This window comes from Solea solea, chromosome 10 (genome assembly GCF_958295425.1).
Source record: "Solea solea chromosome 10, fSolSol10.1, whole genome shotgun sequence".
Classification (NCBI taxonomy): Eukaryota; Metazoa; Chordata; class Actinopteri; order Pleuronectiformes; family Soleidae; genus Solea; species Solea solea.
The window spans coordinates 5,258,918-5,496,876 of NC_081143.1; the positions used below are offsets into that span (position 1 = coordinate 5,258,918).

The 237,959-nt window shown below is 39.1% G+C and overlaps 22 protein-coding genes across 28 annotated transcripts; 9 read left to right on the top strand and 13 right to left on the bottom strand.

Moving 5' to 3' along the window:
* Positions 1-950: 950 nt before the first annotated feature.
* fabp2 (fatty acid binding protein 2, intestinal) lies at positions 951-2,304 on the top strand. Its single transcript, XM_058640938.1, has 4 exons — positions 951-1,098; positions 1,336-1,508; positions 1,785-1,892; positions 2,124-2,304. The coding sequence occupies exons 1-4, from the start codon at positions 1,032-1,034 to the stop codon at positions 2,172-2,174; spliced, it is 399 nt and encodes a 132-aa protein (XP_058496921.1). The 5' UTR covers positions 951-1,031; the 3' UTR covers positions 2,175-2,304.
* An 84-nt stretch (positions 2,305-2,388) lies between these two features.
* On the bottom strand, positions 2,389-24,166 carry usp53b (ubiquitin specific peptidase 53b). 4 transcript variants are annotated; one of them, XM_058640935.1, is made up of 17 exons: positions 23,579-24,166; positions 22,029-22,225; positions 21,664-21,818; positions 20,670-20,762; positions 20,439-20,573; positions 19,076-19,189; positions 18,782-18,864; positions 17,582-17,687; positions 15,213-15,359; positions 14,796-14,945; positions 14,548-14,716; positions 11,037-11,159; positions 10,229-10,955; positions 9,241-9,305; positions 7,361-7,439; positions 6,431-7,260; positions 2,389-5,530 (listed from the first exon to the last, which is right to left on the bottom strand). In XM_058640935.1, the coding sequence occupies exons 2-17, from the start codon at positions 22,120-22,122 to the stop codon at positions 5,454-5,456; spliced, it is 3,147 nt and encodes a 1,048-aa protein (XP_058496918.1). In that variant the 5' UTR covers positions 22,123-22,225; positions 23,579-24,166; the 3' UTR covers positions 2,389-5,453. The 4 variants fall into 4 exon arrangements, with proteins under 4 accessions (XP_058496918.1, XP_058496919.1, XP_058496920.1 ...); XM_058640936.1 differs by having other exon boundaries at positions 10,229-10,922; positions 21,664-21,824; XM_058640937.1 differs by having other exon boundaries at positions 6,431-7,227; positions 21,664-21,824.
* A 1,900-nt stretch (positions 24,167-26,066) lies between these two features.
* On the bottom strand, positions 26,067-31,165 carry myoz2b (myozenin 2b). Its single transcript, XM_058639631.1, has 6 exons — positions 31,036-31,165; positions 29,913-30,030; positions 28,742-28,908; positions 28,320-28,413; positions 27,093-27,255; positions 26,067-27,015 (listed from the first exon to the last, which is right to left on the bottom strand). Exons 2-6 carry the CDS (start codon positions 29,992-29,994, stop codon positions 26,790-26,792), a joined length of 732 nt encoding a protein of 243 aa, XP_058495614.1. The 5' UTR covers positions 29,995-30,030; positions 31,036-31,165; the 3' UTR covers positions 26,067-26,789.
* Positions 31,166-33,007: 1,842 nt separating this feature from the next.
* synpo2b (synaptopodin 2b) lies at positions 33,008-41,115 on the bottom strand. The gene is made up of 3 exons (XM_058639576.1): positions 40,975-41,115; positions 38,248-40,213; positions 33,008-34,707 (listed from the first exon to the last, which is right to left on the bottom strand). The coding sequence occupies exons 2-3, from the start codon at positions 39,877-39,879 to the stop codon at positions 34,240-34,242; spliced, it is 2,100 nt and encodes a 699-aa protein (XP_058495559.1). The 5' UTR covers positions 39,880-40,213; positions 40,975-41,115; the 3' UTR covers positions 33,008-34,239.
* Positions 41,116-43,109: 1,994 nt separating this feature from the next.
* Positions 43,110-59,677, top strand: LOC131466722 (uncharacterized). Its single transcript, XM_058640158.1, has 27 exons — positions 43,110-44,001; positions 44,226-44,329; positions 44,582-44,736; positions 45,443-45,611; positions 45,692-45,815; positions 45,915-46,024; positions 46,664-46,878; positions 46,988-47,096; positions 47,183-47,389; positions 48,511-48,934; positions 49,057-49,160; positions 49,740-49,894; positions 50,024-50,192; positions 51,182-51,305; positions 51,390-51,499; positions 51,801-52,015; positions 52,170-52,278; positions 53,300-53,506; positions 55,082-55,517; positions 55,620-55,723; positions 55,809-55,963; positions 56,080-56,248; positions 57,456-57,579; positions 57,656-57,765; positions 58,222-58,436; positions 58,550-58,658; positions 58,799-59,677. Exons 1-27 carry the CDS (start codon positions 43,621-43,623, stop codon positions 59,052-59,054), a joined length of 4,869 nt encoding a protein of 1,622 aa, XP_058496141.1. The 5' UTR covers positions 43,110-43,620; the 3' UTR covers positions 59,055-59,677.
* A 20-nt stretch (positions 59,678-59,697) lies between these two features.
* Positions 59,698-67,074, bottom strand: LOC131466388 (ATP-dependent RNA helicase DHX15). The gene is made up of 14 exons (XM_058639575.1): positions 66,909-67,074; positions 65,195-65,537; positions 64,914-65,107; positions 64,648-64,807; positions 64,111-64,329; positions 63,840-64,007; positions 63,622-63,708; positions 63,327-63,476; positions 63,125-63,233; positions 62,831-63,022; positions 61,800-61,922; positions 60,994-61,184; positions 60,238-60,407; positions 59,698-60,140 (listed from the first exon to the last, which is right to left on the bottom strand). Exons 1-14 carry the CDS (start codon positions 66,971-66,973, stop codon positions 60,023-60,025), a joined length of 2,289 nt encoding a protein of 762 aa, XP_058495558.1. The 5' UTR covers positions 66,974-67,074; the 3' UTR covers positions 59,698-60,022.
* Positions 67,075-69,216: 2,142 nt separating this feature from the next.
* LOC131467148 (extracellular superoxide dismutase [Cu-Zn]-like) lies at positions 69,217-71,499 on the top strand. Its single transcript, XM_058640887.1, has 2 exons — positions 69,217-69,293; positions 69,991-71,499. Exons 1-2 carry the CDS (start codon positions 69,271-69,273, stop codon positions 70,610-70,612), a joined length of 645 nt encoding a protein of 214 aa, XP_058496870.1. The 5' UTR covers positions 69,217-69,270; the 3' UTR covers positions 70,613-71,499.
* Positions 71,083-80,197, bottom strand: LOC131467146 (coiled-coil domain-containing protein 149-like). 2 transcript variants are annotated; one of them, XM_058640884.1, is made up of 13 exons: positions 79,987-80,197; positions 78,355-78,516; positions 77,910-77,948; positions 77,582-77,689; positions 77,287-77,403; positions 75,405-75,577; positions 75,145-75,217; positions 74,963-75,047; positions 74,235-74,382; positions 74,064-74,140; positions 73,919-73,951; positions 73,678-73,743; positions 71,083-73,102 (listed from the first exon to the last, which is right to left on the bottom strand). In XM_058640884.1, exons 1-13 carry the CDS (start codon positions 80,035-80,037, stop codon positions 72,576-72,578), a joined length of 1,659 nt encoding a protein of 552 aa, XP_058496867.1. In that variant the 5' UTR covers positions 80,038-80,197; the 3' UTR covers positions 71,083-72,575. The 2 variants fall into 2 exon arrangements, with proteins under 2 accessions (XP_058496867.1, XP_058496868.1); XM_058640885.1 differs by lacking the exon at positions 73,919-73,951.
* A 592-nt stretch (positions 80,198-80,789) lies between these two features.
* LOC131467147 (leucine-rich repeat LGI family member 2-like) lies at positions 80,790-85,808 on the bottom strand. The gene is made up of 8 exons (XM_058640886.1): positions 85,481-85,808; positions 85,256-85,327; positions 84,971-85,042; positions 84,703-84,774; positions 84,515-84,586; positions 83,830-83,999; positions 83,367-83,531; positions 80,790-82,631 (listed from the first exon to the last, which is right to left on the bottom strand). The coding sequence occupies exons 1-8, from the start codon at positions 85,657-85,659 to the stop codon at positions 81,796-81,798; spliced, it is 1,638 nt and encodes a 545-aa protein (XP_058496869.1). The 5' UTR covers positions 85,660-85,808; the 3' UTR covers positions 80,790-81,795.
* A 6,268-nt stretch (positions 85,809-92,076) lies between these two features.
* LOC131466514 (uncharacterized protein C4orf54 homolog) lies at positions 92,077-104,584 on the top strand. Its single transcript, XM_058639792.1, has 2 exons — positions 92,077-96,255; positions 100,793-104,584. The coding sequence occupies exon 1, from the start codon at positions 92,175-92,177 to the stop codon at positions 96,231-96,233; it is 4,059 nt and encodes a 1,352-aa protein (XP_058495775.1). The 5' UTR covers positions 92,077-92,174; the 3' UTR covers positions 96,234-96,255; positions 100,793-104,584.
* Positions 104,585-106,306: 1,722 nt separating this feature from the next.
* Positions 106,307-119,674, bottom strand: mttp (microsomal triglyceride transfer protein). The gene is made up of 18 exons (XM_058639793.1): positions 119,369-119,674; positions 117,808-117,992; positions 117,509-117,652; positions 115,646-115,753; positions 115,140-115,256; positions 114,903-115,042; positions 114,151-114,301; positions 113,306-113,463; positions 112,992-113,160; positions 111,702-111,809; positions 111,216-111,428; positions 110,924-111,135; positions 110,707-110,804; positions 110,438-110,559; positions 110,124-110,351; positions 109,667-109,791; positions 107,320-107,490; positions 106,307-107,227 (listed from the first exon to the last, which is right to left on the bottom strand). The coding sequence occupies exons 1-18, from the start codon at positions 119,427-119,429 to the stop codon at positions 107,080-107,082; spliced, it is 2,658 nt and encodes an 885-aa protein (XP_058495776.1). The 5' UTR covers positions 119,430-119,674; the 3' UTR covers positions 106,307-107,079.
* A 3,154-nt stretch (positions 119,675-122,828) lies between these two features.
* Positions 122,829-134,162, bottom strand: LOC131467546 (tetraspanin-5). Its single transcript, XM_058641519.1, has 10 exons — positions 133,688-134,162; positions 131,219-131,269; positions 130,195-130,341; positions 129,948-130,118; positions 129,559-129,684; positions 127,489-127,536; positions 126,752-126,868; positions 126,585-126,646; positions 124,774-124,826; positions 122,829-124,170 (listed from the first exon to the last, which is right to left on the bottom strand). The coding sequence occupies exons 1-9, from the start codon at positions 133,769-133,771 to the stop codon at positions 124,814-124,816; spliced, it is 819 nt and encodes a 272-aa protein (XP_058497502.1). The 5' UTR covers positions 133,772-134,162; the 3' UTR covers positions 122,829-124,170; positions 124,774-124,813.
* Positions 134,163-136,455: 2,293 nt separating this feature from the next.
* acer2 (alkaline ceramidase 2) lies at positions 136,456-148,704 on the bottom strand. The gene is made up of 6 exons (XM_058641167.1): positions 148,335-148,704; positions 147,900-148,014; positions 143,075-143,216; positions 142,284-142,421; positions 137,832-137,969; positions 136,456-137,277 (listed from the first exon to the last, which is right to left on the bottom strand). The coding sequence occupies exons 1-6, from the start codon at positions 148,446-148,448 to the stop codon at positions 137,091-137,093; spliced, it is 834 nt and encodes a 277-aa protein (XP_058497150.1). The 5' UTR covers positions 148,449-148,704; the 3' UTR covers positions 136,456-137,090.
* A 700-nt stretch (positions 148,705-149,404) lies between these two features.
* On the top strand, positions 149,405-154,052 carry rps6 (ribosomal protein S6). The gene is made up of 6 exons (XM_058639537.1): positions 149,405-149,501; positions 150,421-150,552; positions 151,847-152,057; positions 152,970-153,116; positions 153,457-153,614; positions 153,921-154,052. Exons 1-6 carry the CDS (start codon positions 149,496-149,498, stop codon positions 154,014-154,016), a joined length of 750 nt encoding a protein of 249 aa, XP_058495520.1. The 5' UTR covers positions 149,405-149,495; the 3' UTR covers positions 154,017-154,052.
* A 2,547-nt stretch (positions 154,053-156,599) lies between these two features.
* On the bottom strand, positions 156,600-159,643 carry LOC131467497 (perilipin-2-like). 2 transcript variants are annotated; one of them, XM_058641454.1, is made up of 6 exons: positions 159,391-159,641; positions 158,539-158,743; positions 157,857-157,939; positions 157,505-157,742; positions 157,246-157,400; positions 156,600-156,949 (listed from the first exon to the last, which is right to left on the bottom strand). In XM_058641454.1, the coding sequence occupies exons 1-6, from the start codon at positions 159,403-159,405 to the stop codon at positions 156,656-156,658; spliced, it is 990 nt and encodes a 329-aa protein (XP_058497437.1). In that variant the 5' UTR covers positions 159,406-159,641; the 3' UTR covers positions 156,600-156,655. The 2 variants fall into 2 exon arrangements, with proteins under 2 accessions (XP_058497437.1, XP_058497438.1); XM_058641455.1 differs by having other exon boundaries at positions 156,680-156,949; positions 157,239-157,400; positions 159,391-159,643.
* Positions 159,644-161,727: 2,084 nt separating this feature from the next.
* On the bottom strand, positions 161,728-165,579 carry LOC131467496 (torsin-1A-like). The gene is made up of 5 exons (XM_058641452.1): positions 165,358-165,579; positions 163,794-164,059; positions 163,526-163,701; positions 162,314-162,441; positions 161,728-162,202 (listed from the first exon to the last, which is right to left on the bottom strand). The coding sequence occupies exons 1-5, from the start codon at positions 165,545-165,547 to the stop codon at positions 161,958-161,960; spliced, it is 1,005 nt and encodes a 334-aa protein (XP_058497435.1). The 5' UTR covers positions 165,548-165,579; the 3' UTR covers positions 161,728-161,957.
* A 2,628-nt stretch (positions 165,580-168,207) lies between these two features.
* On the bottom strand, positions 168,208-170,076 carry clrn2 (clarin 2). Its single transcript, XM_058641456.1, has 3 exons — positions 169,824-170,076; positions 168,697-168,876; positions 168,208-168,596 (listed from the first exon to the last, which is right to left on the bottom strand). Exons 1-3 carry the CDS (start codon positions 170,074-170,076, stop codon positions 168,328-168,330), a joined length of 702 nt encoding a protein of 233 aa, XP_058497439.1. The 3' UTR covers positions 168,208-168,327.
* A 3,029-nt stretch (positions 170,077-173,105) lies between these two features.
* Positions 173,106-183,216, top strand: tapt1b (transmembrane anterior posterior transformation 1b). Its single transcript, XM_058641533.1, has 14 exons — positions 173,106-173,348; positions 174,704-174,834; positions 174,931-175,049; positions 175,684-175,846; positions 175,941-176,076; positions 176,754-176,851; positions 176,951-177,020; positions 177,187-177,267; positions 177,474-177,583; positions 178,988-179,047; positions 179,823-179,891; positions 180,007-180,083; positions 180,180-180,352; positions 181,129-183,216. Exons 1-14 carry the CDS (start codon positions 173,171-173,173, stop codon positions 181,380-181,382), a joined length of 1,719 nt encoding a protein of 572 aa, XP_058497516.1. The 5' UTR covers positions 173,106-173,170; the 3' UTR covers positions 181,383-183,216.
* Positions 183,217-185,102: 1,886 nt separating this feature from the next.
* On the top strand, positions 185,103-207,000 carry prom1b (prominin 1 b). The gene is made up of 28 exons (XM_058641149.1): positions 185,103-185,728; positions 193,483-193,544; positions 193,896-193,922; positions 194,012-194,217; positions 195,407-195,527; positions 195,623-195,686; positions 195,800-195,889; positions 196,532-196,555; positions 196,838-197,055; positions 197,172-197,246; positions 197,791-197,854; positions 198,019-198,027; positions 198,121-198,280; positions 198,437-198,589; positions 199,087-199,210; positions 199,360-199,463; positions 199,584-199,668; positions 199,747-199,893; positions 199,974-200,045; positions 200,583-200,675; positions 201,060-201,077; positions 201,231-201,284; positions 201,370-201,450; positions 201,913-201,981; positions 202,940-203,029; positions 203,710-203,825; positions 205,122-205,156; positions 205,284-207,000. Exons 1-27 carry the CDS (start codon positions 185,470-185,472, stop codon positions 205,141-205,143), a joined length of 2,607 nt encoding a protein of 868 aa, XP_058497132.1. The 5' UTR covers positions 185,103-185,469; the 3' UTR covers positions 205,144-205,156; positions 205,284-207,000.
* A 1,416-nt stretch (positions 207,001-208,416) lies between these two features.
* fgfbp2b (fibroblast growth factor binding protein 2b) lies at positions 208,417-209,793 on the top strand. The gene is made up of 2 exons (XM_058641148.1): positions 208,417-209,286; positions 209,445-209,793. The coding sequence occupies exon 1, from the start codon at positions 208,530-208,532 to the stop codon at positions 209,265-209,267; it is 738 nt and encodes a 245-aa protein (XP_058497131.1). The 5' UTR covers positions 208,417-208,529; the 3' UTR covers positions 209,268-209,286; positions 209,445-209,793.
* A 4,080-nt stretch (positions 209,794-213,873) lies between these two features.
* LOC131466964 (fibroblast growth factor-binding protein 1-like) lies at positions 213,874-216,847 on the top strand. Its single transcript, XM_058640604.1, has 2 exons — positions 213,874-213,945; positions 214,288-216,847. Exon 2 carries the CDS (start codon positions 214,319-214,321, stop codon positions 215,051-215,053), a length of 735 nt encoding a protein of 244 aa, XP_058496587.1. The 5' UTR covers positions 213,874-213,945; positions 214,288-214,318; the 3' UTR covers positions 215,054-216,847.
* Positions 216,848-224,482: 7,635 nt separating this feature from the next.
* Positions 224,483-234,217, bottom strand: anxa5b (annexin A5b). Of its 2 annotated transcripts, XM_058641551.1 has the most exons (13): positions 234,061-234,217; positions 233,813-233,857; positions 230,834-230,918; positions 230,371-230,465; positions 228,337-228,450; positions 228,148-228,238; positions 227,540-227,619; positions 227,381-227,431; positions 226,584-226,677; positions 226,183-226,278; positions 226,003-226,061; positions 224,893-225,015; positions 224,483-224,805 (listed from the first exon to the last, which is right to left on the bottom strand). In XM_058641551.1, exons 2-13 carry the CDS (start codon positions 233,813-233,815, stop codon positions 224,743-224,745), a joined length of 954 nt encoding a protein of 317 aa, XP_058497534.1. In that variant the 5' UTR covers positions 233,816-233,857; positions 234,061-234,217; the 3' UTR covers positions 224,483-224,742. The 2 variants fall into 2 exon arrangements, with proteins under 2 accessions (XP_058497534.1, XP_058497533.1); XM_058641550.1 differs by lacking the exons at positions 233,813-233,857; positions 234,061-234,217 and having other exon boundaries at positions 230,834-230,927.
* Between the last annotated feature and the right edge of the window lie 3,742 nt (positions 234,218-237,959).

The window sequence follows — 237,959 nt, forward strand, 5'->3', positions numbered from 1 at the left end:
ATATACAGTCAAAAACTATACACATTTAACTATATATGTGTATATACAGTCAATAAAAATCAAACTAAAAATGTTATTGTTATTTATTTGGCAAATAACCCATTTTATTCCCAGATTTGAGCTGGCTCACTGGGCTTCTTCTCTGAGAAATCAAACATAACATCTAACCACAAAACACATTTTTCTGTTCAGGAATGTAAGTAAATAACTATAATTAGACAGCTTAATCAAGAAATATTAATGTGCTTTGCTATATTTTTCAGGTTTTTTGTAAAACAGTCACTGGATAACAATAATAGTTATATTTTAGTGTTAAAAATATAGTTTCAGTTCAAGAGCTTTTGAACACTGGTGTATTAACCATTACAGAAACATAAAGAATGATTTTGATAATTACCAATGCTGTTAATCATTTATATGTATATATATTAACAGCATATACATATATCTCTCTCAACGCTCAACTCTAATTCTCCACATGCAATACAACAATAACACAAACCTCAGTGCAATAATGTACATAATGTGCTGTATATTCTACTACACATGGAAAGTCAGGTGGAATCTTTTTTTACTTTAGTATTATATTTTGTTCCACTGTACCTTTCCCTTGATATCTTATATTTTTTTATCCCTCAATGTGTCACTATTTGCCCCCTGAAATGCGCCACGGGGACAAATAAAGTTTTCTGAATCTGAATCTGAATATATCCCAAGTTGAAATAAGATATTTTTCTTCCCTACAAAGGTTGTTACTAGAAACCTTTAATGTGGGCGAGCATGCACCACGACCTTTGGTAAACACAAATACAGGTAGAACAGGATGTTAAGTGAGCACAAGTTCAGCTCTTTCTATTCCGAAACGTTGCATTGCCAAATCAGGTGCAGCTGTGGTTAAATATGAGCTTTAAACAACCATATCAGCCGTCAGATAGATGCCCAGATAAGAGGGGGTGTGTGGTTTAAAAGAAGCTGCAATCTCTGAGTGAGACACTCCTCAGCGCAGAGTCCCACTCACCCTCACCACCACCATGACCTTCAACGGCACCTGGAAAATTGAGCGCAATGAAAACTATGAGAAATTCATGGAAGTAATGGGTGAGTGATGTTTACTGTGTCAGAATACTATTTACATGTGTGCACTGATTTATTCAAATGGAAGGAGTATTTTTTTTTTTATATGTCTGTTCATAATTTAAGTTATAAATACATTTCTGAACACTAAAGCATGGTGGAGTGTTGGTGTTTTTTGTTTTTTATCCTCTACAAACAAAGACATTAAGTTCCTCTGACTGGCCAAAGCCCAGTGAACACGTTTGATTTGTATGTTGACAGGTGTGAACGTGCTGAAGAGGAAGCTGGCACTTCACGACCACCTCCAAATCATCCTCGAACAGACCGGAGACAAGTTTCACGTCAAGGAGAGCAGCGCTTTCCGCACCGTGGAATTAGACTTTACCCTGGGGGTCACTTTTGACTACAGCCTCGCTGATGGGACTGAGCTGTCGGTAAGGAAGAGCAGTCTCACCTTTACCCATCATTCATCTGCTGGTTAATCAGAAACTAATCTTTACAAGTTTAAATGTGTCTACATATCATCAGACCATGATTGTTTTTGTATGATTTTTTTTTCCTCGCCTTTAAATGTGTTGCACATTTCACTCAATTTATGACTTTGAACCTTTGAGCCGCAAGGGTTTGTTTGTTAGCTCATGCATCGTTCTATCCCTCAGGTGATCACCCAGTGTTAAAGTCATAACAAGGTTTCATATTTCACCCTCCAGGGCTCGTGGACCATAGAGGGTGACATGATGAAGGGGGTTTTCACGAGAAAGGACAATGGAAAACCACTCACAACAACCAGGATCATCCAGGGAGGTGAACTCATACAGGTAAGATGAATGTAATCATGTCAAATGTACAAACACAGTGATCATAGGTTAAAGCTTTCTGGTATTGTGATATGCTAAACTCTCCATTCACAATCTGAAGTCAGTAATCTTGCACTGATTTGACTCATGTTAAAGCCACAAAGTGAGGTAATCCCTCTTTTTTAACTTAACCAAACATGGAGCCGTGAAGAAAGATAAATAACTGAATGTGACGTCATCTTTCTCACACAGATGTACAGCTACGAAGGTGTGGAAGCAAGGAGGATATTCAAGAAGGCATAGACCAGACTACACACAGTTACAGCAGTATTGTGTTGTTTTACACACATGACCTTAGCACACTGTTTAAATTGCCTGTATAATACCATTGTACCGGATTTTGATACTCGCCGTAATAAAGCCATATACTGCATCTGCCTGCTTGTCTTTGTTCTGTTTGTCAAAATGATTGGTGATGGAGGACACGGAAGTGAAAATGACTCCTTTTATAGCGTGGTACAGGAATTACAACTTTATTCAACAATAAATAAAAATAAATATTTATCTACAAAAATATAATGTGTAGACAGATTTTTACATGATTCTTTGAAGTGGTCTACAATTCTGTAAAGTCATTCACTGACAACTCAAGTTCAGCAGTGAATTCTAACCACATACAGAGACATGAGAGCAGGACGGAGGCCTTCACATCAGCCCGTAACAAAGAAAATCATCACATAAATGTGGGAAAAATGGAAGTCCGACCCCTTTTATCTTTAGCACAACATAAAGTCATGGATTGATGCAATGCCAACTGTGATGTTGAGTGACATACAGTAGTTGTCCTTTTGTAAAATGGGCCTCTATAGTGGATTTGCAGTATATAAAGCCTTTAACTGAGGGATAGAGATCATGGGTTTAAGAAGATTTCCTATAATCAACTTGATTTTTCACACATTTGGTGCATACAGTAACTCACTGTTATTCATTAAAGCGCCTTCAAACCTAGAAGCACCAGACAGTTGGATGAACTTGACACTTGACACGACGGTTTCAGTCGTGCTTATCACTTCCAAAGAACTGAAAGAACTTGTGGGCAAATTCAATTTGGCACAAATCCACAGCTCTTACACTCCAGCTGCACAAACAGTGCACATATAGGAGTGTCACCATTAGCATTGCATATTCAAACATTTCATTCATCTCCTTCTTTTCCTCATGTTTTTTTCACTCACACAAACACACAGGAAAAAAAAAAAGTGTCCCTCTGAAAATGTCAAGGCACTCTTGATACAACTGAAGACACAAAGTTCCAATTTTGAATTAAAACTTGTGTGAAAACAAGAGAATTTGGTTTGGAAATAAATAAAAGAAAAATACAGGAGATAAAAGGAAACCATTAGTCACACAACGTACCACAAAACGCTTCGCAGGCGAGAATAAATTGACAATTTTCATTTCATTGTTCTCTTAATATTAGTTATTGTATCCTAAAATAAAACTATTAGTATACAGCTCAATCAGCTTGTGTCACTGTGTACATAGATTATTTCTTTAATCTTATACCTTCAGTGAGAGTGTATCCCTTGTTTTGCTTCGACTGAATCATGTCAATAGTATAAAAAAGAATGTGAAAAATGTGTGTGAGTCGACATTCACTTGAATCTCTGAACACGATCCTCTGACATCAAATGCAAACAAAAACGTCGTGAGTCAACATGTGCTGTGACGACAGTAGAGAAGTACCCTATTAAATCTATTGTAGAAAGAAAACATTGCAAAGTAAAGTGAAATACAACACCTGCATGTATGAATAAAGGGCAGGGAATATTTGGCAATCTAGTGAGCACTAAAGAAAAGTCATGGTCTCGTGAACGTCTGTTGTACAGAATATGAAGTGATAAAAACACCCAAATCTGCTTTAAAGAGAACCTTAATAGTTAGAATGCATAGTATGTCTTGGACAGTCAGGTCACTATTTGCTTGTTCCTTTCTATTTACACGGGATGCAAAGACGATCATTCAAGCATTAAAACGTTTCCAAATCAAGTGAAGTTACAAAATGACACTTCATGAACTTGTTGGATCACCATTAAGTAAAATCCAATAGAATTATGTTTGCTGGGCTCGGCCCAGTATTTTCATGCTCATGCTTATGCTGCACACACAGCTATTAAGACTTATGTAAAGGCCACATGCAGGTTTCAGAACATTAACCCTATTAACAAGAATATTTGTGTGTGTGTTGTGTTGTATGGTCAATAATAATCATATTCATATCAGACAGGCATGTTAATGATATTGGCATGTTTATGACAAATCCCTGCAAATACATATGTGTGTTAATTTTTCAGGAAGTTAAACAGGAAGACTTGACATCATTGTGAGTTGCAAAAAAATAAAAAAAGATTAAAAGGAAATAAATAAAGACGAATAACCTGAGCGCGGTCCCAGCTACAGAACGTCATGACGAGATCTCAAAGACATATTTATGAATCATGGCAAGAAATTTCGCCAAAAAAATCAACAAATCACCGGAAGCAATGAATCGACAACAATCCTTTTCTACAGCCACAGAGGCTGATGCTACAGGTCAACTCTCAGTCACTCATTAACACACACACACACACACACACACGTTGTAAAAGAACAGATGAAAGGTGAGAGCTTAAACTAATCACAAAGTAAATACACTTCAATGTTGCCACATCAGTTCCCTGGTGACCCCGTGCCCTAAATGAAGTCAGTCACGTTACTTCACCCTCCTTTGTGTGATTTCATGATCTACATCAAACCTGCTGCAGATTCAAACCATTACAACATAGGTTTTTATTTTGTTTTGTTTTGTAGAACGACATCATACTCTGCTTAAGGGTTATTTAAAGTACCTTTCATGTCATCGTGCTGTGATTTTCTTGTTATCACGCCTCACACCACAGAACAATTGAATTGTAGCTCAGTGTACACACCGGATGAGGCTCCCACACACTTTGTTTTAGATTACCATCCAGATAATGTTTCTGAAAATGCACCTGAATCATTACTTGGAAGGTAGTTTTTAACAAAAATATGTGGGCGCCTCAGCTGATGTGCAGACATTTCTTGTCTTCTGATTTCAATTCCCGTCCAGCATCTACGACTTTGCATGTGCATGCTTTTGTAAACTATCCAAGCTCTCCCGAGTCTCTCACACCTGACTTTATATACATATATATATATATATATGTAAATATGTATACACTGTATCAGTTTATCTTCAGTACTTCTGCAGAACTGCTCCACAAATAAAGAAATAAATGGAAATAAAGAAATAAACATTTTTTTCTTTTCTACTTAAAGTGACCAAACCCTTTGTGCAAAAAAGAAACAGTCCAGACGTCTGCAAGACAACGGAAGACGTTTCAACATGTAAAAAACAATATGACACACACACACACGTTCAGCATTAAATTGCATAAATTAATTCTACTCAGTCTGGAGATGTCAGGGTTCAGAACATCTTTTCCCATTCTCTAAACTCTTTGGCATCCAGGTAGCACTGACCACTGTCATCCTTTGTAAACAAAACTTACCAAGTGCCACTCATAAAAAACCACGGTCGTCCAGTCCTTTGGTGGTCACTGGGTTCCATTTTGCAGTGGGTTTATTGCTATTATGGCCTGTAAAAGAAAACAGAACACAAAAAACATGACTTTTACAATAGTCCTGATGCACATGTATAATATCATTTTGTATAATATCATTTTCTATGGTGATGTTTTGTATCGTATTGTACCATATCATGTTATATAAGGAGATAGTTGTGTACATGTTGACACAGGGAAACTTTGCGTGGGCCGACATAGATATTATATTATATTGTATGATACAAATCATGTCAAAATAAAATAAATGCCAACTAAAAAGCAACCACTTAAACATGTCACTATTCACAATAGTTATATTTTTTAAGGATTGTTCACTACATGACTTAACAAATGCCAATATAGACTGTTATTTATTTTATTGCTTTTTATTTGACCTTACTTATCTTGCTGTCCTTCACTGACCTCTGCTTTTCTGTTGATCTGTGCTGTTTACATGTAACATATTGATTGCTGTTTGTATGATTGTCGATGGAATAATGTTCAGTCTTGTATAAAATACCTAAAAGGGATACTTGAATAAAAGTACAAGTATGTTACCAGAATATGACATTTGGTAGGAGTTGAAGTCACTTTTTATTATATTACTTAAGTAAAAGTCTTTAAGTATATGACATTTACTGTACTTAAGTATCACAATTCATTTTCTGATATAAAATGTACTTCAGTTTTAGAAAAGTGAGGAGTTAGGATTGAGCCATGGTAGGTCAGTGGTAGGGCAAATTGTCTTTCAACTGGAAGGTTGTTGGTTCAATGTCTGTCTCTGCTAGTCTATATGTGTCCTTGATCAAGACACTTAAGCCCATGTTGCAGCGTGTGAATGGGTGAAACTGTAGTGTAAAGCAGCTCATCAAGACTAGAAAAGCTCTATATAAATACAGACTATAATACCAATCCCTGTAAAGGGAGACTTACTTGTTTCAGGTCTGTTCTTTGGCACATCTTGTGAGTGTGTTTCAGTGGCAAGTGTGTGACTGGTGTCTCTGCGCTCAGTCACAGCCACTGTCCGCGGCACCGTGGCAGAGAGGACAAGAGGCCTCTGGTTGTGGTATTTGAGACGGTATGTTTCTGTCATACAGTTGTCCACGTTGAAGTATGTTGTCAGAGAAACCTCTTGAGCTGGCACTGCCTGTTCCACCCTGCATCCTGTGACCCTTTCCTCACTTTCACATGACGATGGAGTGCTCCTCTCTGGGTCAGAGCCCGACTTAGAGCTTGTGTCTGAGAAGGTCCAGAGACCTGACACTTCAGGCTTCCTGTGCGGACTGATGTAGGACGTGGATGAAAGACGAGGACTCGACTGAAAGGCTTCTTGAAGCATTCTCGGGCGAAACGCAGCGTGGCTTGTTTCACCCTGGTGCGGGGGGATCCGCTGGGCCGGTCGGAGGTGAGGGGACCCCGTCGCACTGAGCTGGCGCTGATTGTTGAGTTGTTGAAGAGGCTCCGTGGTCATATTACAGGGAGGCTGGTATGGCAGCGTTATGTGAGGACACTGTGGATCGGAGGCGACGGCCTCGCTGTTGCTGGAGCAGTAAGTACTTTCTCTGTCCTCAGGCTCAGAGAGAGCGAGATCATCAGAGCTGTTCCATTCCGAGCTGCTGGTTTTCATAATGTGCCTCAGGTTTGTAGTCTCTCTGCAGTTTGTGGGCTCCAGCTGATCACTCTGCCTGTTCTCTGGACCAGCAGAGTCACGCTCTGAAGACGCCGCTTTCCTGGAGGTGCTAGAAGTGTTCTTTGATTTATGCCTATAACAAACATGAAAGCGACGATTCAAATACTGGAATATGTGATGTGTGAATAATATGTGAGCCATTGTTACATAATGTAGATTATAAAGGACACTACCTTAAACTTGGACTGCACTTAAGTTGTGAATGAGAAACTTGGTCGTGGTTCTTTCCCTGAGGTCTGGATTGATGTTTACCTAAAAGTACAACATTGAAATAGAAATCACTCAAAACATAGTGAAAGAAAACAGTGTACATATGAGAACATGAATTATAACATGACAGTGTGTACAGTGGTCTATTTTCATATATCACTAATTCTTACACACTAGACCTTTAACAGTGGGTTCGCCGAGGACCTTTCATGGTAATATATGCAATTTTACCTTTGAATTAAATGAAGCAATGTATGTATAAATGCACATAATCTGATAGGATGAGAAAACTAGATAAGAAATAATCTACATTACATGTCAAATAGTTGGGATTAATCAAAAACTACTTTTACAGAGTCTTAAACATTAAGTCGATCCGCAGATTTTAGACTTAAATCCCAAAAATCTATATATTTTATAAATGAGAGAATATGAGTTCAAATACAGTGTTAACTGGACACTAATCGTCTTTCTCTCTGACACAAACACGGTTTCCATGACATCATAGGACATTACATTGACTTACATTTATTACTCTAACCCTAAATCCTACTGGCCTAACCCTAAACATAACCTTCACCTGACCCTAACCTCATCCTAACCATACAACATGTCTTCATCTTAAAATGTAAACATTTACTTTATGGGGACTTGCTTTTTGTCCCTTTAAGAAAGACTGTAATGTGTCTGTGTCCACAGATTTAGGTCCCACAGCAGTTCTAGTCTGAGCCACAGGGTGGCAGCAGCAAGTTGTTGCTCTCAATGGATTTTGTCAGCTGGATGAACCAGTCAGTGAGCTCAGGCCCAACACCCGCACAGCAAGAGACACTGTGGTGCTGAATTCCTTGGCTTTAAAAATAGATGTGTTATTTTTCTCTCTGCTGTTGCCCTGGAGAGTTCCATGCGAGGATGAAAGCTTATGCTGTTGGTTGGAAACACTGACTGTCTCTGCGCACAGCCTTGACTGAGTATCGAGTGTGGCAGACTTTAAGTGTCAAATGAAACACAAAGATATTTTGTGACAATGCCAGCAGTCGAGTCCAGCTGTGTGCTCTGTGACGGAGCTTCTGTGGGATTAACGGCACTGACGGGGTGAAGTGGTTAAAGGGTTTTTGGGTTTTTTTGTCATAACACGTAAAAAATACTGCAGTCTGAGCTCAGAAATGAACGCAAACTTGAATTCCTCTCACACTGTGAGTAGTTTTGGAAAACTACAGAAAACAAAACACTTCATCTCTTCAGTCAGGAACCTACTTGCAAATATAGTGCATACTCTGGGAGTGACTTGTTTATTGTGTTGTTTTTATACTTTCTACAGTATTTTATTGTTTTATTGTTTGTTCTTAGGTCTGTTAGGCCTTGTGTTTTTTTACTTTACTTGTTTTATTTATCACTGATGTACAGCACTTTGTTTCAGACGTTGTTTTTAAAGTGCTTTATAAATAAAGTTGGATTGGACTGGATTAGATTGGATAAAAAAACCTTTCTTAAACTTATGTAGGACACAAGGGCAAAGCTTAAATATTCAACCTTATGTATGTAAACCAGTGCATGTGTATTTTGTAATAACAATATGTAAGTGGCAGTAGAGCAGGTTAGATCTAAGATCTATGAAAGTGATCAAAATTCTGTTTTAATTCAATTGTACTTTTTGTTGTGGTTGTTCTTTAAATTTACCCAACATGAATCTGGATGCCATGGATTAATTGTTCATCGTAACATATAAAAATACAACAATCCAAAATTTAAATTAACAAATAAATACATAAATAAACATTACTTATAGCACATTAAATGTATTTATTTATGTATTTATTGTTGCTATTATAGTACTGGAACTCACCATTGTGTGAAGGTGATGATGACGTTACACTCGACTTTGCATCGCCTCCCTTTTGATGTGGCTGGCTGGAAATAAAAGATTGCAGTTATTGTGAGCATGTGTTCATGCTGGTTCATTGTAAAACTGGTCAGCAGATAAATATGATACAGGAAACAAACAAATAAACAAAGACCTTGTGACTGAAATATCACACAACCAGCTTTTCAATTAAAATAATTTTATAATGTAATGAAACAACTGGAAATATATAGTTAAAGATCTGAAACTTAATATAATCATTTTATATAAAATATAAAATATGACCAAAAAATAAAATTATATACTTTGGCTAGAAACATCTGGTATCTCTTCTTTTTTCTTTATTAAATAAACTGTGGTTGTTGTTTTTTTGATACATTTTCTGGTAATGTTTTTATTTAAAGAAAAATATAATTTTAAAAGTCATAAAAAGTTAATTATGCCTCAGTAGATAAGGTTGTACTTAGGTTTTGAGTCCTACATAAATGTACAATTTAAGTAGAAAGCTATATTTAATAATCCTATTGAATTATGTTTTCTTAAACAGTGTAGTTTAAGAACATGTTCACGACTGTACAAGCTGTTTGAAAGATAATTCCACTTTGTGTGTGTTCAGTTTTCTTGTTTCCAGGCAAATTAAAAATATTTCTGAGTGAGTGGTGATGAGATTATTGTTTCAGAATAACAACCTGATGAAACTCTGCAAGAACATATACAAGAAAACTTGCTGGAGGATTAGAAAAGACAGTGGTCTTTATCAGTGTAATTCCTTCACTTACATTAGAACAGGTTAGTCATGACTAATTACTTATACAGAGTATTTACTGTAAGATCCATGTTCCCAATGCTGAAAATTAAAATCAGTCTCATGTAATCTCAAATAATCCAGTACTACTTTTTGTTTTAATGTGAAACCTTGACTTGTCGTTGTAGCGAGTTACCCATAAGCAGTCACACGGTTGTTTCTTACCTTTGCAGCTGAGCCTCTGCTGTTGATCTCTGCTCTTTAGCAGCAAAGCCATCAACCCCAGGTGAGTCTGGGTTTGTGGAGCCACTGCTGAGTCTGTCGCTGCTCTCGTAGCCAGACTCCGTCCTCTGAATGGTCCAGGTGTCACTACGCAGCAGCGTCTTGGGGCCACCTTTAAGCCTGCTGCCCCTCTGTGGGTTGGCCCTGCTCTCTGACTCCACAGAGCTGTGACTCTCAGTCTCGTGCCTCTGCTCGTCCTCGTAAATGGTCATCAGACACTTCTGCTTTCGGTCTTCTCTGGTCCGTACAAATTCCCTCTCCCGGACTCGGCTCTGCTCAGCAGGGTCCCTTTCCTGGGCTGAAGTCTTGCTGCACCGTGGGCTGTCCTGCTGCTGCTGACGCCGTTGCTCCAGTTCATTTAGAACCATGTCCACATTTAACACCTCACGAATGGGTCTCCAAGTGGACTTTGATTTACTCCGGTTTCCTCCGCTGCCACCTTTTTCAAACTGCTCCTGACAGCTATCCTGATCACAGCGACTCGGGGAGGTGGTGTGTTTCTGGCTATGTCCACCACCCTGTGGACTGAAGGACGGTCCACGTGGCTCCTGAGACCCTCTGCTTGAATGGTTGATGGACTTCTCAGTGCGTTGATGGTTTTTTAACTTGTGGTCCACAGACGGCCTCAGTCCATTCTCTGGAGGAGATGAAGACCTTGCATGTGCCACCTCTGAACAAAGTGGACACACCATATTTGTAGAGACACTACAAACATGTCAGCTTTTGCCTGACTAAAATCTCGGTGCTGTACCTTTGTGTTGCGACGGCTCCGTTCTCCGATGCCCTCTGTCCTTTCTTGATGTTTCAGTCGTCCTCTGGAAATTCTCCATGGAAGGTTCCTCGAATTTGTTTGGACTCACAAGTGGATGTTTCACTTTGGAGAAGAAAAGTGATATGAATTCAATGTCAGATGAGAAATTGGCACTTTATTAGTAAAAGTAAATGTATTTGTTTGCTTCTTGAAAAAAAGTTAAATAAAAGTTATTTGGCTCTGAAATCCCTTTACTTGTATGAAACATCATGGATATACAGTCATATGTTTTCTGACTGAGACTAATGGTACACAGCTTGTTGAATAGTGTCTTACACCAGCCAAACATGTCACTCAAACACTCTTTTAATCCAAATCATTTCTTTTCAGGGTTTCATTTTGGTCGCCTTTTATGACGTCATCTGCTTTACCATCTCTGCTATAATCAATCTAGCTCTGTTGTTTTTGTTTTGTCATTTTCTACCGTTTTATCGTCCAGATGAGTCTCCACTGGACAGGTTATCAGTCCACCGTGGGGCCAACACACAGAAACTAACAACCCTTCACTCTCACACTCTCACAACAACGCTAACCACTACCCTGCATTCTGGGTTTTTAAAATAAATACAATAGGTGTGTAATAGCCTGGAAATTAGTTCTGGGTTCAAATCAAATCAGTTTTGTTTGTAAAGTGGCAAATCACAATATATTATTATTTTTTTACAAAGTAATACTTAAACCCAATCATTGAGAAACTTATATTAGATTTCCAACTCACTGTTCCTGTTCCTTTAACAAACTGAAGTGCAGCTATAATAAACGTTTTATCAGTGTCACACCTCCACGGCACACGCAGCAACAGACAAAACTGGATATGTATTTTAAGCAAAGCACAGATGCAGGAGCAATAAATACATACTGCTCTCACATTTGCCAACACTGTGGTGCATTTTTTTTTGCTTTTGTTGTGAGAAACAGAACGACGAACATCTGCCTCCAGAGCAACACATTTACCCGACAGCTCAACTCCTCCTCCATGAAAAGTTTCCAGACTGTTACATTAAATTTACCATAACATATTCACGCCTTTAGTTTGTGAGTGATTAGAATGTGAAAAATGTTCATGGATCCCTTTATGATGAAAACCTTTCTTTGTTATTATTATTATTATAGCCTTTTTTGCAGCAGCATTGTTGCCTTTTTGTGTATTTTGTGTTTTTATAACAGTTTCTACACTAAAAGGCTGAAGCTCCTGTGAAAAAAAATGCAGTATAAAAATACTTGTACGTGGCTGTGGGATGTTTCAGTGAGTAAGCTGTAGTATCACTGATTATGAAGCCTGATGTATTTCCACTGACAAAGATACTGCAGCACACTGGTGTGCACCTTACACAGCTGCTGTATAATTATAACTCTTACACACTGTGTATGACGTAATGTTGTAGACACAGTATACAGAGACTATGTACAACAGATTTGCACTGATGTGCTGCACAATATGAACTGCTTCAGAACAAATTGAATATTGAATTAATAGTGCTCAGGTAACATATTCAGAGTCAAAGTCATGTTGCATTTTATAGCACATTTTTAGCAGTGATGTAAAATAGCAATAATTATGCAGAAGTCACAAAATAGAGCGTTTTTCTTTTGTTTTGTGTTCATAGAAAACACATTTTTCACAAATTCAGTCCGATTTGCTCCGGTGTGTTTATATAGTTGGTGAAAATGGAAAAAAAAAAATCATCAGATTGCCTGTAGGTTGTGCTGGGGAAAAAAGGATATAAGATCTCATAGCCTCTGTATATACTGTACGTATTAACATAGTGATGGAAAAAAGCAGACGAAATGCTCTGTGTTCTAAGGGTTAATGTAGTGATTTGTTCTGAACCACATTTGACCAAACAATACTTATTTTCATAAAAACAAGAATCCTGTCTCACGCCAGTGAAAGTGTCTGGCCACCACAGAACAATCCTTCTAAACAGGCAACAGACGCCGCTGCCAAAAAACAAAACAAAAAAAACAAGTAGATAAATTAAGGGAGGCAAACGTCTGACATGCCAAGGGGAGGAGTGAAACTGTGGAGCCGGAGCATGAGTGTGCTCGGGGATTAGAGAGGCAGGCGTGGGTGGTAATCTGCGTGCAACCGAGGCATCATCCTCATGTCAAGTTCAAGCCTTCACACAGTGCAGGACAATTTTTCTGCCCCACTTTTCGTCTCAATCAAACCATAACTGTGATTACTTTTTTAATCATTATTGTCAGTGGTGCGTGACATGGTATTACTTCAGTATTAATGGACAAATTGATGAGTATTATAGTCCCTATCATGTTTCCAGTAATAATATGTTTCTGCTCCATTTATTATCAAGCACATTACAAAACAATAACTTCCATTATTGCTTAATGTTAGGAACTAATATTTGTTATTAGAAAAAAAAAACACTATAACAACAAAGGCACATGGTGGCGATTGTTATACTTTTGTTTTTCTATGTGTATGTTTGTATTTGAATGCACACATCTGCACATTTACACGTGTGCATTCAAATCCAATGAAAAGTGACTTATATGTAGTGTAATAGTACATTCACAACAGCTACTGATTAGAGGGAAAACTATGTACTGTAGGTTAAAGACATGTGACCTACATTCAGCTATAACGTGTTATCTATGAACATTCTAAATAAAAGGGACATTTCTTCACAGACGTTGTCTTCATAAGTCTGGGAATCGAACAGCTGACCTTCTGGTTAGAAGACAGCCCACTGCACCACCGTATCAAGCCACAAGTCACGTTAATCCAAAAAAAAAAAAATAATAATAAAGATATTTTTTAACCTGACTACTTATGGCGGATTGTGCCAGTATTTAGCTCACGTTCTAAATGCTGTCTTTCACCTTTCAAAAAACAGGCAGTTGTGCGGGATTGAGTTTAATGAGGTTTGTGTTTAATAAGCACTAATGACTGTTCAGGCATCATGAAATGCAAAAATAATGAATTAACTACTGGAGGCAGAGCAATTAAAGTGGATGATTGCACTTTAACCATTCCCACAAATCTCCATTTACCTCATTTATAGTCTCATGTAACTTTTGTTCAAGATGTCCCAGTAACAATATTAATCCCATCATTTATTTCAAAGGTTTTCAGATTTAGTACAAGACAATTAATTTATCTGTTGCACTTTTCAGTATATCCAGCATTATCCTATACATGCCTGTCTACTTACTCAAATAATTGTTCAAACTCGTAAATACCAGCCCTCAAAACATCTTTTTATTTATTTTTTTTTAAAATCAAGGAAGTGAAAAAATAAATCCTGGATTCCATTCTTAATCCCCCATCTGCACCAAAATGTAATAGCTTCGTCACAGACCAAGATCCCCTTCTTGCATCTAATAATCCTCATAAACATCCTTGATTGAGGTCAAAAAGATGTAAAATTCTAAAGTCAACGACGTCAACGGTCCACGAGACGTGGTGATAACTGGAGGATTATCTTACCTGACGCGTCACCATTTACTTGGCTTTTGTACCGTGGACACATTGAGGTTTGCCTTGGTGCATCTTCATTGGACACTGGACTTCCCTCGGGATTAGTGTAAAACAAAAGAAGTGGCTGGAAATGTCCTCTGATACATTTAGAGGCGACATCTTTCCATTTGGACCCGATCTGGAAGAAAAAAAGAGTGTGGTGCAAGAGCATGTGACAGGTACAGTGATGTAGAACAGGGATAAAGCAGATTACTAACCTCCTTTACAGTAGCATCATCGAAAAACATCCATTTTGAAGATTTGGTATGATAGGCAAAAGCTGAGTAATGTTTACTGGAAAAGCAGATCATCCCCACCAGATGTAGCTCACTACGTTTGGCATTTTCATCAGTGACACGATTGAAAAGCTGAAAGAGAACAAAGTGAAGTTTAATATCAGCCGGTTTCTCTCCGGCAGATGAGAAAACAAATGATGTCTATGATGGTTTTCATTCTCATAAGAAAACACATGTCTATAGATAAAATACCTTGTTGTTTTTTTACATTGAATCTTTCAACACTACACTTGGCAAATTGCTCCCCGTAGAACAACGTGTCTTTTAAAAGGATGGACATGTTTGTCATCAGGTGCTTATATACTGTACATCCCATGAGTCAGCCCGTTCAGCTCTTACCCCACACAGGTTCAGACGTGGACCGAGTGACCGGATGACATCGTCTGTTAGATCAGACTGTTCCGCGTCCCACACAAAGCCTATGGTCACGATCTCCGGACAGTTCATGAGCACACGGCGGATCTTGATACTCTGACCACAATTACTCTGTAAAACAAGAAAAAAAACTGCACATCAGCGGATTTAAAAGACTTAAATCATTATTTCATAAATGAATGACAGTATATTAACTTTTGGAGATTTATTTGATCATTTCTATGTGTTCCAGATGCAAACAAGGTCAATCGCTGGATTTCGGCTCCATGTAGTTTAGCACAAAGTCTGGGTAGAAGTAAGAGTGGATGATTTGTAGAGCTACAAAAACAAACAATTCAATTCGTGAAGCAGTATGTTGATAGAGTTCATTTCAAAATTAACATTTTTTTGAACCACACCCAAAAGAATCTTAGGCGTTATCTTTTATGGAGTTATAAAGTGCTTTGAGCAAAATGTCTCCTTGGATACTGGAAGTGAGTCAACAAGACACAAACCAGACGTTTTGGAAATAGAATAAAACTGTGTGTAGCAATAAAACATAACATAATGTCACTGTGTTGTTTCATTTTCTGTTTTGTCTTGGCTGCGGTTGGCTGAGGTTGACTTTTCCCCGTTTCCAGCTTCTGTGCTGTTGTTAGGCTGAGCGGCCTCATGGGTGAGAAGACTAAACAAAAGAATATTAATGTTTTATTCTCTAATCTGAATATTGAATATAAGAGCAAATGTTTTGCTCTCTCTGTGTCGTCATCAGGACCATTGCAAAGATGGAAAAGAGCCACTTATTAACAGCACGTCAGCATTATTCAGACAGAAGTGCAGTTGCAGACATTTCTGGGGGGAATAATGGGTTTATTGGAACAGAGACTCTGGTGCACAGTGGAGAGGAAGACAGCGGCAGCAAATACAGATGAGACAAAAACAGTGGCTAAGCCCTTACTGCTATTTATATCCTAACACTAGTCTGGCACCATCTCCTTCCGGCTGCTTCAAGTGCAGTGTCACAGCAGCACAAAGCACAGAGTGTGCTCGGAATCAAGAATCATCTTTGGGTCCATTTTACAGTTTATTGGCTTATTGATCAGCTGAAAGGATATATTATTAGTTTAACAGCTATCTGTGTTAAATCAGAATTCAATGGTTAAACAGAGATTATGAGAGATTTGTTAATCTCTTTACTGGCAAAGGTTGATTATACTACCCCTAAACATACCCGTATACATGTATAATAGCTTTAAGATAAAAATAATTTGGTTTTCATAGCCTTAAAGCAGGCCTTTCATTCGCCACCATCTCAAACCATCATGATTCTACCTGAACAGACTTGTGTTTTACATTTTGAAGGCGGGAGATTGCTGTGCAAACAGAAACCAACAAAGAAGGAAAAAAGTAAATGGCAGAGAAAATTAGAAAGTGGAGAGAGTTTTAAAAGAGTTCCCTGACGCAATTGGGAAAAGGTCAGGTGAAGACCGTTTGTCGCACTATCCTTTCTCACCATTAGCTGTAGAGACCTACAGAAACCACCATTTTTATTTCAAAGTGATTATTCACCAGAGTATGAGAGCCACGCATGAAGAATTTTGACATAACGACACTTTAAACTGGACATGTCGAGATTACACTTGACATTTCAGAGAATAAAGTTGGAATATTGTCTCGACATGTCCATCAGCTCCACAGAAGCTGCCACTGACTCCGGTCAGTCAGTCTCAGACTGCGGTCTGTGACGTCACTAAAGAGAAACTTTAACTTTATCCTCAAAATTTCAAGTTTAATCTCAACAAGTCGAGTTTAAAGTCAACAAAAATGTCCGTGCTTTTGCCCATTTCTCCAGAATAACTTTCAATATCTGGCAGTTATTTACAATTTACTGCATGTAAGTGTATTTACAATTTAAAATTAAGAAAAACAAATGGTTTTATTTAAAAAAAAAAAACACTGTACAAGAACACCAGATTTTGTGTGTTGAATTTGAAATTTGAACAGTGTGAAACACATTTAAAATAACATTTGGGCCAAAAAATGGAAACTATGTACAGGTGTTTTACCACCTCTCTCCTTTACAGTAACAACCACACGTTGGTTTTGACGTGCAGCTTCTCAGCTTTCAGAAACAGTTGGCATTTTTCCAAAAACCGTAATTACAAATTGTGTCCTCTGCGTTATGCTCGGTATTTGTATCTTCATGCGTGGCCCTAATACTCCGCCATACATTTAAACCTGCTTATGGGTAGTAGATTCAATTTCAGCCAAACAAAAACAACTCCTAAACACTGGACCTTTAATTAAACACTCCCATTACAATGAACAATAATGAACAATAATGAATCACATACTGGGCAGCTTCGAAGGTCTCCTGTGTTGTTTGCTGCCTGCAGCAATTCTCCAAACATGTCTGACCTGAGCCGCTCATTCTTACCAATCACTCGATCGACCTGTTGACTGCAAAAACAAACAGAGACAATGGTCACAGACCACAGGGAAACCACAGATGCAACTAAGTGGCTGGTATACGAGGAGTATTAAGTTGAAAGCTGTTGTCATCACATGGGATCTGTCACACTGCATGATCCACAAAAAGTGTGCAATTAAAAGGTTGCTCAAATAAATCAATTGCCTATAACTGAACTCCAAACTCTCCAGTTTTTGTTAGTATTTCTAATTAAATGATGATTTGTTGTTGTTTTGTTTTTAAAGACAATTTTCCAGTAAAGTTTAACCTTAGCTAATCTAACGTAAAAGAAGATAGGATTTTTTAAAAATATCGAATTGTGATTATTTTTGACTAAAATTGCGATAGAGATATGAGAAGGAATGGTCATTTTTACCATTAAAAATTAAATTTGAATAACGTATTTAAAATGATTACTGTGTGATATTTGTGCTGATCTGTGAGAAAATAAAAGGTTTTCTTTGATCTGTAGAATAAAGTAAAGATCAGGATAATATTTAATCCAAAATGGTAATTTGTCAGACAGTTTGGTCATTTTCGCGTTGGCCATATTGCGATTTTGATATTATTTCAATTAATTGTTTAACCCAAATGCAAAACCAGAAACTCTGTCATGAATCTTTTAAAACAGGATCTGTTTTAACCTGACTATAAAAACATTTGTCACAGCTAAAGTCACAGTTTTAGATTTCATGTGCTATTGTGCAACATTTTAATTCTCTAATGGTAGGTTTTTATTGCCCTTTTAATTTCCTATTGATCAGTTTTATATATTTGTAAATACATATGTATAACCTGGTCAGCACGTTGGTCAACTGCAGTTGTTTTAAATGTATTTAGACTTTGACTTAATTCTGCACAAATGTTTAATGATAGCATGCAGAAAAAAAGCTGTCACTTAAATCTGAACTCAGGAGGAGGAAGTGTGACTGCACACTCAAAGATGTGCTAATTTAATGGAGCGTGAACGTTTCACCACAGTACAAACATCAGTTTTTTTGTGTACAATGCGACTCCACGAGACTCATCAAGCTTCTAAAAGCCAAGTTTAGGATTATGAAATGGACATGAACGTGGTTCTCACCATAAAGAAGTAGTTGAGACGTAGTGTACTAATTCTGTGAATGGGTGTGGATCTGAAGACGCACCACAACAGCGACACACAAACTGCAACAAAAAAAAGACATTTTACATTTACATATGTCAGTAAATGTCATTAACATTTACATTCTGTTACAGCATCATTTGATTTTTAATTACACAACCAAAACTATATATCCTATGAATGTCTTCATGAACTTCTCATTAATAACTTTTTTTTTTTTTTTTCTAAATCAACCTTCACTGTTCCAGTAAATAAAATACCAAAGAGTGTCACCTGCTCATAAAGCATCATTGCAAACTTCTGATGGGTGATGCATGACTTGGATGAACAAGCATCAGTTGCAGTGTCTGACACTATGTGGAGATGAATTCGCTCCAGGATATTTTCCTAATAGGTGAGAAGTAAAAACAAAAACAGTTCCAGGAGAATTATAAACATGCAAAGCAAAGACACATGAGACACGGAACAACTGTGCACTTAAAAACAGTTATTGAACTTGTGTATCTAAAATTGGAGAATGATGTTAGATGATAAAAATAACTACTAATTTTCTTAATAATCTGCACTGCTCTAGGACAAAGGTCTCAAACCCGTGGCCCACCCAATCAATTTCTCGTGACCTGACACTTAATATCAAGTTATAATTAAATATTTCTGTATGTTTTTTAATGAATAAATTCATTTTTCATCACAAATATGTCTATATTGTGAACTGTGTATCACACAAACACACACACACACACACACACTACCCCCAAGCCTGTGCAACATTACTGTGCAATGCCGCCTGTGCTATTTTTTTCTTTTGCATAGGTAACAGTATGCTGTGTGCATTTATATTTTTATATTCTACCATTTCTATTTTGCTGAATGAATGCACATAACAATGTATGAATGCTAGTCTGCTGAAACGGACAATAAAGCAATCATTAATTTAATGTTCTTAAACTTTCCATATCAAAAAAAATGCTTTTATTTTGAAATTCTGTGATATACTGTATCATCATAAACATTATTATTTCAATATCTTTTTTTTCAATTCACTGTGTGTGTCTGACTCTCCGCCTGCAGTAAATAGATGGATCTCAGTCGTGTGGCAGAGTTGTGCATTAACTTCTCGTAAAGTATTTAGGTTAAAGACAGAAAGTCAGTAGATTGGTCGCTAGTCTTTTTTTTTTTTTTTTTTTTTTTTCTAAAACGGCACGAAATGTAAACAAACAGACATTATTTCCCTTTTCTTTCCTCGGGCTCAGTTCATTCTGTCTCAGTTTCAGTTATTATATCTATAATGTGTAAAACGTCATCTTCTCTGTTTTTGGTTTAACGTTACAGCACAACTTACAGTGGTGGCATATGTACTACAGCATCTTGAGTCGTTCCAAAATAGATTGTTTACACTTCGTGCCCCCCCCCCCCCCATGTCATTTGAGTTTGAGACCCCTGCCTCTACAGACAGACATTCAAACACACAAAACAAACATCCTATCAGGGCTTGGATCTGCTAAAAAAAATAAAGTACAAGGCAAAAATGTACCTTGACACTGAGTGGATAAGGCTTAAAGAGGAGGAAGCACCATAACATTATTGAATGCACAGTTACTGTGGAAAGATATGATTATTTTCAGTGTCAACGTACGAAGCACTCGGCAGCATCATCCATCAGGCCGAGCTGAAAGCGCTGCTCATCCTTAAAGGTTTCAGCCAGAGCGTTGCGCAGGCTGTCAGAGGGGAGCACGCGCTCCCTGCTCTGCTGAAACTGGCTGAATATACTCTGAAGAAAATAAAAAAGATGAGTTACTTTATGTGTGGAAACCACCGCTGATTACACTGGTTTTAACTTTAAAGGCGAAAAACTGAAACTACAAACCTTTAAAGCGCAGAAAATGCAAGCATCGCCCAGACAGAAGTGACCTGAGAGCTGCCTCAAACTTCTCCTGAAGATGTCCAGCTGCCAGAGAACCTGCCAAACAGTAAATGCCTTTGTGAATAAAATAAATAAATAAAAACTGAAAATGAACACAAGACTGTTCAAGCTAACCTCATCATGCAAGGACTTTTCAAGTCATTGGGTATTAAGAACTGGGTTAAAATTGGAACTACTTCCTCATTGATGAGTTGTATCAAGCATCTCAACAAAAAGTACTGTGATCTGTTACGTTCGTTCTAATTTCACTTTAGAACTGTTGGGAATTAGGAAATGCTGGTGCAGGGTTTGTTGTTTTGGTTTTCTGTTACAGAGATAAGTGCAAGAGCTCTCCACCACAACTGAGCATTTAAACATCCTCGGCACCAAATTATGGAAGTATAATGTATCATAAGAGTATCAACATGTATTGATATGGATTAAATCCTAATGACACCCTGGTAAATGACAGTAAAAAATATTGACAATTAAATCTAACCAACATGCTACAGACCTTATATTCCAGAGTTAATCATGAATAAAACATTAAAGTGAATATTCTTCTTTTTTTATGTTTATTTAAGGGTTTGCCAATAGAACAGGATGTTTTATAGTTGCCGCTGGCAATAGCAAACAGAGAATATCACTCAGTCTAATTCACACTGATACATTTATTGCAACATTATGTAGCTGGGCAAATATATGATAATATATAGTATATAATGATTTGAATTGCCTAATTGGGGTAAACACAGAGTGTTTTAACATAGCACCGCCTGAACGTTTCACTGTTTGCTTGTGTGAGCTTGCTGAGCTGGTTTGTTCTCCTGTGGAGGTACTGTATTCAGATGTTTGGCACTGTGCTAAAAACTAAGATAGTCTGTCATTGTTGGTTAAGAAAAACATTTCAAAAAGAGAAAATGGTGTACTTAGTAAAAAGAGAAAATTGCTTCCTCACCTGGACAGCACTATTTAGGAAGCAGCTATTCTGCCCAGGCTCATTCAGCAGACCTTTGGTGAGTGCGAGAGACAACATGCTCCCAGGCTGGTAGGACTTCTTCAGGCCTCCTCCTGGTTTTTTAAACATCTTCACCCATGCCATGGAGTTAGAGCCTGCAACTGGTGGCAAAAATGCATTATTTCTGTTTCTGTTTGTGCTGTTTAAAGACATTCTCATCCCTTATGTAACCCCTTATGTCAATTAAATGTGGTTCAAATTTGATAAATATTGCATGTGCTATGGGAATAAAATAAAGCACCGTGGATAAAGATACAGTTACATCACCAATGCCTGATCTGACAGAGAAATGGTGTCGTCTGTACCTTCTCCAGAGTTGGAGGGAGACTTGCTGCAGCTGGACATGCTGAGAGGTGGGAGCTGGTGTGTTGGTCTGGCCATGGGCTCCATCCATTTCATCCCCACACACCTCCAGAGTGGTTAGTTGAAAGCATTGTCAGGATCAGCCACAGGGCAGCTTCAGCCATGTGCAGCTGGACATTGAATGGCAACTGAGCAGAGTCTGTGGATGGAGGAATGTTAGAGGTAACCCACAGCTGCACTCACACACATCTACACACAGCACAGCCAGAGCACAAAGAGCAGAATAATGGCTTGAATTTCCTGCATCGGGACAAAAAAAGCACAAGCACCATTTAAACGCAATGTTTAAACACTCCTGATAAAGCCAAGTATAAGATAACTTAATTAGAAATGTGTGAACTTTATTCTCAAACCATAAAATATAAAAGCTGTGTCTGCTACACAGAAACAGAGCCAGTCTGATGCAAGAATGTGACAATTTGACAATAAATGAAATATTTTTCATCTGCTCAGAGTAAAAAGACAATATGATAATTATAATAGCATTGCAAGAGGCAATAAAACAACAAATACATGTGTCATATTATTTGGATTAAAAGCTTAAATGAAAACAGAATTTGCACTCATAGAGATTATAATTCAGTGACATTATAATAAATAGTTTGAGGGCTTCTAATCTACATAAACAATTCCGTTCCAACATTACAGAGTCATTTATTTTTTCCAGGCTTGTCTTCCCTATATCTGTATTTGTCATGTTTTACTTTTTGTCCTTTGTATTGTTCTTTTTAATGTTAGAGACTAATGACATTGCTGTCAAATAAAAGTGTAATATAAAATGTAAGCTAAAATATTGAAACCACATAAACAGGACACCCAACACAAAAGTGAATAAAGAATCAAAACCACATTTGGCTTGACCTGATGTTTGTTTACTAATAAAAATGTGTTTTTAATTATAAATGAAAGATGATTTCATATTTCAAACTTTTATATATGTATATTTTTATATATACATATGTATTTTATATATACATATTTTATATTTTTATACATTTTATATATTTTTATATATGTATGTACGTATATATATGTATATAGATATACATATATATATATATAGTGTGTGTTAGCAGCCTGTTAGTGGCTTATTTGTAAATGTGCCTTTAACTCAGATATGCGCATTCGATGCAAGTGCCATGTGTTTCTGCAGCAAACCTCAGACACCATGTGATTCCTATAGACCTATACGCTGAGACAACAACAGCCATCGTTACTGTCGACCGGGTTCGTGGAGAGGACATCAATCTCTTATTGAACCGGGGGTTTTATAACTAGAACTCTGTGTTTTCCTGCCTGTAAACGCACACGCGCGCCGTGGAGCGCGTTCCCACAGCAGCAGCAGCAGACACGCTGTCACTGCTGCTGCTGCCACTGCTGCTGCTCCACCGCTCAGCTGTTTGTACACGGGAACAGCTACTGTAGCAAAAATATGCCGCAACTTGCACCCAGGCTTTAGGAAAACAAGTGCTCTGTCCGTCTGCGCACTTACCTTCAAGGGAAGAGGACAGAGTGAAGTGAAGGCGCAGGGCGGTCCAGCCGTCAGCGCACAAATCCCGCCGCACTTCTCCCCGAAAGCTGCAAATTAAACTGACTAGAAATGACTGCAGTTACGTCCAGACGCGTGTAGCGCACTATCTGCCATAGTGCAGCATTCCCAATCCCGTTGACACGCACACGGGCGCAGCACAGAGTCTGTGGATGATGCCACGCAGCAGATCCCGGTCAGGACGATGCTGTTTCAGTGGAAATCCCTGTGTTTCTCTCTTTCTTCTTCCTATTGCTGCTGCTGCTGCTGCTGGCGACGATGATGATGATGATGGTGAAGATGGTGATGGCCTGTGTCTGTGCCAGAATGTCCGACGCGGATTAGTGATGTTTTGAGACTTGTGAGGTCAAACTCCGCCCCTAGTGTAGCCTCGGGTGAACTGCAGCTGCTGTACTGCAGTCTTCAGTCCCTGCATGTGGCCGAAGGTCAGACTTCCAACTTGTCATGGTGATGGGAGAAGACATCACATGACTGCACGGATTTCATAATAGCAGCAGCAGCAGTAGCAGCAGCACTGACTGTGTTTTTGTAAATGTCAAACGTCATGACAGAACACATCTCATGCCTTTGTTCAGAGTCAAAGGATATATTCATATTTTTTTTTTACCTTTGCCTCTATGATCCACACTGGAAAAGGAGGCTACCAGTCTCTCTGTTTTATTTTATTTTTTTAAATCCTTACATTAAAGTATCAGTGTTTTCTGATTAAATGACAAAAACACTTCATCGTCTCTGAAGCTGGTGCTGCAGTGAACAGGATCACAACAACCCGGCCAGATGGATACGGACCTGCAGGAGGAAGCCTGAGCCTGAAGCTGAGCGTGTTGTTAAGAGAAGACAGGATGAATAAAAAGTCCCTCTCACTAAATCTGCCCTTATCTGACAAAAGGGAAATGGTGACATGTTTGTGTTACATCAATACATCTCTCATAAAAGATGAAAAAGCAATAATGAATAGTTCAGTGGTATCTTTGTGAAGGACAAAAAACATATAAACCTAAGGAAGTGAGGACATTTTGTCTGGTCCACACAACATTTGAGGGTTAATACCTGGTTTTAGGGTTAGAATTGGGTTTAGGTTACATAAAGGGTAAGGGCATTATGTCTAAGAGTGTCCACACACAGAATGCAAAACCAGCATGATATCTTTGTGAGGACCAAAAAACTTATAAACATAAGGAAGTCAGGACATTTTGTCTGGTCCACACAACATTTGAGGGTTAATACCTGGTTTTAGGGTTAGAATTGGGTTTAGGTTACATCAAGGGTAAGGGCATTATGTCTAAGAGTGTCCACACACAGAATGCAAAACCAGCATGATATCTTTGTGAGGACCAAAAAACTTATAAACATAAGGAAGTCAGGACATTTTGTGGAATGTGAGAACATTTTGACTGATCCTCACTGTCTGTCACACCTTAATAGGGCTTTTTGAGGCACTGAGTTGTGATGGTTAAGCTACATAACTGGTTTTCTCACTATGAATGTGGCACAAATGTGTGTGTGTGTGTGTGTGTGTGTGTGGGCCATGCTTTGAAAAAGAGTGAAAAACACCCTCTGCATGTTGTTACACTGAGAGGTTCTCACTGATTTTCAGGCCAAAGCTGAAATATGGGAAAAAAATATGGGAAAAAAACAATGTCAGGGAACATAATAGATTACCAAAATTTGGAATTATTGATCATTTTTATTCCAATCTCCCATATAATGATGCTCCTTTTCCAAAGGGAATCATTTTTTTTATCAAATACTAACCCAAACCAAACTCAAATAAAAATGGCTATGTAGTCATCACCATGAACATTTATTGTGCAGACAAAACACCTCATCTCTTACTTGCCTGCCTCAGTGTAATTGTGCATATCAGACTGCATGACACCGTCAGCGGTGCTGTGTTACAGATATTCTATGATCAGGCTGTTGAGTGCTGACAGTTCAAATCAGGTAGTATTAGGTATCTAATAAACTTTAAGCTGCTGCCAGTAATGTCTGTTTTTGGATAACTTCCTGTCCATTGCTGTCGTTAGCATTACCTTCCTTCCCGTCTCTAGAGAGCGTTCAGTGACAGTATTATTGTTGTACTGCAGTGTGTCAAGAAGCTCATACTACTGCAACTGTTTTAAATTCATAATTAAAAAAATACCTCTTGTGTCACTATTGAAACAGATGAAAACACAAAATATCACAACAATCTGACTTGAAGCATTGCTCATAAACTCCGATGAAGACTATTCTGTATCAGTGGTATGTAAATACTTTGGAGTACTGAGGTTTTGGAGAAATGATAGACATGAGATATGTTTCCCACTGGCCTTGAATTCAATCCTTCCAGAACTTTCCCTCGGGAGCAGTGTGTGTGCATGTGCATGTGCATGTGAGCATGTGTGTGTGAACCAAAGCTATAATAAAAATACAAATAACTACATATAACTATTACTGCATGTTCCAGTTTTAATTGTGTGCCAACAATAAATACTTTGCATTCTTTATTTACATTGTTCTCATTTTAAATTCTATAAAAATTACACTTTTGTTGTCAGTAGCTATGGAAACATAGTATCTTGAATTTTGTATAGCACATTCATTTTGCTATTTACATGATGTTATTTAGAAGCAGTTTGTAGAGTTGGGCAAACAACTGAAAAACAAAAGCATGAAGCATTTTGTGTCCATTGCATGCTTTTCAGTCATGGACTGTGTATTAAAATGGACGTAGTCTGCCGGTGGAAAAAACAAACAAACTCCCGTCTTGAAGTTTAGAGATTCACAAGTTGACTGTAGCCATGATGATGTCACCTGCAACAGGCTCCTATTGGACAATATCAGCTGTCAATCAAACACCTCCCTACTTTTTCTCTAAATGGGAGGATATATTGAATTCATGATTTATTACTTGCCTTGCCTTTCCTTGCCTACTCAAACAGACTTCTTTTTGCAACCTGTGCAGTCGCCCCCTGTTGGATAACTGTTCCATCTTACTTCCTGGGCCTCACCCCCTTAAACCAGAAGACTATGTCCATTTTTATGTACAGTCTATAATTTCAATCTAATATACTGGTAAGGAATTGCACTTGGGCCACTATTTCACTCTTTTAAATCTGATCTGTTGTCTTTGGCCAACATCCTGTTGTGTAACAGGGCTTCAGGTCTTCATCTACAGGTCGTCAGACTCTGGGACTTGGACGGGCTCCAGGATGATGGTGGGTAGGATCAGATGGGTGCCCTCTGATATCCATCCCTGGGCCGTCCTGTTGAAGGTGGGTCGTTTTATCCCTGGCTCCTGCAGCTCTGGGTATCTGGGTGGGTTCAGGTCGACCTCTGGCAGTTTGAATGTGATTCCTCTGGGAGCTTTGTCAAAGCCACCATACGGAGTGGCGACCCTGCAATTTAAAACAAGGTGTGAATTTGACTTTGTTCTTCTAACTTCTTCACTGACTCTTGCTCAAAGGTTTCTCACCGGTTAAAAGACTTGTAATCGGGAAGCTCTGGTCTTGAGTCAATTGTCGGCATTCTTAGTTTGAGGGTGTCAGCGAGGTCAGGGTCACTGAGGATCGCCTTCTCCCACGGAGAGTGATAGGACTTGTGCATAGTTGAGCTGCTTAACTTCTCCACAGTCATATCTGCGAAGGAGGGAAATTAAAAGCTGAATTGTTTTTTTTTGCTGTTTTCTTTATATAAAATCATAACTCTCATGTAAAATGTACACCATCATATCTCTATTTTGTTACCTGAGTGACTCATTGTTTTGTTGGTAGAAGGTGGATGGTATGGGTCAGTGATGAAATTCCTTTTTTTCTGCTTGCATTGTTATATGATATTGTGGATTTACTGTATTGTGTTGTGTTATTCCGTCAAGGCTAAATGTGGACCACAGGAAGAGTAGCTGTTCTCAAGTGTAATGGGGAACAGTCTAATGGAGATCCTGGTAAAATAAAATAAAAACTAAACTAAACTCTGTCAGTGTTCTATGACTGTAGAGTGCACTATTTCAGGAAAAACTAAAAACATAGAATCTAATAATGTATTAAATACAATACTTGAATTTTAGGATGTAGAAGGAGGATTTTGTGTTCAAGTATTCATGAGCATTGTTCACCCACGCTCGTGCCGTGAGCCAGAATGATCTGACACTTTGTGATGCAGTTAGGAGCCGTTTTCTTTTTCTTTTCTTTTTTTGTAAGCAGACTAAGGATTTAAAGTGAATGGGATTATGAACGGACACTGTCCTTTGAAAACACTTAACACAGGCAGACTGAGCTGTCCATCATTACAATCTGAGCTCTTAAAATAGCACATAGTTCAAGCATGCACTCATATAATGTGTCAATATAAGAGGACGCCCTGCTTAAGCATTTTAAAATGAGAGCTCATTTAACTATTCAAATGAAACAAAACAAAATAAAGCTTTTAGAGGCATTCAAGTTAATAGTTAATCTTGGTTACAAAACATGGTATCGTGCTTATTTACCTAGCCTATTTACAAGACCAGCTGTTTCAACCGTGTGACAACAGATGCCATTATTAGGACAGTCTTACATAATCAGTTGGTCTTATTTGCTGCATGATGACATCATTTCAGCCGCACGTAGAACACTTACCAATGATTTACTATATTATATACTGTTGTTAATGTCGTGTTTCATATTAGATTCTTAAACATAAACAGTTTCAGCATCACTATTACCTGAAACAGAGTTTTCTGCATTAGCAGTGTTCCCACTGGTGGGCACCTCCACTTTAATTTCCACAGTATGTGTGTTCTCAGCTAATATGTCATTCTGCAAAACAGAATAAAGACAGCACATAAATTCAGGCTTGGATGACAAACTGGACTTGTCATCTCATCAATGGCTTCTGACTATCACACATTCAGATGTGTGTGTACACACACACACACACACACATCAACATGCACTGATAAACTGGGAGCAGCCCCTTAGCAAAGTGCAGCCTCTCAGCAGATCTGGCTGGAGGATGGAGAAGGCACAAGGCACATGTCTCTGTTATCATCCATGTGTTGTAACACTTTTTTGAAGAACACAGAGTATAGCACACGGACACACACTAACTCCAGAGAACTAAAAATCCAGTCATTCAAACACTTACGCTTAGCTGTGCATTCGCCTCATTTCGGATACTTTCAAATGTGTATTTGTCGGACCTCCTCTGGCGCATTTTAAAAAGTCGTGACCCTCTGTTGGAAAGCAACGATAACTCCTCCAGCATGATGTCTTTGGGAGTGCTGAGCTTCTTCCCAAGATCCATAAAGTCTCCTGTAAGAATGTGAAGATCACAATCATCAGTATCACTGTTCTGGACTTCTTGTGCAGTATTGAGCCAACAATTTCAAAACTGTAAACATTTACTTGTGCTAACATGTAAATGAATAAGAAAAGCATATTTTGTTCATATTTTCCATTTGTTTTAATGTTTTTAGTTTAGTTAAGCTTTCATATTTACAGTTTATAATAAAGGATAATAATAAAATGTATAGTGGAAAAGATGAAACCTCCTAAATTGGCAAAGCAAGATGTGTTTACAAGTCCTGGTTCACTGATGATAATATAGATTTTATTGTAGGTTATTCCAAAGTGACAGAACAACCTGGTATAAGTTGAGTAAAAGCAGGAAAAAAGTTTTATGATATGGTAGCTGATGCAGTGGCATTTATTTTGTAGTAGAAAGGTATAAAAGTATGATCAAACTGTCACAAGCTTATTTGGGAAGGGTTTGTTTTTACCCCTGGGTCCCTGAGTTGATTCATCTGGCCCTGGTTTTAGAGTTGGAAAGATCAGGATAGTCAAAATAAATATACACACAAAAATATCCCCTCATATAAGTTTGTCATCTGATAAGGTTCCAGTGAGTATCCATATAAGGCATCAAACGGTGTCACAGAATATTTATTTTTTTCCATTTTGTAACTCCTGTCATGGACAGTGAGTTACCATTGTAGTGGAGAATTAGCATTTGATACACGTGTGGTGCTCCCTCATCCACAAGCAGTGACGGTATGTACCCCAGCTGTCACAAACCCTCACATTATCCAAACAGCTACACAGTTGGCCTTCAAAACCTTCCTCCCCCACCCACCCACCCATAAATAGACATTTGAAAAGGACAACGACAAAGGATTTTCACCATACAGTAAATCATCCTATTAGCTTATTTATGGCAAGTGCTGGAGAGCAGCCCTGACATTTTGAACCCAGGTCAGAATGGATATTCTCCTCCAGGAGTGTGTTTTGGCCGCAGAACCTCGGCTCTAACATCATACCCTTGGAACCATGGACCTCTTGGCAAAGAGCTGCTGCACACCTCTTCCTCTCTCCAGCCGGCATTGTACAGAACTGTGACATTGTGGCTTTGGCAAAGGTCTGCAGGACTCGGGAAGACTGCAAACACATACAGGACACATACAGGGTGTACAGTAGTTGTTCTCAAATCATAAAGAAGGAGTTTGACTCCAAACACTGTGATCCCATTGAGCATCAGTGGCTAGTGTGTGCATGTGTAAAGTCATCTTTCACCAGCTGTCACTTTCCTGTACTGTTGTCAACATCACAGAGAGAATATTGAAATGTTGACAAGGACAGAATATGACACTCCGGATACAGAGTGACCTTATTTTTGATTAGACATATTTATTGCTCTAATCTTTTATATTACATAACACACTAGTGCTGTGTATGATATTTGTAGTCGATAAAATCCTTCATCTGTCCACATGTGCTGAAAGTTGCTGTTGATCCGCAAGGTAACCAGATTAATAGATTGGTCATGTCACTGTCATGTTAAAATAATCTATGTGGTTGTTTCATTCAACAGATTACAGTGCATTGCATAATCCCAACCCCCCCCCCATTGTATTTGCAGAGGTTGCACACACGTAATTCTTAAATCTGGCTTTGCCACCAAATGTTTTGAGTATGTGAGCTGCTGCAAAGGTCAAGGTGAATATTGTGTCCTATGTAACGGGACACAAACAATGTCCTGTGATAAATGTATTATTTTTCCTATAATATATGTTTGGTGTCTAGTGCAGTTGAGTATGTTTTCCTTTATTCCTCTATTCTAAAGTGTGAAACATGTTTGTATGTTAATGAATTTACTGGTGTACAGGTGTGTTATGTATATAATCATATTATAGTATTACATTTGTATACAATATTGATATAATTCCATGCAAAGCAATATAATTCTAAATAGAGGAAATGTATCTGCTAATCTTGAAAATGTCACATTTAGATAATAAGACAGTGATGCCTATAATTTACAGAAAATAAAAGTTTTGCTGTATATGTTTATTTTTTCCCCCCCATATTCTAACAGCATAAACCCAACATAATTTAAATACACCACATATTTGCAAAATGCACCCAGACGAAGCTTCTCCATACCTGTGATGTTGTCCCTCAGTGTGTAACCTGTGTCCTGGAAGGGGAGACACAGAGACTCAGGGGTCAACCTACAGTCTGCAGTGTGATCTTCCCTGATCTTCACAGTCGCTCACACTAAAGCCAAACTGTGAGTGTGTCTCTGTGTCTGTTGTGAATGGAATGCAGCTTACATCAATAGGCTAAATTTAACCTGCCAAACACTCAAAACCACTCTCAAACACCCTGGGACAGGGATAGCTACCACAGACAGGAGAGGATGGACAACACTCACATACCCACTGATGTTCTTTGGGGTAAAGGCTTCCCTCCAGACACATGATTCTTCCCTGGTTTTAAAGTTTCAAAGTCGACACTCTTCTGTGGGTTTACATAACCGCCGTGGCATCGCACTCTCAAGTTGGAGTGGTGGCACAGCTGCTACTTGTGTGCTCCTCTCTTCAAACTGAGAAGTGGTGCTGTCGTTGTGTGTCACTACTGATGTTGGATAATGAAATACAGATAATTGGAGATGTGAAAGGAGAGTGTGGTTTCATCCCTGACATAGAGAGCAGCACATGTTTTTCAAGGGACTTTGGGCAAATGGGGGCATGGGGCCCGAACATGGAAGCAGACCCAGCTCTGGGCCCCGAGCAATTGCATGGTGGGCAGCCAAAGAACATTTTTTAATCAAGGTCATTGTCCTAGTAGCTAAACCCAGTGTCCCTCTACAGACTTACATTTGTCTGAAATTAAAGATGTTGTTGAAATGTCAGATAAGTTCTTGATGCAATCGTGATTTTTCTCATATTGGGCTCTGTTTTTAAAGCTGTAGTGAGTCACCTTTAAAAGTAAACCAATGTCCGTTACATTCAAACCATTGTCAAATGAGTTCAAACAATGCTGATTAAGTATATGGCTAAACGATAATCAGGCTGCCTGAATTTATATTGATTTTATGGCTGTAGTATTGTCAAAAAAAGGTTAAATGAGATCCAAGATAACTTTCACTTTCAATATCTGGCTGTTATTCAACCATTTAGGAATACGGTACTGAGAAGCTGACGTCACAAACGTGTGGTGCGCTGGTGTCGTTTCGCAAGTGTCCTGAGGTTCTACCGTAATGACAAGTATATAAGCACAAAGCTCTATTTCTCTGCTTTCTGGTATCGATCCATCTTCTACTGCTTAATCCTCCATATGTGGGTCCCACAACATGCTGTGCCAATACCAGACATAGGGTGAAAGGCGAGGTACTCCCTGGACAGATCACCAGTCCATCGTTTTTGAATCTTATAATGGTAGGAGTTACAGTAATGAGAAGTGTGCATGCCAAATCCTGCTGCTGCCGACATGATTGGTAACAGAAGAGTTAACGGTTGATGTCACTGCCCACCACGTGAAAGTTTTCTTCCCAGTCCTCCTAATTCTGACTCATGGGAAAAAATGCATATTTTAGAAATCTTTCAAAAACTTAAAACTAAAAATGGTATAGTTATTTGTTTGGCACCTTTTTATACAAACATTTGAGCTGACTCACTGAGCTTCTCTGAGAAGTCAGAACTTAATCAAGCATTAAAACCTTTTTTTCTGCATTTTGAAATATCATCTTGGTTAAAGAGCTTTTACACACTGGTGTATTTACCATCACAGAAACATAAATTATACTTGATCAATTACCAATGCTGTTAATTTAGGGCAGCTGTGGCTTTGGGTGGTGTCTAGTACATTTGTTAAGCACTGATGCACAATGTTGCAGGACACTATGTCTCTTCTTCACATCTTCGCATCTCTGTCACTCACTGCAGAGGCTCAATTTATGTTTTTACTTCATAGGAAAGGGGGGGGGGGCAGAGTTTTGGCAACAAATATAACACACTGGAGTTTTAAATAACATGAAAACAATATGCAGTTGAATTAACAAATGATAGAATATGATCATAGAATAGATGGATAAAATACTCTCACAGCACAAACAAATGCTGCAAAGATCCAAAGCATTTTCATGACTTTTAATTTTTCAGTTAAAGTGCAAGAAACCCCAACATGCTGTTGTTGTCCAACACAAATGTCACACTTCAAAATCACACAGTGCAATGATCTTGATTATGATTCTTCATGATTCTATGCATGCAACAATTCTTCTTCTCAGCCTATAATCATAAAAGCTTTATCCACATTGAAAGCTCACAGTTTTCATTATGTCTACTTCTTTACTGTATGAATCAAAGCCACTGTAAAACTAAGATGACAAAATAGCATAAAAACATCAACAACAACATCACTAATAAGGATCCATGACATCATTTTCAAAATATCTACCAGTAAAAGTCATCACCATGTCATTTAAAATGTTTAAAACAAAAAACAAATGAGTGAAAAAGCCAGACATGACAATTGTTCCTCACTACATATTCAGAACCAACAAAATTGTCAATGGTGTCAATATCATGTCAATTATCATGATATTGCGATATTCTGAGTACTAATATTGTGACGTACTCACACAACAGCTCTAGTGAGAGTGAGCACCATCTAACCATAAAGATCTTTTATGATAATCCACAAAAAGTTGAATGTTTATTTGTAACATCAGTTAAAAAGTCATAAGCTAAAGAAAATTGATATAATATTGCCACGCCCCCTAAACACCACTGTACTTGAAAAACAACTACTACACATTCACATCACATCACATCACCTCACAAAACTCATGCCTTAAAATGAACCGTTGACACGATAAATGGTCTACCTCTGTCCTAAATCAGTCTTAACGATTACTGTGACACACTTGCTTAATTTCCCATCAATGCTTGGCAGTATTTTTGTTCAGCAACACAAACATCTTAAGTAAGTTAAAGATAGTTTAAGGAATACATCACCGATGTGCATTTAGCTTTGGATTACTCGAATAGGGGTAGTATTTGTGAAAAATTGTGCTTCCCAACCTCAGTTTCACCTGAGTCGAGAAATATATTCATTCTTTTCTTTGTTACTTGCCCACCATACTACTCCTATTCTAGAAATACAAAGCTAAATGCAAATAGGTGAAGTATTCCTTTAAGTCTCACCAAATATAAAATTCTATGTTTTATAAACCAAATCCTCTCATGTTATCACCTTTCTGAGCTCAATTTAATTTCGATCTTCACACTTCAAACGTTTTATTTCTACATACATGTATTTCTATTCTATAAGTCTCTTTCTTGTGGTATTATCATTGAGGTATTACATGTAGAAGGGAGAGTACTTCAGAGGCTGGGCAGGTTTGAATGGAGGCCCACAGAAGGCGGGTTTCTCCGGTGGAAATGTCCGGCTCAAAGATGGTGCCTGAAAAGCAGGAGCTGCATAATAATGACTCTTACTGACAGCTGCAGGATCAAGAGAAACCCTGCGCTTCCATTCATCTGGTGGCTCTGGCAGAGATCTGAGTTTCCCTGCAGCTCTGACACTGAACACAACAGATGACGGGAGGCCCTGAAATACAAATGCCTCATCCACTGACCCAAAAGGGCTCCTGGACGCTGCCTCCCATGGTGATGGTGGCTTGCAGATGTTTTCTGGAAAGGATGTTCGCCTCTGTGCAAGTAAATATGATGCCTGGGTTCCAGATGTGGTCACTGGGGACAGAAGTCCAGGTGAAGATGCCAAATTCAGCCGCCTGGGAAGACTGAAGGAGCGGCCTCGACTAAATCCCTGAAAGAGCAAGAACATTTTTGGGGTCTGGTGTGCGGACATTGCTGCCACCCTCTGGCTCCATGGAAGCCAGGGCAATAACTAATGCAATGTCCTGTTATCTTCATGCTGACTTAAATTTGAAGGAAAAGTTATAGAAACAGTTAAATGTAAATTAAATTATGATGATGTTGGTGAAATAACTTTCAAATAGGCTGTAAAACTCATCACTTGTTCTGTATTTGATAATTGCTGTTAGTTGTGCTGATCATGGTCCTTTGACTTCAATTTTAATCAGATTGTTTTTAAATAATTTTGCAGATAGACCGCTCTATATTTGTCCATGTGCACCCAGCACGTTTTTAAAAGACATAATTACTTTTCTAGGGGCCAATTGAAGGTTTTTCTATGAAACCCATACAAATGTTAGGGTTACACAGCATGTATAGACGGATGTGTTTGTACTGTATATACTGAATGAACGTACCAGCTGTTAATCCAATAGTGACACTGTGTCAACATAAACAACATTTTAAAGATTGTTAATCTTTTCTCAGTCAACCTTTTTTCGTTTTTCTATCTGAGATAGAAATACACATTTATTGTACGTTAGAACAAGTATTTTCATATTTCCATATTTTCCACATTTAAGTATTATTCATTATAACAAGTTATCTGAGCTAATGTACTGTAGATATGTTTGACGGACTCTAGTTCATTATTTTAATGATACATTTAATGATATTTTAATGATAATTTTGTGAGTTATTAGTAATTAAAAAGTTATCTGATCACAATGGTACCATGCTTTTACATACATATTTCCGTGTTACTGTGTACGTGTGTGTGGGAAGTATAATATACTCAAACTTAAACTGAAGAATCTGGCTAGACAATACTGGTGATGATAAAAACTGATTTGTTATGAATAAATCATAGTATAACAAAATATAAATCCAGTTTCAGTGTTGCACCATCATAGTTCATCTTTCAAACAAAAGCTAAAGGGACACTGAAGTCGTCAAAACAATTGAACAAGTGAAAAAGCCAATAATGGGACTGCAAATTGCAGAAAGTGCTGTGAATTGGAGAAAAGTACTGCCAGTGGAAGTGGAAGAAGGTGCAGGAGGAAATATGGGTGACTGAGAATAAGCAGTGACACAGTAGCTTTGGAACAAAGAAAAGGAAGGTGTGACACAGCAGAAGGAAAGAGAAATTTAATAGCACGATTGTGCAAGAGTACAAGAAGTACAATCAACAGTGATACGTCACAAAGACAAACAAGACAGTTGCCCAGTATTTTTCTCTTGATTTGCTTTAGATACCCTGCTCGTGTTTTTCATCGAGGATGAGAATATAGAATGTCTGATGACAGAAAAATAACTGTCCATAAATGAAGATTGTGGAAAATATAAAAATAACAACCTTTAATGTCATCAGAGTTAATGATCACAACTAATGTTAATGCTTTTAGCTGTTGTGATACCATTAAAGTTTGGAATGAGACTGAAGAAAATGCACCCAGAAAAGAACAGTTTCTCCCCAAACATACTAAAAAAATAAAGATATAATAGTAAGTGATACTATTCTTATCCAAGATGGCAGATTTATGTAAAGAAATTTTGGAGTTAAATATTAATTTGATGAATAAATGTATTTTATTGCTCCTGCATAAACAATGCAAGTGATTGAATTCCTTAGAAAATAAAGATAAAACAAAAACAAGTCACACGAGAGACCATAGTCACACAAGGCTCTCCAAACACACATTATTGCACATGAAATAGCACTTCCTGAGAATCCCTCAACATTACTTAGTCTCACATTTCCCCTCTTTAAGTACACACGAAACCACCTCTTGTAGGGGATGATGTAATGTGCGAAGTTTTCTATATTTGTATTTATTTTGTTTATTTTAGTTTGTATTCACCACCACTTTTGAAGTTTGTAGTGCAGTGGCTTTAAAACCTTTTACACCAAGTACCACCTGAGAACATATTGAACTCTCAAAGTGACACCGTTTTTACTAACGTTAAAATACAGAGGTGTAAACAGGCCCAGCAAAGTCAGCTACGGACTCTTGACGGGAAACAGATTATTCGCAAAAAGATCTCATCATCCTCCTCTTCCTCACACATACTTCACACACTGGTATAGAAAATTAAAATTAAGAAAGAGAGTGATAAGGTGACTCTAATAATATATATTTTTTTTTTGTCATTTGTTTCATTTTCTACACACTGGTCAAAATTCCTCAGCTCAACTCCGATCACATACCCTGGAATATAAAGTTGAACAATATTTCAGATTTTTCTCCGAGTACCACCAGAGGAAGCTTGCGTACTACTAGTGGTACACGTACCACAGTTTGAGAACCATGGCTGTAGTGCATAACATTTCAATATAAACTACTGTTTGTTACATTCCACTCGTCAGGTGTCTTCATACAATGCTGATGTAACCTATCAGCTCCACATGACTCTCTCTGTGTATCTCAGCAGAGCAATTTTTTGTTTTTTTGTTTTTTTGTCTGTGCCCACATTTATGCGCTGCACACAGAGTGACACGATTTACGACTTATGACTGAGCAGGCGAGGTGGAAAAAAGCACACAGTGAGAGTAAAAGCAAGACAGCTTCAAAGAGCAAAACACCAAAGACGTGCCAATGAAAAGTTTCAGAAGTGGAATCTACAGGTAAAAATAAACCTGGACGTTCAGTAGGACTTCACAATCATATTTTTATCCCGATCACAGTTTTGGCATTTCACGAACGTGCTCAAGCGAACAAGCACTCCCTGAGCAGCTACCTGACTATGTGCCAATCGCAATTGCTGCTGTTTACTTCACCATGCAGCTCCAATTAAATTTCCTGGAAGCAATCCAAAAAAGTAACACTACTTTAAAAGACAGATATATAATACATAGATTAATCCTACTCACACTCATAGACTGCAGGGTCTTACAGAGCCGAAAGACCTGGTAATTACTCAGAAATCTAAAGTGGGCGGTAGCAGTTCCGCACTGGAACTTTAAGTACATTTTTTGTACATTCAACAGACTTCACATGCTTCCCTCACATTTCCAGCTAAATATATCCCTGCAGCTCCATATTGTAAATCATTTTGGATGAGACAGTGCAAGACTATATACTCTTCAACCAGATTAATAAGACATACGATACAAGCCATTTGCTGAAGTGACTGCGCTCTTAGTGTTGACACCAATGCATGACCATATACAGTGTTAGTACTAATGAAGAACAGCCACAGTCTTCCACTGTTTACCTATCGCTGCTGGCTTCTTAGCAGAAAACTTTGGACGAGGAGCCATTTGACGTACACCTCGAGCAATAAGAGAAGCAGGAGAATAAGCGGAAGCTATGCTGCTGCCAGAGGGTGACTGCTGGGACGATGTGCTTGCAGGTTTGGCACTTGGTGCTTGGGTGTTACTAATGTGATGGACTGCAGGGGTGACAGTGTGCTTTTCATCCAAGTGCTTGCCAGTTGTGAGAGGCCCAGCTGATCTTGTTTTCTGGTGGGCAGAAGAGTTTGAGGAACTTACCAATCCAGGAGACGTATGAGGAGCTTCTGCCTTGGCCTGAACACTAATCTCAGATGATTTGTAAGGAGAATGAGAATAGGCTGCTCTTTGTTTAAGGCTTTTAGTGACCTCAAACTTTGACAGAGGAGTTGGTTTGGAGTTGGGGCTTATGGCATTTTCTTCAAACTTGAACAGTGACGGGTCCAACTGATAAGGTTGATGTTTCATAATATCTAAGGGATTTAGATGCTTTGTGGGCACTTTAGGTTTTTCTTTGGTTTTAGGCTTCGTTTTGGAGCTTGTGGGAGGGATTTGCCTGGCTGCTGAGGAGGTGTAGTGGGGAGAAAGAAGGGGATTGTACAGTAAAGGGGGAGGGGCACGGATATTGGAGGAATACCCCCAGGAATTGGGGAGAGAGAAGGATGGGGAGTGGGGTCTTGTTTTGTGAGCTTCCACTGTTTCAGCATCAACAACAAACTTCTCCATGCGGGATTGTCTTTTAGCAAACAACTGGGCACCTTTTCCCACCATAGCTGATTCACCAACGGACTGATAAATGCCTCTCTCTGACACTTGACCTTTTGGAGAAGCCTGTAGTGTTTTTGATCCATGGATGTATGCTTGTGGAGGGCAAGAAGCAACAGAATTTGGAACACTGTCTGGCTGATTCCTTGACAGGGAAGGTGGGTGATGTGGTCGGTAAGTTGAACTTGGGGTACTCACAGGGGATCGAGGCAGCTGTTGATTCCGACTATAAGTGGTTGACTGATGGTGAAGCTTAGAAGAGGAGTTGACCAAAGCCAAGGCATTGGTGGGTGTTGTTTGAAGAGTTTGACCTGGTGTCCAACGGTTGACCATCTGTTTAGACTGGACCCCATCTTGCTGCAGTGAGTAATGCTGACTGTGAGGCCCCCTGGAACTGTGAGATGGTTGAGAAACCGGACTTCTAGGTGGAATATGTGGCTCAACAGGGGGACTCCTCCTCACCCAAGGAGGACAGGATGGATTGATTACAGGCTTTGGGGCAACTGGAGGGGGGTTCTTGAGTTTAGTTGATCTTGTTTGCATGAAGTTACAAGCTTCAGCTCCAAGACTAAAACAATCTTCCTCTGGCTCAATATAAGACCTCCTTTCTCCTTTATTCTGAAGATAGGGATCTGATTCTTGAGCCCGCGCTGACACTTTTTTTCTACTCCTTTTGGACCCTGGTAGGATGCCAGTCATGATTGCTGGCACAGATATCCGCTCATCTCTTGAGGCTATGATGTCTCCAGTTGGGGACCAAACATGTGGATTTGTGTTTGTAGGCACAGGTACTTTGAATTTTGGTTCATTCCTCTTCATCACTGGAGTAACACTACCAGGGTTGACATTAGCAGTGCCATCTTGAAATCCTAGGAAGGGCTTTGCAGTTCTGTTTGGCACCAAGGGTCTTGGCACATTGACTTGATAGTTAGCCTGATCAGTATGTATGTACATTTGCTTTGTGTCATACATTTTCTGTGCTTCTGTAAATCTGGGTCCTGTTAGTGCTCGCACAGGTAATCCTTTACTCTTCATTTCTTCATGATCTGATACAATTTCATCCATCCGTTTACGTCGTTGGACAAACATCAGCACTCCCTTCCCTTTTGTTCCTGGTAGTACTTCCATTTCTCAAATCCTTCCCCAATTCAGATGTAAATTTTGCTGCTGGTGATGAAGAGAATGCTTCTCCTCTTACTCAGAATGACTCGATGCCACAAAGTTATAACCAGCTGATCTCACGTCTTCGGTTTCCTCCTCTACTTGGTCTTCGCTGTCAAGCTCATCACCAGTCCCATAACTCACATGCGTGTACTTTTGACCCTTTGGCGGTGCTTTGTACACAGCAAGGCTCCTTTGTTTTGAGGACCAGGTGCATCACTTAGACGCTGGGCAATTTGCTTACATTTAGACTTGGTCTCCTTTGTGAGTCTTTCTGATTGTCTCTCTCTGTGACCGAGCCCTTGTGTAAACGAGAGGGGCAAGGAAGAAGAAAACATAAATCTTACAAAAAATCTACAAACACAAGCATTACTTCAATTATATTTGCTAGTCAGTAATATTATTATTATCATTATTATTTTAAGTGATTCAAAGCAAACACCCTAACATCAAGTTTCAGTTTTAAAGCTTCCCCTACCGCAAGTTCACTAATAAAAGCATCATATTTACTTACAGTGTGTGTGCGTGTGCATGTGTGTGGTGAGGGGGTATGAGGCAAGAGAGGTGAGGAGATCACTTTCCATTGCAGTCCAATCTTACGATTGGAAAAGGGATCGGGTGACAGGCAGAGGGTGACACATGCTAGTGTCTGTCAAATTTGTCTCTCGCACTCTCATCATATGGTCATATTTTATTCTTATCCTGCTCTGACGGTGACAGAATTCTCCCTGTAAGTCCACCTCTATTAGAACTCAGCATGAAAATAACCACCAGCCATTGTGCTTTGCACATGTTATCAGCAGATAAAATTAAATATTTTTGCTTGACACAACACCTCTCAAGAGTGCAGGCAGGTAATATTATCTACAGTCTTTTTTTTTTTTTGTAAATTTGTTCTTTGTGCTGCATATAAAATACATATCTAAAACTGAATCATAAATTATCTACATTTACTTTAATTTAACTTTAAAAATCACTACAGGCTACACAGTTGGCACTTCTCGCTCTGTTGAACTGCACTAAAATGAACAGAAGGAGGGTAGAAGATAGATAAATACTTACATGTGTACCTTGGCTTGAGTCGGTCCGGTCTGCACAGATCTGTGACAGACTCCAAGTTCTCTGCCTGCTCAGCACCCTAGTCTGAAGTTTCAAAGAAGACAGAAGCAGGAGGTGCTTTCACTACTCCCTCCCTTCTTCTGAAGATTCAACCCACCTCTTCACAGTCCCTGGCTCTTGCCTATTACTGGCTCCCAGAGGCTCTACTGTTGTCAGGGTCAAGGCCAGGGTCATGTCAGCCAAGAGAGGAGGAAGACGATGGGAAATGCATTCCTGACATGTGGCCAGCATTAGGCCCTGAGTCAGCACATTGTTGGTGTGGGGACAGAGGTACTGGTAAGGTTTGACTGTGTGGAGACTCTGTAATGGACTTGGTCTTGATTCACTGAGGTAGAGGTCATTCTCTTCATGGTATGAAACGTTCACTTCCACTTAGTTCAAGCAGGGGGAGACTGTTGCTCACCTGCAAATTCCCAGTGTTGTTTCTGAAGACGTTGTTTCTGAAGACGTTCTTAGTCTGACCCAGGTTCAGACTAAGACTCTGCCAAGGACTCACATTTCTGGGAACCATCTGAACATGATCATGGGACCAAGTTATCATTGTTGTCTGGGTTTTCAACCTCTGGTCCCATTTCTAATACTGTTTCACAGTGTCCAAACAGTGCTAAAACTAAGATCATTAAGAATAAAACAAGTCATCTTCAAACCAGGAAACCATTCACTGTCATAAATTCTTCCAAAAAAAACCTAAAAGGCTAACCATATTGATTTACCCAAAGTGCCAGAGCAAACACTTAAAAACACATTATGTAGTATTGTAGATGTATTCAACATTTTACCAATCATGAGTGCATTCATTGATTAGATTGGGAGATTTCAGCATTAGTGCACATTCTAACCTTTGTCACTACTTGAATCTTCCTATCCACAATAGGAAATGTAGCTTTGCTTTGGAGGTTTTCATCAAGGCCGTCAACGCTCTAAATGGAATGGTATGTAATATCAGGGTAAAGCAGCATTCGCATCCAGGACTATAAACAAAACAATCGGGTGGCTGTTTTTTCCGAACTCATGTTTATACAGTGAGGTCTCGTTCCCTCCACTGTTCTACATCTATCATTGCAGTTAATACCAGCAATGCATTTCCATTTAAGAACTGAATCCGAGATCATTTATTTGATACGTGGTGCAAACACACCTCATTTCTATCCCCCACTTAAAGCCAGTGTTTATTTTGGTACTTAAAACAACATCATTGTTTAATTATTTATTTTCTTGAGCTATTCTGGGATTTGATTTTTATCAAATGCAAGAACAAGGCAAGGAATAAATTCATCAGTCTTCAACTGTTTGGAAAATGACCCTTTTCACTCAAACACAGTACTTTCCAACTTCATCCAGAAGGTGGTGCCAAACTACAATGGCCCCATAAAACATATTTGTCCATAAAACACACATAGAGGTGAAAACTGTGTATGTAGTTAGCAGTCTAATGCAATATATAAATTACATTTTTAGACAATAATGTATGGAATTGAGAGAATGATCTATTCAATGTAGATCATATTTTAAGTTTTCAAAGCCACTGAGGTTTATTATGTATAACATCTAACTTAAGCCTTTAATTTTTATATTGTTACAATATAAACATTTGCTAATGAAAAAGGCCAAAAATATTACAATGGCCAATGACTCAGGGTAAAGACAGTAATTAGAAACAATTGTGAACTAAAATAATGACTTATTATATCAAAAATTATAGGCTATAGCTGATTACAAAGCCACATAATCAACTTTAAGCTTAACTTACAAGACTGTGAATTTGCAGTTTAATGTCATTAAACAGCATTAGACAGCAGTGAATTTACAGCAATTTACTATAAAATTATACACTGACCCAGAGGTGGAAAATAATGAATTACATGTACTTGCATTACTGTAATTGAGTAAGTTTTTTGTGTACTTGTACTTTTTAAAGTGATTTTTAAAGTTTTACTTGAGTAAAGTAAGTACTGTACTTCACTACGTTTTAAATACAAAAACATGTATCGTATTAAAACAAATGTTATATTAATATATACTTTCACTTGAGTATAATATTTAATACTCTTTCCACCTCTGCACTGAGCTAATGTGAATATATCACAGACAACAAAATGCAGGTGTGAGAGCCATTTTTGTTGTTGTTCTTTTTGGAACCTCCCACCACTTCTCCCACCACGTCTCCATTAGGCAAAGGTCAAAGGTCAAATACCTCAGGTTAATGGGAGTTAATTGGTTGGTGCTCAAACAGAAGGAGAAGCAAACATTTGATGCCTAATGTAACGGCTCACACGCAGACAGGCTAATGAAGAACCTTAGTTAAAGGTCCATATCTCATTCATAGACTGGAACAGGATGGCACTGTTTAACTGTCAATATAAAACATTCTTAATCTGAAACATTTCAAAAACTTCATTAGGCTTATCGTGCACAATATTACAGACACAATCTTTTTAAATATTAAGTCTTAATCATAATGACATCTACAGAACATTTAATGATTGACATGGTGCTGGTAAATGTGTCTCGTTTAGTCAAGATCCATAAAAGTCAGTCTATTTCACAGCTCTGCTCCAGCCTTTTGCTCACTCTGTCAGCAGCGCAAAAATGAAATTCGACAACATACTTTCAGAGATTAATGGGTTTGGAAAATTCCAAATCACGCTGGTCTTGATTCAGTTTCTCTCCCGAGTTACTTTGCCATGTCACTTTCTCTTGAATAACTTCATGGCAGCGGTTCCAGATCACCACTGCAACGTAAGTGCACTGGACGAGGAAGGCTTCTTCAAGAGTCTGACCCCAGAGCAGAAACTGGCTGTTAGCATTCCATCGGAGGGGCATGGGACTCTGAGCTCCTGTCACATGTACTCACAGCCCCAATATCAAAATCTATCAGGATCTAACAGTGGTGAGGATGCATTCACTGTTCCGTGTCAGAATGGATGGGTGTATGACAACAGCACCTTTAAATCGACTTTGGCGACAGAGGTAAGACGAGTCATTTCGTAAATGAATAATATGATTTTTTTTATTAATTATTATTGTTTGTTAAATCATTTCTTAAAGAATAGTTCATATTTTATCAAGATAACACATCCTTTGTGATTAAAGTTTTAAATATAGGTAGATAATACATGCAAAGTGACATTTAATGATGTATCACATACCAGTGAAAAAACCCACAATAAAATAAAAATGTGCATGTTTTTCAGTGGGATCTCGTGTGCAGCAGAAAAGGGATGAACAAGGCAACGGCCACCATTTTCTTCATTGGAGTCATGGTCGGAGCCCCTTTATTTGGTTTTCTCAGTGACAGGTAAAATTTTCAAGTTAAAAGCAAGTGCAGAATATTACGCACATGTACAAAACGTCCATGAGCAGAATAGTACTTTATTTTCAGCTCTATGTACAGAAAGCTCTGTGTTCATACTTTGATTTACTGCATTAAAGCGGATCATGAGATGAATGAGCTAACTAATATCCCTCTTCTTGTGACTGTACATGCTGACCATTTCATAACAAGCAGTGACAAACGGCATCGCTCTCATTTTATTCTTTCCATGACCAGATTTGGGCGACGTCCACTCCTGCTGGTGTCGTACATAATGTCCATGACGTTTGCAGTGCTCAGTGCTTTCTCCACGTCGTATGTGATGTTTGTCATCATGAGATTTTTTACAGGGATGTCACTTGCAGGAATAAGTATCATCTGCATCGTTCTCAGTGAGTATTATCAAAAAAGAGAACATGTTTGTGCAGGCATGGGCAAAAAATACATGTTTTAAAATAAAATGCCAAATACCCAATGTATCAAAATAAACTACAAAATACAGTAGCCACACGTATCAAAATAAACTACTGTATTTTTGTATTTTCATTTATTTACTTCAGTAACAGATGGACTCAATTAAACACACACAAAAATCAGGTAGTCACATTTAAATGTAACATCCTATTGACATGATGACATCATGATGAAATGACCCTGTCAAGGATTGAGAAAAAACACAAAGTCAAAGTCTAGAAGAGATCAATTATTATAACTTCAGTCACTAAAAGGAGAACAAAAAAATAAATACATTTAAAAAGTGTGGTTCTGAAACTCGTGACTTAGTCACTGAGTTGCTGTGTGAGACTTTAACAAGTCCATGCAAATTAAAGTATAGGCACCAAACACTGTGACGTCCAATCTGCAGCAGCAGCAGCTCACGTATTAAATTCTTGTGATGTCATCATGTTGTTCCAAAGAAATTGAATTGTATGTATTTCACAGTATTTTAACAAAATATGAAGTCATCTCAATAAAATACAAATTGTATGAATGTATTTGACATGCGTATTTGAAGTAATTGTATCAGAAATACTTGCCCTCCCTGTGTGTAGGAAGGATGAAAATGCTTTATCCTTTCCTGTGCTGCTGTTTGTGCAGATGTGGAATGGTTCAGCATGGAACACAGAACATTCTCTGGTATAATTATAAGTTTGGATTGGACAATTGGGAATTGGATTCTGGTTGGAATGGCTTACTTGATAAAGGATTGGAGGATGCTCCTGTTGGCTGCGACCTCACCCCTGGTATTGGCCACAATTGCTTGGAGGTATTGAAATATTAGTTTTTACACTTTTCGCACTAATTAAAAGATTGTGATGGGACACTGAACTCACCCTGTCACTCCAGGTGGCTGCCAGAGTCTGCAAGGTGGCTACTGGCAAAGGGGAGGGCAGAGGACGCTCATTATTACATCATCAAATGTGCTGAAATGAACAATAGAACCAAATGTTTGGCCACCATCACACCAACGGTACAGTCTGCTTTCCTTTTCTAACTTCATCACATTTTTTGGTTGTTTTAAACAAAATGAATTGTGTGATCTTTTTTTTTATCACGCTCTCAATCGCAGGCATTACTGGAATCTGTGGAAAATGAAACGGCAGATAGGAAGTACAACTTTGTTGATCTTTTCAGAACTCCAAACATCAGGAAACTTGCCATATGCTCCGGGATAGTGTGGTAAGTGTAGAGCCAGGGCAGCAGCTAGGAGATTAATATGTTAACTTGAAATAATACACCCTCTTTCATCCACACAACTTCCTCAAAAACATACAATTTGTTGTCTCCAAGCCGAGCCAAGCCAAACTAACCACCATTTGACTTCTGTAACATGTACAACTTCTATTCAAACCTTTGTCAAATGAGTTTACATAATGCTGATTAAGCTCCACATGACTCCCTGTGTCTCTCATCGCTTATATCTTGGTTATCATACCTGTGCTGCAAACAGGAAGTGATTTTACACTGCGCTAGTAAAGCAGGGCAGCTGCAAACAGGTTGGAGTGTGACTGAAATTAGAAATGATAATGTTACATTGTTCTGTTCACAAAAATCAAACATAATAACTTTAAGAGTTCTGTTTTTTTTTCCTGTTTTCTTTTGTATGTTGTCTGCGTTTGTTTTCCAGCACTGATAATATTTCTTTGAAATACAATAAAATAATAATATGTAACATGATATTTGATATAAAATGTATGTATGTATTATGGAATATGCAATGTTCCACCATGCTGCTAGAAAGCTAGGATTTCTATATATTGTAATATCAAAATTGTAAACAATTAAATTAGCCATGTTTATGTCCCCATCATTTTTTAGGTATGGAGTTGCATTTACATATTATGGGATAAGCCTAAATATCACCGGGTTTGGATTGAACCCATATCTCACACAATTCCTGTTTGCATCCATTGAAATGCCGATGAAGGTTGGTGTGTATTTCTTCCTGAAGAAGATTGGTCGAAAGCCTGGTCAGATGTGGACCCTGCTACTGACCGGCCTCTGTCTGTTCATCAACATATTCATTGCAAAAGGTAATTTCTGTTGGGCAGAAAATGATTGTTTTTTGCAATCATTTTATTTTTTTTGCATGTACCTGAATATGCTTTTGGATTAAACACTTCTTTAAATATTTTCCCACAGAAAAATGGGTGTCTCGTACTGTTGTCGCCGTGCTGGGAAAAGCCATGTCCGAGGCCTCATTCACAATCGTGTACCTCTATACAACTGAACTCTATCCTACAGTTGTGCGGTCAGTCAGCAACAGACCATAGATGATGATCTTCTGTTCTGCATAGTTTTAGGTGTGAATTAACTTCGGGGGTTTTGACTTTCCAGACAGAACGGCTTAGGCTACACGTCGTTTGTGGCACGGCTGGGTGTCTCCTTATCCCCACTCATCATGCTGTTGGAGGACGTGTGGTATCTCCTCCCTCAAGTCATATATTGTGCAGTGGCAGTTGGGTCCGGTTTAGTAGTTTCATTCCTGCCTGAAACATTAAGCATCCGACTGCCAGAGTTCATCGAAGACATTGAGAAACCCAGGTAAGGAGGAAATGATTGAATGTTACATAAATCAATATTAAAGCTATAGTAAGCAATTACCCACATCAGCACGCTTCACTGCTAAAGAATAATCCAGTTAACCGAGGAAGTGGGGCACCATAGTTTCAATGTACGATTCTTTCGTCTGAAATCTTTTCAGACACCAGTAAATCATTAGCTGGAGTCAGAAATAGAAATGCTTTGTGTATTTTTTGAGAGCTGTAACCGACTTGTGATTAAGAAAGACACACATTTTTGTTTTATCTGTGTTGCAGGTTAGAATCAACAAGGAGAAAGGAGATTCAATAAAAGTCACACTTGTTAAAAATGGTCTGTTTTTTCACAACTAAAAAGATGAAGGGGATTTTAACTCAATAAACACTTGAACCAGCAGAATGTGTGGTCATGTCTTTAACCCTTAGTGCTCACACGGTGCGCAGGTGCACCCATGGTAATTTGGCGTGGGAATAATACACAACTCCTTATATGGACATCCTGGTGGCCTCTGTGTATACTGTACATTTTAACACAGTAATGGAAAAAAAGCAGCTGAAATGCTCTGTGTTGTAAGGGTTAATTCTACATCATCTAAATTGAGTCATTCCAATGTGGATTTATCATAATATTTAGGATACCATGTGAAGTATTTCTCCCTCCACACTGCTGAGCTGTTCAGGCAGACAACCAGACACAAATCTGTCGTGGTCCGCTATCACAGATATTATTATTACAATGATTTTTGTGGTTATCTTCCATGTCTTGGAAGCAGCAGAAAAAACCTCCCACTGGTTTTAATTTAAGAGGCATAATGAGTGTCTAAGTGAGCTAACTGGACACAAGTCAGGGTCTGGGTCACCTGGTGGAGGGGGAAACACACAACGACCCCGGGTCCATCACTGACCAGGTTGCACATAACCAAGCATATTGTACTTGTCATGGACAATAACAGGCAGTCATTAGCAAATGATTTATTATCTTTTTTTAAATATGTTACTTGTACGGCTGTGTGAGAACACTGCGATCACTGACCATTAACTAGCAGCATTTTAAACAAAAAGCAAAAAGCTCCTGACTCACTTTCAAACGCACATCATGCGTGTTTTGTGAAATATTCTATAATTTTCTGAACTCTGTTTCAAAGAATTAAAAAAAGAAAGAAAAAAGATGAAGTTTGAAAATGTGCTGGCAGAGGTAAATGGCTTTGGGAAATTCCAGTTGGGGTTGATCCTAATAATGGTCATTCCTCGTATGACTTTGCCCTTCCACTTCCTGCTGAATAATTTCATTGCGGCTATTCCTGCTCACCACTGCGACATCAGCTCTCTGGATGATGGAGGCATTTTTAGGAATTTATCACAGGCAGAGAGGCTCGTTGTGAGTATTCCACTGCAGGACGATGGGACTCCAAGCTCCTGTGAGATGTTCACAAAGCCTCAGTATTTTCTGCTGCTCAACGCCTCCAACATCACTGAGCTTCCCACCGTGTCCTGCCAGAACGGATGGGTGTACGATAACACCACCTTCAAATCTACTCTGGCCACAGAGGTGAGGTTTTTTTATTTTATTTTTAAAGCTACAAAACATTTAACAAAGTCCAAATGAGCAACTTTATTATTTTTTCGTCATCTTACTTTGAAAAAATATATATTATCTCTTTTCCTCCATAGTGGGATCTGGTTTGTGATATGAGACTTTTGAACAGAGCCACTGCCACAATCTATTTCATGGGAGTCATGTTTGGAGCAGCACTGTTTGGATATCTTAGTGACAGGTTTTTCAAGTCTTCAGTTCAGTTTACATACTGTTTTGCAACAGCACTATTGTTTATTTAATAGTTTTATTTTTGCTTTAGCCTCCATGCAGCTGTATGGAATAAAAGAATTTAGTCCAAATGTTGTCCTTTGAGGTATATCTGCTATTAGCAAGACAGTCAGAAATAGTAGTCCAATAATAGTAGTGCAATCAGTTCAGCTGTGCCTATAATCTGATGAGGCCTTGTGATTATTATAGCAACAGCTGTCTAAAAGCTCTTATCAGAGACAGAGGAGCTTATTTTATCCAGCCAAGTGCAGACAGACAACAGAAAGAACCAAAGCCAGTGATTTTAACGTTAATACTCAACTATCAGCTGGCAAAAACAAGTTCTGATCTGATTAGTATTTTTAAGCTTCATTCTGAAAATAAAATGAACTACAGCCCACATATTATCTACAGAATTACTTTTCTTTATTTTAAGAAGGAATATACATGTGTCTTCTCCAATGAACCTTTTCATATAAAATACATGCTATTCAGGTTATTTAACAGCATATTCATTAAATAATTCATTCATTATCTTCTTGTCTCACAGGTTTGGCAGGAAAAGGGCACTCCTGTTGTCCTATGTGACGACAACAGTCTTTGGATTTGCGAGCGCTTTCTCCACTAACCTTTCCGTTTTTTCTGCGATGAGATTTTTTACTGGAGTGGGACTTTCTGGAATAAGCATAATCTCATTTGTCCTATGTGAGGTTTTACACTGGTGTAAAAAACATTTGTTTCATTACTGCTGTATATGTGTGTTAATGAAACGGACAGTGGGAGAGTTAGTAAGTGTAAAGCTGGGTGTAATTCAAGTGTATTTTTTCATAACAGGTATTGAATGGGTGGACATCAAGCATCGAACTGCAGTGGCCATTTTAATGAGCTTGGACTGGAGTGTTTCTAATGCCCTGCTATCAGTCTTGGCCTATTTTGTGAATGACTGGCGGTACCTGACTGCCGCAGCAACCTCCCCACTGTTACTGGCAATGATCTATTGGTGGTAAGAAAAAAATATTGGCACATAACTGTATCATATCAGAGAAGGCATACTGATTAACACATTACTAGCACAGCCATCGGGAGCAACTTGGGGTTAAAGGTCGTGTGGGAGATCATTTTCTGGAGCATTTTTTACTGTATTGCTTAAAATCCTCTTCACAACCTGACTGTAACCAATGAATTAATGCACTGTTAATGCAATTGATGCAACCAATGAATGATGCATCAATCGAACTGCCATCTGCCCCTCCCTCCCCTCTGTGTGTACACCTCTTTGTGCATTAATCGCGCATGCTCAGAAGACAACGCCAGAGCTTATGCTAGCTTGTTAAATACAACGAGACAGTTACAGCCACATTATGGCAGAAAAGCTGCCAACAACAGTTGTTGGTTTTTGGGAAAGCTACCACCAAGAAAAAGGCTGATGCAGAGCGATTTAAGACCAGAGTGAACTTTGGTGCTATGTTTGAATGGTGGGGACAACTGAAAGCCCAGAAATGGCTGCAAAGTGATGACATGGACCAGTAGGGTAACTTTACGTCTTTGTGAACTATTAGTATTTGTTGTTATTCTTCATCACATTGTCAATTGAATTATCCACCGAAAGGTACCGAAAGTTACCGATGCTGCGCAGTGCTCGTGAATCTGTGTTTGCTGTGCATTCTTGTGCTCCGGAGGCGGAGCTTCAGAGGGAAGTCTGAGGAAAGGGGCTTGGAATGTTGAATTAAAAATGTAGTCTGCTCTAACTGAGGATCAGTTCTCCAACTCTACCGTTAAGTGTCTTGCGCTCATTGGCATGTAGACCCCAGGTGCTGGGGATCAAACCTACAACATTTCAATGACCCATTCTACCACTAACCCACAGCTATCCCTCAATCACATGTCAACATATGAAGCATGATCTACCAATAAAAGCGCACTCAAAATAATCCTGGGGTTTACAGCATAAGAAATGACATTTGGAATGAATTAAAACATGTTTGGTTATAGGTGGCTCCCTGACTCTGCCAGGTGGCTTATAAGCAATGGGAAGGTAAACAGTGCCCATTTTTACCTGAGCATGTGTGCAAAGGTCAACCGCAGAGAGCAGTTCATGGCTGACCTAAAGCCTGAGGTACACGTCAGTTCCAGTTAGACATTGATACACATAGCTCTTCATCTCACTCTCTCATAATCAGCTTTCTCTTTTGCTCTCCAGAGTCTGTCCAAAGTCATATTTGTAGAAAATGAAAACAGAAAATATTCCTATTTGGACCTTGTGAGGACTCCCAGAATGAGAAGAGTGGCTCTACTTTCTGGCATTGTGTGGTATACCAAATCAACCTTCTATATAATATTTATACATATACATATACATATATATAAATATTATTTACTCTCCTGTCTGTACATATATACTGTTATTCAAGAGTAAAAAGTCTTTTTTTGTACCTCTAATAAGTGTTGATGCAAATGAATGCATATCCATGCTTTCCTGAAATAATAATAAACATACATCGTAACACAGTTTCTTTATAAATGATCTATAATAAAAAATGACAGAGGGGAAGTAAATAAAATGAAGCTACTATAATCCATGTTTCATTTCCTTACTTTTCTTTTCATGCAGGTTTGGTGTCGCCAGTACATATTATGGAATCAGCCTGAATATCAATGGCTTTGGTATGAACATTTATCTCACACAGTTCATCTACGGTGTGATAGAAATCCCGGCAAAGGCATTTCTCTACTTCACCGTGGACATAATAGGTCGGAGGATAAATCAGGTGGCAACACTTGTTCTCACAGGACTGTGCATATTCTGCAACATGTTTATCCCTGAAGGTGAGCGATGAATTGAGAAGTGTGGCTTTCCTGAAGCACTAATGCTACCGTCGCTACTGCAATGATAACAGATGACAGAAATCATTAAACAGCAGATCTATAAATATAACAGAGGGTGGAGTTGAAATGTCCCAATTCTGCATTTTCTTTTCAGCCATGGGGCTGTATCGAACAGCTGCAGGAGCTTTGGGCAAAATGTTTGCAGAGGGAGCTTTTACCACTGTATATCTGTACACAGTAGAGCTGTTCCCCACAGTAATCAGGTCAGTACAGAGCTGATCATCAGCACATTTAAATCCACTTTCCAGAGGTTCCAGTGTTTGGTTGTATCGATACTATAAGCTTCCACAGGTGGTATTATAAAGGTGGATATGTTGGACAGGATGTGTATTCAGGCGCAGGTGATTGGAGACCACACAGTTTTTACATCAGAGGTGTCAAACTCAAGTGACCTGGGCCAAGTGTGGTCAAGAGGGGGCCAGTCTAGAGAAGAAAAAAAAGTGGTTGGGCAATATGAGCTAAAAAATTAAAAGACTATATTTCATCATGATCATATTTTGCAGAATTTTAGTAAAAGTGCTTCTTTTGATGTGGAAGGATGTGCATTTCACAATAGAAACATACAGTATATACTGTATATGACGCAAAATCAATCTATTCATATCAAAAACAGGGAAGTAAATGTAAAATGAAGTAAATAATAATGTGGACATCTGTATTTAAAACGCCAAACGGGCTTATATATACACATATGTGCTTTTATTGTTGAATGAAATACATTTTCTAATGCAATAATTACGACTGAATGTCTTATTATTACTATTATAAAAGAATATTGCATGCAGAGATATTTAGTGTTATATTCTGTCTCATGCTGTGTTTAAGAGGAGGTCGTGGGCCACATTTCCACATGAATCGGGGGGCAGCATGTGGCCTGTGGGCCATCAGTTTGAAACCTCTGTTTTACAGCTTCCACAATCAGTTTACTTTTAGTTTGCAGTTTGAGTTTGTTTAGTTGTAAAAAAGGCCTGCCTGAGCCCGGAGGTGAACATGCTGTGGACACTATCTGTTTGATGTGCATCAGAAACAATCTACACCAGCACTGACTAAAAGAAGGTCAAGATACTGTCGCCACTACATGCAAGTTTTTTCTGCAACGTTTGGAAAACTCACTGATTAATATCCAGAGTGTTGTTTTCCAGTGTTTCAGCATGTGCTGTGTAACGGATCCCTGAAAGTTGCTTTTCTCCCTCTAGTCAGATGTTTTCTTTTTCTGCAACACAGACAAAATGGATTGGGTAGCTGCTCCTTCATGGCACGTTTAGGTGTGTCTATATCCCCTCTGATCATGCTCCTCGAGGAAGTGTGGCTCCCTCTGCCGAGTGTTGTTTTCGTCCTGTTGGCTTTGGTTGCAAGTTTTTCTGCTTCTTTTCTTCCTGAGACAAAAAACACCCGCCTACCAGAGACGATTGAGGAAGTGGAACAGATGAGGTACTGGATTCCGTTTAATAACTCTCACTGTGCATCCAGATATTCACGGATAAGTGTTAATCAAATAAAATGATTATCTGTGCGTGTGTTTCAGAAGGCGCTCATTCTCTGCATCTGATGAGAAGTGTCCACCTTAAATGTATTTTCTGTTTCGTCATTTCAACCAAGAGGCCTGCATTAATACTTTGAAGTGTCACCTTGAATTATTGCCATGACTGATAATAAACAAATTCATCATTATTTTGCTTCTCTTTACTCTTTACTGTGACCATATTTACCAGATTTGCCAAAATACGCATTTAAAAAGCTGCCAATCATACCGAGCTTTACACCGTGTTCATGCACACATAACTCACACACACATAACTGTCCCAACATCTGTTTTATTTGTATAAACATTGCAGATGCTTGGTTAAAGTTCTTGTCACATGATAAGAGAAGATGGCAAGGCAAAAGAATGGTCCATAAGGACATGATATACGATAAATATCCACCAACAGAGTGAAAGACGGAGGGTGAGAGAGAGAGTTGGCTAACCCTAGCTGAAGTTCCTCGTTTTGCTTCCCTGTCCAGGAGAAAATGATCCACACGGGCATGTCTGTCACCACCTTCCTCTCCGCTTTCAGTTGTCTATATTTAAACTTATCTGACGCAGAAAATCTATTTGGTGAATATACTGGCTGCACCGTTGTGTAAACCCAGTACTTGAATTGGTCATCAGAGATGTTTCCCTAATCTCTGATGACCTATGATGTCAATTTTATGTCATAATAAGATACATTTCTTACATGAAAAGACATGACAAGGATAAAATGCTCGAAATAATACATTCTGACATTGACGTAGCAGTTGTGTGTTTGTCAGGGTTGATCAAACAGTGTATTAATCATGATAAGTCCAGCTTTAAGCATTTATTTACTCAGAACCAGTAATAAAACCTTAGTATCATGTTATAACACCTCATCAAGCTAACTATAGATTAGAATGTTTAAAGCACGTAAAATGATCTAACATAAACTCAGACTGACAAGAGGAAATACCTAAAAAAAGAAGCATGTATTTCCTTGATTTGAGAAATTTCATCCTAATCAGATTTCAGTTTTTTTGCATTTCAGGTTGTTAAATTCAAAACAAAGAGATTGAAATGGTTGTTTGAGCTGAGGATAATAATTGCATCGCTGAATGTCTGAAAATGTAAACATATATTCTGCAAATCTCCACTTCGACCTAATCAGAGAGGTTTTCTGTTGGGTTCAGATCTGGTGACTGTGGAGGTCACTGAAGTTTCATTCATCACATCACACGCTTGCTTTACCATGCTGTAACACATGTTTAATTCACATGCACTACATTATGCAGTGTGCTTTACATTGTCACTCATTTGTGGTGACATTGTATGTTGAAAGTAATAAAGTAAATGGTGACTCATTTCCTTTAATTATTACCATGAATACTTCACCGTGGCACAAAAAAAAACAAAAAACGTGTTATCTAGTGGTTAAGTGAGGTCAAATATTCACCATTGGCAATGGTCAAATATCAAAGGTTACCTTGTGTGGTCATTTAAGTGTTCAGACATGGCCGTGCTTTACTTTTTCTAATTTCAAAGGAACCACAGCAAAAGGCCACAATGAGGTTTGAGAACATCCTTGCCGACATCAATGGATTTGGAAGATTTCAGGTCATGATCATCGCGATCAGCTTCATCGGACGCTTCACACTGCCGTGCCACTTCATGCTCAACAACTTCATATCAGCGGTTCCTGCTCACCATTGTGACATCAGCTCTCTGGATGATGGAGGTATTTTTGGGAATTTATCAGAGGCAGAGAAGCTTGTTGTTGGTATTCCATTGCAGGACGACGGGACTCCAAGCTCCTGCCAGATGTTTGCAAAAGCCCAGTATCATCTGCTGTTCAACTCCTCCAACACGACTGGGCTCCCCACTGTGTCCTGTCAGAATGGATGGGTGTACGATAACACCACCTTCAAATCTACTCTGACTTCACAGGTGACTTAAACCATGTCCTCCATTATTCTATGATTATGAATAAGCTCCCTGTGTTTAGGTTACAGACTGAACTCTTCCTCTTTCTTCATGTCCTTGCACAAGTGGGACCTGGTATGTGACAGCAAAGGCAAAAACAAGGTAACTGCGACCATCTTCTTCATTGGAGTGATGTTTGGAGCTGTGACCTTTGGAAGTTTGAGTGACAGGTATCACAGCTTGGCTATTAGGCAAACTCAACTAGCCGACCCACGACATATGCAGATATTATAAATACACTCTAAACTTTTGTAGGTTTGGCCGGAGGAAGACGCTGCTGGTGTCCTACGTGTCCGCAATGTTGTTTGCTTTTACAAGTGCATTTTCTACAACCTATGGGATGTTTGCGGTGCTGAGGTTCTTCACCGGGTTCTGCATCACTGGCATCATCATTGTCTCAGCAGTGCTTAGTAAATCAATTCTGCTTTGTATCACCTTATGAAGTATTGTAATAATAATAATAATAATAATAACAATAATGTTCCATGTGATCTTTGCTAAAGTGTGCTGTGTTGGTTCCTTGCAGGTGTGGAGTGGGTGGACGTCGAGCACAGAAAGCTGGTGGCAGTGGTGGACAGCTTATCATGGACATTTGGGATGATATGTTTTACAGCCATTGCGTACTTTGTGAACGACTGGCGATGGCTAATTGTTTGTGTCACATCACCTCTGATCGTGGCCCTAATCACCTGGAGGTACGGCTCCTAAACTGAGATTATTCAGCTTTCATTTGAAAGGAACGTCAAGTGTCATGTAACCATGTTTGAATTTAAAGGTAGAGGCTAAATGTAGGAGCATGACATTTAGTTTCAAAATGAACAAACTCCTGTAACTCAACTGTACCTATGTTTGATTGGGTCCAGCACTGGAGACATCTACATGTTAATATGTTATGGGTGTGGCATATAAGATCAGTAGCTGTACGTTTAACCAAAAAAAGTCTGGATGTTTTAATATTATTCACATTATATCAGTGTCCATGGTCATGATCTCCTACAGCATGTCACTCAGAAATATTTAGGCCTAATATTTATTACAATTTATGAATTTCAATTGCATATAACATTTCCATCCACTTACACAGATTTAACATAAATAGATGAATAAACTTAATAATGTGATGTCAAACATTGTCAAACATAAATTGTCAAACATAAACTTTACAATTAAGAATGAGATTTATGTAATAGTACTAATAAACCCAACCCAATGTGTTTATTGGTACAAAAAAAATCCAATTTGTTTCAGATACTTAAATATTTTATTCCATATTAATAAGAATATGTTTGCTTAATAACCATGTGTATGCAATTAAACCTATTTAATTCAAAATGACATACACTGTTTTTTAAGTTCTGAAATAAAAATTGGATTAATTTGTATTAAATGCATACATCTGATTATTGTGCATTTAAAACACATTGGGTTTATTAGTACTATTACATCAATCTCATTCTTAATTGTTTAATTTATGTTTTAACATTACGTCTATTAATCTATTTATGTAAAATCTGTGTAATCCAAAATGGATGGAAATTGAAATACATAAATCCTAAATATTGGGCCTTAATATTTCTGTGAGTGAACACAGACAAGATGACACAATTGCCTTTTCTGGGTAAAAGCACATGTTCCCGTTTATTGTCCAACTCTCTTGTAAGGTTTTTGTGCATATACATAGTTGTTACTGATGCTGGAAGAGTGACCTTGCCCTGTGATTGGTCAAACTCCTCCATCACAGACAAACATGTCCCAAACCTCAGGCTTTTGCCTGATAAAGATTTGAAATTTGCCTCAATTCACATTTTAGATGAGTGTGTTGACGACTGTTTCTACAATTATTTTCTTTATGGCTTGTGTTTTTAATGAACACACAATGACAGTCACTGCCGTCAACATTAGGTGGATGCCAGAGTCGGCTCGGTGGCTCATTGCAAATGGAAAGCTGGAGCAAGCTCAGATGTATTTGACAAAATGTGCCGAAATTAACAAGCGAGAGAAGTTCCTTACTACACTTAAAACAGAGGTCAGCATTTTGCATACACATTACCACAGTATGTTATGTAATTTACTTGTTTATCACAACAATTTCTTTCTTTCAGACATTATCAACAATTGTTGTGACAGAAAAAAGAGACCGATCTTATTCCTACATCGATCTAATACGAACATCCAAGATGAGGAGAATGGCCTTGAAGACTGGTATATTGTGGTATGTACTGTACTGAACTGCATGTTAATGCAAACGTCTGATTAGACAGTCACATGCATTCATGTCAAGACCACCTTGTGAAGTTCAGAATTGTGACTTTGAACATAACATGGTTGTTGGTGCCACACAGGCAGGCCTAAGTATTTCAGAAACTGCTTATCTACTGGGACTGTCATGCAGAAAGAATGGTCCAAACATGAGAAAAATATCTGGATGAAAATGCCTCACTGATGTCAGAGGTCAGAGGAGAATGACACGACTGGTTCAAAATAATAGAAAGGCAACAGTAACCGAAATAACCACTTGTTACAATCTCTGAATGCACAGCATTTCAAACTCAGACCACTTAATTAGGAGTCACTGTACCTAATAAAGTGGCAGGTGATGGGTTACAGGATTCATTTCACAGTTGTCAGTGTATGACAACCGACTGTTTATTGTTTCCACTCCACCCAGGTTTTGTGTGGCAACCACCTTTTATGGCATCAGCTTCAACCTCACAGGCTTTGGCCTCAATATCTACCTCGCTCAGTTTGCCTATGCTTCAATTGAGCTCCCAGCCAAACTAGCAGTGTACTACTTACTGGATAAGGTGGGAAGGCGAAGCACCGAGGTGGGAGCTCTGCTGCTGGCGGGAGTCTGTCTCGCTATCAACACTGTGGTACCTACAGGTAGCTGAGAGAGTACATTTGTGTCACTGCACACCAGAATTGATAATGAATCATTTTCATATAAGACTGTAATAATACATTTTGAAAATGCATTCTTTTCTTTTTTTTTTTAGATATGTCTGTCGTCAGATCTGTGATAGCAGTCATTGGAAAAGGGTTTTCATCAGCATCCTTTACAACTGTGGTTCTCTACAGCACTGAGCTCTATCCCACCGTAGTGAGGTAACTTTGCTTTTTCCATCCTTACAATTACAACAAACCGATCACAGTTTTAGACTGGCAATGTACTGTGTGCTTTATCAGCTTTGGAACAGCATTGATTTGTTTTTTAAATAATGATTGGAATTACATTTGGCTTTCAGACAGAATGGCATGGGCTATAACTCCTTCATGGCTCGGTTTGGCGTAGCTGTGGCTCCACTGATCCTCTTACTGGACGACATCTGGAAGGAGCTGCCACAGGTTGTCCTGTGCTCTATAGCTCTCCTTGGTGGGATGGTGGCAAGAACGCTGTCAGAGACACGCAACAGGTGCCTGCCAGAAACCATAGAGGACATCGAACAGAAGTATAGTCAACAGACCCTGACGGGAGAGAAGATCCAGTCAGCTCATGAGTGAAAAGTGGTTTGTTATGTTAAAATAAAACTGAATATAGAAAAAACATGTGTATTAAACTTTTGTAGGAAAATGATGATTGCTGATAAATACTGAATGACTATAGGCCCAATAACATTGGGGTAAAATTACTTTACACCAAAGTCAGTCAATTATAATCAGGGATCTTTGTTTAACTATAAATAGATTTGCATGTGTGATAGTTTTAAACCTGATAAACAGTGTTTTAACAATGTTTTGTTTTGAATCAAGTTATTTACTTACAATATCGTAGTACAAATGTGGAAAACTAGAATTACCTCTCAGTGACTGTATACCTCCAGTAAATAAATGATACCCAGATTATACAAATTTTAGGACTCGGGACATGTGTTTTTCCACTGCGGGGGTGATTATTCTCTCACCTTCACTAACCATTTGACCTTCAACCACATTACTTTACCTGGAAACCTTTGTGAGAGTTCATGTCCTCAAGAAAATAATTGTTTTTTGTGAGGTGAAATTGGTAGACGGACAACCTGAGAACATAAAGAATCCCATTTCTGCCTGTTGACAGGCACAAAGGTGTAGCAACAAAACACCACTAACTATACAACTTTAGCAATCCATGTGTTTAATTATATGTATAACGATATGTACACAGATGTTAAGTCAAAGCTCCTTTATTAAAGAAACAAAGCAAGCACAATCTGTTTTTAATGACTCGGCAATCCCTTGAAGGAAAGTCAACCACATCTAAATGACATGATTTTGATATTCCTTCTGAAATCTTTGTAGTCAGGTCTAATACTTGCTGCTGATATTTAATCTGACATTACACTTAGATACAGAACAAACATTGATGGGGAAAAACAAAAGAAAAGGAAAAAAAAAAATCAAAATATAAAAATCAAAATGCCAAATTTTAGCATACAATGGTACAGAAAGATCTAAAACTATAGTATGCAACTGATTTCCAGGACACGCATTGTTCAGTACTGAGAATATTCCTTAGTATCCAATTTGGCAACGATTCGCTCCAGCTGTCTTTTAGCTTCACATTGTGGGAAGTTACCCATTTCATAGTACTGGGGAGCGATCTTCACCAGCCTGTCAACAAAGAAAGAAGACCACATTTAACCTTAGTGACAACACCAGACTGCATCAAGTTTATCAAACTATTCTCCGAAAATCTCAGCAAACGTACCACTCTGGCTTGATGTCTGTGCAAGTGCGGATGTAGTTCTTGGTGGTGAGGACAAACTCGTTGTAGAGCACCCATTCAGGCTTGTGGTCCAGCACAGTAGACGGGTGCAGCTGGACCACTTGGTTGTCTTTCACCGTGAGGTAATGACCTGTGCGCTCCAGATGAGCCACCTGCAGAACAAGAGAAGATTATTTAAAAACAAAACAACAACATACAGACAGATACCTCAACAAGTTAACAAACTTAAAACTATGTCCCCTGTTAAGCACTGATAATACATTAACAGTTGTGTGGTGCATAAGTATATGAATGTACTTGCATGTAACTGTAAGACTCATCAGCAATAACCTTTCTTGTTTTCTGTTTTGTTCATGCGTATTTCAATGTTTGCTGAGAGTTTCGGGAGGAAATTTTGTTATGCTTGCATAATGACAATAAAGAATCTTGAATCTTGAATCTGAAGGCTGGTCTATGACCAGATTGAATGATAGTATACTAAAACTACTTTAGTTTTCAGTTCTGACTAATGAAACATGTTACTAATGTAGTTAACTAACATTTTTAAAAATGTATTTTAAGTCAAACTTCATTCTTCAATACAAAATGTTCTTCTATTGATCTTTTTAACTGAAACTACCATTTTAGTAATAACTCATTACAAACTGCAGCAAAGAAAATGTGTAATACATAAAACATAATTGCGGCTTCACAGTGTTGCTAGTCGTGCCCCGTCAGCTTGCGCCTGCATGTGTTCACCTGCATGAAGAAGCCGGTGCAGAGCGCCCGGCGGATGTTGATGTAGTAATCTCTGCTGGTGAACTCTGTGCTCCGACGGGGCAGGCTGAATCGGTCCATGATCCTCGACAGCTGTTGCCGCACGTTGTCAGCAGACATCAGTGAACGGTAGTTGACAAAGTTGTCATAGCACCACTGGTTAGATTCATGGTCTAGAGAAAAAAAAAGGACCATATTTAAGAAATATTTTTATTCAGACATGTTTAATTAGGTGTCGGCTCTTCACAGTTTCTAGTGGGAATGAAAAATATTTTTATTTTTTCATTTCACACAAACTAGCAAATGAATGTTGGTTTTTCTGTTTGTGAGGCCATAAAAGACAATAAAATGCAGCTTTAAGGCCTCTGCACACAAATACTTTGCAAATCTGTGACAGAATTTGAGCAATATTGATTTGGTGATGTGTTGTTGATAATCTAACGTGACAATGATTCCAATAAGCAAATGTGCACAGCCGATTGACAGACTGGGGCAGTGAAATGTCAAAGTTTAATGTTGAACCAATCCACCTGTCCTTGTTTCTGTTGTCTGTCTTTTTATGAAGTAAAATGCCTGATGCCACCATCTCATCATCACTAGATGTTGGCTCCACCTGCTTCCCATGATGCAGTTTGTTTCCCAGTCCTCATAATAGAGAGGTTATGTCAAATTCAGGTCACCGTTGATGTGCAAAGATATTTAATGTTAATCAATGCAAAGATTTCAGTCAGCATTTTAAAAAGAGATACAAAAGATTAATACAGTGCAGACTAGTGACTGGTGCTCACTTTGTTTGAAGGCATGGTAGACGTTGAGCAGCGTCAAGTGGTCTCCGTCAATGTGAGCAAACCTCATCTTGGACTCGTCAGCTGCCTTCTTAGCCTCCGTGGGGCGGACAAAACACTGTGGGACTAAACAAGGTTGGTATGGGCCCCAACAAAGCCGCCCATAGAGATGAGTCAAACATTCACAGAAAAAGGGGAGCAAAGCCTATGATGCTAGGGCACTGGACACTGCGTTGGGACAGGGCAGGACCACAAGCTCTATCAAATGGGACTGGAGCCTTTTCTCATGGTCATTCCCAACTGTATTGGCTATTAGCTCGTAGAGAGGGGTGTCATTTAACCACATCTGTAAAACAAGAGTTTTCACACAACTACAAAGCATTAGGGACATCAACAATAATAACTTCTCTGGTTTTGAAACACAAAAGTCTTAAGTCTTTAAAGCGCAAATAACATGTTCAGGCCTCACATGTTAACTATATAAACTGAGATTATAATCATAATGTGCTATTTCAGTGAAAACTAAATTCATGAAATGTGACGAATTAGGTGGTGCCTGCCCTATCCACTTACTTCGACACCTCTATCTGTATTCAGTAAATATACTGTGGGTGTTACGACCATAATCTTAAATGTTAAACTTTAAAAAATGAATGAAATTCACTACTTTTCATTATCTATATTTTGTTATAAAACTACTATTTCTTTTATTTCTGCGTTTCTAACATCATATCAGTACATTCAAAACATACTGACCGAAGTGCCGATCAAAATTTGATGGAATTTAAACAACCTCATCTTACGCTATACTTTTAGATTTCGATATATATATCACGATATAAATCAAATCAACATTTCAGTCAAGCTAAAGCCTAGGTCTGTGGTTATTAGTGTTCTAACAAACAGCGCACACAAACTAAATTCAAGGTGGGACACTTCATTTCAACACCAACAGTGAATGGTAGTGTTTCGAAGTCACAAGAGACAGAGCCTACAGAAGGCAAGGGGGATGTCAGCCCAGTCCTGGGCATTACCTGACAACATGGCAGTAATGGAAAGGATCTCATTAGAGCAGTTAAACTCGCAGCTGGCAATGACCATCTTAGCCAGCTGGGGGTCCAGGGGAAACTCCGCCATCATGGAGCCTAGCTCCGTCAGGTCACCATCATCATTGAGAGCAGCGAGGTAATTCAGCAGTTCCAGGGCCCTCATTAATGTTTCAGGAGCTGTGGTTCAGAGGAGGAGGACAAACATTAAAGTCAGGTGGTCATTACTAACCATTGGAGACTTTTGGATGTTTTCAAATTCTTTCAAATGCTCTGCCTCACCTGGGGGATCCATGAAATCAAAATGCACCAGGTCGTCAATACCAAGCTTTTTCAGCTGCAGCACAACAGATCCCAGGTTGGATCGAAGAATCTCTGGATATGTGTTATCCTGCAGAGAATTAAACATTGTTCAGTGTGACTGATAACACAAGTGTGAGAAGTTTTTATCCTCACACCTTGTCATGTAACCATGGTCTCTTGCCTGCATCTCTGTTTTGTAGGCCTTCTCTGTGTAGAGGCGGAAACATTTTCCTGGACGTGTTCTGCCAGCTCGTCCCGCCCTCTGCTGGGCAGAAGCTTTACTGATGGCGGTGACAAGCAAAGACTCAACTCGGATACGAGGATTGTAGACCTGGAGGCACAGTAAACAAATGCTCATGTAAAATAGTCAAACAGAGATGTGCAGCTTTTTCCATCTTCACTAAAATAAACAAGGACAGCAGACGACAAAACTTCAGCACAAAAAACTAAGATAGCATGAGACAATATCTGCCCACCTTCTGTTTAGCAAATCCAGGATCAATGACGAACACCACACCATCAATTGTTAGAGAGGTTTCAGCAATGTTTGTTGACACGACGACCTAAGAAAAAAAACATGAGTATTATTATTATTATAATAATAATAATATTAACAACAGGCCTTGATTCGTTGGGTTTAAAATATTGTTTAACATTCAGCTGAAATGTACATTTTCTGCCATTTACAATATACCTTTCTTCCTATTGCACCATTGGGCTTCCTCGGGGGAGGCGGCTCGAAGATCCTTTGCTGCTGCTGTGGTGGCAGCGTGGAATACAGTGGAATGATTTTAATGTCTCCAACGTCAGGTCCAAGGTCATCAACCTCACGCTTGATTCGCTTGCAGGCCTCGTCAATTTCCTGAAAAGAGGTTAAGCTTTTATTTTGCTGTTCAAGATACTGAAAGACACACCAATGACAACACTGTTCACTGTGCTGGTACTATCAGATCTACAGTTCTTACCTCTTGACCGGTGAGGAAGAGGAGGCAGTCACCCTCCTCTTCCTCACACATATGAATCTGAATGACAGTACGGATTGCTGCCTCAAGGTAATCTCGCTCTGGTTCAGGGGTGTAGAAGATCTCCACAGGGTGCGTACGCCCAGGAATAGTCAGCAGGGGACAGTTGTCGAAGTAAACCTGGAACTTTCCAGCATCTAGCGTGGCACTCATGACAATCACCTGTCCATGAAGGAAACATTAACTGTTCATTTTCTTGTTTAAATACTTGTTTAAATGATCATTATTCATGATTATTTAAATGTAATATTAATGAGATAATGTGACAATCATAGGTGTATTCCTTCCTGTCTGTGAAATAAATTACGGATTTCCAACATTATCATGAAAACAAAGTGATTAACTGCAACGAGACAAATTGCACTGAATTTCTTCTTTTATCAATCTTAAATTGAAGCATGTGACAGTAATGAGGTATAACACTCATAAAGACAAGGGGCTAACAAATTATTAATTCTTATTTTATTTAAACATGAGTACCTTCAGATCCGCTCTTTGACGCACCACCTCCTTGAGAACTCCCATCAGGATATCTGTGGCCAAAGTTCGCTCGTGGGCCTCATCCAAAATGATCACACCATATCGCTCCAGCAGTGGGTCATTCATAGCCTCTCTTAATAACATACCATCTGTCATGTACCTAAAGAACAAAGAGACATGAATTGTCATTTATGACATTCTGGATTAAAACAAGAACACTGATTGTAAAAAGTCGTTAGTGACATCAACAGCTCTTCATCACTTACTTCAATATAGTCTTGGCAGAGCTACAGTCCTCAAATCGGATAGAGTAACCGACTTCCTGTCCGAGCATCACGTCCATTTCGTCTGCCACTCTTTGAGCCACACTCATGGCTGCCACTCTTCTGGGCTGAGTACAGGCCACTGCTCGTTTAGGACCAGGCAAACCTCTCACCATGTCCACGCACCACTGAGGGATCTGGAGATTAAAGCACAGGTTTAAAGGCTTTTAGCATGCACTATATAGTTTTTTAGTGTTAAGTAATAAACACACAAGATTTCAGACCTGTGTCGTTTTTCCAGAGCCAGTTTCTCCGACAAGGACAAAGCTCTGGTGACGTGTAATGATGTCGCTGAAGCTCTCCTTGTACTCCCACACAGGAAGCTGTAACCTCTTTTTCAGGATCTCATAAAAACGTGGTGTGTGCGGTAAATTGGTAAACGGATTAATCTGCTGGTGCACCGCCATCTGTTTGAGGGGTTGTATGCCCACTGCAGCTGCCATGCTGTTAGAGGGCACGCTAGAAGGCTTCAGGTCTCTGTCCCGGTCTCTGTCCCTGTCACGATCCCTATCTCGATCCCTGTCCCTGGAGCGGTCCTCGCGGTCTCTGTCACGATCTCGGTCTCTTCTGTAAACAAAGGAGTAGTAAATTGTTAGGAACATTCCCCTGGAAGAAGAATTAAAATGAAGCTTTTGGTGTCGTCAAATGAGTGTCAAGTATCAGCAGAAACTAAGCTGCATTTGAGTCATGTGGGTTAAAAAGCACAGATAAAAAAGATTTCCATATGGATATGTTGTATATACTGATGTAAAGAGTTTACATACTTATAGCTTCATCAGATCTTGTAGAAAATCTGTTCCTGGATGTGTTGACTTTTGTTTACATGCCAGACATCAACACAACATGATTTTACAACTGATACTAGATTGTGAAAGTTGCGAGTAATATAATAACCAGTTAGTTAAGATAATAATTTTTATCACTGATTATATAAACTGATAAAAACATGGGAGTATCAGCCATTATTATGACCATAATCCTATTTATTTATATATTTAGCTATATTTGAATTAAATAAGACATCACCTTCAAACAGATATTAAGACGTTGACCAAACAAATGTTTAACTGAAGGATAAATACACATTTATGCCCAGGCTGTCCTACAATAATAGCCAGGTGTCTTTAACAGCATTTTAATGATTAACATGCTGTAATTATTCGTCCTAATCCTAGTCTCATTCGTAGTGAAAAATTATCTGACGTTGTCATTGTTTCTCCACTAAATCTCAACAGGAAAACAGGGGGGAACTTTAATACAATAAGGACAGCCCAACTACAATCAGATTCATATTCTGAAGCTAGTTGTGTCCTCCGTCTCTTACTTTCAAAGTGTTTTCAAGTAACTTCTTATGACAAGAATGTTAATGGTTACTGTGAAAGAAATGTTTTCTCAGTTGTAAATAGAGTCAGGCATAAAAGATATTGGTGGCAAATGAATCATCAATATAAATCACTGGTTTTGCTAACTGTTGTTAGCTAACATGCTAGAACACTATTTGTAATCTGATAAATGAATTTATGACAGTATCAAAACGCATGCGTTCTGATCTCAAACGTAGTTTACTCATCATCTGCTTATTTTGGTCGGTTTAACTCAATTTATAAAGGCTAGGTGAGACTGTTAGCATCACGCTACATGAAGGTTAGCCGCAGACACACACATAAACACGTGCCTCTGTGTTTAAACGAACGTCGATGCTACGTCTGTTTGCGTAAGTCGTGCCCAGCGGCTACTTATATTTACTTAAACGGGATAGCATGTACCAGAGAGCGACTGATGTGCCGTTAGGAAGCAGTGTCTCGGAAACTGAACATTCTGGAGCAGCAAACTTTCAGTTTTTTACATTCACGATTAGCCAAAGTATTAGCATCAGCTAACAGTCTGCTAGCACCGGGGCGGTAAAAGCTGATCTGTGAACTGAGGAGCTCGACCTACCCATCAGACCTCTTCTTACTGGTGGAGTGATCGTCGCCTAAATCCAAGCGATGTCTTTTGGACATCTTCGCAGATGAGGATTATCGTCAATCTATCAAAACGTATACAATTCCGCCGGGCGATATGGAACTACCCGATCTGTACCGGAAACTCGGTTGACTAACGTGCGGATACTTCCTGTTACCGCTCATGTTTTACGACAGTTGTGGGATGACTACTGAAACGAAAGATAACATAAAAACATTGAAGTTACAATATACGTGATATATATATATATATATATATATATATATATATATATACATACATGTATATATATGTATATATATATATATATATATATACATATATGTGTGTGTGTGTGTGTGTATACATAAGTTATCAGATATTGTTCATCATACCTGATGTGTAGTTTTATTAAAAGCTGCCATAATAAAAAAGGTATTATTACCTTTTTGCGATGGACTGGCGACCTGTCCAGGGTGTACCCTGCCTTTCACCCTTTATGTCAGCACCCATGCAACCATCACATTGAGGATAAATGTGTATATATACTTACTTTACAGGAAGTATATATAGCCTAAGTCTTATTTTGAAGGCCAAGGTGAAAGGAAGCAGGTGATGAGTAAGATAAATTGACGTGATTCTTCGTCTAATAACTTTCGACACATGATGCAGTCCACAGTTTAAATGAATATTTATATTTAAACCGTTCATCACATGGTTGGTGTAGCAGTTAGCACTGTTGTAGACCCGGGTTTACGTAAGAAGGGCTTTTCTGCCTTGTCACATTCCAAAAACATTCAAACATTTATTGGACACTAAATTAACCATGAGAGTGAATGTTTGTTTGTCTCTGTGTGGCCCTGCGATGGACTGGCGACCTGTCCAGGGTGTACCCTGCCTTTCACCCTTTATGTCAGCACCCATGCAACCATCACATTGAGGATAAAGTGGAAGACGATAAATGAATGATCCTTCTAGTTCCTTGTTAATATTGTGAAGGGGTCTTAATGTCATTTTCAACCACTTTAACCTCCACATGAGGGCCGCAGGAAAAATTGGAGCCCAGTCCCAGTTGACATAGAGTGAAAGGCAGGGTATATCGACAGTCCATTGCAGGGCCTACATACCTATGGTCAATTTAGTGTCCAATTAACCTATATAGTTGTATGTACACCTCTGCAACACTGCATGGACAAGTGCCTTTGGAGTGGCAGACTGTGGTGGTTACCACCTTCAAGAAACAGGGCCAGAGGGTGTGCTCCATTTACAGGGGATCACACTCCTTAGCCTCCCTGGGAAGGTCTATGGCAGGCTACTGCAGAGGAGAGTCCAGCTGTAATTCGAATCTCGGATTCTGGAGGAACACTGGACCAGCTGTATACCCTTGTGAGAGTGTTTGAGGGAGCATGGGAGTTTGCCCATCTGGAGAAGGCTTATGACTGTGTCCCTCGAGGTATCATTTCTTGGGTGCTCTAAGAGTATGGCGGGGAAGGCTCCCCACTACAGGCTGAGGCCATCCAATCTCTGTACTGTCGCATTGCCAGCAGTAAGTCAAACTCCACCAAGGCTGCATTTTGTCATTGGTTCTGCTCAAACATTCGGTGACCTTAGGATTCTGGCCAGGATGAGAATCAGCACCTCTAAATCGGAGGCCATGGTTGTCAGCCAGGAAAGGGTAGAGTGCCCAGGTGCTTTAGGTCAAGGTGTAGTCCCTGCCCCAAGTAGAGGGGTTTAAGTATCTTGGAATCTTGTTCACAAGGTAGGGGAGATGGACAGACTGATTGGGTCAGCATCAGCAGTACTGCGGTCGCTGTGCTGGTCTGTTGTGGTGAAGAGAGAGCTAAACCACAAGGCAAACCGATCAATCTACTGTATGTTTCCAACCCTCATCTATGGTCATGAGCTGTGGGTAATGACCGAAAGAACGAGATAGTGGATAAACCAGTGGAAATGTGTTTTCTAAGCAGGGTGGTTGGGCTTAGCCTTAGAGATAAAGTTTGGTTGGCTGGTTCATCCAAGGAGCCTCCACATCTTGTTTTTGCTGCACATAACCACTCGCTTACACCACTAAAATGAAAGATAAACAGATCCTAAAAAGAACTGTTGTAAGCTAATATAAAAATGTGTATTTGTCTTAAAAGAATAACTACTAAAGTGAAAGATATTATATAAAGATATTTATAAGAATAACTAGTACTAACATGGGCTGACATGGGTCCATGTCCTATGTGGAGATCAGCTGCTCCACCCTAAGCAGGCCACGCCTCCTCACACTCTTACATAAGACCTTTACGAAACATATTGAGTACAAAAACCCAGATCAAGCAAACACATTCAGATCCTCTGCTAGTTTTCAATGCAGACCATGCGTTTACACAGGTAAGTTGAGTTTGCACACTTATGTGAACTTTGGTCTCTATTTTGTGTGTCTATAACAGTGTGTGTGTGTGTGTGTGTGTGTGTGTGTTGGAGGGGTGGGGGGTTGTTTTTCTGTTTTGTGCATCAGTTTTAAATGTCTATGTCAAAATGAACAGGAAAGGTATGTTACATGCACTGTAGGACACATTATTCTTTGTGACAACAGGATGCAGGACTGACAAGTAACAGCTATTTACCCACTGATGACATTTTACTGGAGGACATGTTCTTCTTTTTGCTGAAATTCTTAGGCAAATATTTATTTTAATGGACATTTAATAAAGTGACTATTATTGTTAAAAAGGATTTTTTTATATGGAAATACATTTTCTACTTTATTATATGTATTTTCGTTGCATGATATGAAGACTTTATAAAACCCAACAATATAAATATTTACAGTTACACTATATGGATAGTCAGCTGTTCCTAAAACATATTGATGCTTTAATAGTGTTCTAACACATTCTAACTAATTCTAATGAAAAGGTTTCTGATATTTATGTAGGCCTACATTTTTCTGATAATATGTTACAATTAAATAAAACAGGACATTTTAAATGTTTTCATCATGTTTTTGTAAGTGAACCCAAAAACATGTTTGTTTCTTTGTTTGTTTTGATCTTATAAACTGTACTGGTATTCTACATTTTTTCAGGTCAATGTGCTTACTGGAAGCTGCCACTCTGATTCTGCTGGCAGGATGTTATCAGCATATCTCAGCTGACAGTGTTATGTTTGCTCCACAAGAGGTCTCCCTGCACAATAATACTCTGTATGCAGCCTGCAGAATGAGACCCAGCTCCTTACTCGCCGAGGGTTTGCCCAGTGTGTATGGCCATGTGCTTTTTAAGCAGGATTACCCTCATGGAAAGCTCAACATTCTTTTCTGGTTTAAAGGCCTCCCCACAGAGGGGGACCCAGAGCCCAGAGCAGTGCACATCCATCAGTATGGGGATCTGAGCCTGGGGTGTGACTCCACTGGTGGCCACTACAATCCCCATACTGTTGAGCATCCAAACCACCCAGGAGACTTTGGGAACTTTAGGCCCGAGCAAGGAAAAATCAGGACATTAATAGAGTCGGAAGCAACACTGTTTGAAGGGATGTCTGTGATTGGAAGAGCCGTGGTGCTCCATGAGAAGATAGATGACCTAGGACTGGGTGGAGATGCTGGCAGCCTGCTGAATGGAAACGCAGGCCGGAGGCTTAGCTGTTGTGTCATTGGGATTTCCTCCCCCCGTCTCTGGGATATGTATTACAAGCAGTACACTAGCTGAGGATAAAGTAGTCAAAGTAACCAAAAATGCCGCCAAATTACGTACAGATATTGTCTTTGCATTCATTCACGATGTCAAATCTTGATTAATATTTTTATTGCTATAAGATGTAGGGCTGAACAAGTTGGAAGAAAATTTCAGAATTCAAATTAGGTATTTGCAATAATCAAGTGTCCATATTTACTGTGTTATTAGTAGAAGATTTGCATGAATATGGCTCATTCTCTGTGAGCGTTTCTCCTGCAATTACATTCTATATCTGATTGTTTTCGCCTTTAATCACAAAGACATACATTATATTCAAAGGTTCTGTGCACACAGGTGGAAAACAACACTGAAACATGGGACAGTTGAACTTGAGTCCATGTTCGAGATTTGAGTAACCTAAACCATTTGACACCAACATTTGTATATATGACATCCTGATCAGACACAGTCTATCTCATTATATGTCATACTTGAGACACAAATTACAGTTGTAAATGATTTATTTTACAGAAATAAATCCACATTATTCACACTAAACATTTGTAGAATATATACATATGGCTCTATGTAACTTAGATGTATTTTTCCGTTACCTGGGTGTAAAAGACAAATGTCCTGTTAATATTTTCTTAACTAAAATCTATTTGTGCAGGGTTGACCTAAAGCAAATATTTGTCGTCGAGAGAAACCGGCAAAGCAGCAAATGTGGTCTACTTTTATCATTATAATATTATGTCATGCATCACTTTATATAAGATGTTATTGTGCTTCAGTGATAAAAATATATACTATATGTTATAATCTACCAACAACAAATGAATTATTCAACTGGAAATGTGTTTTATTGTGTTGATTATATGTTGAAAGAAACCAAATAAAATTGCTGGTTGTTAACAACAGTTTGATGTGTGTTTGTTAAGGTGGTTCATTTCCAAACAACTCTCATTTCAGTAGCAGCAGTTTCTTTTCCCTCTTTAGTTTTAAAGACAAGATCCAAGTGGAAAACAATCATGAATCAGCATCCAACTGGGAAATTAAGCAGTCATTTTGCAAACACTGACAGTTTAGCCTCTTAAGAAAATGATATTTTATGATGAAATGCTGGAAAATTCTCACTCTGTTACAAGCATTGCTTCATCAGACACACCATAGTCCTTGTTTGCCATTTGTCATGGACACAACTCTCTTCACTTCTGATATACTCAGCTCCCACCTCTGTGGCAACATCAGTAAACAAGAAAAACTATTCTTTTTGTTTTGCTTTGGCTTTCAGAGATCTGACCTCAGTCCAGTAACCTTTGGGTTAAACTGAGACACAAACCTAGTCCAAAGTCACTAATCCTCAGGCTGAATGGCTCTTGGGAGAAATCCCAGAAGAGTCACAGCAGCACATTAATGTCCCAGAAGATTAGAATGACATGTTCCACAATCACACCTGATCTTCAAATACTGTACTGTCAGCTTTGTAGTACAAACATGGGCATAACACAATATTGGTGTACATATGTCCATTAACACTTAAAATGCCACAATGGTAATGGTAGAAAATAAATCCTGTATCCACCCCTTAGTCAGATATGATCTCAAATGTCACCTCCTTGGTGGAGGTCAGAATAATAATCCATTACAGTGGGATTTGTTTCAGGTGTGAGTCATTATAAGGTTACCTTGACATACGTGTAATACAACAAAATACTTTGTTATAGTGTCACTGTTACTGTTTTTTCATGTGATGGACACATTTTCTTTACACATTTCTTGGATTTACAGTGTTAAACAGAGTAATCTATCATCAGAGTTCATGCAGTGGACACTAAAACACAACAACAGTGTCTTAATCTTAGCACCTACAAATTAATTGTCACTTCCCAGATTATTTTGTGTTGTTATACTATAAATGCATCTCTTGTAATTATTACGTCTTGTTTAATTTTCTCCTGATGCTCCGCCACATGAGGATGGCTCCTGGAAAGCATCAGATTTCCTCACTAACGCAAACATTCATCTGCTGGTTTGCTTGGACGTCGTCTTGCTGATCTTGAGCTTCAGTAGAAACAGCAGTGGACGAATCAGCACGTGTGATTTCCTCTGTAATAATAAAATCTGTCTCCACAGTTTCACCCTCTCCCTGGCATTGTTGTGACTCGTCCCCTCTTCCTTCTGTAGGGAGCGAGTTGTCTAATGTGAAGTGGTGAACGTCTGGCTGAAGCTGCATGTTCACCTCTGTCACAGTGGGAGGGGAATCACTTAGATTGTCCTCTTCTTTTGTCAAAGCAGTTAGATCTTCTGCGATGTTTGTGATGTGTAGCTTCTCTGCTTGAGAGCTTGTTGGCCCGTCGTCAACCGACTCGTGTGCAGGATTCTGTGGGGAATTCTCCAAATTGGATGACGCTGGTGCCATTTGCTGAGATTCTGATGGAACTAGTTTTTCAACCTTTTGATTTTGAGGAGAACCTGAGGAGCTCTGCTGCTCGGCATGTACGTTTTCAGCTCCTTTGTCAGCTGTAAGACATTCAGGGAATGTTAGTGTTATGTGGAGATGGCTAAAGACAGATGGGCCCTTTCAGACCTCGTCTTATCTGTCGTCTAAGTGTTCAGCTATCAGGGATTGAAAGCTGTGAGCGTCACTGCTGTCAATCCCTGAGGTTTCAACACGCGAGTCCAGATTAATTTGGTTGAATGGAAGTCTCTGGGAAAATTAGGCTACTTCTCATTTCATTTATAGCATAAATAAACATTCTCGTAAGGAGTTAATGATCTCAATCGTGCGTTTCAGGTCTCCTTCAATAGCACATGATGTCAGTTTTGTAAATTAGGCTCCCATTTCGAGGAAAGCAGAACTCAAAGTACAGTGCGTATGAGTGCATGAGAGTGTGATGCTTCTACACTTACAGCACATTTGGAAAACATCAACATGCCACAGATCACAAACTCTGGAGGATTTAAAACAGGAGTTCACTTGGTTCACCAGCTATACTGAGGATTCTTCTACTTGTGATTCGATCACAGGAGAGATATAGATAATACCAGGTCTGAACAGGGCCATAGAGCTACAGTATAGTATACAGTATATTCACCTTCCTGTCCAGGAGAATCCGGTGACTCAGTCTGCGGCAGGTTCAGGACGATGGTGTCCTTCCCTCCTGTATGACAAAAGTTTACAGGTAAACTTAAACATTTGTCGCCTGTATACAACAAATTCAAACTGCTGGACAGGACTGGACATAGATGAGTCAAATGAATTCAAGCAGATGAGACATGAGGGAAGATGATGAGGTTCACAGGTGGAAAGGTAGATATTATAGAGGAACATACTACCATTAAGTCCCAGAGACACATTATAAGTCAGGCCTTCAGGTAGCCAGAAGCAGAAGGATAGAGAAAACCATAAGACAGAGAAGTTATTGAACAGGATATGCCTGATTATTTAGGTGTTTCAAAATGTTGAGTTACGTATATCCACCTGGCAGACTCCATAATCCAGACATCTCTAGTGTTTTTAGTTTCTTCTCCAGCTCTGCTACTCGATTTCCAAGAATCCTGATAAAGCAAACAGTATCCAAGTTATTTATCTATAATTAAGGCCCTAAAAAAGAATGTATACCATCAGATTATCAGGGATAAATGTGAGTACTTGTTGATTTGCCGCTGGTGCTGAATCACCATGTTCTTCTCATGGATTGTTTCCAGCAGAGCAGTGGCCAGAGACTTCAGGTCTGAGATGGACTGAGGAGTCACTGGCAAACTGCAGCCATTTTCTTCAGAGAGCAGCAACTCCTTCACTGCACACACACACACACACACACACACACACACACAGTCTGGATTTCAGAGGACATTACATTGACATGTATTCATTTCCTGGAGACTCTAACCTTCACCATAACTACTACTGGCCTAACCTTAACCTAACTACAGAACATGTTTTCACTTTAAAATTAAATAAATTACGTTATGGAGACTTGCTTTTGGACAAGTCCACATAATGTGATTGTATGAAGTCTCCACAACATGAGTAATACCTGGAACACACACACACACACACAATCAGTGACAGCTGAGGTAGCCTACTTCAGTGCAATGCCTCATTCAGATCTGTAATTTATATACGTCCTCAGTGATCCAGTCACATACGAACAGATTTATGTAAAACTGGGTGCTGATTGGTGTAAAAAAAAAATGTGACTGATTGAATGTGTTTTTTGTGATCAGATTTCAAGATGCAAACAGGACACGCTGGGAATGTTCAGACCTGCTGTACGCAGGTGATTAGATCACTCAGGTCAGATGTTATTGCCAGGTCTGAAATGTTGTGGTTTTTTTTGCACAGCATGCACACAGAGGTGTGATGTTCCATCTGACCTTGTTTAGCAGAGAGAACCCCAGTGAGAGCACTACTGTTGGCTTTGCCGCAGATTGTAGAGGTCTTCCTGCACTCCAGGGCACTCTGAAATCATCGACAAGGGTCACTGAGCATGAGTTTTTTCTGTTTCTGACAATTAAAATAACTTTCTTTGGCATGGTTCTGTTAAAAATGTAGCCACCTTGTACTTCACCAGATTTGTTTTGAGCAGGTTGACCTCCTGCTGCAGCTGGGTGAGGCGTTCATGCAAATACCTGGAAGGAATATTTAGATCAAAAAGTCAATACTCGGAAATCGTAAATACTCATTTGCTCTGACATCAGTGTATTCACACAGTGATGATTCAGCAACATCCAAATATACACCACTTCTGTCATAACTAATAAAATAGCATGTAAATATTAAAATACTGCATGAATATAAAGTAAAACGGGAACAAACCTGTTCTCCATGCAGAGTGCGTCTATGTCCAGAAACTGAATCTCATCATTTCCCACAATGTGGTTCATTTCCACATTAAGCCGATGAGCCTTCTGCTGAAACACATCTCGCTCTGCCCGAACATCCTGAAGCTCATCTGTGAGCGACTTCACACTGTGCTCCAGCACTTCATTCTATAGCAACACAAAACAAACTATGTAACTAACAACATCAGCCAGAATTGTATCTGTTTTTAATTATTACTTTATTTATTCATATCTGATTTCACACAAACTGTGTGTATCCTGTTCTTGTATCCCATTGATGCCTCTAAGAATTGTCATCTGACACACAGTCCCTCAATTGCCATAATGGATGTTGAACAGTTAAAGGGATCGAGACTTTACATCATTAACGACTAATTTATAGCAATAATAAGAGGTCTACAAAACGGTTGTGAAACCCAATATGATGTATGGCTTGGAGCCAGTAATACAGGAAGTGGAACTGGAGGCGTCAGAGCTGAAGATGCTGAGATCTTCACAGGGAGTGACCAGGATGGACAGGATTAGAAATGAGCATATTTGAGGAAGAGTGCAGGTGGAAGCGTTTGGAGATAAAGTAAGAGAGGCAAGGTTGTGGTGGTCTGGTCACGTGCAGAGGAGGGAGCGTGATTATATCGGACAAAGGTGGTTGAAGATGGAGCTGCTGGGCAGGAGGAAAAGGGGAACACCACAGAGAAGGTTCATGGATGTTGTGAAGAAGGACATGAGGACATTTGGTGTAACAGGAGAGGAGACAAGAGGGAGAAGCCGAAAGAAGTAGAAAATGATGAAAATGTCTTTACGCGATAAGCCTGCAGCAAAAAGTGTCCATATTTACTGTGTTATTAGTAGAAGATTTGCATGAATAAGGCTCATTCTCTGTGAGCGTTTCTCCTGCAATTACATTCTATATCTGATTGTTTTCGCCTTTAATCACAAAGACATACATTATATTCAAAGGTTCTGTGCACACAGGTGGAAAACAACACTGAAACATGGGACAGTTGAACTTGAGTCCATGTTCGAGATTTGAGTGACCTAAACCATTTGACACCAACATTTGTATATATGACATCCTGATCTCAGTATATGTCATATGTGAGACTCAAATTACAGTTGTAAATGATTTATTTACAGAAATAAATCCACATTATTCACACTAAACATTTGTAGAATATATACATATGGCTCTATGTAACTTAGATGTATTTTTCCGTTTCCAGGGTGTAAAAGACAAATGTCCGGTTAATATTTTCTTAACTAAAATCTATTTGTGCAGGGTTGACCTAAAGCAAATATTCGCCTTAGGAGAGAAACCGGCAAAGCAGCAAATGTGGTCTACTTTTATTATTATAATATTATGTCATGCATCACTTTATATAAGATGTTATTGTGCTTCAGTGATAAAAATATATACTATATGTTATACTCTACCAAAAAAAATGAAATATTTAACTGGAAATGAAAATGTCTTTACGCGATAAGCCTGCAGCAAAAAGACATGCAGAGGTAAATTAGTCACTGAATTAACTGTAGGTGTGAGTGTTAGAGTGAACGGTTGTTTGTCTCTATGTGGCCCTGTGATGGACTGTTGACCTGTCCATGATGTACCCTGCCATTTGCCCTACGTCAGCTGGGATTGGCTCCAGTGAACCTCTGACCTTCATGTGGAGGATAAAGCCATAGACAATGGATGGATCGATGGATGTAACTTAATTCTGTTGAAGCTGTAGTGAACAGGATCACGAGAAAAAATGTTGATTGCTTAGCGTCTGGATTCATAAAAAAGTAAAGTTGTTGTTTCTGAAAATTTCTGAACTGTTGTTCAGTGATCTCAAAATATTAGACTCAGTCGTCACCTGTTCTCTGGCTCTTTCTAACTGTTGGACCAGATCCTCTCGCTCATGTGCAGGAAAGTGTCGAGTCCCAACCTCTTCGTCTCCAAGCCTCTGTTTGGTGATGGTCATTCTGAGCAGCTGCAGGACAGAAAGATCGGTGATTCTGCTATTATTTGGTCTTTATTGATTTGCTCTCTTTGATGCTAACACCTTAATGACTGGTCAATTATGCTACTGATACACTCAAGAATAAAAACACACTGAGTGAAATTAACTTAAATTATAACCTTATTTAATTTATAATAAAAATGTGTACCTTGTTATCACCCTGAGCCTCCACCAGTCGTTGTTTCAGCTCCTTCGCCTCCTCGGAATATTGATGATTTTTTTCTTTGGAGTCTCTCAATAGCTGGGCTAGATTCACCTGAACAACATGGATTCACATTAGATGCAGCACTCAGGCATCATTCTGCTACTGAAGATTCAAATATCCAAGGAGGCAGTGCATCGTAAAAAGGCAAAGCTGCTCAGGGCAGAAATATGAGGGTTCAAAACTGTATTTTAGTCTAAAAAATACAACAAGTTATTGACCCACATGTGACCAAGCCCCAGTAATGCACAATATATGTAAAAAAGTCACTTACTTGATTTCTTTTCTCAGGAGGAAGAGAGAGATCTCCGTCCTGTTAGTTGTTAAAACAAAGGAAAATGTTCAATAATCAATGTTCAATAACCCTAACCTTTGTATTCAAAACTATTATTTAAAAAAAAAAAAAAAAACACTTAGAATTTTAACATATTGCTCTGAGGGCTTTACGTCACATTTGTGAAATTAATAAGCATAATTTTCAAATTTTTAAAACCAAAATTAACTGGTTTCTTCCCCTTTTCACTCATTAGCAAATAATGGTCTTTATTTATATGACATTTGTTGCGATAATTATTAATATAATGGTTTAAAAATCTGTAAATCTTTTTGGCTACATCACTGTGCCCACGTTAATATCACATGTTTGAAATTGACTCGTGGATAATGAACGAGGACAACTTTTATTCTCCACAATTCTGGAGCTCATGAAGAAGTCTTACAATAAGCTCTCTGTACTTCTTCTTGAGCCCTTGGTGCCGCTCACGCAGCTGATTGGCCATCAGCTGGTACTGATCTCGCTCCTGCTGGCATGTATCAAGCTCCTTTGACAGAATCAACAAAGCTTCTGTCTTGCTCTCCAGTTTCTGCTTGCAAATAACGAACTACGGGAAGAAACAAATGTGTTCAGGTTAATACTAATTGATCTCTGATTAGTTGGGCAGTTCTTAAGTGTATATAAAGCAACAGCCAATATGAAAATCAAAACATAGCACATTAAATATGAGTTAGAATACAGTATATGAACAGCTATAGGAAAGGAATGGCATGATTAGAATAAATATATCTTCTTCTCATGGGATATCACACATTTACAAGGCTCATGGCGCCATCGACATATTCACCAAGGAAAGTATCAATTATACGCATCAGAATCTGGAACTATATATTATTATTAAAGAATATTTCATGTGACATGAAAATGTTGTCTAGCTGGCCAACATTCAGCCTGAGTGATCTTCCAAGATCTCATGATTTATCATTATCATATTTTGACAACACTATCAGACCTGACTGGGGGAGCGTTTGTGTGTATACAGAGGCAGAACAGGCCAACCTTTTTGCAGCCTCCTTGCTTTGCTGGCACAATGCTGCTACTGCCTCTGTCTGTCTTGACAGAAAACAAATCACTTCCTGTGTGCAGCACGGGAATGACTCCGGGGCAACACAAGATCTAACAACACTATACTGAAAAATATGGAGAGAATTGAGAGAATTAGACCACCACCCAAAGCCACAGCTGCCCTAATTAACAGCACTGGTAATTATCAAAAAAAAAATAGTAAAGCACATTATTTTTTTCTTGATTAAGATGTAAAATTATAGTTATTTAATTACATTCCTGAACGGAACAATTAGTTTTAAAGTTTAAATGTTATGCAATATTTATTTCTGAGAAGAAGCCCAGTGAGCCGGCTCAAATTTGAGTAGAAAAAGGTGAATTCAGTTTGTTATTTGCCAAATAAATAACAATTTTTAGTTCTTTAAAGAATATTTATGTTTTCTCGTTTTCATGGCAGGTGGTCTAAAAATATGTTCTGAATATTTAATATAATGTAATAAAAATCAATATTCGAATAAAAAATATTTAATGTTCAATTCAAATAAAATTAAGATGAATGATTTGTAAAAAAAAAAAAAAAAAATCTAGACCATATTTTCACAATAATATCGCGAATCCCAATTATTTGGTTCAGGTTAATCATTTGCAGTTGTACCTGTCATCTACTACAACATTTGAATATATATATTTAGTTGCTTTTACCAACAATACAACTGTGCATAAGTGTTGTATATTATCTTTAATAACCCATTAAATAAAACAAATAATTAACTTTACTTAAAATCCTGAGTTCTGCATGTACAAGGAAAAGGGGAGTAAAAGGAAGTGTTTTTTTTTTTTCTTTCCCCATGGAGTGAGACAAACTACTGAGATTTAATCCAGTTTGCTCAGATTAACGTGGACTAGGCGTTCATACAGGTTATGAGTCACAGATAATATGATGACAAAACGACATCACAGTCATTTGTTGTTAATATGAAGGTGAGTGAGTGAGTGTTTGCTCACGTCTCACCTCATTGATCAGACTCTGCCAGTCACCCTCGCTCCTTCTGCACGGATCCATCTCACTCCGCGTTACACGATACACACAAATAATAACAATACAAATAAATACACAGCGTGAAAGAGACGCGAGGTGTGTTTCAGGTCACACGCATCACCGTTGTGTTTGGGCGGCGTTCAGTGACATTTTGCATCAAAACGGATTAAGAGATCGGGCAACGCGACTGCATCACTTCCGCCTGTTACGACGTCACGGAGGCATCGCGATGCATTTAGGGAGCCTCGGAAAACTGAGAAGCGGTTTAGCTGGATTTTATATTTAGAGAGAATGACCTTCTGTTTTACTGTGATAACGTGATCATTTGACACAAACCCATGTTTCACGCCTTTTAACTTGTTTTAGTTGTTTTGTAGAGGCATTTTACACCTTTTATTTATTCTGTCTTTATGTATAACACTGTTTAACAATTTGGTCCACTGTGGTTGTTTTAAAGTGCTTTGTGAATAAAGTTGGGTCAGATTGAAAGAATTGGATGTAATGGCATAAAATCATCATTAACATGTATGTCCTATCAGATGCAAAATAAAATACAATTATTAATTATATAATGTATTAAAACCAATTGTTATTCTAATAAATATTGAATTTCCAATTAAAATAAAATTAGGTTGATTTTCTTTCTTCTTCTTCAATTTCAGGTTTGGCTGACAATGAAACAAAGAAATTCCTCCATCATTAAGGTCACAGGTTTGGTCATGGAGCTTAGACTAAACAAACACACCTCTTTTACACATGGCATTAATTGTATTTATTTATTCCAGACTTAATACACCATATTACTTATGTCTGAGTACACAGCTTTTTCAGCTTCCAGCTTCCAAAAAAAATTCTTCTTGCATTCTACATCTCTTTTCTTGATTCCATTTCCACCCCTAGTTCAAAATTTAGCATCAGTTTTTCAGAGAACAGCAATCCCACTGCTAAACTCATACGGTCATACAATAGTCTTCTGATTGTAGTAACACTTGGTATCATACATTTTGCATAGGAGTAAATTAATTTCACTCTGCTCATGGAGTATCTTGTTACTAATATTGTGAACCTCCACTCAAGCTCAGATTATTTCACCAATACTGCTGTACTTCTGTTAAAACCTTTGTGTCATGCAGATTTCAGTCAGCAGGCAGAGCAGTTACTGTGAAGGCTTCATCATCTCTACCGGCTGCTCGGTAAGAGGAAGCTCTTGACAATTCACAGATTATTAAGCATTCTATGGCAACAGACCTGGTGGCTGTGGTAGGGTTAGACAAATGTCACACAAACCAAAAATCTGTCTTTTGTTCAGTCCTGCATGTGGTGCATTGTAATCGATCAAATAGTCACAATTTCAGGTCAGCTGTTAAATTAGCAAAAACCTAACAAGTGTACCATAAGTAATCATATTTATAATAAACATGAGAGTCACTCTGGGTACTAGTATTGTGAGGGGGAATCAGATTATAATCTAAGGCAGCTATAGCAGAATGGACACTGCCTGGCTCACCCATTGTTTGATTGACAGAATTGCGATAAAAGCCAGCACCTCTTAATGCGATATCTAGTATTCCATAAAGTTATGTTCATGCTGTTAACATTGCAAACATAGCCTCGGTTTTAGAAACCTGCCAAAAAATGTTAGTCTCAAACCAAGAAAGATATATCTCGCTGCATGAGGAAGATAATACAGCATTTGAGACTCTTTGAGACTTTGTAGCATACACAGAAGTATTGATCTGAGAGACCAACTCTTTATGTCATTAGTGATGATTTTGATTGGCACTACAAGCTTAAATCTACCATGATATGCTCAAACACCATTGATTTGCCCTTGAAGCTTGAGGAGAAGATGAAATTCCTCCGCTCATTAGTCACTACTGTGAAGGACCGAGGTGACTGCACATAAATGTCCTTGAACTTGTGGAAGGTTTTGGTCTCTACATCCCAGAGGTAGATCTGTGTGAAAGAGTAATCACTGCCAAGAGCAAGGTAGTGTCTGTCTTTGAAGGAGAAAGGCTGCAGGATCATTGCTCCTCGAGATGGCAGAGCCTGCACCTCAGTGAACACCTTATTGGTCCATTTAAGGACTTTGGAGTCACCAATGTAGCAGGTCATGGCCAGATATAACTCACCTTCCTCCCGGAAAGCTTTTACAGCCACCACATCATCAACATGTGGAACTTCACCATGAAGTATGAACTTCTGGGAACTTTTGTTCCACAGGTAAATGACAGGTGACTGAGATCGACTGGCTAAGATGAGGTAGGACTTCCCGTCCACCTGGACAAACTCGGCATCAGTGTCCCGAAACCATTCATGGAGAAACTGGTAGGAGTGAAAGCCGGTTTCGTTGCGGTCTGGTTGGTCGCTCCATTTGTACAGAGTCGACAGTCCTGCCTTGGAGCTGTCCACAATCACAAAATACCAATCACCGTCCATCTGGAAGACCTCAATGTCATTTGGCTTTGAGATGTTGAAGACTTCAATAGTTTGAAACTTGGTGAACTTGTTTTGTTGATCATCAAACTTGTAGATGTGGGAGCCACCAAAGAGCTGGGTGACGATTATCAAAACATGGTTGTCGATCAGGACTGACTTGCATCCAACAACAGACTTCCCTGTGAGGAAAAACAGTCATAAGTGTTAAAATAGCACAGAAAATGACATTACATGACATACACATTTGGTACAAATAAAATACAATTTGGTGGTCAATGGGAGGAGTTTTTAGTTTGGATTTTAAATGTTGGAGAGAATCAGTGTTCTAAATTCAGAGCTCTGAAAGGTATGGAGGTCCAAGGTTGTGGATGGCTTTGATAGTGAGGAGCAATATTTTTTTAATTGATGCATTGTGCGATGGTGAGCCAGTGGAGCTGCTGTAGGACGTTTATGGAGGGTTTTTTGAGGGAGACCAGGCAGAAATGAGTTACAGACAGTTGATATTACGAAGGTGGATCGGGTAACATTATTAATATGGGATGTGAAAGCAAGCTTGCTGTCAAGGATGACACCCACACTCTTTACCTGAGGGGAGGGGGAGATGGAAGAGTTATTGATGGACGATATGGCCATGGGGGAGATGGTTAATAATAAAGAGCAGGGGGCCCAGGACAGAGCCCTGGGGCACACCTGTGGTAACAGGGAATGGATTGGATGTGAATGATTTTGAAATGATGGTAATTATCAATTTCTTTAATAGAAAAACATCAAATTCAAGAATGTGTAAGTTCATCTTTAGGACAACACTCACTTGCTTACATTTATTTAAACAACTGGGACCTTTACAACCATATAACCATGAGCATATAGCAAGTTGATCTTTTATGTAATGGTCAGGGTGGGTTTGGTCAAACCTGTGATGTTATCGAACTTTCTGAAATTCATTTCAACGTGATCCCACTCCATGACCACACAGCTGTTGGTGTTTGGGGCTGCCATCGCCACATAGATGTCCTCTTTGAAGGAGAAGATGTCTGCAGACATGGACTGAATAGGAATGGACTGATGACGCACAAAGTCTGTGAGAGGCAAACAAAAACACAAACTGTCCGTGTGCTGACAGGAGGAAATAAACAACAATAATTCAGTTTTTTCCTACTAAGATCAATGACATTATAATATCACCCAATACTGTCACATTTGCTCTTTTATGCACATGTGAGAAAATGATATACTGTACATGTTTGTCAGCAGCCTGTTTTGAGAGTGCATGGTAGCATCCTGTTTAATTATTCAACACTTATCGATTTCTTTCTTTCTTTCTTTCTTTCTTTCTTCCTTCATAACCACAGTCGATGGTGTGCTTGTCAGATTTACCTGTGGAGATACACTTGCCCGGTGGAATAGGAAGGTCACTGAGCCGCTTGCCCTTCATGTCACTGGGAGCTTCGCAGTAAACATCTGACACTGTAGCGTTTGTGTTTTTCAGCCACATCATCAGCCACTTGTTCTCACAACTGCACTGGAAAGAGTTGCCTCGTAGATCCCTGATACAAGGCAAATAAACATACACATTTTTAGCAACAATATTATGTCAATTTGATTATCTGTGGGGTTTAACGCAGCCAAGTACAAAGTACAAACACACACACAGTGATTTCTCTGACTTCCGAGGACATTACATTGACTTCCAACATTTCCTGGAAGCTTAATCTAACACTAATGTTATAATTTACAACGGGGACTTGTTTTTTCGTCCCATTAAAGAAGACAAGTCCACATAATGTGACTGTAAACAGATTTAGGTCCTCACAACATGTGTAATACCTGGAACAAACACAGGTTTGCACAGCTTTTTTTCTTAGGATGCCGATAAAATAAAGCCTTATTTCTAACCTTAATGCCTAGACACAATTTTTATCCCTTAACTTAACCAGTTCCTCGAAAATGACATGTCTGTGCCAGAAAAGGTCCTAGAGGTAATAAATATAAGTGCACACACACACACACACACACACACACACACATATACACACTGCTGATGGCACAAATGCTTACTCACAGTTCCAGTAACGAGTCCAAGTCAAAAAAAAGATCTCTTGGCAGAAACCTCATCTTGTTATTGGCGAGGGAGCTGAGAGGTAAGACAAGAAAAAAAAAGGACACTACTCTCATTGCTTTGCAACATTACATGTGTAATAGTATACTACTTTTTTTTCTCAGTGGTCAAGAGAACAATAACACACTTACAGATGAGTCAAATCCCGTAAACCACGCAAGGCGTTCTTGGTGATTGTCTCAATCTTGTTTCCTTCAATGAATCTGTTCAGAGAGTGATAATCTGTGGTTTATCTTCATGAACAGGCAGAGAGATTACGCTGTGTCATGTACACGTTTGTTGATGTATTTGTATGGCAGTTATCTGACACGCTGGATGGTTTTGGTCTTGTATTTACTGCACACATGTCATTTCACATGTAACAGGAGGAAAGCAGCATGTTTGCCGAATAATACTCACAAGTACTCCAGATGTGGAAGACCAGAGAAAGCATCATCTTTTATTGTGGACAATGAATTTGAATTTAGAAGTCTGTAAGGAAAAACAAACCTCAATCAATACCTAATTAAAAAAAAAAAATAATAATAATAATTTGTTCCTCTCTACAGCCACAGACAGAAAAAGTTTATCACTGATAATGAATCTACTGTTTTGTTCCTATGTGTTGCCCCCCCGTAACAACAAGATGTTAATCACTGTTAACTAATTAATTAATGGTGGTTTCAAATGACAAGCTGCACTTACAAGAGCTGAAGAGAAGGCATCAGTGAGAACATCCCCTCTGTGAGTTCAGGGATAGATCCATTGACCATACTCCTGCACAAAAACACAGACTAAGTCTAACTTAGGTATTGGGACAGTTCTGTACCGGACACATTTACAGTACATACACTATCTCTACAGAGCAACACTGAAAAACTCCTTTAAAACAAAAATCATTAGACTGAATAAATAAAAGTAATTACTCACAGTGAGTTGATCTCATTCGGTATAGTCCTCGGGACGTGTGAAGTGCCGACGCAGATGATGGTCTCCTTGGAGCAGGCACATCCTGAAGGACATTTGAAATTCCTTTTGGGTTCGACTGCAACACAAATACACAGAAGCGCAAAAACCACCTGGAGCATCAGCCTGGTAGATACAGGCATGTTGGTTTCTGATGGAAACAGTAGATGGAGAGTGATGCTGCAGCTAATTTAATCTGCAAGGGGCGACATCAGTAATGCAGCAGCAAGAGAAGCAAGAGCAGCAAGAGCAGCAGCAGCAGCAGCAGGACTGTGGTGGATGAAAACTCCTGACACAGGCTGACACTGGCTGCAGCGCCACACAAGGCTGCTTCATCGTCTACAATAAGAGAATTGCAGTGGTAGATTTTGAAGGATATACATACAACCTCATGTGACTGTAACAAAAAACATACAGAAATGTATCACAGTAACCATATGATATGATACTGCACACAGTACACTCAGTCTCTATGTGAAATTTATTAATTTTTTTCTTCTTTTTAAAACTTTGGTTATGATGTTGATGTTTAAAACCTAAAAAACTGTTTCCAACATGTTTTAATAAACTATCAGTGATTCCCTTCTGATCAGTTTAGGTCGTCATGCTGATTCATGTTCTGTTTAGAAAACACTCACAGCAGCAAACAACAAACAGTGGTGCAGTGGTGAGTAACTGCAGTTCCCATAGTTTGCCACTAGAGGGAAGCTACTGATAACAAAAGTATTACAAACTCCATTATCATTATTAGTAGTGGTTGTAGTAGTAGTATTATTACAACTATTATTACTATTACAATTATTATTATTAGTAGTATTGTTATTATTACTATTATACATTAAGTATAAGGTAATCTGATTATTACCGTTTTGTCTATAAAAACAAGATGGCTTCATCTCTGAAGAGCACTACTGTAAACATAACAGTTGTAGTTGTATGTGAATTAAAACAGCCCATGCTTAAGCATGAAGGCTGACAGTTAGTGGCCATTCAGAATCAGAATTAGTGACATCTACTGGTGAGACTGGAGACTGCAACAGACAGAGGACTTCTGAGCTCTGCTCGCTCCTCCCTTTTCCAAGAACATCAGGGAACTACAGTGTCCTTTGCATATTAGAGAGCATGTTCAGTCTTCTTGTTTGCATAGAAAGAATCTGCTTCAAAAAGTGCCACCTACACTCTCACACAGCTCAGGATGTCGGCCATACAGCAAGGCCCTTAGCTAAAGTCCTTTGAAGTTATTATAAAGGCGACAAAAACGAACACATTTTATTTTAAAAGAATTAAACTTTCTACCATTAAACCCTTCTGACGTTTACACACTGAACTTTAAAGCTCTCCTGATCAAAACTGTGTGAGATGGTATGAGTGGAGCTGTAAATCCGATCACCTGACTGCCTGCCACAAATGTTCACTGTATGAGACTGCGTTCATGTGCCTGTTAAATCGCGTGAAACACAGCACTATCATTCAGCAAATGAAGTATTCACACAACAATGGAGTGGTTACTTGTCGCAGCAGTTCCTAACAAGGTGCTGACCTTTGCTGGAGGACCAGAAGTCTGTGAGCATGAGTGAAACCAAATATCCACAGCCAGAAGCGAGCGACCGTACATGTCTGCCATCGCTGGCATAATTCACCACAGCTCTGCATCGAGCATGGCTGTTTTTAGGTTAGAGTATCACTTAAACACGTGGGACACATGCAAGCTGAAACCAAATGATGCCACAGCAAACATCTTGCCACTATTTCTTTCTAGACACCCATAAAAATGTTATTAAGGGTCCGGAATTGCTGCCCATGTAAAAAGAAAAAAATAAACGTGAATTTTTTCACCAGTGATAATTTCGGCACGATCTGACCCCTAACATGAAGATTGTCTTGTAATTACACTTTTATAATGTCTTGTAAAACGTCTTTATCTTATTATTATTATTTTATAAACAGGCAGCAAAATAATCACTACCAAAAACAGGACAAGACATACTCTAGAAAGACACATTTCTGCAGAAAATAGATTTATTTTGTTAATGTTCATGTTTTATATCCTGTCACAATGTAGTATGATTGATAAAACTATATAAGTGATTTTTTTTATTCACTTGACACCCAGAGGCTGCTGTAAACACATGATGATACGTAATAAAACATGTCCACATAGTAGTAGTAAAACCTGTTACTTTACATTAATGTTACATTAATTTATGTCCAAAGTGTGCAGTTCAATCAAAAATGTAACTATTTATGTCTCATTTAGTATATAATATTTAATAATATTTATTAATATTGTTGCTTTTAAATAAAAACAAGAGAACATTTGTAAAAGCTATCAGATAAATAAGGTTTTAGTTTAGCTATATACCAAAATAATCATGTGTAGGGTTTATATATGATTTGATGCTCTCTGATGGTGTTGTGATGAACAAGACTGAACTTTACTTAGAAAAGACTATTCGTAATTTCTTTACTGATAGTTAATCAGCTAAGTTTGAGCTATTGATGCAACATTTGTGTTACTATTTTGTGAATTGGTCTTTTGAATTTAGTAGTAGTAGTTTAATTTAGTTTAAAACTTTCCTGCAAGTCTTTAGTCACAAATGGGATGACTTATTGTAAAAGATGAACTGAACATTAATATAGCAGCATACATGACATCTCTACATTAGGCTTATTATTAATGCCCAGTGTAAAAAGCTCTTCCATGCACAGACCCTCACATTTTACATGAAGTCAGAGTAAGAGCACATAATGCAGGAGATGTTAATGTTTGACCTTAATGTCCTTTCCTTACATACATAAAAATATGAGATATGTGGGAATTCCACGGGGAGTCTTAAACACTCCCAGTGAGGACTGTTATCCTATTAACGGTGGTTTAGAGTGATGCTCTAATCCCTTACAACCCCTAAACTAGCTCACGTATGACACTTTCAAATCCAAATGTGACCTTTCAACCTCACAGCCATGAATCCCTTGAGGGGACTGGGGTAGACTGTGGGTACTCTGGGGGTGGGAGTGGGTGGAGATTGTTGGCTGTGGGGGTAACCTGGAGAAGTTCACTTTTTGGCTAATGGTGACTTCTTCACAGCAGGTGTTTGTGCTCTCAGACGTCTCCAGTTCCCACTCAGGAGCTGCAGAGGGCTCAGGGAGAGGCATCAGAAACTCAGCGGCAATGCTCGATGCTGCAGCCTCACAAACATGCATATTATACATAGTTATTATAAATCACCAGCCTGTTTCTATTTTCTATATAGGCTAAAACCATATGTTTCCAATAAAATAATGTATTGCAATTCAATAAACCTTCTCAAATTCTCCATCTTTCCAATTCCTACTAAAGTAACAGTGCTGTGCAAATGTCAGGCCAGGATTTGTGGTTTTTGCAGTGCTTTAATGACCATACAGTATATTGTTTTCTCAATCACTTTATTGGAACACATACAGAAAATACAGGAAACATTGATGTAGTGTTTTTAGTGGCTCTGTTTGTCTGTCTGTCTGTATGTTTGTGTTTCCGCACTTGCCAATATGGCCACTAGTTGCATGAATGGGGTGAAGTCTGCCATCTCTGATTGCCTTGTTTTAGAAGTGTCTGGTTCTCTTAAACCTGGAGTTTTTATGAAGCTGTTAAGAACACATTTCAAAGACATAATTCTCCAACTGTGTAACAAATATGGTTCTCCCAAAAAGAAGAAATAAACACATTTTTACAGTGATATAGAATTTTTGGAATTTTACTGGTTCCCATCTCTAGTTTGTTCCTCTATTTCATGTGCAGAAATATCTGCCTTGAAATAGGTCTATAAAGACAGGTTAATGCTTGAGCATTAAATACACATGCTGTAGGAGTTAAACTCATTGATAGTTTGCTAATATATAAGAGTCAAATCATCCAAATGCAAATGATCACAGAGTTTGACAGAGCTGCTGGTGCCCTGAGAGTCCTGCACAGCTCTGTAGGTACACTATGTCATTATTTATTTACGTATATGTATTTATAACCCTCTGAGTCAAATGTAAGCAAACAAAAACAGGTTGAAAGGACCTCCACAAAGCTGATAAAATTAGGAAGCTAAATGGGGCGCCACTCACACGAACATGTTGAGATCACTTTCTTACCGTGACTGCATCAAAACAGCAGGTGTTGAATCTGGGGAAATTGTTGATTTCTTCAGTATTTTCTTACCAGTATCATCATGATTTCAGTGATGTAGCATTTCACTAGTGCAGTGAGAATTATAATCCACTGATAAACATTCTTCTAAAATTGGCAATTATGCATCTTACATATATTTACCACATGTTTTTGGCATTTTGTTTTGTTTTGTTTTTTTAAAGTAAAACTATTTTAAATATAAGGTGCAGCCATCTTGTATGGAAATAATGTTATGATAGCAACATAATTTGTTGATGTGAAATCCAGTCATGACATTAATTTTACTGCTGTTTGTTTTTGCGAGGCAGTAGTTGGAATTAAACACATCTCATAACAAATTCCATGGGTTCTCACTTTTAAACTGTTTACCATTAAGGCCTGTACAAATGATTTAACTATAACAAGTTTGAGATTTAGATGGATGTCTCTTTGGAGCAGGCCACAGCATTTATGATGCTTTTAATCACCGTGTTAAGTGATGAGTAAATAGAGCTGTAAAGGGATGCAAATATGAAGTAGCACAGAAAAAAACTGTATGTAAGTACAGCTCTTGGTAACTTGTTACCACCACCGCTGAAAGAAGATTTATAAGAGGAGCTGCACCGCACTGATGACACTGAGGGTAAAAGTAGGATCTAAGAGTGATGAAGGCTTTAAACTGGTGGCCTCTGTCCTTGATATTGCTGTCAGTGTGCCCTCTACATGGAGCAACTGTCGGCCCAACCCCTCCCTGCTGCATACCACCAATTTGGGGCCCTGTCCAGAAACAACACTTGTGTCTTCAACACTTGCACAGAGCTCCAAAAACTGAACCGTCATCGTCCAAGACAGTCTGGTTCTGCTGTGTTCCTGATGGCGCCGGTTTCCCCTCAGTCCGATGTTCCATAAAGCTCTATTTGGCTCGGGTGGATGGACCTCTGGACAGTGAGGACTGACGCAAGCCTCACACGACATCTGCAAAAGAATGTATAAAGTAATAGTCGATTCTTTGAGGTGACTGGCACCAGCTGGTGAATATTTCTCTCCATCACAGCTGTGAAATGAGTGGGCAGAGCACGGATACATTCTTGTTTCCTCAAGTTAGTTCCATTCTCAAAAAATAATAATTAAAAAAAATGTAACCATGCAAAGTAACATAAAGAATGTTGATGCTTTAAATTACAAAAAAACGTATAATCATGTGTGCACAATTACAACAATGTAAGGTCAGTTCATATCTATATAGAGCTACATATCTCTGTCTATAATTCCTTTACTATTTTGGCCTGTCACCACAGGGCCAGATGAGGATTTATGTGAAATTCTGACCCTGTACCCACTCAGACCCTACACTCTGAGGTAGTCCTCATACCCACTCCTCACAATTACACTTATTACAAATGTCATGTGACATGTTTTAACTTTTTATTACATAAACTTTTATGTACATTTATACTTCACAAAACGACTATGACTATAAATGTGTGTATCATTATTTTATTATTATTTAGTCCAAATAACCAAATCAATGGGGACTGCATACAAGAGATGGGGTGCAGAGTTACCCCAGCTCTTGACCTGTACAGAATCCCTCTGATTACAAGCCAAGTTCCCTCTCCATTAGGCCATAAACTGCCCCACAGACTAGGACTATGAATACATAATTATGTAAATAAGTATACTTGTAAAAACACAGGTTTGTGCAGCTATTTTCTTCAGGACACCGCGTTGACTTCCATTCATTTGGACAGCGTAAAGAAAGCTTTATCCCTTACCTTAACCATAACTAACCCTGACTTTAACTTAATCTTAGCTATAAACTTAACCAGTTCTTCTGAAATTAGGTTCTGCCTCAAGGTACATGGATGTTGTGAAGGAGAACATTTGTCACAGAAGAGGACACGAGGGACAGGGTGAAGTGAATTTCACAATTAGAAAAGGTCCTGTAAAAAATAAACATAAAATAATCCTTTCTTCAAAGTTTCTTCAAAGCGCAGAAAGTTCAGTGAGTGGCTGAAGATCACTTGACTTGAATTTATTTCCCCTGAAACAAAATAAAACATCTTCCAGACACACTGTTTTCTTTGAGTGTGGTATACTATCATGTATCATGTACATATATTTCATATGTGTGTACTATTTCTCTATTGGAGGTTCTTGGCTGGGGAACAATGGAAAACCTCTCATGTGACCCATATTATGTCGTTGGAGTGAACGGCTCATTTTAATGGCTTGTAATGGAGAGGAGCTGTTCTTCCGGGACAGGTGCTGAATCTTGATACTTTGGAAGTGCTTCAAAAAGTGTAAGAAATCCTTTCCACATCTTTGGGAAATCGTCATGGGATTTTCCTTGGGACTCCCCCCATCCTCTCCCTCCCTGCCCTCTCTCTCTCTCTCTCTCCCTCTCTCTCTCTCACCCTCCTCTGCCTCCTTCCTCTCCCGTGACTTCAGCCCGCAGAGTTTTCCGTCCTGTGTCAGGATAACATCGTAAACGAGGACCACCTGACGGTAAGACCGGACTAAATGGAGGCAGCGGAGGAAACTCTCACTTACCTGGACGACACCGGACTTCACAGGAAGCTGCTCCTACGGGACAAGGACAAGAAACACGCGCACAGCAAAGGCGAGACAAGAAGCGAGGAGTCCAACTATGTGGACCTGGACATGAAACCGACGGACGGCACAAGGACAGTGAAAGTGTCTTTCACTGGCGAGGGAAACCAGCTGTCTGTCATCAAGTGCGACAGTTTGAAGTCGGGGACCGTGGACACGCGTGGATGGGTCTCAGGTGAGCCTCCGCTGGGAACTCTGACCAAAGTTGCCAACAGTGATCAGGATTCAGAGAATGACAGGCAGCTCCAGGCCGAGCTCGACCCCAGTGACTGCAGCGAGAATGTGCGCAATGAGAGTGATGAGCTCCGCTACACGGACATGTATCTGAACAGCAAAACCGAGTCTGACGACGGAGCCAGCGTGGTTCTGTCCGACCAGTGCGGCTCCGACACCGTGCAGGACGAGTCTCACTACATCACCACGCACGAGATCCAGCTTACCGAGCTCGACCACGATGTTGATTACGACCTGGGGCGCGGGACTTGCTGGGAGCTGGAGGACGACAATCTGGTTTACTCCTTTGTGGATTACGCTTCTTTTGAAAGCGATGAAACGCATGAGGGCACTTTGATAGAGGAGAGCAGGAGCCAGGCGAAAGTGCAGTCTAATCTTGGCGGAGCAGTTGTCAGCACCGAGCAGGAGGAGAGTGATCTTTGTGACTGGGACAAATGCGCCAGCTCAGATGAAAGCGTTGGCAAAGACCAAAGCGAGGACGCACACGTAGGGGGAATCCACTTATCAATAAAAGCCACCTCAAGACCAGCGAACGAGCCCGTCGGTGGCCCCGGGAGCCCTGGCGCCAGAGTGGGGCCCCTGCGCGATCCAGTCCCATATTTCATCCCCGCTCCAGGCCGTCAGCACCTCGCTTCCAAACTGAGACGCAATGACATTAATGAATATTTCAGCGAAGCGTCCAGTTCCATCAGTGAGCTGGATGACGCCGATAAAGAGGTGCGCAATTTAACTGCCAAGTCTTTCCGGAGCTTGGCGCGTCCATACTTCGATGCCATTAATCTCAGCACCTCTAGTGAATCATCTATGTCGGAATATGGGCTAAATAAATGGTCGGCCTATGTGGACTGGAATTATGAAGGAAAAGAGCGGGGCGTAATTGCGCACAAGACTCCCAGATCAACGCTGGAAATGAATAAGAGCGTGGACACTGAGAGGCGTGGCGAGTTCATAACCGACGCGACAGCTCCACAAACCAACTTGCACACAGTGAATAAGACAACAACTCCTCAACAAGCTTCTAGCAAAAAGCTCGAAGTGCAAGATCCAGTTCAGTCACAACAGCGAGAGGTGACGCTGAATGTTCACTGTAACGTAGAAGCACCTGACGGAACCAGGCGTCACAAATCCTCCAAAAATGCACGATCCAGTGAGGTCAGTGGGACTGTGTTGTCCAGATCACAGTATCGTCAATATCATGTCACAGAAAGCGACGGGGACACAAACAACAGGGCGACGTGTGCATCAAGTCTGTTGAAAAATGTGATTTCTAAAAAGATGCAGTTTGAACAGGAGCGCAAACTGCAAAGGGGTCAAACTTGTAACAGACATCCAGCGCTGTCCTCAGACAGGAGCCTGGGGAGAGGCTTGCTAAGACAAACGTCAGAATCAGGCTCAGGACTGAGTGGTTACTCAAATGATGATCAGTCCCTGGATGGCAGCAGACCCAGTTCCTGTGGGGTTTCAGAACAACAGAAAAGCACAGAACCACCAGATGAGTCAAACAAGGGACATGGGCATCCAAAAGGCCAGCTCAGCCACAGTCAGAGTAGTGCGTTTGATTCCCTGAAAGTAGATGAGCCAGAGCCTGCAAAGGAGGCAAAGCACACAGTTGTAAGTGACACTCAGTCCACTGCAAAGGAGGAAATAGACACCAGCAGCATGCTTACAAAACTGCTTTTTGTTCCAAGCTGGCAGATTCTTTCAAGACAGAGGGGTTTTAATGAAGACTTAAACCACACACCTGCTACAGGAACCCAGAAATGTCAGTTCAAAACAGGCAATAATGGAAAAATAATAGGTAAAGACGAAATGGAGACGGGAATAAGACCTGAAATAAAAATACATCTGAGAAGTGTGAAAGAGAATAAAGGCTGTACACTGAATATTGCCAACCTTTTAACCCCAAAAATAAGTTATAGCTCCGTTAACACGTTCAGGACAGCCGGTGATGCTAAATGCCACATTTTATCTGCCACAGATAAATTTCCTAATTTTGCAGTCAGAGACGTAAGAGAAACCAAATGCAAGTTTCAAACACCGATATATCGTGTCAGGGATGTGCGTAAATTGGTAAAAAGCTCGTATCGCTTTGTGTCTCTGGATAAAAGTGAGAGTAAACGTTCCACAGCAGCTGATAAAACTGAGGAAAAGGGCAAAATGGAACCTGTTAAACATTTGTCCAACACTTCTCCTATTGTGATCAAATGCCACTCTGTGAAAACAAACGCTACATCACAGAAACAAGCAGAGGCAAGAATCCCACACCAGTCAGACTTTCAGTCAAGTACTGACACCAAACCACTGTCAAAACAGAGGCAGGACAAGTTCACAGGTGAGACAGCAGAGAGGAGAAATGAGCCTGCAATACCAAAACAGGCTGCAATAGAGAAGATTAAAGCTGCAGTCAAAACAATGGAGCAGCTTTATGTTTTTGATAGAAATGAATGGAAGCGTAAAACTCAAGCCCCACAACCTATTGCGGGCAGCCACGTGCGTTCACTCATTGCCAGGGAGGAACAGGGAGAAGAGCAGCTGGAGGCGACCAACACTGACAGGATTCCTCAGGCTTTGATTCCCACCACACAAACAGGAAAAGCACAGGAGAAAGAAGGAGCTGCAAATGTCATGCATGTCCCGTTTACCAGGGACACTTTTAAGTCACAGCAGAGTAAAACATTCAGTAACAGAAGTGTTCTTCATTTTGGCAACAACAACAAGGCACATGTCAGCATTAGTTCAGCGAATAACTCTGTTCCACAAAGCTCTGTACTGCAAACGTCAACTATGAAAAGCTCCAGAGCACCAGCGGCTCCACTGTCGGTAAAAATAGAGCCCACAAAACACATCCAGGTGGAGCAGGGAAAGGTCAAAATCATTCCCACTAATCCCACCGTCACACAAGGGGGCTCAGACTCAGAGAACTATTTAACCATACCAGGGCAGGGGTACACAAGCGAAATCCCACTGCGGAATCAGGAGCCTGCTTCAACGGAGGGGAATTTACATGTCAGTCAAGCCCATACATGTGACTCCCAGACACCTGAGCAGAAAAGATCTCCTTTAATCATGGATTATCCAGCTGCAAGCATCTACCATCATGCTGCTGCAGCAGCAACAAGAGCGCCACAAACTCAACAGCAGGTGACGTCCATCTCCTCCTCTGACCCGACTGCGCCACCCTTCCCACAAAGTCAGCGCAAGATGCTTTTGGACCCTTCTACAGGACATTATTACCTGGTGGACACTGCCATACAGGCCACCACAAAGCGACTGTTTGACCCTGAGACAGGCCAGTATGTGGATGTACCCATGCCCCATTCACCTGTGGCACCTGTCACACCTGTGCCTCTCTCTCTGTCACCTGTGACCCTGAGCCCAGGAGCCTACACCCCCTCGTACATGATCTACCCGAGCTTCATCCCCTCGCCCACGCTCCCAGCTCAAGCCGTGTTGCCACACCTTCCGTGTCACTCTGAGGACGCAGGTGTAGACAAGGTAAAAAACGCCAGAAGTCCTAGGCTGGAAACTAGCACAGCAGGTGCAGAGAGTGTGTACTACAGCGCAACAGGAGAGGCTCCACAGGGGGCGCTGCAGCTACCTGTGAGCTGCAGAGGAGGTGGAGCCAGCTCTGAGAGGAAGCCAGTTATCAGCATCACAACACAACAAGGTCCAAGAATCATCGCGCCTCCTTCCTTTGACGGAACAACAATGAGCTTTGTGGTGGAGCATCGATGACCAAGAAGATATCTCATTATACGTAAGTGTGCACTAACGTAGCATGGCATTTGGTGTGAATGATGGGCACACACCTAGATCACCTTTAACCTCTTCTTTTGTGAGTTAGGATTCCTAAGTCTGCATTTCCAACTAATGTTTCCCAGTTTTCATTGTATGATTATTATTATCATTATAACATCATATCCATGGTTACTATCTCTGACACTTTTCAGTCAAATTCAACAATTTGCTTATGAAAACATTCGGCTTGTTCAAGACATTCTTGCTACTGTGAATTTTGTTCCTAGTTTTCATACTTTGTGGAATGTTTAACTTGTTCCGGGCAGAGCAAAAGTAGGTAAGACAGAACACGCACAGATCAAAGACAACATCTTGAGTACAACCCAACAGCAGCATTCCCTAGGGAAATGTACACTATGTTCTAGTTAACTACCATTTATTGTAACTATTGTAATGCAAGTTTGCAGTTGAATTTATTTATAAGGAGAATTGAACTCCGTCCAAGTCCTTTTGTTGTTGTAAATATCGATAAAGCAGAATCAGTGCTTGGTTACGGCAGCTGTGAGATGTCAGTGTTAATAGACTTGCAGCAACTTCATGACAGGTAACTTTACTCCACTGAGCTCAGGCTGGGCCTGGTGTGAGATTGGATTTTCAGCCGTGGCCCACGGCAAGTTGGTTCCCTTTTCTCTGCATTACACACCGTCGGGCTATTTTAACAGCAAGAGACAAGTTTGTTTACATGGTTTATTCTCAGGTTTTAAAGTGTCACAGGAAACTGTCTGTGTCTGTAACACCTCACTTCAAGTTATTCCATAAGCAAGTGTTGTAAAATGCTTTAATTACTCAGATAGCATTACAGTTCTCTAACGTGTTCATTCCTCATTCATGTCATTTCCTTCTGAAGGATTCTTTAAATCCTCAATCAACAGATGAAGTCTTTTTGTTTTATTGGTTAAAAAGAAACAGGGGCATTTTATAGTTTGGCTGATTTTTTTTTCACACAGTAAAATTCCCCAAAAAATACACCTAATCCACAGCTTTTAACTTAAACAGTACATAGAACAACATAGTTGTAGCTCCAATTTGTCTCGGAACAACTTTAACTCATTCAACTAATTTGTCAAAGTACGGTAGTACTTCTGTTTAAAGTAACATTTTAGCATACTAATTCAGAATGCGTGTCAGTGTAAAACTAATTTGGTTAGTAAAACAAGTTGTGAACAAGTAAAGTAATCTTTATAAACCTTTTTTGGCCTGGCAGAGTGGCCTACGTGCTTCCGCTTGTCACTGATTAGACCTCTGGTCAGCTTGAAGTTGGCTGTACATGATGCCAATAAACCAGTGAAGCTATTGCGTGGTGATAAAATCTAATAGGTGCAGCAAAACAGAGTCACATTTCAATCCGGCAAAAATATATCACAGTCCTAAAATGAGGTCTAATCGGGGAAAACACAACAACAGTTACTATAGCAGAGAACATACAGTAGCTCCTATAGGGCCCTCATACCTCTCAACCATGATATGGTGGCATTTCAAGGAGGGGAGAGAACAATATTAAGTTCAAAAATAGAACGGAACACAGCAGTGAGTTCTAAAACATTGAGAAGTGAGAAGAACTGTGAATTCTAAAACAGAACAGAAAACAACAGTGGATTATTAACAACTTGAACACAACAATGTGTTCTAAAACAGAACAGGAACATGAGTTATAAATCCATGAGAACAGCAAGTTCTAAACAATTAGAAGAGTGAACTCTAAAACAGCTGGAGTACTGTGAGTTCTAAAACTATTAAAACAACATACAAGTTCTAAACCTATTAAAACAACATACAACAATGAGTTCTATAAAGATTAAAGAGAAAACAACCGTGTTATGAAACTATTAAAACAAAATACGAGCTCTAAAACTAAAAAAGATCAAAAAGACAACAACAATAAGTTCTAAAACTATTAAAACAAAATACAAGTTCTAAAACTATTAAAACAAAATACAACAATGAGTTCTATAAAGCTTAAAGAGAAAACAAACGTGTTATGAAACTATTAAAACAAAATACGAGCTCTAAAACTAAAAAAGATCAAAAAGACAACAACAATAAGTTCTAAAACTATTAAAACAAAATACGAGTTCTAAAACTAAAAAAGTTAAAAAAGACAACAACAATAAGTTCTAAAACTATTAAAACAAAATACGAGTTCTAAAACTAAAAAAGATCAAAAAGACAACAACAATAAGTTCTAAAACTATTAAAACAAAATACAAGTTCTAAAACTATTAAAACAAAATACAACAATGAGTTCTATAAAGCTTAAAGAGAAAACAACCGTGTTATGAAACTATTAAAACAAAATACGAGCTCTAAAACTAAAAAAGATCAAAAAGACAACAACAATAAGTTCTAAAACTATTAAAACAAAATACGAGTTCTAAAACTAAAAAAGTTAAAAAAGACAACAACAATAAGTTCTAAAACTATTAAAACAAAATACGAGTTCTAAAACTAAAAAAGATTAAGAGAAAACAACAGTGATTTCGAAGTTATAAAAAGATTAAAGACAGAACAACAAGTTCTAAAACTATTTCAAAATACAACAGTGCGTTCCAAAACAGAACAGGACAATGAGTTATAAATCTATGAGAACAGCAAGTTCTAAAACAACTGAAGCAGAGAACAACAGTGATTTCTAAAACAGAACAGGAAAGTCAATACTAGAACAGAACAGAAAACAGCAGAACGAGAACACAGTGAATTCCAAACTAATCAGATTTCAACTTGACCTCTTTTTGTTTTGCTTCTCTTTCCTTTGCTTGCTCGACTTGTGCTGTTGTTAGCATGCTAACTAGCTGCTATGCTACGCTAACGAGCCCCGTGTTATTTTCGATGGTGAGTCACTTCATGGTTCCGTCTGCTGTAAAGAATCAGCTCGGCTCAGCAAGTGTGATAAAAATTCTTGTCTTGTGAACCCAAACATGGCCGAGGCTCTTGGCCAGTAACCGTCAGCAGCAGAGAGAAAATAGCACCTTTAATAGAAGTTTTTATGGCGTGTCACAGCAGGAAAGAACAGGTGTCAGTAATGACATTAATGAACTCATTAATCACACCTGTTCTATTAAAGTGGTCCATTTGCAGTTTTATTTTTATATATTTTATATATGCTACTTCAAATGCTAACACACTTTGGTAAAACAAATAAATAAAGACCCAATCAAACCACAATAATGGGGAAAATGTGCATTTTAGCTGCAGCCACGTTGAAATCTATAGAAAATAATATCAAGTATACAAGTTTACAGTAAAGTACACTTAATATCTTATTCCATAGTAAAATACTGATTTATCTAAATGTGTCATGGTCTCTGTTTTGAGTAGTTTGTAGTTTAGTGTTTGCTTCCTGCGTCAGACTTGTGTCCAATGTTGTGGATGAATGAGCTTATTTTGAGACATGTGTGAAAAGGTTTTGGAGGTGAGATGTCGAGGTGTTTATGGGATGCATGCTGGCAATGCAGACTGTGTGAAGAGTTTTGAAAAAGTAGCTTCACTGCAACTGAAAAGCAATGTATTATGGACACAGTATGGGTTTCCCTACTTTTTTCTCAATTTAAGTGTAAGAACGTCAGTGTTGCCGTAATGTTCTGTGTTTACCAGTGATCGATTAGATGCAATTTGAGAAGCCTAAATTTAGAAGAGACAAGTCATAAATCAGTACCTCAACATGACCAAGTGAGCCAAAAAATACAGAGACATGCACAAAATATCAGATATGACATGAAGAAGAACAAAAACAGACAGTTTCCTTTTGCCGTTGGCTTCTGAGAAGCAGCAGCCTCATTCTTATCATTCCCAAAGTCAATTTTCAGTTTCTCATTTACCTTTAAAATATTCACTCACAACTAGTTACAGCCCATTCGCAGCTAATGTGTCAGAGCAATAATACAACTGCATAAGCATGAGGGATACATGTCAGCCGGGTGTGTGTGGCAGGCAAGAGGCCTCGTGTGGGGTTGAGTAGTGGTGCGAAAGGGAACACAGAGGGTGTGTGTGCGTGTGTGTGTGTGTGTGTGTGTGTAAGGACATGGATTAGTGGTGGTGGTGGTGGGAGGGGTTGGTGTTTGGGGCAGAGGGACATGGAGGCATCGCCGAGATAGTGATGCAGGAGGGAAAGGTCAGGCAATGTAAAGTATTTGTTGTGCTGATGCAGGGAGAGGACAGCTGCTCAGAGAGATCAGATGCGGCTGCAGCTCCAGCTTGGAAGCAAGTCTGCAGGGCTGAGATGGGGTCAACTTTTTATAGCCCCCTCCCTCCTCTGCTTTTTTTCTTAAATGGGGAGAGGGAGGTGGTGAGGTCCGCAGACCTCCTGCACTCCTACGTAAACAAATCTAGTTGTGTGCTACAAAAGCGATGTGGCTGAATGTGGTCAGCTGGTTTGCAGGAACTAGGAAGAACAAGTTGAAAAGTCACAGTGGTTCATAGTGGCCTCCAGAACAAAGAGGATCCATAAATACATTGCATCCATCTAACTTGAACACTTTTCATTTCCTCTTGATTTCCAGACTTCTCCTGCACAGAATCTGCATTCATTCACCGTAAGTGTGGTCTTCCCCCGTCGTCCCTCCACGCCACAGGACAACCGCCTCCCCCCCCCCCCCACTGTGTTGTTGTGTTGTTTATTCTTGTAGCAGACATGACTGTATCATCTATGCATTGCAGCACTTTGTAGGGTAAAGGCATTCAGCCACATGCGCTGGTTGATGCTCTGCCATGTTGCTATATAAATCAGCTTTGAAATACTTTCCATTCAGTTGCTCTGTAGAACATGAATCGCTGCTGAAATGCTGTTTGTCTATTCAAAAGGAAACAAGGCAAGTTTTCTTTTACAATTCAGTGTAACTCAGTATCAAACCACTATTATTACTACTATTTTTATTATTATTAATATTATGAGAAATCAAGTCTATGAAACAACAATTCAAAATATTCTCCTTAACACCATCAGTCTCTCCTGTTTGGTATGAAATGATTGGCTGCTCCTAATAAAGCAGTTAGTTTCTGTCACAGTGGAACCTAAAAAGCAACATTTGTTGACCATGGATTTATAAAAAGCTGGATGCATCCTAGTGACATAGCCTTGCTTTCAATTTATCCCAGTGGCCAAATGTAGCACCACAACAAAAGCACTTCTAGTCCCAGAACATGATTGGGTTTTTTCATCTTGTGCTAAAAAGCAGAGAATCTTATGTGTACAAAATGACAATCCCATGTAAGAGTTAGAGCAGCAAGAGTGTTTTCTATGACATTCTGAGCTGAATTAGCCGTGTTGTCTCCATTTTATAGATGTGATAATATTTACAGACACGTGACTTTGGAGTAAAGTAAAATTATCTCGATAACACGCAGGTGATAATGACGTGTGCACAAATAACACAATAATAACATGTTCCAGGACGTTAGGGGCTCCGTAATTTCCACCAAATATCACTATTATTAACATCTGAACACATGGGTCATGTTCAAAGCCTGGAGGATAGACATTTGGTTCTCATGGTGACCAGAAAACTCATGGTGTATTACAGCAATACTGCCTAAAGGCGCTCGTATATAGGGAGCTGTAGCGTTGTTCTCTTCTTCTTCGGTAGGAATGCGTCCTATTCCCTGCATCCAGACTTGTTCAGCCTCCCAATGATGAAGGTGGATACAACAGCACCCTGACACGCCAGAGTATACCGGGGTCCTGTCACATCTGCTGTGACATGCGTATGACGAATGTTATGTTAATTTCACTACAGAGAGACTAAATGACCTCTGCAGTTGGTCAAAAGGAAAGATGTATATATTGGTATCGGTTATCAGCCCTAGCTTTCCCGATATATCGGCAAAAACTCCAATATCGTGCATCCCTATTTATGTGGAATGGGCTGCACAGCTCAGTTAGCAGCCATAAAGATAGGCTTTTGCATTATAGCTTTACTATAGCTAACTATAACTTTTTGGCGCTATAGCTGAATCAATTGGCAGCATCTTGTGATTCAGTATTTAGTTCAATAATTAATCCATGGCTCTGGGTAATGTTGTTCATTGGGATGTCTTTAAATGACTCTAAATTGTAAATAAAGTGACATTTAATGTAAAATTAATATCCAGTGTTTGGTTCTCAGGTTTACTGTGGCCGCTGTGCATTAGACATTACATAGTGTCACTTTAATTCAAACAAAAATGTAAATGCAACATTCAAAGTGTATTTTACACAGTGTTGTTGTCAAAGTCAGGGACCACATGTCTGCACTGAATTGATCAAATTTGATGGGAAATGTGGAATCACATCATCTTTTCTTTTACAGTAACTTCAGTCAGAAAAGGATTCAAACATTTGCCTGGTTAAATAAATAGACAATAACATGTGTCACACTACTACACTCCCCCATCACTTTTTTCGACCTAAAGTACATGCGTCATCCGTGCGGTGACTCACAAAAAGCGGAAAATACCTGAACTACTGAGGTGTCGTATGAATCTGTGTTTTTAACATTTTTAACTGCAACGCTCCTTAAAGAAAAGAGAAAAGAGAAACACACCATGTGTGTTGATGAGTAACAGAGCTGGGACTCAGGTCTAACAGTTTATACTTAAGGTCATTAAGTATTGTTGGGTCTTATGAGTCAGAGCCAGCTTAGACATTTAGGGGATAACTTCCTCTACTGGTCTAAGTTTATTTTACACTTTTGTGTAATGAGATGGGAGTCAGTGCGTGTGTGTGTATGAATGTGTTTGCGTGTGTGGCTGTGAGTTATGTAAGGAATTTCAACTTTCTGTGGTCATACAACGAGGAGTCATGTTACTTTAGGGCGGACCGTACATGTGCTGAGTGTGACTCTGTGCTTTACACACAGCAGGGTCATTTTCCCTGTAAACCACCTGACCTCCGTCTGAGTTTTCTATTATTATTCAAATGATACAGTCGTTTTCAATCCTGCTTTCTGTTCACTGAAGTCCGTTTGTTTTCCTGCCCTGTTTCCTTTTGAATATGAACTGGAGCATCATTGTTCACTATGCTTAACTTGACTCAGTTATGACAGCATATCATGTAGAAATCAAGCTATTTTTTGGCACGTTTTAAGACTAAATACATTTTAGAGGTATTTGGAGCTGCTGGTCAGTCTGTGTACCTTCATCCTGTAAAATACATGTTATTAAACCTCTGTGGAAAAAAAAAGACCATGTAAAAAAAAAAAAGCCCTTATCAGTTAAGTACATAATGAATTCATGCAGTGATTTGGAAGATTTGTTGTTGCATGTGTCAGACATGGTTTGCTGTTGAGAGGAGAATGTCATTTAAATTTAACTTTGTACATTGAATTCATAACCTGCTGTCATTGTAAATGATTGTGTTTAAATTATTATTTTAAATTCATTTGCCCCCGAGGCAATTAAAAGCAACGCAAGTCAAATATTTATTTGGAGATTCAATTTTGAAGGATGTGATTGTCTACCTCCTGAAAGTATTTATTTGAACAGCAACATACCAAAGGTAGAAAAATATAAAAAAGCATCTTTTACTAACTTCAGATCATTTATTTTAATACATTTACATATCATTTTAAAAACCCTGTGAAAATGATTGTGTCACTCACAAATATATATTTAAATTTGTACGCTCCAATAAACCAGCGATTATGATGTTGTCCTAAATACACAGAACCCTTTCTTGTGGATAATATTCATTTCTTGTATGACCTTTATCTGTGAATAATAACATTGTACTTAATGCACTTGGATTGTCACTATTTTGTTGCCAACCGTGACCGCAATGAATGGGTGTAAACCTTGGTGATAGCAGGAGCACGACTATATGTATGTAAACTTATTGTAAAGTGAATCGTTTGCAATAGATTCTGATGGATTTCGCCCAAGGATGCACTGTAACATAGGTAATATCATGTGTTTTAAAACATTCTTCCAGGTGTCCACCTACAAACCTGCTGACTTTGAGATTAAATATGGGGAAGTGACTGTGTTATTGCTTGCTTTTGTATCAGAAAAGATGGGAAACTGAAAGTGAGATGGTTTGAGCTAAGTTTGTGAGGATAAGAGAACGTAAAAGGGCAGAGAAGTGAATGAAAGCACAGTCATAAAAGTGACATTGTACTGTATGTTCTGTGACTGTGCTGCATGGCTGCCCCAGAAAAAGACAAGAGGTCAGGACGACAGCAGAGCGGCACATTGAAAGGACAAGTAAGTGCTGTGTTTGCACTTACTTCACTTGAAAGTAATGACTGTGATGAATGTGTGTAATGTAGACCGACAAGCCTACATATGTTTGCAATAAATTCAAAATGCAAGCAACTGAACACGCCTGTCTTCATGAATTTAAATCACCGTAATGTCAGGGTTTTTGCTGCCGCTTGTATTGAACATTGTGGTGGACCTTGTTTATTGATCTTTTAATCCATTTTACTATGAAGTCAAGTTTGAGATAGTTGCTGATGTTAAACAGAGAATAGACATATCAAATCATCCACAAGAAACTTACTTTTATAACTGATTTGTGTTGCAAAAATATAAAATTGACTAATCATTTATTTTTTTAAATGGAGGGACAATTCTGCGTCACATCATTAATGTGCATCCCTCACAACTTGTTCATTATTAACAGTTTTTTGTAGATTTTGATTGTGATAATGACTATTTCTGAGCATTCCGTCATTTCATTATGTGATTTATTTCCTTTCTGACCCGAATTGCTGTGGTGGTCTGCAGTTTGATACATGGCTGATAAGGTTTCACCACTGAAAACACAGAAATGACATGGGTCAAAGGTAATCAAATAGATTTATGCCACCAGACTTACACATTTGGCATCTGCCAGCCTGCAAGGTTAGCTTTCCGATGACACTGAAACATCACCCGGGCTGAGGCTTAAGTTTAACCTGACAGTTTGCCGCTGTGTTTATTTGGTTGCCATGGATGCAGCGAGACTGGCAGACACTGGTTTGCCCCCAGCTGCTCTTGGTGGTTTCTAAAGAATCTACATTAAGGCCCAGTTGTTGTGTTTGAGTGCCAGCAGGGGTTCTGATGTCACAGCTTTGACAACATCAAGATTAATAGCCTCACCTGGGTCAACATGTAAGTTTTGCATTTAGGCCATGCAGGTACAGTTTGTCCAAAAACATAAAGGAGGCTTGGTGTTTTTAACAAAGTCCAAAAAGTCTAAATCAGAAGTTCAAATAACATCAGTTACCTAAGTTAACTATCACTGGTTTTCTATCAGCACAACTAACAGTTCAGCTATTTAAGCAACTGCATGAATCCACCAGTGCTTAAAGTAATGTTATTATGAAAAGGATCATTTGCTGATGTATAGTAGGTCGCACTATATTATAATAGCACTATGTAGCATAGCAGAGGCTAATGCCTGTGACCAAATTTGATAGGTTTTTAAATCAACATTTTAAAACACAATTTCACCACAAGCCATCTAATAAGTAGATATTACAGTCTGGAACAAGTGGTGGACCAGCAATAGAACTAGCATCCAGTGACCCAGTACAGCAGCTCCATTGTTTGTAATGCCACATGTAGACATAACAGTATTATGTTTGGTGCAGTATGGCTGCTTCTACATTAGATAAATGCCATAATTCAGTATAAGTAATTACTCAAATAACTTGAAAAACAATTGCGATGTTCCCATTTTTTGAAAGGAGTGTCAGTGTGGTGGATTTTGTGTCATCTATGACATTGCACATTGTAAATACCCCTATATGAGAAACTATGGTGCCTTCAGGTAACATAACAACACGAAGTCCTCCCCCCCCCCCCCAGATCAAGTCTTTGATTTGTTCATTCTGGGCTGATGTTCAAAAATCTTAACCCCCTACATCTTACACTGGATCTAAAATAAGCACTTGGTGTAAGATGAGCACTCTCTGATAAACCAAAGGGCAGGACATTATACACAGCACTTGTATGGTCTAAGCAGCTCTGCTAAAGACAATGGCATGAAAAACTGTTGCAGAAAACCTTGAAAGGGAAAGGAGTTATATTTCACTAATAACTGCATTAGTCACACGTTTTTTTCTCGAGTGTTTCCAGTGCATATTTATTGACTATCATTTCCAATTCTAATACAATGATCCCTGAATATGGAAACACAAGTTCAGCAATTACAGCAATGTACAAAAAATATGTTCAAGTGTTGATGGATTCACTTTGATAGACAGACAAATAACCACATGACCTGACCCCAGATTAATTGATGGATGAGTGGATGGATTAATGGATGGATACAGTGACATTTCTGTTCATAGGTAAACTAATCCAGGTTTTTCCTCAATCCTAGTCCTGGCGACCCACTGCCCTGCATGTTTTAGATGTTTCCCTGCTCCAACACACCTGATTCAAATACATGGGTCGTGATCAGGCTTCTGCAGTGCTCGCTGATGAGCTGATCATTTGAATCAGGTGTGTTCTAGCCAGAGGAAACGGGCGGTGGGTCACCAGAACCAGGTTTGAGAAACCCTGAGTTAATCCATTATCCCCTGTGTGATATTTACATGTGGTGTACGCCTGTACTGTAACTGCACTGGGCTAAATTACTTTAGATTACTCTGCTGAGTATTACACATCAAGTAAAACATACATCCTGTATGTGCCTGTCATAAATACATTTGAAAAGAAATCCATAAAAAGACAATGAGTGAGATGAGAATTCCAGATTAAAATTACTTAAATACTCACAGGAATGTAAACAAAAAAAAAATAAACATTCACCAATGTTCTGTATTCAGCTGCCATGTGACAGCTTTCTGGATGCGTTCGCCCCCTTGAACAGTTCATGGCCTCTCTACCAGCTGGAGTCAAAAACCTTCTTGCACATGTTTGAGTTCTCCTGGTGAAGAGGGAATTCAGAGCCAGAGACGTGCGTCTTCTTGCTCTTACGCTGTACGACGTTCTTCCCCGATGACAGGCTTTCATATTTGCTCAAGTGTTCACTGAAAGCAGAATATTAAAAAACAACAAAGTAGGTTTTTTGTTTAGGTTGATTCAATAAGAAAAAGTACAATGAATGACTTTTTTGTAGTACCTGTAGGGGAACGTAGTTTTGTCCATCTGCATGCAAACCAAGAAGGGATAATCAGAGAACTGGACAGTGGTGACGAAATCCAGGCCGACTTCTGTTTCAAAGCTGACCTCCACACCTGCTCGCATGAAGTCCATGTCCACAGTAACGTTGCCAGTGACCACCAGGGCTCCTCTGTAAGCACAAACAAGTGACAATGAAGTAAAAAACATCAGGCAAAACTGTGAACGCTGAGCTGTTTTTCTAGAAAAAAAAAAAAAGATAGACTTTGAATACAGTACAATACAAAAACTGTAAATATAAAATAGATGTAGTGAAAAGTGAAGCCTTAGAAGGAGCAGTTAACCACGAGGGGGCGATTTCAATGGTGGCAAAAAGAACCCTGAATCTGAATCTATGAGCCAATTCCCACTTGATTTATGATGTCAGTAAACATTTTCCTGAGGATTCAATGATCTAAATCACTAGTTTCTGCTCTTCTTCAGCATAAAACGATGTGGATTTTGTAAATGATGTTCCCATTTAGAGGAAAATAGATGATAAAGCATGAGACATACAGTAAGTGACTCCAGTGTGACTGGCATAGCTGGTCAAACAATATGTGACACCTGAGACGTTCTGTCAAATGTTTTATTCATTTATTTATTCATTTATAGTCTAAAGCAGGGGGGATCTGGCCGGTCAAGTGAAAAAAGTCCAACTTTTTTAGGGAAAAAGCAACTGTTCACTCAGAAAATGATATCATATAATCTGATATTGCAATAACAACATTTTTGATGATATTTCAAAACGAAAGTGTTGATATGGGGCAATATATAACTCAAAGTAAAAATGTATTCATTATGTCAAATGAATCTTTGCATCAATAACTCATTATAACTTGATATTAAGTGGTAGGCCCCAGGAAATCGACTGGAGGACCACATGTGACCCATGGGCCGCAAGTTTGGCACCTCAGGTCTATGGTATAAAATCACTAAGTGGTCCAGAGGTGAGACATGGCTGCAGCAAAGTTGTTTTATTTTGTTAAGGAGACTTACCTAACTGACACTGTCCTCACACAGGTAGTATATTAAAATCACAAAACCATAATTTAATTATAATTATATCACTTTTGCCTTTTAAGAGGCGACAGATAACTTTCATGGCCTGAGCAGTTCCTGTTCGATCACTGTTCAAAAGACACAGCAGTATGAAGACACTGGTTAGGACACAGGTCCTATTCTTCAGAGACAATAGATAGATACCAGGTGAAAGCTACTTTATATTGGTTATTCAGAATAAGGCAAATCCTTTCGACTAAAACTACAGAGCAGTTCTACGGTAATGCATTTGCACCAGTGGCTCAGTCGCACAGTAAATCTCTAATACTAATACGCCCTGTAACTTTGATCATGGAGAATTGCCTCAGCAGAGATGCCAGTGTGGTTTGTTCTGTTTCTATAGTTAGCCTGCCGGTCTATTATCAGAGTGAAGGAGGTACAACTATGCTGATCCATTCACCTGCCTCTGCCACTCCCCCTGCACACGCAGGTCAAATCATCCTCAAGCCCAAATACAAACAGTGAGCAAGAAAATAGAAATATGAGAGTTTTTCTTGGCATTTTTATTTCCTGTAGCTGCTCAAAAAAGATGAATCCCTGTAGGTTCCTATAAATCCCCACTTTGCAAGAACTTTGGAATATAGATCTATAAATGATGTGTCACCTATGCAAGGGTAATTATGTGGCAATAGGGCTGTAAACATAAGACTTTCTTTCTTTGTACATTCCCAATTGTTCCCACTTCCCTAACATGTTAAAGTTGCAGAAATCTGACCGAGCAAGATGAACGTTGTGTCTCTGCATACGCTGCCCTGTCGTGCAAAGGAAAATCGCACCACGTGTTAATGTTTAAAACCCCTTGCTTGTTTTCGCACTAGATGCTGTAAGTGCCACTGACACTGGTGTGATGATGTGCTCCACTTTCAGCAGCCAGAGCTGTTTATTAACTGCAACATTTTAAAATAGAGAAGGAGACAGCACTGATGTCATATCCACAAAAGTCTACAAATGAGACAGGTGTGAGGCACAATATTGGAGCCCGGCCAGTGAGCTGCTGGAACTATTGAATCAGACGACGTTTCTATAGCTCACATGGATCCACCATCAACACAAATCTATTTGGAGCTGTGACAAAGGTTGTTTTCTAGGAATTGTCTATCACAATGGCCTTTACCCTGTGTTAGATTATATTGTACATACTGTGCTTGACAATGAGAGATAGTTTATCATTCCTCTGGAGCTCTTGACTTTGTGACCCAAATACACAGCATGTACATGTATGTTAAAGGTTTGTCTCTGGACTCTACCTGTTGTTGACGCTGGTCTTGGACTCTCTGTACCACAGACTGACCTCCATGCCTCCGGAGATATCAATGGCTAACCCGCCTTGAAACTCTGCATTTGCCCTCAGACCGGACTGCAGCTGGATGACCTGCAAGACCAAAGAGGGGGAGAAAAAACTGAATTGACATCGATTAAATATTTTTATTATGTTGTAGGTGCCAATCACTAATCAACATGTTCCTGAAAATACAATGTTACTCCTATTTGAGTCACGTTTACGAAACAATGTGCAGCAGCTTATATATACATGTACATACGAGTGCTTCTGATATTTTATATGAATATTGCAGATCCAGTGAATCACATTTATGAGGGTTTATTTGGCAGAAATTGAAGAAGCTACTGATAATATTGTACATAGGGAAGGTCAGATTTGATTTCTGACAATAAAAACTGTGTCACACAGTCGTAACTTCTTACCTCAGAGTGATCGGTCAGCAGGATGAGGCCCTTCACTACATTTATGGGCTCCCCACTCATGGAGAACATTTTGGACATGAGGTCACTGTAACCCCTGAAGAAGGTGACAGGCCTCAGCTGCACGTTGAACAGTAAAGCCGACATCCCGGCAAACGACTCCAGTTCTTCCTCGCCCTCGTCGGCAGTTGCAGCAATCAGTGACTCCATACCCTGAGCCTCGATCGCCACCTAGCAAGAATGAGGAACATCCAACTGATCTTATCCGGGATTTCTGACATTTACACTACCTGGAAAAAGTTCTTCAATCAAAATACCTGTAGTCCATGCAGTAATGCTCCTTTACTAGCACCATAAATATTCATGTTGCTTCTCCTCAGGATGCCGGAGCCTGAATACAGGATGTCCAAACTGTACGTGGAGGTGACATCAGCAGATTCTGCACAGAATGGATGTGTCTGTTTATTCATGTGCTGAAGTTTAAGTATCCGTGTAGCTGAGACACATTTTTTTTACATATTTTTTCAGATTGTTAATAATAAATAGAAGGTACACCTTTTTTGGAGATTAACGGTCGATTACTTACGAGCCATGAATCCTGAGTATGCAGATGATGACCCGACTTTTGCAAAACGGTCGTAGTTGTGGGAAACCATGTCCTTCATAGCTTGGCGGATGACTTGGCTGAAAAGTGCAGGAAAAAAGTTACTACATGGCACAAGGTTTGCAGCGCAGCGCAGTTGTAGGATTTTGACTTAGACTCTGTGTTGACAGAGTGAATGTCCCATGTGTCCTCAACACACCTGGCAGGCAACTCAAAGCGCAGGATGTCCTGGATCTTTGACATCATGTACTTGTTCATTTCATGGGGCAGGTTTCCAATGGACAGGAGCAGATTCTTGACCTCGGTGTACGAGGGGTTGCTACTGAGGATGACGTCGGCAGCAGCCACTCTCACACTCTTTTCGTAGATCCGTCGGTTCTGGTGGTAAACTCTGTTCACGGTCTGTTTGACCTGAGACGACAAAGAAGGACATTGCTTTCAGTTGTTCTGTGACATGTTAATAAATTGGCATATTATTAACTTGAACACACCTCGTCTGTCATGAGTTTGACGTCATATCTCTGCAGGGACGTGAGGGCGATGGTGCTGTAAGCTCCAACCTCTGACTCTGCATATTTGGTGAGAATGGGAATGGCCTCGGGGAGCAGTGAGTTTTTCAGAGCCAGAAGGTACATCTGGACCTCGGACTCAACCTTTGTGCTGTCAGGGCCTTCCAAAATCATCTTCTTCACCTTCACCACTGTCTGAGAGGTCAACAGAGAGCAGTCAAATCTCTTTTAGTGGCACAATGTAGGATTTCCACCTTTAAATAATGTCTCCAAGATTATTTTGATGATGCTGTAATAGAGGCTACTTGGTCTGAAGACATTAGAAGTTCTGCTTCAGAGTTCACCGGTATCGTTTTACTGTGACAATACCATTTACCAACTGTAGGGGCCCCCAAGACCAAATCCTACATAGTGTTACTTTAACATTCAAATCCATTTATATTTATTTATTCTTCTTAGAGGTTTTACCGGCAGGTTGCAGCCTCCTTTCTGACACAGTTTGTGGACCAGGGCTCCCATAATGATCACCACAGTCTCCCTGATGTCATTGCTGCCAATCTTTCCCTTAGAAATGCCCTGAAAAGAAAACAATTCTGATTAAAACTTGTATACATATATTGCTGCATGCTGGAATATAACTTTAATGTTCAGAGTTTATCATTAAAAGACATTGGCAGAAGTTGATAATACTTGTGTTATGACCCCAGGGTTGTGCCTTCCCTTTTGCAGTGTGTGTGTGTGTGTGTGTGTGTGTGTGATAGGTTGCAGGTGTGCATGTTTAAATTAAATGACAGGTGTGTGAGTGTCTTGGTGGATCCTGGGAGCTGATTGGTCCTGCACAGAAGGTTCCAGTAAAAAAGGCCTGATCCCTTGAACTTCTTACAGAAAAATGCTCAGCAGACATTTTGTGCTTGTTTTTAAAAAACCTTTGATTCCCTGCTGAACGATGTTCCCTTATGACTTGGTTTTGTTGATTTAATCTTGAGACTTAATATTCCACAATTCTATAACAAAATTAAATCACCACTGTGCATAATCATTTGCATTTAAAAGAAGAAACTGAACTATTCCCTTGAATTGTAACATGATGTGTTTGTATTTTTCTTTTCTGTACACTTAGAGATGTTTAAAGGGTTAAGAGGGATGATACCTGATAGTTGGTTTAGACATCCTTGTCTATCATTATTCATATTGTACATGTTGGCACACAGAAGAAGGATATACTGTATATACTTTGGGCAAAAGTGGATTTCATCTGGATTGCTGTAGGCATCCAATTAATCCTGCTAATGATGTATAATTAATCCTTGAATTATTTGTATTCATGTATACATCTCTGTGCTAATAAAGATGAAAATAAAATGTAATAAAAAGCAGCACATATTGTATGAAGAATTTGTGATATTTGACATATGATATTTGTTCGTTAAGGATTATCAGGAGAAATATAACAGCATCCACTATTTATGTGTAACCACATTTTTTCATTTAATGTGCCACTAACTACACTGCAGCACTCCTACATGGTTTAATGCAGTGGACCCACTGTGTTGCATGTTTTAGTTTCCTGATTCAACTGAATGGGTCGTTATCAGGCTTTTGCAGAGCTTGAAGACGAGCTGGCCGTTTACATCAGGTGTGTTGGAGCAGGGCAACATCTAACATGCAGGGCAGTGGGTCCCTGAGGACCAGGATCAAGAAGCACTGTGGTGCAAATAAATAGGAAAAGATGTGAGTTCTGTCGTGTATGACTCTCACCAGCAGAGCCTGTAGCATTTGCTCATTGGGGTGTGAAGCAAAGCCACACGCGTACAGAAACCTCTCCTGCAGGACAAAACCTGTGGCGTCTGTGAAGTTAAGGAATTCGAGCATGGCATCCAGAGATGCCGTGGTCTGGGAGGAGGTCACAGCATCCACCGCCTGAGGTCTGGTCGCAGCAGGGAGAAGCAAAAGAGAGTGGGTTAATTCTCTTGAATGCTGATATTTCAAAAGTACACTCATTGAAAAGAGGAACAGAATGGTGGTGTGAGCAGGGAGTACATAAAGTAGGGAAAGAGGTGGAGCTTGTTTACAGAGAGGTCTTGCTGGCACTCTTCAGCACTTTGAGGATCTCGTCCTTGGACGCCTTCCTAATGCTCTGGATGAGGGCCAGGAAGCTGCGAGGAGCCGTGGCTTTGGACAGGCTCGCTGGCTCCAGCTGCTTCTTCTCAGTCTGCCAATGATCAAAAAGCTAATAGGAAAAACGCAGGGGGGGGGGGTTAGAGGACAGATCGTCTTCAGTCAATAACTGCTGTGCAAAAATACACCCCATTTGTTTATGAGCAGTACTATTCAAGATTTGTTTTGGAGTAAAGTGGCATTCAGCTCAGTTAGTTGTGCTCAGTCAGTAGTGCATTCAATTTTAAAACAGTGAGCATAAATATCGATGCAACTTCATAAAAGTAATAAAATAATTCTTATTATCCTGAAGTTTAGCAATAATTTATTAATAATAGTATTAATACTGTATACTATGCCTGTAATGTAAAACAGGCATAGTATAATCAACAATTATACTTCAGTTAAAAATGATAACATGGAAGTGGTAAGTGATAATAACATGTACTGATGTTACAAAGTGATAACAGAATAACCATACTATTGATATAACAGCATCATTTATTTACAATAAAACATGGGAAATAACAATGAGAACACAATCAGTCAGAGGAAATTAAAAATTCTTCTTTGTTCCTCTCATTTCTTTCATTTTCTTAACCATCATTATCCATGATATGAGCCTTCACTGAGAATTATGTGAATATGGTGATATTTTTAAAGTAAGTCTGACTAGTGAAGAAACACGAGTGGTGAGAACCAATATCTAATTGAGCCAACTTTACTTGTTTATGAGTATAATGATGAACGTAAAACTCACTGATGGACAACCCTTGCACTGGTTTTTGGCCGTCTGAGCCACAATACCAACAGCTGCCAGTTTGCCGTCAATTGACTTGACAACCTCAGAGACATCTTTCCCAGCAGCCTCCAGTGGTCCAGCTCCTGAGCCGGTCTTTGTGAGGGTTTGCCTGATAGAAGAGGACATTTTTAGATTAAATGTGCTAATACACCTAATGTACATAAAAGGGATACTTGAGCGAAAGTACTGTATGTTACCAGAAAATGGCTTTGGTAGAAGCTGAAGTCACTTTTTATAATATTACTGAAGTAAAAGTCTTAAAGTATATGACATTTACTGTACTCAAGTATCAAAAGCAATTTTTAAAAAAGTGAGGTGTAAGGATTGAGCCATGGTAGCTTAGTGGTAGGGTGAGTTGTCTTTCAACTGGAAGGTTGTGGATTCAATTCCTGTCTTGGCTAGTCTGTATGTGTCCTTGAGTAAGACACATAACCCATGTTGCAGAGTGTGAATGAATCAAGACTAGAAAAGTGCGATATAAATACAGACCATAATACCAACTCTTCTTCTTCTGATTTTATTTGATAGTAAAGAGTAACAAAGAGAGTTAGAGGAAATGTAGGGGAGTAAAAGTAAAAGTTGCTTGAACTATAAATAAATAAAGAACAAATATGTGAATTTTGTACTTAAGTACAGTAACAAATATTTGTACTTTGTTACATTACAACACTGTTTATATAAGACATATATAAGACATTTCGTTCATTTACCTGGACACGACTTTAGCTGCAACAGATCTGCGAACGCCAACTGCCAGTGAGTGAAATTCTTCAGCCACGACTGAGCGGATGAAACCGTCCTCAAGTGTGAACACCGTAACAGACCTGGATTTCCTGTTCACACCCAAGATCTGAGGGAAGGAACCGCACAGTGGGATGTTATGTTGGAGACAGTTACGTTCATATTGTAGCGTGGTGGTGTAGGTGTGTGTGTGTGTGCTGACTGACCTGATTGTGCGTGGTGAATCCAGTCTCTGCAGTCTTACACAACTCCAGGTTCTTGGCCCTTGTCACTTGACCTTTTTCTGCCTTGTAGTCGACTATGCACCTTCCAGACACGTCATTCTGTTCAAAGACATGAGTCAAAACGTTAGAGCTGCCTTAGAAAATGGAAACTAAGAAAGAGGAATAATACACATTTGAAGGAAGATTGGGAGACATTGATTAAATACACAAAATAAAGCATCCTCTACCTGCAATCAATATTGTAAATATATGTAAATACCACATTACAACACGATAGTAACCCTTTATTGTGTTATTGGGTGAATAATTGTTTTGATTTATTTTATTTTTACAGAATTTCAAAATAAAAGTGTGTTAATATGGAACAATGCATATTAGGAGGTGGTGCTACATGAAATCGATTGGAGGGTTGTGTTTGTGGCAAGTTTGAGTCATGTGGTATAATAAGTACTTAAAAATAAACAAAGGAGAAACATGATGCCTTTTACCTCGATAACCTTCCCCGTGTTGAGCTGCAGTTGCAGTAAACTGGCCAGTCCTCGTTTCATGTTTTTGATGGGTGCAGGTTCGGCCCAGTAGGAATAAAATGCTTTTGTCTACAGCAGACGTGTGGAAGGAAATGTTGAATGTTAAACTGGATTTCATGTTTCAAGACAATGCATGGATAGATGTCACAGGCACTGTGGATGATGTAGCCGCTGAGTGAGTTGCAGCACGCCTACCTACGTGCTGCAACTCACAAGGGCTTCCAGGGTGTCACTTTCCCCCTCACACACTTGTGTACAGATACATGACATCAGAGACTATTTACAGTACATTACACATGAAAATGACATATATTCTTTGAAGTACGGATCAAAAACAAAACAAAAATACTTTGGTATTAGCACATGGAAAGAATGAAGCACAGCTACAATTAGAATGTAGCTAATCTTGGATATTGGAGGCAGATGCTGAATCTAAAACATGTATAATAATACTTTATACAAACAAATGTTGTTTTTTATTGTTGTTGCCATTAAAAACTTCTTTAAAATACCTTTGACTGTACACATAGAACAGTATTGATGCATGACAATTTAAATGGCTCATCCTACTGTATAAGATTTAAGTCCATTAACTCATCAGCACACATCAATGCACATGTATTTAATTTGTCTTTTTAAGTCATAGTCTATTTAATAACAGATCCAAAGTTGAGCAGTGACGTTTTCCCTTTGCTTCAATAATGACTCTGTGTCCCGGGCCATGAGTGAAGAAAGCAGCCCATTACATCATCCTTCACTTTCTCCCAGTCTCAAACAGAATGTCATTTATTTGTGGCGCTTCACCACAGCATGAGATGGGACCACCATAAATAGAGCGTCCACCAACGCCACTCTGTGTATTTGTCCCGCCACAGCCGGCCATTAATATAAATAAACCAAACAACACTGATCTCTCCCTCACGTGTCGCTCACACTGAACACCACACTCTCAGTCAACATTCAATTAAAAGTTAAACTTAAGCTACTTTTTGATGTTGATTTCAGCTTTTATATCATAAATTATAGAGTCTGATTCTAAAGTGTCACTGAATCTTTACTATATGTCTGAACCAACCAACCAAAAATCCTATCTTGAATCTGAATTAGATTTCCTTATACTCCTCATGTACATGTGATCATATACTGTGATGAACGACAGATAATGAGGTTTTGGCTCAAACATCTCACGACTATAGCATGAGTCATATCCATCAACCCAAAGTCAAATCAAATCTTTCACTGATGAATTCATTCATCAGTTCACCCTCTGAACCTGCTGACCTTTGCACACACACACACACGTGTGTGTCGGTGTTTTCCCTGCCAGCGTCATCACTGCAGTACAACTGTCGACTAATTAGTTCCATGATAAAGACAAAAGAAATGAAGGGACCAAAGTCTGATTTTCCAAAGGATATCATATGATGTTCATGCTTCATTACTGTTCCTAACATGTCAACATTTATTAAAAATATAATCCGCTCTTTATGTTTAACATTGTAAGTCGCTTTGGTTAAAAGCGTCTGCCAAATGACCTGTAATGTAATGTAATGTAACAGCAATGACACTTTTTATCACAAACTTGAGTATCTACCAATACCAATATTAGTCCGATACAGTCATTTTAAACTATTTAATAAGCTGTAAACAGCACATTTGTGCTATTTCATAGGAGACAAAATTCTATCAGACCGGCACCAATTCCCATCCCCACTTAAAAGACACACATCTGCACTGATAACACCAGCATAAAGATGCATTTAGCCATTATGCCAATGTTTTCAACTTAATATTAAAATAATGATGGAGAAAATTTAACCTTACCTTTCCATTTCTAAGATGCACCAGGAAAGGTTTTGTCAGAGCAGCAAGGTTTCTCTTCCCCAACACGCCTTCAGACGTCGATCCATGGAGGACGTTCTTCTTCGCCTCCCGATGGGCCACAGGCTCGATCCTCACGTTTGAGATCTAATTCAACACAGACCGACGCATTCATTTCAACAAAAGCCTGCAAGCATTTGAACACACCACCAGCTGCTCCGTGGAAACTGGAGCGCGGAGATTTAACTGTGGATTATCCTTTATTAAAAGTATATTAATTGCGAATCACTGGAGTGACATACCGCCAACTGTATCAGCTGGTCATCCTTGCTGCTCGGGTCTCTCCACACCAGGTGGATGTCAACATCACTTGAAATCCTGTAGCCAGCACTGCCCTCTTTTGACCCCTTGGCCTTGTTCAGCAGCACCTCTGTGCTGTAGCTGAATTTGTACAGCTGGTTGTTGTTCAGCCGGAGTCCAGCAGCACCTGAAGAAACAAAGCAGGTACAGTAAATAAACATGACTGGTGCTGGAGGAAGCCACAGTGATGTGCTGCTCTTATCACACTGTGAAGTGTGCAGATAAACTGCAACATACAAGGACTAGATATATTGTTTAAAGTGAGTATACTGAACCAAAATGCTCATTTTGATATGTAGTTATTTAGAGCCAAAGCGGTGATAGTATACATTTAAATAGTAGAGTATTTCTTTGTGAACATTAACCTGCATTAACTTGGTAATCAACTTAATTTCTGTCTTTTGCTGTATCCTCATACATGTATATAGTGTATATGAATTAAAGCTCCACATTTGCTCTTGAGACTCTACTTTTTCGTTCATCATCATTTACGTGAGGGCTTGAATCTCCTATGTCAAAGTCTTCATCTCCATTGTGAGACGCTTCTCAAAGCCACACGTTCCACTGTGACATCATTAATCACCAGTCAGTGTCATTATGGCAGAACTCAACCTCGCAGGCCTGGAAGCCTATGACAATTTAAACTGTTTTTATCATGAAAATCATACAAATATAAACCACGATGAGCCGAGGCTGCTTTCCATTCATAAAAAAAAAAACACATGACACAAACACACACAGCAAATTATTTAAATCAAGGGCCTAAAATTCAAATGATGTCAGTAGAGGGCCAGTCGAGAGACGGTTCATATTATTTTTCAATTGCAATGTCAATTTTTTTTGATATTTCACAGAATTTTAAAATAAAAACATTTGCGTTTATATTGTATGATATATAGTTTACAATAAAATGTCTTCATGATGCTAAATACGATTCATTTTACATAAATAACTCAGAGTTTGAGACCTCTGGTTTAAATTAAACGACATGTACTGTGGGACAAACAACCTCTGACTTTTTAAGCTTCCCAGACACAGTTTTGTGAGTGATATTAAAAGCACTTGACTGTCTTTTCAGCATTATTCAGGGTTATACTGCGGTGACAGAAACACTGCTGGTTTGACTGGGTGTGTTCAGAGAATGAGAAGATAAAGAAAAAAGTCTTCTCTGTCCATTAATGACATGACAGGCTTTCTGTTAGATAAGACATCAGGCCATGAGGAAAGACAATGTGACGTGTCAGTATTTGATTTCATCACCACTCACTGAGGAGCGTGGAGCTGAATTCAATAAATAAAACATAAAGGAATAAATCAAAGAATGACAGCAAAACAGCAAGCCACGTTTTCACTATTAATATTAACATACTGACTTTAGTCCCCTTGCATTTTTGGATGGATATGAAGTAGATGCTTCTCAAGCTTCGCTAGGATCAGGATCCTCTTGCCTCCACACATCCCACACAACAAGAAACGGGCACACGATGTCATCCACTCACTCACCTTTGGCAGAAGCTGAGACTGAAGAGGCTGCACAAAGCAAGAACACAACAAGAGTGAGCATGGTGTGTGTCCTCTCTCTGCAGCCAGATGGATCAAAACCGGCACAAGGACAGAGTCAGTGGCTGAAGACGCAAAAAGAAAAGGAAAGGAACGGCAAAGCAAGACCAAGCAGCTCCTATTAGGTTTTATCAGAGAGGAGGGCAGACTCCAAACTCCACGCTCAAGTACTAAGTACGAGATAAACAGCCAATCATTAACCTGAGCGGCACAGATTTGACTGGAGCCTCTGCTGTTATTGGCAGATGTGCAGCCAGATGCCCAGCTCCTGTATTTCACACAGAGCCTGCCCAATGTGATTGATTGATTGATTGAGTGACTAATCAGTGTAATGAGATTATCTGATTCAAATCAATTAATCAGGCTCAACACTAGTGAGACTTGGCGTCTGGATTTCTGCTTTCAAGTAAAACAAATACAAGCAAACAAACAATAGATTTCTGATCAAGAGAATTATAGTAAAAAAAAAAAGAACAACATACATTTACCAAGTAAATGTGGCAGAGAGACGTCCTCATGGTTTAAACCTTTCACCTAATTTCTTCTCAGGATAAACAGCCAGTACTTTGTCATCATCTGTGGAGGAAATGGGCTGTCTGTGTGTGTGTGTGTGTGTGTGTGTGTGTGTGTGTGTGAAACCAGCCCTCAGCTCAAATTACAGCTTTTAAGGAGGAGCAGATTTAAAGCCACGTGCAGCAGAAGCTGAAATATGTTTCACAACATGGAAATTTGACTATTTCTCATAAAGTTACAGTGGTTTAAGGCACAAAAACACAAGTTACAGCTGTTTGAAGATGCAGCTAATCAACGTGTGTGTGTGTGTGGGTGGATGTGGATTTGATTAAAGGCCCCTATCACATGAAATGACCTTTTCATGTGCTAATGTGCTTAAATAATGCCACCACCGTTAATCATTTCTCATCAGTGACACCAAAACTTCCTCACACTTACTCAAACTCTCTGTAACATGATACCAGTGATGAAATAGACATTTTACAAACATTTCTTTAAATAAACAAAATCACAACTCAGCGTTTCGAAGAAGTAAGAAACTACGAACTTTATTTTCTATATGATGTTTTTGAAGATGTGTGTACGTACATTTATTTTATTTAATTTCTTCACTACAGTTGTTATATTTACTCCTTTTGTTGCAATTAAATGAAGGTTTGCAGTTGTTCTGTCCCTTATTTGAGTCTGATTTAATCTGGTCCACCTTTATGTAACATTTCTTAGTCCTTCGACCACAATAGTCATTTTTGTTTGCATTTTAATCTGTAAAGTAAGTCAGAAAAAAAACACACATATACTGTTCAATCATCTCCAGATTATATTTTATTTGAAGTACATTTTACAATACTTATTATACCACTTGTAATACATGTACATTTTATCACTGAACCTTTAAGGACAACACAATTCAGAAAAACATAATATTGTTCATTTGTGTGAGCAGCCAGTGGGTGTCAGTGTTTATCTGCTAATGTTGACCTCTTCCTCTCCACAGGAAGTTAAATGTCAAGACAAAATGAACCCAGAGTGATCTGATGTGTCTTTACAGGACGCTGAGACGGTACAATCCCCGTCCAGCTCACACAAACATCAACTCCACTCTTCTTATCTGACGTCTCCCTCACTGTGCTCCAGCAGTGAGAGGACGCTGATCTGTCAGGGGTAGATAAGAGTTCTGATGTCACTGAGTCCTGCTGCTTTTGGACACAGTTCTGTCATGGCCAGAGACACAGTGAGGAGTGAACACTGAGAATATCTCTGAAATTATAAATGAATCAAAATAGAACATGATATAAAATGACAGGGCTACAGTACAATTATTTAATGATTCAGATACACAAACATACCGGGTAGTACAGGGGCAGCGATATGCTTAAGTGGTTTTTTCGTGGACAATGTGCAAATATAATCTCAGTATTACAGTAAAAACTGCACCTGGAGAGCTCAAAGTATCAGTGTACTGCCCTGTCTCTATCTCACAGGATTAACATTTTTGTCAGTTATCCTTTCATAGTTAATCTAACCTTCAAAGTTCCTTCTGCTCCATATTTCCTTCCAGTCTCTCCTGCTGTTGTTTTACCGCTAGTTTGCACTGTGATGTTGACTTTACAAGTGTCAACAGATGAAAAATATCCTGGATCCAGATCCACAACGAGATGACCACAAAAAAATCTAATCATTTCATCCTTGGGCAGTAATCTTCATCCCCAGAAAATGTCATTAAGACCTCACAAATGTCATTATATATTAGTTTATTTATAAGGGACAACACAAAAAAACATTGTAACAAGTTCAAATGAACACATTTTATATGCATTGTATATAAAATGTCCATAATCCACATATCCATATATGTGGACATGATGTTTTCATTCCCGTTGGTAAGGCAAATCAAAAAAAAAGATCTATTCTGCACATAAAGAGACAAATTAGTTCAAAAACGTAACTTCCTAGCAGTAAATAGAAAAGTATGAGTCAGGTGAAACCATATCATCAAAACAATGTATAAAATAAGGAAACATAACTAACTAAAGTGCATTCTCCGAAGATGAATGAATGAGTGTGAGTGTGAGAGGAAGATTAATTATATCAGTGGTAACATGATGTTGTTCTCTGTGAGGCCTGGAAATAACACTGAGGCATGTGGTCAAAGGTCAGATCAGAGGTTTGTAATCAGCTCTTGATAACACAGCAAACATACACACTTATCAGTGCTGGACATCTTCTTTACATGACAGATTATCTGTCATCTGTGTGTGCGTGTGTGTATTTTTGTAATTTTTGTCATAAATATATACATATTGACCTTGTCCAGACCAGTAGTCCTCATGGAGACCTAAACCTGGTCCACATGAGGCAGAACCTCAACTGGTTAAATTTAGAGCTAAGATTTGAATAGTGGTTAGGTTTAGTCATTAACTGGTTATGGTAATGGTTAGGGTTTTATTTAAAATGGAACAGTGCATACATAGTAATGAACATATAAATGTAAATGTGCTAGATTAGTCCCTGCCAATTTTACATAGTGTTTTGATATGATGTGAAAAATATCCAGTCTTATATATAGTACCTTAAAGGGTAAAAAGTATGTTGGTATGTTACCAGAAAATGACTTTGGTAGAAGTTTTTTTAAATATTACTTATTACTAGTAAAAGTATTTGACATTTACTGTACTTTAGTATCAAAAGAAAAATGTGTCAGAGTGGCTTTTATCTATTGTTATTGTATAATCTGTTTTCATTGTGTACATGGAGGGATTGATTCCCAGACTTGTGCTGGATTACCATCATCCTGCTATGAAAAAAGCCTAATTTAACTACATGATTACAAGAAAAGTTATAATCGTTTGTTTGGTTGAGAAGACTAAAACATCACATGACAACACAGACGTACAAACAAACACATTTATTAAGATATACAGTATATTTACAAGTTGCCACGATCCATTTATCATGAAACAGACACAAAGTTTAAATCAGGAGTCTGTAGAAAGTATGCAAGTATGGCACTGAGTGGTAAGAAAGAGTGAGATCAGTCAACACCAACGATCATATGAAGACTTCAAAGGGAATAAAAAGTCTTTTTCACACATGGCCACTTTTTTTACATGAATCATTTCAAATGTAAGCGTGTAAATCAGGAAAACATTTCTTTTACTTCACATGAAATCACTGTTTTTCTTAGTTTCATACTATGATGGCACTGTTATGATAACTTAAAAGAATCAAAACCTATGAACAGAATCTTAGTTTGTAGAAATACTGCTGGTGAGAGAACATCTGTGTGAAGGCCACCAGCGTGCATCTTCTTCATGAGCCTTAAGATTAGCTTGAATCCTAATTCTCCAGTGAAACAGGGTTCATCAATAGATTTCACAACAGGAATTCATAATCATTTGAGAAACATCAACTGACAATAGAAATGAAGATGATGCTGTTTTTCTGTCGAGCTGCCTCAGGTTAAACTTAAGATGAATGTGTGTAAGTGTGGAGCACCATGGAGATACAGACGCAGCTTCAAAGTGCCCCCTCTAGTGGCCAAGGCTCGACTAAAATAACAAGTGTGGCAAAAGCTAAGTGGCTGTAGTGAGCATAGTCACTTCATATGAAGATTAAAGTGCATAAGGCTGAGTTTTCTTATTTACATGCCATGTGTTATTCTACTGTTCTTTCACTTTTTCAATAAAATTTCACTGTCAAACTCATAGAAAATTTACAAACATCAATGATACGACTGTGTCCACCTCAGTTCAGATTCTGCTGCCAAATTGTGGACATAAATTTGAAGTTAATTCTCTGTAGCTTTAAGTAGATCCTTAAACATTCAAAACAAAACAACAAAAAAAGTGCTAACCAGCCAATTTTCTCTAGTGACTATTTCTTTTAAAATACTTTACATGAATGAAACACAGTTAGGAGAGCCAATGTCCTACCAGGAGACAAAAGGCATGCAGTGCATTTCCAGAATCACTTCAGCCATTACATGCAGTGTTTAAACTGCAGCTGTGAGACAGAAAAACCCACAGCACTTTTAGAAACAATGTGACCTGCCTACGCTGCATTCTTTTTTTAATAATACTGTATGAAGACGCTACAGTACAGCTCAGAGGTTTGCTTAATTTTAAAAACAGGCCCACATAACTCTAAAAATAACTCTAATATTTATTATGTACACATGAATGAGACTCCTCTTCATGGACACACTTCATTGCTGGTGTCCAAACTGCAGAGTCCTGTGGAAACAAAGATACAGAAATATTTATAGCCTCATCTCCCAAAAAAGAATTGCTATTTTACTTTTCTGCAAAACACAGGCAAACACTCCATTTGTACATTGAGTACAGGCGGGGGGAAAAAAAAGAATACTGAGTTTGTTTCATAGTAGGAACGCAGAATATTATAGCTGATATTGACTTTAAAATGTATTATTGGATATTGGAAATATGATTAATGACTACATCATTAGGCTAAATAGGCTGCTACCTCCTTGACTTCTACGACAGTGCCCTTTGTATGTTTATTTTTGCTCAATTTATATCTACATACAGTATGAAAAATATCATGTTGATTTCACAACAAAAGAGACTAAATGACGCAAGGAACATGTGATATATAGATATATACAATATACATATATACATACAGTATACATATATATATATATATTTATATATGCAATATACGCAAGTACATTTGGATCAGGGAAAGTGAGCTCACCTGTACTACTGTACAATAGCAATGTGTTTATATGGGTTGTTTATTGTAAACACAAGTCAAAGAGAAGGCGCCCACCCGCATCTACAGCGATGTTAATGATGAAATCAAACAGTACAAACCTGGTACATCCTTCTGGCCTTTGGTGACTCCATGGAGATCTTAGGTAAATAAACTGCACAAAACAAGGGGCAGATTTAAGAATGATCAACATGTAACATGTATCAAATCAGCACAAATGTTGCCACACTGTGTGGTGGTAATATTAAAAATATATATATTAGAGTTGCACAGTCTCAAAGTGTTTGATCAGCCAGTATGTGTCCCCTTTGGGCCATTCGTTAACCAGTAAATTGAACGTTTTATATCATTTTAAATACAAACATCCATCCTCAGTGATCCAATCACAACCAAGAACGACTGTTTACACCTGACATTAAAATGCATCCTGGTTGTGTCTCATGTGACCACATCAGATCAAATCATGACGTTCAAAGTCAATCATATGTCGATAACTGTTAATAAAGGTGCGGAAAATAAATGAATACAGAGCTTAACACATTCATTAGACCACCTGTCACAGGAAAAAGAGAAAACATCAGTATTTTAGAAATCCTTATTTTTTAGAAAAACTGCTTTAAAACTAAAAACAAACTGAATTCACCGTTTTATACCTATTTGTGAGTCGGCTCACTGGGAAGTCAGAAATTAATCAAGAATAACATTCAACCACTAAAACTAACTTTTCTGTTCAGGAATGCAAGTAAATAACTATATTTTGACGTCTTAATCAAGAAATAATAATGCAATTCACTATTTTTTTAGTCAAAATCATGGACAACAATAATAATTATATTTTAGCATTAAAAATATCATTTAGAGTTCATTTAAGTAAAAAAAAAAAAAGACATTGTATCCTTGTATGCCCTTTATGTTGCAATTGATAAATAAAAGTTATAAAATATATATATATGTATATATATATCATTTAGGTTAAAGAGCTTCTACGTACAGATGTATTAACTGTTACAGAATCATAAAAAAATATTTTTGTTAATTACCAATGCTGTTAATTTAGGGCAGTTGTGGTTTTAGGTGGTGGTCTAATACATCTGTTAAGCACTATACATGAGCTCAGATAAGTGTCATAATGCTGTGAAACTACAGCTGGTGAGACAACATCAGCTGATATGGCAGTCTCTAGTCCATCGTAAGGACGGATTGTGCCTTTAATGGTAATGATAATAATAATGAATTTTATTTATAAAACACTTCAATTATATTAAACAAAAAATTTCACATGGAAAACAAACAGTATTTGCACATTAAAGAATCGCTTTTAATGTGTGGGTTTTGAAGAGGAAAGGTAATTACAATCTCTGATGGGTTTGATGAGGGACTTTCTAAAGAGAGAGGGCAGTTACTGAAAAAGCTGCATCACCCCAGTTTCAGAGATGGGTTCATTGTGGTGCAGAGACGAGGTTTGACACAGATCAACAGAGATTGTGAGTAGGCGTGTGATGGTGGAACAGGTCAGTGACGTAGGAGGGGACCAGATTATGAAAGGGTTTGTGTGTGAGGAGGAGGAGGAGGAGGACATGTAACTGGATGCATTGTGGGATGGGAGGACAGTGCAGCTTCTGGAGGACAGGGGTGATGTCGTGTCGGGAGCATGTAACTCAGGAATGTGGACAAATGCGTCCTCACACCACCTCGGAATGTGGTTTCTGATCAGATCTTCAGGATGGGATCGTTTAGACCTAGATCACTCAGGACGGAGGCTAATTCCAGGTTTGAACAAGGTCAGTTAGTGACCAGTCAACATTTCTTTTAATGTTGTCCCCAATCAACACAGATTTTGGCCTGCTTCACTGATTATTGAGGAATAATTACTATTACCCACACCAGGTGAAATAACACTGTTTATACTCACCAGCTCTCTCGCACAGCTTCAATGTCACTGACAAGGTTCTGGGCTAAACAGATGCCGAAAATCTGAATCCAGAAACAGAAAGAAAAAGAAAGAAAAAAGACATGTTAGTTCAATGAAAATTTGACAGAGTTCTGGTGTAAAAGGGAACTGCTAAGACTGTTTCTCACCTGTAGTAATGCTATACCAATAAAGATCCCTGCCACTACTGTCAGGTTGTCTTGAAGCCATTTCTCAAACTGTGGAACACAACCTTTGATATAAATGAACGTCCGCTGCTCCGAGTCCTGGAGGGAAAGTAACAAAACACATCATTAAAAAAACGACTCACTTTTACACACTCTCCATCCTCAGTGTGTGTCATTGTTCTATGTTTCTGTCATTAGGCTGTGTAATGTTTGTTATTGTCTTATTGTAATTTTGATGATTTATCTTTGATGATGTGCGTTTGTAACTGCTGACTGTTTTTTTTATTTTGCCATAATACAGGGTTGTAAACACACACTCAGTTTACTGTGTTCCTGCTCTGGCTCCACTTTTCCCCCTGCATTTAAAGTCAAGAAAACAAACACGGCCTATTCCTTACATACGTACATAGTACGGCCTAAGCTAATGATGGGGGGGAGGGGTCTCGATTCTCAATTTCCATTGCATTGCTGTGGCATGAGTAATACCACAGGAGCCAAAGAGCTGAGGCAGAGCCAGCTGCTGTGTGGAGTGTGAAGAGTGAGGAAACATAGTGAAAGAAAGAATATTGTGCCCATGGTGGAGAACCGGATGACCCCATAAAGACATATAAATCTGCCTCGGGATAAAAATAAGCACGAGCAGTTTACACTCATGCGTTTCTATGTGATGGAGAGTCTCATTCTAGGTTAAAAAATAAATTAAAAAAAGGTTTTCTCACCGTCTTTGCTCGGATGTCGTATCCACACTGAGTGTTGATGACGTCCTCCTGTGGGGAAAAAAGAAAAGAAAGTGTCTTGACTGAAGATGACAGGTCTGGGCCCCAGAGTGTAAATCATCTGGTTTATAACACACTTTTCTAATCTTAATGACCACTCAAAGCTGCATTGCACTACAGTTTCTGCCAATTCACCAAACCCATTCAATCACACAGTAAATCTACTGTATGACCAGCACTCATCTATCACACCCAGTCACACTACTGGGCAACTTGAATGTAAGATTCTTGCCCAGGGAGGAATCTGGGATCAAACCCTCTATCTGTCTGTTGAAAGACAACCCACTGTACCACTGACACACAGGGAGATTTTATAGCAACAGTGACCCCCATGAACTACACCAGTGCCTGCAGTATGGGGGTCAGGGTTACTCAACCAGACCTGAAAACTCCATTTTAGTCTGATGTATTTGTAAATGTATTTAATATTAGAAAACTTGACCGTATAACTTTATTTGTCACATATTATGATCACAAGGCAAAGCACAGATGTGAAACTTATGCATGATGCACACATCTATTCCGACAACCCTCGGCTCTTTTAGGACAAAACAAAACAAAACATTGAACATTTCAAATTATATGTTTGAAACCTTTAAAAAAAGTTATTTATCTGACTGTTTTGTCCACAGCAGGGAAGTAAAAAAATATGATAGACACATACATTGCTGGTGTTTTTCTTTCTATGGTTATTTGATGCAGCTATTTATCACTTTTATCACTTTAATAGTCAGCAGTTAGTAACCTATATGACTTGCAACTGCAATATGCTATGAATAACCTAAATTTATTTTAAAAAAGCACATTTAATTACACAGAAAGTCAATGTGCTTTACATTAAATGCGTACAATTCATTGCATACAGCAACAATTGACATAATTTAAAAAAAATCTTTGATTTAAAATGGTGTGTTGTAGCTGTTGTACAGCTGAACACATACAGGATAGGAAGTGTTTCCTACAGAGAGGATGACCTTCTAGGAGGAGCATGTCCTGCATGGGTCAGCAAATAAAAAAAAGCTTTTGCAACCTTCATCAAAGTGAAGAAAGTCTGTTTCGCAGAAGCCGAGTGCTGTCACTGCTTTCAACTGCAGTTGAACTGCAGTTACAGCATTTTTAAGCCAGAAAAATGCCTTGGTTTAAGGTAAGTCGTCCCAGCTGCTCTCAGACTTTGCTGTGCTGGCAGAGACGGAAAGGACTGAACTCTCTCGGAAATTAGCCACGGTGGCTGACCGTGTCAGTCGGGCTGCTGGAGGATGCAGATAACACAGCTATCTGTCTCAGGGAGGACATTCACAGTTTGTCCTCCAACTGGCAGCAGTGTAAAACTTTCAACAGAGACTTACTCAGTTTAAATTCCTCTAACACATGAGAACACCACGTTACACCCATATGCCTCTTGTTCTTCACCATAAAAGGAAATTCAATTATACTATGACTACAGGCCTGGGTTTGTTAATAAATCCATTAAGCCAATGTAGGATAGTATAAAGCCATGATGTCAGTGTGTAGTTGAATAAAGAGCAGGGACGCCAGATCACATATGTGCTCACAGAAGATGCATCCAAGACACATTTTAATACCAGGTGTGAACAGACATACTTAGTGCCATCTGTGCACGTGTGGTCTTCACTTGTGATCACTGAGGACGGACGTTAATAAACAGGGCCTTTGTTGCTCTGTTCCATACACACCACAACCCCAGTCCCGGGACAAACAAGTGGATCATGGTACATTCTAGAAGAGGGGTCCGTATCTCCATTTTTCTTGGTATGGCTTTTTTTGGGTGGAGTTTTTGTTGTCATATGTGAAGTGCACTCCTATAAATGCTACACTGCAAGTAAGAGTACTTTATTATATTATGTGAGCCTTCTTTTCTTATTATTACTTCTTCTGTTTCATACCACTGACTCAAGAAGCCTGCACAAACATTCACAGGTACTATAACTGTACAAATGGAAAATAAAATCATGAATCTTGACGGTACAGATAGTAAAATCTGACTTGACATACCGCTGGATCTTTGGTGCAACAAGAAAAGGGCACTCCACATTTCTCTCGACTTGGGTTTGAATCAGTGCAGTTGAAGTATATGTTCAAATTCCAGTCATCGGCTCCGAATGCTCCGCAACACTCCCACTACAAAGACGACAAAGCATCACACATGTGTCAATAATGTCTCACAGTGTTGTAAAAACACAATTCTCTCAAGATTTAAACAATGACTGCTCTGTGACAGCAAGGGAAGCTCTGCTTCCTCTAAAATGTCATAAAATAATTGGTCAAATATGTACTGTTTTATTAGTAAGGACCTGAGCTTCCCCTCTCTGAAAGAGCAGCAACCACCGCTGAGCCACACTGGAGTGAAATCAATACTTAGGATTAAGCAAGGCCGTGCTTACATATTCCTGGGTGAAGTCTATCAGGTTCTGCAGGTCAATATCGTCCCTGTACGCCCGAATGTTGTTGTTAATAAAAAAGTTGAGCTGGTCCTTGATCCAGTCTTTGAAGACAAAGGCCAGGACTCCTGCAGTCAGCTCCAGGAAGAAGATGATACCCAGGAACACGGAGAACTGAAAATACACAAACATTGTCAGTGATGTGAATTTAACCAACACTATCATGAAACCGAGGAGGACGCATACGTACAAACTTGAGCAGGAAGGAGTTTTCTCGGAGTGCTCCGATGCAACCGGCAAATCCAAGGATGAACATCACACCGCCGACAACAAGGAAGAGCCAGACTGGGTCGAAACCCCCCAAATCTGTGATGGACGAGATGTTGGAGAGGACGCCCTGTGAATGAAGCAAAAGACAGAAACATTCAGGGAAAGTTAGAAGGGTCGAGAGGAATTGTTTAAAATCACACTGAAGTCCAAGTCCAAGTCCATCTCAGTACAGTCATTCTTTTGTGTAATAAGTTTGAAAACATGCAGTGGCTGGTTTGACCATGCAGGCTCCTGTAGAAACATGGCAGTAAAACAAAACAACAACAAAAAAATAATAACTAATATCATCTAGCCAATCTTTTATGGAAGCTGGGTCAGGCAGGCCAGTGCCGTCAGCTAGTACTAATTTATTTAGGTATTGTTTGCGGTCCTTAAATCAGCAACGAAAGAACATATTCAGAATTATTCAGTGGAGGACCATGGACATACACGCTCTTCGCTTACCTGTTGTGACGTTTGTATACAATGAAAGGGTCTATTTCCCCAAAATGTTGACCCACACATTTGTGTAATTTTTAAGCAAAAATGTCATAGTTTTCTCATAAGTGAAGTTCTTTGGGTTTAGGAGTGCTGGATGTTGTGATGGGCATTTTTCACTTTATTGACCAAATGGCTATAGTTGAATATTCATGACACAATTGTCAGTTGGGGAACAATGAAAACAATCAATAGTTCAAAGCAATATGTGAAGAAGATCTGAAGAAGTGCTTCAGTTTCTGTCTGTTTCCTCTGAGAGCACACAGTGACTCGGTCTGTGAAATACATCAGAGTCCATTGTTCAGACGGGTGTCCGACCGGAAAACATGACATTCCTTTCTGATTCTGTAAAGCCACTGCTTCCATTTTGTGCAGATAGATGAATGCACACATGGCAAGAGGTGAATGTCAATGATCTTTTCTTCTTTTAAAATAAAAAAATGCTTCACACATAAAATCAAACTCACCTTCTCGCTCCATGCCCACAACCCAATGCCAAGGAAAGCCACTCCAAGGAACTGACAAGGAAGAGATGAGAGAGTGGAATTATTTTTCTGTGACTGCAACATGTCGTCATTACACTGAAGCACACACAGACAGACTTTCCTGGCAGGGATTCATTTCTAAATATCTAAGGCTGTGGCCATCAGGAGACTCCCACATTAGAAGGCATTTTTTATTTTTTTATTTTTTAACAGCCTAAGCGTAAGCGTATAACTGTTCAAGTTTCCACTACAGACTTCCACCTACAGAGTGAAAGTTCAAAACCATATTTCAGGTTAGGTTTCAGAGCACAGAAGACATTTTTCAATTGGCTGATCGGCCACATGAGGGTCACCTAGAAACCTACAGTAAATTTAGAGTGTCCAATTTGCCTAATCCCCATATTACATGTTTTTGGACTGTGGGAGGAAACCGGAGAAAACCCATGTAAACTCCATGCAGAAAGGTCCTTGTTGCGACCGAGTCGCAAACCCGGGTCTTCTTGCTGCAAAGGCAAGAGTGCTTAGCAACTCATCAATACTACTTTATCATTTATAGACTAAGTGATATGTGAATGATTTACACTGTAATATAGTGATGGGATGGCACTTATCAGGATTGAAAGCATTTACAATAAGTTAATCACGGTGAATTTCTATTATCGTGTTAGTCATGAATTAAGAAAAACATCAATAATTTTATGTGAGTGACTTTAAAAATCCTGTCTTACTCACCAGCATACAATGCTTGTGATCTATTTCTCAACGTGCCTTTGGGGAGCTGCATCTTTCCTTATGACTTATTACTAATTTGTTCATCATCTATGATCTTCTGAAATTATTTTTCACTAAAATAAATATGTATCCTTTCTGCAATGCCTCTGACGACCTTAAGTGTAGAAAGCAAAAAAGTTAACCTAAAAACAAATATTTTACAACACATTCTCTTCAGTCATCGCAATAATATTGCAATTATTTTGGTCAGGATAATCGTGACGTAAACTTTTGTTGGCTTCTGTTATATTTACAGTATAGGTGCTTAGTAAAGACTGAGATTACTGGGCAGATTTGCATCTCTTGGGTTGGTTAGAATAAACTAAAGAGCAAAAGTGTTGACATGACAACGCTCCATAATAACAGTAGAAATCTATCTCTAGGCAGGGATGCCTAAGTCCACAGGCTAAAAAGTGTCACTTATTTTACTACCATGTTAGATAGTCTGGACATCACAGATTAGACTGGGGTCCGTGAGGACAAGATATAATGTTTAATCCAGTCTTTGTCTTATAATTCGTTATAAAGTGAAGATTGAAAACATCCTCTCGGCTGAAGCTTCTCACATGAGAGGCTTTGTTGCATCTGCTCAAGCTTTGTTCAGACAAAACACATCACATACATCCCTCTGTACTAAAGATTTACTCTAAATCACCAAATGTTGACGTCTTCTGTCTGTACTCTCTCAGAGCTACGGTGTGGTGATACAGTATCTTCTTTATATTGAATTAAATTCAAATACAACTTTTAGTTGGGGTTTAAATTGTCTTTATATGAAAAGCTGCATTCTTAACGATAAAAATAATATTAATAATTGAGGCATCAAGGTAAAATGATAGGTACTTTTACACATTTACTAACTGGTGGATTTTAGGGGACCATTTTTAATTGTGTTAAATCTGCAATGTAGGGACAGGAATGAGATTGTTTTTGCTTTGAAGTGACAATAAACCTCAACTACTACTATTAATGTCTTCTTGTTCGGCACAGTTCTGTGACCTTTGCTTTTGCTCTGATGCTTTGACTAAACTAATCCTCGCAGTTCTACACCGACATAGTCACAGGAATAATTGGTATTACTAAAAGACCATTTGTTATTCCCATTTCCCACTGTGTATATTTATATGAGTATGTCTGAGTCTGACCTCCACTTCTTCTTGTCCTCGTTCACTAAATATGACAGAGATGTCAGTGGAGGCCCAGAGTGGGCCTTCCCCAGATTCATCATGATCACTGGGTCACAACCACAACAGACGTTCGCTCTCTCTTTCATTTTCCTCAGTGGTGGAGGAGGAGGAGGAGGAGGATGAGGATGATCATGGATCAGCACTGCAGCCTCACACATGCAACCAAAACACTGCAGTGACATGTCCTTCATGTCACTTCAGATGAAGACACGGGCCAGGACAGATCTTTATCAGAGCTTTGATGCTGACATCATCAAAATCAACAACAACAACAGAAACAGGGAGGAGGGAAAACAAAAGCAGCTGATGGTGAGGAGGAGCAAGTGCACACACACACACACACACACACACACTGCAGGGATGAAACCGCCCGTTATATACATATACATATATACACACACACATATATATATATATATATATATTAAATAAACACAGAGATGAGAGCGGCTGCTCCTCAACATGAAACACCAGGCCCAAACACAGGACTTACCCAGAATATGATGTTGAATCCGAAGATGAAGTACTTGATGCAGCAGCTCACTTCGTGAGCCTTGAAATGCTTCCCTGACATCATCTGGACGCTGTAGTTGTTTGTCTCCTCAAACGCCGGCCGCAGTGGAAGTGAAGCGCATCGATGCTGCTTCTCTGTCTCCGTCTCTGCCCGTGTCTCTGTCCGTGTCTCTGTCTGCGTGTGTTTGACAGAAAACACCCTCTGATTTCCGCTGAGCCTCGACACAAGCCAGCGCTGCGCCGCCGTCAATTGTTTCAGCGTCTAATTATAAACATTATAGCGTTTCCTCTTCGCGGGTAAAGACACGGAGTCTGTGTCTATGTCTCTCTGTCTTTAAATATACATAAATATTAATATACATATATATATAGTTGAGTCCTCAGAGGCAGCGCGGTGAGACAAATCCTCTACAAGTCAAACGGAGCCCACTGTCTTTTTCCATCTGAGCCATCGAGGACATGGCTGTTGTTTGATTGACACGTGCAAGCAGCCAATGAGGGTGTTCGGTGGTCAGAGAAGGCGGGACTTCCTCCTGCGGAGGGCCATCATGTAATACAGCAGCAGCAGGATGATTACAGATAATGAGCTGGCCTTGTAATGGGAATAAGACTATAAAATGAAGATTGTGTTATGTTTATTGGCCCATGGAGACACAGCGTGTGTGGTAAATATGAAAAATGACAAATAAAAACACTCCACCATCACACTTCCCTCCATTTTGTAACATCATTGTGTACTTAACAGCCTCACCTGTATTATTATAAAATAACAAATAATAACATTTACTGAGTCCTAATAATCATACAATATCCATCCAAAAGAAAAATGGAAATATTTAATGATAGAATATTAAAATATTTAGATTAATCCCAAGGAGACAGCAGCGTTGAACCATTTTCATCTAAAAAAAACTATTTACATTAAACAATAACTGGCTCCAGCCCCTGGCAAGAGTTAATGAAGGACAAATAAAAGAATGCGGGCAAGAAAATGTTAAAGAATATAAATTTAATTGAAGATGAATGGATAAAAAGGGCAAAATCCCCTTAAGGCAAGTTATATCTAATTTATGTTATGTAAGCTGTATAAAATAACACTTTTTATTATAATTATTATTATTATAATAATGTGTATTTTTAAATACTAATATTTGACACACAAAAGTGTGGAGTTCATACAACATACTGTGTCATTTGTCAAATTGCTTTTGAGTAATAGATTCCATCAGAGAGAGTGTGGTGAAAGAGATTTGTGCAATTGATTTATTTTTATTGCAAATAAAAGGATGGGTTCTTTGTGCTGAGACACATTCAGAACAAGAGTAAACTGCACCCTGGTGGCAAAAACTGTCATCTGCATCACAGAGTCTCTGTATTTCAATCCCTGTACTATAAACACAGCTTTTGACCCACGCATTACAATTATATTTTACATTATTGTGTCTAAGTTGCAAAATAAACACCCATGCACGGTCACCTTGAGTACAGGCTTGGTTTATTGCATAAAATAAAGTACTATTGTTCTGATCTATTACAAATATTCATTAAACATAAACAAAACTGGATAAATTAATACAAAATAAATATTCTGTGCAGTTTGTCTGTATTGTAAATGCAAGCAAAACCCAGAGATTCATATTATAAATATCCAAATAAAAAGGAAATCTCACTGTGAAGTAATCAGCATCAAACAGGTTGTTCTCTTCATACAAACTAAGGATTATTCACAGATTTAATTCTCTCCTATGCATCATACAAACAGCTGTATGATTCACACACACACACACACACACACTACAACAAATGTTTTTCACATTGTTATCAGTATCCCCAAAGTCTTTTCATTCAAAGATACAAAAACAAAAAGAATTTATATGGTTGAGATACACAAGTAGTAATAGTATAATATCAAAATAACCGACTGTGTAGGCAGTTGCTTAGAATTTGGCTGCAGTTGATTTTACAAAAATATAGATTGCTTTGGACTTCACAAAATACTTCATGTTGTTTTAAAAAAAAAGTATCACGTCAAAATGGCAGTTTTCTTTTTATGTGAACTGTTACACTTCATTATTTTAGTGGTTGGAGTTCTCAGAATCCTCGACAGGATTATTAGGAATATTAGTTAAACAGCTCAAGGGCGAATACAACGATGGTTTGAGATCAAAAAAGAAAGAACATTATAATAATTGCATTGCATCAAATATATTTCCCTTTTAAATCTTTGTTGAGACTTAGTTTGGAGTTAAAGGTCATAAAGCCTTTACTTCCCATGGTTTCACCTTCTATAAAGTACACAGTACTGTGCATCCAAGTACAACTTAATGTACCTAATACACAGTTTCAGAGCAAACTCTAAAGCTACACAGTACATCATAAATGTCCTGGCCTTTAAAAAAACAAAACACCCTGAAGAGAAGTTTAAGAGTTGAGATGTCAGGGTAGGAGGACAAAAACATTAGCTAGATAATTATTGAGTAGATCATGTTTTTAAATGCTTTAGAAAAACATTCTTCATGCTGTGCAAAGTAAAGAATTATTTACTTGAATTGTCAATAATAGCATCTCAGTACATTCAAATTTCACATTCTCTTTTCTTGGTTTAGTTTAGATTTTGGCCAATACCATTGGTACCTTCCGTACATATCATTTATGCAGTAACGTATTAAAAGTAATTGCATATAACACTGTTAGTTTACAAATATATATATTTATTTATATATATATATACACAGTATGTATATATATATATATATATATAGAAGAATATATCAAACTTTTAACAACCATGCTGAAAGAAAACATTCCAACACCAAAAATACAAAGATGCTGTTTGTGTTTGAGTTCAGGTCTAACAGCACAAAACCATTATGTATTGAATATACTCAAGGCTTTGTGTGAATTACCTTTGAGTGTTAATACATCATGCATTCACCACAGTTAATGAAGCCAGTGCGTTACCGTATCTAAACACGGTTTCATGTTGACCGGACTGCACCTGCGAGATACTGTAGTGATAAGTCAATGCGATATAATGCTTTTATAATGAGGTTTCCTGGGTTGAAATAAAATGCACAAAATCACTCGCGCAAAGCCTGAGAATGCATTAAGAACACTGTTAAGGTTCCTTGGCTTTGATATTGTGTGTGTATTTTGTGACACCTTGTTGCATAAACCCTGCCGTTTATTGACGAGCACACCAGGGGTAGGAATGAGGAAAAGGATGAATCCTCTCTGCGGACCGGAGCGTGAATCACTCGACCACCAGTGGATGTCAGCCAGCTGACTCACAGGTGTGATGGTGTATCGTGTTGCCATGCACCCTGCTGAGAATTGTGGAAGCACAAGCAGCTGAGCTGCAGACTCAGGGGTTTCGGGTCACTTTAAGTCACCTTGATAGTAGGCTTCTTGTGGACACAAAGGAAGGAGACATAGGGCACACCGATGAAGGCCCATTTCTCATTGGGCCAGAACATGATTACGGGTCCTCGCTCCGGAGCCTCGGTCACAACGTCAAAGTAGGCGAAGCAGACACAACCCAAGTACGAGGCCAGGCATATGAGGATGTGCCTGGAAGATAAGGAGGGTTTGAATCAACAACAAAAAGTACAACTGGGAGTTTGCATGTGCATTTGTGCAAGGTTAAAAATGTCTACAGTCAAATGTTAGGATAAAATACTTATCTATCTATCTATCTATCTATCTATCTATCTATCTATCTATCTATCTATCTATCTATCTATCTATGGGTCTTCATGTATCTTGTTTTGCACTGCCACACTCTGTAACCATGGTAACAGCAGCGAGGTGAGGCGTTCAACTTGAATGTGATGATGACGCCAATGAGGATTGTGATTTGTGAGCTGAAGACGTGTGAATAAATAGCCACATGGCGTGCAGCTCAAACATGAAGCACTGCCGTCTGATTAATCTCCACAACTCCGATAAGCATCACGCATATGTTCATGTTTTAAGATCCAGACGCTCATTTTCTGGAAATGCCTTGAAACACGGGCGTAGCAAAGCTGGAAATGATCCGACCATGGTGACAAATTCACCCAGGTTGCTTTGAAGAGTGCACTATGTACATGATAATGTCTCTCTGAGCGTGTCTGTGATCTTACCAAGCAGAGTGCAAGTAGGGAAAGTTGACTGACTGACACATTTCACAGAATATCCTGTCACTGATCCAGCAAAGCAGACCCAGCGCCCACCAGATCCCTGAGATCAAGCCCAGCTTGAAGACACGTGGGTTTTCACACCTGCAGCGACCGAAAACAAAACAGTGACAAAGTTGCACGACTCTGAGAACACACATACAAAGACATCAGGAATGGTTTTTCAGATTTGATGATACACATAATCTTTAGATTTGGCTGCGTGCAGATCAGGGCACCCGCTCACAGTGATCACAATCCTGTGCTTGCCTGCATGGGAAGTGAGTGAAGAAGAAGGTGAAGCCAAACACAGTTTTTCCAGAGTTTTCACCGGACATTTGAGGACCATAGTTCCGTGTACCATCTTTTCCGTGCATCCATTGAGTGCGAGTTGCTATTATTGTTCATTTTTAGACATTAATAATCTGTCATATTATTGTTAAATAAGGTAGTTATCAGTTACAGCTGATTGTTTTGCTCTTCGCTCCCTGGTGCTGCACGTCTGTGTGTCATGCCGATATAGAGCAACTTTTTTTGTTCTTGGTGAATATAAATCCAAATATCAGCAAACATTTTAATCTCCAATAACCTCCGTCACTAATCTGGCAGTTTAGCAAACTTGGATAGATATTGCACTTCAGGAAACTGCACATTTTAATTGAATTGTCAATTCTAAGAACAAAAATCTGTGTAATAACTAAATACAATGTTAGATTAAAATGAAAATTGTATTGGGTAGGAGTGTCTTTCCTCCCCGAGACATTTAATCCATGATTATATAGTTTTTGTTCTTCTGAGTTCTCCGTTTACTGGCTCTGAGCGTGGTGCTTTTATATTTTGGTCTGAGAAGTCTCTAACAAATCTCTTTTCCGTTTGTGACCTGAATGATCTGTGACATCAGAACTGCTGAACTGTCTCCAAGTGGACATTAGTGTGACCTGCAGCTACATGAGCTGATCCAGAGCCCCGCTGATAAACTATTCTTAGTCTTGGACTCCTTATACACAGTAGTCAAACACCAAGTGCTAGAAGAGAGACAGGCAGAGGGGAGGTTTACAACGCTGTGAAAAGATGCAGCTGCGGAAACAACAAGCATCACTTGTCCAGTGTGTACAATTTAGGAGGGTTTTTTTTGGCAGACACTGAATATATCACCCATGTGTTTGTTCAAATGAGTGTTCTAGTGTTTGTGAAACACTAGAATAAGCCCCTTTTCATGTATTTAAAGCACGGAGTTGCTTTACAGAGGCCGTCATCTCGCACCACCGCGTTTCCACAAGAGCCTAAAACAGACAGAACGTGGCTTTCACATTCTGGAGCGGAAGCTTCCTACATACTGAAGAAGACAAACATCCTTTCTGGAATGTGAAGGCATAGTTCCCTGATGTGCTTGAGAAAGGGAGGGGGAGTCTCACCATTAGATGTCACTCATTCTCACACGGTGGATCACAAGTCTGACTCAGAAGGTTTGGAAAAAGATGTACAAAGGTAATATAGATTGGTAAGTGTACGTTTGTCACTAAAAGCATTCACTTTAAATTCATAAACATTATGAGCGCGAAAGACTGTAGTATGAAAGTGAAAAATTGTGACAGCTGCAATAAGAAGTCTTTTGTCTCTTAGATAAGGTAGATTCTCTCCTTAAGTGTCACTTATCTGGTTAAAATGAGAAGACTCTTCAGGTGCAGATGTTATTTCCACAGGACAAAATAAACCGTTGCTGATTAAAGGTTTGATTGCTCACTTTGGCAAAGATTGTTTGCGGTATAAGAAGAAGCGTGATTATATTTCCTATTTTGGTGAAATATTAAAGTGTGGAGACAGTGACTGTCATTAAAACATTTCATTTGATAATCAGTGCCATGGAGATGAAGCTGTATCTAGCTCTTGTAGAAATGCATTAAAGTGATAGAAATCTGCATCACTTGAACTGTAATACAACTATAAAATAAAACAAAACAAACTTTATACTGACAATAAAATACACAACTTCAAGCTGACACATCTTCAAGAAACTCAAGCAAGTCCAGTCACACGACGTCTACGTACACATCTGAAGAATCGATGACCTGGACGAGTCAGAATTTTAACAATACTTGTGTGGAGTGAAAGGGAGCAGTTTACTGTCAATGTCACAAAGACATAGAAAAGAGTGATGATGAAGACTAATGGCTTCTGCTTGTTTTTCTTTAGCTGCTGAGATTTACAGGCTTGGAATGAATAAGTGTTGTTCCATAAAAGTCACAAAAGCAATTAACTTTGAACCATTCATGCTTGAACAATTCTAGCATCCGTCTTTGTCTTTAAAGTCTGAAATGTTTGGCATACAGTTGAATATTTGCTCATGTGTTGTCGTTTCTTACTAACTAATGAGGTAACTTAGTGCATGTCTGAAAAAACGATTCTGATTTGACATTATTTCAAGGGCATTCACTGCCCGTGGATGAAAGACCCAAAAAACAACAGAAAATAGTTGCAAGGGAGCAGAGACATGTTTATGTAAACTATGTAAACAAAACAATCTCATGAAACACAGAAGCGCTGCTCTTTGTCCCGTAGCCATTATGGCCCTGGTCCAAGTAAACAAAGGTCAGGGCAACTAAAAAAACAACTAATACCTTGATAAATACTGTTATGGTTTATATTTGGTGCATTATTTAGCAGGCAGTCTACATCCACTAAATCAGACTAGTAAAAAGAGGAGACGTGTTATACATGATCTGGTCTCACTTTAGCTGTCATACACGACTGGGAAGAAGTCGAGAAAAACAGCTTCTCAGAAAGAGAAGTATTAAAATACTTCCAGGAAGAAAAGGTCATCAACTTGTCATGAATATTATTCGTGAAATGTTTCACTGATTACCGGAAAGTACCGAGTGAGTATCGGGCACTAAGCAACCCGACAGTGTTGAGTTTGGAGTTTATATACAAACACTGAACGGCCGTGAGTCAGCCAACACCCCTTCCTGCTGACAAGCCCATCACCACACAGCTGCATAACTGCAATAGTCAAGCGCGCAAGATAAGAGACAGGGCATCAAACAGGATGTCTCCATGGACACACACTGTTAGCGAGTGTGGTGGAGAGTTTGACTGTTGGAGGTAACGTGAAAGACAGACAGGTCTGTCTGTCTGTCTTTCTGTCTGTCTGTGTCTGCGCTGGAGTTCAGCTGAAAGGCGTCTCCCTCTGGGAACGGAGAGGAAGAGTCTCCAAAACATCAGTGACTCAGAACACTAAAGACAAAGTCATTGCTATGCATATATAATGGAATTAAAATTAAATGAATAGTACATTTTTGTTGTTGACTGCTTGTGATTAATGTGTCAAGACCTTTTTTCAAACTTGGGCAGAATAAACTGCTGATATTTAAATAGATTAAATGTATAGCAGTGAATTTATACATTATTTCTATTGTTATCATTTTAAATACACTACATTTACGTTTGCAGAGATTTGTTGTTTCAGTATGGAGTGACGCAGAAAGATTGCTATGATATAACAAGTCTATGGATTCTCATTATTATTAAGTACTTCATTTTGCTCTGCAAGACAAATCTAGAATTGTATTTTTTCTTTCCTCAAACATTCAGTCTGAATAACTCATCGATTATAGCACAGCTATGACTGGAAATATTGCAGAAGTGGTTTGGTTCTTTACAGTGAACAGGTTGTTTTTGTCCAAGTGGAAGTGGCTTGAACGAGGGCCAACAGACTGTACTGTAAAAGAAAAACGCAAAAACAAACGTTCTGATGGCAGACGTCCATCAACCGGGACCACAGGAACTCTGACACCACTTAGCAGAACAAACAAAACAAAACAAAAAACAGCCAACACCAATAGATGACTAGCACTGGCAGTTATGTGGACGTTAATGTCAGTAATACTAACAGGTTGAACAATGGGTGACTTAAGGTTCAAAAAATGACGCTGGTGAGTAAAGGTTGCGGGAAAAGGAAAGAAAAGAGCACGACTCCACATTGCTGTGACCGAGGAAAACATTCTTTCAATTCAGACCGTATAATTAGATGACGTGCTAAACATGATAAACAATGTATATAGTACAAAAGGTCAAAACATGATAATGATCTGTAGAATAGAATGTCTCGACACTTAAAACAAAAGATGCAGAAACTTTGTGTCTATAAATTCTGTTATTTCAACCTACAGTTACTTTGTGTTAATTGTGCAAACCAATTCACTAGTTTTAACATACTTGGTACCTAAAATGAGCTCAGGAAAGATTAAAATAAATAGGAACACACCACAAAAAATTAGAACACACCAAAAATAAAATGTATGTACTGGTAAATGAGCAGGTAACTGTCTATCTAAACCTTTTATATCATGTTTTCTTCCTGAACTAGACATCAACTTCTGTTGTTTCAAGAAAAACAAAATAAAAACACACATCACCAACCTTTTAAGCTCAGTAATGAGCAGCACAGTGCAGGGAATACCCAGAGTCATGAGTGACAGCGAGTTGACCACAGGTTTAACGAAGGCCAGCCCTGTGGTGATTCCTGACAAGATTCCAATGACCACTTTGAACCTTGACCTGGAGGGAGCAGCAAAACAAGCCAGAGAAAAAAGAAAAACAGCATCTGTAACAATGTTGCACTCACACACTCAAACACACATGGATGTTGGAGTGACTCAGAAACAACTTCTAGACACTCATTATGACAATAACCTCAAGTGGCCTGACGCCTGAAGCGAGAGAGCAGACATTGCGACTCGGCAACAATGTAAAGAGAAGTAAAGACATGTGATGCAGCTTTTCTGGTGTCAGCTATCTTGGAAAGGACTATTATTAAACAGGAGGGTCACAGCAGAGGACACATCATATGACAACAGTGAGCTCCAGGACATTAACCTGCTAAACACAAATACAGCAGACTTCTACAGTTGAGTTTATGATTTAACATTAAGCCAAATGTTCTGATTTGTATGGTGGCCTGGAAGGGCAAACCATTATTAACAAACGTGTAACACTTTTGGAAATCCCAAAGACATTTACCAAAAAGACACAGTTTGCAGGCAGGTAAACCAGCTGCCAAGAAACGATTAGACATTGGTGAATCAGAATCAGAATCTGAATATGGATTCAGGATTTGCTTTCTCTATTTGTACCGATGTTGCTCTAATAAAGATGTTTGGACACTTTAATGCTAGTTCCAAACTTGTGAAGATTGTGGCCCACATACATACCGATCCCTCCTGAACATCCGAGGTAGATATCTCTTTGGGAACCACATGGCAATGGCACACATGAGAACCCATAAGATGGCCAGTTCATCCAGCATCTGGCCGAGGAAGCTGAGGGTGGCGTGAAAATATGTCGAACCAATACCTGCGAGAGAGAGGGACACACACAGGACACCGCAGGATTATCATAACAGAGGTGTAATATAAGGTTTCTCTGTGTGATAATGAGTCACAATATCCATGAATACTTTCCTCTGAATATGCATGGATAATTTGAGATTAATTACTGTTAGAGCACCAGTATGTATTGGATCTAGTGACATCTAGGGGTGACTAAGAAACTGTGGGCCCTCAGATAGAATTGAATGGCAAAAAAAATACAGTGTAAAGCAGCTCTGAGGTCATCAAGACTGGAAAAGCACTATATACGTAAATACAGACTATTTACAACGGACGTGTTCACATGTCCAGTTATCAATGGTGAATTAACAATAAACAATGAAAACCATGTAATGTACAACAGGTACATTAAGATTCCAGGGTCAGTCCTCATCCACAGAAGGGCTGAACAATTTGGGTAAAATATGTAATTGTGATTTTTCAGACACAATACACATCTTTTAAATGAACACTGTAGAAAACAAGATGGAGCATTAACCACACCACCATCAAATGTTCAGTACTAAACTGTAATACACTGATTCCCAAAGACTGGGCTGGGAACAACAGATGGGTCGCAGGAGATTGTTTTTGGATCCCACAAACAAATTTGGGGAAGACTTTTCCCAACCTTAAGTTAAGATTTAAGTGAATGTTTTAAATAACATGCATAAAATGAAGAACAGTGCTTAGAATTTATTAATTTACCAATTCAAAGTGATACCAGGTGTTACAATGGCTGTGAGGTAGTTGAAAAAGTAGGTCCCCATATAGACACTACTGTAATACAAGGATGAGAAAGTATTGTATTGTTGATAATTTTCTCCATTTTTAATTAGTTGTTTCGTCCAAAAATGCAGAAAATGTTGGGAAATGCTTAAGTAGAGTTTCCCAAACTTTATAATGACAACATCTTTATGCACAAACCAAACAGAAGCTGAAATACAAATTCTATGAGTTTTGGGGTATGTTTAGGGCCTCAGGGATTCATTTGGAGGAATAAGAATAAGAAGATGAAGAAGAATAACGCTAACAGTTTCAATAGGGTTCTACGCACCGTGTGCTCCAACCTTAATTATCAAATTAGTTGGCAAATAATTTAGTAATGAAGTTTTTGCAACCCCAAAAAAATACAAATATATATTGGTGTTTAAATTGCAGGCTTTGTGGTTTGCTTATTGCAATTTGGATTTGAAAACAGTTAATTGTTCCGCCATAATGTACTCATACTTTGAGACGCACTAAAGAAAAACTAAAGAGAGCAAAAACACTGTCTGCTGCTCAAAGCAAAAAGAAAAAAATGGAAACAACTAATTCATGTCACATTGTTAGCACACAACTGTGGGAAAAGCTGTGTAGGGGCAGCACTGTTTCTGGCCCCTTTGTTATCATGGTCCAGCAGCCATCTCACTATCAGCATCACCTATTTACATAACAGCCGCTGCAGGAGAGTCGCACATTTGAACCAACTTCTTATCCAAGAACACAACACTACCCTCCATCGCACACGTCAGTGTAATCACATGTCACAGGCTGGCAGAACAGAAGGTATACAAAAAAAACTGTCATGAAAAGAGAGATTTAACATCCATACATCCATCTTCTACCGCTTTATCCTCCACATAAGGGTTGCCCTATGTCGGCTGGGACATAGGGCAAAAGGCGGGGTACACCCATGGACAGATCACCAGCTCATCACAGGGCCACATAGAGACTTGGAGAGTCAATTTAGAGTGTCCAATTTTGCCTAATCCCCAAATCCCACACACACGGGGAGAACATGCAAACTCCATGCAGAAGGGCAGAGATTAAACACTTATTTGAAAATTAATCAATAAAAAATGTTTCTCCATAAATGACTGAATGTGTTGGTTCTGACTGTTCATTGGTAAATTATTCGGGTTTTCTCCGTGTTAGGATAAAAATGTCTTCCTATTTAGTACATTGTACTTTCACAAAAAAACAAAACACTGTAAATGTGGGGATATGATAGTAATTAGGCAATATAATCATATTTTAACTGTATGAATGACCCGGAACACACAGATGAGACCTCGGCCAAATAAGTGCAGCTGAATATTGTTTTCATACTAAAACCTATAGTGTTAGTCTAGTGTTCTTGCAATAAAGGTCAGCAGTCACCAATGCATGAAGAGAGGTAAACATGTAGTTGACTTTACTGGCTTTTGGCTTTAAATCAACATGAACACAAACAACCTTAAGTGTGCTCCACCGGTTTGGGAGGCAGATAATGAACACACAGAAGAAGCTCATTTAAAAGTCACATCATTCACAGTGAGAATAAGCAAACTATGTTGCATCTGATCTGCAGTTGAAGTGCCTTCAGCTACTATACATCACTTATGTAAATGTTATGTTGTTTTTCCCATCATGCACTAAGTTCACCTCTTGGGAGCAGTTGGACGTCAGTCAGGTTATCTTTGCTGACAGTGCAGAGCGGAGTGTTTTCCAAACAGTATGAAGGGAACAGTGGAGAGCGTTATCTCTCCAGGACTCTGCCGTCTTTTCTACACATAGGCTCCATTTATTGACCCACAGACACACTGTGACAAATCAACTGAAATCTACACAAGAGGCTTATTCACTGGTTGGATGAGGCACCGTCTCTGTTATGTGTTGTTGTAGGGAAGTTAACACCAGGCAGCACAACCAGAAGCAGAGAAAACCTACACCCCATGAACAATGTTGTTGCAGTTAAAGCATAGATTTAAAATGCTTGTATGTAGCTTTTAAGTATAAACACATCGTCTGATACACTGGAACAGTTTTCAAATGAGTTCACACAATGCCCTTTATTGGGCAAATTATGAAATGAAAGGAAAGGAAATTTTGTTATGCTTGCATAATAACAATAAAGAATCTTGAATCTTGAATCTTTAAGCCTCAGCTCCACCTGACACTCTCTGTATTTCTCAGTAAAATGCTGTTTAAGCCGTGTTTCCACCGAGTGGAACAGTATGGTACATATTTTTTGGTGTTTCCATTCGGAATAGTACCAAAATAATTCTCATCCAAAGCTTGACATTTTGTTGAGACAAACAGCCACAAACCGAGCAGAAAAAAAAAAGCTGGTAGATGTCCTCTGTTGTGTTGCGTTCAATGTTGTTGTCACACTACTAGTCTCACTGACAAACTTAGACTTAAACTTAGACTTAGACTTCCTTTTATTGTCATTGCACAGAATACACAGCAGTGAAAACTGGCAACGAAATTTCGTTGCTTGGCAGCGGATAAGAAACCAACACATAGCATTGAATTTTTGTCACTTCTGGGTTTTTGATGGGAAATGTCTTTTATCTTACTGTAAATGTCTATACATGTATCCTACTTTTTCAGCCAAACTATGATTAATAAAAAAATAAATAAGTGTTTTATGTATATAAATATATATAAAAATTGTGCAAAAAACTGTAAGCAGCAATATGAAAAAAAAAAAAAACAGTTAAATATTGCACAGATAGTGTCGGGAAGGTAAAGGTACCGCCTACCAAGTAAAGGTAAATGGTCTAAATGGTGCAACAGCAGCACCATGGCACTAGTAAAGCAAGCTGGCTGCACACATGTTGCTGTATGACTGGAAACATAAAAGAAGCATTCTTGAAAAGTTTAAGGAGTGAATTTTACAGCTAAAAAAAATCCCGGTCATTCAGCAAATTAACAGGATAAACACTTTGTGCCCCCGTCTGCCCCTGCACTACTGCTGTATACGCACAAAGGGCTTGTTTACATCATGGTACAGCTCGGTTTGGTACAGTATGAGATGGTTAGGTCCTTGACTGAGAACAACACCTTTACTTGGATGGTGAGGTGTGCGCTGTGCCGGATGGCCACGTCAGTGAAAAATGTAGTGTGGCGTTCTATTGGTGCAACGACATTGAATGCAACACAACAAAGGACACCCATCACCTCTCTTTTTCTGCTCGGTTTATGGTTGTTTGTCTCAAAAAGACGTCAAGCTTTTTATGAGAACAGACTGCGGGCGAAGAAGAAACACTGGTCTCAAGGGAGTGATGTTTTTCTGTCGCCCCAATCAGCTGACTGTCGTGGGTCTGACTCCATCCGTACCGTACCATTACTCCAAGGGAAGTGTACCACAAAATGGAATGGTTGAGGCCGGTTATTTTGGTACTATTCCTAATACGTACCAAACCAAACTGAACTGAACCGTTCCACTCAGTAGAAAAACTGTTAAAAGTAACCCCATCCCAGTCTGCTTTAGAATGACGGACCCCAATTTCAGATGAAGTGTGCAGCATACAGATGATCTTACATTGTTTCTGTTCACAAATAATAATCAACAATGAATTCAGCTTAAGTTACAGTCTGTGGCTTTAACAAACAAACCTATTTTTCTCTACTATAATAATAATAGCCCTTGGCATGATTGATTTATTAAATGTAATGCTATAATGCTACCATCTTAGGGCCTTATTATGGGGTTTCCAACTGTGGAATGTGGGGCCCCTGTAAACTCGGGGGCCCCTTGACATTTGACTGCTGAAACGCCTCTGTGTGGCTACAATAATACAAGCCTGATAGATTAGGTTCTCTGTGGTGTGTCAGGGAAATGTAAAGATGACGGCGTCTCATGCAGTTAAAAACCAACAGTAAAAATGTCACCACAGAATGAAATACTGAGCCAACTTACCGACCACAACAAGTAGAATCCATATGAGGTAGATCCCGCAGTTGAAATGTGTTGCATATTGGTGGAACAAACACATTAATATGGGCGGCAAAACAAAAAACAATATGTTGCTGATCTGAAATGATAAACAAAGGAAAGCTATGAGCCAAAATACATGTTAGTGGGAGGTGATCAGTGACAGCAGCTGCAACTTACATTCAGCTAAAATTAAAAGGGGGAAAAGGAACATTTGTAACCTGATGCTGACAGTGAAAAAGAAAAACATAATGATGCTGAAGCCGAAAACAAAGTGTTTAAAAGTCAGTGCAGTAATAACAGCTAACCAGTGGGTAAACAGTGCCATAGAAAGGAAAGGAAAGCAAAGCCAGACAAAGCTGTAAACAAAATATAATACACAAAGCAAAAACTAAAACTACGACAAAACAAAAAACGGACCGTGTTGTAAAACTCAGCGATGCTCGGGTAAATAAGGTAATTGCCTTCACACCAGTCCACCTCGGAGCTGCCAGCCTGCAACTGGTCCCAGAACACCACATGAACGTCACTCATGTCTGGACTAGTTCTGTCGGACAAACCGAGCAGAGCAGAGACAACAACAAAAAGAATCTCCGTCTGTCTCTTCAGCTCTCGCTAAATGTAGTGACACGTAACGTAGACTGCACACGGTCATGTACTGTGGTCAGCGCTGCTGAGCCGCATTTTAAGCCGCTGATCCCCCACAAAGCCTCCTCCTGCTGCTGCTGCTGTCTGACTTGACGCTCCGCTCTTCTCTGACCACTGATGATGATGATGATGGCGAGGACAGCTGCGCCTGCACGAGCCAAAGAGGCTGTAGCACAGCAGGCGCTACAAGAGGATTCACCCCGTCCCACTTCCGATTTCTCCCACAGCCTTCTTCTTCGTTTTGTGGCGGGTGGCAACCAGCTTCTAATCTACTCTCTGGCTGACAGGTGACTCAATACTGCCCTCTTCTGAATAATGTGGTGCATCCAAAAGGTTAATAGAGATTATATTATTATCAGCAGCAGTAGTCGTAGTAGTAGTAGCCTACACCAATCTATGTTTAATTTAAACCTCATTATAGCTGCAAAAGACTAATAACTTAATCAAAAAAGATTTATAATCTAACCAAACATTGCATAGTTGCCCGTCAAAAATGTAGTTCACACTAAAAGCGGGTAAAGTATAAATTGTCTACGCGAGGGAGTAAAGCACCGTAAAATGTTGTAAATAAAGGACTTTGAATACTTTGAATACAAATTGTTCAATAACTTAATTCTGAAAATACAGGCAAGGCAGGAAAGTCAATTAATTATTAGGTACAACATGTAAAACAACTGCAGTGCGGATTAAGTTAATTCGAGTACATGAACATGTAATAAAAAATAAAATATTATTGATGTTATCATCCATTATGTTTTAATGACATTAGTAAAGTTGTGCATAAATGCTGTAGAGATTGTTTAATAACCTTCAGCTGGTGAGAAAACTAAAGCGAGGCACTTATCGCGATAACATATGAGGCCTATGTGAGACCTCGGCACGGATATCCGGTCTCTTTCCCGTGGCGGACCGTCTTAGGGTCGGTTTGGCAAAATGAAGGTATAACATTTTTCTTATCATAATTCTTTGTGTTGCGCTGCTAAACCCAAAATACTCAGCTACAAACGAAGCTACGATTATAAACTTCTAATCGGTCTCTTGTGATGGCACAGTCGATGCTTTAATACGTAGGATGATCTATGATTGTAGTGGGAGCTAGCGTTGAAGTGTCCTGTCTGCGAGTGGGATGTGGAAACATGGCGGAGCACAGAGGGAAATGTGCACCGAGTTGACTTTAATTATACTGCATTAAATAGTTGTAAGAAACACCGTAACTAACAGTTCGTTAACTCACGGTGGTGTGTGTCTAAAAAGCCACTCATTAAACTGGTTGTATTGCTAGCAACGTCCAGAATAGCTTACATTAGCCGGCATAGAAGCTAATAGGCCGCGAGTATCCTGTACCCCCTCTTATTCAGACTAAACGATACTTTTCATAGTAGAGTGTACCGGGTAATTTTTCACCCTGAAACCTTTAAGTTACTTAGATAATTATGAATAATTATTCGCCATGCTTTCTATCTTTATCTGTCTGCATGGTGACATGTATGTGCGTGGACCTAGTAAGATCATGTTCATCTAATGTAATTTGTAGAAAGGCTATATTCGTATTAAGTTGAAGAGCATTTCATTTTGAGCACAGACTTAACAGTTAAATATAATGCTAAAATACTGTTTTCTAGAGGAGGAAGGGATGTGTTAAGTGTATATGTACTGTATAGTCTTGTTCTGTACTACATTATTTGTTATCTCATTTGAATTTACGGTGCAAAAGAAGAATTGGGGTAGGACTGCATAGTCGAGTGCTTTGTCCTACTTTTTGAACAATACTTTGTTTAATTATTTGAATTTTTTTTTGCTATGATGTTCAAAGGAAACATTCATTCATAATAACAGTCACACTGCTGCTGTTTTTCAGCTGAACATCTCATTCCCCGCTACTGGCTGCCAGAAGCTGATTGAAGTCGACGATGAGCGCAAGCTGCGTACTTTTTATGAGAAGCGTATGGCCACCGAGGTGGCTGCTGACCCTCTGGGAGATGAGTGGAAGGTAAATACTGATGCATGGCTTTTCAGAGATGAGTGGAGTTTGGTTTGGTGACTGTATTGTACTTTTTGTGTTGCACACCAGTAGACCCTTTTTGGCTGACCCGTAGTCATTAAGGGGGGACAGTGTGTTGCTAAAGAAACTGTAGAGCTGTTTATCATGTATCACCAGTCTATATTACTGGCTGATAATAACAGCATTGCTCTCTCAATTCTCCTGCATCTTTAATAGAATGATTGTATAGTGAATGTTTCAAATATAACATCTGTAAAAGTGTGGGGTTTTTATTTTACTGTTACCAATCAGTGTCTATTGTATTTGTCAAGAATATGCAGAGCTAGGAATATAACCACCAACTCTGATGACTGGACTACCTGTAGTATATATGTTGATCCTCAGCTGCCAACATGAGGCTTCTTTACATTGTTGAATTTAAAAAAAAGCCACATATACTAGTGGTTGAGTCTCAAGAAACACACAGTGTGAAAATGCTGCTGGCTCCATTTTTGCAATTGTGCATGAATTTGGACAGCGATTAAGTCTGCATAAAGATCATTGTAAACGATGACACAGTTACCCGCATTTGCTTCATAATTGGTTCTGACTAGCCTATCTCGATACACCAGGGCAAATACTGATATTTTAATTAATATACTCTAAACAGTCCCTGTTATTGTACTTAATGTTTCCTTGGGGCGGCACTGCTCAGATGAATGAGGCAATCTTGTCCAGAAGTTACCAGACTGAAGAAGAGTGAGTTTACAGCGGGATAATGGTGGAGATAGCTATGTTAAGGGATGCCCCATCCGTTCAATACATAGACTGTATGCACTTTGTTCTCCATGTTGTGTATACATTAAAAATGTCTGTGATGCACTTAACTTATCACGTCAAACATTCTGGTTTTATCAGTTAGACGGCTATCGTGATGTAACGCTGTGATTGTCTTGCGGTATATTGAGTATCACAGAATCGTTATCGTGGACCACGTATCGTGAGGTACCCTGTGATTTCCATCCCAATGAATAGTTGTTAAACTTACTTTCAGTTTCACCCTCTTCTGTTTCCTACCATTGTGGTCTCTTGTTAGTTCTTTCCAAAAAAATGCAAACCTCAGAAGACTGAAGTGGCTTCTGTTTACATCAGAATGGATGTAGCCTTACATCAGAATGGATGTAGCCTTACTACCAGGGCTTCTGTATCTGAGCTTGTAAAACAGCTTGTATACTTGATCCTTTTTCTTTTTCATTTTTACCTATATGTTAAAGTAAATCCAAAACTTCTCTCCTTTTGACAGGGTTATGTGGTTCGTATCAGCGGAGGCAACGACAAGCAGGGCTTCCCCATGAAGCAGGGTGTGCTGACCCATGGCCGTGTGCGTCTGCTGCTCAGCAAGGGCCACTCCTGCTACCGTCCCCGCAGGACCGGCGAGCGCAAGCGCAAGTCTGTTCGTGGTTGCATTGTTGACGCCAACCTCAGCGTTCTCAATCTGGTCATTGTCAAGAAAGGTAAAGTGTTCTCATGTGAACAGCTTCATGGTCATGGTAAATTGTTCATGGTACAGTCCTGTTTACTATGACTCAGGTCTAGTATTTAAGGAATGTTGTATCATGTCTATATCTTGCTGATGGCACACCAGTAGACCCTTTCTGCTTGATCTGTAGTCATTAAGGGGGGACAGTGTGTTGCCAGAGTAACTGTGGAGCTGCTTACCAGATGCAACCAAACCGGTAACCATGAATGGTTGAACTGCATTGCTCTCTCATGTGTTCACTAGGAGAACGACACATAAGCCCGTCCTCTTACTATTGGTCATTGATACATTTTGAGTTGAGCTGTTTGTCTATGAAGTAAGTCGTGTCTCTGTCAGTGCCTGTGTCAGGGTTGTCTGTCTTACACACACACACACACACACACAGAGGCAGTGGGTGCTTCATTCAGAGACTGTCCTGCTCAAATATAGTCATGATGGATAAAGTTAAACATTCAAGTCTGGTTGTATTTCACCAGAATTCATGGTAGTCATTTCCACAAGTGCAACAAGACTTTGTTGTAAAGGTGATACCACAATCTTACCGTTATTTATGAACAATGTATCACATTCAAACACTTTTGTCTCCACCACAGTTATGTCGTGCTAGCAGGATCCCACGTTGAGTGAAAGTATATACTCATGAGTTAATGGTAATAGATCAGCTGTTTGTGAATTCTATCTGAAATTGTTCAATCATTAGAACTGTTAATAAATGTTCATTTATTTTAGTCCGAGCACAGACCCTTTTCAAGTATTGTTTGAAATTAAATTAATCACAGAATGAATGACGGGATTTATGAATAGACATCCATCTCATTGCAATCTGTTGGTTACCTTGCTTTGTTTAATGGATGGGGTGGACTAAACTTTGACCTGGTTGTTTTAGGTGAGAAGGACATTCCCGGTCTGACCGACAGCACTGTCCCTCGCCGTCTGGGTCCCAAAAGGGCCAGCAAGATCCGCAAACTTTTCAACCTGGCCAAGGAGGATGATGTTAGGCAGTATGTTGTGAGAAGACCCCTGACTAAAGAAGGTATGTTTTTGGATTTATGTTTGTTTGAATGTTTTTATTTAATTTATTTTGAAATATCTACCTAATAATAGTAATGTGTTTCATGGTTGTGATCTCTTGTATACAAGCTTGGACCAGAGCAGGCAAACCTGTGCACTGAATAATTGTCAGCTAATTAGAAGCTGCTGATACAGCTCATTTTGACAGCTTTCTGCATTTACATTAATAGTGACATTCGGTTTTTACTTCTCCTGCATCTACAAATTCACTGTACTTTGTGACTGAGTTTTGCCAAACCACAGTATTACACCAGGTGTTTAATTTCACCCAAGATCAACTGTGTGTTCATCTTTTTTGGCAGGCAAGAAGCCCAGAACTAAGGCTCCCAGGATCCAGAGACTGGTGACTCCTCGTGTGCTGCAGCACAAGCGTCGCCGCATTGCCCTCAAGAGACAGCGCACCCAGAAGAACAAAGAGGAGGCTTCCGAGTATGCCAAGCTGCTGGCCAAGAGGATGAAGGTATGTTTTCTTATCGTACAGATTGTATTCACTCCATATGGTAAATGTGTTTGAAAATAAAAGTGGCAGAACAGAACCACATCCCCAAATCAAACATTTGACTAAAAAGGTTCTTGGATTACTCCCAGGTTCACCTGTTTAATGCCAATGCTTTGATCTTATTTTGTAGATTGGAGTCAATATTTTAATTTTTCACCATAAAATTCATTTTTGCTGTCATTGTCCCAAGTAGCATACTAAACCTTTGGGTGCGAATGATGTCTGCGTGAAATGACTCTGCTGACCCACATTTGTTCCTGCAAACAGGAGGCCAAGGAGAAACGCCAGGAACAGATCGCCAAGAGGCGCCGTCTTTCTTCTCTGAGAGCATCCACATCCAAGTCAGAGTCCAGCCAGAAGTGAAATCAAAGACAAATAAAATAATGTTTTGCTGAAAAATGTGGTTTCATTCATTTTCACTTCCACCTTTAGACCACAGGCTGTGAATACTTGCTATGATTGTACATTTGCCAGTTAAAATATGAGACAATCACAGGAATGAAACTGAGTTGTTGGCCAGGTACCTAAGCCCACATGTCAAGAGCCAAATCATATAGTTCTATTGTAATTGTAAAATGTCCCACATTAGATTTTAAAGATTCATGATCTCAGTGCTAGTATAAGATGTCTGTAGTGTAGAATTGGTTTTCATTTGTCAACTTGCTGTCACTAAGATAGTGTCCCTGTGTTTTAGATGTTGCCCTGATTCAAATGGTCAGCTTGTCATCAAGCTCTGCAGAAGCCTGATAACAAACGATTCATCTGAATCGTGTGTTGGAGCAGGGCAACATGTAAAACATGCAGGGCAGTGTTCCCTGAGGACCAGGGGGGTATTCCATCAACGCAGCTAAGAATTGCCAGACTTAGGTGTAAGCTTGACTAAGCTCCATCTCTCAATCTAGCTCCAAGCCGTTCCATCAAGTGAAATCAGCTGGCTCCACTTGACTCTTAGTCAAGCCTCAACTGTTAAGCCTCAACTTGTGCACGCCCACAGGGAAAATAAAAAGCCCATTCTAGTCGAGCGCGGAAACTGAAAAATGCCGAAAAGCAAGAGGAAAAGAATGTGCAGAGATGTTCATAAACCCCCCTCATGGAGGTATATGAGGATTACAGCCACATAATCCGAAAGAAGGGCAATACCGCGGCAATCAATAAAGCGAGGGATGTGGCGTGGCAGAATATTGCCGACAGGCTGAATGCGTAAGTGACAAAGAAAATGAAGTATTTCAGCATCATCATGTTATATAAATCCTCCATCAAAGGGACAACATATATGTAGACAATAATCTACCAATTGATTTCTTGATGGTTTTTGTTTTAAACTGATCAATTATGTGGACCTTTTAATGCAACCAAATCCCTACAATGAAAAGGAAAATCCCCAAAGAACAAAAAGACAGCCCTAATAAGTAACACTCATATGAACATAAGTAAAATAGCATTATTGTTTCACTGCAATGTATGTGAAATTCTCCATATTTTATCATTTGGCAGCACTAATAGTAATGTTAGAAAGTGATATTCATCACATTTATCAACTTATTGTTATGCAAATCGATGGGATAGCTTTCATTTATTTCCTGCATGGCCAATTGTATAGAATTGATATCATTTTCATTTAAGCCTGTCATTTTTACATGCTGTATTTGTGCTACTTCTGTATTTTGTCCCAGATGCTATATGTTGAATTGTTGTATTTTCATTTTATTTTATGTAAAGCACTTTGAGTCACCTTGTTCTAAAATCTGCTATATAAAGTAGCCTTGCCTACATTTTTGATAATAATAGGCTACATTTAATCAAAGTATTTTTCATGACTCCTCACATTTATCATACAATTGATGGTAGATTATTACATGAAGAAATGCAATGTTTATCATTCTATAGGAAATAATCATATGACAGATCTATTGATTATTTATCTAGAATCATTCAGCAAATCAAGCAATTCAATGGAGACGAGGACCCCTATTACAGTAAGTGAATGCAGGTGACAGCAAATCAATCATCTATCTCCTATCAATCGGAGGCCCTAACCCTTGTTACATCAAAAGAATGACGATTTCCTTTTCTTATATTTTTTTGCTAATTAGTTTAATTTTGTATTTATTTGTGTCTTATTTTTTATTATATTTTATTTTAGTGATAGTGTTCTTTAATGTACTTATAGATAATATATAATTATTAGTATAAATCATTTCTTTAATACATTTTATTATATATTTTATGTTTTACATATTATTTTATCATTCCATGACAGTTGTGTGTCTCTGTTTCTGTCTATTGGACATTCTTTGATCATAGATGGTGCTAAGCTTCACTTTTAGCCTGCTACAGACCAGGTTTGCCCGGCAGCATAAGTTACCATGGTTACTTGGCTAGCATTCACATTAGCCACCTTGGTGGAACAGGGTTGAGGCTCAGATTGATGGAACGGAAACCTGAGCCACAGTTATGGCTTAGCCATGGTTGAGGCTTAGCCAGAGTCATAGTTTCCATGGTTACTGAGTTGGGGCTAATCTCAGCCTCTTTGATGGAACCGAACTCTCACTCATATTAGCCAGACTTGGCCATTTAAGCTTGGCTTTGCCTTTAGCCTGCTTGATGGAATACCCCCTAGGGTTGGGAGACACTGCTTTAAGAGATTGCAAAACAAACATTGAACTTCCTTCATATTAAGAATTTGGAAGGTTTCTTGTACCTGAAATAAATTTTGCTCAAAATGGTCTGTGCAAAACCATCAACACTGGTGCAGCTTGATCAAAAATAGCAGTTATTGTGTAAGTGAAGTTGGATGGCTGCAAACAGGTTGGAGTTTGACTGAAAACAACTTTAAGGAATAAGTTGTTTTTCTTGACAGCCAGTTTTCAGATGAACCCAGCAAACATGCAATATCGTTTCTTTTCCTTTTACAGAGGCAGAACAACAAAAGCTTCATGACTTTTCAAATAACTTTATTTTACACCATTATGTGACAGCTGTGGGACCAATTTTAACACCTTTTATTTAAAGTAACACATGCATGCTTTAACGGGAGACATTGTCGACCTTGTCCGGTAGGGTAGTGATGAAACCTTTGGGCTGACCTGTGTCACATCCTTGTCAGTTGACAAAGCCCTGGTTGCATTGAGACGTCTTCTAACTTGACAGGACTGGTTCTGTTCAGGTGGTGGGCAGCTTAATTTGTAAATCTGAGAGAAAAAGAAAAACATGGACACAGCCTGACACTGCAGGTACTGAGGCACCCCCTGCAGGTTCCACACCAGGCTCAGCCACATGATCTGAAGGTGCTCCACCTGTTGAAGACGAAATGTTCTTAGGTGTAAAAGGACTTTGCCCGCGACAAAAACAGGAATAACAAAGTAAAAAAAACGGTAAGAAGTCAGATGCAAAATAGAGTAATTTCATTTACTGCTCCAGCATGCTGGTTCACTAAAAGTGCAAACATATTTTATGTGGCTAGACAAAGATCAAAAACAATAATTACATTTTTCTGATATTTGTTTGTCTCATTCAAGGGAGTGAAAATTAAATTCAGAGTTGAAAATGATAAAAACATTTCCCAGAATGTCAAACTGTACGCACAGCACACCTGAACAAAGAGAACCTTGACCCCAACCACGTGGTAGGTTCTCCGACACAGCGCGGCAGTAAGAGACGCCAGTCGCACGCCGTAGCTTCTCCTGAGTGCGACTCCCTCAAAGCCCTGCACCAAGTGACCTGCCGCTGCTGCTTCTTCTTCGTCTTCTACAAAGTGAGCAAGATGACAGTTTGAAGGTGGTAGGTGAGAAAAAATGTGATCAGATCAAGTCCTAAATGTGACAGTTCATTTCAGTAACTGCATTATGTACTTTTCTCTTCTTCAGTAGGAGGCAAAACTTGGTCCACCAGGGCCTCTGCTGTGTTCAGAGCAGAGTCCAGACCCATGCTGGCCACAGTGATGGCTCTCTCTGCCAGAGTGTTGTTCATCCCATCACCTGCATGCTGCATCCTCTCCATCGCCCATGTGACACAGTCCTTGGTCCCGTTTGCTACAAGGCTCACCACGTCCTGGATCTCATGCACCTTGTTCTTGGCTGTGGCGACAATCTGTGTGAAGCAGACAAAACCAGGAGAGAACCACTGAGCTTTTTTTTCCCCCCTCACACTTTCAAAAGGAACTGCATTTTATTAGTCTTTAGGTGATGGGAAAATAACAGTTACCTCCTCTGCAGGTGTGTGAAGCACAGGAAAGGTGATCTCTAGCCAGTCAAGACTTTTACACACCACATCATTTGCAGCAGAAACTATGGACAGAGAGATCAATTAAAAGCACATCTCACATCCAAATACAAGTATATTAAGTCGGTATCCTCTCCATTTGTATGTCCAAACTGATGAAGTACAACTTGATGTGTATTTCAAATGGTTTAAATTAAAAGAATTGCTACTTAATTCCAATTAACATTTCACGTACCCTGACCAAAATAAGTGTAATTAACAATATAATTGTTTGAAAAGAAATAGTTTTTGCATTGGGTACATATTTTTAGTGAGCATCTGAAGTTGAAAATACAAGAGCTTTAGCTTAAATAAGATAAGTATAAATCATGAGGCAAGACTCATGCTCCCCCTTGTGGCACTTTAAAAGGACTGTATGTTAGTGAGCTGAGCATTTTGAAGTTACTTGTGTAAAATATGAACTAACTTTCCCTTTTCATGATTATCCCAGTAATGGAAATCTGTCTCAATCAATTTATTATAGAGATTTTTAACCTAATGCACAATATAATAGTTTGCTGAAGTGATGTTGTACTTAAAATGGCTTTGAACACATACATCCTCACTGTTGGAAAAACACAAGGCAGAAAAGGTATAGGTCATAGGTCAGTACCACAGCACTCACTCTGGGGCTGTAGTTTAACAATGACAGGTGAGACACGGTCACTGGCCACAGTACTGAGAGCCGTCACGCTGCTCTCCAGCGTCTCACACATTGTCCTCAGGGTCGGGTGGCTGTGTTTAGTGTCGGTGTAGATGTGTGAAAGCTTGCTACAAGCAGAGCGAACCACGGGCAGCTGAGAGAGTCTGGCAGCAGCATTTGGAGCCTCCTGCAAGAAAACAGCAGACTGTCCTTTCACTGGGATGTTCACAAATGACTAATAAACTCATCACTACAGCTTCATGCAAGTCAGGTATGGTATTCATTTTATATTTTGTTGTACATTGTAAAGCACAAATGTTTTACAGAATACAGTGATATGTCCAAGGAGTTGAATTATTTTATTCCCATCACTTGTACTCAAGAAGTTTGCACACTGACAAATATAAAAGCATTATTATTTGAGCATAAACAAAACTAATTAAAACATGAAAACAATTTAGGTGAATGTTTACAAGCCCCAGCATAACATTGCCCATTAAACCTGTACCTCTTACTTGTTAGGGCCCGAGCCACGAATGTTAGGGGCCTGCACGGCTCCTAGCACGAGTGCGAGGAACCTATTGTTATCCTTCAGATTATTATTATTATATCGGGGGGACGCTTGCATCTGGTTTTGTTTGGTTTTTCCAGTGTTTTAGTACACCGTGGCTACATTTCTATCATACAGGAGCCAATAAATAATGTATTTTGGAATTTTCTGAAGTTTAAATAGAGAGACTGTGTTTGTTTAAAAGCCGGTATCTGTCTCTTGGTGTACTGGTGTAGTTTCAGGTATGAAAAGGTGGACGGTTCATTTTCCTTGATTGTACTCACGTGTTTGTTGGTCATGTTAGGAACACTAAATCACTTTGTCAGCTTAAATCTCAAAGAGGCATCACTCACTCCGGAGGATTCCCACTCACACACAACATTTGGAGTCATTAATCAGCGCACACCTGCTCTGCTTCTACGGAAGCTCACGATCACATGGTGTTCTCGCGATATATCACCGTGACACCGTCTCGTGTGGCCTCTCACTGCACATAGATATAAAAAGGGTAGATCTTGCCACAGTCAGCTCGCTCACCCATAACATGTGTTGTAGTGGTACATGGACTTTTTAAAGAACCATAACTTGCTCAATTTTCTACCGATTTTCTAACGGTTTGGTTTGTTATAAACGTCAGAGATTTAGTTATTATGACACTGCATATTTATGAATAATTATAACCATGGGCTTCAAATAACATTAAACAGAACAGAAAGGTGCAATGAATACATACACACAAAAGGTATTTATGTTAAATCAATATATGGGCTACTAAAACTCAGGATACAGAATGGCATGTATACTTTTATAATAGGAATATTACTAATATAATCCAATAATTTGATTAATAACTTGTTTAAACTAAACATGTAATAATTCAAATGATTTTAATAGGAATATTGCTAATATAATCATTATTATTATCATAATAATTCCTTAAATTTTAGAAACTTGATCTTAAACGGTCCAATTTCTGACTGCAACTGTATTTTATTTAACATCTTTTGGTTTTATTGTCATATTGGCCTTAGTTGAGTGTACGCAGATATAAACGTACGATCCTTGAAGTTGAAAGACGACTCGCCCTACCACTGAGTTACCATGGCGTTGTCATCTGACCATAAATTAATTAAATATAGGAAAAAAAGAGCATAGTTACAGTCAGACTGTTGTGATGAGTCATCATTTCTGTACTTAAATAGTGTTTGAATTAACTTTCAGGTACCACAGTATAGACACTATGCTATTGCATCACTTATTAGTTTATTAGTGTAACCTTCATGAATTATATAAAAATGTTGTCCTCCATTTTATGTTAGGTTGCTGTTCAGCTGCTCTATGTGCACTGCAGACATACATATATGTATCTTTAATTTATCAGACTGTCATCATCTCTGTGAGAATACAATATTATATGTACTATACTATATTTTAATACTATATTCATAAAAAGTGTTTTTACACACACACACATTTATAAACATATGGCCCAGGTTGAAAAACACCAGAAGTCCCCTTTAACTATATTGAAGCTTGGGTGCTTTATGAACAGCAGGCACAGGTTAATTATAATATTATATAAGTACATTGTTCTTTTTTTTTTTTATTAATATTTTTGGTAGACAGTACAACATATTTCACCGTCACAAAAAACAAGACATAAATACATACTCCACCGTCACCTTTCAAAATTAAAAATTAATTTTTTTTAAAAAAAAGCTATATAATAAAAATAAAATAACCAAAAACATTGTGTCCCTTACACGTATGTTTAACATTTGACCTCTCATTCCACCACATAAACGTTACTTTCGGTTAAATCAGATCCACAGACCACCCCTCTATTGACATCAAGAAGGAGCCCCAAACTTGATTAAAGATATCCTCTCTCCCCAATACTCTGTAAGTGACTCGCTCATAAGTAGCCATTCTTGTCATTTGTTCAGTCCATTCCTTAAAACAGCATGGAGTAGATGACTTCCAGTGTCTCAGAACTATTCTACATCCTGTTGTAGTAGCCAAACGTACCCATAATCTCTGTCTTCCAGTCAAGGTGATATTGTCTGGCCGTGCCTCCCTGAAAATCACATACAATTTAGAGGCTCCACATTTTTTTATGCCTAGTTACCTGGACCAATTCCTGAATGCTGGTCACATGATCCGGGTTCTTCCCCCGAGTAGCTTTAATACAGTGCCCAATTTGCAAAAATTTCCAAAACTCCTCTTGTGCAAGGCTATACTCCTGCTTGAGTTCATCAAATGATTTCAAACCATTATCGCCACAAGTACAGTGTTCTTAACCTGTGACTGTTTCTATGAAATAGAGAGGTACAAAGTTCACATCGCGAGGACAGGACTACGAAGGCAAACTCAAGACAAGCATTGGAATTTAGAAAAAACTTCAATCAGTGCACAATCTTTAAAAGAAATAAATCAGAGTATCATTTTGTGAGCTGTCTGCATTTAAATAAAAATATATAGATTTTGTCTTCTTTTTGAAATGAGAAAACTTCCCTGAGTTTGCGTAGTGTTCTCCTGCAGCTAAAAACAGATTCTTAGCTTCCACATCCTTTATCATAAAAAGGTACATTTACATCAGGATCTCTCAATATTTATCAATATCAATATTTAGCTCATGTTGTATTCACACAGTGAGACATGTAGCTCAGCAGTGCAGACGACCTCACCCACAACGCTGACGTTAAAATAAGAATCAAGGCAGGTGTTCTCCAGTGAACCATAAAGATTACACATAAATGCAAACAGTGGATTTAAGACAAAACAACATCTCTGAAACTCTACTGCTGTTGTTGTTGCTGTGGGACAAAAAGGCAGAGATCTTACAGTGATGTTATAAGTAAAAGTCCAACTTGCTCGCTATCGTCTTGCAGCCTCTGTCGGAGAAGACTCTTTCCCGTTTGGGGTAGTAGTTTAAATCTTTGGCCATCATTTCTGCTACGTGCTTTTTGGGCGTCATCTTTCTGGCCATCATCTCGGCCATGGCGCACTGGACGACATGTTTGTACTCCAGAGGCAGCAGTGGGACGAAGAAGTCCACCACGCTCTTCTTGATCAAACTTGATTTAAAGAAGCCACCTATAGAGAGATTGATTGATTTTTCAGGGTGTGTTTCTGTTTTTTTGGTTTTTTTTGTATTTATTTATTTTTTAAACAAAGCTTCTGGTGTGTAATTTCTTTTACACTCACTTTGTTCGTTGTTAAACACCGACAACGAGAGCACGGTTTCCAGGTCTTTGAGCTTAATCTCTTCTCGGCTTTGTCCTGCGTTCCAGAACTCCAGAGTGGTCTGTGCGATGCTGTCTCCCCCAGCGTTGCTGTGAGTAGAACCAGAGACACGCTACACATGTTACAATCGCCTCAGGTCACATTTTCACAAAGACGACAGAAAGAAAAATGGGAGGAGAGTGATTTTGAAACCTTGTGCGGACTTACAGGAACTGAACTGAACAGAGCCACTGTCATATTCAACACCTGTGATTTTCCTGCTTAAAATGTCAAAATGGACTCAACTACAGGTTGATCAATATTGGTTTTTATAACACCTGATACACAAAATTGCCCACACATCTTTCCAATCTGTTTCTGGGAACAAACATGTGTGAAATGACACAGGCAAGAAATAATCTGCCTGTTAATTAAATAATAATTGATCGGAAATCTTGTTTTAATCATGAAAAAAGCTTTGAACCGATTAATCGATTATCAAAATAGTTGTCGATTAATTTAGCAATCGATTAATAACTATAATATAATAACTACAATAATAATTGTTTCAGCTCTACTAAAATTAAATTTTAAATGACAATGTAACCAAATCTAAGGCATGCAGGAGGCACAAAAGTACAGTTGGGTGCTCAACATAAATGTTAAATTTGAGCATCACAAGAGGCTTTTGTTGTGTTAAAGATCGACATTTGTTTTTAAAAAAGAGCCCAATTTCCACTCTGTATTGTATACCTGGAAAGGCTACTTTCTCTCTCTTCAGCACAAGACACAGATTTGCGGGTGTTTGTCAATATCACAGTTGTACATGCTGTACTTCGGTACTGTATGTGTGACAATAAAGGACTACTACTACTACTACTACTACTCAAAAAGTCAACACCAAACCTTGGCTTTTAATTGGATTTTCACCCATTCTCAACATAAATTCACACATTTGACCGCCTGCTTGAGTGTGCAGCTCAGCTCCACAGGTGTTCCAGACTCTTTTTCCCTGGTTTTTCCACAGTGATTAAGTCGGAATCACGTCTGTTGTGACGCATCTCTGTCATCAACTCTTTTGAGTGCTTTTTCAGGAGACACGACACGACAGTACACCACGTAAAAAGAACACAGAACAAGAAGAACACAATCTTTTCGGACAGAAGGGATCTCTTGTGAATACTTGAGGAACACCTGAGGAAGATGAAGATGGCTTTCCGATACGAAACTCCATCCAGGTTTTCGTGGTAGTCCAAGTACGGTGTAATGCAGTCGATCAAGCCAGGATGCATTTTGTCCATCTCGTCGAAGATGAACATGGAACGCTCACAATTGGTGATGTTGCCTTTGATCCACTGCTGTAGCTGAGACTGAGGGGAAACAATCGCAAATTTCATTTCATGCAGGGGGACAAAACGTTTCATACGAGCATTAAAGGAACCAGTGTCTTCCTACTCCATACTCTGTACTGAAGGAGCTGACTTTGATGTGGGAAGTGAACCGTCGCCGAGAACATGTGCACAAAGTTGCTTTGCATTCCCTTCTTGTAAATGTTTTCAGCGATCAGCTTACTGATGAAGTTCTTCCCCGTGCCGGTCCCCCCGTGCAGAGAAAGCACCAGTGGCTTATTTGGGTTGTTTTTGGACATGAATCCACTCACGGCCTTTGAGATGATGTGTGAGGCGATGTGCTGGCCGAACAGCTTATTGTCCAGGTCTGCCTGGAGGCCTGCAACGTACACGACAATGAGTCAGATTATTTAAAGGGGGTGATAAACCTCCAATAGCATTAGAGTGTGGATACCATGGGTTTGGACACATTAAAAGTGTTTTTTTTTTACTTTTGTGTATCTTTGTGTAAGTTCATTGGGGCTAGTAGTTGCCTACTCGTGGATGCAACGATTACTTTTGTCACTTGTCGTGACCATAAAATACAGGACCTGTGTCAGGTTTGGTCAATATTCTCAGGTTCAGATAGACAAATTCGACCTGAGCTGAAAGGAATACTTTACCGATTTGCATTTAGCTTTGTATGACTAGAATAGGGATAGTATTTTTGAAAAATTGTGCTTCCCAAAAGTATTCCTATAATAAATTACAGTTTCGACAATGGTAACCAATCAAATATATAGCAAACTTGTACTGAGTGCCTGAAAATGTGACAGACAAGTTCATTAAATAGGAAACACAGAATTTAAAGAGTGTTACACACACTCGACATTATTTGTCTCATTAGTTTTGGATATTTTAATCCAGATATGTTACATATTTTATCTTTAAAAAGCATTTGCGTGACAGGATAAAAGGGGAGTGGGAAAATGTCCTGTTGCTGTTTTTTGTTTGTTTTGTCCTGTCCTTTTTGTTTCACCTGCTTTGTTGTTGCGGGGCTCTGTTTGTTTACTTCCTCTTTGCCATTAGTCTTTTCTGTTAGGGATTATTTTTTCTTACCTTCTGTAAAAAAAACAAAGGAAACATAATTGTCGACTGTTAAATCTCTCTGTACTCTGGCTTTGGCAGGACGACGGTCCTAGCAGACGATAGATATGATGATATGAGATATGAGATGATAGGCTTGATACCACTTACTTGTGTCAGATACTAATATCACAATCTTGAGAATCTTCGGCTACTGATATCAGTCAGTAACAGTCTTTTTTATCTTTTTAATGATGTATGTATATTTATTAATGATACTGCTAGATATTTGATCTTACCACCATTTTAAAAACAATGTTCCAACGGTTTGACAATTATCCATGTCATGCCCGCGGTATGTCACTCATAAACACGGATGAACAAGTATTTATGCTGCGCATGCAATATAACTGTGTTGCTTTTATTTTGAAAAGCCTGACGGATCTGCGTCAGTCTGCACAGCGACAAGTGACGCTAGCCAGTTACCCCTGGCCCCCTAAAAATGTCGAATCACGTTAAAAATAAAAGTTAATTCCGAATGGCGTGTTTATTGTGTGTTTGTATGCTGCCCAATTTACACCAAAACAATACAATTTACCGGTGCACATTCACCTGTCATGTTGAACGAAATCCACGCAGGTTGACAGCACTCGGAATTCTTCCAGTTTATATAGAACTTCGCCATGGCCGCAACCCCGCCGACAACAGCGAGGGTGGTGCTGATGGGCTCGATGGCCTCGGTCAACACACAGGAGCTGAGCAGCAGCCACAGCAGCAGCGCCTGTTGCCTCCTCGGCTTCATTTTCGTGTCTCGCTACTAATCCACGGAAATGTGTGAAGAATTGCGAACTGAATCAGGAAGGTAGTTGTCGTGACGTCAGAGTCCAAAGGTATTATTTGATAACTGAATTTGTGGACTTAATTCATGTTTGTTTGTTTTATATATACAAACTAGTGGTGTGTCCCAAATTAACTGCGGTCAAGCCAGCCGACACACAGAATAAAAGCCCGTCAAAGTGTTAAATAGGAGACAAATTACATATGATTTATGGTTCAGTTTAAAAGGAAACGGCCTGTGATATTGTCTCATATTTGACACTTTGACAGGCTTTTATTCTCAAACTATACGTCAGAATGTCTTGACACGTACTGGGTCACACTACGAGGCAGAGCCGGATTAACGCAAAGGCAAACTAGGCACGTGCCTAGGGCCCGATTTGCAGGGGGCCCAGACAGAGGGACAATCAAAAAACAGTCCAGACCAGGAGCTGAGCTGCTGAGTGTTGAATACCAGAAAATGGAAGAGAGGTGATGCTTGTCCATGAAAATAAACCTCTTTACCACTACAGCACAGTTTCTCTTACTGCAAATTTAATTGGTCTTTGTATATTTGACTACTTATTAAACTATTCAATTTAATCAACACATTTAATTAAGATTTTCTGCAAAATGCAATAGTTTACAACATGTATCTTATTTGCTCTGTTTACATAGCAATGCTGACACCTATTGGTGATTTACTGGTACTACTGCCTTAACAATGACACTCGCAATGGATAAGATAAGGATAATTTAATAGCATTTAATAGAGCCTTGTAGTAACGTACAAATAATAATAATCAAAAAATAGTCTGATAGACTGTTTAATATACGACACATGACTTATTTTGGCATACAAAGAACCAACTCGTAACCAAAGACTACGCTATGTAAAATGTGAATTAACTTTTATCAGTAACTTTGGTAAGTTTCAGATTTCAATTCATAAATAACGTCGATGGAGGGGGGCCCTAAAAATACAGTCTGCCTAGTATAGTCCATTTATTTAATCCGGCTCTGCTATGAGGTCATATACTATAATCCTGAAGTGGAATTAGTCTTTGATAACAGGGCGTTTCCTTTTAAAATGAATCCAAAATCATATGTAATTTGTCTCATATTTGACACTTTGACGGGCTTTTATTCTATGTCGGCTTTATTTTGAAAGTACACATCACAACGTCCGTACATTTCCGTTGACAGTCTTTTGCTACGTACCCGACGAATGCTTTTATTTTGAAACCAGTTCTGAGACGCCATTACCGTAATGCTACTATAATCACGTACAGCAAAAACTGTGCACAGTGAAGCATGCGATATATAGAGGTTTTTTGGATTGGATTGGATTATAAATGATTTTGACCAGTATTGGGACAATACCAAGTCCCATTCTTAACTCTGACTGAACAGTTATTTTTCTTTTTTTTCACTTCACTGGCCTCTCCTGACCAGACAAGACGTCGAGTGGCCCTCAGGTCATTTGAGTGACAGACCCCTGTTCTATATGTACAAGGAATTACTCTAAAACACTGATTCAGTGTATACAACATAAAATGTCCAATGTGTGTCCATTAAAGCAGAACTATGCAGGATTTTCACCACAACTTAACAGTTTTGGAGTCATTGCGATGGTTAAATGTCTTGTTGTGGGGCGACTGGGGACTGCTTCCACTCCTCCGTCTGTTAGCACAAAACCAACCTTGCAAGATCAGGGCCACCCACCCGGTGTCCTCAGAATCAGGAGATCTCGTGAGACTAAGATAAAGGCAGCTATAGTGTGAGCGAGGGACATGGCTCCACGGGTTGTTCACCAGCTCTGTTGAAAACGAATTCACATGGCCAGGAGAGGGGAAGGGAGTGGGAACTGGTGAGTTTTTTACAACAGTGAGGATAAAGCAGTAGATAGTAGATGGATGGACGTTGGTGTCGTAAAAAATATGTACTCCAAAAGCTTCATAGACAAACAGGCAATAAAGTGACCGGACTTGCAAAGTTCTGCTTTAATGCAGACATGTCTTGTCCTGTACGCCAACTGTCACTGTCTGCCTCTTATGTTCCAGACAGCAGTGATTTCATATTTGATATGATGCATATACAATGTAAGACATGTGACACCAGAGTGTCCTGTGTTTTCCAGCGTGCTGTGACCTCTGTGGTGATGTACGTTATCATTACTGGGCTTCCTTTCAGAGGAAAATATATTTCGTTTTTCATAAGAGATAAAAGTGTTCATCTGAAAACCTCCAGCATACACATAAGTGGAAATTTTGTTTTCAATTCCTGTCACAAAGGAAGGTTTATTTGTCCACATGCAGGCTGTGCTTGGCAGCATCACATTGTTCATCATCATCTAAAATCCACATCCATATGTTCTACATTTAAACAGTTAAGGTAATATGTACATGGTGCCTTATATTTGTACATTATTGTTATTCTTGTCTGTAATGAAACTGATCAGAAGAATCATCTGAATCTTGGATGTTATGGAGTAACATCCACAGAGGAAAATGTGAGGTTTTGGACTTGAATGTTCATTGAATCTTCATTTGCTTCACTATAGGAAGCATATCATCCTCTTTGTTGTCATTCCTCTCATTGATAAATCATGTTTTTTTGTAGTGTCAGTCATGAGATGGAATGATATACAGTATAATTACCTTTTATTCATGGTTTATAATGTCAGTTGGACACTGCTATGTGTCAGTGACCAGAGGCCAATCATAAATGACAGACGTGCTAACATGATGCTCCTTGTCTGGTCCCTCAGTAAAGCAGGTCCAGAGCAGAGATGGTGGGCTCTTCAGGTTTCTTGATCTCTGGTTTGGGCAGCTTGATGCGACTCATTGCAACGACGCCACAGACAGCAAAGTGAGTCCCAACGCTGCCCACACCCAGCCAGAAGGACCAGTCCAGTTTGTCGTCCAGGACAACGAGGACGAAGAGGTTCTCTTGGTAGTTTGCTACCCGCTCAGTCAGACTGTGGTGTCTCATGGCTGCCAGGAAACACAAAACACCCAGAGCACCAAAAAGAGCTGGAGACAGGAGTGAGGGAGACGTTAGCAAAGTACCAAATACCAAGAATTAGGATAAACGTTGATATTTGAGGGCAAAGTGAAGAATCCCCTCACATACCAGCAATTAGGTTCCACAGATAGAGTCCTTTGTGGCCCTTGATACTCTGGTAGGGAACCCTACGTGCATTGTAAATACAGAAAGACAGACTGACGAGAGCAAAGCCAATGGCCACCAGCAAGAAGAGGATCACCATCATATGAAGGCCACTGTTCAATGTCCGCACGAGCTTTGGGAAAACTGAACATTCAGAGAAAAACACACATCATCAGCCCTGTGAGCAGATTTGTGTGAGTAAAGATGAAGAAGGAAAACATCAGCCGACAGATTCATATTAGTCATTAAAGCATCCTGAAACAGGACATTAGCAGAACAGGAGGGTTTGTTGACGTGATGGGTGAGTATAAATGACGTCTAAACAATGTCATTTTTGTGGACATTGCACAGATAACATGGGTCAAACTCTACCTTAACATTTTTAGTGCAAGACAATTGCTCGAAGATGTTATGCACACCTTTAATCTCTCATTATTTTTCTGTAAAATAATATTCATAGATGATTTATACCAGAAACTCTAAGGTGTGTGGATCTTTTTTTTTGTGAGATTTTGTTGATTCTATGGAGGACCATACATGACATGGGGGAAAAACAAGAAATATTAATATAATTATTTTGTGGAGGTCTGGGGCTCTAATGATTCAGCACTTAAATTGGAGGTGCATAACCTTTCTCTTTTTTGATCTTTGTTTTGAAATCTGATCATCTGATTGTATGTATGTATGTTTGCATGGGTGGTTTGTAGCCATGTGTTTTGTCTTCAGTGTGTTACTTCAGAGAATCCATATGTTAAAATGCTTAAATTGTTGTAGTTTGTCAATTTGTATGTAGTTTAGCTGTATATTATATATTAAAATATTATAAGTATATATAAGTATTATAACAGATTAAGTGAACCTACAAAAACATTTAGCTATTTTAGTTGTAATTCTGCTAATTACATAGAGTTTTTACTACTTGAATAGCTTTAAGGACTGAAAACCTTTGGTACACTAACATATACAGTACAATGACAATAACGTAAATAATGGGGGAAATGCATGTCTTATTAATTATTTATATACTATGTTTAAAGACTATGTTTAATCCATCATCAGGTTTGTGTATAGAATAAAGTATTTAAGCTTACTGAATATTTTGGAGCGCCTCTTCCCGAGCCCACACCTCTTGCTCTTCCCTCCCTGGAACAAGCCGTAATAAATGTCCCCGATGAACTGCTCCATCTCCGGGTGGGACGCGTTCACTATCTCCGCCCCGGTTTTGCATAGGATGTGCCCGGTGACCCAGCGCTCCGTGGCCAGGGCCACGACCAAGAGGACCGCGGAGCCGACACAGAGCACCGAGGCCACCGAGAATGTGATCCGTTTCCACAGGGAAGGCATCTTACGAGCCCATGGTGCCCCGAGGAAGGTAACACGACTCCGGGCAGCGACCGCAGAGAGCACCGCGCGACCACCATGAGTTTATTCTGCAGTCTGGAAAGTGAAAAGAAAACATAATCCAACTATAAAGGGAATGTTGGTTCCTTCCACGAAATGTTGCATGAGTCACAGTCAGAGGAGGAGAAACAGAATCTATGGCGGTCAAAGAGATCTCTTTACCGGGAGAAACTCTATCCCCACACCCTGTCTCTAACAACACGCACACACACGCACGCACGCACACACACACTTTTAATTCAGGGGATGAATTAACCTTTGCGACTTGGTATTTGGAGCTGGGAATGTAACACTTGTGTTGTGACCTTCGTGGCTGCAGCTGTAAAAATCATGTAAGCATGTGTGAGAAAGACAGATGAGGTCTTTGTCACATCCTTAAGGGCACACTGGGATAACAATCTCATGCTCCACTGATTAATCTCAGTCTATCTTGTGAATAATTGTGCCTTTAGTGAGTACAATGTTATTGAGACCTGCCAACTCCTTCACTATCTCCTTGCTTATCCTACAATTACTAATTGTATAAAAAAGTCAATATTTTTCCACTCACACCAGTATTATTATTAATTCATTTGTTTGTTTTTCATTGTTGTTGATCTTTTTCTTACTGATTATTCAGTGTGTGTGTGTTTTTTCATTGTGGACATAAATTGACTTAAATACTCTTGTTTTTATTGCAATATCTGGCATAATTGCTGAGGTAAGTTACACTATACATTACACTTCATCTTGCATTACTCCCTGGAAAAATGAATGCAGTTTCAGTCAGTCAGTCATCATCTACCGCTTTATCCTCTGCCAGAGGGCCGCGGGGGGTGCTGTGCCAATCTCAGCTACATCGGGCGATAGGCGGGGTACACCCTGGACAGTTTGCCAGTCCATCGCAGGGCCACACACACAGATAGAGACAAACAACCACTCACTCTCACTCACTCCTATGGTCAATTTAGAGTGTCCAATTTACCTATCCCCACATTGCATGTTTTTGGACTGTGGGAGGAAGCCGGAGAACCCGGAGAGAACCCACGCACACACGGGGAGAACATGCAAACTCCATGCAGAAAGGCCCTTGTTCCAACCGGGGCTCGAACCCGGGTCTTCTCGCTGCAAGGCGAGAGAGCTAACCACTACACCACCGTGTGGCCCTGAATGCAGTTTATTTTGTATTAAATATTTCAGCACGTTTACTCTTCTTGTTACCTTTATGCCTCCGAATGAGCTTTATCATGAAAGGTTATGACAATTAATTAATCTAAAATGTTATGGATTGTCCAAAGGCCCCGAAAGCCCTGTGTCCAGTGCATGTTGCATGTTAGTGTTAATTTGAATGGGCTGATTGTATTATATATAATAATGTATTTTACACAAAATCACAAATGACTCCATATATAGTGCTCAGAGTAGATTGTAACAAAGGGGTTACGAGGTTTGGGCTGTTCATTTTGCTCGAGGGAAAAACTAATCCAGTCAAATGTAATGGAGCTGGGGGCCAATGTTCCTGTTCCTGAATCCTGTTCTTGCCACACCTTTATGCTTCATGTACAGTATGTACCCCGGTGCATGCATGACACAGTGTCATCGGCTTTACTTCAGTGCACATGGCAGACTACAGCATGTTCATTAGCTATGCAGTATTTTATTTCAGTATTATTGACATGTTTGTGAAGGTTCTCTGTCGTCCAGGTCATGGTATCTTCAAGAGTTTAGACAAAGGCAGCTGGACTCAGGGTGACGTTTCATCTCCCATCCAAGAGGATTCTTCAGTTCTGCCTGGAAAACTCCAGGTAAGAATTATCAATGTCTGCTTACCAAGGTGAACCAGTGACGAACGCTTGGTATTGCAAAGCAAGCATCTATTGTTATTGTGCCGGGCTTCTTCTTCTTCTTCTTCACCAGTTTCCTCTTCTGCCAAAATTTCACTGCAGAACTCGTCCCAACAGTTTTTAGGAAACTCACACTATATCCTATATCAAAATGTGCAATTTGACCGGGAATGCTGTGCTTTGTCTTTTCTAAGCATTTTGCATAACCATGGCGACAAAAATCGTGAAGAATTTTTCTCACAGGAATGAATGGAGAAGGGTCTAAAATTTAACTTTAAATGGGTCACAAGACTTGACACTTTTTTCAGTTAAATTGACATTTTCATATCTATTATGGTTTTCTTTTGACCTTTTCTGATTTTTATAATGACTATATGATTTTATGTATTGCATGCACCCTGTGTGAGTGGTGACATCATTGATGATGTCACTCACACTCTAGCTGAAGGTCCATGACAATAATCACAAACATCTCTAAATAAACTATTTTCCTGCCCACAATTTTCAATCATACATAAAAAAAATTGCTATAGTTGTTGTCTAACCCTGTATGTTGTTTTCATTTTCATAAAATTATTTTTTTCTTAAAATCACACCGAAGAACAGAGAGTGTTGACCAAACCTCCTATTGACTCCCATGTTAAAACTCAGCTCTGGAGTTTGTAAAAATTGAAAATGAGGGTGATTTCTCTGTCAGTTTGCACACATTTAAATGTAGGAGCCCCTGAAAGCCTCCTGAAGCTCACCGGAGTTAATCTGTATCATGAACCATTCTTGAAATAGGACAATTTCAGAAGACATTGCTTTCTGTTTTTGACAGTTAGACACAGGTGTTTGTGTTGAGGGGAGGGGCGTGGCCAGATTTTAAAGGTTCATTGCACAAAAATACTACTTTGTCTAATAGCTCCCTTTATTAGGCGCAGACGCTGATGACACAGCAATGTACAAATATCTCTATACCAATCTTGTGATGTGTAATTCTTACATGTCAGTTTGAAGAGAAAAAAAATACCACCAATCTAAAAAATAATGTCCTACAGGCTCCTCAGTGAGAGGAGCAACGCTGCCTTCCACAGATCAAAGTTCTACATCGCAGTTCAAAGCTCACTGGCCACTTACTGCCACCTGCTGGCGAGTTCGTGACACTGCTGTGCGTGGTGACATCACGGTGAGTGACGCATCTCCCCAGCAGCAGCTGAGGCCGTTTGGTGAAGATGGCGGACTCGCTGTCGACAGGTCTGGGAGAGGAGAAGGAGCGGGAGAGAGAGGGCACGGAGAGGGACACAGGAGCCGCCAAACCCGAGAAGATCAAAAAGAACGACGGGGTCGCGGAGACTTTGGGATTCAGCGATAAAAACGGGGGCAGCATGAGCAAGAAACGCAACCTGGCAGGTGAGAGCTAGCTTTCCACAGCTACAGAGGCATCAGTTTGACAGCTAAGCTAACAGCTGAGTGATTGTTTTGTTTGTTTGTTTTGTTTAGTTTCTTGCAGTGTAAAAGTCTATTTATCTAAGATCACCTCGTTGCTTAAACACACATTTGCTTCTCATTCAGTTGAGATTGTGCAGCTCTGGGCGCTGCTCGGTGTTGCCAGATCTGCTTGTCAAAAGTGCCCCGACATCACAATCCAAACATTTTTGTTTACACGTTGAAAAGTTGAGCACGCCGAAAATACCCAGAGTAGTTTCTTATTACTGTTCGCTACTATATGTCTGTCTGAGCAACTATCAAACAATAACGTAGAGACTAAAGGGGCTTTTTTAAAAACGTTGATTTCGTTGGCAGGTTCTTCAGTCACGAGGAGTTTCTCTTTTTTTCGGGGATTTGTAAGCGGATTTACGGGCGTTGCTGAATGAATTGGATCTGATGGTATTTGTGAAGTGTAAAGTTTTAACTGTGTTATGAATGCAACATCTGACTCTTAGTGAGGCCAAGTGGCATTTTATGATAGGTTTATCACCGTGTTTCCTGTGGTTAGTGTTTCTACACCTGCCAATTTCACCTATAGTCTCTCCCGGAAAACCAACCAACCTGGCAACCCTGGCGCTACTCCAAGGTTATGTTTGTTGTTGGGATGTAGATTCCTCGGTCTGACTAACATTGGGCTCCATTAATGTGACATTTCACGGCTAATTCACTGTTACTGTGTGTTGAATAGGGGTGGGTCAAAATATCGATTTGGTGATACATCGCTGTCCTTCCCTTATGCAAGACGATAATCGATACTCCCATGCAAATATCGATATTAATAATAATAATAATTATTATTATTATTATTATTATTATTATTATTATTATTGTTAACTCTAAAGTAAACAGTCCCTGTCTGTTTCACTAACTGGGTGTCCCTACTTGATGCTGCCCAAGTTAATGTGGGAAAAAAGTTACCTGGCCAAAGAAGAGGGAGTTTACAGCGGGATAATGGCGGAGAAAGCTACATTAAGAGATGCCCCAACCATGTTCAGTACTGTACATAGACTTTATGAGAAATCGTGCACTTTTGTCTTCTCACGGGCATTTTGTTTTCTTCAGTTGGACAGATATCGTGATATATTGCTAGTCTTTCAATATATTGGTTATCACAGAAACGTTGTATCGCGATATTATTGGTATCAGGTACCATTGTATGTGGCAAGAAAAAGCACACCTCTCTCATTCATGGAAGTCTAAGAAAGAGGTATTTGATTTACTGTATATGTTGTCTATGTATATTACTCAATGCTGTTCCTCTGTCGTTGTGTATGTAGACCTTTCTCTGGTTAGATTTATAACTACTGAGCTAACCAGAGGCTACTTCCTGGAACACAATGAGGCTAAATACACAGAGCGCAGAGAGCGGGTCTACACCTGTCTTCGCATCCCCAAAGAGCTGGAGAAGGTAAATACAGAAAATATGTATTCTGGGAAATTGTGTATTTATAAAATAAATGATTTAAATAAATGCATTTTCCCCTCTCTCCCTCTCTCTATTTAGTTGATGATATTTGGCTTCTTCCTGTGTCTGGATGCTTTTCTTTACGTGTTCACGCTGTTGCCCCTCAGAGTGATTCTGGCCCTTTTACGGCTCATCACGCTGCCATGCTGTGGCCTCAGGTAAAGTTCACACAGAAGTGCCAGGTATACAGAATTTAAGCGGTGTCCTCAATCGACCTTTGGCCACACAGATGTTCAGTACCTGATTAATGATTGAAAGCTTTTCTGCTCAAACACTTGGCTATTGGTATTGATTTGAAATTTGTTATGTACTGTTTACAGTGCATTTAAAGCCAGTATTTATCTCTATAAACCAGTTTCTGCTCATCTATAATATATAATAAATGGTAACATGATGCGTTTTCAACTAGCTAACTGAACTTTTTTTTAGTTTTAAGTGTTTTATTAAGCAGGAACCTAAACCTTTCTTTTGTTGTGAAAGTATGAGGATTTGGTGCTTTTCTTGATTTAATTATCTTTTGAATATCTTGTGGCAGACAAGCCACAACCTCTCCTCATACTATTGACCAAATAGCTTAAAATGATTGGGGACAAACTGTGTATTAGGTGATACAGGAAAGGAATCCTGATTACAGCCAAGGATTGGTACAATCTTACAAATAATACATTTGGCTCATTGTTTTTCATGACAGGAGCAGTTGTTGCATTATTGACCTTGACCTGTAGGGGGCAGTGATACTTTCCCTGACTGCTCAGACTGTCATCTGTTGCTGTGTGTGTGTGTGTGTTTCAGTGGTTCACGCCTGCTCCAGCCAGCACAGGTGTGTGATGTGCTAAAAGGCTTCATCATGGTGTTGTGTTACTCAATGATGAGTTACGTGGATTACGCCATGATGTATCACCTCATCAGGGGACAGTCTGTCATCAAACTGTACATCATATACAACATGTTAGAGGTACACCTAAATACTCTTTATGAATGTTCTGATTGTAAGTCAGCCAACACTCATTCACTCTCTTTATTCACTTCCCTTTGTTTTGTGTTATCAGGTGGCAGATCGCCTCTTCTCATCATTTGGTCAGGACATCCTGGACGCTCTGTACTGGACAGCCACTGAGCCCAAGGAGAAGAAGAGAGCTCACATAGGGGTGATTCCTCACTTCCTCATGGCCGTGCTCTACGTCTGTATCCTCACTGAGAATGACTGGCAGTTGTTGTTGCCTGTCTGTGTGGGTGCATGTCCTTCTGCACATGAGTGGTCATTAACAAAGGTTTAGAAGATAGAATAGATTCAGAACAGTAAGTCGTTATCAGTCAATGTGATATATTCAGTTATTTCAATAATAGCTTTGTCTGAATTTAATCTAAAACATTCAGTTGCAGGTTTTAAATGCATTTTTAAAAAGTGCAGATTATTACATGAAGAAACAGGCATAAATACTTCATACTGTATTAGCCGAGTACAAACAATAACAGACATGATTGATAATTCAGATATATTAACTACAATTACAGGATTTAATGTGAGAGGCTGTCTGTACCAGATGACAGAACATTTGAAAATGTCTCACTGATAGTAAGTAAGCAAAATAAATAGAATACATTTCTGTTTTGGACAAAGAGTGCAAAGATGTTGCTAAAGATAAAAATGTAATTGTAATTATTTATAATTTTAGACATGTTATAGACCAAACAGTTGGTAGTTTAAAATAATTTTCAAAATGATTAGCAATTAACTCAGTAGTGGAATGTACTGTTCATTAGCTGCAACCCAACACAGCTTTATATCAAGCATGAGGTATATATCAGAATAAAAAGCTCTCGGCATATTTTTGCTCTCTCCTTAACACAAGTGTCCTTAGTTCTTCATGCCCTCCTCATCATGGTTCAGGCCACGACTCTCAATGTCGCCTTCAACTCCCACAACAAATCTCTGCTCACCATCATGATGTCAAACAACGTGAGTGTGACGTACACTGCCATGTTCACCCTGTTACCAGTGCACGCAGCAGCAGCAGCAGCATGACTTCAGTCGGGTTGTTTCTGTGTTCCCTTACAGTTTGTGGAGATTAAAGGAAGCGTGTTTAAGAAGTTTGAAAAGAACAACCTTTTCCAGATGTCTAACAGTGGTAAGTGTCTTGGTGAATTAAAGAGTAACATGTGCCACATAAATCTGCAGGGGTTGTTTTTTTTTTAACTTGGTGATTTCAGGACAAGGTAAATTTATGAAATCAAACTCGGCCGCTGTGAGCACAAAGTAGGTTAATCCAGGATTGATTTGTTTGTTTCCCACAGACATAAAAGAGAGGTTCACCAACTACATCCTCCTGCTCATCGTCTGTCTGAGAAACATGGAGCAGTTTTCATGGAACCCTGGTAACCAACACACTGCTGCTGTAGCTCAGATCTACACAGCTGCTTCACCCGTGTATATGAATGTTAGATGTGAAAACCACACTGCTCGGCTCCACCCTCCGATCTTCTCTGTCATTTCTCTGACTCACTCGTATCTCTGTATTAATACTAGTGTTGCTCTGAATATTGACACTGATTAGTTTTTGATGTGGTTTTTCTGTTTTTAGATCACCTGTGGGTACTGTTTCCGGATGTAGTCATGGTGATAGCATCAGAAGTTGCCGTGGATGTTGTCAAGCATGCGTTCATCACCAAATTCAATGACATCAGTGCGGATGTGAGTAGTATTACCTTCACTATGTAGTGAATGTTTACAGTTTATGCATAGTGCTGTGAGTGATGACGGCCCAACACCAGTAGCCACCAGTATTTATCCAGGCTTCCACTAAGGGAATTTTCTCATAGTCATAGTTCACTCACTTTAAAGTGTGTCAACACAATTTGTTAATAGCCATAAGTTGGGATACTCGGAAACACCATTTTTAATTTTCTTTTAAATAATATTTGTCAATTATTTTTGTATGTGTAGACCCATGTGTATGTGACAAAATGAAATCTACCAAAGATATTGAATCAAATTTCTTAAAAAAAAACTTTTTTAATTCACAGTGCTCAAAGGATATGTATGTTATACACATAGATGAGGGGGATTGATGAAGTTTCTTAGCCTAAGGTAGAAGGAGATACAACGTAAAGGTCTCATTACATGCAGATGCAGTTCAGCTTTGAATTTGATATAAAGTTTGAAGTTATGGTATTTCTGATATCTGTAATTAAAATATATATAAATGTAAATGACACTACATCGTTAACATCTGTCACTGTTCACATTTAACTGGGGTGTGTCCTCTTGTGTGAGAAAGAGGAATGCTGTTTTTAAACTGCAGCCACTGGTCATGGGGGTTCACTAACTAGTACTGTTACCTAATAATGACCAGGATTAGTCTTTGATACACACAAACACACACATTTACACACCATCCTCTTGACTCACACCAAAGGGAAACTGTCTGTTCAGGTTTCTTCCTGTTTTATAGCAACCTTGTTCACTTCCGACATTGTTTCCTTGTCCTTTGATTTCCCTCAAGGAATTGTAACCATGGTTATGTAATGGATACAGGAAGGGATTAACCCCTTTATCTCCACACTGTCAATCCTAATCACACAAACCTCACTCGCATGAATCAATACTTGTTTTCATTTAATTATTGTGTGCACATTGTTTTTTGTTGTCTTTTAAAACGGACAGATTTGTGTTTTGCCTCATCTTTATTTCTGCTGTGTACAAACTTTCATCTAGAGGTGGAATTATCTGGCAAATTTTTGCCATTTTTTAATTATCTGTAATCGGCCAATTACGAAAACAATTTTTTCATCCAAAAAGTGTTTCTGATAAGCTGATTCTGATTTTTCAGAAGTTTCTTTGCTGCTCATGACAAAGCAATCATTTAAACTGAATAATTTGGTTTGTGGACAAAACAAGACCTTTGAGGACCTCATGATTTTTGAGGTCTGATCAACATGTTTTCAACGTTTTCTTTACCAAGCAACTAATCAACAAAATAATTGATTATGAAAGTAAATGTCTAAGTATGTATAAGTTAGTAATGGCATCATTTTGTATTCATTTAGACTTCAGCTGACAAGCGTGTTGTTTTGTTGTCCTGTTGTCATTTCCCAGGTGTACGGAGAATACCGAGCCAGCCTTGCCTTTGATCTTGTCAGCAGTCGACAGAAAAATGTGAGTAAAATGTAAACTGATGAGCAAATTTTGATATTACAAAAAATATATTGAATTATTTTACAGGGCGGGTGCTTTTTGTTCACTGTACCTTGGTCCCGATTTTATCCGTATTGCGATTCTGATTTATTCAATCAGTCATCTTCTACCGCGTTATCCTCCACATGAGGGTTGCTGGTGCCAATACCAGCTGACATAAGATAGGTACACCCCGGACAGATCGCCAGTCCATCACAGGGCCATATAGAGACAAACATCCATCCACTGTCACATTTATGGTCAATTTAGAGTGTCCAATTTGTCTAATCTGCATGTTTTTGTACGGTGCTGGGAAACCGGAGAACCCAAAGAACCCGGAGAAAACACACATGCACAACTCCATGTAGAAAGGCCCTTGTTCCTTCAATTGTATCAATCATTGCTGTTTTCTTCTTCTCCTTAAACAAAAAGTTAATGATATATACAATAACCCATGAGTCATATTTCCTAAATCACTACAAATTGAATGGGACAATGTAAATTAACTGCTACATTTAGCTGCCCCAGCTAATAATAAAATAAATATCATCAGGCCAAGTAGGAAATAAAGTTCAAGCAGCCTCCCAGTGTTTACACCTGCTGGACACAGTGTCTCATTGAGTACACCAGGGATGGATCGTCACCTTTATCTTTAGAACCAACTACTGATATCTTTTGATCTATAATTAATGCAGTGCAAATGTAAAAGTTTGATATGTCATGTTTTCTTGGAATAATGAGTGAATTGTGTCTCCAGGCTTACACAGACTACAGTGACTCAGTGTCCAGGAGAATGGGCTTCATCCCTCTGCCTTTAGCTCTGCTGGTCAGTCACAGTTAGTCTCTGTTAAATAATCTTTTGCTACTGACACAGTGTGTGTGTGTGCGTGTGTGTGTTTACAGTATAAATGTAATGTTATGTCTCTGTTCCCCTTTTGCAGTTGATAAGAGTAGTGATGAGCTCAGTGAAAATCCAGGGCTCACTCTCCTTTATGTGCGTCCTACTCTTTTACTTTGGGTAAGTACAAATGTGTCTTTTCAAAGATTTTGACCACAAAATAGTGTGTTTTATTGTGTGTTTCAATCAATTATCTTTTCCCTTTTTTGAGAACAGGATGATCACTCTGAAAGTGCTCAACAGTATCGTTCTGCTGGGAACTTCATGTGTGTTCGTCAAAGAAGCCAACATGGAGGAAAAGCTCTTCGACCCACCTCCCTCTGCTGCCTCCAGCCGTGTGAACTCCAGAGCCCACAGGACCAAACATGTTCACACTGCACCGCAGCAAGGTTAGTACTGAATGTAACCCATTTCTGTCTATTCAGGAACTACTTCTTCATCCTCTTTTAGCTTAAATACAGAACCTTCAAATATTCAAATCTGATTCAAACCTGCCTCTGTGATTCATGATTTTCTCTTTACCGCTAATGCGATTGAGCTTTTTTCAACTTTTTAAATCAGATTATAAGCGTATCAGCATGTTAAAGCTGCAGTGTGTAACTTGTGGTGTTTTTTTTGTTGTTGTTGATGTTTTTTGTGAAGAAAAACAATGTAACTATATGTATGCTGTGTCCTCCATCTGAAAAACGGGCTCTGTCCAGCAGTACTATCAGACCTGCAGACCTGTATACAGCAGCAGTGCAGGGGTGGGCGGGGCAAACTGCTGAATGTGGATGACATGTTACCTCTGTCTGTCTTGACAAAAGTCAAATCACTTCCTGTGTGCAGCGTGGGAATGTCTACAGACAACGTTGAGATTGAAACACAGCAATACTGAGAGACACATTGTAACAGACATTTGTTTACGTTTAAAAGTTACTCACTATACTTCTAATGTTCATAATGTCCAGTATCAGTCACAGGATCTTTTTTTTTTTACCTTAAAGCAGTAACAGGACTTTTGCATATTCAGTCCAAGAGTTTAAATGATTGGGTTTCTATGGAGAAAAGAAAATGAATACTCAAAAAAGACTGAGAGACAAATTTCAGAGCTATTAAACACACATTTTATCCAAGTACTTCATCGACGGCAGCTTTAATTAACCACCGTCTCTGTCGTTAACAGAAGCCACAGCAGACAAAGGAGGACCATCACTGACGTCAGACAATTCTCAGCTCCCCACCATCCCAGAGACACCTGCCCCCACAGTTCCCAAGAGCGACTCTGACACATTCCTGACAACACCAGACGAGGAGGAGGACGACAAAATCATCAACACTGACACGGGACTGGAAGGAGACGGACTCAAAAACAGAACACCCAAAAAAGACTTGCTCGAGATAGACCGCTTCACTATCTGTGGCAACAGAATAGACTGAGTGCCAAAGGAACGACCAGTCAGAGTCCTAAACGCGGCAAGAGTTCAGGGATCAGACACGGGTCATGGAGCATGTTCATGCCGGACTCATTCTTGTGCACCTGACCCCAAAATATTTATTTATTTATTACTGACAAAACCAGCCAAGGCATCAAGCTGTTACTGCAGTCCTCAGAGGTTCATTCTGATGTGTCCAGCTGGTCAAGTCACTTTCAGGTCTCTGAGGCTGCGCTGCGGTCGTCACGGCAATCTGCAGAGATGCATATCGATGACTGCAAAGTGTCAGACTGGTGTACGCAGCTGGAGCGGAGAACAAAAGCGAGGAGCTGGTCTGCATATGTGAAAATGAGGTGACAGCTGGACTGTGCTAGTGTGTGTCCAGAAGCACAATCATGTCAGTCACTGAGGAGATGTTTTTAGACAACAACAAAAAAAAAGGTCAGTTTTTAAATTTTTTTTAATTTGAAAAAGTTTCAAAAATAATATTTCAAATGGGATTTTTATGAAAAATATCACACCACCTTTGTAAAATTGAACATGTTTAGCTACGGGAACCAGAACGCACTGAAATCCCTCAGTCGTTCTGCTCATATACATACACACACATGATTTTAAATTGAGTTATTGTGTGGTAGTTAAGGGAGCAGTGTATATTGTCTCAGATTACATCTTCAGGTCGTATGATTTGGACTTAACTTAGACCTTTGGAGCATCATGTTATTTATGTGGCTATTGTTACTTTAAAGCACTGCACTGTGCCAATTTGTGAAGGCGCCAGTGTTACCTTTAACTGATGTCCAAGCCTCAGACGGGTTTAACAGATATTTTTTAAAGCCATTCACACATTGCAGCTTCAGATTATTATATCAACAACATGGACATATCGCAAGTTTTATGTCACAAATTGTGAACTGAAGAAATGACTTGGTGAAGAATCATGATGTGTGGCACCAGCATCGGTTGAACATGTTTTTCATTTTACCATTATATTCAGGCTGATATGACAAGAAGTAAAGATTACATGTGTGCAGGTAAAATAGTCTGATCGACTTTACGAAGATATTTAGGCTCGCAAGGCCTTTTAAATTCAGCCATCTTTTTGCCTCTCATGTATTATCATTACACTAAGCGAAAATCCCAGACGTTCCAAGACTCCAAGAAAAAGGTAAACCAGTTTTCAAAGTTGCAGCTCTGATTTCTTAACCCGGAACCTTTTAGCCAAAAATTAAACTTACATACTGGTCTGTATATCAAGTTTATTTATTATATATTTTTATATAACCTTTTTTCTTTTTGTCGTGTTAAAACGTAAGCGTTTCTGGAAGAAATTACAGTTGCAACTTGGGGAAATGAATCGTCAGTTTCATGGAAAAGCCATATGAAATCAGAACATCTTGGCCGCGGAAGCAAACGAACACAAGTGATCGATAGTGTGCAGACTTTATTTTTTATGCAATAGATTGTTTTTGTTTAAATGGTCTGAAGAATTCTTAAGGATTTCAAGTGATTTGTTGATTTATATCGTGTTCATAAAATGAACTGTACTGGTTGAACGTGATGGGCTCAGAAAGAAAGGAGGTCAGTCCAACCTCACTATGGTTGCACCATAAACAGGTTGGACTTACCTCAGCAATGTTATTCAGTAAAATAACTGCATACTAGCAAATGGGGGATTAATTAAGTGAGTGTGTGTGTGTGTGTGTGTGTGTGTGTGTGTGTGTGTGTGTGAGAGAAAGTCCATGAACTACTTCATGTATGAGTCAGATTTCTTTTTTCCATGTCTGTGTGTAATGCATCTCCTTATGTGATAGGAGAATAAATCAAGATTTTTTTTTTGTAGCCGTTTCTTGTGTAATTTATTGAATTCACTGTTCCTGTTCTCAGTGAGTCTCAGTGAGTCTCAGTGACTTCAGGCTCTGTTCACATGGCAAACAGGGCTGTCTACTGTTTCCCCCTGAATGATCACTGAGGAGGGGAGGGTGTCTGTCATCACTGACTTTCACTAACGCACAAAAGGCGGCTTTTCTCCCCCCTAAATGTCCATCCTGGAGAAATGATCACATCCTGCAGACATGACTTGCATTTTCCTGAATGCACAGACATTTTTCACATGTAAAGTTAACGGCACACGGAAAGTGGAGTCATGTAAGGTGATTGTGAGCTATGTGAAGAAGTGAGACGGAATGAAAGGGAGTATGTCACATACTTCAAAGCTATTTGCCTGGACTTACGTAAGTTGACCAGGCTGTTACTTTTTTACAGAAATCTGAGGGGGTTTTCCTCCTTTTTCCGAACTCGAGCTTTCATCACTTGCCAAAATTTCACTGGCCTTGACCATCTATTTAATCCACCTCTGAGCTAAAGGTCAGCTGCTCAGTGACCTGAGTAAAGAGCCAATCACCTGTTGGACAAACATACAGATGCTCACTGTAATTATGTCAACTGACTGTCCTATAAACAGACAGTTCTCACAGTATAAATATACATACTGTCCATGGCTGTTTTAACATACAGAACCAATATATGTAGATGAGTGATATTTCTCTGCTGCGGCAGACACACTTTTTTGTTTATGTATGCACAAGAATACAAGAGTTTATCCATAACGTCGCTGTGTGAAGTGAAATACAATGCAGGATTACTCAAAACACTGAATATCTTGTGAATGAAAGAAATGAGAGAGAGACCCAAGGACAGATTGTAACCAATCCAGTCCTTTTTGACTAACTGAAATACCTGTACATGTGCAGTCTATAACTTGCCACTGATGGCCTGTTTCTGTTTAAAAATGACTTGATTGCAATTATGATGTTTTTGTTTGACAGGCTATAGACCACTCTGTCCTTTTATTTTTTTTGCCAGTTAAAGTACCTTAAAATGGCCCATAAAATACAGTTTATCACCGACCACAAAGTAGAGATAATTTAAACCCTGGTAATGTCAGAAGTTCTGACATTGATTTACAACATCTGAGTATTGTTCTGACTGAGAACAATACTCGGATATTGTAAATCAGCCTCAAAGTGAAAGAATGGCCTAAAAACTAGTCAAAACCATGTCAAGAGGCCAGATTACGATTTCGGAAGGCCCTTAACTCATTGGCTGCCAGCCATTTTCACAGCAGTGATCGAATTGATGTCTGCAGCAGTCAATGGCAGCCATGAATTAAATGTGAGTATTGCTCTATCCTCTCTAGTCTCATTTAAATTATTATTTTATTCAATATTTTAATTTTAATTTGTATGTTTAATTTGGACCTTTTCATGAGTGCTGTAGCCATTTTGTTTGTGTTGATGCCAACAAGATGTCTCATTCAAAATGTCTTGTACCAACCCACTGAAGCCCTGTGGGCCCTTTATTTACACAGTCATTATTATTATTATAAACCATGACATGTTTTAGCAGGAAAGGCACAGGTGTGACTGATTACACATTAACGATGCTGACTCTGTTCAGTTCATTTAGGTGGGAACAGTGTGACAGCGAGCCCGCATGCGTCCTGAAACTGAGGAAGCTAAATTGAACTCAGACATCATTCATTTGATCAGTGACACCTGTGATTTTCCTACTGTTAAAAAACAAAAAAAAACGAATCCTATCTGTCTATAGAACAGAGAATAGAGAGAGAGAGCGAGAGAGGTTGATCTGCACAGGTGATTGGATACTCGCGCGCCACGGGATGCGCGCAGCGAGCTTTCATCGTGCACGAGCCTCGCAGAGCTTTCTCGTGCACGCGGGACTGGTGGCAGCAACGGGTGGCTCCGGTGAGACAGAGGAAGACACCGCCATCAGAACGTGTACGTCGTCGAGCGTCGGTCCGGTGAGTCGTCGAAGAGCTCCGGGGAAGATGTCTGTGATGAGTCCGTACCGAGAAACCATGAGCTAACGGCTGCTAGCATCTCGAACGCTGGATGTGAAGTTTAAAAGTTTTCAGTGGGACGGTAGTTCGAGGATAAAGAGCAGGGACACGGGTGTCTTCTCTTCTCCATCCCGTGTTTGACTGTCGGACGACCGTGGCTCGGAGCTCCCCTCTCTTTTATCCGTTTTATTCAGGTTTTTTTTGGGACACAGTAAGACATTTGTGAGCCATGTTGTGGACTCGATGTCTGGTCCTGCTGCTCTGCTGGGGGTCCACCACCGGAGAGCAGCAGGCGGAGGAGAGGCAGGTGCAGGCGGGCTCACAGCGGAGACAGCGCTCTCCTCCGCCCGTGGAGCCCCTGGACTTTGGGTTTGTACCGGCGGCGGTGTATGATACCCACGCTTACTACGAGCCAGGAGCCATAGGGATACTCTTCCACATGGTCCACGCATTTCTCTACGTTATCCAGCCGAACACCTTCCCCAAAGGTGAGATTATAATCCTCGCCCCCTCCTTCGCCACATTCCTCTCTTTGTCCTCTGCTCTGATTTTTTATTCCCAGGATTACTTTCTCATGATCACATAATAATAAGTGATAACCTTTATTTATATAGCACTTTTCTGTGTAATGTTTAAAAAAAGTGCTAAACAGTTGAAATCAAGTTAATACAAAGTGCTTACCAAGGAGTAGTTAAACAAAACTGGTTACAACCAGAGAAGTAGTTTATTAAAAGGACATGGCCTTCAGAAAATGAATAGAAACACATTAAAACTGATTTATCAAAGATCAACAGAGAGAGTTCCAGAGTGTCCTGACTCTCAATCTCCTCTTGTCACACACTGGCATTTAGAGAACATTATCATTTCCAGGTTTGGTAAACACAGATCAACATTTTCTAACATTTTATGGTAAAAACAAGTACTAATTGAGTAATCACAATAATAATCAATCCATTATGAATATAATTGTTAGTTACAGCCCTAGTTTAATATGTGTTGACTGAAGAATTTTATCCTGTCGTAGTGCACAGTGTATAACTGAATAAAAAACATTGTGTTCATATTACATGTGAAGAAAAATAAAAATGTACATAAATTGTGCCGAGAGAAAAAGATACCTTTTTAAAATATCAGAATACATACAAAGAACAAATCCTGAAATTCACAAAATAGATAACCAAAGGGCATCCATGTTACAATATGTGCTACAATGCAAGAAAAATATATAGGAAATAATAAAATAAGGAATATATGGAGGAATGTATTATCTGTATTACAGCACCTGAGAGATGGGAGATCTGATTGAACTGAAGTGATGTGATCATGGCACATGTTAAATTTATAATAAGCTGTGTTTATGAAAGACTAAGTAAGGGGTAACATGTATATTGTTCTGACTCTATCAAAAATATCTTGTTTTGTAAACTGTGGAACCTTCAAAACATCTTAGACATGAACTGTTACGGAATCTGACTGACCTGTCGTACGTCATAAACTAAACAGCAAAGTCCAAAAACCTCAAAGAGACAGCGGTGACAGAAATGATCTGCACACACACGTCTGCTCTCCCTCTCTGGACCACATGGATGATTAACACAGGACGTCTAAAACAAAACATGGCTTACTGGTTTTAAAGAGCATGTGCATGCAGTGACTGTGTGAAATAATGACCAAAAGTTATGATTTCACATTGATCAGGTCTGTCACATGATCAGTGGACACGGGGAAAGAGTCGGTCTCTGGTGTAGTATAGTAACCCAGTGATGGATATAAAGAGCTACAAACAACTGAAAGTGGTTTGTTTTCGTTCAGTGTGTACAACTATTTGTGGTCAGGTTGGACGTTGACACAGTGCAATAGGATTGAGGCGTTTAAGTTGCTGCCATTTTGGTGTCCAGGGTTAGGGCTGGTGGCTGGGTAATCAATTAGCAGATCAGCGATTAGAGGAGGCTTTCTCAGTCACCTGCATCACTGCATAATACCATAATCCACCACACCATATGCTGCTGCTGCTGTGGGGGACTTCACAGTGTGAGTCACTGTCACACATGCACAGGTAGATGCCACCTGGATGTCCCGTCGCTTTTTTGGCACATCATGTGTCATATGTACAAAACAATCATGTGTACTACGATACTGATCAAGTCCTACGATCCCGAAATAAATAATAAGAAAAAAAGTTTTTAGAGGTGAAGCTGGGTATTAATTCAGTTACCCTATACGGTACCATTTGGTATATAATTTCTATTTTAATCCCCAAGTAAAAGCTTGATAATAACAATAACAAAACAGAACATATTTCAACTTCATGATAGTAATTATCAATTTTGATTTACCAACACTTTCATGGTCGTTCGTCTCTGAGTGTTGGCCTTGTGATGCACTGTGACCTGTCCAGGGTTTACCACGCCGTTCACCCATGTCAGCTGAGATTGGCTCCAGCAACCCCACGCGACCCTTGTGTGGAGGATAAAGCAGTAGACAATGAATGAATGAATGAATGAATGAAACAATGTCATGTGAAGATATTTCGCTAATACTGTCATTACCAAGCTTTTACCTGCATATTACTTTAGAAATGATAGTATCATTTAGTATGATATGGTATTACTAATGCTATTTGGTATATTTAAGCACCTTATTATTATCTATTTATTACCACAGTATTATATATATTTATTTATTTATTTATTTATTTTGGTCATGACATTTAGATCACTCATCACACAACAGTGCAGTTCACACAATATACATAACCGAAAGGGAAAGCGAGAGAAGCAAAGCGTAACTAGTCCCGCCCCCGTTATCATCATACATTTCATTTCCTCATTTTTTTTTTTTTTTTTTTTTTTTATGACATTTTGACAAAGAAAACATGTTTCAGCATCCGGTAGCACTCAGAGATGTAGTCTATCTCTATAAATTAAACGTGACTCACTCTTATGTTGCATGATGCATGTAGTGTGCATTATGTTCACATCCAAGTGAAGTGAGCAAGCTCTAAAAGGATGCTGAGCTGCAGAAATGCCAGGCAAGTGTGTTTTTAATAATGTTTGGCTTTCCAATTACAAATATACTGTGAATGTTGACTAAGATATTTCACTCCAAATGTTAGAGTTTTTTGACAAAGCCGGTGATAGGACTAGTGCATCGAAGTCAAATGTTCACAATAGGAATAGGAATTACTTGATTGAGTCAGGGATGTTGGGTGAATATATATTATGAAAAGGTTGTGGAAAAGCTTTGTGTGGTAACCCTGATTATAAGTTGGCGTTGCCATAACATAACTTCCCTATTACAAAATTATTACTTTATTATTACCATGTTGTTACTGCACCTGACCTGGACAAATGTTCAATATATGTCAATATTATGTTTTAGCACTGCAAACATACTGTGAGACACTATGGATGTTTTACCTCACAAGTGCTTGCTTTTTTTTTTATTAATTGATTTGTTCAGCTTTTAATCAGGAGCAATAATCAATATTTCACTATGTGACATTTTATCCTGATTATGATCACTAAAGACTGATTTCAAAACTCATTTATCATGATATCATCATGACAGGTATAGTATAAATACAGAGTGTTTTAAATGGCTGATGATTAAAGGGCAGGTTTCCCAATAATGTAAGAAAATGTAGATGTTTTCTCAGTGGTGTGTCACTTTGATATTGGTCTTGTTCCACAATCTGTTGCCATGCCAATTAGTGTATCCTGTAAACCTGTTCATCGTTGGTTAACGTCTGAGCTTTACTGAGTTAGATCACTGTTTGTTGACTGTTTGGTAACAGAGAGGACGGGGTGGGATTAGGGCTACGCATGAGTAAAGATTAAGGTGGTGAAATGTAAATCAGTGCATCGGATGTGAGCAAAGTTATTTGACCGGTCAGATTAGTTAGAATCTCTAACTTGGATTCAATTCAATTTCTAAAGCAGCAGAATCAAAACATATGTTAACTCAGGGCATTTTACATGTTAAGGTCGAGACTTAGAGGAAAAACCCATCATTTCACACAAATGAGGCTCAAAGTGTTGTCACAGAATCTCAAAGAGGAATCATTTCAGCCTCTTTCACTGTGAGGGGAGTCTGTGTCTTCTTATCCCTCTAATATACACAGGATAGCTTAGAGGATTAGCTGCTACAGTGCCAGAGCTACCACTGCTACAGATGGCATTGTCTCACACACACACACACACACACACACACACAGAAAGTGGGTCATTGTCCTGCTATTTGTTTGTCTTAATTATTGCAATTTGACATAAAGTTCCTAAATCACACTCAAGACTAGGGGTGGGTCAGAATATCGATTTTGTGATATCATTATCTGTCCTCATGCAATACACCAATATTTCACTTGCCGAGCGTTGCCGTGACGTCTCCACACAGTGGCGCTGCTCAAATGAACGATGGAAACTTGGGTGGAATTTAGAGGAGTTTAGAGCGGGATAATGACAGAGAAAGCTACATAAAGAGATGCCCCATCCACGTTCAATACATAGACTTTATGCACTTTGTTCTCTATGTTGTGTATAGATGGAGAAATCCTGCACTTTGAACTTTTAAGTTTTTCAGTTACACAGTTAACCCCCCCCCCCCCCCCCCCCCCCGAAAATGATAAGAAGGTTAATAATGACCAAAATCTCTGTACTACAAATGTACATTGTCCATACATTGTGAACTCCTGTCATTTTTTTATCATTTTTTTATCACATTTTTAAAGATTCTGTTTTTATTTTTCCGTAAAGTAGTACACTTTTAAAAATGACTTCTCTGTTTGCATAAGACCTTCCAGTAATCTCTCAGAGCTGCTCTATATTTACATGTTACTGTAAGACGGTTGTAAGTTAAGCTAACTATAGCAGCAGCTTTTTTTGTCTCTCTGATTAGGTCTGATTAGGTTTTTTGCTTTGTTCTTACACAATATTTTGTGTTTCGTTACCATGTTGTATTTTAAGCTTGTTCACCATGTTGGTCAATGGCTGGTGCTTTAAATATGGCTTTCATTTGATTATTGAAGAGTCAAAAGACACAGAAACAGTGGTGTGTGAATTTTCAACAAATCACATATTTATCTTAAGAATAAACGCATAAAAACAAGAAAAGAGCAATTTCACTGTTCTGCAGTGGTCCGTTCATCCTTTTAGGCCTAATTCTGATGGTTCTTTACTCCCAACTCCACCTCCACCCCTTCCCTTTCATTTGCTTTAGCTACCTCTCATACTGGGTCACTGAACTAAGCTGTCTAAGCTTAACTGCCCTCTGTGGCTAATGCTAACTAAGAAGCTGAGCAGTAGCAGGTGGTATCATCAGACGTGCTCATATGCATGTGCAGGGTGAACAAGAGAGGTGTTGTCTTCATCTTACGTGTCCATCAGAGGAACACTCATCTACAGCTTTATTAATGGTGCAACAACTGAATTAACCCCCAGAATTGTGAAATATCTTTTTAAACAGAAACATGGAAAAGTTGCCACTGTACCTCAGAAGGTATTGGAAGTCCTGTTAATCAGTGTTATCTGCAATTCAGGGTTTTGAAAGGACATTTTTCAGTTTTATTTCAAGTTAACTTTTGTTATGAGAGGCTCAGTTCATTAGGGAAGTAGGGGGAAAACAATAAGAAAAACACTTTAAATATTAATACTTTTTAAGATAAAAACATTTTCTTCACATGGCAGAAAAGAGTGCTCTCCCTCACTCTGTATTGTAATGTATTCTTTAGAGCTGAAACGATTAATCGATGAATCAATTATTCTTCGATTACTAAATTAATCGACAACTATTTTGATAATCGATTAATCGGTTTGAAGCTTTTTTCATGATTAAAACAAGATTTCTGATTGTTTAAGCTTCTTAAATATTAATATTTTCTTAATTTCTTTGCTCTACTTAACAAATTAATCATTTAAAGTCAGTCATTTTGGTTTGTGGACCAAACAAGACATTTGAGAACATCATCATTTCCAGGTTTGACGAACACAGATCAACATTTTTTATGGTTTTCTGATACTTTATGGACCAAACGATTCAAGGAAGGAAAGGAAAGCAACTTTATTGTCATCATACTGGTATTGTACAACGAGATGTCGAGGTCAGATGGAGGGTTGATCAGAGAGCCGCTGCGACTGAGTGCGCCGCCACAAGGGACCAACCTGACCGAATGTAACTAACATTCTAACATGTTTTGATGGTGGGAGGAAACTGGAGAGCCCAGGGGAAACCCACGCAGACATGGGGAGAACATGCAAACTCCACACAGAAAGGTCCCAGACCAGAAATTGAACCCAGCACCTTCTTGCTGTGAGGCAACAGTGCTAACCACCACTACTAACCACTGCGCCACCATGCCGCCTCGATTAATCGAGAAAATAATCGGCAGATTCATTGATTATGAAAATAATCGTTAGCTGCAGCTCTAGTATTCTTTTTACAATATCTGATTCAGTTATTTTGTGACCAGTATTGGACCAATACTGACACTGCATACTGTGTAGCTCCTCCCTTGTTTGTAAAGTAATGGTCGGTGTTTTCTCACCTCACCTGAGGACAAGCAGAAGGCAGAGGCGGAATATTTTACTGTCTGTTGCTGTTTGTGTTTTTATTTGTGTGTGTGTGTGACAGCTGTGTCAGCACTCACATGCTAAACCTGCCTCCATCTGCTTGTCATGTGTTGTAGCACTTCCTGCACCAGCCTGTCCACTGACTTGTTTTCAAAGGCCAATTTTACCCTCTGTAAAGACAAAAAAAAGTGTATTCTTTCTTATCCAGAAGAAAGAAAACTCATGAGAGATCTGACAGACTGATAACCCAAAAAATTAATTATTAATAACTCTTCACGTGGCTCCAGAAAGCTAGTGCTCAACTGTCATGTGTGCTGTAATATCTCCTTTTTTGATTGATGTTTTTCAGAGAAACAGTGTAGAAAATTGTCTTTTTACAGCACAACAACACAGCCATTGTGCCTCAATTTCTTTCTGAAAAACACCCCCAAACTCTTCCCTTAACACAGAACAAGAACAACTGGCACGACAAAGCTGTGTTTTAAAAAGGAAAAGGAAAAGAAAGTACCCTCAGTCTACAAATCATATTCATCCATCCATCCATTTTCTACCGTTTTTTTCCTCCACATGAAGGTCGCTGGTGCTAATCTCACCTGACATAGGGTGACAGGCAGGGTACACACCGGCCCACCCCGGACAGTAGGGCTGAACAATTTTGAATAAATATCTAATTGCGATTATTTTCACAGGAATTGCGATTGCGATATGATTACTGTGTGATGTTTGTGCAGATCTGTGAGAAACAAATATGTTCTCTTCAGTCTGTGGAATAAGACGTGTATAGATCCGGTTTTTGGACCGTGGGAGAAAACCCACACACACGGGGAAACATGCAAACTCCATGCAGAAAGGCCCTTGTCTTCTGACTGGAGCTCGAACCCAGGGTCTTCATGCTGCAATGACAAGAGTGCTAACCACTCCACCAACCGTGTGGCCCTTATACATAATAGAATTTTAGTCATGCTATATTTTATGTTGTATGTATTAGTGTGCACACACATATGACCTCTTTTTATGTGTAGACTTGGACAGATCTTTTTGCATGCAGTCATTCCACTTTTTTGGACCCTTTTCCTGAATTTGTATACACACACAATACATACATACATATATATATATATATATATATATATATATATATATATATATATATATATATATATATATATATATATATATATATATAGTTGTTTGCATACGTGCAAGTTAATGTGTGTGCATGTGAGAAGGTGTTTACATGCTTAGTAATAGTCTGAATGAGGTACCATCCAGGTAAGCTTAGTGCAGGTTGACCTATATAAACAAACAGACAGCTGGACTGAAGTGCAGCGCTCTCCACAGTAAACACACAACTTTTATAGCTGCCATGTTGTCCTTGAAAATGAAAAAATCCAGCATAGTTTGTCAGATGTTAAGCCTGAGGATTATTTTTTTTAAATCTGATTGATTAGGGCTCATCATGTCTGTAAAAGAGAATATAACTTTATTTTGCAGCATAGGTTGAAACAATTTGTATTTGCATACTAATGGTAGTTAATACTTTCAACTGCTTATTGTTGGCAACTTACATGTAATTTAGTGTGGGGAATCTTTTTATGGACATTAATCATCTCTCTTCATTCTATGTCATAATATATATTGTAGATTGATTATATAATGTATATTCTTTTTTCCAGATCTGATTGTTCGAGTCATTCAACAAAACATGGGGGGAATCAAAATAGAGGAGTGGAGAAAGGTATGTTTGATTTAAGTGAGGATGTTATTATAGTGCACACTCAACACTGGAGAATTAATGTTTTATTGACATGAACATTGAAGCATATAATTAAAACAGTTGGCAAAAAAAAGAATGCTCTTGCAAATATTAAACACAAATTCACTGTTTCCCTGCCTTACAGTGAGACACATGAAAGAATTACAATGTGATGTCATTTCATGATGCTAATGTTTTGACCATGTTGTTTCTTCTCATCAGTCTTTGTTTACTAGTCTCTTGGCTGTCGCACTGACCTTGTTTTGTTTATTTATTTCCCTTTTGCTATTGCGTGTGTTTCTGCACATGACCCCATGTGCTATGGTGTTACAGCCAGAAAACATCGTCCTGTTGCTACAGGTAAACACGCGCATCAGACTGTTGTACATTTCCACCAACAAAGGTGTGAGAGTGAAATAATGACTCTCCTCTTCCTCCTCCTCCTCTAGTGGCTCTTCTACGAGGCTGGATTCCTTATATGCGCCACCATTGGCATTTTGGTCGTGGTCCTCACTCCAATCATAGGATTTTGTTTCTGTGTGTGTCGGTGTTGTGAGAACTGCGGTGGTGAGATGCATCAAAGGCAGAGGAAGAATGCCGACTGTCAGAGAGGTTTCTACACGGCCTCCCTCATTGCCTCCTCCATCTTCATCATGTAAGTCTTCTTGGATTTCATTACTTTCTTCACCATCGCTTTGGTAGTGATGTTCATCCGGACCTTAATGCAATGATAAAAATGTTAAACTCTGCTGCAAATAATAAAAAAATGGATCCTGGAATATGTTAAAAAGACAAAATCTAAATCTTTACATGTTATTGTATCGAATCTGCCTAAACTAACTGAGAAAGACAGTCACACACAGACATATTGCATGTGTCCTGAATTATGAAAACATAAACCGGGGATGTGCTGGATGGAAAAGAGATATAAACAACGAATGTAAACATATATGGACTAGATCAAAATATCTAGTCTAGCCGCATTTAAACAGGTAATGGCAGATGGATAGAAACTGTTTCTGAGTCTTCAATTGAGGGGAGAGGGCAACCCACTATCCGCTGGGCAGCCTTCACAATTTCTTTATGTATATTTATGTATAAATAAATAAACACAAGCCCACATGGGCCCCTGTTTACCACAGCAGCCATTTTGACAGGTTGTAAGAGGAATCGAGTGAATGCTGGTGAAGATCTCCGCTTCATCAGTTTCATTCTGGTTCCCTGTCCTAACTTAAATGACCTGAGCGGAACACATCATTAATGTTATCAGTCACACCTGTGCTCTCTGTGGACGGGACAGGTGCACAGTCAGAGAAATACAGTCTGAATTGTGCAGGACAGTCAGGTGATACTGATAGCACTCTGTGGCTGACTGTGAGAGTATTGTCTGTCTGAATGAGCGCTTTCACACACACTCACATATACACATCTCTGTGGCCATTCAAAGTGTGTGTGGAGATATTATCTGCTCAGGGTTTGTCATTGTTATTCTTTTCGTCTCCCAGTAGACTTTCTCTGGTAGTTTCTGTCTTTCGCTCTCTCTCTCACTCGGCACTTTCAATTCATCTTACAGTAGAGCACAACAGTAAAGGCACATAACATCTGGGTGACTGTTGACATCAATGCTATGACGATAATTTTCTTTTGTACAATCAAACCTTTTTCCCCTTTTCTTTTCCTTCTGACAGTTATAAAAACATATTTTCTCACACCAATCCAACAACTCTGAACTCTGAGTCCCATTCAACAGAAATGCAGCAAGCCTGCCCTCTGCTGGTTAATATTGGCCAGGGTAATACCACCCAACTGACGTGTGTATTTGTGTGTGTGTGTGTGTGTTTCAGATTGGGAGTATTTGTTGCCTATACTGCAAACCATAATATCAGCACTCATGTCAAGAGCACTCGTCGGTTCATCAACACCAACATGCGAGACCTGAAGACACTTGCCAACAACACACCTGCAGTATGCACACTTTGGCACACTTATACACACATACATTTAAAAAAACAAAACATTAACACACTTTTTTATTACTGCTCTGATTTACTGTGTTACAGCAAATTAACTACCTAACAGCCCAGTACACCACAGCAAAGAACAAAATCCTGTCCGACCTCGACAGTAAGTTGATCCCAGTACTCATCACGTTTGTCTCATGCCTCTCACTTTGTTTGCTTGTGGCTTCCTGTGCTTACAGTGCAATAAAAGCCTCTGATTTTCTGTGTGTCCTGCAGACATTGGACCAGTGCTGGGGGGGAGGATCCAGAGTCAGCTGGAGAAAGAGGTGGTGCCGTCCCTGGACACTGCTCTGCGTATGGCAGGAGGTAATGCTCCCTCTGTATAAACATTCAGTACGATCACTGGCAATGTCAACGTTCATTAGAGATAACACTGTCTCCTGTTTCTGATTTCTAATTGGTTGTAAATAATTCCCGTTTGACAACAAAACTCAGTTTTTTCAATTTCAAAGTCACAACAATACAAATATAATTGTACATATTACAATTAACTGAAATTCTCAAACACACTATTACTGTCATACAGTCGTTATAATAAGGCCGAAAGTAAGAATTTGAATTTTGAATGAAAAGACTCCAGGACTATTCTTGATTGTTCTCTCTATTGTTCTATTATGTTCTTGTCCTTGCTTCCGAGTGTAGTAGATAATATTTTGATGGTATTTAATGTGCTATTAATTTTTAATAATTATTTTTTGTATTAATAATCTTGTTTTAAATCTATAACATAGTAAATATTGAACTGAAGCTCGACTTCCAAAGTTATACCGGAAATCAAAAAGCAATCACGTTATTTATTAGATAGTTCAGCTCAGTTTTGCTTAATTTACAGTTTCTAATTATTGTCTTAAACGTGCAGCTTCCTCTGTTGTCTTTTAGGTAACTTCTCAACCATTTGTCTAACTTTCTTTTCCTCTTCAATTCTCTCATATTTCCATTTATCTCAAGCTAAAGTTGAGAATGCCATCAAAGGTAATCAGAGCTGATTATTGGTGCAGTGCTCGTGATTCTGTGTTCGTGAATTATCGTGAAGTGTTAGACTCAGATGGTGATCCTAAACTACTGATTTATCCTGAAAACAAACTGTTCCTCTTGTTCTCCTTTGTGGATTGTTGATTTGTGGTCAGTGTGATACTGCTGATAGTCTTGTGGTGTGTGTACTTGTGTGAGGACCAATCATTTCACAAAACAACACACTATTGTGGATTATTTTGGTATAGTTTATGTGGAAAATCCTCCATCTGTTGGTTGTAGCTATGCGGGAGACCAAGGAGGCTCTGGAGAGTGTCAGCTCCTCCTTGGAGGTGCTTCAAGAAGGTACAGGGAAACTTCAGTCCAGTCTGTCAGGGGAGCAAGCCTCCCTGTCCAACACCATGTCCGATCCTGCCTGTACCAACGGAGCTGTCTCGCCCACCTGCAACACCATCCGATCCACGCTGCCTCAATTAGGAGTCAATGCAGACTTCTTGCAGGTATGAAGGATGCAAAGAGCAGCAATCAAAACAAACAAATCTTATTTGAAAGAAGACATTTCTAGTTTGTTGCTATCTGATCGTCTTCTTTCACTTCTTCACTTTCTGCTCCTCAGCTTCCCAATGTCAATCACGCCCTGGCCAATGTCAATACACTCCTGGGAACTGATCTCAGCAACATTGTGCAGAAGGTTAGTCTCTGTCTCGTCTGAATCATCTGTTAATGTAAAGTACCTGACCGTGACATGAAAGCTATTGAAAATAATTAGTTTTTTATATATTCATGCAGTAAAAGAATGACTAAAATAAAGGAAAAACACTACAATCCCATACAAAGAGAAAAGAGGTTTGGTCTCGAGTCACTGTCTCACATGACACATGACAAATATTTAATCTATATACATAAATATTCATATATAAGCACAATTGTAAATACAAAGGGCATAAATGTGCGTCCTGTTTACGTCGTAATACAATATTAGTATTCTAAAATATTCACAAAAACCATTAGAATTAATGAATTTATTCTGGTTTTAAATTTTGCACAGCATTGTTGGATATTTGAATATAAATATTTAAAAGAAGCACTTAAATAGAATATTTAAGTAATGGGAGATTTAAATGCACAGGCCAGTGGATTTTATTTCATCACCTGAATAATGTATCTAGGTTAAAATCACGTGTTAATTCATGTTTTTTCTTAACCATCATTTCTTTTTTTCTGTCCACTTCCAGGGTTACTCGTCTTTTAATGACACACCAAGACTGGTTAAAGAGCAAACTAAAAATATCGTCACAGGTACAGAAGAGTATACGTCAATTTGTGTTTGTTTGTTTAGTTAGTTTAGTAAAATTGAATTATGCTGCTTTACAAATGCGATCAGATTAAGTCTGACTGTAGTATTTTCACTTTTTTTCTTCCTCTCACCTTAATGTGCACACTGGTGGACAATGAAACCATAGCTCTTCCTCGTAAGTCCTCTTTCGTCCCTTGTCACATCTAAGGGGAACGGGCATTTTCTAGTTTCTCTCTCTGATGTCATGTTTCTGCTTGTGTGTGTGCAGGAGTGAAAGGCATGCTGGATAAGATCGGCACAGAGATAAACAACTTTGCCAAGATGTTCCCGGTGGAATCATCTCTGGCCAATTTCACCGTTTTCCTCAGTGAAGGACAGATGAAGATTGAGGCCTTTTACCCACAGATTGACCAGATTGATTTCTACAGGTTTGTTTCTGTGGATGCAAAATATGTGTTATTTCAGGTTTATTGTTTGTATTTTGGTGAGGTTATCATTTGGCTGAGGCCCAAAGACATTCATACAAATCATAATGACCTCACAAACTACAACAGCGTCTGTGTGTGTGTGTGTGTGTGCTGCAGGTGGATCGGCTGTGTGGCGGCTCTTTGCATGGTCGTCCTGGTCCTGGCTTTCAACATCCTGGGGCTTCTGTGCGGCACCTGTGGCTACGACAAGCAAGCTTCACCCACAACCCGAGGATGTCTGTCAAACACTGGCGGCAACCTGCTTATGGCGTACGTTACCGTGACGGCTATCCAACACTCAACCTGAAACGAGCACTGAGACAATGTTTGTCAAATTTGAAATGTAACAGATGGTTAAAATATGTCTTAATAGGCAAAAGATAACAATTAGTCTGTAACGTTTAAATAGTAAATGTTAATTCAAAGTGTCAGAAGTGACACAGGCCTCATACACAGAGGTTGCCACATGCTAGAGAAATCATTATACCTACAGCCTTTTACTATTTATGTGTATATATTTTCAATAACATGCATCAAATTAAATTGTGATGTATTTATTAAACATGTTTCTAAGAAATGTCTAGTTTACCTTGTTATCATTATATTATGCATTACATAAATGGCAGTAAAGTAGTCAGACTTATTGTAGTATGCCCATTTTAGCTTTTTCAGGTCATGATTATTTGTTAACTTCTATTTTAAACAGGAAGCAGATGCTTCTTCTTCATGAGTATGTGTCCCACACTATCTCTCTCTTGCTCTTTCAGTGGGGTGGGCTTCTCCTTTGTCTTTTCCTGGGTGCTGATGGGCATCGTGACCACCTTGTTTGTTGCCAGTGGCAACGTGGAGAAGCTAATATGTGAACCGCTGGCTAACAGACAGATATTCCAGGTACTGACTTCAGACTCTCTTCCTTCCTGAGTCGTCTTATTTTCACTCTTCTCTCTCCTCTCCCTTTGTTTGTCTTAGAGATATTTATCTGAGCATGAATGTTATTACATAACAGACAACACTGTGTGTGTGTGTTTGTGTGTGTTCAGATCATAGACACACCGTTCATGGTTCATCCTGCCAAGAAGAACTTCCTTCCTGGGATGCTGTTTCAGAACCCAAACATCGACCTGACTTTGGGAAGCATGTACAGGTAAAATGACAGCATCTGATATGCACACTCTACAAAATGCATTAAGTTAAAAGGCACATTTAAAAAAAAAAAAAAAATCCTGAGGTCTGAATATGTGACGATGCTGTGTTTGTCCTGTAGGGAGTGCTTTGAGAACAAAGGTCTGTATCATGCTCTGCAGCTGGAGACCATGTTCAACATCAACTCCTTCCTCAACAGAACTGTCGTGAGTGTCACTTTATTCTGAAGGAACTGATGGTCAGTGACAGTGAGGTAACATGTCGGCATGTTTGTCTCACCACAGTACAACAAGGATCTGGCCAAAGTGTTTGAGAGTGTGCAGGTCGACTTGCATGACATCACACTCCTGGAGCAGGCAGGCAGAGACAACCTCATCAACTTTGCCAACTCAGGAATTGGACAGATTGACTATGAGACGTACTTGGCTGAGGTGATCTGCTCAAATCCAGACTGATGCCTGAGTAAATTTGAGTTGAAAACTGAAAGGTGTCAATAAATGTCTCGCTGTAGGTGAATAAGGGCGTCACTCTCGTGGATCTCCTGTCCTTCGCCACAGATCTGGAGGCTCAGGCTGACCAGCTGGTGAGTCTCATTGTTACTGTGCTGACAGGTGAAGTTAAGCAGAGGCAGCTCTGATTTCTGTGTGTAAACAGGACACATTTTCTACTCCTCAAACTGCACAATGAGGACCTTCACATATACTTATTGTTAAATATTCCTGAAGCAATTGCTAAACAACAAGTAAACGACGACTGTTGAGTTACTTGTTGTGTGGCTTTGGGATGTGAATGTTTTTGTAACACTTATTGAAGTCTGCAGGATATCATCCACCATATGTATAGTCAGACAGGCTGTCTGGAAAATAATTTCCCCTCATGCTGACTGATCAGGGGGAACAGGCTGCCCATTCACTCTGAGCACTCTTACGTTTATAGCATTAACACATGTATAGGTACAGGGACTGTGCCATTGAAAGGCTTGTGGGACAAAGGGATTAATGTGTATACCGCGTGTATTTACAAGAAAATGCCCAAATGAGCCCAAAGATTATAGTATTGTAAGTTGTGTCGGAATAGATGTTTGCGTTCATTGCTTTTTTGTTTGTTTGTTTGTTTGCAGCCACGCGGTGCCCTGGAGAATGCACTGAGAGGACACGCCAGCAGTATCAGGCAGATTCATAGAGATCAGGTGGTGCCCATGGAGCAAGCAATGGTAAATCCCCTCTCTCACAGCACAAACATGAACAATAACAATGACACAATTCAGTCCCTACACCTTCAAATAATCATGTCTTCTAAACATACACTTTGTCTTGAAGAAATTGATGTTGTTTTATGAATCAGAAGATTTAGACTCACAAAATGTCCCTGGACACGGAGATAATTGTTCATTTGTTTGCAAAGAGATTCTCAGATTATGTGACTCCTCATTATGTTGCTTTAAAAATACAGTATGGCAAAACGCATGTAAAAAAACAATCAAAACGAGTGATGTTGAAGGAATGTCATTCCTTACAGTTTTAAAGGTTTACGTGTGTTCACTTCCACTCAGTGCTTTTTTTTCTCTACCTCCTTTTCTTTCATAAAATGGTGACAGAAATATGTCAAGGCGCGGGTGAGTCGCTGGTGTCAGTTGTCGATGTCGAGTGTTTTTGTTTGTAGCGTCGTGGTTGGTGCAGCAGTGTTGTGACGTGACACAGTATTTATGAATGCACGTTTTGAACATGCTTTTGTCTTGTTTGAAAACTCTCTGTGTCTTCTTTCTCAGAGCACTCTGAGTCAGAGTATCAAGCAGCTGCAGAGGATGTCCAGCGACCTGCCAGTGAGAGAACACACAAGCAAAAACAATCATCAACGCTTTGTAACCGCTTCCACCTCAAGTTCAAATAAATGTTTCTGTGTCTCAGGTCAAGGTCACTAATATCCTGAGTGCCATTGATGCAGCAGAGTACCTCATCATTCATAACGCCTCCCAAGTGGTGAAGCAGGTATGAAGTAGCTTTACAGAACTATGTACATGATGTGACCTAATATTGTGGACAACTGTTGTTAGCTGTGTTATATTGGGTTTAAATGAATGCTTGTGCAATGAAAATATACTGTGGTTACATACATTTGTCCTTGCCAAGATTCTCTTTGAGTTTCAGTAGCTGAACTATCTATTTAAACGCTTATTATATTCTGTAAATAAAAAATGTCAGAAGCAATGAAGGAAACAAATACTTGAATAAATATTTACAGCATTTTTAGCATTGAAAGAAACAAGTACAAGACTATATTTCCCTTTCCCGCCCTATCACTTAAATTGCAAAAGAATGAACATGAGTAATGATTAGAGCATGAGAAATGTACTTCACAACTAATATGGGCCTCAGAATGTTGTTCTAAGTTGGACTTAAACAATCAACAAACAGTCCCGTGTATCCTAACACTGCTTCTCTGTTTTATAGGAAACAAAGGGCTACATGCAGAGTTTAGTGGGCTACTTCAAACAGTACACCCAATGGGTTAAAATCTCTGTGAGTATTTTATTCATCTTTTCTCGCCTTTTTTTAAGTGTTGGCACACAAAAAAAGCACAAAAACTCTAAGTCATTGTGTTTATTTAGTTGGGGATGTACATTGTTGCTGTAGTGTGTAGGTCTGTTACATTCACACCACTGTTAAATGAGTTCACACAATACTGATGAACCCATCAGCTCCAGTCTTGGTATAGCAGTGTGTTGCTTTCATGTCTGTGGTGACACCGATTGATGCATTGAACATCGCGAAAGATTGACAGAGCCCGGAGATGGAGACGGAGACATTTTAATCACTGAATGAACAGATTGAACTTGTATTAACTTGTGGAATGGGTTGATAGTGATTGAAATGAACTTTTTCGCTTAAGTATGATTGTTCAGTTTTGTGTGGTCATATGAGGCACTGACATAGTCCACACTGAAACAGTCACTCACCCTCACTGAATACATGGCTGCCAGTGGGGACATATATACTTATACATATTACACCACACATGGGCAATGTCTTTTTATCTGGCCCACAACTTCCTCACAGGTTACCTCAAGTTGTAAATACAGACCAAACATTTTGCACCTTCACGTTAACAGAAAATAAATAAATATTTAAGTAGTAAAACACAGCCACAGACAGCATTTTTACTTATATAAATTTGGTTTAAAAACACTTTTTTATTTGTGGCCCCCTTTGCTTGCTTGATGTATGTCAGTAGTACTGACCATGTTTTCTGACTGGAAACTGAAGTTTGTAAACTGTTCACTCCAACAGTCTAGAGAGAAAATAAGTGTTTTTTGCTTTTTGATGCATTTTAATTATGTTGGAGCTCCTGCAGGTTCACTTACAGTAACTGTGTGTTTATATCAGTAAAGAGGAAAGGAAGTTTAATGCCATTCATGCATAATCAATATTTTTATATGTATAGTATATTATGTGTGTGTGTGTTTGCTTTTCCTGACAGTTGACCACTGAGGTGGCTCAGTGTAAACCCATCAGTAACATAGTGGACAGCATGGAGATCGTAGGGTGCAGCTTCGTAGTCGATTCAGTGGTAAGTGTGTGTGTGTGTGTGTGTGTGTGTGTGTGTGTGTGTGTGTGTGTGTGTGTGTGTGCGTGTGTTTGTTTTGGACCACACGTACAGTATGAGAACAGTATGTCCTCCAGTCCTCCACACATGTTAGGAGGCACGACGGGAACATACAGTACAGTACATGCACATAGATCCTTCAATGTTTTTACATTAGTGCAGCACACGTTCAATGTGTGTGCCTGTTTTAGTTTTTTCAACCGATATGTCTCGTATTACTTCTCCAAACAAAGTCAAAGTTGGCACTGCACACTCTGGCGCCCTTATAAAGTCAAATGCCATGGTTGAAGTGAACTGTTTGACAGATAACAGCCAGACATATAGACAGACGTTCTTTGCATTTATAGATGTATGCAGCCCAGGGAACTTCTATATATAATTATCAGCTTTGTACATACATGCATACGTATACTCAGTATATTCTGCTCTATATTTGCTTGTCTTACTTTATGTGTGTCCTTAATGTTTGCATGACATTCATATTTATTTCACATTTATATTACTCAACAACTGAGACAGCTATTTATCATAGTAACATAACTAAATAATCCAAAATGAAAAAGGTTATATCGTCATATAGTTATAATGTTAAACATGTTTCAAAGAAGTTCAGTTGAAAAGTTACAGTTGATTTTGTTTTTCAGAACACATTCTGGTTTGGTCTGGGAGCCAGCTGTATCTTCATGATCCCCAGCATCATCTTCTCCATCAAACTGGCCAAGTATTACAGAAGGATGGACACAGAGGACGTGTTTGAAGAGTGAGTTCTATACAACACGCATGCTCACTTATTCTTCACAGAGTTCTTAGTTTTGTGTGTCTGTGGTCAGTTAAAACATAATTAACAGATCCTTCTCTTCTCCCTTTTCCTTTGTCATTATCTCGGTTTCATGGCCGTTGATATTCTTCCGTCATGTTTTTTCGCCTCTCTCCAGCTCCTCTTACCCGTGGCTTGTTGCACTTTGATGCACGTCCACTATTCATGCACACGTTTGTCTTCCTCCTCATGTCCACTCTCTTTTGTGGTATGGAAAACTTCAGCTTTGAATCTCATCCTGCCACAATCTTCATCACAAATCACAAGCACGACTTTGTGTCCCTTTGCATTCTCGGATTCTTGTTTCGTCATCTTCCCTCTGCTTTCATCAGTCCTCTCACTCTCTTTATCGCCTGTGCTCCCTCGCTCTTGTGTTGCATTCTGGGTAATACAGGTGAACAAGTGTGCAGTATCCATGGAAACGTCAGGGTGGTCAGGTACGAGTCGTGACCACCACGTGTGCTTGCTTACGTGTTGAGGTACTAACCGGTGGAGGGAACATTTGGAGGGTGTGCAGACAGAACTAAACGAGCCACATGAGATTTCTCCACACATGTATTAAGAATTCCCCATGTATGTGTTTGTATTGTATGTGGTTGTACTGTATGTGTTGTCGTGTGTGCACATGTAGCTCTCCCTATCCCGACACTCTGACGCGGTTTCCTCGAGCCTCTGCTCCCCCGAGCTACTGCGACTGTTGACCCACAGGAACATTCTTGCCTTTGAAGAGGTACTAAGTATAAGTTACATAAACACAACCACTAATACTCTTCTATATGAAGTAACCATCTAACAACCACCAGCCATCACCAAGCTCTCTTAAACCAAAGAGAGAGCGTCCCTGATGTCTCACCGTTTTTCTTTCACAACAGTGTTTCGTGTGTTCTTCTTCTTCAACCCTCAACCATCCCTTTTTTTTTTTTTACTGCCATTGACCACTGACATGATTACACTCAACAAAGGACAAATTAATACTTATAATGACCACAGTCAGTGTCAAATAACTGACACTGGTTTCTTTGGTTGTTTCTTTGGTGATTTGTTCAACATGAGCAAACATTTAATGGTTTGTCGTTCTCACCCAATCCTTTATTTTGTTTTATTGTTTTAAGAGTAAAATACAAGATAAGATTGTTCAGTGTGCACTGTTGGTATTGCAATGACTGCAGGTTTTAGGCATCAGGGAAAATAGACTTGTTCATAAACTCAGATTTCATTTTATTTTTTATTTTTCCGTAGTGGACAAGAGAACTGGAACTGAGATTTCCCATGTGGTAAGTTTTCTTTTGTTTCATTCTCATCATTACGTAGGAATAGTGTAAAACGAATTGCATGTTAGTTCTGACACGGATGCTCTCTTTTCCATGACTGCTGGACTGTCCGTTTGTGAACTGTTTTTAGACCTTTTACAAACTTCCAAAGACAAAAGGGAAGAATGACAACAATCCAGTGTGTGGAGGACGTCCAACTACAGTAACTACTTCAAACCAAAGGACCTCCAATGCCAGCAAACTGTAACTTATATCATCCACACCAGCATCAGCAGTTCCTCTAGTGTTTCATCGAGTACTTTAACCATCGTCAGAACATTTTCCTGCAGTTAGATTTACACATAGACAATGAATTTGTACTAACATTATCGGTTTTTACTTGGTGACATGTGTCATTTTTTTATGCTTTCAAAACTTTTGAAAGTTTTCTATATTTTGTTCATGTTTGTTTTATAACATGTAAGTAGTTTTTGTAGTAGTAGCAATTTTGTGAATATATTTGTGTTAGCCTGCATCATTTTGGCTCCACATGTTTGCACTGACCAGGTGGATCTTCAGGAAATAGGGTTATATTTTGATAAATGCAGTCCATGTCCATGTCAAACTACCAGGAGTTTGATGAGAAGAAACCAATCTCTTGTGCGTATGTTAAATAACAGCAGCCAGTTAGCTTAGCATGATGACAAGACAAGATAGTTTTTACATTTATACTAGCCATTCTTAGGGTCGTGATCTTCCTGATAAGACAACATTAGTTTAAAAATCAATATAATAATTTTTTTATTATGATATTGTTTTTCCCCTGAGCAGTATTCTCCTGTCACCATTTACCTTTTACATCTCACCACGTCTCCATTGTTATAATACACAAGACTCACAGTGAAATAAGGAACAAAGTGTGTTCCTTATCTGTTCAATGTGTCTTTTATCTTTCAAATATGGAAAAAAATCCTTATTTAACGGAGCGTTGGCAAAACTAGCCATTCTGCTTTGAGGTACTGTTTTTTTTTTTAGCATGTGAGCATGCTAACATTTGCTAATTCACAATAAAAAGCGAGTCAGATTGGTATAAACCAAAGTTTTTAAATCATCCTCATTAAATATTAAATGTCAGCCTTATGTTCGGAGGAGGATTACCACAGTCAATGGCAGCATTAATTAATCCATTTTAATTTGTTTTGGTCTGGACCAAAGCTTGTTTTTAGGCTAACATTGCTAACTACACCTATGCCTTTAACATGGCTAAAGCATCCATTTGAGTTTGATTTTATACATATTAAAGTCATTAGTTATAAAGTGGTGACTACTTACTGGACATTTGGCTGATTTTGTTGCCACAGTAAGAATGTATCCTCTATCTCCAATGTTTGTGCTAAACTTAGCATTTAAGCTGTAGCTTAATATTATACAAACATCATCTACTTTGCTAACTCTTAACAAAGAAGTGGAAAATTGTATTCACAATTTTTTTAAATATTCCTCTCAACACTGACCAACAAAACTTTAGTCCTTTAAAAATTTAGATTCTGTATTAGTCCAGAGTTTCCTAGTTTATGCTACCACAAGAGGCAAAGTGCTACAAGCTATTCAACACACATACGACCTAACGCGGTTTAAAGACGGCTAACAAACAACATGTTGTGTCGTAGGAACTTCTCGACAGACAATTTGTGACGGCTTAGTTGCTTCGTTGTCAGATTTATTTTTTGTTTGTTTTCTGGAGTTTTACAAACTCTCAAGAGGCTTTGGTTTCACTCACACACACTCCTGTGTAAACACAATTACAAACAAAAGCCAGAGTTTGTGGCGAGGACGATAATGTGTGAATAAAAACGTCAATTCAGTAAGTTTCTGCTTTGTTTTTGTGTTTCTTCCATAAAGCCACTGCTGTATCATATATTAAAACAACTGAAAATGTAAGTAAGCTCAGAGTCACAGGTATGAATGGAAAAAAAGGATTTCATCCACCAAGAAACACACCTGGGATTAATCATGTAACATTAATCCAAGCATGTATACAACAGCTAAAATGGCTCACGTCTCTCTTTTTCTGGTGGGGTTGATGGGTTGACGGTCTTGGCAGTAACTGCAGTTTCGTGACGCTGTCACATCCGATCAGACCACACTGACTGTATTTAGGAGAACGTCTGTAAACACACACATCTTTCTTACAGGAGAACATTTTCTCTCCCCCCAACAGATTGATGGCTATGAAAATAAGTCGTCCTCGGGGCATGTGTGCATTTTTACATATGTGTATGTGCAGTCTGTTTTTCCGGTTTGCGCTTCATGTGGATTATATGCATTTCTTAAAAAAGGCAGTGTCTGTTTTTCTGTTCAGTATTAGAAGTTAAAACTGCACTGGCACCAAACCAAGATGGGCTCTGAAATTGGTCGGTGTACATTTAAAGCAGAACAAAACATTGATACTGGATACTGTCGTCCTTTCATGTGACATACAATTATCAATAGACGGTGGTGATTTTTGTGCAAATTTGTCTCACTTTTTGTGCCACACAGTTGAAAGCGGGATAATAATAATAATATTAACCTAAAGGTTGCAAAATACTTTACAAAATAACAATAAAACAAACATAAATAGTTAAAAAAAAAAAATTCACAACATTAAGAGAACAGGTCAGTTAGTAGAAGAAACAATAAAAACTGTGAAAAGTCTGGTGTCCCTGCAATTCCCATGTATTCTATACATTAAGAATGTCATTTTGTGGCATTTCTTTTGGAAAGTTTTCTTGCCCTTTAAATAAAGTTCTGTGTGTTTGAATGAAACCACAGCATTAGTTCGTAGCTCGGATGCAAAACTAACGTTGCATCTTCAGGAGAACATGGAGAGGATTTACTTTTTACAGGGTCAGAGATCGACTTTTAGCTCTTCAGCAAATTACTCCGGGCTGCAGTTGGGCTCTCGTCCTCTCCTCATCATCAGCAGTCAAAGAAACTCTTATGTGAGAGTACATAATGTCTCGCCACAAACTTTGGCTTCATGTGTAGCCTCCTTCAGCCCCGTCTCCAAGTCCAACAGAACCACTGACCCTCTCCCCATTTCCTCCATCAGTTTATGTTCCCCCCCTCCCTCTATCTAACCCATCTATCATTTTTTTGATTTTGTGTGTGTGTGTGCGTGTGTGTATGTGTGAGAGAGAGAGAGAGAGGAAGAGGGAGGGTTTAGTGCAGGAGGAGGAGTTTGGGTCTTTGGCCTCACCTGAATAATACCTTCTTTGTGAGCTGAAACTTTATAAAGCCCTTCACGTATGCGTCCTACCCTGGCACACGCTGACATTCTCTGTGGACACATACATACACATTATCCCAAACCCACATCCATCCATTCATTCATTCATTCATTACTAACACAAGCATGGAAGCTGTGGCGAGAGTGTCGCTGCTGTTCCTAGCAGCGACTGTTTGTGTGTCAAACGCTCAGACCAACAACGGCAGCAACGACAACAAACAGCAGCAGCAGCAACAAAGAAGCATCTGGGATGAGCCCATAAGATTCAACACCAAGGCCAAGGACTCGTGTACTATGGTGGTGTCAGGAGCTGGGGACTATACTCGCCTGCGTGTCTCCTGCAAAGGTCCTAGCCAGGGCCAGACTGTGGGACGCTCCTACTACTGCGACTTCCAGGGAAAACCCAACCTGTGCCGTCCTTACAACGGCAACCCTCGCCACTACTTCACCCAGATGATGTGGGACTTGAGGAAGCTCAGTCATGCCTGCCAGGGAGCCAAAATCTACCGCCCACAGATGTGCAAGAAGCACCCTGACGAGGCCCAGATGACCTTTGTGACCTCCTGGCCCAGGTCCTCAAACCCCAAGCCCTCAAAGCCCGTGCAGGAGCCACGAAAACCTGTCGTGCCAGTCCAGATCAAGCCTGTCGCTACTCCTAAACCTGTCAAACCACAGACATTTCAGCCCGTCAAACCTCAGCCAGGCAAGGCCCCCCAGATCAAGAAAACTACCCCCAAGCCTGGGAAGACCACTACTCGTACCACAGAGCAGCCAGAGTCCCCATCCTCCCGTGTGGCTTCTGAGTACTGCTGGAAGAGCTTCCACGGCGTCTGCTCCTACGTTATTAGCTGGTTCCAAAACTGAGGCGATACTGCAGGCAAAGGTAAGTGAATAAAGTTCATGAAATGCAAAACATAAACCCTGCATACTCCAAATGGAAATGTATTACTTTTTTTGTAGAAATGTGTCTGTAACAAGCAACAAGAAATAACCTTTATCTTTATTAACGTTTAAAAATTCCTGCATTTCCTATTGTGTCAGGTTTAGAAACGCCAGCGACAGATCCAGTCAGGACTCTTCTCGTCTACATTTGACCACTCCAGGATCTGAATGGGAGCCTCTGGAGTCTTTTCATCGCCTTGTGAGGTTTCAACTCCCCGCACTGCAACATCTAAATGGCTGAGCCAAAATCACTCACTCCACACCTGTGTGTTGTTTACAGATGTCATGTAATGTACGTTCCATTTTTGTATATCTGTAGAACACTCTCGGCAAGACCAAGGGGAGATACAGCAGGCATGTGATTCTGTTTGTATATGATGTATATGATGAATCACTGCAGTAAACGTAAAAGACGTAAAGTCAATAAAGTCTGAGTGGTGATTTCTTCTCTTCGTCTGTGTGGTTCTGTTTCTTCGTGTTTTTTTTTTCACACATACTTTTTTCAAAGACGCCCTTGTTTGGTTTCACCGCCGTCTGCTGCACGACTGCAGAGGAAGCTGTTAATTCGCAGACACAGACCGAGGTGACGATAATGCAGCTCAGTCACAGGAGGCGCCTCAGCAAACCTAAACACTTCTTTGTATGAGCTGAGGACTCAGGTCTTAAGAGCCACTGTGTGCAGGAACAGAGGACATCTGTGTGGAGGCCCAAGCCCAGGAGTGGCTGCACACACAGACACACACTCGCACTCAGACATAAACACACACATGTATAGTGGGTAAAGAAAGGAGATACAAGTCTCTTTACTCAAGTCAGTGCAGCTTCTTTCATTATTTAATCATCTGTTATTACAAACCCATCGTGTTGCAACTGAAGAGTTAAACTACATCGAAATAAAATTCAAAGGTGAACGTTTTTAAAGACACAGGATGTAGAAAATGATGTAATAAGCATCTATATTCAACTTTATGTTATATATATAGCTTTTCTTTTATATCCTCTTTTACACCCAGTTATTTTGTCTGGAAGTTAACGTGTATGTCTTAATGTAAATCACTAAATTTACTTAAGACACAGTTTCATATCATATATTGTGTGTATATATATTTTTTATGTATATCTTTTATTGAGCGTTTAACTTCAACATACATTCCACATATACTCATTATGTGGAATATATAATTATATAATTTATGGTCATTTAAATTGTGCATGTAGTCCTAAGTCGTCAAATAAAAATTAAAAATAAATAAAAAGTACAAAACCTTAATACAAAAAACAAGCAAACAATACACAGGTTGACTTTTCTAACAAGCCCTGAACTACCCCGGCCTAAGTGAAGTCACTCATAAATAAATAAATAAAAAATAAATGTTATATTTTAGTCTGATACGCGGTTAAAGTTGATGCTTTTGTATTTCCAAACTGTTTTTTCAAGCATGTAAAGGAAAACCCCTGACATGTGTTGGGATAAATTATGAAATTACACAAGTTGTCCTAAATCAGTGTTTGTTCAACTGTTACATATCTACTGTATATGCTACGTGGATCACTGATGGAGATGAAACTCTTGGATTTAAGGAGCAGGATCTAATTTGTCATGTGCCGGTCCTACATGATAATCCCAGGGTTGATAAATCTTACTCTCTGCACTTATTTACTATTTAATGTTCTTAATATTTTACTTAATTGTACTGAATTTTAAAGTGTTTAAACTCTGCCTATAAAACCCTCCTAAATGTCACACACTGGTCCTTTAACTAAACTGTAATCTGAAGTAAATTATCCAGCATGCTCTAATCTTCAGTAGTTTGGATTTTCAGCACTTCACCAGTTCACCTGTTTCATTTCTACTGAAATTTGTTTCTCATCAGTTTGTGTCAAAGTTGGATGACTTTACTCACGATGAAGTGTTTTAGTGCAACCAGCAGGGGGCGTCACAGCCACTTCCCCACATCAGCTTCAGTGACAGTGGAAGCTGAATAAAAGGAGAGTGTGTGAGAGAGAGAGAATTTAGACGTTTGAGGAACTTTGTTTCTTACATTATTAACAAACAGCTCTTTAATCATTTTTTCTTGTTTGATGAAAAGTCTGCTGATACTTGACAATAATCAAATATAAGAACGAGCTGATTCTTTTGAACGACTCTTCAAGACCCCGGCTCCCTTCAAAGAGCCATAAATCCCAGCTCCATCTCAGTCACAGCCTGTAAGTCGACCTGAGTCAACGTCTATAAACCAAAAGGTGGCGCTGTTGAGCAGAGAAGGAACTCTCTCTCTCTCACACACACACACACATAGATTGTCTTGTGTGTGTGTGTGTGATTGACTTCCATGCAGTCCCTGTAGATTAACTCTGTCCCATAAACATGAACTTAAACCTAACCTTGCACCTTTTTTGTGATTGACATGTTTTTTTTATTAGAGACACAAACAAGTGCAGCACATGACTGTTTAAGCCCTAAAAACGAGAAAGAAAGTTTATAGATAGAAAATAATAATAATGACAATGGAGCACAACACAGTAGCATGTAAATATCTGTCACTTATATCCACATTTTGCAGTGAAATGTTTTGATACAAGAATCAGTTTGCCCTGTAGATGACCTTAAATCAGTGGTTCTCAAACTTTTTATACCAAGTTTATTCAGATTTATTCCCAATAAGATAATTCACTCTCCCATCATCCTCCTCTTCCTCACATTCACACACTGGTATAGTGAAATTAGATGAAGATGGAGCGACAGATAAATGTGTCCCTAATTATTATTATTTAATGTATTTATTAATTTCTTTGTTATTTGTTTCATTTTCAAAATTTCCCAGCTCCTCCTCCTTTTCCTCCAAGTACCACCAGAGGAAGCTCACGTACCATTGGTGGTACACGTACCACAGTTTGAGAACCATGGGTTTAAGATAAGCAATGACAACAGAAGTTGAGTGGACTGTCAGGAGGAGCAGCAAAGTAGTAGCAATTTGATAAAACAGCAAAAGAACCAAAGGACTTGCTACTAAATATTCATTTAAATCTAATTTAATTGTATCTGTCACTTAAACATGAAATGTTCCATTACAAACCAGGCTAATCTTCTACGTAGGTGAACCGATCTCGACATAAATCCCTGGAAATAAAAGCTGAAATACTGATCTCTTGTCTTATCTCTGAGTGAGGATATAAAATGTGTTTTCAATTTTCTTTTTTTCTTTTTCAAAGAACTCAGTATCAGCAAATACTCAAATGTGTCCAAATGTGTTAGGATGTTTCACTCTGGTATTTATATGATTTATATAGTTTGTTTTCATTCTTAAACACAACACATGGCTGCTCACTTATGGAAAAAAAAAGTTCACAATTATTTTTATATTATTACAAATATATCTGAATGTCATTGTTGTCCAGGTTATGGAGGTGATAATGCAACAGGAAGTTGTTTGCAAACACCAAGAAGGAGAGGATTATTTTAATTTCATAGATCTTTCACACATTCAAGCACAGGGTGATTCCCATAAATCCTGACACACCTGGAATCCTCAGTTATCCAACGTCCAGTTGCCCTCATTTCATCTTTTCTCTGACATTTCTGACACGGTGACTCACAGCAAATAAAGTGATGTAATCTGTCAGATTATTGCACAGATTTCTATGGTTCCTTCCTTGTTATCACATGTCTTTGTGTGCGGTGTTGCATCATTACAGGAGAGATAAAAGTGATGTATTTGTACAAACCTGATGTGTATCTGCAGTAAAAACCATATCTTCTTACTTTATAGACATTTGTTATTTCTTTGTATATTTCTATAAAGTACAGCTGGGAATGTGTGTGTGTGTGTGGCTGGGTTATAATCTGTCTTGTTAAAAGTCTTTAGTACAAACGAGGACACACAAATCCGTCCCTTTTTACACACAAACAGTGTTTTTGATCTTTGGTTGAGCTCCTCCTCTAAAGCGGCAGTTTCTTTAGTTTAGACATGTCACTTCAAGACCCAACAAACACCAAAAATACTGCCAAGATTTTCTCAATGAACGTGCAGGGAGGTGTGTCTGTGTCTGTGTGTGTGTGTGTGTGTGTGTGTGTGTGTGTGAGAGAGAGCGAGAGTTTAGAGCTGGGTTTTGTGTTGGTGTTAGATTAGGTTAAAGTTAGGATTAGGCCAGGAGTAGTTATGGAGTAAGTCTTCAGGAAATGAATGTAGATCAATGTAATGTCCCCTGAAGTCATGGAAACCAGATTGTGTGTGTGTATGTGTGTGTTTGTGTTCTTTTATGTGTATCTTTGTGAGGACCAAAAAATGTATATACCATATGGAGTGAGGACATGTTGGCTGGTCATTCTGTCACCTCTTAAAAGCGTTTTTTGAGGGTCAGGACTTGATTTAAGGGTTAATATTAAAATTAGGTCGAGGTTAGGATTAACCTAAGGATTACGTTTAGGCGTTAGTTGTGATGGTTAAGGTCATTGTGAGGGGGTTGGGAATGCATTGTGTGTGCGTGTGTTTGGGCGGGAATGGTGGGCGTGTCGCTCTACATGTATGAAAGCCATGTGTGGGACAACAGACGGTCACAAGGAGCAGCTTTTACGCACAGGAGCTCTCGGTTGTTTACGGTAAGTTAAGTATTTATTTATATATGGATTGGGTTTGTGTTTGTTTGTATAGAATCAAAATAGAATATATTTTATTGCAAAGTATTTTGTAAACATAAGAAAACAACAAAACAACAATGCTGGGTTAATAACGCTCATGTTCAGAAAAGATAAATTACACTAACTGTTACAGTAAAGTTAATATAATGTTTATTATTAATGTTTAATATAATGTTTATAAATGTATTGTGGCTCTTTACATTTCAAACAGTTTAACATTTAAAGACCATTCACATGTCCTGAGTTTGAGGATTTAAGATTTATATTTATCTCCTAATTTGCGTCACTTGTGTCTCCTTTCAGGTTCAATAATAACTCTTGATTAAAAGACGACATGCTGCTGCTCGGCTCTGTCGCTCCCTGGATGCTGCTGGTCTTCCTTGGTCCGCATCTGTCTCTGTCCTCCGCGTCTGTGCGCAGTAAAACTCGTGGAGCGGACCGCAGCGTGGTGCCACAGCCCGGCAGAGCGCAGAGGAGCGAGAACAAGGTCGCAGCCATCGGCGGCGGCAAGTTCACACTCAAGGACAAGATGCAGTGCACGTGGACGGCGAGGGACGCGAGGGGGGCGGTGAGGCTGCTGGTCAAGTGTGAGAACCCGGAGGCGCGCGTCAAAGGCGGGACCACCGAGATGAAGTGCGAGTACACCGCCAAACCTCAGAGCTGCCCGGGCTTCCAGTCCGACCCCAAGAGCTTCTGGAAGCAGGTGGCCCGCGCGCTCAAGAGGCTGCAGGGGAAAGTGTGCAGGGATGAGCGCGCGCTGGTCAAAGCTGGCATGTGTAAGCGCGCGCCCCGAGATGCGCATTTCAAGTTGGACATCAACAGTGCGGTGATCTCAGCTCAGTCAGGAGACCTGGAGACCACACCAACACCACCACAGACCCGCACCACCTCCACCACCACCCAGTCCTCCACCCGGTCCTCCAAACGGTCCTCCACCTCCTCCACCTCTGTCAGACCCTCAGCCTGCAGCGGGGGCGCGGACCACAGGAAGACCGCAGAGGAGTACTGCAGCAGCTCCTGGGCCAGTGTTTGCTCCTTCTTCTTCTCTGTCCTGCAAAATGACTGTTAGTCTCCTCTCATCTTGTGACTCATTATATATGTTGTTTCACTGTCACTACATTTCTAACCTCAGGGTCAAAGGTTAATATTATGATGCCTTTCATTAGTAGTGGAGCAACCTCACCTACCCCCCAGGAGACTATCCTCCAACAAAAACACAACTATGGGTCATAGGACCCATAGTAGGAATTATGACTAATTTTTAAATAGGCGCCCCCTAGTGGTAGTATGAATAACATCAACCTGGTACCTTCAGTGTGTCATCATCAAGTAGCTTTAGGTTGTTTGCTTCGTTGTTGAAGATTTGTACTTTGGTGTGAATGACACCTGTTTGACTCCCATGTTAAACTTTTACAAACACAATTTTTTTATGTCACAGTCTGTAACTTACTACTTAGTCCTGTCTGGTTTTTAAACCTCACTAATACATGTGCCTGGTTGAGTTAAAAAATACTGGAGGTGCAGCTAAAAACGTACCTATTGGTCGTACTCAGGGGTTGACCAAAACGACCCATAGTTAGTTGCACTGAACTATAAAAATACTACAATTCTTCAGATTGGTTGGACACATCCCAGACTGTCCTCCAACTCAACGTAACTATTGGTGGCAAATTATGACCCACATTTATGTTTCAGTTGCAGGACAGGTTGAAAACACCATGTCGAGCGTTGCTATCGACAGGAATTGCCATGTGTTCACTCCCAGCTCCGACTTCCGATGTAAATGGCACGCAGTATTAGAGCGACAAATTGGCAAGAATCTACGATATACGATATATATATATATATATATATCGGATTACTATGAGCAAGGACAGGTTATGTGATTGAAAAACTGTGCATTTTAAAGAGAACAATAGTCTATAGTGAGAGGACAAAGATGGGGACAGAGTCTCGTGTCCTAAAGCCGCTGTTAGAGGCTTTAATACAATGGAAAAACCACTGTCAAGAATATATTGATATAGCGCCTCAAAGAATAAAATATCATAATATTTTAGTGTATCGATATTTTCTTACACCCCATAGTAAATATTCTGTATATTTTTCTTTTACCACAAACATTTGAAACCTGTAGATGTTTCTTGTCAGATTAAAATATTAATCTACAGCATTTAATGAGATTATAAAATTTGACAGTATACACAGTACACAGAACTTTATATATATAAATGACAATTATATACATGCTATTTGCTATTTTTACCTCAATCAAGGTTTACTTAAAAGCCATTTTATTAGGTACACCTGTTCAACTGCTTGTTAATGCAAATATCTAAGCAGCCAAACACATGGCAGCCGCTCAGTGCATGTACACGTGTAAAGACGACCTGACGAAGTTCTGTCTAAGCATCAGAACGAGGGAGAAATGTGATTTAAGTGGCTTTGAAAATTTCAAACATGGTCTGAAACAAGAGAAAATATGAACTGAAACTGATCTGATATAATGTCTTGTTAGAAAATAGTACATTTAAGTTGTATTTTTATTTTTTTACTGAGTATTTTTTACCGTGAAGATCCTAAAAACTGTCACCACTGTTGAAGCTCGATGACAAAAAAAGGAGGAGTCATTTTCTTCTACCTCTGGTCAACTGTAACAATCTGCTACATAAACTGAATCATTTCAACATCTCTGCTTGTATTCATATATCACAAATAAATGGTTTATATGTTTGTTGCCTTGAACGTGAAACATGAGACTTTGAATGTTGAGAGGAAGGTGGTTGTACAAACACTCGCCAAAGCATCTTATCTCATCTTTTATTATTCAGCCATAAAATAAAAAAAACATTATTTTACTACATTATTATATAAGTGTCATTTTTTCTTTATTTTAGTGCAGAAATCAGCCCATGATGACTTCACTCACTCAGATCTTGAATCCACCTTACATAAAACACATAAAACACTCCATCTCTTAAAGGTAGAATCTATGCAAGTGTAACGTGGTAAAATTATTCTTAAAAGCTATTAATAGTCACGTGTGAATTATGCAAATTAGCTTAAGTCTCTAAAATATTTCATAATTTAGCATTTTTATATGTTTGTGTGCAGTTATTATGAAAATCTGTATCTGCTCACAGTCAGTCTGTGTGGTTCCACATACAGTGTTTCCCTGGTAAAGTGCAGTGGAAAAGTTGTTTCATGGTATTTGGAGAAACACAAAGAAACAGAAGAACTGGCACATGTTTTCACATAGACTTAGGTAAACTCATAAACTCATTCTGGGGGAAAAATAAGTTTTAGAGGTCAATAATTGACTAAATGTCATTGATTTACTGTCATGTATATTGTGATTTAACCAATTACTATACTTATGCCCCCATCTATACTATCCACAAAAGTGGAACAGTTGTGCAAAAGCCTCCAGTTTCATGCAGCATTGTGCACTGTTTGAATGTGTGTGTGTGTGTGTGTGTGTGTGTGTGTAATCCCTGAACAAGTGCAACCACAGATGTGGATTTTAATGTTTTCCTGTCTGTTCCGGGGGGTTTGGTCACCTCTGACCTCCTGCCCCTTGTCTGCTCAGACAGACACTTAAAAAGCCAACTGGAGAGTGATTTCCACATTTTAACGGAAGTCCACTCACTTTGATGACACAAAAGGGGGATTTTTGTAGACATATTGTTTTATTGACTCCTTCTCCCGAGCTCAAGGACACATTCCAGCAACATCGCTGCAGTCAGGGAGGAAGTATTTACGTAGAGGCCAAAGGTGAAGGAGGAAATGAGCAAACCATCCAAAGACTCCACCACCTTCTCTGCACCTCTTTGACTCATCATGAGGGTTTAATGTTTAAAATCTCATGCCCCCAGCAGGTGTTGATCAAAAGAAGATCAATCAATCTGCTCAAGGCTTTGTTTAGACAGTGAGTGGAAGTAGCACAGCGCTGTAAATCAGTTACTTAAAACAATAATTGCTGCTAATTTACCTTCAAGGAAAAACTGTCCTTTCCTTTAAGTGCAACACTGACATAAATCTGACATAACCTTTTCCTACTTAACTCAATTTAAAGCAACGTTATGCAAAATTGATAGTTCCTTTTTTTTAGCATTGTTGCCCCACAATAAGAAGGATCCCTGTTTTTTTGTGTGTGGGTTTTCTCAAAAACATACAGAGGTTAACTGGACTCTCTGAATGGTTGATGGTGATCTGTCCATGCCTTTTCTTCCCATGTCTGCCAGGATTGGTTCCAGCAACCCCATGAACCTCATGTGGAGGATAATGTATGAAAGTATGAAATAATGACCCATAGACAGCACTGCCCTGCATAGATGTTTCCTTGCTCCAACACACCTGAATCAAATAGTCAGCTCGTCATCAAGCTCTGCAAACGCCGGACAACAAACCACTCAGGTGTGTTGGAGCAGGGAACATCTCAAACATGCAGGACAGGAGTCCCTGAGGACCAGGATTGGGAAACAGTGGACTTCAAGGTGAATCTGAAACTGAAAGTAAGTGGCGACCGACAGAAAAACAAGTTAAAGAGTGATGCAGAACAGAGGGCTGGTTATAAAGACAAATAAATCAACAAAAAAAAACACTTTTACCATGGCAGCAACAACATACACAGAAAAAGTTACATCTTACTGCTTTAAATTGTGTTACTTGACCAGGTTTAGCATCTGACATCAGGTCAGGGGTGACAGAGGAAGAAGGCCTTAGTGCAGTCGACACTTGTTGCTGAGACTGGGGCAGGAATATATAACTGGCAGCATATATGCCAGGCAGTATGTCTCGTGTCTTCAATTCAAATAAATTGAAGCTGGTGTGAAGCCATTGTTCACATACTAACTTTAATATCCATCTGTCCATGATCCACCTTCTTTATCCTCCATTGTTTATCTTGTATGAAGGTAGTTTTTTTATTAGAAAGTTGAAGATGCCACAGTTCTAAAGGTCTAAATCAAGCACACTTTAATTGGACTGAGTGTGCAGAAACTCTAGCAACAGAGGTTGGTTCTTTTTCCACCCTCAATGTAAACTGCATGGGCCCAAATATCAATCAAAACCTTGTCAAACCACCTCTCCAGTCCAGTTCTAGCCAGTAAGACCAGGGCTGAACTTCTCTTCTAGTCTACTTCTGAAGACGGCGTTTGAGGCAGGTTGTGAAATTTGGTGAACGTCCTGCCTCTACTCCAACTCTATCGTTTCACACTCTCAACAGAGAGTGGGCTGATGAAAGGTCAAATATGGGATTGTAGCAATGGTGACATGTTTGCTCACGATAGCAGGGTGTGAGTGTGTAATTCATCCGCTCTATCATTAGTCGGTATTTTGAATGGAACTTTTGTTGCCTGCAGTGCCAACACTACAGTATGTAGTAACACTTTCATACACACAGGTATGAAATGTGCTCGAAGCAGATAAAGATCTCTTGATTGTGGTATTTGTGTGACTCATGGATTGTTATCATTACTGTAAGCTTTTGTAAAGTTTTGTAAAATTAATGGTGTTAAAGACGCAGAACTGAGAGGTCAAGAGTTCAAAGAGTGAAATCAAGAGCTTTTGTCTTTTACTCAATCAGTCAGAACCTGATAAACAACTGATAAATAAGCAAATATTTGCTCCCACACTGTAATGTTTGCACTTAGCAACAGTGATGATTCCACAAAAATAGAAACTCAGCAGGATTCTTGTCTCAGCCTTGCATTTGTGTCATATCTTAGCTGCATATTGGGACAGAAAGTCATGTTTGACTCCAGTAAAAGTACAAAATGAATGACATGATTCATAATAATGTAAGGACGTGTAGAGACGTGTTGGGTATATTAATAGTAACTTGTAAAAGTCTGATCAGAGAGGCCTTTGAAGTGCAGACTCGAAAACAGTGTCCATTTTCTATATAGAGTGTTTATTTACAACAAAGGTGTAAACAAAATACACAAAACTCAGCATGTAACCAACATAAAGTACCTTAGATCGCATGTGCACAGTGACAACTCCAATTATTATTTACTTTTATGAATTAATATTACATATTTTAGTTTTAATTATTCAGTGTCTAATGCATAGATGTGTGAGCTAACTTTATATACTGCTAATCACATACAGTACACCATCAGTTATCAATGATTAATTGTTGTGTTTATGTAACAGAAATACACACTTCTCTTTATAAACCACATGCAGTAAAAACTTCAATATTTTATATATATATATATATATATATATATATATATATATATATATGTAAAGTGAGTTGTAACATGAACTCTCAGCCGTTTTTGTTTTGTTAGCATTATTGTTAGCATAGTTTCCTGTTTTATTTTGTAACTCGTCGTTCGCTCAACACTTCAGACAACTTTACTTCCTGTCTTTTCCCGCCATTGAGATGAGCTGTTTTTACTTTGATGAGTTTCACCTGTGTCCACTTAACTCACCTGCCCTCAGTCTTTATTTAGCCACTGTTCACCTGTCCTTTTCTGGCACTTTGTCTCGTTTGTGACCTGTTGTGTTGTGTTGTGTTGTGTTGTGTTGTGTTGTGTTGTGTTGTGTTGTGTTGTTTTGGTACATTTACTCTTGTCTCTACAATTCTGGTTTGTTGACATTTTTGATTGACCTCCCATGTGCCAACCTTCATAAGAAACTGATATTTATTTACCTCAACCCTCTGTGTCCTGTATCTGAGGTGTGTCTGAGTAGTTCTTGTTCTCTGTTATGATCTTGTTTTTAAGGAGAAAAATTTATTGGATTCATGAAAATAATTAAATAAATAACACCTTAGCTCTTAGGTCTGTTTTTGTGAGATTTTTTTTCTGAGAAGCTCAGAGTCCCAGTCAGATAGTAATGTGTGGCCACAAAATGTATCATTTATTAGTCTTCTTTTGTGTTGTTGAGTCAAAATTATGATCTATTTTACATCTTTGCATTCCTTTTTGTTTTTAAATGATAATTGTGCAGAAGTCACAAAATAAACCATTTACTTGTATTTGTATTTATAAAAACAAGCCAAGCGAAATTTGAAATGTGAGGCATTTAATAAATTTCACAAATTCAACCCAATCTTTTTAAAATGTGAGTATTTTTTGTTCAGGTGTGTTTATATAGTCCGGTGAAAATGGGGGGGAAAAATAAATCATGTCATCAGATTGCCTTTGGGTTGTGCTGGGGAAAAATAGGATATAAGACACACTATAGTGCACATTCTTATAGCCTCTGGATATACGTTTTAACATAGTAATGGAAACTAGCAGCCTAAGTGCTCTGTGTTCTCAGGGTTTAAGGACAACAAAGTACAGGTTTATTCACAGCTTTTGAGAGTATGTCATAAAAAGAGGACAAAAATGACTTGGACAGGAGACAAACATATGACAGCATTTGTCGCAAGACTATTTAAAAGTTACAGTGTACAGTTACTTCAGCAGCTAATAGTTAAGTTAGCTGCTGAGAAACAGGTTTAAGTAAGAAAAGGACAATTTCAAGATGTCACCACATGTGAGTTAATGTTTAGGTATGTGTGTCCTTTTCCTTCTCGTGGTATTCCATATCTTGGTGCATGCTTCATCTTGTTCTTCTGTGTGGAAGGTGCGGTGTCAATGCACCAGCTTTTTCACTCCTCCGCACTCAAAGTACCAAACAACCTCTTTTAAAAGCACTTTAAGGTTTGCATGTAAAAGCATGATCGCACACACAGAGAGACCCACCTCTGACTGTTTCCCCTGATCAGACAAATGGGTGCCAACAGATTTTAAACTGTAATGGTTTGTTTGTTTTTTTTTCTCTCAGATGTTACATCGGCTTGTGTAGATCTATATTCTTTTTATCACTGATTCATCCCTAAATTCATTTAGTTGTTTGGTCCAAAAAAATGTCACATATGTTGAAGATTGTCTTTCTCAGATGTCTTATATTACTCACGACCCAAAATAATTTGGTTTTTAATGAGCCGTTTGTTATATGTAACTTATTACATGATTATCAGAATAGTTGTTGAGTAATGTAGTAATCATTCACATAAGGCAAGAAACCCAAAACATATTTCAGTTAAGACTAAGGGGCATTTGGAGGATTTGATCTTCCTAAATTTAAAAGGAAAAAAAAATCTTGACTAATAAATCAACTAAATAAGTGCATCATGATACTATCAGCTTTTGGCAGATGTGTGCAGCGTTTGCCTGATTGCAAGTTCAGACAATTACAGATAAAATGATAAAGTTTCTTCTAAGAATTAATTTAGTCTTCTTGTGTCGGGTGTAACGGGAGGAGGAGGAGGAGGAGGAGGAGGAGGTGGAGGAGGAGGACGTCAAAACACAAGTCAGCTCTTCACTCACTGCTTCACTCACTGCTTCACATGTGACCTACAAATCTGATCAAGCACATGCCCACCCACAGACTCCCACACCTAAAAACACGCAAAGCAGCAAGGGGGGAGGAGTCACAGTCATTGTTCTTCCTGTGGCTCGAGGTGGCCTGACCCCACACCCTCTACTCTAGACCTTATTATTGGCTGCCCGTTTCTGTGGCAACCATCAATGACAACAAGCGCTTCTATGGAAAGAATAACAGAGGGTAGAATGACAGGAACTGAGATGACACTACTTACACATGTAGGTTCTATTAGCTATCCTCTCACTGACTTCCATTCATTTCAAAGCATTATCCCAAACTTTAACCAGTTAATGCCTTACCCTTACTTAACCCTTACCTTAACTTAACATCAATTCACACATTAGCCCTAATCTTCCCCAGAAATGAGGTTCTGGTCTAATGAAGACTACCAGTCCTGACACGTTCAGTGTTTAAAGCAGAGAAAAAAGAAAAAAAAAGAAAGTACACAAAACACATTTTCTCTTTTGAAATCATTTTGATGCTTTTATCAGGTCTATGTTATGTGACGCTGTAGTGAAGGTGTGTTGCCGTCACATTTGAGTATGTAGAGGAACCATACTTCCAAAAACTTTTCTTTAAATCACTAATCTAGTATCAAGTCAGGAGGATTATTTTCTAGCTTTTCTAGTGAAGGTCCATTTCAATCAGTGAAATCTATCTCAGACAAAGGTAAAATGGACAACTAAAACATCAATAACTTTTTAAACTTAAATAACCAAAAGAAAAACACTTGATTTGTGAGACTGTCGATGTTTCCATCATGTATCTGTGGCTTTAACTCACAATATGGTTTTAAAATTGACATTCTCCTGCACCAGAATGAACAACATTTAGCCTCAGTGCTATCATGTTTTTAAATACAGTGAATACAACTATTGTTAGTAATGGTTAATAAGTAATGGCTGCACTTACTTAGAATTAGTAACTTTTTAACACCAATTAGTGAATTTGACCTCAGCATTTAGCCCATCCTTAATTACACACCAGGAGCATCTGTGGACCCAGGGGAGTGATGGACTGGGTGCCTTGCTCATGGGCACATCAGTCCTTGGCCCTTCCTGGGATTTGATATTTGAAAGCCCAATCCCTTTCCTCTTAATTGGGCAGCCCATAGCCAGGAGGAACTGCATTTATTTGCAACACCACTACATAAAAAATCACAGTTGCAAATAAAACGCTCACAGAAAATATATTTTTTTTTTTATTAGTGACAGATTTCAAAAATATAAAGTGTGATGCACCTGTCTAGTGTGTACACCACCTTTCACCCTATGTCATCTGAGATTGGCATTATTTTCTGTACAATCTCAATGCAAAGAGGTGTCAGATAAATGTAGTGTTGTAAAAGTTAAAATGAATACTCTGATGTGTCCTTGTGTCCAAGCATAAACACAAACACTCAGTAAAGCAGACTTTTTCAAACTGGGGGGCGTGGAGACTCTCCAGGGGGGGCGCGAGTTCCTAACTAAAGTTTAGCAGGCGGAACTTTTGGTCTCACTGTAAGCTGGACTCATTTAAGTGACGTACCAAAACAAAACCTACACTGGTGACAAGGTTTGGATAATAGAGAAGTTTCTGAGGGGCAAAAAGAAATCTGTGCAACCAACAAGCCAACGTCAGCCGAACGGAACAATGATTCACGACGACCAAAACCCAAGACCAGAAAATGCCACCAAAGACCTCTCTGTGTGTTGTGTCTCAAAACATTGGCAGGGGACAGCATTTGTATTGTTAAAACAAAAAAATTAATTGCACAGCAAATGATTGATATTTGTAAAGTATTCTTTGTTATCCAAATGTATTTATTGTTTAAAAAATTACACTATTATAGTTATAATTGCACATTTCATATTTTTATTTGAAAATTGCTTTCTCACAAAGCAATATTGAGGTTATTTGTATCGCAAAAATGTCGCAGGGCCCCCGGGAAATTTCTTCCTCCAAAGGGGGGCCCAACAGAAAAAGTTTGGGAGCCACTGCAGTAAATGATAAATGATGACGTGTCAGCTGCTTTTACATTCAAGCCTCTCCTCTCTTCTTTATTTAAGCTCCCTCTAGTGGCCATAAGAGGTCAGTACAGGTCTGACAGAAACAAAAAAGAGAGAAATAATTCACTGTTGCACACATTTAATGAAATGTTTATTTATGCATACTGGTTCTGCCATACAATGTGCAAACAAAACAAATGCAGTTTCAAGGTGAATATTTCAGATACGTTGAAATGATTAATGATTAGCTATAGTTAAGATTAGTTGACCAGAAAGCTGCAATAATGTGGACATAAACAAAATGTTAGCTACCCTTCAAAGACAACATTTGGACTCATGGTTTAAAAGGGCCTAATGGGCCGTGTTGTGCTTGTTGCCACGGTTACGCATCATCTCCAGCACAGAGCAACAGTAAGGCCTTACGGTAATCACCGTTTGTATCTCCCTGAAACAGAGACAAATGAAGTCGAATTTAGAGATGTAAAAACACTTTGTGTGTGTGTGTAGGTGTTTGATTGTTGTATCATCATACCTTGATCATTGAATGTAGAGAGCAGGCAAACAACCTCCTGAACGCAGCTCTGATGTCCAACATGTCCACCTCACTCCGACTCACCATCACTCTGATCAGGGTGTCGTCGTCAGTACCTGCGCCCTGCCACAGACACATGAACACGTCATCACACTACACTAGCACAAAAAATAAGTTTTATAAAATAAATTTATAGCAGTGTCACATTAACATTAACAAGCATGGTCTGGACAAGGGCCTTTCCGCATGTTTGCATGTGTGTGTGGGTTTTCTCTGAATTCTCCGGTTTCCTCCCACAGTCCAAAAACATGCAGATTTGGGGATTAGGTAAATTGGTCTCTAAATTGACCGTAGTTGTGAGTATGAGAGTGGATGGTTGTTTGTCTCTATGTGGCCCTGTGATGGCTCCCACAAACCTTCATGTGGAGGATAAAGCGAAGCGGCCCCCAAAAAATTAAAAGAAGAAAAAATAAATCACTTTATATTAACCTAACTAATATTATAAAGGTTAATTTAAGGACCAGGTGCACTTCAGACCTGAATCTTCTATGTAGCAGAAATGTAAATCAGAAATATTACTATATTACTATGATAATGTTAACAAAACATACAGACATTCTTGACCATAGACTGATACAAAAATTGACGTTGTCTTCACTTCCTGTCAAAACAAATACGCAATTTGAAGCCTTGAGTTTGGTGAACTGACTGGTGCCATGACAGTTCTTGAAACCTGAAATTCATAGATCATAGGTCACATACAGCAAGGCACCTACTGACAGTTGTCAGTCACACTGGTGTCCACTCCTACATGCTGTGTATTATTGAATTTTCTGCTCCAAATGGGACCACAATTTACTAAATTGACTTGAAACTAGGGATTGAGACCATTAACTTGTCAGGAACATGTTTACTAGATTAGATTTACTGTTATAAATCAAGTGAGAAGTAATTTTCTCCCAGACTTCCTTTCAAACTGATGTCTTTTTGCAGCCAGCAGAGTCACCCTCTGGTGGCTAAATGCTGCTGCAGTTTGACCTTATTTTTCAAACCACAAAACTGTGTCACTTATATATAAAACTCATATTCTTGCTGGGTTTGTTGTCTTACCTTCATGGCGTAGTACAGAGTCTCAGCAAAGTAGGTTGGAACGTCCCTGGCACACTTTACTGTCGCCAGAAAACAGAAATGATTAGAGATATTGTATAAAATGGTTGTCGTACAGTAAATCATCACACATTCAGAGACAATGAGGACAGAACCAGTGTGTCATGAGGACTTGTTTCTTACCTACAGCGAGGAGCAGGTCTCTCAGGTTTCCAGAAGTTTCCCTCTTGATGGTCTCCTCCATCTCATATCCAGTCATCTTCATGTAGGCATCAAACACTGAAACACAGAGGTTCAGAATTAGTCTGATTATGTCAAACTGTGAAATAACTACACACACACACATGCATGCTTTATTCATAGTGAAGACCCTCATCGACATAAAGCATTCCCTATCCCCTTAGCCAAACCTCAACCATCACAACTAAGTTACTAACCCTAACCTTTACCCTAACTTTAACCCAATTCTGACCCTAAGACCAGGTTTTACCCCCAAAAAGCCCTTTAAAGAAGTGAGGACCAACCAACATGTTGTCCCTCCATATGGTTTATATGATTTTTAATCTTTACAAAGCAACACGCACCTTTTCTGAGATGTTCTGCACTGCGGTTGCCAAGGATGGTGACAAACTTTTGTTCATCAGTGCCAAACTTCTGCTCTCCTGCCTTGAACATAACCTACAAGCACAGAGTCATGACAGTAAATAAACTAAGCTCATACAGTAACATTTCACCAGTAGGAAGTATTACATTTTAAGATTTTATTCAAAGTTATATTTTACAAACTTGGGGTGTGGAGCTGATGCCAAACTGGCTGAAGCAGCAATTTATTATATTGGCTAAAAATGTTTTAGCAACATTTTCCAAACTTTTTTCATTTACAGCACCTTAAAACAAAGTTATATATATATATATATATATATATATATATATACATATATATATGATGTAACCCTTCATTACATGTTGTAGGCCGTATATTTACTGATTATAAAAAGGAGAAATATGTTTTTATTTGCTATTTTAGGACCCTTTAGAAGAAAAGAAATACAGTTAAGATTAGAGTCTTTCTGTCTTCTAATCCTGTAATCAATGTGACACTTTGACATAGAAAAAAGATGTTTAGTTTCTGATGGTAGACATATAGGCTATATTCACATTCCCACACAGTATTTTTCAATTTTCTTACATTCAAATTATGTATTTTGTCCACTAGAGGGCGTCACAACATCATAATGGATCAGTCCTAACCCCACCTCCAAAATAAACTAAAACAAACATCTCTTCACCCCATTTACAGCTCACATGGAACAGTCGACACTCAGAAAACACACACAAAGGTCACCATTGATCGTGAACGATAGAAAATATTTACACAAACCTGAGCATCATTCTCAATCTCTGCCCCCTGGATCCCTGTCTGTCTGTTTGCCTGAGGAGAGACACAACATTTTTGAGAGGAGAGGAGAGGAGAGGAGAGGAGAGGAGAGGAGAGGAGAGGAGAGGAGAGGAGAGGAGAGGAGAGGAGAGGAGAATTTACCTGCAGGAGAATAACCAGGAGTCTCTTGAAATGACCTGAAGTATCGCCACAAATGTCCTCCTCCAGGTCATCATCGTACTCTACAGGAAACCCAACAGACATTTGCTGTTTTAATCTTCACATTCTACTTTTCAGTGATGTGATTGAAAACACACACACATACATGTTAAGTTGTCAAATTATTAGGTACACCTAAGGCAAAACTAATGCATTCCAATAAAACTGTCTTGTAATTGAGTCTTCCTCTGAAATGTGTGCAGATCCTTTCATGGATGGATGATAGGTAATCTATTCATCCAAACACCCATTCCTGCTCCTGATGAGGGATAATGGGGGGGTGCAAATACTCCAGAAAGTTGATTTAAAAACAGTTATTTAATTCTATATAATGCTAACTTTGTTCCCATTATACTCATGAACTTTTAATGCCTGCCATGAAGAGAAACTTAGGGAGCATAAAATATGTATGTTTACACTGTGCAAAGTCACAACTTACAGTGTTAATGAAATCACTGGTAAAACTAAATAGACTATTCACACATCAACATTTTTATGATCTCAGATTTGTAAAAAAAAAGTGTGTGTGAGAGAGAGAGAGAGAGAGTTACCCTGTCTGTAAGAAGCTACAATGTCCTTCACTTGCTGAGGAGTTCTGGAGGCAAGGATTTGCACCAGCACCTTCTCATCCGTTCCTGCCCCCTAGAGGCCAAAGGTGGAAATTGTCACATACATCACATTTAGATTTCCAGCTGCTAAACTTATATATCTGTTCACATTATGGAAACTGCAGTTCCTACCTTGATGGCATTGCGAAGTAATGTCACATCATAGGCGAGGGGTGGGGTCATCAGAGCCACTATCAGGGTCTCAAATTTGCCTCCGAGCTCCCCCTTCAGGTCGCTGATCAGATCCTGTTATAAACATACAGTGTTTTCAAATACCTCTGGTGAAGTATAAATCTTGTGTATATGACTTTTTGTGATTTCTTGACACTTATTTTATGTGGCTGGGTTGTTTTTGTAATAGCTAGCATGTCACTCTGTATTTAAACAATTTTAATTTAATTTTAAATGTAATAGTGATTTCTGAGTTTCGTCCATTATTTGACCTATATTGTGTTCTTGGGTGTGTGGTTTTCATGTTAGTGTATTAATATAGCACTTTATTTAGTCTTGACAACCACTTAAAGTTATTTAAACTATAGTTTTACCTTTTATTTTCTCAGTGTGATTTTTTTTCTTGAATTTATTGGACCAAACACTGCTCATCTTAGCTATCAAATCAGCCAAAGTGAACCAATTTGCTTTGGATTGATTTTTATACACAATTTTCTGCTGTGTTTTGGTTTGACATTATGAAAAAATAAAATTTTTGCAAAGATACAAATGAGACAACTGACATCATGTTTACGTCATTAATATAAAGTTACATGTGAAATTATAATTATTTTAAGAAGATAAACAACAGTTAACCCACTTGAAGGTAGCTGTGAAAACACTGATTAAGTCAAACTAACTCAGCCCCCTGGAAGAGTTGCCATAGCAACCAAGGTTGTAATTATACCATAGAAGCTAAGGGAGGTCTCTAGTCATACAGAAATGCCCCTCCCCCATCCCATGAGATTCCTTATACAACCTGACTTACTTCTTCTTACAGGTATGGATAAATGTTGTGGCCCATGATGAATATCCTTTAAAAACACCCTGCAAATGTCTCATCTCAGGACAGTACTGACTTTTTTTAACTGTTATTATCTCTGTCCTGCTGCAGTTTAAACCATTTGGGTCTCTTCCTGTGACTTCTTCCATCAGCTCATCAGATTTCCATCACACATGGTTAACTTCTTTAAGCATCTGTTTTCAGTCTGCTGCCAGAGACTGGAAACAGACACTTAAAAAAAGCTAACAAGCTCTGTCAGCACAATCCTGCTCACCAGCACCTCTGAAGAAGTTCTCTAATTATTAACATTTTATATCTGGCATAACGCCTGATAAAACCATAAAACCACAGTCTGTCATTTTTATGATTCATAAATGAAAAACTGGTGATAAGACAACTGCCTCCTCACTATTGTAACATACATTTATGAGAGTGTAATCAGATTTGCCGTTAGGAGTGAGTTGGTCCAGCTTAGTATCGTTTTTAGTTTCAGTTTGTAGTCAGTTAGATCTGGAGCAAACTTAGCAAAGAGGTACAGGTGTTTACTGATTCACAGTCAAAGCGTGCAGAGCACCTACGGTTTGTTTGTTTGCAAATCATGATCAATTAAAAAACTATTCACATTCATACAACAAACAAAATCAAATTTTATTTATGCTGTTTTATGTTTTTGTGAATCACATTGAATGCTACATAAAAATGTTTAATTGATTTACTGATGATTGAGCTCGGAATATTTTAATAACTTATATAAATACAAATATTATGGTAATCTGTACTGAAGTTTTTGTGAGATTTTTATTGTTGATCCACAAGTGATTTTGTTTCTTTTCAACAGTATATAACTTCATCATTGATGTATATAAAAAAAAATGAATGTAGTCTTTGGTTGCAAAACAAACTCTCAGGCATCACCTTCATTTACAAAAGTGACACCCTGTGCTACTGAAGAAGCCCTGAAACTAGTGACTGAGACATTAACTCGTCAAGAAACTGATAAATAACTGCTACCTCCATCATACTACATAGGCTTAAATTATCAAACCATAAGGCTACGTCCATTACTGTATACAATCTATGTACTTCATGCAGACAGACTTGATTCACTGCACCTGTGTGTGTGTGTGGGTAGTGATGTTATGAGTGGTCATGTGATTATAAGGCTAACCAACCTTCCCAAACAGAGTCTTGTATGTGGTCTTGATCTCCTGCCTCTGGGCGTTGCTGCGAGATGTCAACAGCTCCAAGATGGCATCCTCATCAGTCCCTATGGCAACAAGCACCATGGTTACTCAGCTGTTTATAACTATTCTCACATGATATATGTATTATAAACAATGGTTAGTAAGTATTTCCCTCCACATAATTACAACTTTCAGAGCAGGACAGTGTGTTGAGGCTCACAGTGACACGTGTCAAGTTTCACTTCACTGCTCATGTGTTTATGACTCAATGCTGGCTGGCTGGAGCTCCACCCAGACAGCAGGGATTACTATATTAATTGTTCAGATAGGAACTCCCCAAAGACCACTGGTTTGTTGGAGGACTACTACAGACTGGCATGCCAGCAACATATCAGATAACATTGTGCTGACATAAGGTACACGGTACAAACACACACTGGCATCATCTTACCCAGGCCTTTCATGGCCTTGCGCAGAGTCTCGGCATCTGCACTGGCATTGAAGTTTCCGCTGGGTTTTACAGTTCCTCTGCTGGCCTGCAACATAAAAGATGAGGACAGATTTTCCAAAGTTACTTGTCTTTTTTTCTAAAAAAAAGAAAATCCCTTTTTTTGGTGGAGCAGCAGATACTTTTTTTTTTTTTACCCCATTGACACTTTTCAAATTCTTCCAACTACATTATACGCACATTACAGAACAAAGTGTCTCATGACATCCATAACTTCAAGCATAACATCATGCAAGTACCTAACAATTATACTGTATACATGTGACACCAACATTCAACAAAAACATATTTGCCCCCTGCAGATGACACCACAGTGGTTGAGCTTTTATCAACCACTCGGCCAACAATCTGCCACTGAACACCACTAACAAACAAATAACATGTTACACACTGGATCTTTAATACCTTTTAATACATGTTATCAGGTTAAAATCATATTCTGTATGTAATCTGCACATAAGAAGTCCTGAAACCATAATGCCAGGTGTCTGAACATTGATTTCTGGGTAATCATTTCTCAGAATGTGAAAGACATAACAGCAGCAAAGAATGTGAGAATGTGATAAAGCTGAAACACATTGACTGAATAATCAATCTGAGTTAAATATTTCATGCTGCGCCCATTGTGCTTCATTGTCTTTAAGAGATGTTTGGAGAGAGAAAAAAAACATGGGAGTATCTCTGGAATTCTGACCCTGGAAAACATTTGGGAAGTCCAGAAGTCGCTGTGAGTTAACAACCAGGACTCTTGTTTCTCTGCATGAAGAAATGTCTACAAGCACAAACACTCACAATCGCCACAAGATCTAATTAACTGCTCACACAAACAAGGACATATTCAGACAATCAGATCATTTCCATCGAACTGCGTGACTTAACTTTGGCTCCTTCAGTTAACAGGAGTTTAGGGAGCTAGTTCAGACATGACTGAGGTGGTGGGGGGGGCTTCAGGTGAAGGTATGTTGACTCTCTACAACATTTCACCTGCTTAAACAACTAACTGGTTTCTTTTCTTTCAAGCAAATATTGTGACCCCCTCCTCCACATACATTACTTACATTACATTCCTCACCACAGGGACTGTACACATTCCCTGAGGTCATGCGTGTGTGTGTGTGTGTGAAGTGAAGTCATGAGATGAAATTTGTTGCTAACTGTATTTTTACAGTCAATATTGTATGGATGGATTTAGGTGTCTTTATCCACAGGACAAAGAGCAAACTTTATGTATTTAACTTTAAAGAGACGACAGACATCTTTCGTGGCCCTAGTGGTCCCCTGCTGTTGAGTCATAACAAGTGACCCTGAGTGAAAAACATGGGAGAACTGTATTCTTTTCATTGTTTTGTGTAGGGAATAACACAGTCCCTTTGTGCTGTAAATTGAGTTCACTTGTTCACCATCAGGAGACAAACATTGTGAAAAGAAGGCTTGTTGATGATAAATACAAGTGCACATTACACTGTGCAATAACATTATAATTCTAATTCTTAACAGTTGTCTATTTCAGCTTTAGAGTTTAAAGTTACATACTGAGTATTATACAAATTAATAGAACAGTTGACCCTGGTGTCCCTGAAAAACACACCGATTTTTACCTTTGAAACCAAAAATCTTTGATATATATATCCTACACATTTTCTACCACAGTCTTTGAGGAGTTGTAACGTTCTACAACAGCTGCTCTTTTTAGACAAAGGAGTGTCTGGGGTTATTTGTAGATGCAAATGCATACAAATATACACAAGTGAGTACAGTTCCTTTCACAACTGTAGTGTATGTGGGCTTGGCTCAAAATAAACCACAGCGTCCTTAAATATGTCCCCAAGCACAACGGCATGGCCACTGTTTTGTTGTCAGTAGTTTTACGTTTTCATAGGAACAATCTGCACCTGGCTTTGATAACACAAAGTGAACTGATAGTATATGTTAATTAGATCCATTAATTGCTGGTTTTGGTTTTTAGACCGGAAGTCAATTTCAATCTTTGGATGAAAAGTCCAGAAAACAACTGCCTTCGGGCTACAGCAGTGTCATTTTAATGACTTGACTGAATATGATAATATTCATGGAGAAAGACCAACTCCACCCTAACTCACAAGGAAATTGACGGATTCCCCTTTAAGAGAGGGAGGAATGCTTCAAACTCCTGGCTGGTTGTGGACATGTGTGTAATAAACAGAGGAGAGGTGGAGAGACACAGAGACCCACCCGTTTGGAATACAGCCTGTGTGAGTCATACACCAAACTTCCCAACTTCCCCAAATGAAACCTCTTTGTAGCCCCACAAGCAGCACACTTAAACTTAAACTTAAACTTAAACCACACACAAGTGTCTATACTTGTAGGAACCCATTTCTGACTATTATGCATCCTCTAAGTCCTATAAACTCAACCATGCTAATGTCAAACCGGACCTAATTCAAACTTGTTCAAACAGCCTTTAAAAGTATCAACAGGAGAGAGTTCCTCTTTGTAATAGTTCAAACTGTCCTCATTGGCATAGTAATACAAACCCAGATACACACTTTTTTTTTAAAGTTTTTTTCTGTTAAAATAGTGATAATACATAAACTGCAAATACATGTACATGTCCTGCCTGTTCTCTTCTATCTAAACAGATGGACTGTCATTTACTAAAGTAAACAAGTTAAGTTTTATTGCAAATATATAAATAGATCCGTTTATCAAGAGTTAATTAATCGGCCTTTTTTCTTTGTATTAATTTGCTCAGATAAAATCTCAGGATTATATAATGTGGATTAAAGTGGGCGTTGTCAGTGAGTTGAGAGGGTTAAAAACCAATGTGACTCACGCCATTTGCATAAATAACGGACTTTTATACGAGGAATTATAACTTCTGTCGCCTCGTTGACATGGCGTTTTCACTATTGCTTAATAACGGAAATAAAACAGACTCACCATTTTGAGGGTGCTGGGAGTTTATATCAACGGCGAGAAGAAAATCTGCGAAGAGAGAAAAACGTTGTTAAACTCAAAATGCTAAACTCTGAGGAGCAGTTTTAAAACGTTAGGGTTAGACTTCAGTTTAGTCCAACTTCCGTTTCTTCTTCAGTCCCCAGGTAGTCCGTCTGTCCCCCGCCGCTGTCCTCGCTCACCTGGCTGATGCTACCCGACATTTTCTACTTAAGAAGCCGAGAGAAACTCACCACAAAAGTCGCAGCAGACAGATGAAGCCCGGTGATGAAGGAGACAGAGAGTCTGAGCACACAGCAGCAGGAGCAGGAGGAAGAGGAGAAAGACGTGGAGAGAGAAAACCCACTCGGAAAAACTCTTATGTGCGCGTGAGAGCGTGACGGGTGGCGCGCGTGTGTGTGAGAGCCACACCCCAGTGAAAACTCTGCCCTCGATGCATTCTGGGAAACGTAGTTTTTGATGGGTTTTGTGCTGAAAAAAAGTTGTCCACGTTATTGTGACCTCTTCAGAAACATTTGCCTGTAAAAACAGTGTTTATTAGGAAAAGGTCAGAAGCAGCGAGACTAAAATCTGGTCCTAATGAGGCAGAATCTTAATTTTGACGTCCTAGTTTATACCAAGATTGAACAATGGCTAGCCACTGTGTTCTAAAAATTGTTCAGATGTGAAGAAACCTGAGTGTCGCTGTCATGTTTTTCCACAAGAGTAAGTTTGGTGAAAACAACATAAGCTGTTAGTGAAATCAATAATACATGTGTTCCTCAGAAGAAAATGAAAATAAACATTCACCTGTGAACAAGAGGACTAGGAGGTAACAGAGAGTACTGCAGCAGGGTCAGTGCTGCTTGTGATCCTGATGATGTTTCTGTGGTTATCTGCAGTCAAGATCAGCCATGTGACACCTGCATTGTATTATTGACTGGGCATGCAGATTCCATACATGCCAAAACACATGCAGAAGAAAGGCAGACATTCGTGGTGAAAACATGGTGGTTGAGATTAGAGCCTAGATTTGAACTGTGGTTAGGTTATGGTGAGGAATAAGCTTTTGGTTAGGCTGTGCAATCGCGCATATGTGTGTGTGTGTGTGTGTGTGTACATGTCTTATGCAGCCTGTGTGGGCCAATTGTCAGACAAACCTCTTTGTGAGGACATCTTTAACAGGATTTTTGAGGGTTAAGACCTGGTTTTAGGGTTAGGGTTAGGCACTTAGTTATGATGGTTCAGGTTAGGGTAAGCGGCTAGATAATGCATTATGTCTATGAGTGTGTATTTATGTATGGAGTCCATGACTTCAAATGACATTACATTGACTCACATTCATTTTCTGAAGACTTTTACACTCACCTTAACCATAACTACTACTGGCCTAACCCTCCACCTGACCATAACCTAATCACACATGTCTTCACCCTAAAATGTAGTAATTTACATTATGGAGACAAAAAGCAAGTTTACATTTTAAGGTGAAGACATGTGTAAACTCAACACAAACAAACATGCGTATCGCTCTGTGTGTGTGTGTGTGTGTGTGTGTGTGTGCATGTACCTGTTCCTAATGAGTCAGAACCTAATTTCTATGAGACTAAACTTCAGGGCTAAGATTTGAATTGTGATAAGTTTAAGGTTTGAGTTTGGCTTTAGCTGGTTATGGTTAAAGTTAGGGATAATGCCTTAGACTGTCCAAATGAATAGAAGTCAGTACGGAGTCCTTTAAATGTGTGTGAACCTGTGTGCACGCATCCATATGTGTGTGTGTGTGTGTGTGTGTGGGTGGGTGTGTGTGAGAGTACTTGTATTTGTTACCTCACTAGGGCATAAATACTTTATTGAGCAGGTATTGAATAAACAATGTCATGGAATTGATTTGAATTGTTTCCACCATGAATGCCTGGCTTTCTTCTGCATTTGCTTTGGCATGTATGGAATCTGCATGCCGTGTCAATAAATCACCAAGTTAACTGAACCATGAGAGACAGAGAAATTTTATCAATGAGACAAAACACACACACACACACACACACACACACACACACAGAGACAGGTACAGGTGTCACATAGCTGATCTTGACTGCAGATAACCACAGAAACCTCATCAGGACAGGATCACATCCAGCATTGACCCTGCTGCAGTACTCTATGTCTCCTAGTCCTTTTGTTCGCAGGTGAATGTTTATTTTCATTTCCTTATGAGGAACGCCTGTATTGTTGAGTTGACTAACACAGCTTATGTTGTTTTCACCAAACTTAATATTGTGTTAAAGCATGACAGCTACACTCACACCCAAACAAATTTTAGAACAAAGATATTGATTGAAAGTCACACAGTGGCTTGCATTGATACCTCACAGCAAGAAGGTCACAAGTTCGACCGAGAGCCCTTTTGTGCGAAGTTTGTGGATGTGGGTTTTCTCCAGGTTTTCCAACTTCCTCCCACATTCCAAATCATGCAGATTAAGTTAACTGGACAATCTTAATTGGCCATAGGTGTGAGTGTGAGAGGGAATGGTTGTTTGGCTCTGTATGTTGGCCCAGCAATGGACTGGCGACCTATCCAGGGTGGACCCTGTGGTCCTCATGTGGAGGATCAAGTGGTCGACAATGAGTGAGTGAGATAGTGATTGAAGCAACAAGTCTAATAGTAATGTTGACTCAAAACACAATCACAATGAGAAGATAAAAATAAGACAGGCAATTTGTTGATTAAAATGTGTGTTTTGGCTTTTTGTTACTCATTGATGTGTGAAAATCAATTTAAACAAGGCCAGTGACAAATTGAATCCATGATATAATGGAATATAGTCACTGTAGTTATAATAATGAGTTTACATTTAATACATGGTGATGTTTTTTTTGTCACAGTCGATGCTCAGACCATCATCTACTTCTTTCCTTTAGTCCTAGTATTGTGTTTACTTTATGTTACCATCTTGTCATTCGTCTCCCCCATCTGGTTTATGTGTGTCATTGCTGTGTCTGTTTGTATGGGCACAGCTCCAGCTTAAAGTGTCTGGCACACCAGCACAGCGTGGGCAATCAAGTCATCAATCACCCTGTCTATAAGAGGTGAAGGCTGCTCTCTATCCTTTGCCAACTTGTGCAGTTGCTTCAGTGTTGTTGTTGTGATTGGCCAACATATTCAAGATAAGTCTTGTTTTCCCTGGTTTCATGTGTAAAATAACCATTGTTACTACATGCTTGGGATTATGCTGTTGTGCCACGTCAAGTCACACACCATCTGTATCCAGTCAAATCACAATCAAGTCAGGATACTAGTGACTAATACAACATATCTCCTTAAAAATGAGTCTGATTCTGCTTCTGGGTCCACAAACAAACCTTACCCCAATATAACAGTTTTGCTATTTATCACAGTGACTAATATATCATGGGAAAACTCAGTTACACATTACATCCTTGTATTTTCAGTATTTATGGAAAATAATCTTTTTAAAGGAACTTAAGACTGCAACCTGTCACTTGCAATCATTTGTTAGGGTAGAAAATTAAACAACTGATCAAAATTAAACATTCAAATAAGGAAACAAATGTAGTGTATCACATTATTCACATTACAATCACCACATTAGTGAATCCTTGTACATATTGTACAGGTTATAGTGCCACCAAGAGGTAGGAAGAAAGAAAATCAACACAGGCCCAACCTAAATTTGAAAATACAAGAGGAAAGGAGGAGGATGAACATAGTGCTTATTTCCACTCATCTGCTTATTTTAACCGGTGTATTGTATTACCATATACTGGGTGAGAGATTTTAAATGATAGTATAGTAACATAACAAACACTTTTCTAAAAAGCTGACATTACCTTCATGTGAGTTGAAGCTCATTCTGAGAAAACAAAGGGTTAAAAAGTTGAGTCACTGTGGGTTTTTGTTTTTTTTTGCCCAGTCATTGCCAGAGAATGGGTTGGGATCCACAGATAGGGTCATCTGAGAATTATTATTTTATTTTTTGCTATTGTTGTCTAATCATTTTGCAGTTTTTTTTAACCCTTTACTTAAGATTGTATCATGAGTCATAAGTTGTGAATCAGTTATCAAACATGTCTCTTGGAAATGGGTGGTTTACTTATTCAAAATAATATTGGGGGATACATAAATGTGTGTTTG

Excerpts from the sequence above, each read along its gene's own strand:
- fabp2 (XM_058640938.1), top strand. The coding sequence starts at position 1,032 with ATGACCTTCAACGGCACCTGGAAAATTGAGCGCAATGAAAACTATGAG. Across the intron at positions 1,509-1,784 it reads CTGATGGGACTGAGCTGTCG|GGCTCGTGGACCATAGAGGG; the intron begins GTAAGGAAGAGC and ends TTCACCCTCCAG. Across the intron at positions 1,893-2,123 it reads AGGGAGGTGAACTCATACAG|ATGTACAGCTACGAAGGTGT; the intron begins GTAAGATGAATG and ends TTTCTCACACAG.
- usp53b (XM_058640934.1), bottom strand. The coding sequence starts at position 22,122 with ATGAAATGGATGGAGCCCATGGCCAGACCAACACACCAGCTCCCACCT. Across the intron at positions 15,360-17,581 it reads GAGACCTTCGAAGCTGCCCA|AGTAATTGTGGTCAGAGTAT; the intron begins GTATGTGATTCA and ends CTTGTTTTACAG. Across the intron at positions 5,531-6,430 it reads AAAGAACAGACCTGAAACAA|GCCATAATAGCAATAAACCC; the intron begins GTAAGTCTCCCT and ends TTTCTTTTACAG.
- myoz2b (XM_058639631.1), bottom strand. The coding sequence starts at position 29,994 with ATGTCACAGTTCTGTACAATGCCGGCTGGAGAGAGGAAGAGGTGTGCA. Across the intron at positions 28,909-29,912 it reads AGAGGTCCATGGTTCCAAGG|GAGACTTTATGGATCTTGGG; the intron begins GTATGATGTTAG and ends ACATTCTTACAG. Across the intron at positions 27,016-27,092 it reads GATTACAAGTCTTTTAACCG|GGTCGCCACTCCGTATGGTG; the intron begins GTGAGAAACCTT and ends TTTAAATTGCAG.
- synpo2b (XM_058639576.1), bottom strand. The coding sequence starts at position 39,879 with ATGGAAGTACTACCAGGAACAAAAGGGAAGGGAGTGCTGATGTTTGTC. Across the intron at positions 34,708-38,247 it reads CTCATACGTCTCCTGGATTG|GGATTTAGTCGAGGCCGCTC; the intron begins GTAAGTTCCTCA and ends TTGCTCTTTCAG.
- LOC131466722 (XM_058640158.1), top strand. The coding sequence starts at position 43,621 with ATGAAATTCGACAACATACTTTCAGAGATTAATGGGTTTGGAAAATTC. Across the intron at positions 45,816-45,914 it reads TGGCCACCATCACACCAACG|GCATTACTGGAATCTGTGGA; the intron begins GTACAGTCTGCT and ends TCTCAATCGCAG. Across the intron at positions 50,193-51,181 it reads CTGGCAATGATCTATTGGTG|GTGGCTCCCTGACTCTGCCA; the intron begins GTAAGAAAAAAA and ends GTTTGGTTATAG.
- LOC131466388 (XM_058639575.1), bottom strand. The coding sequence starts at position 66,973 with ATGTCCAAAAGACATCGCTTGGATTTAGGCGACGATCACTCCACCAGT. Across the intron at positions 65,108-65,194 it reads GCTCTGGAAAAACGACACAG|ATCCCTCAGTGGTGCGTGGA; the intron begins GTCTGAAATCTT and ends TTTAATCTCCAG. Across the intron at positions 63,709-63,839 it reads ATGGTGCAATAGGAAGAAAG|GTCGTCGTGTCAACAAACAT; the intron begins GTATATTGTAAA and ends TTTTTTTCTTAG.
- LOC131467148 (XM_058640887.1), top strand. The coding sequence starts at position 69,271 with ATGCAGACCATGCGTTTACACAG. Across the intron at positions 69,294-69,990 it reads CAGACCATGCGTTTACACAG|GTCAATGTGCTTACTGGAAG; the intron begins GTAAGTTGAGTT and ends ACATTTTTTCAG.
- LOC131467146 (XM_058640884.1), bottom strand. The coding sequence starts at position 80,037 with ATGGATCCGTGCAGAAGGAGCGAGGGTGACTGGCAGAGTCTGATCAAT. Across the intron at positions 77,949-78,354 it reads AGAAGTACAGAGAGCTTATT|GACGGAGATCTCTCTCTTCC; the intron begins GTAAGACTTCTT and ends AACAACTAACAG. Across the intron at positions 74,141-74,234 it reads CACCAGCGGCAAATCAACAA|GATTCTTGGAAATCGAGTAG; the intron begins GTACTCACATTT and ends TTGCTTTATCAG.
- LOC131467147 (XM_058640886.1), bottom strand. The coding sequence starts at position 85,659 with ATGCCTGTATCTACCAGGCTGATGCTCCAGGTGGTTTTTGCGCTTCTG. Across the intron at positions 84,587-84,702 it reads TTACGGGATTTGACTCATCT|CTCCCTCGCCAATAACAAGA; the intron begins GTAAGTGTGTTA and ends CTTACCTCTCAG. Across the intron at positions 82,632-83,366 it reads AAAGTTCGATAACATCACAG|GGAAGTCTGTTGTTGGATGC; the intron begins GTTTGACCAAAC and ends TTTTCCTCACAG.
- LOC131466514 (XM_058639792.1), top strand. The coding sequence starts at position 92,175 with ATGGAGGCAGCGGAGGAAACTCTCACTTACCTGGACGACACCGGACTT.
- mttp (XM_058639793.1), bottom strand. The coding sequence starts at position 119,429 with ATGCTCACTCTTGTTGTGTTCTTGCTTTGTGCAGCCTCTTCAGTCTCA. Across the intron at positions 110,805-110,923 it reads CGCTTTGAGTTGCCTGCCAG|CCAAGTCATCCGCCAAGCTA; the intron begins GTGTGTTGAGGA and ends TGCACTTTTCAG. Across the intron at positions 110,560-110,706 it reads ATACTCAGGATTCATGGCTC|AATCTGCTGATGTCACCTCC; the intron begins GTAAGTAATCGA and ends CATTCTGTGCAG.
- LOC131467546 (XM_058641519.1), bottom strand. The coding sequence starts at position 133,771 with ATGATGTCAGGGAAGCATTTCAAGGCTCACGAAGTGAGCTGCTGCATC. Across the intron at positions 130,119-130,194 it reads ACTCCTTCCTGCTCAAGTTT|TTCTCCGTGTTCCTGGGTAT; the intron begins GTACGTATGCGT and ends GTGTATTTTCAG. Across the intron at positions 126,869-127,488 it reads ACGACATCCGAGCAAAGACG|GACTCGGAGCAGCGGACGTT; the intron begins GTGAGAAAACCT and ends CTTTCCCTCCAG.
- acer2 (XM_058641167.1), bottom strand. The coding sequence starts at position 148,448 with ATGAGTGACGTTCATGTGGTGTTCTGGGACCAGTTGCAGGCTGGCAGC. Across the intron at positions 148,015-148,334 it reads TCGCTGAGTTTTACAACACG|ATCAGCAACATATTGTTTTT; the intron begins GTCCGTTTTTTG and ends TTATCATTTCAG. Across the intron at positions 142,422-143,074 it reads CGGATGTTCAGGAGGGATCG|GTCAAGGTTCAAAGTGGTCA; the intron begins GTATGTATGTGG and ends TGCTCCCTCCAG.
- rps6 (XM_058639537.1), top strand. Across the intron at positions 153,117-153,456 it reads AAGACCCCTGACTAAAGAAG|GCAAGAAGCCCAGAACTAAG; the intron begins GTATGTTTTTGG and ends CTTTTTTGGCAG. Across the intron at positions 153,615-153,920 it reads TGCTGGCCAAGAGGATGAAG|GAGGCCAAGGAGAAACGCCA; the intron begins GTATGTTTTCTT and ends TCCTGCAAACAG.
- LOC131467497 (XM_058641454.1), bottom strand. Across the intron at positions 157,940-158,538 it reads TGTTAAACTACAGCCCCAGA|TTTCTGCTGCAAATGATGTG; the intron begins GTGAGTGCTGTG and ends CTCTGTCCATAG. Across the intron at positions 157,401-157,504 it reads TCCTACTGAAGAAGAGAAAA|AAGACGAAGAAGAAGCAGCA; the intron begins GTACATAATGCA and ends CTCACTTTGTAG.
- LOC131467496 (XM_058641452.1), bottom strand. The coding sequence starts at position 165,547 with ATGAAGCCGAGGAGGCAACAGGCGCTGCTGCTGTGGCTGCTGCTCAGC. Across the intron at positions 164,060-165,357 it reads GATTTCGTTCAACATGACAG|GCCTCCAGGCAGACCTGGAC; the intron begins GTGAATGTGCAC and ends TGTACGTTGCAG. Across the intron at positions 162,203-162,313 it reads GGTGTTTAACAACGAACAAA|GTGGCTTCTTTAAATCAAGT; the intron begins GTGAGTGTAAAA and ends ATCTCTCTATAG.
- clrn2 (XM_058641456.1), bottom strand. The coding sequence starts at position 170,076 with ATGCCTTCCCTGTGGAAACGGATCACATTCTCGGTGGCCTCGGTGCTC. Across the intron at positions 168,877-169,823 it reads GAGGCGCTCCAAAATATTCA|TTTTCCCAAAGCTCGTGCGG; the intron begins GTAAGCTTAAAT and ends CTGAATGTTCAG. Across the intron at positions 168,597-168,696 it reads TCTGTGGAACCTAATTGCTG|CTCTTTTTGGTGCTCTGGGT; the intron begins GTATGTGAGGGG and ends TCCTGTCTCCAG.
- tapt1b (XM_058641533.1), top strand. The coding sequence starts at position 173,171 with ATGGCGGACTCGCTGTCGACAGGTCTGGGAGAGGAGAAGGAGCGGGAG. Across the intron at positions 174,835-174,930 it reads TCCCCAAAGAGCTGGAGAAG|TTGATGATATTTGGCTTCTT; the intron begins GTAAATACAGAA and ends CTCTCTATTTAG. Across the intron at positions 176,077-176,753 it reads CATGGCCGTGCTCTACGTCT|TTCTTCATGCCCTCCTCATC; the intron begins GTATCCTCACTG and ends AAGTGTCCTTAG.
- prom1b (XM_058641149.1), top strand. The coding sequence starts at position 185,470 with ATGTTGTGGACTCGATGTCTGGTCCTGCTGCTCTGCTGGGGGTCCACC. Across the intron at positions 200,046-200,582 it reads AGGCTCAGGCTGACCAGCTG|CCACGCGGTGCCCTGGAGAA; the intron begins GTGAGTCTCATT and ends GTTTGTTTGCAG. Across the intron at positions 203,030-203,709 it reads GCTTCGTAGTCGATTCAGTG|AACACATTCTGGTTTGGTCT; the intron begins GTAAGTGTGTGT and ends TTTGTTTTTCAG.
- fgfbp2b (XM_058641148.1), top strand. The coding sequence starts at position 208,530 with ATGGAAGCTGTGGCGAGAGTGTCGCTGCTGTTCCTAGCAGCGACTGTT.
- LOC131466964 (XM_058640604.1), top strand. The coding sequence starts at position 214,319 with ATGCTGCTGCTCGGCTCTGTCGCTCCCTGGATGCTGCTGGTCTTCCTT.
- anxa5b (XM_058641550.1), bottom strand. The coding sequence starts at position 230,927 with ATGTTGCAGGCCAGCAGAGGAACTGTAAAACCCAGCGGAAACTTCAAT. Across the intron at positions 227,432-227,539 it reads TCCTGGTTATTCTCCTGCAG|GCAAACAGACAGACAGGGAT; the intron begins GTAAATTCTCCT and ends GTCTCTCCTCAG. Across the intron at positions 226,062-226,182 it reads AGACCTGCTCCTCGCTGTAG|TAAAGTGTGCCAGGGACGTT; the intron begins GTAAGAAACAAG and ends TTCTGGCGACAG.